Source organism: Hirundo rustica, chromosome 4 (assembly GCF_015227805.2).
Source record: "Hirundo rustica isolate bHirRus1 chromosome 4, bHirRus1.pri.v3, whole genome shotgun sequence".
Classification (NCBI taxonomy): domain Eukaryota; kingdom Metazoa; phylum Chordata; class Aves; order Passeriformes; family Hirundinidae; genus Hirundo; species Hirundo rustica.
The window spans coordinates 29,569,578-29,857,935 of record NC_053453.1 but is presented as its reverse complement, the minus strand read 5'-3'; the positions used below and the strand labels follow the sequence as shown (position 1 = coordinate 29,857,935).

The window sequence follows — 288,358 nt, the reverse complement described above, 5'->3', positions numbered from 1 at the left end:
AGAATAGAAATGAAAATAATGGCTAATTGTATTCAGGAAAATAGACTGGAAATTAGGACATACAATTTTTTTTTTTTTTTTCCCTATACTTCAACTCCATAAATACAAGGATTTGGGCAGCACTAGCAAGATGCAAAAGATTAATACCAATCAATCCTTGCTTGTGCAGACTTGAAGGTGTTACTATACCAGTGTTTTCTGATGGCCAGGAAACAGATTCTGCAGGACAGCTTCCTTTTGCTGGCCAGCACAAAATAATAGAATATTTTTTTTGCTGCTGTGTTAAAATCTGAGACACTCTAAGAAGGGAGCTAGATAAGATTGATCTTTCTTCCCTTCTTTTCAATGACTTTATTTCTAACTTTACCATGATGTGACTAAAACCTCATTTCAATAACTTGTGAAAAAGATTACTAGGACTACAATTACAAGCAGTTTCTTACTGAACACAGATTTTTTTTTTTTTTTGAAAATCAAAATTAGATCAGCTGCCTGGGGAAATTTTCCACTATGTTATTTGTAACAGATTCAAGTTCTTCCTGTTAGTGCCTTCCCTTGTAAGGAGCCTTATTATCCTTAGCCTGGAATGTGCACAGAAAGAAAGGTACTTATTACAGAAGATGTCTGGTTGGTTCTCATTTTAAAAAGTGAATAGTTAAATACTTTAAAAGTCTCAGTCTCTCAGGTTTGCAGCAGAGGTTGAAGAGCTTTCTTACAGTGAGGAGCTATTGAACTCCACTTACTTTATGACCAGCAGTATGAAACAGACATATCAGTCTTTTTTTCCCTAATGCCATTGCATGATGAGATGTATTAAAGCATATAACATGGAGGAAACTGCGTGAATATCCACTCATTATTGTTTGAGAGCAGACTTGAGTTTGTTTGTACAGAGCATAAACTCATTTTCAACGTGACCTCAGCTTTCCTCCTCACCCATGCGGTGCTCTCCTTGTATGGTAGATTACATGCCCATTTCATCTGCGGCGGTTACATGAGGCATTAAAGCCTTCCTGACAGAGAGATAAAGCTTTCTTTCAAATAGAATCATAGAATAGTTTTGGTCATAAGGGACCCTAAAAATCATCTCGTTTCAACCTCCTGCCATAGCAGGGATACCAGGAGCATACCAATACCTCTCTTCTCTCTCCAAACTAGGTAGACCTTTGCTCATACACCACTGAGCTGGGCTTAGGAGGCAATTGGATGCTGCCATACTTTCTTAATACTTGCATATGAGGACTCAGATTGCCGAATTGTTTTGTATATCTCAAACTTTTTCTTCTCCTTCTTACTCTGTACATCCAAATTTTAATCCCTTAATCCTCAAACTCCTGACAGACCAGATCCAGACAGATGTTTATCTCTTCCATGCCTTCCTGATCTCCCTTGGGCCTTTCCTGCAGCAACCTCCCTCAGCTTGCCGTGGAAAGAACTCACATCATGTCTTCTCCAAGCCCTGTTCTGTCTTCAGCTGAGGAAGGAGCCTGTTTTGGAAAATCCTTTGCATTTCCTATCAGGGCTTGCACTCTTTGAGCTGCCCTTCATAAAAAAAAAAAACCACCACAACAAAAAACCAGCCGCTGGCTGCTCAGTGGGTGCTATTGTCCTCTTCCAGGACACATAGTCACAAGGTGCCCTCACTACTCTGAGATCATCTCAGAAAGGAAATTTACAAGTATATTATTCAAAATCTGTGTTTAGAGCAGATTTTAATTCAGTTCAATACATATTGCAATTTTTAGGAAACGTTGCAGTGAGGTTCATGTCTTCTAGTTAAAGAATTTGAAAGTTAGATGAATGGTTTGGATTAGGAAAAATCTCCTAGCCCTGTGCTTCTTTGATAGTCACTGGAAGAAGCAGGCAACTCCTGATGGTGAGCCACTGCGTGTGAAGAGAGGAGCCTAAAATGGGTTTCAAAAACTGTCTTCTCTCCATACACAATCTAAGGCACCAAAGGTGACTGGTAAGGATCTTGCAGAATAGCTTGGAAATATCCTTAGTTCATTGAGAGAAATCCTCTCTGGTTTTCCTGTGTCATCACAGAAAACAGACATGGGAGTGGTCAAGTTAAGAGTAGACCTAAGTGCAGCTGTACCAGGGTAGGTTGAAAGCTACACGTTTCTGGAAGGAAGCCTGGCTGTAGCCCCAGATGTCAGGATAGCATCCTAGTGTGTGGCTAGCCAAGGAAGGCTGAGTGGTGAGCCCATGTCAGCCCTTGGCAGAGCCCAACTCTGCACAGATACTTGGAGAGATGAGATGTGACCCCTTCCTTTAAGCTCTACATTTCTGTGGAAATCAGATATTTAAATATAAAATTTTGTCCTAGTTGAGGATCTGTCCAGAAATGTATTTCTAGGCATGAAAGTAATGAGAAGCAATACCACCTCTTATCAGTCTATTGGTATCCCATGGCTGTAGTGTTCACTAGCCTGCCTGAAACTGCCATCAGCAGCAAATCTGTGCACATTGCATTTTTCACGTACCTTAGTGATGGAGAGCACTGATAATTTTCCACTTGCAGAGAGGAAACAAGATCCTAGAAACAAAGAAGATAATGGAACACAATCACACTTGAAGTTTACACAGGCTCTGTCCACTCTTACCATCTACTAAAATGAGGATATGTTAAAAAATTGTAATTTCTAAATTGCCACTACATCCAGAATACCCATATACAAAATCCTAGCATTTGTAATGGTCTGATTTTTGTGTTTTCCTATTTTTGCCTCATAAATGTCTGCGCTATAAAAAAAATGGTGGTATGCGCTTAAGAGTAGACATAGTTTCAGTCTTTGGATCTGTATTAATCCTTAGAGTTTCTCTCTCACGGTTTATTATGTCATCCAGATTTCACTCTGAACCATCTACTCTTTTCCATATGTTCTTAGCAGGAAGTGTGCATGAATTTAGAAACACAGCAAGACATATGATATTCAATAACAAGAACATTTTGAAGACACACAAAAGAAAAAAATCCAAATGAAAGTTGTCTCTGGCTTCCAGCCTCATTCAAACAAGATATCCAATAATCCTTAATTTGAAACTTTTAGTCACAGTAAAATATGTTTTGGTTTTCCTTTATTTAGCTGAGATTTTACTGTGGATACATAGAGATCCTTAGAGACTGTTGTTTTATGTTTACTCATATTTAAGTTTTGTGATAATATCTAATATCTAGAATCATAGAAGGTTTTTCTTAAATGTTATGCAGACAAAAGTAAACAATGCTTTAAAAGACAAGTCTTTTAAATTCAGTGAATACAGGGCTATATGAGATGCCACAGCTTGGTTTATGAATTACATTTTATTTATTTATTTATATATAAAATAACATGATGCAGCTGCCTGAAAAACTGAATGTTATACACATGTCAAATCAACAAGAAAACTGGAAGTGATGTACGGATAATTGTCTGAACCCAGAAAAATGATTCCCACATATATTTTTCCCATTAAGAGTAAATAAACTGCCACTGACCTTAAGCATCCCTCCCTTGTGACCCTGCATATAGAAAGGTGATAGCAGAGTAAGAAAACAAGAGTTTGCTACTGCAGAAAAGGCAAGGAAACCCCAGTCTCCAGAGCTTTGTAGGTTCATGGAGCAGAGGTGAAGATGATGGAGAGGGGAATGGAAAAATCAGGACAGGGCTTGGGAGTTAGGCAAGCCAGAACTGCACACTGGGTCAGCCATGGATGTTTCATAAGTCTGTTTAGTCCCATAAAGCTTGGTTAAAAAATTGTTTATTTGATCTCCATAAGAAAAAGACCAATTGCAACAGGAAGTTACCTTTTTTAGGGGAAGACTTTTTTTCTATTCAGTTTTGCTTATTTACTTGTATGTAATGTTTTATTTTATACCCTTCTTCTTCAAGGTGACCAGTGTGTGGTATTAAACCCCTCCAGAAATATCAGTTCAGGAACATGGTGCTAGCAATATCTTTCTGTCTTTGCTTGGTCGTGGTGGGTCTCCAGGCAGGCAAAAAATGCTCACTGAATAGGGTAACCTGTTCCCTGCAGAATTCTCAGTCTGAAGAGAACAGGGAGGCTGGGGCAGGAAAAGGGAAGGGATCTTCTGCATTCTTCTCCTCTAGCCTAAAGAAATGAGTTGGAATTGGGTTTTGTTGCATCATGTAATAATTTATCATGGTCATTAATGGGGCCACAGCCTTTCAGCTAGTAGGGCCTGATGTTAGCCTGGATATTGTCAGCAGTGTTGGGCTGCACATCCCATGTCCACTCCAGTCCTGGCCCTGCCTGACATGCTATCACCAATAAGACATCCAGATGTCAACCTCCCCACAGGGTAGGAAACAGCCGATGGTGAACACCTCCAGAGCCTGCTAGGAGCACTGGAGGCAAAACTTAACTGCTCAGGCTGGAGAAAGTCAAATTTAAATTTATTTACAAAAAAATTACTAAATTAATTCACAGAATTATTTAAGGTAATTATTAATTGAGGTTAGAATTATTCACAGAAGGGGTAAAGATATTGTTTCAAGACCATACACAGACAGTAATTATGATCAGGATCAGCAGTTTCCAAGACTGTCTCCTGCAGACAGTCTTTTGTGGGGCATGAATCAGCAGCAGGCAGCAGATTGGCTGTACCCTGTCACCGTTAAAATGCTGCAATCTCATGAGCCATGTTCTGAGTGCTCTGCCAGAGAATTTAAAAAGGGTTTTCTGTCACTTTTCTTTCCTGATTTGAAATGGGTTTAAGCCTCAGAAAGAGGAGTCTCTGTTAGCAAAAATCAGAACCATATTCACTATTCCAAAATATTTCTATTTTTCCTTCTTATTTAATAAGTTTTATATTCCAGAGAAGATGGATTTCAAGTACGTGCCTGTGAAAAATATGATGTGAGCTGAGGCTCCTGCTTTGTAAAGTTCTTTGGACTGTGGTATGTAGAAAATTCAATTTTTTTCTGTGGATATTTTTGGTATTGTAACTGTGTAGTCTATGTGTACCAGATCTGTAATTTTAAGCTAGCCATAGGCAAACATGGCAAGTCAGTACATGTATAAATCACTGGCTGTGACAGGTGTGGGCCACTGCAACAAATCTTCTATACCTTAAATTAGTCATAAATACATGCCTTTCACTAAGCAGTCTCTCATTCTTATAAAAAAGGTGACCATAGAAATCAACTGAGTTAATTTTGTATCTTAAAATGAAAGACATATGTGAAGCCAGCAACATCCATTGGTGGATTCACCAAACCCACATTTTTTAAATTGTTAAAAGAAAAGGTTTGCATGTCAGGGATGCAACCTCCATTGTTAAACTTTTTCATTTGTTTGGCATTTTTTCTTTTCCTTTGCACACAGAGAATTTAAAGTTCAGTTGTTGCTCCACATATGTCCTGGCAAGGCTGCTGAACAGCAAACACCCCCAAGTTCAGCCAGTGCTCCATTCCTCCGTTCCTCAGGGAGTTCTTATTTCATGTGTTTTTCATTTTAAGTTCTGCCTCCTTGAATGCTATTTCCTCTCTTTTGGTTTTCACCAAGGTCAAAGAAATCTTTAGCAAATAAAAAATGCGAACATCCAGTCATCTACTGGAATGGTGCCCATCCAGTGTCTAAATAGTAAGTTAATAGGTTCATGGAGCAGTCCTCCCTACAGTAAGTGTAGCACAGCTGAAACCTTCATCTGAGCTCTTCACAGCTAAATAGAGCGCTTCTCAAATAGAGAGCCCTTTTGTCTTGATTATGAACTGCAGAGAGACCAGTTTAGCAGAAATCACAGTTCTAACCATCAAGTCACTCCCAAGCTTCTGGGGAACGTGACAGTGCACAGACCTTTCCCACTGGCCTTTGCCCATCTGTGGGCCAGAGCTGCATAGGCTCCTACACAGAGGAGAAATGATGGTAAGCAGTCGGAAAGCCCAGCTACTGAAAATATACCACATATTTTTACAATACTACATGAAAATCATAGAGATTAAGAATCTATAGAACATATTCAGCATGTTTTGGGGTATATCTTGGAAAAATTACCTATAAAAGAGAAAAATGTGATATAATAATATTTGCAAACTGCCACCATATGCACTGCTGAAGCTGCTTGAAAGTCAAGAGTCACTACTTAACAGGATTTGTTACAGGAGATACAGTATTCATGGGGATCATTTGCCTCTGCAGAGACAAGAATGTATTTGGAGGTTGAGCTAGTCAAGCAATTAACAGCTAGTGATATTTCTCACAAATCTGGACTTACTTTTCATCAGAACTAGGATTCAGGCTCATACTAGTCTGTCGGAGACTCTACCAAGCTGAGTGTCTGAGCTGTGCACAAGCTGCAAAGGAAATCAGACCCAGAAGAGCTCTCCTGGACTGCTGCCTCCATCTCCTCCAACCACCTTGCTGTGCCAGCTTCCACAAACTAATAAGGTTCTCTCTTAAGAGCATATTCAGGTTTACAGATGGATGTTCCAGAAATGTAGGACTCCTCTGGTTGGAAAACTCCCTGCTTCCATTTGAAATAATATGTGTCAAAAAATGGCACCCATACTTATCTTTGCTGCATACTTATCTGTTCACATTTATGTTCCTTGTGGGCACATCACATATTGTGTCATCTGGTAATCAAATAGTCCATTCCCAAGTCTTTTTTCATAGCTTCCTGCTCGGGGAAAAACTATGAGTCCTAAAGTGCCTGACTTCACCTTTCGGGTTATTTAAATTCATCCTATTTCTATTATTCCAGTCCTGAAACTTATCCAATTCTTCCTGTACACTGTCCTCCTCCACATTCACACTACATATTGCATTATCAGAAAATTTCATGAGCACAGTACTACTTTTTCTGCCAAAGTTGTTAAAAATGTTAAATAGGATCAGTCCCTAGACACATCTTGGAAGAACTCCACTGGTAACTTCCTTTCAGTTTGGTATTTTTCCTTTCAGCGTGATCTTTTATTTTTTTCCACCTCACAATTTTTCTGCTAATCCAAATTTTCTCCAGCTTAATGAGCAATTTCCTATGCAGCCCTGAGTCAAGCGCTTTCCTCGTAACTGAGTTATTTCTCATTCTCTTAAAAATAAATTAATTTTTCAGGTAATTCAGATATGATCTACTTTTGTCATTTCATTTCCATCTTCGTGTCCTTATTTGCTGAAGTCCAACATGTATTTTGAAATTTCACATATTCTGGAAGCCAGACCTGTGGTTGATGAGACTTTTTTCTTTTTTGCTTAAATTAGATCCAATGCTTGCTTTTTCAAGGAAGAGCTTTCATCTCCAATAAACACATTCAAAATCTTTGTTAGCAGACTCACAGTTTCTTTAACCAATTCTTTTTTCCAGGATGTGCCTCCACTGTAAAATGACTCAGTCACATTAATCTCTTCAGATTTTGGCGTCTACCTTAGATGTGGTTAATTCTATTTCCATTCACATATTCCCATTAGCAACACAGCCTTGTTTAACAGCATCATGCCTGCTGAAATCTGAGCCAAAATATTCATCTTGGGGCCATATCTGTATTATCCTCAACTTCACCATCTTCACGGAGCAGTGCTTATAAATTATCTTTTTGTTTGGCTAAAAAAAATCTCTATGATTTAGCTGTGTTTGAAAAATTCAACCAAGTTTGTCTTTTGGCAATTTTTGTTTTATCCATATACCTCCTGACATCTAAGACTTAATCCTGTTAGCTGAACATTACTCTCTTTTTCCATTCTACATAACATGTTTTCTTGTTCTGAATAGGTTGTTTCTGAGCTGGGTAATCATCCAGCCAAGTCTAGATCCCTTCCCTTGATTTCAGTTGAGGCCCCAGATAAAAGCTGCACCTTTGTCATTCAGAAATTCCAGTTTACTATTACACTCAAGTTTATGGGTTTCCCATAATGGTAGTTTCATTTTCAACTAAAACTACCTGGTTTTACCTGGTTTAAATTAGTCAATTCAAGATGTCTAGATCTGCTACAACCAGGTCTTTTCCAGTGTCCAAAGGTGTAATCCAAACTGCATCTAATTGAATTATCTGTATCTGGTTTAAAGTTTACTTGCTTAAAAGACGGCCAGCTATATAAAATACTAAAGACAAAAGCAAAATTTCTGGTAATCCTTCTAAATGGAGTGGAAATGCAGGAATTTCTATCCAGAGTCTGCGTTGGTATAAATCTGTGTTGCTCTGCTGAAACTAGTTGAGCTGCAAAAATTTAAGCACACTCATTGCCATGACAAACCAGATCAGACACATGACAAGCACAGCACACTTTGGTTTAAAGTGCTGGCTGAGCTGCCTCATTCTCTGCGAGCTTTCACAACCCAGAAGGACTTTTTATGGCACCATTTATAAGCCTTATCCCCTACAGCATCAAATAAGGACACTCCTATCACTCCTGCTGCCATTGAAAAAGCATCTCATGTAATTTATTGTCTTTCATTTGCTTGCAAAAGAAGCAAGGAAGTTTCATTAAGTAGGTGGGAGAAGCTCAAGGCCCTTTTCACACTCACATGTTTTCTCTTTGTTGCTGTTTGTACAGGTGCAGTGAAAAAGACTCAGAGGGTGTATTCATAGACAGGACTTGAGAAATGCCACTTTAAATTGTTTGAAATCAAAGGTTTTGGTAGCTCATAAACAGAGGGCTGGGTTTTTTCCCCTAGGACTTCAAATCTAAATATAAGGAGCTACCTTCATGTACAAATGTGTACGTCAATATATTTGACATACATATGTAACTACCATTAATATAGTCTGCCCTTGTGGATTGTGGGAACAGGTCCTTTTCATTTATGCTCAGAAAATTTCACTACAAAAAAAAAGAAAAAAAAAAAAAATCTCTCATAATCAACCAGCTCATTTTGTATGCTGAAATAAAAGTATCCAATGAGGATGTCAGGAAGCCTGTACTCCATCCAAATGGACCGATTTAATGCCTGCTATAAGCATACTTCCAGACTAGCATCTGGAAATCTTAAATGAACAGAGATAGACATAGACACCCTTACACTCTGGGAAATAATTAAAGTTGGAATAAGACCATGTTTGTAGACCAGATCATCAGCTGGTATAAATCAGCACAGCTCTAGTCTTTCACAAAAGTAATGCCAGTTTATGTTAAACTGCTAGCTGGCTCCTGTAGTTTTCTTTTGTGATTAATTTCAGTGCAATCATTTGCTGGAACATGCTTTTGGACCAAGCTTCCTGAAGCATTACTTTTACAAATCTCTTGTGTGCTCTTGGACCACTGCCTGTAGCACACCCTTCTGTATTAGGTCTGCTTTTCTCCAAACAAAAAGCTTGAGGTTCGGGATTTTTTTTTTTTTTTTTTTAATGATATCTCAAAAATAAGATTAAACCCAAATTTTTGCTGAGCAGTTACTTTATATTTATCACTTCTGGATCTTCTATGAATCAATGGCATCTGACTTTTCATTCTTTGCCACTCTTTGACTAGATTATCCATAGGACAATTAACGTTGGTATTTTCCATTTCTTGAGTACCACAGAACCCCACTGGATTTAAGAGTGGAAATCCATCTTCAGCCTCCAGTGCTGTGAGGGTGTGAGAGTTGCTGATGCAGTCCCCCCCTGGCTGGTGCCCTGTCACACAAGGCCCTGCAAGTGTCTGGCACTCAAGGGGCCACCACAGGTCAGCACAGCTGAGGCTCCTACACCCTCCTTTTTGAAAACCACTCTAGGAGGTCCCTGGGGTTAGAATCTTTTGCCATGGGGGGGGTGTACAGATGGCCCTCTCAGCTTTCCACTGATGTGGCAGACCTGCCAGATTTCCCTGCCTGAATGCAGTAATCCTGATGTACCCTCCTGCTGGGACCTCAGACACCACGCCTGGCCTCCTGTCTGCCTTGGAAAAGCCTTCGTCACCCAGCTTGGGGCACCACAAGAGAGAAGCCACAGCACTGTCTTGTGGCTGAGGAAGTGTGACCATGACAGGCTGTGTACTCAAAGCCCCTTCACTGGAGCATACCATTCCACCCTGCAGCCTCATGCCCAAGCAGTCCGTGGTGAAATGCAGCCAGGTCTGCTCTCACGGCAGACAGTCTCTGAGAAACCAGTCTAAGAGCGTGCCTCAGAGTTATGCAGCTCCCCAGTCATGGCTGGCACACTTTCTTTTCTATATATCTACTACTACTACTACTACTACTACTACTACAGCAACAACAACAACAACAACAACAACAAAAGGAGGGGAGGGAAAAATTACCTAAAATATTGCATGTTCATTCGGGCATTTCAGTTTTTGAAAGTAGTCTTTGAAAAAATACAAACACTTGTGAGTTGGCTCATCACAGTCTGTGTTCCCTTTACCTTCTTCCACAGCCCTCTCATCTCTTCCTCCAAGCTAACCAGAACCTACAAACACATGAAGAAATGTAGGGAACCTATGTGTAGAAGGTCATGACTTTTTTTAAGGCCATGGTAACTCTTAAAATGTTCTACAACCGCGTCTCTCTCAAAATGTGGGAAGCCATTGCTCCTGCAGGAGGGAAGGCTCACAACAGTGCTCAGGATGATGGCTGCAGTTGTTGTCCTTGGCCACCCACAGAAAGCTCTTACTCCCCATTATGAGGGGTAAGTACAAGGCTGTACAGTCTACAAGTGTTCAAAGACACAAAGGACTTGTTAAAAGCCCTTAAGTGTCGACAGAGGCTCATTTCCTTCAGGCACAAGAGTAAATGCAGATATGTGCAGTCTTCTGGTTATGAGAAACTGAGCTGATGCAATGTTAAGGATGATGCCTCATGCAATGTTAAGGATTATACCTCAAGAAATGAGCCAGAAGTGTACTTCCCCACACAACACCTACCAGCAGCACAAGATGTGATTTTCAGCTCTCAGAAAGACAAGGAAGATTGTTCCTGCAATGTTATCCATGCTTCCTCTATGACAGCAACTTGTAGAATGACTTTTTCTGGGTGCTTTGGGTTTGTGTTTCCAGGTCCTGATTTGCAGAAGTATTAAGTATTCATATGGAAATCTCCATCTGGAATACCCCAAATTTGAATAGATATGACCCTGAAAGACCTGATCTGATTTCAAAGTTGGGTATAACTTCAAAATTGGCCCTGCTTTAAGCAGGGGGGTGGATCAGATGGTGTCTTTTAACCAGAACTATTCTCAGACTTCAGCTGCCACTGCAGTCACTAGGAACTCTGCCTTGAACAGACGGGCTCCAAAAAATGAGATTTTCTGCTAGGCACCCAAAATTATTTGGAACTTTTGAAAATCTTGCACATAAACACTGCATCTATAAAATGGAGCAAATAACGCCAACACAATTTACAATCAAAGATTAAGGATTCCTTATGAATCTCTCAGCTATTATTTTACAAGCATTAGAAAAGACTCTGAGGAAATCAGAAATTTATTGCTGAGACCAGGGCTGGGGTAATGTAAAGGGACAGAGCTCTTCATGGAACCGTGATTCTTAAACACGAGACTGAAAACTCATTTGTTAAGCCCTGTCTGTTCAGAGTTGTTTCTCTGAAGCATGGTTTCTGTGCAGAAGGTAGTATGTCTCCATGGAATTTAAAACTGTAGCATGCTTTCATTTTTTATTTTGTGCCCAACAGCATTTATCTTTGAAAATTAAGTTTCAACAGGCCATTCCAACCGACCAGATACAATTTTACATCAATATTGAAACAGCTTTTTTTTTTTTTTTTTGTATTATCCTTCAAAGTATGGAAATGGAGGTGACGCTTACAATTGCAGCAGATGCCTTCAGTTTGAGTCAGAGTCAGTGACTAGTATTAACAGGGTGCTATGGAAGCAGAAAAAAAAGCTCTGGAGTGTAGACACACATATGTATCTAAGTGAAATCTACTTCACTCAGCAATTAATCAGATTAAGAAGTCTCCTGAAGTAAGCAAGATTTCATTTAACACATTTCTCATGGGTAACTACTAGCAGTGATAGCAGAAACAAGCCTTCAAGACTAAAAATAGAAAACATTCCTATTGTGAGTTTTGCTTGAAGCTCAAAAATTAAAATGCTGTGAGAACAAGAGAATGGGAGCCTAATGAAAACATCCCTCTTTGCTTCTCTGTCTCTGAAACGCCATGCTGAGAAGCAGCACTTTCTCCAGCACACAGAAATCTTTGTGCAGATAGAACAGGAGATAAAAAGGATATGAAGCATCCAGCTTTCCAATACTTACATGGTTTGATGATTTAAATCATAAATAAAATAAAATAAATAGAATAAAAACTTTGAAGAATTTGGCACTCAGCAAACTTGAACCTTGCTCAGGCTTTTTTTTTCTCCTCAATAATATGTTTAGAAAAACTTGAAAAAAGAAATATTTTCCCCATAACACAATGTATAAACAACATCTGCACTTTGAATGAGTTCAAAACGTTTTTGGAATGTAAGGTTTTTCCCTTCCAGCGTGCTTCAATGGAGGAAGAATCTTGCAGAGACTGAGATGCCTGGTTTCATTGTAAGGTTGCTGGCAGAGACCCGGTGGCAGGATTGACATTGTGTTAATCACCAGGCCCATGGGCCCTCCGACCCCACTCCACCATGAGACATACTGGCAAAGGATCTGAGGAATACTGGCATTATCTCAGTCCTGAAGACCTGAAGGCAAGGTCTTGCCTGAACTGCAGGTGAAGTGAAACAATTCACTGCATTAATAAAATCCACATTTCTCTTGCATTCAGAGATATGGGAGTCTGGGAGATAAATATTTAATGTATTGCAAACTCTGTTGCTAATATCTGAATTTAATAAACATGACTACAGAAAAGACAGACTTTCTGAGGTATTTTGGTTTGTTAATATTCATAATACTAATAATATTTTAATTATAGAGATATATTATTAGATGTGAATTGGTTGAGCAGGGGCCTCAGTCTTATTTATGCATCTTCCATAGGTGAAAGTAGGATCAAAACAGGAGTGTTATGAAACACAGACCCAATTGATGCTGGGCCCACAGGGAGCTATGCTCCACATCAACTTTATTGGGCTTCCATGGTAAAGAAAGAACAGTGCATCACAGTTACATCACCTGGCACTTTCTAGAAACTGGTCCTTCCAGGTGCTTTATTTCAGCTGACTTAATTGCACTGCAGCAGCTTGCAGAAATTTGGTTGCCTAACATGATCAATTCTGTGAAAATTCTTTAAGTCTATCTCAGTGTGTGCACTAAAAAGTTAAATACTCACTTCACCGTGATCACTATCTAATTGATTCATTCCTGTCTTGCTTGATTGCATCACTATTTTAACTCAAAATCAGACAAAACAGCTAAGAAGATGGGAGCTATCAAATGACTTTTTCACTAGCATCAGTTCCTTTGGTTATCAACTTTAACTATAAAAACAGTGACAGTCAAAGCTGTAAGAGTCTGTATTGGTCTTTATGAACAGGAAGAGCTGCTGAATTTGGCATCATCTCACTCTAAACACTTGAATGAGAGATTGGATATCTGAAGTCCAAGGAAATACTGTTTGCAAACAAAGCAACAGTAAAAGAAGAGCTTTGAGCTCAGTCTATATATAGTTCTTTAATCCAGGTGGAGTTTAAACCAATATTTGGCCTTGACATACATTCCCACAGAGTGATTGTGCAAGTATTACAGTTTTTAACAAAGTTTATATAAACAAACATGAAACGCAAGATTAGGAACTTGATAACTACATATCACTTTTAACAATACAAGTGAACTGTTTAAGTCTTTCAAATCAGTCATAATGGATTACAGCTCTATATGCAGTCAAAAGTGAGATTTATGGAATATGGGGGTTTTATGGCTTGTAGATCTATTTTTAAATATTTTTAAAAATAAAGCATCCCATCATTAGTTCTTTCAATTACTGCATCACATAGTGTTTTTTATAGGCTCTAATTATATCTTAGATTAAAATTCAAAACACCTGTTCTTGTGGATCACACTAATTTCAGCCTTGAGTATTTTCATACAAAGAGCTATAATCAGAGAAAACCAAGTGATTTCCTATTCTCTGTACCACTCCTTCTCAGCAGAGTACAGCTAGAGATCTCCATTTCCTTATTATTTTTTGTGCTATGATTATTACATCTTTTATTTAAAGATGACTTTTTGTTGCTGAAAGATGCAGTATTTTTATTTTTATTTAAATCAGATGAAGCATTTAATGCAGATATTAGTTTTAAAATAACAGTAATTTTTATTTTAAATAGCAGATGAACAGTGTAGCACTCTTCTGTTAGTTCCCCTTTTCATTTCTGTGCAGCTAATATAAATACTTTGTTCTTGGCTTTTAAGAAAATTGGTCTTTAAAAACCCTCTAATTTGAGTTCAGGTATTTAAATGGGAATACATATTTACTTGAAAGATAGTTTTTGATGTGCTTGGCTCTCTGTCATTGTTTATGCATTCTCTATACTTTAAGGGTGTGATCCAAAGCCCATGGAGCCAATGGGAAGACACACAGGTTTCTCTGGACTTTGGGTCAAGCTCTAAATACTGTATGAAGAAAAGGATTGGTTGAAATGTCTATGTAGATTCTATCACAGTAAAATAGGAATATCTTTAAAAGTACTTACTCTTTGATAAGCATAAGATCTGACCCTTTGCTCAGCTACACTGGTTTTAAGTTAATAGGGCAACACTACAAGACACAATAGGACAACGAAGAGCCAGAGTATGGCTCTGAATTGGGTGCACCACAGCCCTCCGAGGCCCTCCAGAGCAATTCAGTTGCTCTGAATTTTATGCAATGATCTACTTTCAAATAAAACTGTCTGCTGAAGCTGTGGGTGTGGGCCAGCAGTTCAGTGCCAGAGCTGCTTATTTTGTTCCTCCTTCATGCTGTGCTGGAACTTGCCACTTTGCTCTGATGCAGTGGGCAGGTTCCTGAAGCCCATGAAAAGCTACCTGGCTCTTGCTCCAGAGTATATTAATGCAATAAAAATAGATATAATGCCATCAGACTTAAGACAATAATTTCAGAAATTCGATGAATTTATAGTCTATGCTCCTCACTGTGATTAATTAGCTGCAAAAGTGTTCATTGGTATTTTTCTTTCATTTTCCATGTCATGCATTATAGAGGTAGTGAAGGTTAACTCTTTGTGGAAAAACTCAAGCCCTCCACATGATAAAATACCATATGCCACTGGCATGCCCCAAACCCCTCTAAGTTTTCCTTAAATACTCAGAGAATTTTGTGCCTGAGTGTTGAACAGTGAGCTTTCCATCACTTGCCAACAGCTGTTCTGTTCTAAGATAAATAGTAACATGGGCCCAAGATATCTACTAGAATCTCACAGGCAAGCCTAGTAGCTGTGATTTACCACCAGGCCTTTGCTGCATTCGGCGTTTTCCAGTAGTGCTTTCAGTTCTGTTTGCATGCACACAGCCAGCTCAGCTCTGTGACTGCGATGGGAGAAGCAGACCTTCCTGAATGGGCAAGAGGTGTGCGAGGTCATGAGAAGGAGCTGAGACAGTGTTGTGGCATTGGCCCAGCACTCCCCTGGCTCTGGGAGTGCCTCACCAGCTCACAGCACTGTGCCTCAGTTAATAAACTGGTCTTATGAAGGGTAGTTTTGGGTCAAGAACCAGATTTGTTTTCTGTTGTCCATAGTTTCCAGTCTTGCAGGTATCTCAGAACAATTGAAACTGGCTGGTGTCTCCTGCCAGCTGGCAGTAGGGCAGAGCCCAGCAGCCACCAGCACAGAGAAACCCAGAAGGAGAAAAATAATTATCAGTGGCACTAAGAACAAAACAAGTAATGCAAATATGTGCATAGAACCCAGGGCTTTGTTTCACAAAGTCTCACTCCTCTGCATGGTAGATGCATGAAACTTGATGTCTGCCTACAGGAGCTGAAAGGTTGAGTCAACCCTGCTGAGATTTAAGGCAGTGGTTCCAGAGAGTCTAGGTGTATCAAATGTGGTGCTTACATGACTAAACTACTTCTTCAGCTTTATTTAGCTGTGGCTACTGCCATCAAAATAAACCATATGTTACAAATCTATTCATTATGCATTTGTGGTGGGTTGACCGTGGCTGGAAGGCAAATGCCCACTAAAAGTCACTCAATCACTTTCCTCCTCAGGTGGCCAGGGAAGAAAAATAGAACAAAAGGCTCATAGGTCAAAATAATGATAGGGAGAGATTGCAGGCCAAACAGGTTTGACTTGGGAAAATTAGTTTAATTTATTAGCAATCAAATCAGAGTAATGAGAAATAAATGCTTAATACTTATCTTTATATCTGTATAAGTTAATAAATCTTAATAGACCTTCTCCTCACCCATCCCTTCTTACCAGGCTCAACTTCGCTCCCAAATTCTCTCCCTTGTCCTCTCCAGTGGCTCAGGGAGATGGGGAATGGGGTCTCTGGTGAGGTCATCACATGCTGTCTCTGTTGCCCCCTCCTCCCCAGGGGAGAAGTCCTCACACTCTTCCCCTACTCCAGCTTGGGTGCCTCCCATGGGAGAAAATCCTCCATGAACTTCTTCAACGTGAATCCTTCCCATGGGATTCAATTCTTCAGGAGCTACTAAAAACTTCTTAGGGAAGCCATCTCTGTACCAAAACCTGTCCATGCAAAACAAATACAGGGCTTATGCTTCATTTGATGGGAAAATCCTTTTTAAAACAAGAAAAAACCTTGTGGTAGTCAAATTCATCTACACAGCTTAAAAAACACCAATGTTTTTCCTTCATAGTAGAAATTAAAATGAAACTGATGTTTATAATTTGGGATTTACTGCCACAAGGAAACTCTGCCTACCACCAAGTAACTGGAAACATTAGTAAATTAAAAAGATAAAATAGAGGATATTAAAAGAAATAAATAAATCAAAACTGTGCATAAGCAGTGTCTTCTATCTGACAAGAGTCCTTAGGGAGTAATACTCTGGCATTTTCCAGAATTAAATTGCATTATTATAAGAGCTTTAAATTAAGCTCCTACCCGTGACCTTTAAACACGGTGATTGCCATTATGCCTGCTGAGGAGGTTGTGGAGGGTTTGGAAACCCTGTGCAAGATTGATGGGTTATAATACGTAATCAAGTATAGGTTCATTTAGCACAGCTGTTGAACAGAGGGTCTAACACCAGGTTATCACAGGGAGTGCCCTCTCTTTTCTTCCAGACAAATCAGTGTTAGCAGTGGGAGGCAGGCTTGTTAGTGCAATGGAAAACAACACAGTATCTCCCTGATGAAAGAAGATGAAGAGTTTAACACACTTGCCCCTCCTTTAGAGGATGACCAGGGAAAAAATCTTCCCTCAGCACTCATGCAGAACCACATGTTGACAAAAAACGCAACTGATGTATAGCTTTGGTCTCCAAGTATTTCTATAGACACAATCCTGATTAGAAGCGATCTGAAAGACAGTAAAACAGCCAAATGTGCTGCGGAAGTATGTTCACCTAGGTGAAGTAAAACCTCATGCAATGCATACTTAAAACAAAAATAATAAAATAATTTAAAATATCAGTAAAATTTTTCAACAAAGGCACAATGGTAAAAAAAGTCGTTTTCTTGCTCTCCATTACATTTTGTTCTCAAGTGTATCTATTGACATTTGTACACCTATTTTATGCCTTTGTGCTGGTTTTATCACCAACAGGAAATTAGCCACTTACCTTGCTTTAATCCTTCTGGTAAGGGAGGGACAAAAAGCAGAGATTATGGATTGAGATAACAATTTACTAAAAAGACAAAGCAATGGAGTAAGGCACACACAATAATGGCAGTATTAATAGCAAAAGTATACAAAAAAAAGAAGGTGTTTTAACCACAAAAAGATGTTCACCACTGGGAACAAAGCCAGGAGAGCAGTCACACCTTGTAGGTCATGTCCATGTATTCCCAGACAAAGGCAATATGGCAACGATTCACATGTGTTGCCCACATGGTCATAGGGAAACAAAGGCGAGAAGGCAGGGGAGCTCCTGCAGATAATGTTTCCTCCTCCCCAGCCTGAAAACATTGAAAAACCATGACAAGCCAGCTCCCCAGAAGCTAGATTGTCCAAGCAGGGGTTTCTCAGCCACTCTGCTGGTGCCTCTGGTGCACTTCTAATGAACTAGTCCTGCGGACTCTACCCACAGGGCTTTCTTACCACTGTGCTCAGCTCCTTTTGGCTCTGCTCAGCTGGATTGGGTTCAGCCTGACTCTCCTGGGTTGGGTTTTCCCCCACCACCATGCCATTCCCTGCCAGCAGCCTCCCCACTGGCACTACCAGTTCAGCACTGCAGTCTGTTTGCATTTTTTGCCACTGTCCCGTTCAGCACCATGGCCTGTAGCCACACTCCAGAGAAGAATGGGAGAGGAGACAGGCAGGGTGGCAGAGGAATTGAGTCCTCAGGGGCTGATGTCGATACCTTCCCAAAGGGAGGAAAAACATCCTGAAACCATGTGCCCCTTTGATAATGTGAGTGGTGTAGAATTGCAGCCTGATCATGTCTGCTCCACTCCTGTCTCCAACCACAACAGCCTTACATCTTGCACACCTCCATATACCTATCTTGTGTGTTATAGAATTATCTTCAAGTGTCAAAAAAGGAAACACCTCAGAGAAATAAAAAAAGAAAACACTTTGGAGAAGTAAACAAGGCCCCAATACCCTGTGTGGTCATGAGGAGCCAATTCTGTAAATGTGCTATATAACCTATCCCAAAGGCTCTTAGTTCTCATTGTATAAACCAAAGCTTAGGGTGAGTACAGGAAAGAGAGATCTGAGAGGGGTTGACTTGTCTCATTAAAGTCCCAACTCTTCTACTGGGCCAGATAGGAGAGACAGCATCCTGACTTGTCTGACTCCCCAAAGCAGGGTTAGAGTAAGTCAAGGCCCAAATAATCTATTTTGTACTATTCACACTGAAAATGAACTGCATGGACTGTAGAAGCTCCTTCTGGCGTGCAGAGATCATTTCTCTGGAGTATCTGACTCTTCTGGCGTGCTGCCATTTGTGCTCTGCTGCAGAAACCACAATTGTGGGTTCAGACCACGCTGTCATGCCTGAAGTCTTTCCTCTGTCCAGTGCTGCCAGTGCCTCTGACCAGTTTTAGAATGTCCCAGTCCTTGTTGTCAGGTTTGCTCATCAAATGCATGCGCAAAGTGAGTTCACAGGTTATTAAATACACCAAAACCCTGACTGATACCTCACCCAATCACATGTTGTGTCAAGAGCTAAAATTTGAGCAGACAAGATGTGGTGTCATGGCTGGTTTTGGTGTTTGTGTGACAGGTTTTCAAGCAGCATAAACAGGACAATGGTACTCTGCTGATAATATTGTGCAGTATTGTGTCAATAATTATTGTACATTTTTTTATTAGTTCAATTTCTAAGCAGTCAATCAAGTAACTTGTAGGCAAAGGCTGAAGCCTCACATTTATACTTTAACACTATATTAGGCAGAAAATTCCAAATTGTTCACTGAGTCTTTTGATTAAAATAAGTGTGCGCTCCAAATGCACGTGACCTACCATCCCACATAAGCTCTCCTTCCTACTTATCCAAACGTCTTTGAAGGATGAAAACCAGACAGTAAAATAATGTAGGATTTAGACTCTGTGAATCTGGGCTTCTGTGAAGATTACAGAAATAGGAAATAAAAATATTAATAGGTTAAGTTATATTTGATCACATGACAAAGAATGGTCACATGACATGTAATGGTCACATTGACAAAAAAGGATGTCAGGGTTGGTCAAGCAGAACGTGCTTTTCCCAAACCACTGCTGGCTGGGTCTGAACCTCTGGTTGTCACTCCTGTTGGAGTGACACATGATGGCACTCCAGATGATCTGCTCCACAATCTTCCCAGGCACTGAGGTCAGGCTGAAGGCTTGTAGTTCCCTGGATCCTCCTTCTGACCCTTCTTATAAATGGGCATCACATTTTCCAGCTTTCAGTAACATGGGACCTCTCCCATTGACCAGAACTGCTGGTGAGTGACTGAAAATGGCCTGGTGAGCTCTTCTGTCCGCTCCCTCAGTACCCTTGGGTGAATCCAATCCAGCCCCATGGACTTGTGATGGTATAAATGGCATAGTAGATACCTGACCCTTCCCCCTTGGATTATGGAAGTTCAGTGGCCAGATTAAGTTCTAGCCAAGCTTTGGCCCTTCTAGTTTTCCCCCGCATGACTTGTCAGCATCCATGTAGTTCCCCTGATCTTCCTGCCCCTTTTTCCAGAGGCGATTAACTCTTCTTTTCTCCCTGAGTTCCAGCCAAAGCTCCATGTTCAGCCAGACTAGCCTTCTTCCCCACTTGTTCATCTTTTGACATATTTAGCATGTTTTGTCTTCTGTTTTCTCACAGGTGAGGGGAAAAGTAAGTTTTTCTTTTCTGTAAGAATTCACTGTAGTATTGGTAACAACACGTATAATAACCTTGTGCCAGTTTTGACTGCTGCCACACTTTTCCTGTCCTATCAGTCATGATCAGACAGAGGTCTTATGGTCATCTATTCATGACCATGTAGGATAACTTTCAGGAAACCTAGACATTCTTCTTTCTACCTATTCCACTGACCTCTGTTGGCCATGGAAGAATGAATTTCCTTTTGTAATGGTGTTCTGATGGAGGAGTTCTACACAGATTCTTCACTTCTCATACCCTCATCACCGCCATTTATGTCACAGTATTTTTCTCCAGGCATTTTCTTTTCTTTTTTTTTTTTTTTCCTAATTCTCTTGTTTTAATATTATTTCAATAGTGATGCAAACTGGAGTCTGTTTAGCTGCATATCTGAGGTAAGCTTATAGAAGAGCACTGCAATCTTCTTCCTGCTCCTTTCTGCATCTCACAAGAACTTGCTTGATGTGCAGCCAAGTTTTACTTGTCTCTTGGGCTTGGTAGGTGAAGGTGGAATAGATTCCCCTTCAATCACTGGACTCTGTTGTTAATTTCTCTGGTGAACTAAAGTTATCCTAGCACTGGAATTAACACTAATATAGAGCTGCTTCAGGTCTTTGCGTGGGATGCAAGACTTTTTCTCTTTACATTGCATCCATATGCAGTTTGCTTTCTTCATCTGCGGAGGTTTGTCTTCCCTTTACATTGGGAGGAGAAAAAAGTGCATAAAAATGTCTCAGTCTTCCAGCTCCTAAAATGTGTTCCTTTGTCCAGCTTGGGTCGGAAGGAAAAAAGTATTTGGCAGTTTTACTCACCTTTCCAGAGCAAGAAAGCATGTACTTGTGTAGCAGAAGTAGTACTTGATATGCACTGCTATTAGTAACAGCACAAAGCAGCTTTGTAAGCATTCCTATCCAAGTCAGCTACCCAAGTTTCTCCTTGTAGAGATCTGATTGAACTGAATGATTTATGCCTATCTGCTCTGAAAATCTGCAGTATATTCTCATTGTCTGCTTTCCTCACACACTTTTGATGATGCCTTTTTTTGTTCTTCCCATCGCAAGGGTGTACTTACATTGATGTGCAGTCTTTTGTGAGTGTCCTGTCCATCCTTATTTGGATATCCATTAGCTGATACCAAGTAATCAACAGATAGCCATCTAGGGAGAAAAGATATCCTCCAGATGAAATTTTCAGGTGAAAGTCAGGAAAATGAAAGGTCCTAAGTGTCTATAAAACTTGTGGTACTCCACAGAGAGTCACCTGAAATTCAGTTTATGATTCTGCTGAAGCCAGTTCTAGGCTGGGGATCCAGCTGCTACTTTTTCTTCAGAGCAGTGAGAAACCAGCTTTGTGGGACAGTATATATATGAAGCCAAGAGTTGTATAACTTCTACTCTCCTTTGATGTAGCTGTCAGCCTCTGAGACATGTCCCTGTGGATAGTGGCAGTGGGATTGGAGGATTCTGAGGCACTGTGTAGATTCTTAGGCCTTGTACACCTGATTTAGCACCTTAGAGGGGGATGTCTCCATTTCCCACCTCCCCCTTTTTCCATGAGAATAAACTAAGACTTCTAGGAACTAGTGTCCAGAAGTGTTAAGAAATTCATTAGGAAATGAAGAAACTAAGAATTTTCCAAGTCTTTAGGGCCTGCAAGAAGGGATTCAAGGACCTACTCCTCCACATCCCAATGTCATATTTGTTATCAGAATGCTCAGATCTACTTTGTCACATTTCATTTAAATTCAGAAGCATTAGAAGTTATTCTTCCTTTCATTGAGGGAAAAAAAAAAAAAAAAAAAAAAAAAAAAAAAAAAAAAAAAAAAAAAAAAAGAAGATGAGGCCCCTCCAGTTCAAGAAAGTTGTTTTAGGAAGTAATTTGGGATTATGTCTCAAAAATAATATTGAGATTTCAGATAAATTATCACTTTCCTATTCATTGTATCCTCATGTTATTTTCACAAGACAGAAATGATCATTCTCCCATGGACAGTCAAGCTTCAAAGTAGATGGTATAAGACTTTGCAGTCTGGATTTTGAGTACTTGAAGATATCCAGGTGCAAAAAGTGATGAAATATTTTCATGGAAGTAAAAAAATATCAAGAACTGTTACTAAAAAACTGCCATGTCTTCCTGGGAAAGTACCAATTAGCTGACTGCTGAAAGATGGCAATATACTAGGAAAAAATATCACCAGAGTATCACTCCTGAGTTTGATTACCTCTTCTCTAAACATCTGCAGAAAATTATCACAAATGGGACACTGTTATGGATGAACCAGTCTTAAGTCCCTGTGACTCCCTTACTCTGATGTCATGCTGAGGTACCACCACTGTACCACTATTAATTTAGTGCATTTACAGTGCCATAAAGCTGACCTAGTCAAATGCAGAATTAAGGCTGACAATGGCAGAACAGTAACTTTCTGAGCTGAGTTTGTAGAGTGACTGTACATGTTTTTACGTGGCAAATTTACAGGCCATACCTATATGCTATCCCTCTTCTAGCGCAATACAACCTCTCCTTTGTAACTGCAGGAGCTCTTTAAGAATTTCCCTACAAAACAGAACTCATTTCTTGGTCAATAAGCTGCAGATTATTTATTACTTACTTAAGAATAATTACCCCTGAACACAGTTAAATGTTTCTAGACTAAAAAGCAAAATAAATGTAGGTTGAAAGCCATTATGTACAGATACAAAAGACTTTTTGTGAGTAAACTTTTCATACAGCCATCCAAAATAAATTGAACTGGTCTGATCCAGAGACTTCAGTCTGCACAAAACCCCTTATGCCTTATGGGGCTACTGCACTCTTGGCATTTTGGTAAGGAACGGTTTTGGGCAGATCTATCTTACGAAGATATTTTGATCCAAAGACACGGGCAAGAAATTGTCTCCCCTCTTCCTGTCTCATGTGGAAGAAGTACCTGGAGAAAAGGAACAGTGCTGATTTTGAATAACCCAGCTTGGAGGAATGCCAGGCCTTGAGCTTGCCTCAGTGCAGAGAGGGCTTCCAAAGGCTGCTCTGCCTCCAGAAGTGCCAAAATGGAACAGCATGCGGGCTTCAGACAGAAATGGAGTCAAAGTAGCTGTTGTTACTTCTCTCCCAGGAGCACTTTCAGAGGAATGCCTCAGAGGCAAGGGCTGAGGTTCCCAAGAACAGTCAGCCTCACGCTGGGAAAGGACTGGAGCATATCCATTTGCTAAATGCCCTATAAAGGGTAATATTCTTTAGGCACTTATTGGATAAATCCCACTCCACTTCTGGGAGAAGAGTTACGGACAGCATCTCCTGGGCATCCTGCAAGTGACTGACACAGATACACATGGATTTTGTTTATTCTTGTCTGGCCTGGTTTTAAATTTTATACATGTCCTCTAGGCATGACTTTGATGCTGACTCTTCTAGGGAAAGAACTGAATATGTAAACAAAGAAGTTATACATACATAAAGCAGTAAAACATAAATCAAAGTCAGGCCAGGTTTTGGGTGGGGTTTTTTGGTGGGTTTTTCTGGGGGGGGGGGTGGTGTTTTGGTTTGTTTTGTTGTTGTTGTTGTTGGTTGGTTGGTTTTTTTTTTTTTCTTAACAGCAAATGCTTTAAGAAGCAAGATTCTGTTTCAATGGCTGTCTTGCCTTAGTTCTTGTCTACTTCAGTTTAAGGGGCTTTTAGTTCTGCATCATGACCTCCTCAGGAATTTAGTTACATTGTGAAATTTTATAAGAGTAAAGTCAGAAAGCTAAGAGCTGTAAAACAGTCTCTCAGCACCAATATTTTGTCTTTTCCCCATGTGCGTATTAAAACGAGGGGTCAGGTCTCTATCTGACCTGATGCTCTGGCTTCAGAGAGGTTTCATGTGTCACCTGCTAGTGTGACAAATGTCTCTCACATCCTTTTTCCTGATGTGTTCACACAGAAGATGGTGGGTGGGAAGCCATTCACAGACTTTTTTTTAATGTCCATGCATATATTTTCCCTCCACTGCTGATCTTTGTGAACCAGGTGGGTGGCATTGGCTTTACAAGGTTCTTATCAAGGAGCAGCCAAAACCACTTTTACTATGGAAGTCAGATCCCATACTCCAGATCCCTGAAGTGTTGCCAAGGGTAGTGACACCTATACAACTCTCCTGAGCAAGTGCTGTTCACATTAGGGAGGTATGCCTGGACACAATTTTATTTGCACATCCTATTTTTCCAAAAGTCCAGAACATGTTATTCATTGACATAATTCTTGTGTTTCATCAGTGCTTGCCCCTATCCTTCCCCATAACTTTTCTGCATCCACAAAATGGCTCCAGGTTGCTCCTGAAGTGCTTGTTGACTTTGAAGAAGGTGTGCCAGATTTCTTTGAAATAGTTGAGCACTATGTAGATGAGCTATATAAAGACAAATTCATCTGAAAAGCCCCACTCTGACACTTCTTTTGTCCTTACCTATGAATCCCAAGCAAATATAACAGCTAAACTTGACTGTATTCAAACCATGTTTGTCCCAAATCAGTTCAGAAGCTGGGCTGTAGTCTGGGATCGCACGTATCCAAGGTATTATTTTCTGGTTTTAAATGTCCAGAATTTCTGGATTGATTATTTCCTGTGTTTTATTACATGTGTTCAGTAGCTAACATGAGACCTCTGACTGGGAAAACATCACACTGCAAAGTCTTTGCTGAAATAGCTCCCTGCCCACACATCTTTCTACAGCACTTCAAAATATGCGTTTCCTGCACATACTATAATTAGGCTCTTTCATTCTCCCCGCCATCGCTATCAAAATGCTCATTATCTATACAAAACTCTTGTATTGTGCAGGTTTTTAAAACCCTCTTGTTACTTCAGGAGGCGAACAGAGATATTTTAGTGGATTTAATTCTAACAAGGGAAATTCCAGGATTTCTTCACCATGACAGTGGGACACAAGCATCAGTGTAGCAACTTCACTGTGGATGAGTGCAACTGCTAAAGGATTTGAGGCTGGCTTGCAGCCATAGACAACATCCACGGGACTACCTGCAATTCACCAAGCTGCACAGGCAGATGCTAAACTTGCATCTAATTCAAAATGTGTTGGAAGGATTAATAGTCCTTGGCATCTCAAGTGGGGAACAAGAAATGAAGAAGTAGGGAGGCAAGAGAAGCTTCTTCAGCTATTGATAGTTTCTTGTCTTGGTAAAAATTTCCCCTAAAACGTGTCCTCCACAACTTCTATCTCAGGACTGTGCTTTACTGTCAGAGAAGACATCTTGCAAATTCAAAAAATCCAGAGTTAAACCTGTCCTGCTTTTCTGAGTTATCACTTGCAGTTTCACACCTGATGAAACAGCAGGTAAGATGCAATGTCATTGTCTGCTGCTGGCCATAAGCCGGCTGCTGGAACTACATTGAGTACTTGAGCAGCATGTTCCATCCACAGCTGAAAATGATCCAAAGGGTTTAAAAATGGTTTTTGAAATATTATTTGACTGAAATAGCTTTTGAAGGGGAGAGGAATTCTCAGAGAGAATATGGCTTTTAGGAGAATGAGGCACAATGTTTCTGCTTATGGATATTTTCAAAGTAAATTGTGCCCCTTCACTCCTGCTAATCTGATCTAGGAAGTGCAAATTAGGCTGTAAGAAGACTAATAGGAATATACTCTGGAGAAACAGTACTTCGGTGCAGTAATGGATAATCTGAAAAAATACATTATGCATAGAGATATATAAAACTCAGGTATGAATTATTATTAAATGTTAGAAAAGGCCCTGTCATGACTTGGACCTAAAATGATGGGGCAGTTTTAATTTCCATTTCAGCTAAGTCAAAGTATGTTAATACACAATCTTAAAATTACATTTTTATGTATATGCTGAACTTGCTTTAACTTTTCCCAGAGGACATGTGCAATGTAGTTTGAACTTTTTCTTTATCCCCAAACAGGATCAAACGTGTAAAGAATATTAATATGTTTAAAGTGCACAGTTAGTTAGAAATGCACTTCCTGTTTGAGCAAAGAGTTGAATAATTGTCCCTGGTTCAACTGCAGGTAGTCATTATATTGGAAGCGAGGTAACATGAGGAACGTAGTTTCATCTAACTTTGAAGTACTCACAAGAAAGAGTCTGGTGGTAACAGGCCCAAAAATCAAGATAAAAGATCAAAGATGCATGTGTAAGGTGTCAAACCCTTAATTGCATAGTTGGATGTACATGTAGACAGTGCTTTTTCCAAACTGTTTTGCAGTTCTGTTCATTTTATACAAGTTGTCTTAGACATAAGCTCCTGTAAGCAGTGGTTTGATGCACATACACTGTTTAAAGTAATGTTGATTTACATAAGAAGTACCACAGAGTGAACAGGGTGAGTTCATCTTGAGGGAGATATTGATGATGCACAGCAAACGAGTAGTCTCGTTCATTACAAATTCTCTTTTCATTTTCTCTGAATTTTGTCAAACCTGAGATTTGTCCCCAGTCATGAAGCACCTCTATCCTCACCATGCTTTGTTTCAAGCTATACCGAAAAGATTTAAAGCATATGGTCTTAGAGGATCACCACCCATCGTTTTCTGCATTGCATCCTTTCCCTTCTATGGTCTATTGGCCGTGATTTGAGAAGAGCTGTCTTGTTTACAACTTGAGTATAATTGTTGATTGCTAAAAATACATTGCTCTCCTTACCCCAAGAAGTGACAGGCCCAACTGTGTTTTAACACAGACTTTGAAAAATGGAAATGTCAGTGGCTGTTGGTGTGAAACAGAGGTGGTTAAAAATCAAAGAAAAAAATAATTAAAACATATAAATAAGAAGACAAGAGGCAACTTGAGATAAAACAAACATCTCCCAGAGATGGGATTCCATCCTCTGGAAAGACCTCAGGAGTCAAACTCCAACTGGCTTGGAGCTGTAAATTACTAACACATTTCTCTCAGAAGCATATCCGTGCAGTGTTATGACAAATCTGTGTCATGATCTGTTCCTGGCATTTAGTGCTTACTAGTTTCTACATTGCTGTCTAACACGAATGTATATGAGCAACATCAATCATATCAAATCATAAAGCAACATCTTCCTATGTAAGGGTTGGATTTTTTTTATTTTATTCACAAGAAAATGCAAAAGCATGTCTAATTAAATCTCCACTTTCTCAGTATCCAAAGAGGGTGTTTTCTTAGGGGGTGGGGGGGGGACACATTCACTTCTGCTGAAGCCTGAATGACTTGCAACTTTGCCTAGTACACATCAAATGCTAAAATAGACATTTTTAATTACTAGCACCAAGTCCACAGAGATATGTTTTATAACAAGGAATGTTTTAAACAGCAAAATAGTCCCATTTGCCTTTGCAGAAGGCTGCTAACATTTCATTTTGACCTATCCTTATACCACAGTTCTGTTGTCTTTCAAAAAATTTACAGTTTCTTGCTGAGTCAGGTCAAATGGACAAATGGACAAATGCTGCCCTGCCAAAGCAACACTAAAGCCAATGGACCTCTTCCTACTCATATCCACTCAAGATATTTCACAAACACATTTAAGTACCATTAAGATAACAACACATATCAACAAAACAACAAAATATTATTGTACTAATGCTGTATCTTATGCATAGTAGGAAAGAACAATGGGCATTTAAGAAAAGGTGTTCAGTTCCCTGGACAGCTGCACATCAATAATTTGCGTGTAATACCATGTTTTCCCTTATAGTGGTGATGTTTAACAAAACCAGTATAAAATAAAGGATAAACAAATTATTTTAAAAGTTTCTTAAAAGGCCATTTAAGGTTAGACAGTGTTATAATAATGAAGGATCAAATTCATGAAACCAAGCTTCCATTGTATACAGAAGGCTTTGTGGGCCTTTATTTAAGTACTGATCTAGTTTTAAGGCAGAGGTAGAAAAGGAAGGCAAAGAGGAGCTATACCAGCCCCTGCTCCATATCAGTGGAGGAACTGATCTGTCAGCCCTTGCCAGGCAGAAATGACCACAAGAATAGAACCTGTCACTAATCTCACTTCAAAAGGTGCATTTAATCACATGCATTTCTCTGCAAAAGTTTTTTCTTCTTTCCACTGATTAAAAGAGGAATGAAGAATCATTAATTTTGATTTTAAAATCTAATTTTTAGACTTAGGAATCTGAGTTAGTTAGTCCATAGTTCTGCTTATGGACTGCGGCACAGACAGCAGTCATTGAAAAGTGCTTTGGCTCTGTTGGACCCCATCTGGCAGAAGTCACCAAGAAAGGTGATACAGAAAATATTTAACTCTTCTAAGTGGAACATAGATTGATGTGAGCTCAATTTTGCATCATATTATTTAGGAAAACACATAACAATATATAACAGAACTTTTATGTTTTCAGCATTTAGTGCATCTCAGATCACCAGCTAAGCCAACTACTTGTGTTTAAGCAGAAGTTTATCAAGCAGCTTTTTTTCCCTTTGTATTTTTCTTTTCTTTTCTTTTCTTTTCTTTTCTTTTCTTTTCTTTTCTTTTCTTTTCTTTTCTTTTCTTTTCTTTTCTTTTCTTTTCTTTTCTTTTCTTTTCTTTTCTTTCTTTTTTTTATTTTATGTTTTTTATTTTTATTTTATTTTCTATTTCTTTTACTTTTATTTTTCTTTTCTTTTTTTCATTTCTTTATTTACTTTTTTTATTTTCTTTTCTTGTCTTGTATTAGTTTGTATTGGTCTTGGTCTGGTGGAGTTGTTGTATTTGATGTCTTTTATTTGTCTTTTCTTGTAGTCTGTATTGTCTTTTCTTGTCTTTCTTTTATTTTCTTTTTTTTCTTTCTTTTCTTTTCTTTTATTCTTTTCTTTTATTTCTTTTATTTCTTTTCTTTTCTTTTCTTTTTCTCTTCTCTTCTCTTCTCTTCTCTTCTCTTCTCTTCTCTTCTCTTCTCTTCTCTTCTCTTCTCTTCTCTTCTCTTCTCTTCTCTTCTCTTCTTTTTCCTGAAGCTATGTCTGAGAAGGAAAGACAAGATAGTGAAAATGAGAAGGATTTGAGTGAGAAGTCTGAAAGTAATGAAAATTGGAGGTTGGAGGAAAATAAAGGAACTTCAGTTTTATTTTGCCTACTTCTTACTTTACTGTATGTTTCAAAGAGCTGATGCCGGAGGAGAAAAACAAGATCTGAACATAATTGCAGCATTCAGAGACCACTAAGTCAGGGGGGAAAAAAAAGCTGAAGCTCCAAAGAGAAGAATTCAACATAAATTCAGTTTTTCAAAGTGACAGTCTCAAATAGAACACCCTTTCTACATCTATGATCTGGCAGCTATGAATTCAAGATGGAAGCAGGCAAAAGCCATTGTGAAAATCTTGTTGTTTCCAGTATAATGGATTTTTTTTTTTTCTCAGAGTTATAAATGCAGAAGGAGGTACCAAATTGAAAACAGAGCTGTTGTCAGACAACAGTGCTTCCTGCACTATAAGACATAGCTGCAGATGTCTGCGAGCAACAGTTTCAAAACTCGAGAAACCTGACAGCTTCACAAATCAGACTGTTTTGCTAATGCTCTCTTTCTCAAGTATGCTAAATGATGCACTCAGTGAATGGGGCTAGGTCTCTACAAGTCCCAGCACTCAGGAGATACCAGATAAATTTGTTTTTACTTATATTATATATTTGATATATGAACCTGTATTTCATGCCTAATAAATCCATGCTGTAATACGTGTTGTTTATGTGTGAGAATAAACCCCACACACATATAGACACACTCTGTGTGTGTGTGTGTGTGTGTGTGTGTGTACCTGTACACATATTTGCATATATTCTATCTGTGAATGCACAAATATCTTCAGGTAATATCCAACAATAGGCACATATTTCTCCTCAGGAAGAGAAGTGGACTAGACTTGCCCATACACCACATTACCATTGTTTTTACAATGGAGGCCCTGAACCAAGCAGATACAGAGTAATCTAAAACAGAGAAAGAAGAAGACAGATAATTCATGTGAAACAATAGCAAAAGATTTCCAAAGTCATTTTCAGCAGCAAATGGTGACCCTTGGGGTCAGCAGTGAGTGAGAGCAGTGGTGCTCTGGTTGGAGGGCACAGCAACATTGCATGATTCCACTCCACTGCCAGAGCTTGGGGAGCCTGCAGCGCTCTGGGTGCAGCGACAGGTTTGGGTTCTGGTCCCACCACCGCCAGCCGGCCCCCTTTCACACCAGAGTGAGACCAGGCATTCCTGCCAGTCAGAAACCAGCCTGTAGGTACAGCCCCCCAGAGCTGGTCTCCAGGGCACAATGCCTTGGAACTTCTGGGCTGTTGGCCCTGGCAGAATCCAACTTCCTTCCTTGGAAAAGTGTGACTGCTGTGTCTGTGCACAGCAGCCTCATAACAGGGCAGGAGGACTGGACTTCCAGACTGAGGGCGAAAAGCTCTCCCTTTTGTCAGGGGGAGTGAGCAGCAGGGGAGAAGCTGGTGGGAACCCACAGCTAAGCTAAAAGTTGCAAGACCCCCGCATGCCTGCCTCCCTCGTCCCCACCAAGGAAACCTAAGGCAGTTATAGAGGGGTTCTTAATGGGGTACACAGCCAGGGCTGCTGCAAAACATGCAGGGAGATGCTTTTTCAGGATTAGTAACAGAACAGATTTTCGCTGGTGACCTCAGATGCCAAAACAAATCTCACGGCAAGAGTCCTCTTGCTGAGTTGTACGCATCATGTGATCCTCAGGCTTCCCTTCAACAGCCATTCCATGGGAGCTGCAGGTCAAAGCAAGCTCTTGCCTCTCTGGAGAAAGATTATTCTCAGTTTCTTCAGCCTAAAGCAGTAGCACTTGTAAGTTCTGAAGAAGATGGCCTCTTGTGAAGTCTGTGGCTCCTTTCTGATACTGCTGCTGGGGAATCAATTAGTGGCATGCCATGGCCCTTGCAGAGGTTGACCAAGTCTCCCACATACTGGAGACCTCCTGGCACTGCCTTCTCTCTCCCCATGATGCTTATTTGGCAGCTCATGTGAGAGGGCTCCCATGAGCTGCCACGTATTCCAGAAACCTGCTTCCACAGTGCATGACTGTGGTTGGACATGTGGTGTGAGATCCTGGGCCTCCTGACATCCATATCTGACACTGTTTTGGTATTCCAAACGTGTAGTGCTCATGATCTGACCTCTACCATCTTTGAGCCCACAACCAGAGGGACTAGAACAGGAGCAGAAAACCCTGACTGTGCTCCCATGACAGTGTAGATAGAGCATCCAGAAGCTGGTATTCACATATGATTAGAGACTCTGGAAATATAAAGAAGCAATTTATAGTAAATAAGGACAAAATTCCAGACCATGAAGTAAAATGCTTATGACAATGTAAGAAGCCTGTCTGGGATTATGTGTGTGTCTTGGTTCTTCCTCTCTAAAATGCTGACAGCTGCCCAGTGTGCTATCTTTCTATCCAGGACAATTTTGATAAAGAGAAAATAATTGCTCCATAGTATTTGATGGGGTTTTAAAAATTATTTTCTGTTAGGAATGACTCCCTGTGGATCATCTGGGGTCAGATTAGGGTCTGTAAACCTGTGAACTATGGCCTTGCAGTGACAGGGAGTTTAGGCAGAGGAGGCAGAAGGGGTAACTGTACTGCCCTGGGATGGTGGCCACCCTCCCCAACAGGGGGGGACAGTAAAGCAGGCTGGTGCATTCGTAGAAAAATACAGAATTAAGTGGAAAGGAAACATCAGGGCTTCACCTGAGGGTTTGGAAGAGAGAGCCTTTAATAAGGGTAGTTAATCGTGGGTTGGGAAACCCATCAAGCTTTCATCTAATCCTGATTGTACAGATCTCCTCTCTTGCTTTCTACATCCTATGCACTGTAATCTGAACTTTCTGTGTCAAGTAACACATTCTTTACAAAATGAAATAACACAGTAATTGTTCTGCTCTTAATTGGTGGTTTTCATTTTAACACTCTGACTACATCATAAACAAGCAGAAAATGTTCATGCTCCCACTTCATATACAGCATGCCTTTGCCTGCCAAAGCAACAGTAGCCCAAGGGTTAATTTTTTTACATTCTAAACATATGCATGCAATGAAATCTACCCTAGGGCTGTGATTCACTTGATGAGTTCATAGGGATAGAAAAGCTCTTGTATTCTAGCAGTTAAGCCTTTTTTGGGGCTTGAATGTTTAGCTGGTGAATATTTGTATTAAAATGCATTTTATGATTTTTTCTTTATATAGCAGGGAATCTCTGCAAAAAATACACTGACCAGAAGCTTTATTTTTTAATTAACTGATCTAGTCTTGCCCTTTGTATCCAGGCATGAGGCATGAATTTCTGACCATTTGGGTCATTTTAAAAGAGGAACATATTTATTGAGAGTCAGACCCTTACATCCTCTCTTTGATTACATTCTCCCCACAGTCAATGGAATAAGAACTGTCTGCCTGACATTAACCGTCAATTAGTGCTGATGTTAATTAATTCTGGTTTATAAATAATTGGAACTTCTGTGTGGTGAAGTTTAGCTTTTTTGGGCCCCCCAACAGTTACCACAGTGAAAGACATGATCTCGCACCAGCCCTTCGCTCTCCCACACCTGCATTTTTCCTATAGCACAACCCTCTGCTTCCCAGCCTGCTGTGGTGCATGCTCCAAGGAAGCAGCTGCTGAGGGTGCCTGTCTGGTCAGTCTCCCCTCTACTGAAATTCTTCCCAGTTGCCAAAGACAGAATGGCACACTATTTGCAAGCAGTTGTGGATGTGAAAAATGTGAAAGCCAAGACTGTGCTTCAGCTCCAGGAGCTCCAGGAGCAGCTTTTAGAATTGGAGTAACTTTGACGTATTCAAAGGAAGACTGAAGAAAAGTTTGTGTCTTAGTGCCAGAACGTGTCTGGGAATTTGCTTTGAGCTCTGGTAGACTTTTAAAGAAAATCACTGGGCCTGGCAAAAGTTACCTTTGCCTAATGGGTTGTCAATGATCTTTAACATCTCAAAATTATTCCTTTCCCTTGGAAGAAATCCAGGCCGATTCTGGCCCACCTACACTTGGTCATGGAATGAAAATAATCCAGTTTCCAGCAACTCTCTGTCCTGTTGTCTCTATAAATTCGGACCACATCATGCTAGTTTGGGGGGGCTTGGTGCAATGAGGAAAGGAAGAACAAAGGATGGGCTACAGACTCAGGGCTGCTGCAGGAGCTAACGCTGGTATACAGCAGAGAGGAGGATGCCCACATGCCGGTCCCATTTTTTCAGGAATGCTCCTTCATGATTCATAGGAAGTTATGACACGTGTATAGACCGTGGCTCTAGGACACCAGGAAAAAGAAAAAATTACTTCAATTATCTGATAGTAAAGGTCATCTAACTCTTCCCAGCTGCATTAAATTTCTGTCCTCAGCTCCGGTCACACCTGGTTTGAAAGACAAAGTAATGGGAGCTGTATAGCTCTCTTCAGATTAGGACATCCTGTCTCAGTTTGCTGCAGGCCAAGGATTCGTGGTTTGCTGGACAGTCCCTGGAAGACAGGATCTTCCCAGGACTCTGGTCCTCCGTGGGCTGCTGCATAGCTATCCCAGTCACCAAACCTGCCCTGAGAAACAAGTCTGTGTCTCTGAGAACTCACAAGTGTCCCAGAACCCAGTGTTCAGGATCATTATATCCAGAGGAAAGGAGCTGTTGGCTGGGCAGCTGTCCATTAAGTCTGAGTGAGATAAAAATGAGGAACACCATGCATATCCAACACTCTCAACAGACAGGCGAGCTGTAAAGAAAAATCATGGGACATTGATGACCAAGAACAAATGCAGGCACATTCAGCTAAAGTGCTGCGGGCTCTTACCCACCCCAAGAATCTTAAAACCCTGCCAGGATGGAAGCAACTATTGAATATAACAGAGAAAGCTTCCTGTGTCTCTGTTCACAGACACTATAAACTGACATGGCCCAAAGCATATTTCTGTATGGAGTTATTATTGAAATGCAATCCCTCAACCAAAATACAAGTATATGAAATCAGGGAGTTTATAAAACCCTCTTTGGTGCTGGAACACTCATCTACAACCTTTACTATGCATATTTTTAATTAAAGGCATTTTTCTATAGTTTTCTAACACAGAACCAAATACTCATCTTTTGACTTAAAAACCACCAGCTAGAAACTGTTTTTTTGTGTGTCTGGAAACAGTAACTTGGTCAAGAATACCCAGCACATGAATCCCATCAACTTCCATTCAACTTAAAGAATGCTTTAGTGTTGTTTTCAGAATAGAATCAACAATGCCAAAATGTTGATTCTTAAGCAGAAACTCTACTCCTAGTTTCCCTCTCATTACTTGGAATTATTCAGCATAAGTTTGTTTTGAGCTCCCATTTGTAACATGGAGTTATTTATAAATACATATTTTTAAAGACAAATATTTTAATTGCTCTTAAGTGGGTTATATTTCCTTGATATTCATCCATCACTGAGGAAGGTAAACTCAGTACACTGGCTGTTCAAAACTGTTGTCAATCCATAGATGGTGAGCAATTTGGGGAAAAAAAATGCTTTCAATTTTCACTTACGGTAATTTTAGATTTTAATTTTAACTACAGTTGGTAGAGCTTTTTCCAGACAGGGGAAGGATTTTGTGAATCAATGGCCTTCAGTGTTGTTTTGTTTCAAAAGAAATGGCACACCATGAAAGACATCAGAAAATAATGCCAAAGTATATTATGATTTACTCATTAAAAGAAAATTGTGAAAGGTAAGGCATATGGTTATTACTTTTGTGAAGAGATATAAAATTAGAAAACTAATTTTTTTGTTGCTTTTTCTGAAGTATTTCCTGTAAGTTAGATCTATTCTATTCCTAAAATGCAGAATCAAGCACCTTAGCCAATCTAGCTGAGCCTTGAATGACACCTTTTTTCTGGAATTGCCATTTTGAGAAGAAGTTCTGAGAAAGTAGGTAAGGTCATGAGTAATTAATAAAAATGAGCCAACACCTGGAAGCAATGATATGCTTGATTAATCCATCATACTCTTGCTGCTGCCCAGTAAGAATGTTCCCACATACCATTTCAGTGGCTGAATTCCACAATGGAAAGTTTATAAATTGCACTAGTATTAAAACATTCAGCTAGAAACATTGAGATAAGACAACACTGTGTTATTTCCCAAAATTCAAGTAAAATTTATGAAGATTCTGAATGAAAATTTGGTTTTAACTTTGCATTACCAGCCCCCTCAATCTTCTTCTTATCATGTCTGAAAACTCCTTTGTATGGCTGGAAATTCAAAGGAATGTTAAAGATTTTGTTATTGATATTGGAGAGAATAGTGTGCTCCCTTCATGTGAAAGCTTAAGAGTTTGAGAAATACCTTTACATCTTAAAAGATAAATGGAGGAGAAAGTAATGTAAAGTGAGAATGAACCATAATATCATTTTTCTATGCCTGGAGGGCTAGATTTTTAGAAGTTTGTACTTTAATGGGTCTGATTTAAAATGAATCCATAATAGAAAAAAAAAAAAAAAAATCACCTATCTCTTCCAGCAAAATGGAATGGTTTATCATATGTGTACCAGGCAGTGCAATATGTTCTCACCTCCATTAACCACAGGAGTTTTTCTTTGGAAAGTACTTGTCTATGTGGTTTTACGTTGTTGCATTGGATTTTTTTAGTTGGTATAAGCACAAGTATGAATAAGGCATTTATTTGTCTCACCTTTTTTTAAAGACTCTTTGTACTATTTGACCATCTCTACTATTTCTTTCTAATACTATTTCTTTCTTTCAAAATAGTTATGCTGCTGGCTCTTTTGGCATCCAGATTGTGTATTTAGCTGCATTTATAGTTGGATGCAGTTGGATTTAAAAGCTACCCCTCTCTCTGTACCAAACATATTAGCAGTTGCAGTAAGAGCTTGTTCTGAAACTGTTTATTATCTGCATTAGGAAAGCAGACTGGGGAACAAGAAAAGCACAAAAGGGAGAAAGGAATCCAGTCTTGTCGTGGTGTGTGGGAGACCTAGGGCCACTTTCCAATGCATAGTTGCCAGGCAGAATGCCTTGATGCTCCAAGCTTTGTAGCACTTTACTAACCCTGAAGAATGAAAAATACCACCTAGAGACCTACAGGGTGAGGGATCTTCTTTCAGTGAAATCACTGAGTTCACACTGGTTTCAAGGAGAATGGGGCCTCCATCCAAAGAATATCAGATTTGGTCAGCACACACTATTTCCAGCCTCTCTCTGTGGATCTCCAAGGGACATACTAACTTCCTTTTAAACGTGCATCAGTGCTTTAGACAGACCTTGCAGAATTGTTTGCCTCCTCTCTTTTTGTGGATGCCTGGGAAACCAATCACATCTCTGGGGAATCTACTGGCAGCTGGTGGAAAACCACCCTACCCATGGTAGAAGGTGACCATAGGCATAGATACCTCAGGATTCTTCATCCTGTCCAGCAACATAATATCAGCAAGTTCCTGCTCCAGACATGCCTGATAACAACAGGCTGGTTTTGTCAGATCAGTCACATTGTTAGAAGCGTGAGCGTGCAGGTCTTTCAGTGCTGGCTGCTGGCAAGGCTCACACCTTCATTGTACAGCTTCTTCTTGCTCACAGAGCCTCTGCACCGCAGGTAAGCAACATGAAGTAGTAACATATGATCACCAAAAAAGCAACATACCATGTTAGATATTAACCACAGAACCGTGAAAGTATTCCTGTTATCCGTTTGTAATGGATTTTCAGAGCATGTGGCAGGTTAAAATGAAGGTAAGACTAGCTACCGGATGTGATAACATCCTGTGGAAGGGAGACCGTTTGCCACATTGAACCTGGGTCCTGGTAGTAAGGTGAGGTCTTGCTTGCTTGCTCTCTGGAGTTGGGAAGAAATGAAAGGAAGCTTAGAAATTTTCCCAGCTTAGAAATACCACCTGCTAGGTCTTGACAGAGATCTAGAGAGAACTAAAGGAAGAAAAAGGGTTCTTTCTCTTTCTGCATCTGTAGTGATTTTGGTGTCCTTTGTGATCCATTTTTGTCTGTGGCTGTCAAGATAAAACGGGACAAATAAATCAGCAGAACCCTGTGATCTGTCTCTCCAGTTCTGCATGTTCTTGAAACTTCAGCTGGAGACATACTTTGCTGCTCCATGTCACAAATATTCTTCATGTGCATGAGGCCAATCAGCCACAAAACTGCTAAGGGTCTTCTTCAAAATATCACTTACCAGAAGAGACATCAAACAAAGTTCGGAGTTAGTTTCCAAAAGTGCAGTCTTAATGAAATCCTTCTGCAGGCATTCATGATATTTATTAGCTTGTATTTTCCAACCTATTTTGGAGGGTAATTATGTGGATAGTCTGCCACATGCCCCATTTTTTTGAAAAGTTGATGTACATTGCAAGCCCTAAACATTCCTGAAGACCAATGCAGAAAGCAAACTCAGCAGAGCACTGCCCTCAGCTTAACTGGACTGACAGAAACAAGGCAGGGTTGAAAAGGCCAGAAATGTCTCCAGAGGCTCCGAGAGGGAGTGTGGGGAGTGTCGGCAGCGTGGCATTCCACTGCCGCCCCTGGAGCCCATGTCTAGAGAGTCGTGCCAGCTCGGTGGGAGTGAACAAAAGGGAAGTGGGATCCAGGGAGCAGACAATTTCCACAACATGTTCCCTGCCTAAACTGCTGGTGATAATTGTGCCAGAAAACAAAAATAATAAAAATACATCTTTTATTTCTGTTGTTTTGGAGTTTTATTCTCGCAATGCAGCCAATGGAAGGAAAATAGATAATGAATGCATTGTTTCAATGGTGATTTACTCCTTGTTGTAAAGCGCTTGAAACATGTTGTTGTGAAAGCCCCATGGGTCCCCGGTCTGAGAGATGTGGACCACATGTTAGAGCATCTTCCTGAGACAACTAGTCCTTGCTGCAAACAACTGGCAGGGATGGCAGGGAGCAGGGACTTGCCAGGCCCTGTCTTGCCGTGGTTAGCATGGCAGGATGAACAGTTTTCCATTTTTAAACACTTTCCTAACCCAAACAAATTGTAGAAAGAAATCAAGTTTTTCCAACTTCTGTACATTATTCTAAATGTCAGAATTGCGATCCAAATGTTGTGGTGCTAATTGCCTGTAACCCATAAGGGAAATGAGCATACTCATTTAAATGTGTTTTCTCTGGGGCTAACAACATGGCCTTTCAAGTGACAGAAAAATAAGTACCCCTCACAAGAGCCTGACTACTCAAATGATATTCAGGCATCTCTTTGCCATAGTGCTCATGAGGGACGTGACTAGCCATGAGTGGATTTGGATAACTTGAATTTTTTTTTCCCCCCTAGGATTTTACATTCACAATATTTATTTCAACTGGGAAGGAAAAACAGTCCCCATGTTATATCAAATTGAAGTCCCAAGTGTGTTTCGTTGCCTGAGTTATTAACCCCTAGTAATGAAGGTTTGAATTGAGATATTAACTGCTGGAGGGGCAAATGAAGTTGCTTTAGTAGGTCTAATTAGTCTGCACCTGCAGTGAGGCTGGATGTGGCTGCAAGTCACCAGCAGCTGAGCTCCTGGAGGCTTATCAATGTCAAGAAGCAGCTTCTGCAGCAGGGCTCCCTCCAGGACCAGAGCCAGGACCTCAAAGAGGCATTTATCCAAAGGCAAAGCCATCATAGACAGAAGAGACACAAACACAGCCATGCGTCCTCAGCCCTGTTGAGGCTTTAGTCTTCCAGCTTTGATGCTGAAGGCCAGCATGGCAGGGGCATGGCAGCAGCACACTGCCTATGGCAGCAGCACTCTGCTTATGGCAGCGCTTGGTCCATGCACAGCAGCTGTGCATTATCAGCCTGATTTACATATTAATTTTAGAACCATGTTTAGTAATTTTATCTCATCCTTATTTTTTTTTTCCTTCTAGAGCTCAGATTTAATCCTTGACTAGTCGGTTTTAAGATATAGGAAAAGAACTAGAAAGGAAAAAAGAAGCTAAGGTTTTTCATTTCAGTTTTGGAATCGTTAAGAAGATTGAGAGTTTCTCTAACAAAAGCATCTGCATAAGACTTAGACCCTTTCTCTGATCCTCTTGTGCTCTTTTGCATTTTAGCAACTGACAGGTTAATCCAAGCATAAACAATTGCATTATCATCCTGAAAATTATTTTCCATATAGTCAATGTTCTTCTTTAAAGAGTGAAAATAAAAAGTGAATCGATAAGAAGTCTTTGAATATTGAAAATAGTTTAATTGACTTAGAAATACTCAGCCACCTCCAGAAAATAAACTCAAGTGGCCTAATTACTAATACACCATATGGAGGAAAAGCAGAGGTGTGGTGCAGTCTGTTGATGGATCAATTAGCACACAAGGCAAAGGATTATGTCATCATTGCTGTTACCATCAAAACAAAATCCTCTTTTGCATGTGTCTGTAATATCACACAAATGTTCTTGTTTTTTTCCATTTGCCTAGCACCTCCTCCAAAACTAGTATCTCAAAACACTTTGAAAACATTGAATTAAACCATCTCTGCCTTTGTTTAATTCTCCACAGTTTAGAAAGGTGTAAATGACAACATGGTACAGCTGCTGTATAAAAGTAAATAATTTCTAGAGCAGCCAGTTTCTTCATACTCCACTGATAACTCCCAATACTTTTACAAAGTAATGGAAAAACTGCTGAGAGTGAAGATGCTGTCTCTGTAAGTACAAGCTGGTGAAAGGCTTTTACCTTCACAGCATAGGAGGGGGATCCCCAGGTACCTACTTATCTTCAGGACTTCAGCCAGGCACTGGAAAATTGCAGTGCAGTGCAAATCTCTCCACTGCTTTTATCAGTGCTTTTATCACACATTGTATTCTGAGGGGAAAGGTTAGAGTAGGAATTCTTTTACCCCCAAATAAAATGTAATTAATTACAGCAAGCAGTTCATGCTGTTGCAATTAAGAGAAGTTGGTTCTGGTAGCCTCTCATTTTAGGCTTGGATTAAGCACCTAAAAAGTTTCTGAGAAGGCTCCTAGGAAAAAGCATATTGCTAAAATTTAAAATTAACTGGCTGCATTTTAAACAGGAGAGGAAAAATGTCACATCTTGAGAAGTAATTTGATGAAATTAACTGCTTTTAAATATGGAAATTTCACCTCTTTGGTAATGCTAAGAACATGCAGGGGCACAGGTGAGCTCTGCTATAGGGCTGCAGCTCTTCCTTTCAGCAGCAACTGCCCTAACTTTGATAACTGTAGGTCAGCTGCATCATTCACATAAACCTCTTCTGCAAAAATTGCAGGTTTCTGGGATTTCCACATTAGGTACCCTAACACCCCAGTATTGGAGGAGTCCATCCTCCAGTCACATTGCGATGGGACCATTCTGTGGAGCTGCCACCTTTCCTTCAGCATACACACTCGACCATGCCGGAGAAGTCTTGGTTCCTGGTAGAGTGTCTGTGAAGGTGAATCATTTTATCACACCCAAATACTCTATTTTCAAGGGGCTCTACTTGTGCACAGAAGTCAACTTTTTAAAAGGTCACTGCCCTCCTAGTAGAAGTGCTGCATTTAATCAAATACTTTGACATCTCTTTTGTTCCTTAATCAGTCTGCTTTTCATATTTTTACTTGTGGAAAACATGGGAAAATGTGTCTTGTACAAAATTATTGTTTTGTTCCTCCGGGTTTCATCTTACATGCATTTTAGCCAAGAAGTCCCCTTTCCAGCTTTCTTACTTAGCGCCTAATCTAATCCTCTGCTTGCATCATCAATGACAAACAAGTTATCCATTTCTGAAAATTTAAATATATATGGAAAGCAACACTGTACAGACGCATTACTCCTGGAAGGATTTGAGATCAACATCCATTTAGCTGTTTACACTGCTGTCCTTTTGTAATGATCTTTTGTGCTTTTGAAGTTAAATCTCAGACAACACAGCTCTTTATTGGGTGCAAGATATTTGAATGTGGCTAAGAAGTCTGGGCATCTCTGTCTGTAGGGTTTCTCTAGTTGTTTGGAAGCCATACAGATGGGAAAGCCAGGCTCTTTGCAATTGTCTCAAAATGAGTAAAAGCTGGACAAAACTTGAAACACTCAAAATCATGCATTTCTTCTGAAAAGCTAGGTCTAGCATTTTATACTCTTCTGAGGAGACTTAGGCAGGAATCAGATTGTCTCAAGATGTCAGTATAAATATGACATCAGGTTTCATCCACCTTTCACCCACTGATACAAGCAAGACTTCCATGAAGCTGTCTGGTACCAAGGCTGTAGACAGAAGAAATTTCTCTTCCGGAAGTGACAGTACAACATTAGTGGTGATGAAGGAAGCCACTTCTCTGGGTGCTTTTAGACATGCAATAAATTATTACAATGGATGCTAATTCCCATTAAAATTACAATAGTAAATTTTAAGAGCAATTTAAAAATGACTGAAGGCTTCCATTGTACCCAGAGAATGGGAGCGGTCTGAGGCTTTGAGGGTACCTGCTGCCAATGAATTCTTCCTGTGGAAAATTTTTTATTGTTGGACCGTCTCTCTTTATAAGGTAGGCACAGTGCAGTAAAAGATATATCACTTCTCCTGGACTGGCTCCCTTCCCAGCCTCCTCCTCCTCCTCCCACCATCCATGTGTCCAGTCACCCTTACAGGAATGCTGCATAATGCTAAAACTTTTAGGGGAACCATATGTCTAGAAAATGAACTGGGCTTGCAAAATGGGATGATCTCTAGTCGGAATTTGGTTTTATTTAGAAATGCCTGAAGCACAGTGATTCTTGTATGAGTTCTACTGAGAAACTCTTGTCTAGGATGCGAATTGGACATGAGGATAGATGATGTGAACACTCCTTGAGTGCACATCCACTCAGGGGATGAGAGCTGAAGTTACATGACTCTGTCCAAATGGGCCTTGCAGCCATGTGATGAAGTGCACACGCCATGTCACATTTCATTCTTGTGCTGTGATAGTTGTCCCTCAAGTACAATTTCTCTTCTTGTCTTTTCTCATGCTGCACTTGGACAATAAAGCAGCAGCTATTTAACACACTGATTCTTTCCTGGGTAAATTTTTTGAAAATTCAAATATCTTTGTTTTCTGTGAAAGGAGAAATATGCATATAACCAAGAGATATTCAGTAATCCTATCTATAGACTTCTAGCAGTGTGGGCAATAGTTGCCCAGTAATGTAGTGATTTATGGTCGATGGTCACTGAAAGTGTCAGGAAAACAGGAGCCCCAGGCTCAATTCACGATTTTCAGTGCGCGTGTTTGGGTACCACTCCACCCACAGAAACACTATCCTACAGAAATGGGAAAGAAAATCATCACTAAAAAATTTCTTCTCTGTAGAGGAGCAGGTAAAAACTGAAACTGCAGTTCAGCAGAGAAGTATTTCTACCCTTTGAAACTCCTGCTGCTGCACAGGAAAAGCTGCAACTGTAAGACAAAACTCATTATTCAGGTATAATACCACCCACTCAAATCCATCCAGAAATGCTAATGGATTATCTGTATCAAGCATACCTCAGCTTACACCAGGTACTGTAGCTCCACACCACTAACTTATGCTTTACTGAAAGTCATTCATCCTCCCCAGCTGGTGTAAAGCCAACATAAACTCCATGACAGTTCTGTATGGTGTGTTCTGGCTAATTTGACAGAAATGTGATCATGTGCCTGTTCTTGAGCCAGATCAAATTTGTACTTCTGGGAGATCAGTCAGCACATAGCCCTCCAACTAATGGCTATGGAGCCACAGCGTGAGCACGAGCAGCACACAGGTTCCTGTGATTGAGGCCACTGGGGCTTGAACAGCATCCAACAAGCTCCCCAAACTCCCAGGCCCTCAAACCAGCTACTTTTCGTTTCCTTGTATTTCAGTTTTCTGCCACATACAGACTCATGTAAAGCAAACAGGAACACAACACCATTGCATACCATGTTGCTTTTCTCCAGATATTCCTCTTTGTTTTGGAGAATTTGCAATGGCCTGTGCCATTTGAACTGACAGCTCCAGTTCTCTAAGTCACGGCATTTGCGTATAAAAGTAGGGGAATGTTCATCATTACAGATTAGTTAAAAGAGAAGGAAAAAACGTAGACCTGATTTATTCAACATTTGCATACCATCACTCTCTGAACATGCCATTTTATGGTTTTCAACAGTAGCTCTTGTAGTCTTTGCTGTGTAGATGTATTCAGTGAGGTCACATATGTCATATCCTGGTTTGGCCTAGGGAAGGCATTCTAAATGAACCAAGCTGTTTTCACATTCAATTGTAGTTTTATGTCCAGTTTAGTTGCAGTTGGTATCAACTAACAAACAGTACAGATTTCATTATGTCAGGAAAGAAGCAATGTTTATCTCCTTCTGCCTGGTCTTGAAACTTCTTACAGATGTTGACTTCAAAAATGTAGCCAGACACAATCAATAGCTCCATTGATGCCATTTAGAGTTCTATACCTCATAATTTCTCATAGAAATGTTTTAAAATATGTAAATTTTACTCAAAGTCAGAAGGTTTGTAGAACATTCTCTTTTCTTTTTCTGAGCTTTCCTTATGAGTTATACCTTAAGAGTAAAATACCATATGGCAGACACATACACACTTCATAGCAGAATAATGAAGTCCCACAGAAATTACATACTGTTTCCCACAGGGAATAGTTCTGCCTGTACTTCACATAACAAGTTTTATACAGCTATTTCCCTCTAAGACAGCTTACAAATTTTACTTTAAGGGATAAATTCCTCTGAAAATTATACTGGAGTAAACCTAGAACTATTTTTCCTAAAGGCAGCAAAATTGCTTAAGAATTATGCTGGCATAACAAGGCTCTGAATGTGATCAATATATTGTTATTTGGTGCTTGCAATATGAGACCTGAAAAACATTGTTACCAAAATATAATTTATCCTGAGTTTGTTATCCATGCCACCGTCAGCGCTCATAACATCAGTAAAGAACAACAGCATTAGAGGACAACTGTATTAAATGTAAATTTTCTAAATCCAAAGTCACAGTATGACTGGGGTATTGGGAACAAATTATGACATTATTGGATCTTTTTTTTGCAAACATCACTGCTGAGGTAAATATAGATTTTAATGCAGCTAAGCATAATCAAGAATTTAAAAACATATTTCTTTTGAGAGTGTATAATTTCTAAAATTATCATAAATCATACACCAGTAATATCACTTCATTTTTCAAAGAATAAACAAAATTACTGTTCTGTTTTTCTGTGCTGAGGATGGTGTTTTAATTCCATATGTAAGAGACATGTAAGACATGAATGCAAGCTAAATTTCAACCATAATAGACTTTGCATGTTGCCACTTCAATGACCTTTTAATCCCTTGGAGTTTAACCATTTCCTAATGTCTCCTAACAGCCATTTTCTTGTTGGGAAAGCCCTTTCTAACTGATAACATCTAAACAAGCTCATACCTTAATTAGAAAAATTTTCCCATAAATATTTATGTTGCTGTGATTAGGCCATTTACTGAATCCAGCTACCCATTATGAGTTAAAATAGAGTGCCCTGTTTTGAGAAGCCTGGGGCACGACATAGTTTATACTATAGGACTTTAAGTTGTAATTCATCTAATCAAGTGCCTGACCCCTTGCCTCCAAAGTAGCCAGTAGTCATTCAAGGAAAATAACCTTCTTCTGAGCATAGCATCCTTCAGTCTGCATTTCTGAATGCTGGAAATAAATTGGGTACATATCTAGGCAGTTAGTGAACTGTAGAACAGCCTTGTGCAGCCCTCTTTTTTAGCTTCAACATTCAACGTGAAAAGTCTGAGGGAGAAAGTGGGCAATCTCTCTTTTTCAGAAGGAAATACAGGAAATTAGGGGAATACCAAAGGGGGACTTCTACCCAAAGCATATTGCTCCTGCCTAATGAGAATCCCACGCCTCACGGGGGCTGGGGGGCACCGCGCTGACTGCGGGTTGCCGCCAGGCAGCCTGCTGTGCGTGGAGTTAGGCACCCAGTGGGATTTCTCCCGTTAGGAGAGTGATGAGAGATTTAGGCAGCCTGTTCTCAGGGGCTCTCTGGCTCCTGAGGTGTAGGAAGCACTGAACTGGGGCAGTTCATTTGCCTAGTTTAACTGAATATGGAGCCTGAAGACGTACTGCCCCAGCAGCCACCTTCTTTTAGTTGCCTTAAGCCATTGAGCGCTTAGACTGGGCTTCTGAATGAGCCTTTGGGAAACCTCCATATGTCTATACAAGGAAATTTAACTGTGTCTGGGAGATGGAGCCCAACTATCCCACTGCAGATACTCCTCCCTGTCACACTTTTGGCTGTCTCATTTTGTCATGCATTTCCAACACACAGTTCTGGCAACAAATTTTTCTAAAGCAGCTTCCTGTGAGGAGGCTTGTGCATGCTCCTCCTATTTTGGTGGCTGGGGAGACTCACGGAAAAGACACGGCTGCTCCTGGCCAGCTGGCTCATGCGTGCGAGAGCACTGCTGGGCATGTTCCATTTACCAACATTTCTGATGTCATTTGTGACATCTAATGTGCTAATCCCATGTCTAAGTAAAGACCCAAGAGTCCTTCCAGAATTCCAACTCCTTCAACATCAAATGGAAGAACATGTTTCTTTTCAAAGAGATTTTAAAATAAATTTTCACTTTATTTATCCAAAACATTGTTCTTTTCAGAAAGAGTTGCCTTCATTAATTCCCAGATATTTCAGCCCAAATTGGAGTAAGGTGTTTAAAATTACAGGATTCCTCATTTTTCTGTTTCCCACTTATACTATCCTTATTTGTAAGGATGCATTTCTAGAATTAGTTCATACATATTTCAAAGCCAAAGTTAATTTCCTATCTCTTCCAGCTGCAAATTTCTGTCCTTCCATTTCCTTCCCTGAGATTCAATTAATTCACATGCAAAGTAAGAAAATTCTCCTTCCTCTACATGTTGCCTTTACGGCCACAGTTCCTAAAATCAATTTCCATTATTTTTTAATCTAATTTTTTAAATTTCATTTAAAATCATGTCTGCATTTGATGATTGACCTGGACACTTTACCACTGTGAATTTGAACCTGTTAACATGTAAAGAAGTCTGAAAATAAAAGAGATCATTAACAAATATTCACTTAATATATTACCTTCTTGGTTACTCTGTTTTCTCTCTTTACAAACAAACAAACAACCCCCCAAAAACCTGAACAAACAAACAAAAAACCCACACAAACAAACAAAAACCAAAACAAATCAAACAAAACAAACTAACAAACAACCAAAAAACACCCAAGCAAGCCAGCAATGGGATTTTCTGTGGTTTCAATGTGGTTTTTATTTCTTTATCATAAAAACAGTCAAATTTCAGTTACCTATTCTTGAAACATGAAAGTACTTATATTTTAGTAGTATAATTTATTATCTTGGTTTGGATAACAATTTCTTTTGTAAATGTGGCAAAATTTTTTATTAGTATGAACTCTAAGCTTCCTAAATTGTTTCATGATTGCCCTATCATGATACTGACCTTGAACTGATAAGATTAGAAAAACAATCATTTGAACTCTTCTTATGTCTAGTCTGGTTTCTGAAATATGAGGGGTCACATTTTTGAGATTTTTATTTCCAACCACACCAAGAATTTTCTCTAACAAAAGATAAAAATGAATCTGAGGCACTCCGCTGTTCAAAAAATTTACCACAAACTGTTTCTTGAACAGCAACAAAGACAATAATGTGAGTCAGATTTAAAATCACAGAGGTTGGCTGCATTGATTTGCCTGAGTTGGGAGCCTTACTGCAGGCTTGAAAATCATAAGCACCTACCAACTTAAGTTTTATTGATGTGCAGAGATACTGAGCATCATGAGTTCCCCTTGACAACAGTTAACAATGCCTTTAAAGCTATTCTGTGTAAATAAACTGGGCACCATAACCCTTGTATGAAGGCCTGCAAGAGCAGTAGAAGTGCTGCGAGTAAATTCTGGTTTAAGGCAGGACTGCAAATGAGGTGAATGCAGTTAATGTGAATTGTTTCTCTTCTTTGTTTTCCATTTGCACTGTACTTGGTATTGATTATTAGCAGCTAAATCACTTCCAAAATTTATTTTAAATTATGCTTCCTGTTCAGCCAGCAGTTTTCACCTCATACTTCACAGCAGGACCATCTGTATCACCCAGCAAACCATGAGCTTCTATTGACTCAGCTTACTCTGGGAAATCACCTGTTGTCCACCAACAGCAGATGCCTATGACTCACCATTGCAGTCTTCAATAAACAATGAAAATCAGAAAACTGATCTTAAGTAGACAAAAGCCATTTACAGCCTTATTCAAAAGGACATTTTTTGTAAGAGCAGTGAAACGCATCTAGGGATTGAATAAAACAGAACATCTACCACTGTAGGCTATTTCTTCAGTTGAGTTATTGAGAAGAAATTTTCAGTGTCAATTTTCAGCAACAGGACATTTTGCTGAAACAACAAGAAACTATTCCTTTGGCTAAAAAAAATGAGAAAAATTCAGCATACTTAAGCTAAGCTGAGTGTACACTGGGGTTCTAGAGCAGAGCCAAACAAATGACAAAAGATCAGTTTTTGGTAGGAAACCATGGGAACATGAGCAGAGGTTCCAGCAGTCATTTGACAAAGGGGAGGAAGCCTGAAGGGTTTCCTGAACTTCATCATATTTGTGACAGTCTATGGGGCTAGCTGAAATCAGCTGCAAAATCCAAGAGAAACTGGCCCCTCAAAATTCAAGCACTTCACCCCTTCCAGTCAGACCAGAAAAGCACTGTCAGGGTTATCAAACTTCCATGTAATATTTTAGCTCTTCTATATACATCAAAAGGTTGAAGCACACACAAAAAATATCTTGCATGCTGCTTAAAGTCTTTCAAAGCTTTTGTTTTTCAGCTTGTGAATGCTTTGGCTCAGATGTATAGCCTGTGATTTGGGTTATAGTCAGAGCTTGGCTTATGTCTGATTTTATTCAGCATCACCTTGCAGTGAAATCATATTCTGATGTTCTAGTATGGGCAACCTTCCTCCTTGAGGGCTAAATGTATTTGTCCGAATGAAACCCGAGTGTCAACCTCTTTGACAAACCCTGATAAGCTGGGCTCACAGGTCTCAGCAAGGTCTCATAGGGGTCTCCGGAGCCACAACTCACCAGATGGGCAGTAAGCCTTACTGACAGCCTAATTCAGATTCTATATGACCCCAACAGGAGACTGGTTTATGAGGACTTGGTCTCTTCTGAATTGGGTGTTCACATACCAGGAAAACAATCCCAAAGGATACAATTCTTGTATTAGAAGACCTAGTTTCTTTGTCCTCTATGGTAAAATCTCTATCTGGCCATGGCCTAAGCAGATGTTCCATACTGTAAAGCTCAGTAGTGGGCCCACACTAACCAAGGGGCAAGTCCTTAGTTCTTCCATGTGTTAAGAGGACCAATTTAATGATTTTCCCCTGAGTTGTTTGTGCATATCATGCGCCATCTTCTCTGAGGAACAGAAAAAGGGAAGGCCATCACCACGTTCAGCACATTGTTGAAAACACTGAATCATCTCCATGATATTTCACATATTTATGCCTCTGAATAGTCACTGAATTTAAGCTCCAACTGTCCCAAACCCCTGTAGTACCAAAGCAGTGCAGCAGATCACATCTGTTAATCACCAGGGACTCTGACATTTTAGAAATAAATGATTCCTTCTCTCTATGTGAAATTTAACTAAGCTTTCTGGGATTACCTCTGCTGACCATTTGAGCTTACATGTACACAGGGTTATTCTCAGATGGTTTGTATGATGATGCTTAGCAACAAGGACTCATTTTCACCTTTTTATTTTTCCTTTTTTTTCTGGTGATAACTGTGAGTTATCTCCCCAAAGGGACTGGCTCCTTTTCAGTGCTGCAACTATAAAAGGAATGAAACAGGTGCAGAGGACCGTGCTCCAGATTTGGCAGTGACAGCCATGAAGTTTAACAGCAGGAAATGAAAGGCAGTATTCTCACTGTATATTTTTTGGTTGCCAAGGCTGACATGAGAGTGTCATTACATGGAGAAAGAGCTGAGATTTGATACTTGTAAGATCCTTGCCCTATTTTATTTTCATTTGTGACACGCAGAAAAGGGGTCAGAGTACTTTTCCTTGCAATTTCTTTTACAGTCATCTATGGACCTGTGTCTCAGTTTAGCCCACTCTTTGTCAACAAGGGCAATTCTTCTTATTTCTGTTGTGCTAAAGGCCTCTGTGGTTCATCATGAATGCTTTATTGCTGACATTTCTGGCTGATCTGCCTCAACTTTTCAGAGTTCCCGATAAAACCCGTGGCAATAGTCCAGCAGGCAAATCATGTAGACATCACAAATGCATTGTTCTTCTTTTGCTGTTTAAGGCTATTTATGCCCCTGGCCTTCTGCATGTGAGGAACCCTCAATAGATGTCTCAGCCATGGACAGGTTCTCCTCCATCATCACCTGAGGTTTTACTGGTGACCAGGTGAGCAGGCACTCACCCATTCCCAAGGAGATCCTGGGCTGACTACAGTCCAACTGCCACACCAGGACCTTCTCATTTGGTACATGTCCTGCACAGCATTTCCAACAACAAGGGGGACAGAGGGGATGGAGGAAGAACAGAAAATGGAGCCTTGCTAAAGCTGCCACAGCCACCATTCTCTGTGTGGTTCTCTTACTTCCCTGTGAGACTTGGAAGGAGCACACTTGGAGGCACAACCGGCGAAGTTTTCTCCACTGGTCACAGCCAACACAGGTTCATAAAGGGAAAGTCCTGCGTGACAAACTTAGTTTCATTTTACAGCAACCCACCTAGTTGGCCAAGAGCTGTAATCTTTTTGGATTTCAGTCAAGTTTTTTTGTACTGTCACAGTATTCTTCTAGACAAACTGTCTGGCATGCAGCTGGTAGTTACTAGTGGGGTTCTGCAGGGCTACATTTTAGGACCAGTTTTCTTCAGCATCATCATGAACAACTTAGACACTGGACCAAGTAAGTTTGCCAATTGTATTAAATTGCAAGGAATTGTGGTCTCCTTCAAGGGCAGCCTTCCTACCAAGCATATGAAGTTCAACAAGGGAAATTGCACCTGGGGCAAGACAACCCTGGAGGTACAGACTGGGGAATGAGAGGCTGGAAAGCAGTGCTGCTGAGAGTTCTTGTTGAGGGCAAGCTGAATTTGAGTCAGCAGAGCCCTGGCAGCCAGGAGAGCCAACCCTGTCCTATCCTGGAGGGCATCAGGGACAGCATCACCAGCTGGGCAAGGGAGGGGATTGTCCTGCTCTGGTCTGCACTGGGGCAGCCTCACCTCCAGTGCTGGGGGCTGGTTTGGGTGACACAATATAAGAAGGGTACTGAGCTATTGGAGCCCCCAAAAGGGCTACAAAGATGGTGAAGAGCCCTGAAGTGAAGTCCAAGGAGTGGTTGAGGTCACTTCATCTATTCAGCCTGGAGAAGAGGAGCCTGAGGGGAAACCTCACTGCAGTCTGCAACTTCTTCTCAAGGAGAAGTAGAGGTGCAGACACTGATCTCTGTGGTGGCCAGTGACAGAAACTGAGGGAATGGTCTGAAGTTGTGTCAAGAGAGGTTTAGGCCAAGTATTAGGAAAAGGTTCTTCATCCAGAGGGTGGTAGAACAGCGGAACAGGACCCCAGGGAAATGGCCACAGCACCGAGCCTAATAAGAGTTCAAGAAACATTTCAAAATTTCTTTTGGGCTCATGGGGTTTTCCTGTGCAAGACCAGGAGCTGGACTCCATTGATCCCTTCCAAGTCAGGACATTCTATGATTCTATGACTCAAAATCTCTATCTGAGCCTTGCTGTGCAGGGAAATTGATACTTTCAAACAGTTTGATACAAAATACTAAATGGCCACTGCATCCTCTCTTGGTTCCAGTCTCAATTTCTGCAACTGCCTCTGCTGTCACCCAAGGTCCGCAGTCCTCAACAGCTGAAGACCAGTATTTCCTTTATTCCCTCACTGTACCTTGAGGACTCCTTTCCTCAGCAGCTCTGGGCATCCTAGGGCGCTATTGTTGCATTTCTCTCAGAAACATTGGTGGAAGCCTAACAGAGTGACTGAAGAAAACCTGCAAAGAAAAAAAAGTCCAATAAGTCCATTTTGGGAACAAGTGTGCACAAGCTGTTTACAGAGGTTTCAGTTACAGAGATGAGGTAGCCAGGATTGGTGTGAGGTCTAGGTTCAGCAAATCTGTGCTTGGCTTTAAAGTGCTCCTTGCTTCCTGCCCTCAGATCACTGGGACTCTGGCTGGAGGGCACCTGGCTGGCTCTTGGAAAATGGATATGTCTGTGTAGTGCATAGTCCAAAGAGGCTGCAAATAGCCCCTGGCTCTCACAACAGCATGTACCAATTCTCATAGTGTTCAGCTCTCACCCTTCCTGGCATGGCCACAGAGCAGGCTGGCTTCAGGAACCTGACAGTGCTCAGCTGCATGCCACATTTGCTGCCTCACCCCTCCTCCTCTTACTTCTGCACACTGGCAGTTTGCAGCACCTCTTTGAAAGCTGTCAGCCTCTGTTCCCTCTTCCCTGTTTATACTGGATCACATTCACCATCCTCTTGGCTCTGGCAGGCAATCATGTCACGGGCAGTCTGGATTCACCCACAGGTGTTGTTACTCCAAGCACAGGGAAATGAAAGCAGTCTCTGTTCCCTTCATCTGTGGAGGGACAGGAGCTTCTCTTCCTGACTTTTAAGTCCTCTCTTCTAGCATGACTCCACCTTCCTGTTGACAGTGTAGGGATCTCTCTTATTCAGGAGGGGGAAAAAACCTTTGGTTTTAATTGACATCCAAATTTGACGTGATGTGAGAGGAGGAGGTTGTGTGCTCATGGTGGTGAGAGCTGTGTCTGTACCACCTGGGGGGTTTTTGAAAGATGAGGATAACATAGGAGCAAATATAAATGAGGGATTCCTGTTCAGCGGAAAGCCCAAGCTGAGCCTGGGACCAGTGCTGTGCAAAAGCAGTGGCGGGTTGCCTTGTTAAGAGAGGCTCTGACTTTCTCATGCTGGGTGGGATTATTTTATTCCAGCTCAGCAAAGGTGTTTCTTCACCCAAGCAACAGGAAGTTCAGCCAAGTAGGCCCGGATGATGGAAGAGCCAGAGCCAGTGAGGCACTGCAGGACAGCATTAAGAGCAAGCCGGCGCCAAGGTGTGCGACCCCCACCAGGTGTTTTCGGCCAGTCGATGTGGTGAGCTCTTGGCCCACCATAGGTTATTCTGTCTCAAATGTAAGATTTCAAGACAGAGTGATTTGGCCCATCAAGGAAAGGTCTGAGCCCTGTGGCCCAGCAGGTGAAAGAGAAAGTGCACGTCTGGAGGAGATTCACACAATAAGAGGGCAACACTCGCAGACCCTGAACCTGAGGCACTGGGGACCTGAGGGGTCTGGTGGGAAGACCTGAAAAGAGGACCAAGACAGGCACAGTACAAGGATTGAGCAGATAGCTGGACAGGAAATGCATTTATACATTTTTAAATCCTCACTTAATTCTTTAAAACCAAACCTCCCATCATGCTGCTGCTGGGGGCACAGTCACAGCAGCAGAAAGCAGGCAAGGACACAGAAAAGCTAATGCACAGGCATCTTTGTCCTGAGTTTACAGACCTGGGAGCAGACACACTTCTGCTGACATGCCTGTTGTATTTAGGAAAGATGAACTCTGATCTCAGCCATGCTTTCTGCAGAAGCTGAGAGACAGATGCCATGTGCAGGGAAATCTGCTTTGGCCTCCCCTCTGGAGTGGACTGTGGGTAGAGATCTGAGCTGTCCCACTGCTTTCCTTCCCACCATGTCTCTCCGCCACTCTCTGAGGGTATGTTTAGAAGATAGCGCTTTACTTTTTGGCACTGCTTATACTTGCTCATTCAGTGTAAATAACTGTATTAACTTTATAGGCAGCCCTGGGTTGAACTGACTGAGGTTCATGTAGCAAACTGGAACTATGCCAGGCCCACCAGAGCAGCGTCCTGTTAGTGCAAGGTGGAGCCTGAACAGCTCTCAGGTTGGGAGGTCTTTCCAAATGAATGTGATCCCTCCTTGTTCTTACAGATTAGTTTTAATACTGACACAATGGCTGCCAAGTACTGAATCTGCCAGAAATGTTAACAAAAGGCACTTTGATCTCGTTCACTTGTTCTTGTTAAGTACGTATTGAATTATTTTGCCTACTTTGTGGTCAGAAGAAAAATGTTTTGCCCTCGCATATCACTCGTGTTCAATAATCTATGTACTGTGTCACACAGGGCTTCTGCTTTTCACTGCTCCTTCATTTAGAGTTGCTTGCTTTAGCGGTTGTTGCATGCTATACATTTGTTTAAATACTTTAGGGAGATCTTTAATTTTTTATATAAAAGACTGAGATTTGTGGATACTTGTTGACATTCTCATCTAAACAGCTGCAGAATTTATTTTTTATTATATGGGTAAAAACTACTTAAAAATCAGTTTGAACTTTCATGCTAGTTATTAAGCTCTTGGCTCTGTTTTTAGTACAGTTCACATATCTGTTCTTGGCATGAAGTTTGCATTTTTCTAACCACATACATTATATGTGAGCAAAGAAGCTAATATTCAGTAATAAAATTATACGTTGACAGTTATCTAGCAACATTATTTCTCACAACATATTGACCTCACAGTGTACCGTAACAAATATAATATATAAGGCAAACACTGTAATTCTCATCTTCAAACATAATAGAAGTTTATGGAAAATGTAATCCCCACTAGTCAATAAAAAAATAAAAAGAAACTGTTGATGAGGAATTTTTGTGCCTAATCAAAGTGCTACGTTTGTTTACATATAAAACTGAAGAATAAGATGTAACATGTTAAACCTATTGCCATGAGGCATTGAGTATACTCTGGTCGTTTAGCATGACAATACAATCAGCAACTATACTGGAGGAGGGTCAGATAACCTTGCAAAATGGAACAAATATGCATCTTTATTGCTGTTTCTTGATATTCTAAAATCAGTGATTGTAGTTTTTGTATTTCAGAAACAACCACATGGAAAGTCTATTTTCAAATAATATTTTCAAAATGCAAAGAACATTCTGTTCTCAAATCAAATTTATTGCATGTGCTGTATATCACATAGTAGTTAATCAACTCTCAATCTCATTTTTGAAGCTAAAGTTCCAACATGATATCAGGTAAAGCAAAACTATATTCTACTCTTCCTCCAAAAGCTGGAAGTCAGAAAAAATGGATACACATTTAGGAAACGCTACTCCATGTTTAAAAAATTGTTTGATGGTTCTTTTCACAAAGACAATTTTTTTTTGACACCTGGATTATTGAACTCCTGAGGGAGTAACATTTTTAGATGTTCAGTATTCATTAGGAAGATCTAGTACATCTGCTTTCTTGTTTTCCTTCCCTACTAGTTACATGGGATAGTTTCATGAAGAATCATGCTCCTTCTCCATATCAAAAGGCTTTATGTCTTTATGATAAGATTTATTATCATGTTGAGTAAGTATGAGGGTCAGCATAGTGTTGAGTATTAGTAATCCTGATTCCAACATTACAAGAAATATGGGGCAGTGAACAAATTGCAATATGAAACTTGGCACAATTTAGGAAAGTTTTGTAATTTCAGTCTATAAAACTGTTATGTAACCAGCACTACATGTTACCAAGACTTCTTTGAAGCTATTAACCTGCAAAGTTGCTGCTCCAGTAAAATTGTGACATGATAGGTGTTCCTAAACTGGGGTCTCTTTCTGTGGATTTCAGGGTCATCAAAACACCAGTTGACTAGGGCAAGCCCCTTAGCCTGTGTGCAGTCCATGTAATGGCAGACACATCTTTTGGACTTCAAGATTTTGGGCCATTTCAGTCTTATTATTTGCAACATGCCAAAAAATTATCTGTCATCCATTGAATAGATGTGTTGTTCTTCTGTAGCTAAAATTGCACTTTTTAGCACATTGCCACTAAAGATACTGAATTTCATACTTATACCAGTGATATAGGACTTGAACAGCACAGCTTAACATTTTAACAACACAGTTTACCATTTCAGTGTCAATTCATTGTCTTACAGATAAAATGACAAGACTTGGGAAGAATGCCTGTCTGTAAGGAATGCACCAGCAGCGTTATCTGGGATTACCCAGAGCATTCAGACTGAGTATTGACCTCCATAGATACTGGTCTTTTGGCTGACAGGTTGTGTAACATGCTTGTTCTCAGTGATTCCCTCCAAAGCACTTTGAGAGTTCTCAGACAATGACCATCATTAGCAACACCACTGTCCTACTACTCACTTCAGGTGCGAGGACCAGTTCTAACTAGAAGCAGTAGAACAGGAGCCATAAGCACAGTGGGGAGGAAATAAAGGGAAGGATAGAGGAATGCACATTTTCCTCCCAACCAAAAATCCTTCAAAATCCAGACGCCTTTGAAGAGTAATCTATAAATTTCCAGTATATGTCACATAGTGTCTCTGTTCGTGTTGTCAAAGACTCTCTGACAGCTGATAAAATTTAAAGCAAGTGGTAGCTGCTGTGAACTACTTTTTTCAAAACGACAAAGTGTGAAAATAATATCATAGGGGAATAGGAATTCATAGGGGATAAAAACACTACTGTTCTTGAATGTTGTTAAATAAAATTTGAAAAAAAAACCAAAATGTGGTCAAACATATTTAGTAACTAGAAACTACAGATAGATAACTCACAAATAGTTTTGTCCAAACTCAGTCTCATTCAAGCATTTCTGTAAAGATTTTACAGTAAAGCTGGACTGGTTTTGGCATTGCTTTCTCCACTGGTGCTCTCTGATGAAGAAGTAAACCTCTCACCCATCTGCTTGGGAGGGACTCATACTGGGTACCATTCTTAAAAAATGTACATGCTCCTTACAGATTGCTCCTGTTTTTCATCTTTCAACCATGACGGTGGCTTGCAAACTGACAATTAAGGTCACCATTGTTACATGGCACATATTTAAGACCCATGTAATTTTTAATGTTCAGATGACATCTAATTTTAATACTCTCTTTTGTGTACTGTCTTCAAAGAATAAAGTGGGGAACATTCTGCAGGATTATGCAGTTTTAAACTCTCAGCAACCTAAAAAATTATTGTTTCAGATTCTCTAAGCTTCCTCAAACAATTGCTGTTTACACATATACTGGGTGTGACTGTGGTGGGTTAACCCACAGAGCATCAAGATGTAGCACAGCAATCAGCTGTGACTCAGAAGCTGAATGCTACTTTAGGTAGTGTCCCGGGGTGACACTTTGAATTAACCTGCCACAGGAAGACCAGCTGGGAGAAAAGGTGAAACCACTGTAAGAAGAGTAACTGTGCCTCTTATTGGGTAAATACTCTTGTGTTTATTGTATGAGCCCCTTTTTTCCTTCTTTATATCAAGAATTTTTGACAGGATGGTTGTTATTCTAAAACCAAGACCAAAAGATGTGGCTACAAGGAATTCAGGTTAAAAAAAAATGCTATAATTAAAAATGTCCAATCCTTAAAATTTTAAGATGCTTTAATAATTTGGTCAGCTTCAATTCACAGAATCACAGATTAGACTGAAGTTGGAAGGGATCCACCAAATTAAATGAGTCTGTTTCCTGGTTCTGCACAGCACCATCCCCAAGAGTCACACCTTGTGCTCAAGAGTATTGTTAGAACAGAGCCTAGAAACATCTGCCACAGGCTGAATTTTAGATTGAAAGGGTTCACTCATTTTTCAGAAAGATGCTAAGGTGAGAATGTTATCTTACCCAAGTTAAAAATAACATTATTTATCAGAGAGGTTCCAATGTCTTACTTTTTTGGGTCAGGGCTCTGAAATATATTGGGCTGTGTGTGTAGGATCTTGCCATTAAAACTCTGCCTTAGTCATTCCTTGTGAAATTTGCCCAAACTTGTTTTAAAGTATAAAATTGTGAAAGTTGTCAGTTTACCTCTGACAACAGATCATGTTAGAGGCTGATGCCTGCCTTTCCTCCACAATTTCTGTCTGTTTAGTGTGCTCCATCATGGGGTGAAAAGGCACGAGAATCTGTTCCTCTGGCACCCAAGGTTGCATCACCCATTGACTAAATCCGCATATGAGGAAACTCCATTATGTTCTCACTACCTTTCCTGAGGGCCACCAACTCTCTCAAGGAGAAGGAAGAAGCTGCCTCATGGCAAAAGAGCTTGCATGGAGTGCTGGAAGGAAAGGGGAAGTGGTGGAGGGAACAAGGGAGAGATCAGGAACTGGAGAATGGGGTTCTATAGGAATGTAGCAGCGTAGCACCTCCAAACTGCAAGTTATGCTCAAGACCACTGAGCTGCTGCAGGCTCCAGCGTTGTGTACCTGGCGAATGGGGTCTGATAAATCTCCTTTGATGCCCAGCCCTTACAGAGCCTTATATCAGTTACATTTAATAACTTCAGGTACCAACCAATACTATCAGCTCCATCTCAATGCCACCAATAGCTAAAAGGGAGTCAATAATCTTCCACTCACAGAACTGCTGCATCTTGTACTGAATGTGTCTGTACATGTTTAGCTTTTATTTTACAATTGCATTAAAAGAAAACCTATTTTAAATAGATTTAGATTGAGGGTTCAGCTACTTCGATCTGTGCATTTGTATAACACACTGTGCTAAGTATAGTTTCTGTTTCCCAGTGTTGTGAGTTTCTCATTGCATCAGGAGAATGAAATGTGAAATAAGGGAAACACTTAAGAGTTCCAATTAACTTTTGAAAGCTTGATGAGTGCTAAATATATCATGTGGAGCAGGAATAGACCAACAGGCCTACAATTCATTGATGTGTTTGTTTTAGTCCTTTGTGTGTTTTCTAAAGATCCACTGATTGCTCTGCTATATTTATTTGAAAATTCTACAGAAGAGGAGGGAAAAATGGATAACAGAGCAGAAAAAATTATTTTCCCATAGTTGAGTAGGAAAATAAAATTATTACCATAAAGATATGCAGAATTTATGCATTAATTTTACAGTGAAAAGACTATTTAAGAAAAGCTGAAGCTTAACACTTTTTAAAAATAGCTTGTGCATAATTAACTATTTCACCTAGATTAGTATTAAACACTTCTTGATTATGAAGACTGTAAGATTTTTTTTTTTTGTCTTAGATATTAATAAAATCTGAAATGTCAGTTTTAACCTCATTTCCATGGGGTGGTTAAAGAAATTTAGAATAATATGAGAAATGTGTATCAGATTAAGAAGATTTTTGGAAGACCAGGGAATTGATTTCCGAACCACAGATATTCATTTTATGCATATGTAATTCTTCTGAGTAATACAGAATTAAACCTGTTCAATGCAGCTGGCAGAGGAATCAGTAATGGCAAACCAGGTATTTAACCACTTATTTTCCGGTCAGCCTGTAACTTAAGCTGCTGCTTTTCTGATCCCACACAAAGCAACCAAGCAGGAGTGCACAGATGAGGCTATTCCTCTGAGAAGGTGTTGTACATATAGGCTTTGAAATAATGGATTGCAATCTATTGTGCAATGTGGAGAAGTACTTTCATTTATTAGAAAATGGACTATTCCTCCTCTTGTTCCCATCAGTGGTGATTGACATCTATGGGTGCTGCCAGATATGAGAGATCTGAGGCTCTCTGATCAACAGCTTCAGGGCAACACAACCAAACAGAATTTAAAGATGGAAATCATCACTGTGGATGCAGAAAAGGCAAATGCTGAAGGTACAGCTCAGCTGTGAATGTCATGTCCCGGCCCCAACTCAATGATCAAAGACATTCCAAAACAAGCACTAAGTTTCTGCAAGCTGCCAAAGAATTTGGGTGCAGTACTGGGAAGAAGATGAAGAACAGATTATACATCAGTAGCAGCTACTTCCTATTTGATGAGGATGGATTAAAAAAAAAAAAATAGCTGGAAATATTTACAAGCCTATTACATGTTCACAAAGATCCTCAAGAAATGGGATATAAAATATATTGTGTTGTAGTTCTCCAAGTTATTCCTTAAAGAAAAAACAATAATCAGGGGTTATGGACTGGAAACAGAAGAGAGAGTGATGAAAGAAATGGTGAAGAAAAAAAAGGAGAGCAGAGACTAGGTGGGAATCGTGATATAAGGGCAGCTTTGAAACTGGGAATCTCCTGCTCTCGGCCAAAAATATACTGCCATATGGCTAGAAAGTCACATTACCAGAATTAAAACTTTTGGCGCCTCTTTCCTGCAATGACACCAGGAGAGGAGGGGAGATAAACATCACAAAATGGCTCTCATGTTTGTCATGAACAAGAGGCATCTTGGTTTTGAATAGTATGTGCATTTCACATAGAGCAGAGTTGTAACTTTGTCCATCGCTCTCTGTGTGCCCACCTATCTCCTCAGCACAAAAACAAGCTATTAAAAAAAAAACCAAGCTCCGCATGACTGGTTTGAAACAGCAGCTGGTGTCTTGGAAACTGCTTCTTCAGCCAGTTCCCTTGGCTTCTTTTGAGATGCAGTGATGTTCAGCTGCAATATGGTTAGGCTTGCTTCCCAGATCATATCTGCATTGGCCTGTGGAGCCTGGGCCTCCGAGTCCTGGAAGTAGATGGAGAAACTGCTCAGAACGTGTACGTGGCTGGAACAAACTCACACCAGATGGCCATTCAAAATAGCAGTCAGGAGAAAAGTGTCACAGGGAGCAGATGCAAGTCTCATCCTTGAGAAAAGTCCTCACAGCTGCCATTTTCCTCTGACTCATCTTCTAGATGAACTGTTTATTTCAATTGCAGCCAATTTTGAGTCACAGATGCTGTATGTCAGACCAGTTCACTGGGGCTCCTTTGTGGCTGAGGTGAGGAGAGTACCTTAGGCAACTAAACTTTTTTGGTTAGTACATGCAAATTCTCAGCTTTCTCTTATTCTCAATTGCGCTGTTGATAGAACCGTGGGACAGCTTCAGAAGCATTAATGCAAATGCAGACAAAAATATACCAGACAGCGATTTCTAACAATGATAAATAGAACCCTCTTGATTTTAAGGAACATTAGATCAGCCTTGCATTAAACCAGAACCTTGGCTTTCAGTGCTGGATGATAAAAAGATATTTTAAACACAAAGTGTCTGAGATCTTTACAGATTTAATTATGTGAAGCAAAAAGTTCCTCTGAGCGCTTGCACATGTATGAAATGATCTTTGAGATTTACTGCTCTTAAGAAAGCTTTTTTCCCTGATATTTCAAGAACAACCTTTTTCAATACTTAAGCCATGATTTCTTTGTACTAAATCTGGATAGTAACAAGGTAATGACATGAAAGGTAAAAATAGAGTTGGGGGAGGTTTTTCTAATTTTCTGCTAATTTCCCCAGCAAAGGTTTGCATTAATTTCTCCAAACACTGGTACTGTCTGCACTAAAAATTTGGTCTATTTTGATCTCCTTTCAGTTCCCAAAATAAAAAGTTAAAGGTCTTTTTTGAATATCTTTCCTCTTCATCTAGAAAACATGTAAATGCAGCTCTGTTGCTCCTCTTTCTAAACCTGTGCCATGGAGGAACAAGTTTCAGCTCCCACCTTAGGCTAACCTACAAAATGCTTTATAATTCCTTGCTCTAGAAGGACTCTGCCTCTATCCTTTCCTGCTGCTCTCCTGCAGTTTATTCTATCAGATCCTCCCATTTACTGAGGCAGGAGATTTAATTTACCATTTTCTTGTCACAAGATTTTAACCACTTCATTAAAAGAACTCTCTTTTTTCCACCAAATAATGACTTCATGCTACTCAAAATTGTGGGTTTGAGCCAACACTGTTTAGTCAGTGGACCAATTCAAACAATTTCCTTAGAATCCATTAAACCATGAGGAAGCTCAAAGGTATTTGCATTTCTTCAGAGATACTAGGCTCCCAAGATTTCCTAAGTTAATTATTCACCATATAGACTTTTCCACAGTGTCATAAAATAAACAAACAAACAACAGATCAAGAAACATGGTTTCATAAAACCTCAAAAGCACATACAAGGACAAAACTCTTTGTTTCATTTTTATTAATCTGATGTATTTTCCATGGCATTGGACCAAGTTATGCAACAATAGCAAGACTGTCAGCATTTAATTTTTTGGACTACAGCATTACCTTGATTCTTTGGCATCAGTCAGTAAAACCTGCATGATTTTCATACAAGGAGAAAACATCCTGCTTGTATGTGGTCAAACACCTTCTACTCAAGCTAGAAAAGCACCAGGTGTTGTCCTAATCATGCCTGCTTTGAGGAAAGTAGGATGATGTCTACGTATTTTCACAATGACATTTATAAGGCATGGAAGTGGCTTTCCACCATCTGAATTATTTCTTTTGACAGGAGAAACAAAATTTTTACACAAGACTTCGACAGAAATACTCAAAAGGCCTTTTTTTAAGCACAGGCTAAAGAAGTCAACTGCTTTGAAAAACTGAATAAATTCTGTTCACAGAGGTGCTTTGCTGCTCTCTAGAATAAAAACACTAGAAGACTGTAAGAAAGTCCAGCTTCTTCCACCTGCAGGCAGAGGCTCTGGTTAAATATTCTGTATTTCTGTTGAAAAATCAACTGTATTTGGTCTGGTTGGGATGGAGTATGGTACACCAGCATATTCAGGATGTCAGGATGATTGTATTCTGTAAGGAGGCTCATCTGGAAGCAATGTATCTGTTTCAGCTTGTTGTAGAAAATATTTAGTTCTAAATTTTCACAAAAGCCCTTTCCCTTAAAACAACTCACCTGCTTAAAATTAGGCATATACTTGTTTGTCTTGCTGACTTGAGGCCATACAATATACAGACTTCTGATTCTGAGTAATTTGTATGCCTGAATAAATTAGTAGGTACCCAACAGAGGACCGACTGGATTCAACGATTTCATATATTCATTCTTCTTTTATGGTCAAAAGATCATGGAAATAATCTCGTATGTCATGCCTTTGAAAGTTCATTCCTTCTTCTGTCATGTCTGGAAAATGCAATGGGTTATGATTATTTACAAGATTTTTAGTGAATTATTTACAATCCTCGGCAAAGAAAAAATGTGGACTTTGCTATCTTCTCCAGCATTTGGAATGAAGGTTACAAAGGTGACCACAGTCTGTAACAGTTCCTTCTCTCTTTTCACTCCTTTAAAAATTTTAAATGTGTGAAGACTGCATAAAGCCTGAAGTTCTAGTCCTGTAGGAGAGTCAGAGACTAAGAAAGCCACGTGTCCTGTCTCAACCAGCAGAAATTATTCTGAAAAAAGAGAGGTTCAGGACTGCAACTGCACACTTCGAGCTCCTTCTGAGGAGTGAAATGGAGTGTGTTGAACCAAAAAGCTCTTAGAAACACATCTTGTTGGTCTTCTTGGGTTATGGACAGGCCTTCACATTGAAACCAGCTATCTTAGCATGCAGAACACATTTTTCATATCTGTACAGAAAGTGTAAGCACATATCCTTGCCAAATCACAGAAGAAACCTGATAAATGTAATTACATATCCAGAATAGAATATTGGCATAGATGTAAATAATGTAATAGAGAAGTGGTAAAAAAAATTAAAAAAAAAAAAAAAAGGGATTGCTCCGGACTGATAGATTCCCATTTCTAGACCTGATTTGTTTCCTTGCCCTGTACCAAAGCTGATGAACTATATTCAAGGAAAGGAAAGCTGCTTTGCTTGGTCAAGCACACACTGAGAGCTATTTACCAGCAATCAACAAGTTTCAGCAGACCATCCTGCAGCACACTGAGAGCCATGAAGTCCCAGGGGTTGAATCCAGTGTAGCTCCCTAGCGGGGTCTGTGGGTGGCACAGGGAGGTTTTCAGAAGGACAGAGGGACTTGCCATCCCACCAAGGGGGAGACCGCAGGCAGGATGATGGCAGAGGGCAGGGGTGCCTGCCTGAGTGGGGTGCACAGGCCCACTCTGGCAGCAAGGGCTGACAAGCACCGCGAGAGCAGCCACAAGCAGCCTCTGCCTTGGCAGCTACAGCAACACCGACGCAGCAGCAAGGTGGATGAATGAACATATTGACAGAATTTGTTAAAAAATGAATTGCCTCCAAATGATTGCATATGTTATGCCAAACTGCTGATTTTTAAATCCTATTAAGCGTTAAAGTTATAACTCATTGCTATTTTCCTCTTCATGTTTACTAATGGTAAATGCACATCATTCATGTGCATTTAGACCTCTCCCTGTAAAATGCATGTAAAACATTTTAATTCTCAAATTACGTCTTAAAGCCAAAGGAGAAAGAAAGAGGCAGAATGTATTGACCCTTTCTAATATAGAGAAAGGGTTGATAACAGGGAAACAGAAATGTTGCTAAACCCAGAAATAACTGAAAACATCACAAGATTTATGAAAAGGATGGAATTTTCTTGTACCAATCATGATAAGAATGGCAAAATTTTATTGTATTTTCCTATCTACAGTGACAGTCAACCATATGAATTGAAAAAAATACAACTAATGAAAAATCCTTTCTTCCCTTCCGAGCCCCTTCCATGAACGGTGCAGGTTTTGTGTGACATCGATATGTTAATGCCTCATATGTGCCTCTGGTCGTGAACAAACAAAATCTCTAACATGGCAGGTAGGGGAACATCTGAACTTGGCTGACACCTCACCAGAACACAATATTTGAGTTTTATGAGTGTGAGTAGAACACACAGTCCCATCTACCCTTGTTTTAATAGTTTCCTTCAAGTCTGGGATATTACAGAGAATGTAAACAGCAAGGTAATTAAAACATGTATTGTTTAATTCATTGTTATGGGTGGCTGAGAGTTTTTCAGATGAAGTATTCTTCCTTTAGGAAAGAGTTGTGCTTTGAAAAGAAGTGTGTTGCAGAAAGTATTTTTTCTCTAATTACTCCAAAGTCTATTTAAAAGACTATCAAAAATTTCAGTTTCAACATTATTAGTATAAAAATTCATCTTTGGTTCAAACAATCTTTCAGAACTTCAAAGTACCTATAGCAGAAATTGCAAATGAGAGTCAGAATCTAAATGAAAAGTCTACAAATATTGACATGAAATAAATTTACTCAAATCAACATGTCTTCTTTAATAGACTGCTGGAATGAACATGTGTAGGAGTTTGATTTTTCATCCTCCTTCAAGCTAAAAACTTTTTTTCAAACGTCAGCTTCCCCAGGAAAGATACAGTTTCCTCATTGGTCCTATTCCTCGTGAACCTTAATTTAACAAGTGCACAATACACTGCTTTCTGTCAGCAGATCACAGTGAGAATATACTGTGGTAGAAATTAACTCCATCTTCTATTCTGAACTATCTTAAGCAGCTCTGTTAATATAATAGGCTTGTGGGCATATATTATACAGTGACATGAGGCCTAACCTTTCCCTTTCAAGCAGTTTCTCATTTCCTGACTTCAACAAACATAAGAGAATATCACATGGTGAAAGAATGCTGTGAAAAGTATATTGAATCATCTGGCAGTATTTAAACCATGAGATGACATTTTATTTTGCTTATTCCACATGGAAATTCCTAACATCAGCCCTTGCTCAAATACATCAGGCCAGGCTCTGCTGTTTCTTTTCAAACATTCTTCATTCTCCTCTTCTTGTTTTTGTTATATATTTTTATCTTTTAGCTTGAATATTGATTTCTGTAGATCTCTAAAAGGAGATAAACACCTAAAGTCGGAGGTTTTCTTTCTTTTTTTTTTTTCTGAAAAAAAATCTGAATACAAAATTATTTAGCAAGACCTTTTTTCCTCTCTAATTTTCTGTTTTCTCTGGATCCCTTCAGAGTCATAGGTATTCAACAGGGTTAACAAGTGTTCAACGGCTGCCCTAATGCTTCTGGGACACTCTGAGGGAACCTTCAATATGTATTGGTCAAAATAGTGACATTTTATATGTTTAAATCAATTGCTTTCTGGCAAAATGGCTGCTATGCTCCAAGGGCTCCATTTAAAACCATGGTGCCTCTCAGCCCAGACTGCTCATACACCTAAAGCTGACCAGTCTCTTAAGAGCTTTCTTGGAGATGGTCCAGAGCTCTCAGCACCTTGAACAGCTGAAGCTCAAACACAGGGTTATTTCCCAGAAGAGGTAGCACTTTGTGAAGCTATAAAAGTAAGAATTCGGGAAAAAAAGTTATGTGACAGAATGAAAAGGAAAGAAAATTAACAAAGCACAATAAGACATCAATTGCATACCTCTAGAGACAAGTAAACAATGCATTACAACCAGCAAGTAGCAACCGATTGCTGCCTTTTGAACCAAAGGGAAAAGGCACCACAGGACACCACATATGTTTTCATGGATTTGAAATCCAAAAAGGGCTGTTAAATCTTCTAGTTATACTTGGTTATAACACAGGCCATAAAAATTCATGCTCCTCCTTCCATTCAGTAATGACATGTGCTGGCAAGAGCAGTCTGCTCCCCTGGGGAGCCTTCATCTGAAAACTTCAACAAGGGCAGAAGTGGATCTCTAGGCCCTTATCGTCTTCTTACAGTCCATCCATTCCAGCAAAGGTTTACCAGCCCACATGCCCTCCAACACCAACACCACCTTATCCAGTGACATATAATCAGGGATGGCAGGCCGTGGTTCATTGCTTGCTTTAGGTGTTCCGGAATGCGTCTTGGTTACTTGGCGCTGCTGGTGATGGCAGCAGCTCGCAGCTGCACAGGACAGTCCAGCAATGTGCTACTTCACTCTGGTGCACAGACTGCAGCTTAGGAAGACTTGGTCTGGCTGAAAATTAGGTTGTGGCAGCTACAGCACCTCTAGTCCCCTAGAGAATGGTAGAGACATTTGAATGGCGCAGAAAACTTCTGTATATCTCAAAATGATTTCAAATTCTCCATGGTAACGAGGGAAATTACTGCCTACTTCAGCTGACTCCATGGAAGACATGAACCTTAGGGGTAGGCTTACTCAAGAAAAGGGAGAATATGAGAGTACAGAAGATATGGTATTAGATATGGTATTAGGAAGGCCAGAGCACTGCAACCTTACTGTGTTCTTTAGAGCAGTTCCCAGCAAATTTGGGAATGGCTTCTCCACATAAGAAAAAACACCTTTTTATTACCGTAAGAGTTATACCAGTTAATTTCCAACAAAACAAATAAAAGACTCAGAGAAGAGGGCACAACCATATTTATCCTATACTAGGGCTCTGCTGTAATAATATATACAAGTTTCTGGAACTAGTTTTCTTTTCTTTTTCTTTTTTTTATAAAAGACATGAAAAGACTTCTGTTTTTTTCTGGGCTATATAAAATAGAATCCTCAAAATGCATTTGTTCCTCAGCTTATGAATAACTCCTGTCTAAGGTGAATAACAGTGTTCAGTTTTTGTTGTACAGGGAATCATTCCTTTTTACTAATACTGGATTCTCTTCTATCACAACTGTACACTAAAAAGTGTTCAGGTTTTTAGAGATACAGAGGTACTTGTAACCGGGGAGGAAAATTATCATGGTGATACCACAGAGGAAAATAGTTTTTAAAATATTTCCTGGACTATAACACTGGTAGCTATTCCATACAAAACCCTGGCATGGTACAGGTACATGCACATCACTCCCTCTCCAAGATTGTGGTCAACTTATTCCACGCTTTTGCAGTAGGAAAAATTCAGAATTTATTCCACTGTTTAATAAATGTTGATGAGATCTGTGCATGCACAGTATGAAACTGTAAATGGAAAATAAAATAATGTTAGCAGCAAAAGAAGTCCAGGTCCCTGGAGAACATTCATGGAAGTTGAACAAGAGGTTTCATTGTTCCTATGCAGCATGTATCAGAGTAAATACTAGGAAAAAGTCCCTCCACTCTCAGAGAACAAATGCAGTCCTTTTCAAAGAGCAAAAGGAAGGAAATACAGAGGGAAAAAAAAAAAATCAATTTATTCAAGACACAGTTAGATATTTTGCTCCCAAAGAAGAAATGATCAGTCTCAAATATCAGTCTTCCCTCCTACTCAGATTTTACTGAGTTACGTGGATGCCCTGCACTTTGCAGCACTTACATTGTCCGCTTTAACAGTACAAAGAAAGTTGGAAACTTAGGTAACCCTGCCTGACTTCCAGTCATCCTAGTAACAGCCCAACAACAGCCATGCATTGTCTGTGAAACATCCAGGAGATGCCAGACAAATTATCTCCAAGATTTTTCCAAAACAAAAGAGAATCTTTAAAGACATTTTATTATCCATAAACAGTCTTCAGACAGATAGCAATTTAAGGAAGACAAGCAACTTCAAAAAGAGTGGAAATTCTGAATTCGTGCCTAAAATTAAAATAACTTTTTAATAGCCTTGCCCTAAAAGAGGAATTAATGAATGTTCTTTCACATCTTTACATAAAGCCAGACTCTGGCAGATGTGAGATAGATTACCGCAGGCAACATAAACAATATTTGGTCTTTTATCCTGACAGCCAGGAGCGTACATCTCTGTACTTGAACAAAAGACCATTTCTAGCTCAGCAGAGGATGTAAACAACCTCGGTCACTAGTTGCACTCCAGGAACCCAGAGGAATACCTGGGCAATGTTCCCACCAAACCCTGAAAGCCAAGTTAAGGGGGGAGCAAGGGGAAGCACAGCAGCAAGCCTAGAGCAGGATTTGGCCTGAACAGCAGGATTCATCAGCAATGTTTGCTTTTGTGCAGGCTGAGGACTGCCAGCCCCTGCCCAGCTGAGCTCTTCAAGCTGTAGCTAGGAGACTGCCTCCAACACACTAAAAATATATCCCCTGCACCAGTCAGTGACAGCCTGTTTGCAACTGCCGGGGGTGACCCTGGGTGTTGCAGGACCTGGCTTTAGGAAAGCAGGGAGGTTGGCTGACACCTGAGCACAGGCATCCAGCACTAGTGCACACTGGCCAACTCACAGTATCCCACCTCATCAGGGCTGGCAGGGCTGGTCCCACCCGTGTCACATGCACCACTGTCCTCACAGAGGTGCTGCTGACCCACCCTGCCACCAGCAGACTGGTGGCACCCTGTCCACCCTGGAGAGGACTCTGGGTAAACCTTAGAGCAGCCTTCCAGTACTGAAAAGGGGTCTGCAAAAAAGATGGGGATACACATTTTAGTAGGGCCTGTTGCCATAGGACATAGGGTAATGGTTTTAGACTAAAAGATAGTAGATTCAGACTAGATATAAGAAACAAATTTCTTACGGTGAATGTGATGAAACACTGTCTCACCTTTCTCAGAGAGGCGGTGGTTGTCCCATCCCTGGAAACATTGAAGGTCAGGTTCAATGGAGCTCTGAGCAACCTGATCTTGTTCTAGATGTCCCTGTTCACTGCAAAAGCATTGGACCAGATGATATCTAAAGGTCCCTCCCAACCCAAACCACTGAAAAATTCTATGAAAATTCACTTGGTGCAAGCCAGCATTTCCATAGAACCCTAGCTTTAACATAAAGCCATTCCTCAATTCTCTTTTCTGAGCTTTGAGTCACCTGGGCTGAAGCCTGGGAGACCACTGGGACGTCCATCCCTGCCATCACCACTGCCAGAAGGCTGCAGGCAATGCAGGATCTCTGTCCTTCCACTAGTAGGTTGGAAACTGTGCCCTGGGGAGCCCTGGGGCAATCATACATCCCATTTCCAGACAGTTAAAAATGTGGTTGAATAGATTGTTGTCTTCCAATTAACTTGAGCAAAGCGATACGATGCTGGGAGTTGGACCGTGTGTGGTCAGGAGTGGGAAGATTGGTTCATCTGAATCATCAGCCAGGGAGATGTACCTTGCTCACACTGAAAAAAACACTCTGAGGTGAAAATGGTGTTAAAATGTACAGCAAAAGGGAGAGGTCTTTTAATACCAATTATTCCCTGCTGGTGCTGCCATGCACATTGTGCCAGGCAATGGAAAACCTAGAGTAAACAATTATGAGATTCTGCACAGAGATTTCACTGTCTCAAATTTCTGCAGGTATCTGTGGCTATTTCTAAATTCCCATGCACATACCAAGAACACACCTTTGCAACACAGGACTATTTGGTTTTGGGAACTGTGCTTTCATAGTTCACCAGGAGCCTTGGGCAGGGAAGGAGCTCTGTGGGCCACAAGCACAAAGCTACCTTTGATGAACTGGATCTCGTGCATTTGCAGATTTATGATTAAACTTAGAAAAAAATATCATTTTCTTTAACTTGAAAAATCTATATCTCTTGGGTGTCATTAGTATTTATGGAGATACTGCTCAAAAAACTATTCTAGTGTTGGTTTATGACATATTAGTTCAAAATAGCAGAGAAGAACAAGCACCAATACCATTTTAGTTGCTTGGAAATTAATAGATTTATCTACCATACCACTCTGGGCCCATGGATGGATAGAGTCACAAATGCACCTTCCCTTCCTTCTGTCTGTCCTCATGATTTTCCTCTCTGCTAAATTCTCTTTTGTATGTATTAGTATCAATAATTCTTAACACGTTACCTTACAGTAATCAATGGAAGTTTAACATCAATCTTTTTCAGCATTGCAGGTATTGTGGTATGCTGGAATGAGTCTGGCAGAATTTGGGTGGGATCTGGGTTTGCAGGAGCTTAAAACAAGCTTGCAAAGAGAGACTAGGTAATGGAACACCAGGTAATTTTTTAAAAGATCACAGATTGCATGGATTTATTTGAGACAGAGCACTGAAACAAGAGAGAGAGAGTTTTTTTCCTTTTTATTTCTTCTAATATTATGATTCCATCAAGCTGTTAATCATAAGAGCCTTATTAAATTTACCAAAAATATAATAAAGGAAAAATAGAGGGACCTGACGCAACAGGAACTACCAGAAGTTTGAAAAGCCTGCCTGCTTTTCCTTTGAAATCTTGTAGGCATGTGGAGTGCTCAAACCTGCTCCTGCAGCCAAGTTGTTATTCCCCATCTAGCAGTGGCTACCTTTATGATACTCCAGGTATGGCCCAGGGATTTTTATGAGTTTCACAAAATGTCTTGCAGAACCTGGAGACAAAACTTATAAAGAACACATTGGCTCTTGTAGACAGTTTAGCAGACAGCAGCTGCCCCAGACAACCACATGACTGTTTACAGTAAATGGTATCACCTGTTAATCAGGTATTCACTTGTGTCAAGGCTGGAGGCAGCATCCTCAGTGCAGAGCCTTCTGACTGCACCAGCTTTGTGGCTGTCTTTTCCCTATTGATAACTACCTGTTTAAATATTGTATGCAAAAGAATATTCAACTGAAAGGCACTACCTACCTCAGGCAAAGCTGTGTTTGAAGACACCGTCACTTTTCTCAAAGACTGGACATGCCCTTGTTCCTTCATATCAAATTATCCTTAAAAAGGTAGTTAAAAATGTTTCTCAAATTCTTTGTATTTGGGAATAATCAAGAAGGAGTATAAAAAGCACATTTGGATTTTATTTAAAAATCTAACTAGTTGGCACTTTCAGCCATTTTTTCCAGAGTTTTTCAGCTCCTCCTGACCTTACTGTCAGTGTTGAATTCAGTAGTCCTGCTTGTGTGGTCAGGTTGAGCAAGTTCAGCACCATTACAGAAGCTGGTAGTCAGCTCTGTGTTTTTGCAGCTGCTTGAGGTTTGTTCTCCAGCATTTTGGGGGTCAGGCTCTTTTCCATGATGAGCTGTGAGTGCTAGCACCCTGTCCTTGTTGGGGAGGGTGGGAGGATGCTACCTGCACACTCCTGCAGATGCACTAACCCAGTGGGCCGAGCCCAGCTGCTGGCTATGCCACCCCTACCACTGGCATGGTTACAGGAATGTCAGGAAACCTGAAGGGTCATCTAGCATTCTTGCACAAGTCTAACTGAGGAACATGGATGCAGAACTGCAGCTTCTCCAAATGTTCAGACAACATTTATAGCAGCACTGTCTTTCTGCATTTGTACCTGTGTACACATGAAAGCATATTTTAATGCATAATCTTTGGAATAAGTACCATTAAGACATATTAATTTATGGAAAACACAGTTTTTCATACATTGCTGACTCTGACTCCTCCACTTTCTCTTAAATTATTCACAGACTTATATGTGTCTCACAGTCTTTTCTCTGCTTTTTAATTTGAGCCCTTCCCATGCTGATGTCACTCCTGTTTTCTATTTCTCTTTCAGCACTGCTTTCTGCTATCCAGCTGTAACACAAATCTTCCTTTTCCCAAATACTTTCAGAGTACTTTGTATTGTGGGTATGTTTGGAGGTTTTGTGTTTTTTCTCAACATAGTCATTAGGAATCCTGAGTACTCTCTGAACTTCCTTGGTAAGGCTTATGAAAATCTCTGAAGCATGTTGGGGTGGATCCATCCCAAGCAGTGGAAGAACTGCCTTATCCCTCATTCTGAGATGGAAAACCCAACATACCCTGCAAAAGTAGTGACCCTTTCTGCAGCTGTATACCCATAAGCAATATCTGCTTGAGGAAGAAAAGGCAAGGGCTGATCCAATGGAATTCCTGAACAGCTGGGCAATGCATTCTCTGTGAGTTCAGGGATTGAATACCCTTGGTAAATCACACTAATGTCTCCTGTGCAAACACTCTCCTTGTAAAGTTAAACACAAAACCAGCTTTCCTTTGACACACAGCACATATATTTCCAGTGTAATTCCTGAAATATATAGTCTTCCACGCCTCAAAGTAAGACTAAGAAGTCTTTGTAGGACAAACCTTTGAGTGACCAGAATATCATCCACGCACTCTTAAATATATATATATATATATATATCAACAAAATGAACAAAAATGAAAACATGCAATAAGAAAAACCCAAATGGACCCCAAAGAAAAATAACCTAAAAACCACTCCAAACGTCTGGGATGGGCAAGCATCCAAATGATGCTCATGTTTACCCATATTAAATAACACAGTATTCAGGGCAACAATAAATACCTTGCAGTGCTAGTCTCCACAGAGAAGTCTACATTTCTCCTGGCAAGAGAGGCCCCACATCTATGTCTTGGGGATGTGATGGAAAGAGGGATATATTACACACCATGACAGCCACAGCAAAGTGGTGTTGGCCATGACTGATTAGGAAAGGAACTGTGTCATTCCTTATCTTGAATAACTTCTCTTATCTCACGTATATGTTGTTTTATCCCTGAAAAAAAGCAGTGGAGCTTGGCAGATGGGCTGGAACACAGTTGGCTATCCTACTTCAAACAGCTGCAATTTCTCGTGGTCTAATTTTAACTGAATCACAGTCTGCATTTGTAATTGAAACCAGTCATTTTACTTTTAGGATATCCTACCCTGTCAGGACTGAACATCTGCTTTTATGACCTTCAAAATTATCTTCAAATCTATGTAAAAACCACCTTTAACTGTGCCTGTAACTTTCCTTGTTACCGTGTCTTTTCAGCAGAAACCACTGATTTCCAATCCACAGCCTTACTCAAAAATATCTCAAACAATATGTGGGGTTTTGATTCATATGGCTCTCCTTATTGCCAAGTATTTGTATTACAAATCCATACCAATTCATTAAAGGAATATGAGTAATTCAACAGGTTATCTCCAACATCTGTCATATGAAAAATTAATTGATTAACTCCCCCATATTTTTTTGTGCTTTTCGGATACACAAGCCAAGTTTCAGCTCTCAAACTAGAGACGTGCCAATCATAATTTAAGTGTGATCAGTGGTATGTATACAAGAATTTACACTTTATTTTTTCCCACACTATATTCATAACATTAAGTGATTTACTTAAAAACTCATTTCGCTGACATTCAGTTTTCCACTGGCTATTTATAAGGAGGCTCCCATTGGATTTCAAGCTCTTCACCTGGACTAAAAATTGCAGACGGCTCTGTTGGTGTTTATGAAACACCAGAGTATGATTTGGATGTTCTTGGAAGTAGCATAACCCAAATCATCAGCACCTTTTTGCCTGCCCAAGAAGATTTTCAAAATGAAGCATTCTTTGTTTACTTTTAATAGCAGAAACTGCAAAGTGTGGGGAACAAAAATCCTAAAATGCTCAAGTTGAAATTTGCAAGCTTAGCTGATTACTGTGTACCTTCTCCTGCTAACATGCAATTTAGGGCAAAGCAAAGCCATTTGCACACACAGTCCATAACAGCTTATATCTTTAAAATTAGTCCTACCATTTTGGATTTATAGGTAATTTTTCAGATACAGAATTTTCAAAGAGGGCAAGATAAATACAAAAATAATAGAAAAGTAGCAAAAATAATAAAAAATCAACTATTGGGAAATTTGAAATTCTGTTGAATTCATGTTAGTGAATTAAAGTTAATTAAAAAATGTGATAAAGACATTTAGCTGGCAAAGACTATTTATTGTATGTTGTTCTACACTATATTTCTGGACAGAACTCTTTGCAAATAAAGCTAGTAGTATTTAAATTAAGAACTTGTAGAAGCTATCAGGGACTTTAGGAAAACCAGCACATTTAATCATATTTTCCATTTACAATTTTAATCACAAATTTTAGCAGAGTCCATGTAGTGAGAGTGATGTGACCCTGAGAAATTCTTATTAGAATTTAGAAAATCAGCAGTGCGTCAGTCAAAACACCAGTCAAAATGAAAATTGAAGTTTTACTTTGCTCACCACAGCAAGAAAGGGTTAGAAAAGCCCCAAGGAAAATGCATGTTTATTCATAAATCCAAATTATATGAACTGAAACAATTAAATGGTAGTTTAGAAGCACTAACTTCAAGCCAATGTGCTACAATTGTGTTGCACTGCAGATTCATTAGCTGGCACAAGGCTTTGAATAATCGTGTTGAGGGGCCAGCCTTCGTCAATTAAAAATGATGTATGTCCCTTTGTCTGAATTACCGCTTATTTTAGGCACAATCCATCCATCCAGAGGGAAACTTATCCATCTAGCTTTTGACAAGAGTCTGTAATCTGATTGGTCATCTTCAGACAGGACTGTTCAATAATTAAATAATAATTAAATGTGTATTGATTGGTATAACCTTGGCTACATTTGTTGCCCTCTGCTATGCTATGGTTAAAGATGGGAAAGCCTTCTCATTATTCTTTTGGACATCTTTCACTCCCTGAGAGAGTGGTCTAACATTCTCTGCTACCTACTGCTTTCTTGGTAATTGAGATGGGCAAGGCTGCAATTAATGCTGAGTTTTCCAGCAGATACTGGAAAGTTGGATTAAAATATCTATCCAAACGTTGCTGTCTTTCTACATGTTTACGTGGAGGGAAGACCAGACAGATTTGCAGGTCTGGGTGTCACAGAGCATGAAGTGACAGAAAAACAAATGGAGCATGAAATTATATTTTAGAACTTGTGCAGTGCTTTCTATCACAGTGATAGTCTGGTAATGAAACTCCCCAGGTTCAAGATATCAAATGAATTCTACAACCCCACATACTTAGCCCTGGAACTCAGCCAGGTAATGATTAAACATGCCAAAAGAAGATCCAAGAGAATGTATTTAGATTCAACAAACCAGTCAGGGGTTTGAGACCTTGAAATAGACTGGAAATATCTTGTCCCAAAGCAAAGAAGTGTCATTCTTAACCAAAGAAAGAGGAAAACTATTTACTGAACAGAGAAAACTTCTGTTTAACACCATCAGTGGAGGAGCCCAAAGAAGGCTTTTGGTAAAAAGGAATGAGTGCTCATTTCAACATTCACACAATAATTTTGAAATTCTGGTTTGAATAAGTTAGACTGAGTGAGGACTTCTCTACTCTTTTATTAAAAAAAAATGAAAACACTTCCAAGAGCTTCTACTCATCTCTCACTTTTACACTCTCTTCATTTTCCAGATAGTAAGGATGGTTGCATTTCAGAAGCAGAATGTTTTTAGTGTTTAAGTGGTATTCTGTGAGAATATTCAATAAAGCTGGGCCATTTTCTGCAGTGTCAGATCAGGTAGTCTTTTGCAGGAAAACTTCTACCTCTGTGATTCAGTCAGGCACCTTTCAATAGACACACAGCTTTCACTCTCTCTTGAACTTCTAACTTATTTTATTTGCTTTTTACTAATGATAAACAGAATCAATAAAGTAATCTTTATCAAATGTATTTTGAGACTAATATAAAAAAATGTAAAAGCAAGAAAATATAATGCAGCTGATCTAGGATACAACACAGTTTTCTTGAAATAGACATCTTGTTCTTATGAAAGTCTCAGGCTTGTTTAATTTGTTTGGACCATTTTTTACCTCAAATAGCTGCAATGTTACTCCAGCAGATAGTAAATAAGAAATTTCTCTTTATTCTCTTGTCTGACCACTTTCTCAGTCTGGTATTTATTCTTGCAACTGCAATAATTAAATACACTCTTTTCCTAAAATCATGAAACTGAAATTTCATCCTTGTTGTCATTACTGAAAAGTGTACCATTAAGAAGTAGATTTTTAAATAGTGACTTTTTCTCTTCTTGCAGCTTGTAAAACGTATCCAGCAAGCTAGCAGTGATGTAAAGCAATGCAGAAATAACTTCTGATCTGGATTCCTTCATATGCCATATTCACTGTCACCAGGGGATTAGGTGCCAAAAAAACTTCAGTGAAATTTGTAGCATTTCTACACCACAAGCATGCAAGTCAGTGAAATGAAAGGCCAGTGCATCCAGCGGTGCCACAGCTGAAAACGCCTTCTGTGGCACACATTTCACTTCTCTGAAAGCCATGTCAAATGTTATAAAATGCTGAAACCCTGTTGTCAGATTTACCAAGCCACCACCATTCAGCAGGGTTTTTGACAAGGGACGCTATAAAAAAGCTAAACAAAATGCAGAGTTCTATACTGAATACAAGTGGCTGTTGCCACTTCAGTTCCTTTTGTAGCTTTCCTGACTTGTTCAACATACTAAGTATGCTGGCACTGCCCCAGATCTCCGAATGGATATACTCCAGACATTGGTCTTTGACAGGGAAGGTTTCAAAATGGCAAAATGCTCCAAGTGTTAGAGTTTGCATTTAGTTATGAATGAGCTGAAACCAGGGGTTTGACATCTCCTTGTTAATAGTGATCTGAGAAAGCAAGTGAGCCATCTGAATGTTGCACAGTGTTCCCTTCATCTAGTGACAGTTTTTTACTCATCTGGGTACATGTTCATGTGTGCATTTCTATCAGATGTGCTCAGAAGGATCTGTCCATATATGAAACATGGACTTTAGAGTCTGTGCTCTAAGAGGAGGAACTGTGATTCCCGGAGGGATTGCAGAGCAGTATCTTTGAGCAAGAATCTCTGACTAAAAGGATAAGGTTTCTGCAATAATTTTTTTTTAAAAGTAATAAAAGAAAATTTACAGTGGTGACATGATTTAGAAGTTCACTGGGAAAGGCGTAACTCTGCATCCCAGAGAATGCAAGCGGGTCCACATGGCACAGCGCAGCCGGGCTTTGCAGCAAGGATAAACCCAGAGAAAGGAAGGGCGGTATCTCCCAGAGGTACTTTAAAATAAGATCCTCTGAGCTGCAGATTTGTCCAGGAAGAAGGAGGTTTTGGTTGTATCACATCCAAGTATGTTATTGGTTTAATCCCTCACTGTCAGGACCCTGGCTCTGGCCATCCCTTCCTGGACAAGGTGGTGCTTCTCGCCACTGCCATGCCCCTCACAGAACAAGGGGGATTCAGCCTCACTGTAAATCACATTCCCAGGCAGCTCCCTTTGCAGGCGTGCCTTGGGAGATAACGGGGCCTGGCAGCTACACTGCCTCTCAGGAGCTCACCAGTGACTCCCTGCCCTTGCTGATGCCGAAAGAATTGCATTTGCAGCCATTAGTAGGGGAAGGACCTGGCACGGTGGCAATGCCTGAGTCAAAGGAAATGCTGCTCTCATTTCAGCCCTTGTTGGAGGCTGAGAGTCGTGCTAATGGCAGAGAGATCACTTGTGTAAAGTGGAGGATATTTTAGGTCTTAGCAATTGCAATAGCCAGTCTCCTTGGAGCTGGCTCTTTGTTCCATTCAGCTTCAAGGTTTTGCTTAGTTAAAGGGAATATTTCCTGTTGTGGTGTTGCTTCAGACAGGAATTCCCTCATTTTGCCTTATCTGTATCCAAGCTATAGGGAGGTGGCAGAAAGTGTCAGTCTGACATTTTTCAACACAAAACTTCTTGTTTTGATGACCTGTTCACAATCTCCATGGATGCTTTGCCACCAGGACCATCATCTCTGCCATGCAGAGAATACGGACCCTCTGTGGAGACCGGCAGGCTTCACAATCGCTTCTGAATTAAGCCTCCTGACACCCTTGCTAAGCACTGTTATCCTGCATATCTCGAGGAACATTAAACCAGAAAGAGATTAAATAACTTTTTCACGGTCACATATAAAGTGTGTGACAAAGCTGGGAAAACAAAATAAATTACTGCAAGTCACCATCCTTTGTCTCCAAGAGCTTCCACCTTTTGTTGTTACTGTTATTATGTATACTGTTTATTATGGACAGTATTACAGCAGGCACTTCACAAGGAGGAGCAGACACCATTGTCCCAAGTATTGTGAAGGTGAAAGGATGGTCTTTGTCTTGAAGAGGTGGGAACCCAAAAGCAAGCGTTTCAGTTTCTCGCGCTGCTGGGATCCTCAAGGTACAACCTTGAAAATTTCACTGGACAGTCACTCAACATTTTAAAAATTCATCTGTCTGTAAAAGAAAAACCATATAGCCCTCTTATGTAAGGGATGCAGGGCTCCAAGAACATGAGGGGCACTGAATTTCAGCTTACTCCTTTTTCTGTCTTATACTGAAAAGCATTTAAAACAGACAGGATTTCTGCTCATTTCCTGCAAATGGAGCTGAGAGGAAAAGTTACTGATTGCACTGACTGACCTACAAGAAGCACACCCACAGCATGCTCAAAATTCAGCTCAATTGCATTCCCTATACCAGCCAAGCCTGGCCTAACTCCAGGATTACAATGTGTGGGGCTGCCGGGTTAAGGCCTGCCTGACTTTACAGATTGGTCACAGCTTTCTCTTTTGTTATGAAAGAGCTTCCAAACTCCAGACGTGAATGCAGTGTGCTGACTCACTGCCAGGTATGTCATACACAGGACAATAATGTCCAGGAAGTACAAGAATGTGGATTTATTTTTAAACGTATTTTTATTTAACACTTCGTAAATGCAACAGCACTGTTTCTGCTTTTTCAGTTCTTTTTCCTGAGCTACAGACTAAGTGATCAGACAATAAGTAACTCCAGGCACTGAATTTACAGGGAAATTGTTGCACTTTTCAGGTGGTTAAAGTCATTAACTCATACTTTATTACAGCAGCTGAGGCATGCAACAATAATCAGCCCCAAAAGTACTGCTCTTTGGGTCTTAATGCTCAATTAATTTTCTGGAATCCACATCAAGAAACAAAGGAATGAAACCACAATAAGAAGAAGCAAGGGAAGAGTTATTGTTTCCTTTATTCTTTAATTTCAGTCTTGGTTTATCAGAATTATAAATACTTCAACCAAAGCCCATGCTGGTCAAGCCTCGCTGCCAGTCCAAATTGTTCTACTATTCCTGTTGACTCAAACAGGATTAATTGCAGAAGGCAGCCATGTGGGTCAGACCAAAAGTCATTGTACTCCAGCATGAGCCTCCAGAAGTGCCCAGCGGTGGATGCCCAGGAACACCCACACAGATAGGATAAGCAGGAAGTGGTGCTTTCTCTGGGATATTCCCAATGTTTAGCCCCTCTGTGAACGAGAGATGGTTTTGTTCTATCTAATATCCCTCATTAGACTTGTATTCCATAAATCTATCAAATCTTTTTTTTTTTTTTTTTTAAAGGCCTGTAATATTATCCACAGCATTGTGTGGCATGAAGACGTACGAAATAACTCTTCAGGACACTCATCAAAAGATGAGTCCTTCATTTGTTCTGAATTTGGCAATTGCCATTTTTCTTTGACCTCATGACTTTCCCTTCAGCTGTGTATTACTGGCATACCTGAGAAAAATGATGTTGTAGCCATCCAGCCTCCAAAGATCAAGAGTGCTCCTTCTTGAAAAGTAAAAAATGCTGTTTTCAGGGTAAGGGTTATAAACACTTATTTGCAAAAGGAAAAGAAAGAAAACAAAGGGCACCCAAGCATTTTGCATGGACCCAGAGAAGAATTTATGTCTGAAACACTTTACAGGAATTCTTTCCTGACAAACTACACTTCAGAGCAGTGTGGGCCTGAATTTTCTGGACAAGGCTCAGCCTCCTTTAATAGAACAGCTGTAGAGGAATGTTATTCATGCAAGCTCAGCAAACAAATATGCAACTCTATATTTGTGATCCAAGTGCAGTACTCCTGAATTTTCCTACTGCTTGCAAGGCCGAAGTGTGCCTTTCTGCTTGTCTAGTCTGATCACATGGCTATGAATCTTAAAACAGTACTACTGCCACCAAGCCCACATTTTCTTTTGGAGATAAAAATATATATGCTAATTGAGAATTTAAGAACACTCCTGGGTGCCAGCAATCTGCAATTGAGAGAGACAATGTTCTGTATTTAAAAAAAAAAAAAAAGGACAAAAAAATTAAAATAGAAATTATTAAAACAAATGGAAAAGCAAGAAAGTCAACAACATCCAATATCATTGTACAGTGGGAAGTGAATAAGGCAGGAAACAGGACATGATAATATCTACAGGAAAAAAAAATATTAATGACAAAAAAATATTTAAACATAATTAAAATAAAAGCGTTCCTAGCAATGGTTTTAGTACGCAGGGCAGGAGAACTGGAACATTTCTGACCTCCTGGATGGGAGAGAGAAAGACAGATTTTTATATATGATAAAATATTTTGCATACCATTATAGCCATTTCTAAAGAGAATGCTAAGCAGTAGATTCCAAATGAAGATTTAATAACAACTATATCAGACCATTCCCATGTATGGATTTTAAAAGAGCCAGATGAAGATCTCTTTAGTATTTATCATCATTTCCAGTAAGTTTTCAAACAAAAAATAACTGCAGAGGATTAAAGGAAGCTGAGTTTGTGACACTACATTAGAAGTGTAAGCAGACATCCTGAGCGATTACACTCCCAGCAGCCTGCTAGCAAAGGCGGTGGAATAGCTACTCTTGGTTTCTATTAATAACAAACTTTAAAAGGTAATAAAAGAAGTGCCAATCAATGTGCATTTATGAAAAATACATTTTACCAAGTTAACCTGGGAACATTTTCACGGGATTACACATTTGGGTCACCTTTTACACATTCATAGGTAGCTTTATATCAGCACCTGAGACAGAGAGCATGAGGACGCGGTCCCTCCTAGGGAAAACAGTACACTCTGGGGGAAAACACTGTGGGAGCAGGGACCAGGGGCAACATGCAGAGGGACAAGGGGCTCCTCAAACCCTGTTCTGTCAGTCAGAGGGATGTGTCAATGAGGGCCTACAAAACCTGCTTAAAGATCATTGATAAAGCAAAAGGCTGCCATTAGAGTTTGAGGCAGAAGAAAGGTCCATCTAGCAGAGTACCAGGTCCCCATGTGTACATCCCAAGCTGCGTATGGTCTTCAAAACAACTTTTTGAAGGGTATTGAGGGAAATCAATATTAAGACTATATTTGCAAATGTGGTATCAATTGCTTTAAGATTTTTTTCTCCTTTTAGTTCAGAACATACAGCTGATATTTGCACATGGTTAACAAATACTGATTAAACCTATAAACTCTCCTTTTGACCAGCTGCAAGAAAATGTTACAGTTTATGTATTCCACAGTGAACATCAAGGAAAACTATTTAATGAGATCCAGTCTAAGCAGTTTCTGAAAAATTAATTTAGCAAACACAGTGCCAAATAAATATATATACCTGTTTCTTATACTGCCTGTGTGCATGAAATGGGAATAAACTGTGTTTATGTAGTAAAACCGAAAACTTGCTTTTCATTTTCTACCTACTAGCAGATGACCAGTTTTAGCAAATTATTCATTTAATATGCTCTAAAACATGCTTTTCCTGTATTTATTCAACCCTTTGTTCATTGTTAGTTTTCTAATAAAATATATTTTTTAAGTCTGGTTTTAAAATAAACCTTATTTCTCTGAAATGTGAAAAGCCTTTCATATTTGCAGTGAAGTAACCCATGGATACACCTTCACTATTTCTCTTCTTTCAGAAAGATTCTTTTTTAATCTTTTTGATATAATTATGTATGAAAGAAGGAAAATTAAACTTCAGGTGGCCAGTGTTATAAAAGTCTTCTACAGTAAAACAGATAATATTTTAGCAAATACTTGTATTTTCTAGATGTCACTAGTGAAACAAGTATTTCTCCTCCTTTAGTCCCTGGGTGTTTCTACATCCATATTATAGAATAATGAGGATTTTGGACTGTTTAAGATGTGCAGAAAGAATGTATGTGAGAGTCACTGGGCAGGGTTTGTCAGGTACACAGACAGAAGATTTAAGATGCAAGGCAATGCAGCCTCAGCTGTTGATACCAATTGAGGAAGTATTATCCTAAGAAAATGCAGGGCAATGAATCTATCAGCTGCTTCTGACACTCAGTTCCTCCCTCCATTTCCTGCTCACTCCTGCTTCGCTGACCTCCAAATCCCCTTGTTTCCTATCTCGCTGATTTCTTTTTCAGCATCCTCAGCACGGTTATCTTCAAGCATTCTGTTGTTGGCCCTCCTTCCTTATTTTCTTTGTCTTGTTTCTAAGAGACCAGTTCTCAGAGAGAGCCTAATAACTATTTTGTAAAGTGGGAGGCAGCAAAGGGTGAATGACTATAAGATATCAATAAAATTTTTTAAAAATCATTAAAAACATACATGTTGGACTGATTCCTGCGAATTCCCAAAGATAAGAATATCTTTACAACCACTTAGAATGAACTTTGTGGGAACAGCATTTTAGCAAAGACTGAAGAAATAAACCGTGCTTAAAATGCAGATGGTTGAATTAATTTCTTCAGCTCTTTTAGTAGTTAAAACAGCTACTGAAAAAGTTCAGATTTTGCAAGATTTTATAAAGTCAGATCTTATTTCATGGATATTTTGATTGAATCAAAATGGAATTGGGTAAAATGCTTTACATGTTAAAAACTTGTATTTTAAAATTTGGCCATTTTAAAGGCAGAAATAACTTAGAAATCAAATACCTGGTGGAATCTTCAGCCAATCTAAAACAAAGCTTAAATGGGACACTACTCAGCTACAAAACAAAATAAACACAATATATGCCTGGCACTAACTACAAACACACTCCATGTTACTGAAATACAAAAGAATTCTGCAGATTTAAAAAGGACACCATTTAACATAGTTTACTGCCATAGCAACTGGTACCTAAACCTCATACAAATGGAAGCAATCGGCTGAATGCTTCAGTTCTTTTTATTTGAACAGTCGCTGTCAGAGTTCCCCTCATTGCAAGGACTCAATTGGGCTGGGATGTCTCCCATTTTTAGGCTTCTTTTCTTAATCAGCAGCACAGAGATACAGTGCTCCAAAGGGGGCATATGTGCTTACAAAGCCCAGGAATCTCCAGCAGAAGTGTGAAATGATGTCTGCTTTGCAGTTTTCTGTCACTGACAGTGCAAGATAGCAATATTACTTTATTTTCCTAGAAGCATTTTGAGACTGTTTAACAGATAATTTTATCCCACCCTCTGGATAGTGCTTGATGAACTCCCAATGTGCAGCCCACTTCCATCCATCATCAGTGCCCAAGGAAACCAGCCTGCCCCCAAATCTGGGTTACAAGTGTCCCTCTACATCCTCCTTCTTCCCCCACACCAAAGCATAGGGAAATACTTTGCAGTTTGCCTGGGCTGCAAATATGGACTCTGGGGCACAGCACAGCCCAGATGTGATGGACCGACAGGGGAGCTTCCTTTCAGCAGCCCCTGCACTTGGGCATCCAGACAAGTGTTGTGGCTGGGAAGTAGAAGAAGAGCTGTGTTTTGAAAAGGTGGTTCAAACTTTTATTGACCTTTCCTATAAATGTAAAGATAGACTGTTCACAGCTCAAGCTGTGGCTAGAGCAATGTATGCCTTTTTTCAGTCTCATGGTGTCAGTAAGTATTCAATCAGACTAATGCACCACTTTTACTCTCTTTTTTGCCACATATTTGTTTTAGTGAAATGTCATAAACTTACTGTGAATTTTAGGAAACATTGCCGTGGAAAAACAAGACTTGCCACCCTTGCACCTGCTTTGACTAGCAACTCTGTTAATCTGGGATCCAGTCTCTGAAGGGACAAAATACCAAACAAATGAGGGAGAAAAGTGCAAAAGCATTTTCTATTTCACCAAGAGGTTTTCTTTTTCTCTGAAAGACCGGTGTTTTAAGTTTCTCTTCAAATTTCTCCACAATTACATCCTTCTAGTCCCATTTCTGTCCTTTAAGTGCCTGAGTGCTAAAACCATGGTGCAGCTGTGTCCGCAAATTCATTCCCAGTCATGTGAAAAAGTGCAGCCTCTTCTCAGTGTTAAACTTCTTGCTACCGTCTCGTGAAGCATCCTACCTACCTTTCCTGGTGCAGTCGGCCTTTCATACACAGCAGACATATTCCCTGTTGTCTCTTTCCTAAGTTAAATACAGGACAAGACGTTCTGCAGCACCAAGGGCTCCCCAGAAGCATGAGCAGCAGCATCTTCTCAGCTGACTTCTGAGGTGCCCCCAGTGCTGCTGCTACTTCTCTTCAAGAAGAGATGTCTCTAAAGTTTCCTCAAGGTCCATTTTCTCAACAGGAACTGGTCCTTTGTAGGCATGCGGTAGCCAGAAAATAGCTAAGTGGTGCAGCAGAAAAAAGGAATTCAGCTTCTCTCCAAAAGAGGAGAAAAGGCAATTCTCTGCAGTGTGTGGGACCCTGGGCCAAGCCTCTGAAATAGCCATTTCCAGGCTCTGAGATCTCTAACAGCGACTCAGGTTTCTCGCAGAATATTCCCAGAAGTATCCATTCACACTGACAAAAGCATCTGATAGATAGGTATTTTCCAAAATATTTTTTTTGGTGAAGGTCCCCTACTTCTCTCTCTAAATTGTGCCAACATAATTTAGCCTGTTTGAATACTGGACCATGCCATGTGGTATCAGAGTCACTAGAATTAGAGATCGTCAGCTGCTTCTGGCTGAAAATCAGGAGCATGTGAATTACTTAAGGAGTTTTTACAAGTTTTTTACTTTGGATTTAATTAGAACTCCAAACTACCTCTGTGATCAATGGCATTGGTAATTTGATTTAAATCTAAGCCATAAAGATATATAATCTGAGGAGTTTTTAAACCGAATCAGATAAAATTGAAAGAGTTCTACCTGGTTTTTATTTCAACTGTGACAAACATTAACAGAAAAAGTTGGATTTTTCTTGCTCCCTGGCTGATTGTCAACTGTTCTTTTTAAACATAAGACAACTTCCAAAAATAATGTGTTTCTCAAATGAGTGACAATAGCAAGGGAGTGAAACAAGTTCAGCTTGCTGGCACTCTCTGCCAGCTGTTTGCTGTGAATGCTGATCAGTCACATGGAGTGTGAGCTATCAAAAATTTTAAGCCATTTGTGGACAAATCCTGGATTTTGAACTGCAGACTGAGTGTCCTTTTTCCTGTGGTCATGTTATAAGGAGTCCAGAAGTACTTAAAATCAGGTTTGCATAGAAAGTAGAAGAATCTCAATAAAAATATTTCTACATTATTTCTTATCACAGAAAAAAGCCTTTCTTTTTTTGATTCAGAAGGAGCTATCTTCACAAATCCACCAGCTCCTGTTTCTGGGAAACCCCTATTGCCTAAGTACCAGTCGTGTACTGCCAGCATTAAGCAAGTTTCCAGATTTTTTCTCAGGCTGGTCCATAACTTTAAACCCACATTGTCTCATGGGCAGAGATCTGGATGCTACTCTCAGTCACAAAGTCTTTGTAGAAATTGTGTCTCCTCAGTGTGGAAAGAGTGTGAGGAGATACTGTGCTAAGAACGTACTGAATGTAACTCTTGATTCTTGTGGCTGTAATTTCCTGGCTGGAAAGAATGAAGAGGAGCCATTAGCATATGACCAGCCACCTCTCCAGAGGCCATAGTAAAATGCTCTGGGAAAGACAGCATGGCAACCCTGTAACCCCCAATAAATCCCATATTCCCAGTTTTCCCAAAGAGCATCATCCCAGAGCATAGCAAAGAGTGATGAGACATTCTTTTAAAATTTATGTATTTATGTGCGTTTCTAAATGTTGTTATTTTTGTTTATGCAGTCACGCAGTACTAGGTAACCTATGTGGTTTAGTTAGTGCTAGCTATGGCTGCTGATGGTTCTTAGTTGATGTGGTCAAAGCAGACAGTCCCTAGAGTTCTCCAGTGAGGGTTTGTCTCCTGTTTTCTGTCTTTCTTCACTTACCATCAGCGTGTACTCTACTTTATTTTACTCTTAAATACAGAGCCAAGCACAAGCCTACCCGCAGTGTAGTCACAGCAGACACAGTTCTGCCAGGAGTGCCTTTGTTGGCTCTGAGACTGCCCATGTACTTCATAAGGGCTCAGGCCCTCATCTGGACTAGGGCAAGGAAGACAAATCAGAGATGTCTTCCTAGCTGGGTCTCAGGTGTGCAGCAGTGGCCCTGGGAGGAGGCTCCTGCCGGATCTCCGCTGCCGTGAGAACAGTGTGGGACCACAGCTGCTGCGATGGTAGTGCCCCGGAGCTGGCAATGTGAGCGTATGGAGTGTGGACTATAAAAGTAATTCCTTTGACTAAGGTGTCTAGAAAGCCTTGTTAAGCCTCATTAAGTCTGAGAGCAGGCTGCAGACACATAGGAGGATGTCTGAGGGACCAACATTACATGCTTACCCTTCTTTTATACTCTTCCCAAGCATACACTTTCAGCAGAGAAGTAGCCTACACGGGCCCCTGGTTGGACCCGGTATGGCCGCTCATGCCCCCAGGAGGGATGCCAGCTGTGGGAAGGTGTGCTGGGCAGCCCCCTGGTGCTCCATGTCCTGTCTTCTGCAACCCATCACCCTGCAGATCCTTGTGCTCCCTGTATGCTTGGATTTCCTTTGAAAGGCTCTCAGCTGTGGGGAGGCACGGTATGCAGGCCCAAGTCCTTCCAGCGTGATGCCAGGACACAGAGAGGGACTCTCCAGGAGTGCGTCCGTGAAGCACACCGCAAAGAAGCTGTAGAACAGACACAGCTGCGGAAGCTGCGCAAATGATGTCAGTAAGAGAAAAACCAGATCCTGGTTCCTAAAATTACTTGCTTTCAGTTAATGTCAAACATATTGCCAAAGCATCTTACACAATTTCAATTATGCACTAAAAGAATCTGCATTGTGAAGTTAAAGTTTAACTTTATTATCATTTACTCTGAGGAATGTTTGTGGTTTAATCACTGTTTATGTTTATTATCTTTTGGTTTACATTTTTTCCCAGATTAATAGATCATAAGATACACTGCATCAAGATTTCACATTAAGGCAAGATACTTGTTTAACATTATGTGGTAACTCTTTAAAAACCAAACAATTGTTAACCTTGTGCCACTGAAATAAGTGTCTGTTCCAAATTCATGTCCCTGGACACGGTAGAATGTCCTCATGGTGAGGTGGCCTGTCAAATCACTAAACAAGGTCTGGGGGTCGGCTCTCCTGCTGGTGCAACACTAATGACTCCCTGGAGCTGTGCCAACGGGGACTTTGGCCCTCCAAAAAACTGCTCACAGGATGTTCATTATTTGATCATATGGAGCATGCTTGTGCTGTGGACATGAAATGTCCTTCAAATAATCCACCTCAGAAAAATGACTTCAGGAGGTTGGATACCCACAGAAAGGATGTATAAGGAAACTAATCTGGATGTTAACCCTATGAATGTGGTCCCAAGTGGCTGCAGGACCCTGCAGTGTAACCAGCAATTTCCATCACAAACCAGCCATGTAATTACAGCCTAACTGCAGAACTAATGCTAATCTCACAGCAGTTCAATTGTGCTCTGAGTCCAGATCGTGTTGTCAGATACCAGGTGCCTTCCCAGACTATCCAAAGGTCAGCCCTGACCTATAAATATTGCAGCACATATGGAAGGCACTTGCACACGCTGGCATTCACACATAAAGAAGGGATAGTCAGCAGGAGTTGGATCATCAGAGAGGAGAGTCCTGCATTATCAGATCACGATTTTGTTTATAAAAATTTATCAATAGTCAGTATCAATAATATCATTGTAATAACTGTAGAAAAAGAGTTGAAAGTTTCATGTAAAATCTGGGTAGTCACAATACTTCACAATTTCCAAATGGTGAGCAAATATTATAAAAAAGAAGAAGAGAATGAAGATATTTCTTTCACGGCTTCCTACCTTGCTTATTTGTAGAAGACTTTTGATTTCAGATTACAACACAGGTAGGACAAAATCTCCTCAAGATACATTCAGATTATGTGAATACCAGATTTCTCATTAAGAAAATGTATGCCATACAGTGCACTCTCAAGTGGAGAAGAAAAACACTGTGCAGTCAGGGGAAATGTATTATCATCAAATAATACACATACTGTACTGTACTGGAATATAATACATAATACAACAAAAATGAATATGCATATATATTCATTAATATGCATGAACATAAAAGTACCCATATGAGTCTCATCTGTAGTTTATCCTGTCCCATGACAACAAAAACATACATGAAGTTTTCTTGAGCTTTAATATAGAGTGTGCATTTGTAAGGACGGCAGAACCTGGTCATAGTAGAAGTAGTAATAATAATGTCAGAGTTTGTCCACATTCCTCAGATAAGTTACATGCTTGAACAATGCGCAGAGGGCTGTCATGTTTGCTACTACCTTACCAAAATCCACGTGGCTTGTTCAAATCTATATAGTTAATTCATATTTCCTTTTTTTAATTAAATGACAGATGTGCCCAGTATAAACCAAGAATGTGTGCAGAGACTGTTAAACCACTCATAAATGCAGCCATTTCACTGAATCACTTGCAAATAAATTCTGATTTCATTCTAATGCATTCTGCATACTGAATGTTCCAACAAATATTTTCTGTGACAAACTCTCAGCTGATGGGTGCTACTCAGAATTCACTGAGCACAGCTAGTAACCCAGTGTGTAGCCCTCACTTTGATTGGATGAGAAGGAAGACTTTGTCAACAAGAAAATAAGGAAGAATGATTAATTCATTTCCCATATGAATTTTAAGGCATTCAGAAACATTCATACTAAAATTCATGAGACTTTGGGGATTTATTCATACCAGGAAATTTGTTTCAACTCATTTTTGTAGAGACCGACTAAGTGAATCACAGACCACTGACGAGATCAATTCTTTCATGATTTTTTAGTCAAAATCTTTTCCTCTTTTTCTTTTTTCTTCTGTGACTGATGAGGCCTTAAATATATATATATGTATGTATGTGTGTATGTATGTATGTGTATGTACATGACAAATATACTTCTATGTAAATAAACAGGACCAGGAAAAATCATGTAGGGATAGGAAATACGTAACTATCATGTCCTTGGAAATTTGGAAGGGAGGGGATGCTTTTGTGACCAAAATTGCAGTCTTTTCAGGTACTCTGCCCCCTGAGCTTTCTTAAATGGAAAGATGAACTTACAGAAGAATGAATAAGACCAAACTTAAGCCATCCAAAATGTAGGCACCATTTAGACTGCTCAGCTGGATGGTCCTTTGCACCCAAACAGAGATGGCCCTTCCACAGCAGACGCTGAAAGGAGCAAAACACGATCTGGACTATTTATCTCCATCTCTGGGGAGATGGGACTGTGGGGGCAACTTAGGCAAATAGCTTAGTGAGAAATTTAAGTTTCGTGTACTTCAGCATGTCAGATGAATCTCAGCCTTTTGTCTGAACTTGGGAAAATAACCAAGTAAAGTAAGGAAATCATAAGAGATTCAATCGGGCTTTTTATTACACTCTACAAAGCTTCATATAAATGCTGGCTAAGGTATTTCTCTATACAGAACAATAACATGAACTGACATTGCTGGCTGCAATTTTTTTTTCTCCTTTCATTCTGCAGAGGCTGAACATGGAAAACAAGTCACTGGGAGGGAGGGAAGCGTGAAAAATGTGTCTCTGTCTGCAACTGCAACCTTTTGCTTATTAATTCTCAAAGGACTCAAAGCAGAATCTCATGGAAGTTTAAAATCTGACAAAGCTATAAAAAAAGGCAAGTCTTAAAACTTTTAAGGTAATAAATCATAGCCCTAAGATTGGCCATTTTTTTAGAATGTCAGTTAAGATGAAAGAGCCTGAGAAGGAATAAAATACTTGGTCCTTTTTAATTATTCTTTTTCCTAGTCATCATTCCTGTGTTTCTCTTTATTTTGCCTACAGAAAATCCATTCCTCTCTGTGTAACTTACAGTTAAATTGCAGGGGGGTGAAACTTTTCCACAGCTTTTTATATGGAATGTAGAATAAATTTGGAATGGGTTCTTATCCTAATGTACCACACTGAAAAATTATCTTATCTTCTCTTAGACAGGAGAAAGATGCATCAGATCACACATCTATTACTCAAATCAAACAGACAGAGTATCATTCTAATAAAAATACCTCTGTAACTGCAGAAAATGAACACTGAGGTTGCAAAGTACAAAAGAGAGATGCTAAAAAGTCCCCAAATTAAGGACATCACTGGGACTGAGTTATGCATCAGATCCAAAGATCAGTTTAACATTCCCAAGTTGTGCGCAGAACTACCTGGATGCAGGCAACAGGAAAGCAAGACATAGTGATGTCTCCTCTTTAGCTTATGCAATCAAATCAAGACTACGTATAATTTGTATTTTGTTTTGTGCACTTGGGACTTAAAATTCAGACAGTAGGTATCTACTAGACAGTAGGTATCCACTTGTGCACAGTGGGGGAGGAACTCTCATCTCCATGGCATATGATGAGAAAACAAGTGAATAAGTGAAGTACTTGATTGACCAGGTGGAAATACAAGCTTAATTAACTCTGAAACAGCTGATCAGGAGACTCTGCTGACCTCTGGGAGGTTCAGCTGGAGATGGAAGGGCAAAGTCACACCCTTGTCTTTGGAAAGCCCACTGCACTGCTGACCATAGAAGTACCATGCCATCAAAAAGGCAATAAGTGAGAAGTGGCTTCAGGCAGGCCTGGCAGACTGGCCTCTCCAGGAGTTAGGTGACATTTAGGGACCCTCTCCACTCACCTATCTGGGTCATGGTGTGAGAAACCAGACAGTTCACTCACGGAGAGGGAGTTGGCCTGTCCAACCTGCTGTCCTGCCCCCAGCAGTAAGGCAGTGGCCATCAGTTGGTGCCTGAGGAGGATTTGAGGAAGAGGGCAAGCTGTGCAGCCATGCTTCCCCTGTTCCTGTCCTGCCTTGAGATGTAATTGCTGCTTTGTGTCTGGTAGCCCTTGATGGCTTTTCCTTCTGTGGCCTCCCCCTCTAACATCATGAACAAAGCCAATCTCCCGCAGTGACGGGGATACTTGTGCCCCTAAAGGGAGTGACAGGTCCGGAGCGAGGGCCCAGCCAGCAGCAGTGTGGGACAGGCTTTCTGCAGGGCTCCCAGCAGCCAGGTGCCTCGGCTCCACTCCAGCCTGACAGAGGTGCCGAAAATAGCTAGACTCAGTCTGGCCTCAAGACTTTAATGTTCCTTTTATTGCTGAAGCAATAGCATAAAACATCTGAACAACACTTTCAGAATGTAATCTAACACATTGTTTTGTTTGCATCTTTTTAAAATAAAATTACTAGGGTATAATGGCATTCTGTGAATTATGTTGGCTTTCATGTGCACTGGAATATGATGTTTGAATAAAAAAGTTCAGAATAGTCTGGTGTGTCAGATAGCATGTTCACACAGTTAATATAGTCTTATCTTATGATCTGAGAGAGGACATTTCCAGAGCAGACAATCCTTTGGGGTTTCCCTTCTGGTTTTTTTTTAATTAATCTCCTTAAATCTGAGCTATGGCATGGATGTTACAGATGAAGCAGAGATGTTCCTTCAGCATGCTTTAGACATTCCATGGGGGTTCAGAAGACCCTCTCTCAGCAGTCACCTTCACAGGACACCAGTACTTGACTTGATCCCTCTCATCACTCCTCCAGGAGCTCAAAGCAGATGGTGTAGCTACCCCAGGGAAAGCTGGATTTTTCAAAAGACCTCAGCTCCCACGAAAGCTGAGAGCATTTAAAGTTTCATCACCTAATTTAGCTGCCTACATGGAAACTGGTGGGTGCTGAACTCTTTGGAAACGCCTGTCCTGCGAAACGAGCCTCCAAGCGTTTTACATCACAGCTGACAGTGTCAGTGTTGACTTCTACATGTTGAGTAAGTAAGGTCCTGACATAATACACTATAATGACTCCCTGTGCAGCCCTTTAAGGCTTTTATGTAAAGACATACTTAGACGTCTTAATAGCTCAGAGTTGTTACTTTTACTGCTCATAGCTGTCTTACACATGTGGGTTTATATATCGATTCACGTCAGTGTAGCTGCTAGGTGAACATATTCACGTAAGCCTTGGAATTTTTCTTGGAAAATTCACCAAAGCTTTTCCCCCTCCCTGTGAAATAAATTATGTCCATTTGATGAAGTGCTTTCTCTGGTATTCAAAAAAGGCCATTGCTATGAGAGTTATTAAATTATCTGCCAAAAAATCAGTTGCAAACATATGCCAGTCTGTGTACCCACTAAGGTAAGAGTTTTACAGTCCGGTAAACTAAGAACAAGTCTGCATTTAAGTCTCAGGTTCTTTAATTAATCATTCTTTCTTTTCAGTTTTGCAGAGGTCTCTTCATCTAAGTGTTGAATTCTTGAAAAAAAGGAGTTTATGTCTGGAGCTGCACAGTAACTAGAGAACCTTTAAATTGTATGTACATTGTAGACAGCCCGTGTACTTTACAAACATGCTCCATGCGGCTATGTTTAACAATCTAAAGTATATTGCAGTGAATGAATATCTAAAAGTAATCACGTAAAGGACAGGGTAGACCTCTGGATTAATCACTAGAATTTTTGGGTGGTCCAGGATATGCTTATAAAATTTTATACTAAATAAATTCAATACTATGTAGAAAAATCATCTTTGCAGGATATTTCACCTCTGCATTCCTGTGTCTGCCTTTCTCCCTAGCAGAGCCAACATGGCCTCAGGCACTGACAGGGGTTCAGCTCCTGGGAGTGGAACGGCTCTGCAGACCCTTCACGGCTGTAGAACTGACTGTGCAAGGGTGTATTTGTTGGTAGATGAAGGATTTTTCCACTGGTACTTGCCAGACTGACAAACCAGACCAGCTCCTCTTCTTTCAAATGAATTCCTGATGCTTCTGAGACTTTGAGAAAGCCTGTAAATTAATATGTTTGGCTTCATTTTTGGCAAAGCAGACTCTCTGAACTCAACTCACGCTGAATGCTTTTTTCTCCCCTTTGCCTCTAGCAATATGTAAATAGGTGAAATCACCTCTTATATTTGAAAAATAATTAAAAAGCTAGAATACTATCTAGCTAAATCTACTTTTTCAGATCTGGCATTTATTTCTTTCTCTGTTTGTAAAAACTAGGTCACAGTGTGTGTTGATTTCAAAGAAAAAAATTTAAATATACTTTTTGAGCACAAATTAATGCTTCCCAATTATGCCTTCCTGTGGTGTTCAAAAAAGTTTTTTAAAACAAATTTAGCATAGCAGAAATGAAAACATTTCTATTAAAAGAGAAAGGCTCTCATAATTTACTGACTAAAGCTGTAAATTTATCAGGTTAAAAGTAAAGTAAGGTTAAAACCAAAGTAATATGACTAGTAGCATCTCTCAAAGGACAGATTTATTGGTTATGATCATAGTTATTGCATCATTCACATTAAGTACTTGTTTGGCTACAAATATGGAGCTATTAAAGAGATAAAAAATAATAACAATTAAAACAAAAACAAAACTAAAACCAAACAACAAAAAACCCCTGTCCATAAAGAAAGAATTAATGAGTGGAGAAAAATGCATTTCTATAGAAGGATATGTTAACTTTCCTTGTTATATATGTCTGCTTATATATAGATTATATATAGATGTCTTTTATTCAAGCAAGAGAATAAACCAAAATCAAAACTTGCTTTCCACTGATATTAAATCTTCCAGGACCTTCTTCAGCTGTAATGGCAAGAGAGGAAAGAAGAAGAAGGCAGCAAGGTATTTGGTTCTCTCTTTGGTGTTCTTCCCAGGTGTCATAAGCTGCATGTGCAGTTTAGCACTCCAGCACCCCCTCATACCAGCACAACAGCACTGGGATGGCAGAAAACAAAATTTCCTCCAGATTATTATTAATTTTCCAGTGATCATAGAATCAGAATAATAAAATTATTTGGGTTTGAACAGACCTTAAAAATTACCTAGTTCCTAACTCCCTGCCATGGGCAGGGATGAATTTCAGTAGATTGGCTTGCTCGAAGCCCCATCCAGCCTAGTCTTGAACATTTCTAAGAATGGGTCACCCACAACTTCTCTGGGATGCCCATTCCAGTTTAAAGCTCTTCCCTCTTGCCCGGTCACTGCACAGCTTTGTAATGAGTTAAGTCAGAGAAAACCCCTGGGTAGAGATCAATGAGAAGAGCTGTTTCCGTTAAAATGCTTGATACAGCTGTGGGTCCCCTCAGGGCCCAAGGAAGGAGAGCTGTGCCTATTGCCAGCAGCAGAAGTTCTTGTCACCTTCAGGAAAATATGAGTTTAGTCCCTGTTCAGCTGGGCCCTCTTGGCTGGACACAAACAACATGGTGAGAGGCAGTGACAGAACAAAGCAGGCACACACCTCTGCTTGCTGCGGTCCGTGGCTAGATGTGCACCAGCTCTTAGTTAACATCTGAAGGAAGGAGTGACTGAAGCAAGACATCAGCTCTGGCATGCCTGTTGGTGGTCCTGCCAGAGTGAGTCCTCACCCAGGTGTGGGTCCAATGCAAAACAGCCCTGTGAGGGTCAAGGCTGAAGGGAAACTGGAGGAAAACTTGGCCAAGAGACCAAGACAGAAATTTGCACTGCTGCTGTCCATATGGACTTGAATGCATGGATAAAAACTTGCACTTACAAATAAGTACATTAAGGCTTTTTCTTCTCTCTCTCTAGGTTCAGTCCCATTGTCTTTTATCTGTCATGGTTTGACCTTAGATGGCAAATCAGTTCAATGCTGCCACTTGCCCTGCCTTCCTGCACCCCTGGTGAAATAGGAGGAAAAATAAAACACAAGTGTTGAAATAGGAGCAGTTTAATAATTGAAATGAAGTAAAATAATATAATACTAATAATGGAAATAGTAATAAGAATTGTAATAAAAGGGGGAGAGAACTAAACCCCAACAAGTGATACACAGTCCAATTGCTCACCATCCATTGTCTGAGGCCTGGCACGTCACCAAACAGCAACTAGCCCCTTCCAGCCAGCTCTCCCCAGTTTATAAACTGGAAATAGCATTCTGTGGCATGGAATACCCCTTTGGCCAGATCAGATTACCTGTCCTGGCCGTGCTCCTTCCCAGCTTCTTGAGCAGTTCCTCCCTAGAAGAGCATGGGAAACTGGAAAGTCCTTGACTCGGGGAGAGCACTTCTTAGCAACAACCTAAACATCACTTTGATATCAGCATTATTCTCATACTGAGCCCAAAACAAAGCATTGCACCAGCTACTAAGAACAAAATCAATTCTATCTCAGCTGAAACCAGGACATAATCACAAAAAAAAAAAAAAAAAAAAAAAAAAAAAAAAAAAAAAAAAAAAAAAAAAAAAAAAAAATCCACTCAAAACGCTCTTCATTACTCTGGCTAAGGAAGGTACTAAAAGAGGATAGGTGCTGAAAAAAACTGTTCCAGGCAACACCACTGGTAGCACGGATATAATCAGTGAGGTTTTCACACGGGAAAACCTGCTCCTGACTATCTTTATTTTGAGATAGCTCTCTAGCATTGTCATTTTCCAGCTCACATTCAACACGTAGCAGGACTAACAAGTCATCCTCCAATCCACTGGCTGCAGAGGATACCTCTGCATTTATGTCCACAGGCAATCACATATTAATATAAGTACAAACAAAGCTGGTGTTCCTGGCCCCTATTGTTTAGAGCTGGCAGCAGAAATAAAGCAATAAAACTGTTAATAAACATTTTGAAATACCTACTCAGTCACAGCTAAACCAGACCTAAACTCAGTATTTTTTGGAAACAGGCAAGAAACAGACACTTCATTTCTGTGCCTCAGCTACACATGAGCACAGCCCTTGTTTGTAAACCTGGCAGGCTCAGGCTTATGGTCCTTAAAGTTACAATAGCATGATGTGCAGAAAACTGTTTCCATTCACCCTTAGCAATACCTAATTGTGTGTCTTCTTTTGGCTTGTTCCACAGTGCACACAAAGAATGCTAACACAAAAATACAAAGTGTCTAGGATATTTAGGGAAAGGTGAGGACCCAAAAGACTTTTTCCCATAGCCTGGAAGGTTTTTTTCAGTAAAGTCAAATCTCGAGAACAGACATAATTTAGGACATATTCCAACTGTAATTGCAGATTACATTATTTTCATCAAATATGGGGTGAACTGGATCAGGTTTCATTTAAGATGAGCTACAGATATTTATTTGGACTTTACCTCTCCTTTGCAATGGAATCATCCCTAATAATCACTCTCTAGAGGATCCAAGCCCCACTGATCAAGGGACTGTTCACACAATATAAGGACTCTCTAAGGGAGTTTATCTAATCTACAGACAATCAAAGAATTAGCTGAATGCCAGCTCTATTTACTAAGCTGGTTTTTGTTTTATCTCAAATATACACAATATGTGGAATTTCTTTTAAGATCAGCTGAATATTAGTTAAAAATTGGCCTAACAAATAAAATGGTTAAAATATATTACAAATACATTCATTCACTGATTTTATCCACTGGTTATTTAAAATTATAGTGTATGATTAAAAATTGTTTTGCCTAAACTGAAATATCAGTTGTCCCAACCATTAAAATGTCCTGGCTGGGCTCCTAGGTGATGACAGTACTATATTTAGTCACTGAGTACCACCAGCTGTCTTGCTAACAGAAGTCTGGCATTTTCCTTAATTGAGAGATGCAGTATGTGTGAAATGATACCACTCACACTCACTCATGATAATACTAGCATGACCTAGTTGAAAGCTTTTGATTTTTTTTGCCTCTTTGTTCAGAAGAATAACAGTTGGTTCAGTAAAATGTTAAAAACTGAAATCTATCCAAGGGGCTTATAAGGAATTCTCTGCAGATTAGGATCTAGAAACCTCATTTTTCTGAGTCCGCTGGCAGAGGAGGGCAGGTGAGGGGGGTGAAATGGAAAATATAACCTTCAACATTTGACAATTACCTTCCCAGTCACCCATATCTTGCAAGTCTGGGTTTTCTTAGGTTTTTTTCCCTGGCTGGACACTGGGCAAGAGATAGCTTAGACTGTTACATTCTGGTGGACATTTCTGTCAGCCTATTACTTTACAAGCAGTGGTATAGGTGGAAGTGGATGATGTTTCTTGTTGCTGAATAGTTAGCCTGTCCCAAAAATTTATTTGTTAATTCTGATTTGAATTCCTAGAGCATAAATTTCAGAGATGAGCCAGAAGTCCTTTTCCCCCCCTCTCAGTTCAAACTGTATTTTCTGGTAGGAAGGACAAACACCAGGTCAGATACGTAACTAAGTACACTGCTTCCCAGGGGGGCTCCTTGGCACTGGGGGCTAGTGGATGGTAATGTGGGTCATTTATTCTCTCTTGTTGAAATGCTTCCACTCATAATCATAAATAAACACGCACTGAAGCAGCAACCAAAAATCTGAAGTTTCCCTTGTCAAATAACCTGATCATCAATTTAGAGAGTTGTATATTGTTTTTTTATCCAGTAAGTATTTAAGTTTTCATTGTTAAGGGGTCCAGGCACAACAGAAGAGCCATGAGACCCACGCCTCAGCAAACTGCAGCTTAGCACTTGTGGTATTTTCTGAGTGGGTCAGCCTGAGGTTACAATTCCTGCTGTTGATGAGACAAAATGGGAATTGGACCCCGGTTCACATATGATGTGAATGTCCAGCCTGGACTGGGATCTAGGGCATGGGAGGAAGGAACAGCTTTAATACCAGCTTCTCTGGATTACCTCAGTCCTCTTGTGAGTCTGGCCCTTGGGTTATTTTTGCGAAGTCCCAAAATGAACCCAAATGATTCAAGGTGAATTAAATGTTGCAAGCAGTCCAGAATTGCTTTTTTTTGATTCAGTGAAAATGTTGAAAAGCCTTGTCTGGGGGAGCAGTCAACTACAACAGTCAAAAAGGATGGAAGAATGGCTGTTGAGCAGAAAACATCCTCATTCATTGTGCCTGCTCCTGATGGGCCAGCTGGAGCTGGCATGTGCAGCCAACCATCCTTACTGAGAGCGTGGTGGCTTGTGAATGGGAAAAATAAATTGTTAATAGTATTTGCAGGCACTGCAGGCAGGTGAGGAAGCCGATCCTGAGCCAGAGATTCAGGCATGAATTCAGTTCCCAGCTGGGCCACAGAATTTCTGCGCAACCTCAGGTGAGTTGTTTACTCCCTGGATGTGCAAATGTAAATTCTTGTAGCTCTGTAGGTTTCTCTGCTTCAGTGGACCGGTTATACCAGCTGGAGATCTTGGCACTGACACTTCATGGCCCTTGGTGTAACAAGGTAAATAATGCTTTCCTAGATCTTGAGACCATGGACTAATGATAAAGTCACTAATGGCTCTTATGTGTGCCTATTGTGATGGGCTCGTAAAGGCCTAAAAAACCAGAATGAGTAAAACAAATAACATGGGAATATATTAACCAGCAATTTATTGTATGCAACACAGAGATTTGCTGTGTATCATTTCACACTGCGATCGTGGGCTTTTAAATCTTTAAACACAGGATGTTTTCCTGCCCTCACACACTCAATGCTTCTTTCAAGTGTGGAACTTCTGGTGCATATGGCAGATCAGCCATTCACATATTCATTGTCCCGTGAAGTCACATTTTTCGGGAATGAAATTGTGACTTTTTGCTTTAGAGGTGATTAAGAAGACAGCTGAACCCACGCGGCTTAGCAAAACAATGTAGTTGGTCAGAATTTCTCAACATCTCATGTATTAACCGTGAAATGTACTTGAAAATTGAGATTTTAATTAAAAATCAGTTCTTACCTGACATCACTGGAGGGTCACTGAGCAATACAAGAATGCAAATGAGTTCTGGCCTGCTTCAGCAGTGGATAACAAGCCAAAGGAGATTATAATGTTTCACAGAAAGCCCAAAGAGCTGAAGAGGAAATGTACAGTGTTTCCCAGCCTGTTAATAAGTAAAGATCATCAGATCTGTTTTTCTGCTTTTCTGTTCCACACTCTTATCTGCCTGGGGAAAAATCTGGAAGGGATGAGCAGGCTCTCAGTCACTGTTTAATTACCTCACTTTTCACAAAATCGTGAAACAGAAGTGTTTTGTTTTTCATTGCAATTCACAGCTTCTGCACACTAAATGCTTTCAGACTCCTGCAGAGAGCTAAATCTGGTGCGCAGGCTGCAGCAGGTAAACAAGGTATATCTTAATGAACTGCCAAGTAATAACATGAAGGAGCTTTTTAGCATGGCTTTACTTTCATTGCTCATGCTATACTCCATGGGTGCTCCTATAACCTCTAATCCCTGAAAAACAGTGTTTGTCCCTGTGATTCCTGATGTAACATGACTAGGAGGCACAAACCTGACCTTAACTTAGCACATCTGAATCACATGCCTTTACAAAAAGACTAGGTTAATTTTTTTTTTTTTTTTTGGCAAAAGAGGAAAAGTGAAAAAGTTGAAGATCTACTTTTAATTAGCAAAGATGTTTGGTTTCAGGACTATGCCCAGCAGGGTGGCATTTAGTAAGAGCTCTATCTCTTCTAAGAGTAGCTTCTCAGAGTAGAAGCATCCAGTTCTACCTCCTATACAAACACGACCTGAGAAACAGATCCTTTCCAGAGTATTTTAGGATCTCTAAATAAAATGTGACAAGGTGGTGCAAGCAAGGAGGTCTTGGAAGGGAAAGAGGTCAGGAAAAAAGGAAGGTCACATGACAGGACCGTTTGGCTTACTGCAACTTGGGCACACACTCTTTTACGAAGAGAAACGAGATCCCAGAAACATCAGTAAGCACCTCCCAACAGCCAGCACTTCAGCACGGACATGTGGTAATAAGTCTTGAAAACCAACCTAAAGAAAAAGACAGAATCCCTTTATCATGGAATGGTTGGGGCTGAAATGGATCTTGAGGGGTCATCTGGTCCAATCCCCCATGCATGGGCAGGGACACCTAAAGCAGGTTGCTCAGGATCATATCCAGATAGGTTTTGAATATGTGCGAGGATGGAGGCTCCACAACATCCCGGGCAACCTGTGCCCGTGTGCAGTCACCTTCACAGTGAAAAAGTGTTTTCTGATGTTCAGAGGAAACTTCCCATGCTTCAGTTTGTGCCCATTGCCTCTGGTCCTGTCACCAGGCAACCAGCAATAAGCAGGATGTTCTCTAGGAAAGGCTTTTCACTCATGGATTGCAAGACTCCAGGTTTCTGTGCTCACAAAGCATGACATGGATGACTTGATAAAATTCTCACCAGATTATTCACAAAACACAGCATTTAAGAAACAACAGGTCTGCTGCTGACACTAAACTGAAGACCTTTTTTGAAAAAGAAACAAACAAACAAAAAAATTGGACATTCTTTATCCAGTATCTCACTTTGCAGTATGCCAGGGGCTGCATTGTCCATTTGAAATTGCTTTGCTTCTTAGGATTTTTATCAGGGTTGCTCATAATGCCACACTATTATTTCAAATGCTTCAACATAATTGTTCTCCTTTCTAAATCATCACCTTATTCTTGCTCCAGAAATTGAAGCTTTCGTTTTGAACATATTAAAATCATTTAATTAACATTAAAAGAAAATGCCAGGTAGCCAATAAAAGCTCTCTGATGCTGCAAACACTGTGAAAACAACAGCTTTGTTATGTGACCTACACTCACTCATCTCAATGCAATGTTAATCATGGATTATTATGTACAAACAGAAGGCTACTTCTTACACCAACATTTTAATCTATTTTAGGGGTCACTATTGTGAGAACATCACCAGTAGCAGCAGTTGTTATGGAAAGGTGCAACAAGCTGCTTGCTATTGTCACGGCTGCTGCAGAGCTCATATTTTGCCAAGGCATAAATTACCTACCAAAAGGAGAATATTCTCCAGATTCTGCACTAAAGGACTCTGCTGCCTTCTATTCCCAAAAATCACAGCCAGGTCACATATCTCTGTGTCTCTCAACACAATGGTTTTCCCAAGTCCATTTCCACAGCGCATCCACAGTACAAAATTGGCCAAATGACCAATAACTAACTTAGCATTGATTGTATTGTTTCAAATGATGGTACATAGGTTACTCCCATCCAGCTGCTTTCACCTGGCCCTGGATTATTTGTTGACTCACAATGGTCTGTTTCTTAATAAGCATTGTAAATGATTGCTAACAACCAAAGCAGACCTCCACAGCAGAACGTCTGTATTATGTTCTTGACACAGAAGCCAGATGTCTAATACCACATACTAATGGAGAAAAGTGGGGTTGTGGTTTTTCTTGCCTTATGTGAAAACCTAGCTTAAAAAACCAAATATCTGATGGAATTTGCACAGGAACCTTCTGGAGCTGATGGGCTATCAGGAGTACTGTTAAGGGAATGCAAAGCCCACTAGGGTATGTCTGCAGCATCTGAACTTGCCTAATATGCTTTAAGGACCTGAAAATATTTCAAGACTGGAATACCTTTAAAGACCTGAATCTTAACACTGGAAGCTAAATTTCTGAAGGATTCAATTTGTGAGATCATTGTTGTCCAATTCAAACAGCCACAAACTACAAAAAATTAAGGTTTTTGATGCCTTTGGGATCAAGAAAGAAAGTGATTAGGGAGTTTCAGGGTGAAGCAACTCCTTACCATCTTTTAGTTACTAGGTGTCTTCCAGCATCAGAAACCCAGCTGTGAAGGCTGCTGAGTGGGAAATAGGGAAGTAGCAATGAAAGTAGAAGCGGAAAAAAAATTACTGTTTCACAAGGACCTCCATCAAATCAGAAATTAGACAGCTGAATGTAATGAATGATGCCAGGAATTGCTTTGAGCCTGCATCCTTGTCGAACATGGTGACTGGTGACCAGCCACGTCTCTGTGAGGTGTGGACTTGCAGGAACTCAGGTAACACTCTTGCAGGGGAGCCACGGTTGGAAGATCTGTGTGAATCTGAGGATGTTAAGCCCTCTCTAACCAAATGTTTTTACAAGTGGGTTTGTATGCCCCATATGCTGCCATGAGGAGAAAATAGGCCAGTTTAAAGTTAGGGGTTTTTTTTCTGGCTGTGCTCTTTCTTGACTAAGCTGAGCACAAATGGGTAAGGAAAGCATAATAAATCACATGACAGATTAGTCTTAATAACTGAAGCAGAAATCAGGAAAATAAATAAATCTGAAAATGCAGAAGGATCCACCTACAAAAGTGTATGTCTCTTTTGCATTGTTCGTTTTTCACTTGCATATGTAAATTGCATTAGGATGTCTTCAGTATTTTCCATGCTCATTTCTCTTATGATATTTTCCTGTACTTGCCTCTTTTCCTCTCTGAGACTTTTTAAGCACTGTGGTTGGAGAGTGCAGCTGGGTACAGCTGTGTACTGTCCAGCTTTGATGAGCTATAAATGTTTTCCCTTGTGCTAACATTGTGACATTCCCTTCTGCTTTGGTTTCTTGAATGCTGATGCTTAAAAGGCAGATTTGAAAACCCCCAAACTGCTCTTTTTGGCCAACAGTTGGTCTCCCTTTGCATCAGCAGTTTCTAATTAAACAGTACCGTACTAGAAGACCTAAAGACCATTAAAGGTGCACTCAGGGTGTCCAAGAATAGCAATACAATGCAGGTGTTGTTCCCTCAGTTCAAAATGGACTGGTCAGTCCCCTCATTGATTAGCAATTGTGCTAAATGTCATATAAAAGCCTGACCCTAACACTGCTATGGTCAGCCAAATAAATTCTTTCAAACATTCACAGTGGAAAAAACTTTCTATTTTATGATTTTATAACCCTGTCATTAGCAATCTTTGAAACAACATTCCACCCCGAGGTTGCATTCTGTGGTTATGAACTTCATTTGATCACTGCCCCATCAATTTGACATTAACTGCTACAATTTACAACTGCTCTGGCTTTCCCTCTCTTATTGCTGTACCTCTGCAAGTGCAAAAAACTGCTGCCCAGGGGAAGTCTGAAAGAATGCAATGTCTTGTTAAAACCTGAAAGGGCAACAGGGGTGGGGGAACAACCTCCTAGAAGAGAAAAACCAAAGGCTGATAATGAATAATGCTTCATTCTCCGCTGTGAACACGGGTGACCTGGCATGTAGACCACAGCAAAGCAGTGAATAATTCACCAAGAGAGTCACAGACCTCCTGGTAGACCACAGCATTGCTTTGTCTCACAAATATGTTCTCCCACAGAACAGGGCCCGACAGGACGTTTCAGTCTACAAATGTTTAAACAAAGGCGGGTGTGACAGGGTATACAAGGGGAGCACCGTGCACGGAACAGGCCCGCACGCATGGACGTTTCTCCACTAGCAGTCGATTGATAATTCCCTGGGCCCTGAGCATAAGGGTGGTGGAGAGAGAGAAGAATGGCTTTGATGGAGAGGAGGCACACAGCTCATGTCCAATTCCTAACCCAGACAAGAAACCAATTGCACTCTCAAAGAGGAATATTTAAGCAGCATTAACTGTCTGAGCTGAAGAAACAGTAGCATGGATATTTTGAGCAGCAGCTGGAATCCAGGCTGATTTCCTGACCTTTGTGTTCATAAAAGGAAAATCATCCAAAGGAACCATTGGGGCTGGAATATGGTTCCAGTTTCCATGTGAGTTTCTTTCTTTGCTTTTGTGGGCTTCTCAGCCTGAGAGACAAAGCTGAGGCCAGGTTTGTTTCTGGTTTACTTTGCAAATGTTTATGTTGCTGAACACTATTCAGTTTCTGCCTCCTTCCACCTCTGAGCCCAAGGCTGTGAATGTGGGCCTGGGTCCTGGGGGCAGTGCTGGTGACAGAAGAGTGATGCAAAAACCCCTAAATCCCAGCTCTGCTCTGGGTTGCCATTGTGTTTGGGAGCAAAGCTAGCAGGCATTTTTTGTTAACTTGGACATCAAACTGTTTTGTAGAAGCTAACATTTTAACAGTTTTAGCCATTTCTCTAGTTTTTCCATCTTTGTAGCCAGAAATAGTCTGAGCCTAATCTTATGGAAGATCTGAAGTTTAAATTGTTTGATCTGATGGGGCTACTGAGTGAGTCACTTCTATATCCATATCTCCTCATGCTACCTTACACTAAAAAAGACCTTTTGATTTAATTGTGGTAATTTCCTGCATATACGATAGTTAATGTCTAGCCTGTGCTTTTTTTCTCCTATCCTGACAGAATGAGATATTCTCAGGCTCAGTTATTTGCCAAAGTATCAAGCAGCTACATTCTTCCTCCTCATTATCCTACCCATGTTACACAACCTTCTATAGATCTTTTCCTAACATACCAGGCAGCATCTAATTCTCTCACATAGTGAAGGATGTGTCTGGTCTGTCAGCCAGGAGGAGGTGTCCTGTGACAGGAGGAGGATATCCAGATGTTAAAACTTCTGTTTGGAACCACACACTTTGGGCATGGAGCAATGAGACAAAGGACACAGGTGCCCATGACCTGGTGACTGCTGTACCTGGCTCAGGAAGTCAGTGACAGAAGAAATTCTTCAGGTTGTCACCACTCTTCAGAAAGGAGTAGGGTGCAATCCTCGGTGCATGGGCAGGGAATGCAGCAACCAATGGCAGGACTCTCATGCCGTGAATGGAGCCACCAAAGGAAGGAAATTGTGTTTCGCGTGAGTCGTCTTTCAGTGCCCTTCCCCCTTGGCACTTTTTCCTTAGCCTCACTGGTACTGACTGATACTCACTATGACTCACTTCCACTCAGCATCACACCTCAGAAGAAAAGATACACTGCTGTTGTGATTCTATGTCAAAAAGCTTTCTGACTCTTCTCTTTATGGGTCACAGGCTGGGAAAAGTGTGGCAACTCATTCTGAAAATCATATTACCAATCCATGCAGTTCTGCTCATGCTTGCAGAGTCTCTTTACCAGAATTCTCAGAGTAACCTGGTTTAACAACTAATGAGAGAATTATTTCAATTGTTTTTCAAAATAGTTGATTTTCTCCCTATACTCTAGATCCATATAAAAAATTAATTTTTATAAATGAAAGAATTTTGGTGTGACAGCAGGAAGATGAAAATTCCACCTTTTTTATTGTGCTTTTAACTCTCAGATCTGATTAGTTTTATTTCCTACTTAGCAAAGCCATAAATTCTCTGTCATAGCTGATACCTTTATTGCAGATTCTCAGAATTATTTAGTCACTGTTTTGACTAGTTCAAATGTACTTGAAAAGCTACACCTAATATTTACAAGATTCCAGTGTAATATTTTTATTTTTCCAGTCATTGAAGTCATATGGTCTCCTGCAAATTAGCTAATGAAACACCACTCTCTTCATGTCTTTTTTATTATTTCCATCTATTATATACTACTCTCAAGCTGAGAAGAAACTTTAAAAGCATACAACTAAAGAATCTTTGGTTATTATTTGGGAAAGTTTTGATGCATTTCTTCTGGCCAGAATTTACTGACTGTGACTAAATGTCCCTGTTGTTTCCAGTAAACAAGCTTTAAAATACAATTTTCTGACTTGTAGATAAAGCAGAAAACAAAACTATTAGTATCAAATGAGCCTTCATATTTTTCCAATTGATGGATGCCTGGCAACTTCTATAAGAATATTATCTGAGAACAGACTTACTTATTGTTCAGCTTCCAGTGGCAGGACTCACGGATGGGATCCTCTCCCTCCCTGTCTCCTGTTTTCCTGCTTTCTGGGGGGCCTGGTTAGGCTTCCGGATCTCATCCAGGCGACCAGGGGAGCCTGGAGTACTTTCGGCCTCTGAGAAGTCACTCAAGGCCTTTAAGGAAATGAGTCCATCATTTTCGAGGATGGCTCAGACAATCTGAATGCACCACAGAGGTAAGAGAGCTGCAATCCCATGTCGAGCAGTGAGGCTCTGATAGTCACTGCACAATGCCTCCTGCAGATTTTAATAGGTATCCCACCTCATTCAGGAGAGACCATTATCAACACAGAACAGCTCCAATGGTTTCTACACTGCTATTTCAATCTGCTTCTTTACCAAGGTGCTGCCCCTGCCGTGTGGGCATCTCTCGCTATTACCAACCTGATAATGAGACTTTATGCACTGACAGTACAGATCGGGCCCTGTTCCCATGGTGCACACTGAGCTTTCCTTCTCCAATTACCCCTTGGAAACAGGACAGACAGAATCTAACCTTTTGCCCTATAAAAATTGCATGTTGTTCTGAAAGTCAAAATGCAAATTATTCATTAATTTTGTAACCGTGTCTAAGGGAAGAGGAAAACTAGGCAAATTCAGAGTCTTCTATTTTTACCCATGTGTCTAGTTGATTACATGTCATTCTTCTCACACAGAACTAAATATCTTAAATGCAAATAGCCAGAGGTTGTTGTACATTTTTTGCCCTTTCCACAGCTGTTCATTACAGAGCTCAACAACATCTGACAGCAGGTGAATGTGTGGATGATGGGCCATGGATACATTCTGTTAAATAGAATGAATAAACCATTAAGTGATCTTGTTTCTTGATATGCTTAAATGCAAGCTGCACCTTCAAGCAAAGCAACATTAAATTCTGTACAGCAAATCCCTCTTGTATTTTGCAGCATATCAGTCATGCAAATTTTATGCTATAATCTTTTAAGCAATTATAACCTCCATTTATTTTTAATGATATAGTGTATGCTTCTGCTTTTAGTTCTAGACAATTGAAATAAGGATGCATGGACCTGGAATACTAGACTACCCCTATCTAGTTCATTCTGTAAACTATATTTGTTGTTTTATATAACTTGTTTCACCTGGGTAGAAATGAGTGACAATGAGAATCAGTATTTTTGAAATTCAGTAATATGTTAATTTAGTTGTACGTCTCTACACCATTGCTATAGTAGGAATTAAGAATGATTGGGAGTATTATTTTAGAGGGGATGTATATTGCAGGTATGTAATACATATGTATGTATACAAAGTAGACATATATTATACATTTTAGGTATTAGGAATTAAAATAAGAAAGTTATTAACTTATTCCCAAATCATCCTCTAAAAAAAAAATTACTGCAAAGTTTTAACCAATTTTTGATTTAGAAGTCAGATGTTGGATTTGGTAGTGTCTCTCTTCAATTAAAGGTTTATATTTTCTATATAAATATTACTTTGGATGTAGCTCTGCTCTCCATTTGCTCAAAAAGGGATTTATTTTCCCATTGCTCTGGGAGTGAAGGACCTCCAACTCTTTCCATGACACACCATCCGCACAGGCATGCATTCTCCAGCCCAAAGGCTATTTGACCCAATCCACAAAAGCATGGGTTTCTGGAAGGTCAAACATATCAGAGCATTCTTCTGTATGAGGAAGAATTAAGAGGGAGAAGTATAGGACCTGACTGGGCTGGTGACTTCATCTGAGGGATGGTGTCACTGCACAGTTATTACTGTACTTCCAAATGTGATGCTTGGGAAAAAAAGTGATCAAAGACCATTAAAATGTTAACCATCCCTGCTCTTGTGCCTTCTTGATTACTCTCCCCACCTTGCTTACACAGTAGAGCTTTTGTCTGCATTCCAAAAGCTGGGAAGTAGCCTCACACCTTCAGAGACCAGCACTGCATTATCCACTCTGGAAAATACAGGATGACATTTGTCTTGGATTAGTAACACCTGCATCTGTAAGACTTGCATGAGTGGTGTGCAAAACAGGATCAACTGCAAAAGTGAGCAGTTTCGACAGCACTAAATGTCAGGTGAAGGAAAACCATATTTGATATAATTAGCAGTTTTCACATTCCTTCCTTGCACACAAGCAGAAAGCAGTGTGAATTTCTTCTCCTTCCTTTCAGTAAAGCTCAGGTAAAGCAAGATTTGCTAAAATCAAAACTATAGGGAGTACGATTTACAAGCTTTAGTAAACCTGAGATATCTTATCCTGCCAGCCACAAGAAAGTCAGACTCAAACTCTCTGTAGCCCTCTATTGTATTTTGTGTGGTATTAGGTTGCATTGTACAGCTGGCCTAATGATGTTTCTTTGCAGTCAACTGTGGACTAAAACCAGGAGAGAGATTAAATTTGGAGTTTTATTTCTTTAGAGAATTCCTCTGTAACCACCTTCCAGGGAACACTTTTTTCCTGCCATGCTGCTGCCATTCGGCCACAATTTTGACCTGATGTGCTTTCAGAGACAGCTGTACCATTTCTCTTAAGCATTTGAAATCCTTATAAAAGTGTGATACAGCTTTTGCAGAATTGTCACAGGTTTAGAGGAGTGGGGTTTGCCACTAGCAGAATTAAAGAAGCCTGGCAACAGAAGCATATAAAATATGATAATAAGAAGATATGGAGACAAAAAGGAAAAATAAAAAGATACAGGTAGGCTACAAAAACATTATACATAAAGATTTATATATTAAAACATACTTTAGTAATGTTTAGAGAAGACATATAATAATGAAAAGCAGATACAAAACTGTCTAGCTATGTACAATACTACAGATTTGTGCATGTAGAACTATCCAAAAATATGAACAATGGAATAAACCCATATGAACAGATCAGAAAACAAAGAGCAGCCCTGTCAGCATACCAAGTTGCAGTAAGATTAATATGTGCTGCAAGTGTTGTTCCCAATGTATCTCTCTGCACTCATCCATCATCTCCCTCCACAAAGCCAGCATAAGCTCGTGGCCTTTTAGCTGCCTAAGGCAACCTTGTGCTTGGGAGTAAATATAGATTATTGCCCAGTCCCCAAACCAACAGTGCTCACACAGTTGTTAGCTAGTAGGACATATTTCTGTCCCCTCACTGAGAATACCCAGGCTTTTTTCTGTTCTCATGTTCGCCCCAGCTATGCTGTACTTTTTAAAAAATGGTCTTTAAGAGGCTCACACTAAAATTGGTGGCAAAAGCTGGGCACTTCTAAAGTCAGGAAGACACTTTAGTATGAAAGGCGTCATATTAACTGTAGAGGAAGCCCAAGTGTCCAGCTCAAGCTAGACACCCACTTGTGCATGGTTAAGATTAAATAAGTGAATTTGGTGCTTAGAAAGATGCATCTAAAGCCCACTGCACATACAAGTAGCTGCTACAGTCCAGCTGAATCGGTCCATAGCCTGAATACTCATTAGACCAACACCTGTAAACCACCATAGGCTCACCAGAAGTTCCTTCTTTCTCTCTGGCACACGCTGGAGTGTGTTTTGAAATTAGTTCTTATTAACGTGCTCTCTTCTTTTTAATAAGAACAGTAACACGTAGTAACACTTTTACAAGTCCTTACACACAGCATTAGCATCAGCTCCCAATTCTCCTGTGTGTGTATACAGAGCCCATGGTATACCCCATGTTCATAGCAGAGACGAGGGAGAAGTGGGAATTCTCAGTGCCCTCTCAGAGTCCCTGTGTGGTGCCATCTTTTTCCTCCCTCCCCAGATTTCCTCTGGTGTCATCTCTGGTGTCATTACTAGCACAGAGTAGGGCTAACACATATCTCACAGGAATGTTGTGGGTGTTAATTAATAAATGCTCATAAAACTCTTGGAAACCTTCAGGCTGAAAAATGTAAAAAAAACTATCTTAGAAATATTGTTCTTGTTTTTTGTATCCAGATACTACGTCTCTTGAGGTCTCTGTAATCTGAAAGTAGGTCAAAACTTGGCTCTTAATAAGTTGAATTGTGAACTCTGAAATTTTCCTCCAGACACGATTTTGTACTACTTAAATTAAGAAACATAAGGCTTGCTTCCCTGTACCCAAATTGTGCTGTACAACAGCGGAGGACAGCAATGAAGAGACCAGAAGATGTGCTCCTCACACCCAGCCAAGGTGCATTTGCAAGTCAAATGACCTCAAAGTGTCAACCAGCCCCATGCTAACATACACCTCTGTTCCCATGGACTTAACAGGTTTTTATGTTTTGGCTCCCCCAAAAAAGTCATCCATGCAACATATCATTTAGAGCATGAAACCTTCCTTTTTGGAGGAGCCATGACAGGCCAAGTGGATGCACATTTGTTTCATGCCATTTAACCAGGTAGAACATGGGCTGTTAAAATTCTCTGTATGTACCAACCGGAATGGTCTTAACCCCTACAACAAATACATGGCATTGTGCTTTTCATTTCCATTCTGTAGGAACAGACAAGGCTGAGACATAGGGTGTTTCCTGAGGTTAATGATAACCTGAGGTTAATGGTTTCTGGCTGAACTTTAGGCCCTTGGCTTCCCCTAACCTGTCATTAATCCCCAGGAAATGCCTGAAACCAAGCGTATTATTTAAATCTGGCAGCAATTAATTTATCTCTGGACCTTACAGATGCTCATATTAAATTAAAAAGAGGATGATTTATGGAGAACACCAATAATGTCCAGATCTAGGCAAAGATAGATGTTATCCTTAATATTTAAAGTTCAGGTTTCCTTTTTCACTGAGTCATTTACTATCAGCTGTATTAAAGAATTTTATTTAAATATTCTATCAAATATGATCTTTTCCTTAATTATTCCTTTTAAGAAACACTTTATCTTGTATATTCTGCCAGCTGCATCAAGATTTTATCTCTTTTCTTCCTTGGGAGTGTTTCATGAACATTATTTTATTGTTGCTTTGAATCAGAAAATAAATGTATTTTTAGAAATTTAGTTTAAAAAGAGGCAATCAGAAGAAATGCAGTGGCATATGTAAGAAACAAGAATTATCCTCTCACTCAACAGTAGATCTATTAGTCTCAGACAAAATAACAGCTGTGGTTTTATTTCTACATATTAAGAAGATAGGCCAAAAACACAGTATAAGATTGTTGGTTTCTACAGAGCCAGAAGATGAAGCTGTACACTGGTTTCTGTTCTGTTTATCTCTGGCTTTTAGGCTGAGGCTGCCAACAGTGTGCACACTCTCTGTTAAGGCTTCTGAAGCCTTACCAGAGCTCTCAGTGATGTGGTTTGGCAATAGGTGCCACTAAATCACCGTCATAGGCGTCAGTGCAGTTGGATCCGTAATTGCAAACAACAGACATAAATCCATTGAAACTAATCCATGTACCAACTGAAATAAAATCCTTAATCTCATCTGCTTTCTGTGTTTCAGCTTTCACTTTCAAGTCTTATCACAGTATAGTGCCATTAGCTCTAAAGATAAAATGGGGTCTTCCAGACTCCTTAAAATCTGAAATTCTGCTGTAAAAGCAGTTTAAGCAAAATGGACCTTCTGAGTTAAAGGTGAGCTGCAAGGGGACAAAAATCAGAGCTGAATTTTTTTTTCCTTCTTCACAGGGAATTTATTCAGTAATATGTTTCATGAAAAAAAAATGGTTACTGAAAAGCCACAGTTTATGCTTTAATATTTCTGTAAACTGATTAAACCAATTCCCTACTGAAAAATTACTGCCTGTATTGCAGTATGAGCTTTACTGATACACAGGATTACTCCACTCTTAGAGAATAAGAGGAACAACCTCACATGTGTATATGTGGTCACACATCTGGCTTTCTGCAGTATTAGTACTCCCTTTCCTGAAATCAATCTCTGTTGAATATTTTTTTCCTAACAGCCTCTTCTCACATGTTGATTCTGCTGCCTCTCAGCAGTTTCTTGTATAACCCACCCGTGGAGAAGAAGACGGGGCAGGTGCAGTGGTTGTGTTATTGTGGTGAGGCTCCTCCTCACCAAGCAGGGTCTCAGCCTCAGCACTGCCTTCCCTGGAGCAGCTCCTGCCAGTCTGTACATGCAGAGAGGACACACACACTGCTGCACACATGTGACCATGAATACTGCTGTGAACATTTTTGTGAGAAATGGAAGACAGACCTCAGGCTTTTCCACTAATGTGTGGCTCCTTCATGTTTGAAGAAAATTATCTTTCTCAAGGTTCAGTTCAGAAAGTCTTTTTAACCCACTCTTTTTAACCCGCTCTTTTTTACAAGCTTAGCTTCATATGGCAGAACTTCAGCATCTCTTTTTTTTTTACAATATTTTGTCTTCATTTCGAAAATAGAACATGTTCTAGCTATAGGTGTTGTCCTATTTCATAAGAACTAATTAAAACATATATACTGCAAGATCATTTTCTAATGGCTAAGAAGGGGTTACAGAAATATGCCTAGAAAATATTGGTCAGGGAAGACAAGGGCAGTTTATGTTGCAGCCGTACCTACCCTGTTCCTGCAATCACATACAGTGTCAATTTCTTTCAGCATGCAATCTAGCAGCTATGGAGCTTCATCTGTGCACTGGAGCCTCCTTTTCCAGTCGGTACAAGCAATTTTGGACTTTTTCCTTTGGAGCAATCAGAACGCTTTAACTATGACAGAATAACTGAAGCTTCCACAATTTTTAATGAGCTAAAGAAAACATATTTTGAGTGCTCCTCTAAACACTTAGGATGCAATCAGTATACTACATAATTTAGGAAGGATTTGCTATGCACTTTACCAAACTTTGGAGTGAAAGACGTTATCATGCATGCTTTGTGGAGGTCTTAGTGGCAAGAGTCAGATTCAGTCATGTTTACATGCTGCTTGGCAAATAAATGCTACTCCAAGGAAAAAGAAGCCAGCTATCAATATACAGCCACATTTCTTACGGTTTCCTGATTTTCTGCCTTTTGGTATACCTAAATCCTCTAAATATGAGCTACTGAATCAGCATTTTGTATGCTCAGATGTAATTAAAGCTGTTCAGAGGACATGGATTCCATTTTGCTCTAAATTTCAAGGTTTCAGAATTTGTTTTCACTATTCAGAGGAATGAAAAAAAAACCCTGAAACATTTTTGCAAATGGAAATTGTTATGAAATGTCTGTTTCTGCATATAAAACCTGATCTTTTCGGCTCAAGTTCTTTCTCCTCTGGCTGTAAGTGACAAGGGAACCCCAGGCAAAAACTTTCTCAAGAAATGTTTGTCAAAACTGATATGTTGATACAACATTTTGGCTTTGATGAAGTGACATATTTAATTTCACTGAAAATATTCTGACCAGCTCCAGATGGGACTGACTTATTTAAGCTAAGAAAATGATTCATTGTGAGAGTCTGAATAACCCTATAAAATAATAGAGTAATGCGTGGGGGAGTCTAAATAAGCCAATAAAACAACAGAATAGAGCCATACTCTTCAAATCAACATCATTGGATCTGAACCCTTGTCTTTATGTCTGAGATAAACTCATAAAATATAAACAGATTTAAATAGTAGAAAGGATTTTTATGTCCATCCAATATAGACTCCTGGATAATATTGGCCTTTTCCTTTAGAATCCTGAAGCCATAGGAAAGTAAGGTCTGAATCCAACTTTCTCCTGTGCTGAAGAACTAATATGCAAAGAAGACATCTGAGAAAAATTTGTGAAACGCATTTCTAACATTATTTAAGAGAATAGTCTAAAACTTACCCAGATAGTTATTCCTTTACTATTACGGTACGCTGATAATTGAAAATGTTTTCCTACAACGTAACCTACATTCTCCTGATGAAACCTCAGATAATTAATTTAAACAAAAGTTTAGAGGATCGTCAATCCATTAGAGGATAATCAATAGTTGTAGCAGTTCCAGGTGTATTTCAAATATAGTAAAACTTCACAAGGTCCTCACTTGTAATTAGTTTTTCTTAAGTGAATAAAACATTTCTCGACGAGTTCCCCAGCTACCTGTGTTTTCTGCATTTTTAAACTTTTTGAAGAGAAGAGCAAATCAATAAATTTTATGCAATGATTTCTGAATCATCTTCATATTATTCATTTCAATACATAACCATATATTCTAGTATTTGAGTAATATTTTCTACATCAGCTTCAGCTACTACACCACATTTAGTAGGGGGCCTCAACCTCCTTTTCAATAAGGGCAAGGTAATGAAATTGCCCACTAGTTCACCACTCACACTGTCACAACAATGTCTGGATTTGAGCGGAGCCCTGACCAACAGAATATGTCATGAAAGCCTTGACAAAGCCACCAGACACAGAGAATGTAGGGTGGCTGACTTCTTATGAACTTCACACTTATCAGGGACTGGAAATCCCTGCCTGAACTAGAGCTTTGAGTATCAGCTGTGGAATTTCCCAAGCCATCTGACAAAGTGCAGGCATCACATCAATAGCTCCTGCCAAGCCATAGCAGTGATCCAAATATCTTTGCCTCTTAGGGTGTCAAGAAGATTGGTGTGCTATCAGCCCAAGCTAGAATTAAATCACAGAGATGGTTTCACTGTGAACAGGAAAGAGGGGATAAATAATCATTTGCTTTGTTTTTCAAAACCAGGGAAGACCAAGACTTGCCACATTGATTTTCAGTGAAAATGTGACTGCCTAAGCAAGGCTCTACCACTGTCGATCAAAGAAGACAACTTTAAAAATCAATTTGAGACATTTACCTAATTAATATAATTGCAGTATCTATTTGATCCAGAATTAAGGCAATTTGGATGGGGTTTGAGCACCAATAAGGAACAAAGCCTGACTCCTAGTCTTGTCTCTTGGGAGCAGGCTGCCTAAGCACACACAGACTGGAAAATCTAACTTGCACTGTTTTCCTTTCGAGAAAATTCCTGGGGCCAGTGGAAACATCTGAGGTTTTATATCAGGTCATGCTTTGTCCTTTGATTTAATTAAAATCTTAGTTGTTCAGTCTTCTATGCTGCAAGCTGAAAAGTAAATGAATGCTAAGATGAATGGTTTAATATAACATCTACAACTCTGTATTTCTTCCTACCTGAGAAGTTAAAATTTGATAATGTATATCTAACTCCACACAATCACCACTTCTCAGAGTTCAGAGTAACTTCTTGTGTTAGAAAATATATTTTATAGTTCCTATATTACAAATACTGAAAAAAATTCTTCTCTTTTTCTACCCAACAAACATTTAAAATTCTGTGAAGTTCAAGGAATTGAACAACATCATACAAAGTATTTTGAGTATTTTGATGTTTTCTTATTTTGACTAAATGAGCACACAATTGGATTGATATAGATCATAATTCACTATCTTCCTTTTCAATTCCTTTGTTGAATAGGAAAAGAACTTATTCCCATGACTATAATCTATGTTTTAATATACCACTGATGATTTATTAGAGATGTCTCTCAGGAAGAAGAATGAGCTTCTTCTGCATTCTTCTGATGATTTCAGTGATATAATTAGATATTTTATTCTCACTGGTACCACTAAGTTCTAAAATCTAAGAGGAACTTGTATTCCTCGATATCACTGGAAACATTCAACACAGATGTTTGAATTCTGCATAATTGCATTGTCCATACATATTCTGTTTTAAAAATCTCTGCTTGGTGTAGATGGCAAACTACTCAGCTATTTTCAGAGTATTTTGCTCTTCTAAACATTACATCTGCAATTCAATTAAATGTTTCATCTATTTTCTTCCTGTCATTACTATTCAGGGTATAGACTTTGATTCTGTTAATCCAGTGTTGATGCTTGTAGTGTAAAGGACATTTTGAAACTCTTTAAAACAATGCAATACTTAAAAAATGAGAACAGAGTGTGTTGACTTAGGAAAAGCTACTATGGGATCAGATCAGAGATTGCTTCATAACCACAGCTTTTCCCTGGCAGGCAATTAGAGAAGTTCATATATACTGGATTTCTCTGAAGGCACTGAAATGCTTTGTTTCTGTTCCAGCTTCGACCAAGAAAAGAATTAAAAGTTCTCCAGATTAAAATTCTGTGAACAGTCCCTGTTCTTCACCTGCTTTTTAGAAAATTCTGTAATAATTTCTGCAAGAACAAGTCATAACTTTCAAATGGGGGGGTTGCAGGAAGAGAACTCACAGGGATTACTGTGGAGTAGATCAGTACTTGACAACCTGAAAAAATAGCAAACATTTCTGTAGATAGGATAAGAAATGCCTACTTGTCCTAGATAAATGCATTTGTAGGCTATTCTGCATTGCACTGACTTTTGTAAGACCTTGTCCTTATGGTATCTGAGGACATCTAGGCATTATTGGGTGAAAGCATCGGTAACTGTTGCATTTCCTTTCATTCTCTGTCATTTCTTCCTTGTAGGGAGAGTAGAGGACATATATCTGTTTAGGTCCATACACTTATTTTGTGTCCAGTGCTTGTATGAGTCCAGTTACTTTGGAAAGTCAATCCACTGTCTCCAAGGAGATTCCTCTGCTCCACAAGGTCATATTGAGGTGTGTGGCTGCCACTCACCACTCCTTTGGGACATCCCTGGGGGTGTCACCCCGCCGCTGATGGAGAGTGCAGGAGACGGTGGGGCACAGGTGACAGCCCCAGGGCCTCTCCTGTGGGAGGTTTCCCTGTGCTTCTCTGGTCACCAGCTCTGTGCTGCTGCTTGCTGCCTTCCCTGGGGACCCTCAACCACTTCCCTTTTTGAGGTATCTCAAGGGCTGACTATAAACACTGGACTTTGCCCTGTATCAAGAAGACTAAATTTTGGAGCTCACTATGGATATCTGCTCACACCCAGGCTCCCTCACCGAGACTCCCTCTTGGACACAGAGTGGTTTTGAAGAGTTCTACACACCAAAATTTTGTCCTCAGTTTGGAGTACGTGCTCCTTTCCCAGCCTCATCTTTTTCCTTCTTCTCGTTTACATCATGCTTTTAGGTTGCTAGACCAATGCACTTTAAGCTCAATCTACAAAAGACAAATTACTCAACCAAACAGCACGCAGAGGAGACAGCTTATGACAATAGCATCAGGTGTTGATACTCAGGGATTTTTACTTTCTAATAGAAGCTAGAAGCTAGAACAAATTGGTTTTTTGTGAAAGGAAGTCTGCTTTCTCAAATGCATGAAGTTTATATAATAGTCAGAAAATGGCCAGTTCAGCAGATTTTATACACATAAATATTGTATGTAATATTTTATGTATAAATGTTCCAAGTTTACTCCAGTGTAAAGCTTTCCTTTAAAGAGTAATTCTCACCCCATAATTCACTTTTATGATTTTCTTAGGGCTTTAAGTGTAAAAGCTCAATCTGGTTTTGTTTTATCCTTCCTAAAAAAAAAAAAAAAAAAAAAAAAAAAAAAGGCACAGAACAAGTTAATTTTTACACTGAATCCGCCAAAGGCGCGTTGTCATATATGAAGCTAAACATGTCCGTTTCGCAAACACATGCACACACACATGTGCACATCCAGATACACAATGACTTTTTAAGACTTAATGACAATAGAAATAGTTTCATGTGGAAAAAGGGAGGCCCTGACCGGAGCTGTTGACTGCAGCAGGCTGTGCTCATTCTTGGGCTCCTCTCCAAACCTCCCTCCAGCCCTCCTGTTTCACATCTAGTGTAAAGATATTTCTCTCCCCCAGACAGTTTCTCACAAATCTGAAACTTGGGCTTTCTGCCAGATGCTGGATCTTAGGCTGAGTCCTTTGCTTTACTGCGACCCTTTCCATGTCCTGTCCCTTCCCTTTGGTCTCAGAGAGCTGCAGCAGACAGTAACAGTCAGGTTCTTTGTTCATCCTCTTTCTCTCCTGCCCTGTACGAACAGAGGAGAGCGCTGATTCCTGCTCAGCCGTGGGCACACATTCTCAGGTGTTTTAATATGACCTCAAAAGAGAGGATTTGATGAGGCTAACCAGGAAATCACATGTGTTTGGACTGGAGTGTTTTCAGTTTTGAACCACCATGGATTCATGAGGGGTAAGTCCTCCTTATCAAGCCTGATTTCCTTTTATGACAAGGTAACCCACCAAACTGATCAAGGGAAACCAGTTGATGTAAACTTTTTGGATTTCAGCAAAGTTTTTGGCAGTGTCTCTCACAAGATCCTTCTGAACAAAATGTGTAGCTCACAGCTGAATAAACACATCATGTAATGGGTGAGCAATTGGCTCATGTTGGGCACAAAGGGTTAAGAGAGAATTCAACAAATGAGAGGGCTGGGCAATCACCAAATCTACGAAGTTCAACAAGGGAAAGTGCCAGATACTGCACCTGGGATAAGGCACCACAGATGTACAGACAGACTGGGGAGTGAGAGGCTGAGAAACAATGCCATGGAAGGGGAGCTGAGGGTCCTGGTCAAGGAAAAGATGAATATGAATCAGCAGCGCCCTGCATTCCCAGGGAAGCAGTCACAGCACCAAACCTGACGGAGTCCAAAAAGCATTGGGACAACACTCTGAGGCACATGGTGTGATTTTTGGGAGTGGTGCTGTGAAGGGCCAGGAGTTGGACTCGATGATCCTTGTGGTTCCCTTCCAACTTAGCTCATTCTGTGATTCTGTGATTCGTCAAAGTCAAGGATGCGGCTGCGAGGGTGTCTGCTTTTTCAATCTCCCTCTTTCTTTGACAGCAGTTCAACTTTCAGACATACCCCGTAACCACACTCTTTTTGCCCCAAAATATTCTATTTTACACAGAAATTATGCCCAGTATATTCTAGGATCTAAATTATAACTGACAGAATTACAAAACCAAAGCCATGCATGGTTTGCATTACCAGAACTGACTCCCTTAGGATCTGAAGTCCTAATATATTTTCTCCCTGTGTAGACTGTGCCGTACTTGGGAGCTGCAAGGCTTTGCATTCCACTTCATATTTTAACTTGTGTACTTGCTGCATGGAAATGCTTTTACCATGAGGATGCCCTATAAAAGTGTCTAAATCCCCCGCTCATCCACACAGGAGTTACAGCACAAGTAATGGCAGAAGACATTCCACTGCCACTGCCTCCTGAGTCACTATCATCTTCTGCGGCAATTTCATTGAAATGATGCTTAGTCAAGTAATATTATGGGATCAGACACTAATCTGGTCCCAAGGTTTTAGCACATGGAGCAACCTACAGGATTCCTGCTGCTCTCGAGTAGCTTACAGTTTTTGGTGTGAATATTTGTCAGTTATTTCACCATTTTTAATAACAACCACATTTTTAGATGTGAGTCCAATTGTGTAAAAGTCCATTTTTCCAAGATAACAGATTTTTTCCAGTCAATGGAAATACATCCATCTCACTGGGTCAGCCATTTGGTTTGACCACCAGAAACAAGAAATAAGAATTGGTCTCACAGGATTGCAGAGAATTCCTCAAATCACTTACAGTCATGATTATCCACGGTGCTCATATGTTGGTTTACTTTTCAAGTGACAAAATTACTCTCCCTAAGGCAAAAGATGGGTGCAAAAGTTTCAGAGATAGTTTCCTCTAGGAACTACTTCTCACTGTAACAAGCTTGGTTCTCAGCAAGCCTTGTGGTACATGCTCACATATAGGCATGCAACTGATACTCCCAATATCAGTACTCTCATAAAAACACCAGTCTGCAACATTACCTCATGTTTTATGCACCTTACACTGAAAAATTACTGGCAAAAATAGGTATTATGTCTACATGTCTTATGGTCACAGAGATGCTACTGGTGCCTCTATGCACTCAGCAGCTCTGCTATAAACTTCCTCAAAAGGGGACAAGGGAGATTGCTCTATCTGTACTGTTTAGGCACTCTTTGGTCCCATCCTGCACTCTTCTTGCTGTACTGAGAGAGACATCTTTCCTAGGAGTACTTCAATTACTCATTTAACAATTTTTGCATAACTGCTACATGAGGTGAGTGTGATCCTGTAAAGGAAAACATACAAAGAGCACAGCAAAGGAAGAGAACTAAGTTTGCACAAGCACCTTAAATTTGGCATTTCTTACCCTATGAGTGACTTCAATGTAGACCTTGTATTGTCCTTTACTGTGAAAATTCCCACCCTCATTATGAGAATTTTTCTCCCACCATAGATCACAGAAGGCTTGATTTGAAGTGCTCCAAAATGGGAGCTCACCACCCTTACATCTTTAACTCTTTTTGGATCCAAGCCAGAATTAACTAGTTTAATATGTCACCATAACAACTGCTGAGCACTTCAATTTAAGCATATTTTTTCTACTTTTTCGTTCAAAGAACCAGTAGCTGAGCCTTAGATTTTTGCACTCTTATTCTGAAACAGTCTTAAGCATACCAAGACAACCATTTTCAACTGTTTGTCCTTGACACACAATAGACCACAGAGCAAATGTCTCGTTGGCCCCAAGGGGTACAGCCATTGAAGAACAAACTTTAAATGCATTATTGTTATTGTGTGATCAGAAGAAATCATACTTCTGACAAAATGTTGGTTTTCATTTAGTTACCATTTTTAAAATATTTTATTTCCATTCCTAGCAAATCTTGAATCAACATAAATATATATATATCTAAGCAACAGATTTCACACATCAGTACTTTCAAGGAGATTTATTTTAGTGAGCATACCCACATAGACTTTTCAGATTAATTTTTAAATGCTTGTTTCTTTACAAAAAATTCCTTTAGTGGAATTGAATGCTGGAAAATGTTTGATAACAAAAACTTTACCTAAAATAGCTCATAGTAGTTAAAGTAACAGATATGTTTCCTCTCTGAAGCATTTAAACTTAGCAGGATTCTTAGTTTTAGAAATTTTAAAATAAAATGTATCTGTTTAATAACCAAGATTTTGTCATATATAGAAAATATGAAAATAATCATGGCCTTCCATTACAGATTTCCTATAGAACCCTCTTTGCTTTATTCACTGTTGGGGCTGCAGACAGCAGACACTGAGACACATGTGGAGACCAAGCTTCTACTTGCTTCTGCAGCACAGGTATTGAACTATGCAAATAATGTTGGAACGATGTGAAGAAAAAAAGTCTCAAATATATGTGATGCAATATAATTTGGAAGAGGTTTCCAGCTTTGACAGATATAAACATCAAGATTAATTTAATGAAGGAGGCAGTTCTGCCATAGCCATAGTGCTATGCTGATGTGAATAGCTACACGTGTCAGAAGGCTGGGATGCAAGACAAAATATTGGGCACTATCAAACAAAAACAAGTATAACACCCTTGTTTTTTACACCACTCCTTTTGAGTGGCTGCATAACATGAATATGTTTTCATTTTCATGTTAGAGATGTTCCCGGTGGTATAAAAAGCCAGAATACCATCCTGAGTGCTGAAATATTAAAGCATTGCTGATGCCTTTGAAAGCTCATTTACATTAATTCAAATACGAGGTGTAGATATCAGTCAGTGTACTTCTTAAAGATGCTCTCTAGCACACTGTGGATGGGTAAGATGTAGACCAGCTCAAGGCAAATCCTTCTGTGGTCTGTCTACAGATGGGACCACAGCTGAACACCTGTAGGAATGATTATGGACAAATGTCTTCAAAGACTCAAAAAAAGAAGAGCATTAAGGAGAACAAGGTTCTGTGAATTCAGGAAACTATATTTGGATCACTACAGTCGCCAAAGCACTGCAGAAGTCAGACTAATTTGTCATCTAGAGAGCCACAAAAAGGAGATCTGTCAAATAAATATGAACCTCCACCAGACCCTATCCGGTTTCACGGTTAGAAATAACATTTGATTAAGTAGCTGAGAAAATAAATTAATTAAAAAGTAATAAAGCAGCTTGCAAGATCATAGCAGTGTTCTATCCCAAAACTATGTAGAGCTATGATTTATTTCCACACATATGGATCATTCACTGCCATTTCTCAAGGTTGAGACACAAACTTTTAAACAACACACAGTGACATACATATTCACAAGCATTTTCTCAGACAAATTTTCTCAAGTCTTGATTTTGAGAAGACAAATGGATTTCTAAAGTATGATACTTTGATAGTGAACCTAAACTCACTTTAAGTATCAATGTTACTTGTGCCTACACTTCTTAGACAGAGGTCTCCTGTTCCACCAGTAACAATCATTTAATCTCCACACTTTGATATGATTACCTACTGACTCATTGAGGAGAAACCTCACAAGTTATTATTCTGAAAAACATAGATTTAGTGGCAATTCAATAAAAAAATTTCAGCCCAAATGCAGTTCTCTTGTAAATTAGTTGAAAATATAGGACAAGCTTGTCTGGCTGAGGCAGAGATTAAATCATCAGGAACATATTGAAGTATGCTTTACAGATCTTTAGAAATTCTGGCAAGATTTCCACAGAGCTAATAGATTGTTATCTTCTCAATAACCAAACAGGATGAACCAATGCAAGGAAAAGTGATCCAGTTTCAAAACAGGGTGCTCCAGATACCCTTTTCTAACAATGTAACCACAAATCCCTGCCCTATTCCCTATTCATTCCTTCATTGCACAGGATGTTATGAGGCTGTCCACACTAAACAGTATGATTGATTCAGTAGTACAATAATGGAGTCATCCAAAATACTAAAATAAACAACAGAAAGAGAAGATGAAATCTGTGAATGCCGTTCTTTCATGAGAAGAATGTTCTTAAGGAAGGATTGCTATTAATTGGGAACAGAGGGGTAAACACCCTGTTTTTGAGGGGAAAAATACATGGCTTGAACTGTATATGCATTGTTTGCCCTCAGTGTGCCAAGGACCATTCACTACTCACTGCCCTCAGGCCATGGTCCATATTATTCCTCAGAATAACCATAAATCATAACCCCAGACTAAACACCTTCCACAGCTGCCGAAAGACAAATTCAGCATCTTGTACGTTCCTGTTGATGTTTGTAATGGTAGTATACAGGAAGCACAAGGCATAATGAGGAAATTTTTCCTACTATGCCCTATTCACACAACCTTCTTCACATTTTCTTTAATGCATGCATTTCTTTCATTATGGAAAATATATGCTTAATTTAAGGCCCCAAACAGAAATGCTGCTTACAGTAATGCTTTCTTGAGTCTTATTAACTTATGAACTTTTGGTGGGTTGCCCAGCACTCAGAGCAGTCTTTCTGTTATTTTTCAAGCTACATCAAAGTGTTTGTCTCGAGGGCCTTGAGGGGTTTTTATCATTTTTGGTGAGAGAAAGAATACTCTCAAGAATAATTTTCTAATGTTAGTCATGTCAGCTGTAACTACATTTCTCTCTTTATTTTAAGATTAGTGGTCCCTGTATACTTCACAGAGAAGTATTTGCATTACTCCAAATCTAGACAAGTGATGTACAGGTTACCTGATGTTATTCCTTGTAGCAGCCTTGGGATTCGGAAGAGGGCCTCATCCACACAGTCGGAATCTATACCCAAAGCTGCTTCTATTTCGGTGACTCAGGATATTACACAAAGGTCTCAACAGACTCCAGGTGAACTGCAAGGCAGTGCAACAAGTACAAAACAAGCTTTTGCTTACAACAGCACCTATCATTCCCACATACTCTAGATCCACATCCATGAAAAGTATATATAAATACAAATAATGGTATTTAGCTAGCAGCATTCACAGCTAAAGGTGAAGCATGGACAATATGGATTATTCATGTGTGTATGCTTGGACAGTGACAGACCTTCCTTCTTTTCCTGTAAAGCCCATTTGTATAAACAGTACTTTTTGCCTCTGAACTACATGATGTAACACCAGAAAAGAAAACACATTGCTGATGGGATGTGAAAGTCTTAGATTAGCTTATCTTACAGACTACAACCTCTACTTCAGCATATACTGGACAATATTTAGGTGATTAATATCCATATATTTCCTGAACCATGCAGGGCAAAATTCATTTAATGACAATCTCTGACCTGTGAAAGGAGTCACAAGCTTCCCCTGATGCCTGAAGAAGCAGCTGCATTGTCAGTCAGAGACGCAGGAACATCAGCAATGCTCCCTGCCTTGGTGCGGATGAAGTAGGACCACCATGCACACAGCCAAGCAACACAAAGGTCTGAGCTCAGACTCGGCTCCTGCTCACACGCAGAGCTAGCAGCCAGCATATATTTTGCCACTGTATTTTGCCTCACCAGTTTCTGGAAAATTTAAGACTAGGATGGCAGATTTTAATTCTTTCAACTTTTTATCCTTTTCCCTGCTGGAAGCAAAGCTCTTTTGGGGGATCCTTTTCAGATGCCTTGCATGGCTACTGATAGAGTAACTTCAAGCCACACCAGCACATAATGATGCTAGGAGATGATGCCAGGAGCCCTGAACATTTATTGCCTCAGTAGGACACTGAAAATCAAATATGGCAAATGAGCAGCTCTTCTTTCAGCAAACAAATATCTTGAATTTGCTTCCCAGGGATCAGAGCTTCTCATCCTCCAATGCCTACTTCTTACAGAAGAAAACTATTTACATCTTGTCTTAGGTTGCAATGCAAGATGTAATCAAAAGCGTGTATTCTATTACCATCTGTTAAAACCAGGTGGGGCAGTGTTCTTTATCTTTTCCATGACCCATCCTTCACCCAGGGAGATATCTTCTTGTTAAGAGGCTGTTGAGTCTCACTGCATGACTGATAAAATTACGTCATCCTGTTGGGAGATGCTCCACCCAGTGGGAGGAGCCAAGCATTCCTACCTGCATATAATCTGAGATCTGGAACACTACAGTCAGCCTTTGTCCCCTGGATTGCCAGAGGAAGACCAGACTCTTCTACATCACCACTGGACCTTCAGAGGAAAACTACACCCTTCTCGAGGATCACTGTTTCAAGAGAACCACATCTGTCACTCCAGGAGGACTGCCACCACGATTTAATTGGACTGCTACCAAAATCGTGACCGGCAGGGTGTCAGGTTGTATTCCGACTCTGTCAGTGTTTTTGTACTGCTTCATTCTATTTTATTTTTTGATTTTATTTTTTGTGTTTTTTTTTTTGTTTGTCTTTTTTTTTTTTGTTTTTAATTTTTTTAATTTATACATACTAGTAAAGAACTATTACTCCTATTCTCGTATCTTTGCCCAAGAACCTCCTAACTTCAAAATTATAATAATTTTGAGGGAACAGTGTTACATTTTACATTCCAAGGGAGGCTCCTGTCCTCCTCAGCAGACACCTGTTTTTTTCAAACCAGGACACGTCTATAAACTCAGAGATCTTCTTGACTAGAAGGGGTCCTTAAGAGCAAACTGGAGTGGACCTAAGTCCACAGTATGATTGCTTAATGTTGCTATGTGAGGTGAAGTCACAGTAACCTTCTAATGCAGCTCCAAGATCGGGGCAAATTTGTGTTAACAATAATCACTATGGGCAAGGATCTGCAAAGAGCAGCCAGGCTTGCTCTTCAATACATACACAAAATAGACACAGACATGACTTTCTGGACTTGAGAGGAGTCCAGAAAGAAAAAAATGGTATAATGTCTTGCTTGGTTTTTTTCCTGTGGAGCATGGAGTATGGGGATTAATCAATATGTCTGCAACATGGATGATGAGAAGACCTCGGCTCCCGTGGAACAGGGAGAGAACCAGCCAGCGTGTGCAGCCTTGTGCTGGGGCAGCTGTATGCCACTGTCCTGTGCTGCCCTGGAAACCTGCACAAGAAAATCCAGAGGTGTCATCCCATGGGCCTCACCTTGGGTACCAGGTAATTTGCTCATGGAAGGAAGAGCTGAGATTAGCTGCTCCTGAACTTTTCCCCAGGCTAAGCCTCCTGCACAACACTCAACAGCAACATAACACCAAATCAGTCCTCTCAGCTCTGACACTACCCACACTGGGTAGGCTTTAAGTCTCAGGCTGAGCTTTGCAGTTTACAGACAGTTCTTTAAGTATGTGCTGGGTGATTTTATGCTATGTGTAGTGTATTGTAATTCACTATATATCCCCCTTCTCACTGCAGTTTCAAAGAAAGGAACTTCTTATTTATAAGTAATTCATTCATTTGGGGATACAGGCAACCTTAAGTGACCCCAAAGGCAGAGACAGGTAACAAACACAAGACCTAACCTTGAGCATGTCAATGCTGAGTTTTGTTGGGAATTTTGTCAGAACTGGGATAAGAGGAACTGGCGGCAAAGAATTTCTGGAAGCACAACTCTCTCAGAAAATGAAACCTATTGAACTTTTCCTAATTAGAAATCAGGCTCCTTTCATTCATCTGAATTACAAACATCAGCAAGAGAGGGAGGGAAAAATCCACACTGATGCTTTACATCAATTAATTACAACAGAACATCGGAGTTTTTATATTATTAAACCTCCTATATAATTATACCTCTTGCAGTTGTTTGTTAGGTATGTAAAGCCCTTTTTTTTGCATCACTTGTTTCATTTCTTTCAAAATTTTAACTGTAATTAAATAGTTGGGGGGGGGGTTTGCTTGTTTGTTTGTTTGTTTTGGTTGGTTGGTTGGTTGGTTGTTTTGGGGGGATTTTTAAATATAACAGTTCTTTGGTTTTGATTAGCCATATTTCATTGCTAACATTGATCTAACATCAACAGTCATGCAGGACCAGACTGGTCTCCTTACTCACAATAACCAAAAGATGTGTGTACCTCTGATGACTTCAGTGTAACCTCTTGTGTGAGTATATGTTCACCAACAAAAGAGCTTCACAATCTGGCATGTACTGCTTTGTCGGTCACTGGCACACTGACGCTTCTGAGTTCAACCAGCCTTCAAAAAGATAGTGACTTATTATCCTGTCATTGATTTAAATCTTGACAGTCTTATAAATAAGCACAGGTGAAAGAAAAACATTCCTGTGAGCCCTATTTTATAGGTTAGAAAAGGTGCACAGAGGGATGATGCACCACATCTAAGCCTTGCTTTATAGGTATTTTAGAAATAAGATGGAAAGGGACTGCACCACTCAGTACTGTGGCTCATGGGCTGTAAGACAGATTGTCAGGAGACTACTGTCTGCAGCTCCTGGGTTCATGCCTTCTGAGGCCAGGATGAAATCCAGACCTAAATTGTTCCTATCTATTATTTGTGTATTTATAGGGTGTCAGTCGCTGAAGTACTGAAATACCAGACTAGCCCAAGGCCACAGACCCAGCATCCAACTGGAATTCAGATTTTAGGAATTCCTCTGTCCCATTCCCATGCTCTGTTCCCTCCTCTGTGCCACATAAAAATAAAAATAAAGTTCAGGCCACCTTTATCTCCAGGACTATTTGATTTCATACAATAGATACAAGAACACCATCACTGCTGCCAGAAAATGTTTATCCATTTTGGCCATATTCTATAGGAATTTTATGATGCAAAAGAGCAGTGCTGCTGCAATCACATAAAATAGGAGACTTATTTCAGTACTGTGATAATAAGCCAATGGCATTCCCCTTGCTTGGAGTGAACATGAAGGAGTAAGAGAAACAGTGGTGATAGAAAATAGATGTTAACATTCAGCCATATCTCCAGAGTGCTCAGCAAAGTGCTTTTTCATTGTCTTAATTCACTCTCACATTCTTTTTTGCCCTGTTCAAGACCCCAAAAAAATGCAGCTTGGGAAAATAGTGAGGCAGTACAAGAAAGGAACGGCTGCTTTCTTAAAATTCTTCTGTTGCCCTAACTTATTATTTTTTTCTATTAATAAAAATCCCGTTATGACCAGGGAAGGTGACCTTTTATACAAGTTTTGCAAACTACAGGGACTTGGATACCTCAAATCTAAATCTGCTAAGGAATCTAGAGAAGTTAACTCCTTTATTCTCCTCTTGCCTAAACCAAGTCAAATCAAAGAGAACAGAGCAGGGCTCACCTAATGAAACATATCTGACTGTATCTGAGTTAATTATCCACGTTCCCTTTACTGTTAACAGAAAGAAACAGGCAACTCAGCTAAGGAAGGCCAGGTAAATCTTACTTTATTTCTTTTTCTTCAGTAGTTATGGGGGGAGTTTGTTGGCCACCACTGTGGCTAGCTGTACTACAGTCCTATAAGACAAATCCCAGATTGAGTCACTACAGTTTAATCAGCTTCATCCTTATTGTTTCTGGATGATGAACAGTTTAACACAAGGCATGAACTGTATAACCATTTATTTAACCTGCTTGAAATAAATATTTTAGCTTATCATTTCCCTGTTCTCTCTGAATGACTCAACCCTAAGGGCCCAACTCATTAGGTACCACAGAACTACAGCTTCTCTTTAATGAGAAAGAAACAAGTGCCAAAGACGTGAGCTCACAGAGCTTCTCTGCCCTCCCGTCTTTTAACTTCTCTCCGTATTCTTCTCTCTCACCTAAGCTCTCATCACCATCTACAGCTTTTAGTGGCTGGTGGCCATGATAAAGCAGGTCAGCTGCTGAAATTCTTCAGATAGCTTTTGACAGTCAAATTGGATCAACAGTCTTCAGGAATAGTGCATTTCTGAAAGCCACACTCATTTTATACGCGAGTGCAAATGGCTAATGTTCAAATATGTCAAATGGCTCAGGATTAAGTGTACTGGAAAGTATGAATTTAATTTCTTCTGTTTAAGAATTAGGAGAGAAGCTTGTTTATAAATTTCCCAGTTGCAAAATAGTAATTTCATTTTATTTCAGGCTTGTTCTCTGTGAGGTGGGATGGTTGGTACCATGTAGAGCATTAATTCAAAAACATGCATAAGCACACAGAGTTTTAAGCAAGCAAGTTGTCCTAACGAAGTAAAGAAATTATACATCCTCCAGTAGTCAAGACCTGAAAGTCTGAAAAAAACATTTCTGTTTTCATCCCCACAAGAAAAGCAATATAAAAACATTTATTTTTTTAAAACTTATTCATGCAGTAACTAATGGCTTGACTTTGGACTGTGGCATTGTCTTGATAAACGTTCTTTCCAAGATACTCCGTAGTTTACTCCGGACCAGGGAGAAAGCGAGCAAGTGAGGAAAGATTGGCACAGGGTTGTGTTTGAGGCCAGATTACCAGAGGCAGAAAGTGGTGGGCATCCTTCCTTGGGACCCTCTTCCAGTGACACAGTGTGTCTTTTCATTAGAGAAAAACTGCTTTCAAAGGCATCACAGCAACTCCTGAAGGACACTCTGACATTCAGTATGGGACAGGGAGTTACTGTTTAACACTGAAATACTGTTTATTAGATAAACATTACATTTAAGTAGCAAGAACACATATGAAACCATTGCAAAAAGTTAACGTATTTTCTTTGCTGCAGTTTTGTCCTTAATGTTATTTTTCTTGAAGAAAGAGTTTATTATTGAAGAAAAGGTTCAAAAAGCAGCAGTAGCATAAACCAAAATTTACTTGCTCAGTAACACTGTGTATTTGCCAAACTGTTCCATCACTGGAACATTGGTTTCAATGTTTATTCCTGAGTAATTGTTTTCTTTTTCACAACTCAAAGATCTTCTCAGTGGTGCAGGAAGCAAGTAAAAACTTCTGTGTGTGTGACAACAATCTGCTGCTACAGCAATGCGTGTCATCTTACATGCAACCTTTCGGGCTAAATTCTGCTCTTAATTATACATGGTTCATGCTGTTGGCTTGCATATTTTTACAGGAATTTAAGAGAGAGAGATCTTGTATGACTATTGTGAATACAGCTCTGGTCCTATGCTAATCTTACTTCACCAGTCTCAACCAAGTTGCTCCTGATTTATATTAGTTTACCAGAGATCAAGTTCAAGCATAAAAATCATCAGGAAGTTATAGACCTTTATTCAAAATAAAAATATCTGTTCTCATTTATCAGGAAAGGCTATGGAAAAAGTAAAGAAGTGACTTTACATTTTGTTGATATGTGAGAACATTTGTCCAAGTATTAAACCCCTGTTTAAAGAAAAATAACATGTGCTAAAGCTTTAAAAGGAGTCCAAACAGGATTAATTGAGGAGATTGATTTCAGTTCTCCCCACCCTAGTTTAATAGGCTTTTTCTCAACTGCATTTGGGGAGTTTGGTCTTTTAGACCACTTATTCTTAACAGCAGTAAGGAAGAAATCTGGAAATTGATTTATTGTGAGGATTTTCCATTGAACTCAATGGACATTCTGTGCTGCCTTTCTTGCTTTTTGTGGGGTTTTGGTTTTTGCTTGGACGGCTGGGGTTTGCCTGCTTTCTAGCTAATATGAATCTGTTAGGGTTTATACTTTGCATCTACCAGTATGATATATCCTTCTCTGATATTGAACACAAAAGGCTTGGACGCTGTATTTAAACACGGAACATTTCATGCTAGTATTGTACTGCGATACCAGCTCTTATTTTCGGGTTGCTTGGAATTGAGAACTTGCTCATGCACTGCTGTGCTTTAGAACTGCTGTGTTAGCTGAGGAGAGAAGAGTTAAGTCAAACCTGAGAACAAAATATCTCCCGTAACAAATGTAGCATTTGACCAAAGACCAAATCCTGGTTTGGTTTTGGGTCATAAAGGTGCAAGCCCCTCATCAATCAAGTTATTTTTTGAACTGATCTTATTCCAGGACATTAACTCTTAAGAGCCCCAGGAGCCAAAACAGAGAGGAAATTACTCCTTTCAACAGAGGATGCTCTTGTAACTGCAGCACCACGACGCAGCGACAAAGGCGGCTGTGTCCGCGTTTCAGCTCTGCTCAGGGACCTACACTGGCTCGTGGTCATATTGTGGCTGGGGACATGCACTCAGAGGAAGCTGTTTCTCCTTGTTGCTCCAACCTCCTGCTGTTGGAATCTCTGGCACAGAGCAGTGTGATCCAGCTTCACTGCAGCTCTGCTGGCAGATTTGGTCTGCTCCGCGAGCATCAGTGTGACTCCGAGCAGTCAGACACGCCAGGCCAGACCCTTGGCTGCATTCACAGACCACACACCAGCAGGCTTGGCCTCCCATCAGCTAGTAACAGCTCGAGTTGCTCAGAAACCCGGAGGTGAGTGCTTCTGGATTTTTAACAGCACAGCTTTTAATTGTGAAAATGTTCTTCCAGGTTTATTTAAGCCACCAGAGATCTGAATGGCTGGCAGGAGATCAGCTCCCCAGAACAGTCAAGGCCAGGTTGCATGGGGGTTTTAGCAACCTGGCCTAGTGGATGGTGTTTCTGCCCATGGCAGGGGGGTTGGAAATAGATGATCTTTAAGGTCCTTTCCAAACCAAACCATTCTGTGATTCTATGAAGAGTATCCCAGGCACACCTCTTTCTCTCTAGGAACAGATATGTTTGTACCATGGCCAGAAACTGCTGACTCTGTGATGCAAAGCACATGATCTGGCTCCTGTAGTACATTTCCTGTCAAAGCTGTACCTAGAATTTATGAAACTCTGCTGATTATTCCCCCCCTCTGTTCTGTTTTAGATCAGGCTGAGAATACATATGAGCATTCAGAGATTTTTAATATTGTCATTTTCTGGCTAAACAGATGTAATGTTTTATTATTTTCCCACACTTCTGACTTTCCAAAATGTACTGCTCTTATAAGTATAAATGTAGGGGAGGATAGAAAATGGGTAATTATATTTCCTATCCTTTCTTGTCAAAGCTGTGTGTTGGAAGAGAGGGAGAAGCTGAGAAAAAAAAGAGAATAAAATTTATTGCAGACATTTCTCAGCAGAATGTCTTCCAACTAAGCTTCCTCTCCCAAATTTTGTGATTTTGAAGACGGTGTATGACATATCTCATATACAAGGATTTAAATGTGGGGGGTTTTGCTGTTCAGGAAAATAATGTTTCCAGTCTAATTTAAACAGCAGGGGGGAAAAAAGTGTGTTCAGTGATATCTCCCAGAACTACATATGCGTTGTGATTATACAGAGATTTTTAAATGCCTGGCCTGTCTATAGAAACCAGCTGGGAAAATAAATAAATAAATAAATAAATAAATAAATAAATAAATAAATGTTTTTAAATAACCCCCCAAACTATTACTACAGGAACCTGAAGAAAAGCACAATTAGTGGATGTTCTCACTTGCTCTCCAAACACTACAGCATGTCCTTCTTTCCCCAGGACATATATTAGTGATCTCAAAGGAGCATTTGCCTGTCACAATATACCCTGGAGCTTTGAATCACTATTTGCCAGATCCTGTCAACCTCAAGCACTTAAAAGTCATGACTCCTATTCTAGGCCAATATGTGATGATCTCCCAAATATGTGGATGCTTTTTCCTGACCCTTTCACTTTTCATTAGAAAGTTCAGATCTTATTTTTATATCATATCTTTCCTTGCCAGATATCCATGTAGCATTTACAGCACTGCCAGATCCAAAATATTGAGAATATTGAGAAGTACTTTTGGAAGTTCTTTACAAGACTCCCACTTGGGAGCCACAGTTGTAGGCAACTCACTGTGGTTTTGTTTGGGTGTTATGTCTCCCTGACTTCCAAAAAAATTCAGGGACATTCATTCCCACATCTACAACTTAACTTCCCAAGCCCCTCAACCCAGAGAGCAGAAGCAGGCACACACTCTCCAGTCAGAGATCAGTTCAGCCCCCAGACTCACATCTGTTTCTTGACCTAGTGTCACCCCTGCTCCTTTTGCAGCGCTGGAGGCTCCACATCTCATGGGGTCAGTCTAGGGAGGGTTTTGTCCTTTCCCATCCTTTTTGGCCTGAAGAGGGAGATGCTTTCTTCTGAGATAGTAAGATGAGGAGGGAGTGGACAGTGAAGCCCACAGTCCTTCTGAACTGCTGACTCTTTCCCTAACACCCTCTTTTTCTTCTCTCCTGTGGGGTTAATTCCTGATTATCCTTCCTCCACATTCCTACAGAAAATGTTGCCTGCTCATGCACCGCTGGGAGGGAGTTCTGTTGGCTGTCCCCAGCAGCCCTGCTGTCTTCCCTGTGGCTGCTGGGGACACGGCAGAGGCCGCAAAGTGAGGACTGCAAAGAATGCAAGGACTGTAACCTGTCACTCACCCGCCTCAGAGTTTGCTGCACATGCTCTTAATACCGAGTCCTAAAATGGGACGATGCTATTTCTTTCCTCCTGTCCCTTGAGAGTCCCAGTCAGGATGGTTATATTCAAACACACTTGCAGGAGAGATGAGATGTTGTGTCTAAAGCTGCTTTACAGTGACTTCTTTTATTTCTTCAACTAGAAATTTCCTGGAACTCCATTTCATAAAATAATGAGTTTATCATATTTCTTATTGCTTTTAGTGACTGACCTGTATTTAAACGTACAGCTATCAGTTACACTCTTTAGCTCAACACTCCAGTAGGAAAATTGGCTAATCAATCACTCACATGAGATGCAAGCTTCAGGTCTGGCCTCAATTTATGAAATAGATTTTTGCAGTTCTTAGTATAAATTGTCATTATACTATTTAGCTATAACCAGCTATAGTGAGAAAATGAGGAAATCCTAATGCAAAACAGTGTTTTTTCACACTGTATATGGGCATAGAGTAGGCATTAAATTCCTTGAATGGGAACTGTACAGAATGATATGGGTGTTATGAGTTAAGACAAACCACAGAATTCATATGAAAGATCATGCATATCATGGGAATTCAGGTTTGAAGTGAATGTTGGCTTTGGGTTTGAAGTAAACACGGGGTTAGACTTTTCACATTTTCCAATGCACCCTCCTCCTCGACATCTATATTATGGTGATCTATATGCTTTCTGAAACTACAGCACTGCAGAGATACGAAAGAAGAATGGTTAGCTGTTTATGGGTATAAATTCTTCCTAGTCAATGTGATGAAGTACCATGAATACTTCCACACAACAGTATGTTTAAAAATAGGTTCAGTCTACCAAGTAAGACTGAAGAGGAAATATCTGGGGAAGAGTGTTATTGTATCCCAAATCCTTATACTTTTGTATCTGGGAAGTTATAAACAACATGGAGGTTCCTGTAAGACTTAGAGCAAAGAATATGGAAAATATGAAATCAGATTGAAATACTCAGCAGAATTAGGAAGCCTAGCAACCTAGACACAGCTGCCTAGAAAATGGCAGGGAGAGAAAATAGTGAAGAAGGTTTTCTATGAGATATGAGTAATGGTTAAAAAGTTTGCTACTGCAGAATTGAGTAGCAATAGGATAAGATCGGATGTTGCTGAGAAACTCAGTAGGCTCTGTTTACTCTTTTTATGTTGGAGGTTATTCTTGATATATTTTCTTCAATCACATGGTCCTAGGGCCTTGCATCTTTCATTACTACTATACCTGTCAAAGGAATTGTATTTAAATTATTTACATAGTTTCATCTTTGGAACTCCTTAAAGGACCCCTCTATGACTTGGATCTTGCTTGCAGGACATGAAGACTTGCATGCATCTCCGAGTTTCAGAGGGAGAGTCACGGAGAGCAGAGTTCTCTGCCGTATTGATATATAACAGGGAACCAGTCAAAGGAATTGAGTGAAGTCCAGCACCTCCAACAATATCCACAATGGGACTGATTCCAATGATTGTGTCAAGATCTATCTTCGCTGTTTGACATTTCCCTTCTTAAATATACTAGCACGCTCTCTTACCCCCCACTACACCTTCTGCAAGCCTGCTGCATCGAAGCATCATTTTGCACACTGATAGTAACTCAGCCTATCAAAGGCACAAAGTCAACTTTTTCCATTTGAATTGTGAGAGGAGGCAGGTAAAGAAAGTAATGTCAGCAAATTTCTAGTGAAGAGATTGGTATAGTCTCTACTAGATTCTGTTTTACAGGCAAAATTCTGCTTTCAGAGTAAAAAACCGCTTTTCACTGAGCTCCACCATGTCAGAAGCCATGGGTGAATATCTGAGGGTGGAGTTTGTTCCCTTGACATTTTTGTCAATCAAGGTGAGAGAAACTAGTTGTTCCAGGATTTCCAGGTCTAACAAGTGCACCAAACACACCCATTACTTCAGATACATTTTCCACACATTTACCCTCACAGTATCCTGTACCTTGTATTTCACTTTTGTTTGTGAAACAAAACAAAACAAAACAAACAAAACAAAATAAAACAAAACAAACAAAAAAAAAAAAAAAAAGGAGGAAGTTTCTCTTGCAATACACTTCAGTGAACAACAAATCAGACTCAAAAGAGGTCATAAATTTTGCTTCTAGAAGTCAGATTGATAAAAAACTTTGTGGTTGATAAAACCTCTTGTGACACAGTGTCGCACCCCTCATTTTTGAATACTCTCTTCCTGAAGAGGAGCCTGTTAAACAAGCACCCTGGCCCTCAATAAGGAAATAAGAGAGGGAAAAGCCCTTCACTGCTGCTGTCAAATCTGTTTTACCACCCAAGAACCCTGTGTCCTGTTTCTCCAATATAGTTTTCAAGTCATTCTTCTGCAAAGTAGGAGACATTCATTTTAGCCCTTAAGCTGTGAATGGAAGAGAAGCAAAGTAGTCAAGCCTCAGGTTACTATTCCGGTGACTAGACTGATGTATGAAAGATGAGAATCACACTCTCCACCAACCATTTTGTGAATCTGAGCCTGAATTTCTTACAATTGGCCTGCACTCTCTTGATTTTCCAAGCCAGGACAACCTTTTAGGAAGTACCAGTACAGGTACAAATTTTCAAAAGAATGCTCTCCTCATTGTCAAGGCTTTGTCTGCAGCGTCTTTGACCAAGTCGTAACTTCAAAAGTATATTCATTAGAAAAGAAAATACTTTTGCATAATGAATGTAATTTCTTCTGTCCCCCTCTTAAAATCTGTTTTTATTTTGTGTGTGTATTAGCTGCATTTGATAAATCATGAGCTAGGGGTCAGTGAGATTTTGCCATGGTTTGACATAGCTTTGAGAAATACTGACTAATCCTGACAGACTTCCCACTGATTACATTTCAAGTTTGCCACTGAATCAAAGAACAGGGACTTTGTAATGTATCTTTGTGAGTGAGCAAATTTCTCAGATTAGTACAATGAGAAGAATGAAAAGGATCCAAGCTAACAGGCACAAGAAAATACTGTTTTCTAAGTATGAAGGAAATGTACTGAAAGATTTTATAAAAGGTTTTTATTTTCTACTTTTTGTACCAAATTTTAAGCACACTGGCTCAAATGCTTTCCTTTGATGCAAATAAAAAATGTACAGAATAAAATCATGCTGTATTACAGAGAATCTCAAAACAATCGTTTGGGTTAAAACTGAAAGAGGGAAACTTAGGTTTAGCGTATACAAGAACTTCTTTACAGTGAGGATAATGAGGCACAGGTTGTCCATCTCTGTTAAGTGTTCAAGACCAGGTTAGATGGGGCATTGAGGAACCTGGCCTAGTGGGACCTGTCCCTGCCCATGATGGGGGCAATGGAACTGGATACCTTTGAGGTTCCTTCCAACACGAACCATGCTATGATTCTATAATCTGAAGAGTACAGTCAGTCCTGAGAAATTTTCTTCCCAATAACATAAAACTGGCCAAGTAATTCAGTGTGAGTTTGCCAAATCCTGCTTTGTTGACTCCTTTATTTTGACTTTCTGGAGTTTCCATTATATCACATTTAACTATGTAAAAGGCAAGCAAAGAAATATAAGGCATATTTAACTGATAGATCAGGTGGCTTGACATATTTTCACGTCAACCTTGACAGAGAGATAGGCAGAGTCTGAGAAAATTACATCTCCAAATGAACAGGTATGCCTCTTTATAACCAGTACCTCAGTTTATTTAATTGTTGACATCTCAGAAAGGCAACTATTATACAAATAACCTTACAGGATGAAGAATGAAGAAGTACCAAAATTTGGCAACACTCCCCTCTGACTGGATCTAGAGAGAGACTTAGTATAAAAGGGAGCTGTCACGGCAATAGCAAACTGTGTTGTGACACTCCAAGGAAGAGAAGTAAACTGAAACTCAGATCAGTGCATAATTATCAAAAACTGTGGAAGAAAAACAACAAGCATTCAAATTCTGTGAACATTTTTAATTTTCAGAAATGGTGCCCACTCATTATTCTCTTTCCCTTCTGTTTGATTTCTGGATCTTACCCATCTCCAAAGTGCATCCTTTGAGTAATTTACTCGTGACTTTCATGTTTCTGTGAACTCCCAAGTTACCAAGTTTTAGAACTCAAATGTTTTCCAAAAATGCATTTCAAAATAATTTCAAATTGCTATAGGAAGCAGAATCCTAAATTCATCAATATATACACAACTAGCAGCATATGTCTTCAGCCAGTAAGTAAATAAAAATAATGCAATATTGCCAGATACATGGGAATACAAATAATCTGAATAAAGAACATGAAATTCTGAAAATAAGGTATGCATTTAAAACAGAGAAGGCAGATTTGTTGCATGATTTCAATAATATGAATCTGAGGATTTCTTTATTTTGAGGTCTATTTTTTTTTCACATTTATTTTTCAAAGTAACTTTCAACAAATTTTGAAAATAAATTGATTTGTTGATACTTTAAGACACAGTAAAATGCATTTTGTCTAAAAGAGAGGAGAGAGAAAAGAAATTGTTCTGTTCCATTTAGGCAATGGAATACATTTGCCCATGTGCACGTATGTTACCTGCAAACTCTGCATTTATAGCTCTGAACTGGTTGTTATAATGCATGTCGTTGAGGCAAAAAGACCTTAAAGACTGTGAGACAGCTCATATCTAAATCATAGTCCTAATCATAACAGAAAGTGTATTCCCAGTACATGAATTTCAAATCCACCTAAATATTTGTGCTCTGCATATTACTGCACTCATCCTTTCAGCATAAAAACAATGGCATGTGAGGTTATTATCTGCAACTAATAGTTGCATTCAGTTACACAGCCTGAATAATGATTACTTCCAGAGAACAGTTCATCTCTGGTGTTAAAATAGCCCTTAACTCTATCAATCCTTCTGAAGTATTTATCTTTTAATTTGAAAAAGAAACATAATCTGGTACATTAGTGACCTTACAGTTTACTTCTTTGGGTGGAAGACAATTTCATTCCTTTCAATTTTGGTATGACAGTCACAAAATCCTGAATACTTGAAGAAGGTTTTAACGCCTGCTGGGGACTGCAGTCAGGGTTTACCTGAGTCCAGCTGACTGACAAGTTATTTCATTAACAGCAGTTATGGTCAAGACTAATGCTGAGGTTTTTATTGTTTCTTGGAGAATCTTTTTCTAGGTATGTTACATGACTGAAGAAAAAAGGGTACTTTCCATTGATTAAAGTGTCCAGCAAGTCACGCCCTTTATTCATGGAAATAACAAATCAATTAGTAAATTTAAAAAATCTGTAAGACTTGTAAAACTAAATCCTTACAGCAATGCAAATCCATAATGATTTTTGGGACTTAGAATGAAAAACACAGATTAGGCTAAAGATAAATTTAGCACAGGAATTAAATGTTTAATTTGCTTTTATGGATGCACTTTATTTTTTGTAACTGTTGCATTGGTCACATAATAATGGAGGAAATTAAAATCTATAGTAATAATATCATGCTTGCATTAGACAAAAGTAATGCATGGGGAAAATAGGAAATATTTCAGGCATCAAATATCATCTCTGTCCCCATACATGAACAGGCCCTTTCAGATTACACTTTTGTACAATCATTACTGAGTGCCTCAATCAGGATGCTCACATTTTAATTTCAATTTGATTTAATTGCAAGAATTGTAATTTCAAAAGAAATTATCAGTACAGAATCCAGTGGTGTTTTATCTTAATTACAGCTTATTCTTCGTGTCATCTATTCTTCTCTAAGGATGATGAATAATTGATTACAAGATTTGCCACAATTATTTGATGAAAAATCAATGGCATTCAATCAATTTGTTTAGCGATTGTACTTTGCAATTTACATTTAAGCAAAAGATTAAGATCTCTGCATAGTTAAATAACAAAGTCTGTTTAAATAATGTTAAAACCGTAACACAGTGGAACAAAAGTTAATCAAGTTAGGGTTGTGCTTTACAGTTTTGCCATTATAGAGAAGGAAAAGGACAAATAGTGTAGCATATTATCCCTCACTTCTAACACCCTGGCTTCCCAAAGTGCCATTTTTAAGCAAATTGAATTTACTAAGAACAAAAGATACTTAAAATAATGATCATTATTTATCTTAAATAATATTTATTGCCTTCTGTGAAACAGTTGGTTTTTTTCTTACAAAACTGGATCAGTCGTACGAAAGGGTTAACGATCAAATGTCTTACTTAATGGGGGATCAGACTGCTCTCAAAGTTAGCTACTGTATCTCTCAAAGGGGGGACAACAGGAAGTTGCTGGTGTCTCTTGTTCAAAAAGAAACACCTCTATGCAATGAAACAGCCACATGCTCTTAGGAAAACGCTGTGAAAAATCCATTGCAGTCTCAGTGGATTTTTCCACTGAGGAAAGGAAGGAGGCTGGTGGGACTGGGAAACAGATATGCAAAGAACCACTGGGTTTCTGAGTATTCTTTTGGAACTAGAGAAATGCAGGGAATTCTGCCATTGTTTCTTGAATGCAACTAGATTCATCTGAGACCACTCAGAAGGCAGAGTACAATCATCCATGGCTGGAATAGTTACAGAAATGTTGGGATGTTTTCCAAGAGCTGTTCCAAACGTCACTGCAGCTCACAGGACTGACTCCAGCTCTGGCACAAGGCAGCAAGGCACGGCAGTAGATCCTGGAAACAGGCCCGGCATTACTTATATGTATTGTAAAATAAATGTTGCTTTTTTCATCTCAGACAAATTTCCCATTTTTTCTTAGTCCACAGGCAATAACTAGGCTAGAAGAACCAATGGAATAGTCTGTGATCAAAGACAGAGCATGAAGCCTTCATATAAGGATAACAGTTTAGCCCAGGAAGGACATAAAGAGTTAAACATCCAGGGAAGGTGCCTGTGAAAGAAATCCATAAGAAACATTTTTTTTTAGCTGGCCATACAAGTATTCAGCTGACTTTTAAACACAGACTAGGCAGGACTATGCAGCTGAAAAAGTTATGGAGCCATAGGATAAAGCCAAAACAAACAAAACAGACAAAAATCAGCAGGAGGGTTCTTATACAAAAATGAAGGAGTATTGCAAAAATAAATCAAAAAAGGAGATACAGTAAACTGGAATAATACTTGAACTGGAAAGCCTGAGAAGTCATTCCTTCAGCAAAATGCAAGCATGAACTCCATCTTTGTCCTGACCCTCTGGCAGGATGCAATTCCCTCCCTCCTTGCATGTTTCACCCAGGTTTACATGGGAAAAGAAATCAAACCTGGACATTGTGATGGGACTCATAGTACTCCTCAGTCTATCCCTGCTTTGACTCACCAGTGTCCAGGTTTTCAACTACCCTCTAAAACCATACAGCAGTCAGAGAAGGTTTGGTGCAGATTTTTAGATTCGTGCAGAGAGAGAAGATAAAAGTAGTACACCTGCCAAGGTTAAGGGGAAAACAACCCTCTTAATGTCAGTTTGAAAATTCATTAATAAGACTAATTTTTTTTTTTTTAACCCAATTATATACAACTGATAAAGAACATATTGCTGGATACAAGACAAAGAAAAGAGTTGAATATATAAGAATCAGCATTTGAAAGCTTATGCCTAATTGCTTTGGCCAGTCCACACTACCTGATTCCAGTGAAAGTGTCCCAAAAACACCAAAACACCTAACACAGAGTTTTAACAAGGTGGTCTCATAAATATTAATAATTGATGTGCTTCCATACAGCTTTTTGTCTGAAAAACTCTGCATAAATATTAACTAAGCCTTATATGACCCATGTGGTGTAAGACAGTTTTATTCTCTGCATGCAAACAGGGAAACTGAGGCATTCCTTAGAGGTGCATGCAGGAAAGGAATGACCATTGTATCCATTAGGACGTCCCTTCCAGAAGAAAGGCTAAGTAATATAAAGAGAAAGCAAAAATCCAATGTACAGTGTTATAGAAAGCAAGGAGCAGAAATTAAAGCAGTGTTTCCCTCCCAAAATCCCCAAATGAAGCTAGTCTATGCTTTACACCTCAGAAAAAAGCTAAAACAAAAAAAACCAGTACAACTGGACCTTGCACAAAATTCAAATCTTGCCCCCAAGTTTAACAAAAGTTTTCTTTTAATACACAGTAAACCCACCACATCTGTGGGGTGGCCAAAAGTCAGTGTAAAGACTGCTATGTTTCACTCAAAATTCCATCTCTGGGCACGGCCTTTTTCTATTCCCCATACTTAAATGGCTTTAGTAATCACGCAACATAGTCAGACCTGTATTGGCTGAATCCAGCGGCTCCAGATCACAGGATCAGGGTTGGAAGGCACCTCTGAGGGCCATCTGGTCCAGCCACCCCTTCCAGGCCAGCCTCAAAGCTACATCAGGGCTAGATTACACCTTTGCTACACAAGGAGCTACTCTTATTTGCTTACCTGAGGTTGCAACTGCAACTCTGTATGTATGGTTTCTACATGTAAACATGGGATACTTTACAGATAATAAGAAATACTCAAAGTATTCACTGGAAGAGGTAGGATAGGAAAAGAAGGTCTGATTGCTTGCTCTAGGCATTTCCTTCCAGGGTACCTGTACGAATCTGTACAGAGACCTTCCTTCTACTTCAAAATCACAGAAAAATGTCTCATACTTCACATTTTTAAATTTTAACCTCCTGCAAAGTGGGCCAAAAACTGCATTCCTTACATGAAATTAATGATAACTGTCAGCAATACTTTCTACAGAAAAATTCTAAGTATAGAACATACTTAAGAAAACATTTTCCATAAAAGGGGCAACAGTCTCATGGAATTTGGGGTTTTTATTAGGTTATAGTACCAAAGGTGGGACTCAAGCCCCTTTTAAACTTGCTCATCAGCAGTTTCTTTTTTTTTTTCTTGCATAGATATTTTTGAAATATTAAACAAAATATTATTGTTCCTTCCTCATTAATTGCATTTGCAGGTTGTGATTATTTTATCTTTTTTGCTGTTTGCAGTAGGTGTGTTCTCTCTTGGAAACAAACAAAGTCCTGTAGGTCCAAAGAGAAAACTGTACTGTTTCAGGATTACAGCTGGTAACTTGGACATGCTTTATTTCTGTCCATGTTGTGAAAAACAGAGCAGGTTATAACACTTTTTAAACACCCATGCTGGATTTGCATTGCAGACATTGCTGTAGAATGGGTAAATTACATTGCTGTAGCAAACTTCCCAGGCTACCCATATGGTTAAGTAGAAACTAGGAGTTTATAGCTTAATTAGAGGCACTTGTAAGTGAGGCTCAGATAAACAGATATACAACTTAAAAGAGTGCATTGGCCATAAATTCTTTCATTCCAGATTCAGATCTGCTAATATATGACTTCAAACACCTTTGACAAGGTTATTTAAAAGCCAAGCAATCTTATTTCCTATGTCTTTGGAACATGAAGTGGGAAGAAGTAAATGACAAAAATCATGCTGTGCTGCCAGCAGAACCTAAATGTATTTAGATCTTTGTGATAAGTGATACAGAAATGCTTGAATTGGTTGCAGGGAAGACCACAAGACAAGGGACAAACAGCTCTAAGGCAGCAGATGGCTTTTCTTCTCATTCCCTTCACAATTAATTTTACAAAATTATTATATAATGCTATTATTATATATATTTACAATAGATTTTTTTTTTTTCCACACTCCTGCTTCATCCTCTGTGTTTTTTTCTTAAATTAGAGGAGAAATACAAATTCATTCTGATGGAAAGAGTGAGAGAGGCTGACTCTTCTGAGGTCTCCCCTCTCTGTACAAGCATATATTCCTTTTCTCTGAAAACTTCAATGATTCAATTTGGAAATATTTGTTTTCAGACTTGGTTAATAGTTAAAAGGAATTGAAAAATTAACATTTAAAAATCTGGAAAACTAAGCTTTAAAAGTGCACCCAGGGTTTCAATTGCAGCTGAAAATTAATAAGATGATATGTAATTTTAACACTCTTGACTGCAGCAAAGTTGCAGTCTATGGTTGTAGACTGAAGTTGCTTGCTCTAAGTTTTAATTTTTTCAGATGGAGAGAAATTATTAAGACCAGATTTGAATACAGATAAACTTATTCAGCTAACAATGGAAAACCAAATGCGCTTCAAAACTCTATGGGAAAATTCTCATTTTCATTTCTTCATGTAGTTTCTTGTCTAGAGAGACACTGCCAGAGACATAGCCTTATATAAAACAAGTGTGTTTTTTGTCTCCAAACACACTTGTTTCACCAAGTGGGTAGAGTTTGTGACTGCCTAGAAGTCGCTCTAGCAAAATTATTCTCACCTTCCAATTTGCACCCATAGAAGAAACAAGACATTGAGTTAAACGCCATGTTACTCATTCTTTGATGTTTCCAGAGAGGGTTTAAACACTGAGACTGCTGGAGAACCAGGAGCTCAATACACGTTGCTTAAAGAGTGTTAGGTGCGATCAACAGAATCAAGGGCTGCAGACTCCAGCAGCTTAACAAATACCAAAAGTGCCGCTAACGACAAAAGGAAAGGGATTTATACGTGTGCCTGGCTACTCCAGTGTCCCTCTAATGCCGATCGCCTTCGTTCTGCCGTCTCTCGTGCTGAGACCGGGGCTGCTTTGCTGCGGGGCCCCCTCGGGCGGCTGCGGGCTCCGCACGGCCGGCAGGGCGAGGGCCCCGCACCGTCTTCTCTCCAGCGGTGCCCGGGGACCAGCCACGGCTGTGCGCAGCCACCGGGAACACCGTGGGCAGCAAACCCAGACGGAACGGGCTCCACCGCACAGACCCCTCTGCGCAGATCAGCGGGAGAAGTCTTTAATTAACTTTCCCCGTCCCGCTCCCTCGGTGAAAGCTGGCGGCTTCAGAGCTCCGTCTGACCGAGAGAAACGGAACGCAGAGCCCGCCCGTTCCCCGGCCTGCCCCACCGGGGTCACCCCGCGCTCCGCTCCAGCTCCCCTGCGCGCAGCCCCCGCCCCGCCGGCCCCGCCCACAGCCCCGCCCCGCCGGCCCCGCGCACCGCCCGCCGCCCCGGCCGCGCGGCGATTGGCGGGCGCGGCGGGCGGCAGCCAATGGGCGCGGCGGAGCGCGGCCGGCGCCGTCCCGGGCGCGGGGCGGCCGAGCCCCATTAGGGCGGGGGCGAGCCGGGGCTCGGGCAGTCGCGGCGGGGCGGCCGAGGAGGCTCCGGGCGGTCCCTCCGCGGCGCTACCGGAGATGCGCGTCTCCCGCCGGCGCTGACTCCGCGGGACAGAGCCGGGTATCCGCTTCCCCCGTCGTCTGTGTGACGGACCGCACCGCCTCCGGGGAATACGTCGCCGCGGTCCGGCCGCTCTTCGGGGAGGGTAAGTGTAGGATCCCCGGCGTGACGACTGACGGGCGGCCTGCGGCGGAACGCCCGGCGGGTTTGGCGGAGCGGCGTCCGCAGCCGGCACCGTGCCGCTGGCTCCGGAGCTCTTCCCACGGTGCGGCGGGGGTCCCGCGCCCTGCCCGGGGCTCGCATCGCCGGGGCGCGCCGGTGAGGAGCCGCCCGAGCCCGAAGCCGGCGCTGCGCCGTCCTGCGCGGAGTTGTCGGACGGGGTCCCGGGCTTGGGAGAGCGGGGGAGGCGGTGGGGAGCGCAGGGCGTCCAGCCGAGCCCCGCGGCGGCTGTCGGGGGAAGGTGTCGCGGCGCCGCCGCCGTGCCGGCTCGGGGCGCCCGGCGGGGCCAGCGGCGCGCCGCGCTCGCCGGCCCGAGTGAGGGTCCAGATGCGGGAGCTCAGCTGTTGCCTGTCAGTGCGTGACAACTGGCTCTTTCCAGGCAGCCTCCGCCCTCTCCCTTATCCGGAGCGCAGCGTCCGCCTCTGGGCGCCCTCCTGCCCCGAGCGGGGACCCTGGCGGGGTGGGAACCTCGGTCTGCTATCCCGGCGGCATCTTCCGTGCTGTCCGCTTTAACGGGGGGGGGGGTGTAATCACCCCTGCAGCCACGAACCTCGCCGAAGTACGTGTTTATGCTTTCCTTTCTTAACGAAGAGAGCTCTGGAAGGGCGATGGACCGTCCGCGAGTCCCTTCTCCCAGAATATTTAATTTATACCCACGGCGGGATTTCAAACTCCAGCAGCCACCATTTATCAATCGGCCGGGCTGAGCTGGGTCCAGACGCCTTCGCTGTGGTCCGAGCCCGGGGCGGCTGAGTCTGGCCTTTGACAGGAATCTGTCACTGTACCCCAGCGGGGGTGGCCCAGGAAGGCAAAATAAAGCACTTAACCAGTACCAGTGTTTCTAAATGCTGTCATCTGGAGAGCGAGGAAACGCAGCGGGGGGTATTTTACAAGCTCGCTGAGAAATGTTTATACAGCGAAATTTAATGGTTAACAATGCATATTCCCAACACGCTAAACCCGAAAAAATAGCATAAATAAATTACTAGAGTTATTGTGGCAAAATTCCCTGTGATCATTGTTTAGCTGGTAACAGATCTTTAAACTACGTGTTTTGTAAGGCAAACTCTAAAGTAAGTACTGAGATCTTTCTAGTAGGATGAGGTTTTCTCCCCTTTAGCTGTAGTTCTTAGTATTTCTAGGAGGAATTAAGGTAATTTGTACTATTTCTTTGTGAGGCAGGTATATCACAGTGGCTAGATTTTCATCCCACGATGTGAGTAAATCAGAGTGAGCTTGGACAGGGAATGGAAAGGAAAGGAGATGGAATGAGCCGTTACTCTGATGCAGTGACAGATCATTTCATTTCTCCCTGCAGAGCCCCGGATGAGCTGGGCTGGTGCAGTTCTGCCAACAGCACAGTCAATTGTGTCCTGAAAATCAAGGTCCCTGGAGCTGCTCCCTTTCTGTACAACAAAAGGTTTTGTAATGAGTAAGCCCAGATCGGTCGTATAAAAATTTTAACATCAACTGGGCAAGGTGTGTGTGTGTGTGTGTGTGTGTAAGGACCTTACAGGGTTAATAGCTAAACTATTAAGATTGGAGTCAGATGTGGGTAAAAGCAACAGGAGAGTCTGGTTTTTCCTAATATCCTGTAGTATGATAACTCTGAAAAAGGTAATTGTTTAAAAAAAAATCTGTTTCAATTTAAGATTTATTAAGCAAGGAGAAACTTATGTAAACATAAGAATCCCTTTCTTGTTTGGAAAGGCAAGAAATGGCTAGAAATGTCATCTGAACTTAAAGCCTACAAAATTTGTGTGGATTTTCGTGCATATGTGCAAGAGTGTTATTAATCTCATTTTCAGCTAGCTTATTCTATGTCTTAGGCGGACTGGGGTGTTTAACTCAGGCCTTTGGCAAAATGGCTTCTGTGCTTTTAGGTTTTGGGTTTTTTCCCCTAGCAAATGAGCTATTTCTAGCATTTAATAAGACTTTAAAATACAGGACCAAGAGATAGCAAATGCCTTCCAAAGAAGGAGAGATGGAGGGGGTGGGAGGGGGAGTCAGGTTTTACTTACATATGTTATAAGTTGGGAATGTAAATTTGTATATAAGGGGAAGATCTGAAGAATGACTTGGCACACTAATGACCTGGCTTTTTGGAACTTCAAGAGTTTGGTCTGTCTCCCCCTATGGTTATAATAAGAGATTAAATGCATTTGGCATATTTAATTAATTAGCATATGAAAATAGGATGACTTTTACTTTGTCATTGTTTTCCCGTGAAACTTTTCTATGCTAATGAATGTCTACGTTTTATAGAGTAATTTAAATGGCTTTGCTTCATATTAGGCTTTTGAAGATTGGTTTGACCCTTTCTAATGCTGAAAGCCTTTGTATTGTAGCCTAAAAGTCCTCCCCCTTTGTCGTATGAATCTCGTGTAATAAATACGTTGTCAATTACTGCTGTACACAGCTTCTAACAGAGCAGACTGAAGGTTGCTCTGAAATTTAAAACCTCTATTTGCTTGGGTGCTATGTCTTATGCATTCCAGAGTTAATTGGATGTGCAGTGATGAATTTCATTTAAAACAAACAAACAAGCTGGGTTGTTTCTGTTTTCTGTGACTACGTTATCCTAAAGTAAAGAGATCCCTGCTGCTGGGGTATAAAAACAAGCTCTGAAACATTACTTTTTATTTTTTTTAACAGTTGAGAAACATCATTTGTATTTCTGGGAAAACTGTTGCATGATACAATATTGCACTAACAATGCTGGATTGAGATGGGTCCCTAGTGACCAAGTGGCTTATATCAATATTCAGTTTACCCCCTTGTATTAAGGCTTAAGCTTCAGTTTGGCCAGCACTGGTTTTTGCTTATGCTGTTTAAACAGAAGTAAACTTGAGGTTAGCTCTAGCCATTAGTATATGCTTGGTGTAAGCCATGCAAGTTTAGGTCCTGCTCCTGGAAATGTTTACAGAAATGAGTAGCTTTTACTTGTGTGCTTAAATTGTTTGGATTAGAAGTTGTATAATGGGAAGAACCAGCTTGGAAGGATACAGCAGAGCTATTGCTCATCTTTTCCTCCTCCCACCTTATGGCTGAAGAGTGATGGGAAGAAACATGTTTTGCAAGTAATAGCACACTGAAGTCGTGGCATTTCTGGCAGAAACTCCCAGATAGACTATCAGATCAGTTTGCCAAAATTATATGCTTTTTTCAGAAACAGCTCTTTGGCTGCTGGTTCATTGACAAAGGATATTTCCAGCTACTGAAGAAAATTTCACAGGTGGTCTGCTACAACTCTGCCTCTTTGTATTTTACTTATTTATAATATTCACAAAGTACATTGGATATTTTTAGCATTTGACTTCTCAGCAGAAACTGACAGTACTCCTCAAGCATGTTCTTGTGCAAGGAGGTATTTTTAAGTGTACAAAATGAGTGAAGTGCTCATATAGATGAGGTAAGGGCCAACACAAACATTTTTAGTATTTTTAAAATGACCGTAAATGACAACTTTTTGCTAGTTTACCATTACTTGGAACACTGCCTGGAAGACTTCTTAAAAGTTCTCAAATATAGCCATAAGGTTGGTGAGTTGCTTTCAAGATCATTATGAACCTATCAAACCCAATGTTTTGCTAGCTAGTAAACCTGGGGTGGACAGTCTCTCAGGTAGGCTTTTCATTTCCAGTGGATTACTCATCAATAAATGCCAGAACTGCATTATTTCAGTTGTTCTGTACCAAAGTCATGTGCTCCTGTCTGAGGTTGGTGTTTGAAACATTGATTTATAACACCTGATAGCTCTTGCTGTTCTGTCTTGTGTACTTCTCCCCTTTTTCTCTCTCCTCCCCTCTGTCCCCTCCTTAAGATGTAAGAGTATTCTGGAGTGTGCTTGTAGGTTTGTATCTACAACAGATACATGTTTTATTCAGTTGCCCCCCTTTTATCTAAGGACAGATCCCACCGTTCACAATTACTGTCTTTGACTTTAGTAAGATTTTTTTTTTTAAATGTTTCCAGTTACACACAATATTAGCTTTGTTGAGTAGCTGCATGCCAAAAAAGCATTTTCAACTGCCATCCAAATACTGAAATATAATTGCTTGGTTTTATTTAAAATAATTTTGTTTCCTGTGGTGTTTTTGTAACCACCTTTTTGAGCTTGTTGCCTTCTAATCTTGCATCAAGTAACCTCAGACTTAATATTACATGATTCCAGAACTAGGCTTCTCTGTCGGCAGCATGCCAAATCCTGTGTAATGTCTGTGTTAATGTGGTGTATATGAAAACTGACTTCTCTGTGGATTGGAACACTGATTTGTATAATTGCAACCAGCATGATTAAAAATCTGCATGTCAGTATCATGATGCTTATAATAAAACTTACAGATTTTTTTTGTACACAGGGTGATGTTAGTCCCTTAATTTTTCTTTGAGAGTCTTCATTGTCCAAACACAGTAATTTCTGAATGTGTTTGAGTGCTTAAAAAAGAAAATAAGAACATGTATGCAGTTACAAATATAATAATGTAGGCCTTGGATCGCGCTGCATGGCAGGACTGCACCCCCTTGTTCTGTAGAATCATCTTGTTCTGCATCTTCTCTCACCAGTCTTAAAAAGACTGCTATGAAAGACTTGTCTCTGAATCTTTAAACATATCTAGACAAATGCTTCTATGCCTTTCCTCAAAGTACACATCCCTTCTGTATTCCTGTGATCCCTCCTGGAGCCATGTAAGCTGCCTCTGACGCAGGTGCTGTAATTGTTCAGCTTTACCTGTTTTGCTGTCCTCTGATCTCGTCATGAGCAAAGTACTCCCGTGGCAGTGGTAGTGCAGGCTCAGCAGGAGGCTCGGCTGGGGCACCCAGGCACTCCTGCTCAACCCGTTGAGCTCTTGGGCTTGTTGGACACTGCCCTCACCCATGGCCCGTTTGGTAGCAACAGAGACACACAATAACCATGGCACAAATTGAAGCCACCTTTTGCTTTCAGATGTGGATCAACTTGTCTAACAGCAGTAAAACCTGACTTGTTTTCAAGTATGTTAAAAATTACTGCATGATTAGCGAAGGTATTTTTTAAGGAACTCTTTTTGTAATCAAGCGTTAATCATCCAGAAGTTCAGAAGTGTTTATGTAAAGAAATTAAGTGTGTTTGTGTGCATACTTCAGGATTAATTTTTTTTACTTTATTTCAAAATCTTTGCAGGAATTAGTATTTTCATATAAAAATGAAAGCTTCACATGCTGTGATGACTATTCAAAGTATGAATATTTATATACTTTAAAATGAATTTTATGGAGGCGCTAAAGAAATGTCTGAAGCTTGTGTATTTGCATCTCTATATACAGACTGCTAAATGAGTTATGCTAGGTCTAGAACATCACTGGTGAATTGCAGATGTCTTTTGTAAAAGTATACATATGGCTTTCTGAGAGCTTTGAACTGTTTCCTCATGCTTTGCTCATCAGAAAGATGGTATGGATAACTTCATTGTGAGAGGGCACTTTTCCGGTCTTGTTTGCAAAGCATGGTCGATCTGTGTGGTAAATATTGAGTTTTCATTCATCCTTGGGCTGAAATTAGCTCATTCTGTGCATATGGAATATGAGAAAAATATTAAATATAAACATATCCTTTGTACATAAAATTAATAGTGTAAAGCAAGTGCAAAGAAACTTATAAGCCTAAACAGCTTGGCAGGCCAATAGCCAGCAAATGTCTTAGAGTACTGCCAAACATGCAGAAAGCGGACCAGGCTCTCATCTGTTACGAGGTACCAAAAAACTTCCAGCCTCATGCGGATGTTGTTTACCTGGGATGCAGCTGTGTTCTGTTCCCTCAGCAGCTCAATGTAGGTTTGGATTTCAGCAGGTATCTGCTAGGAGGTACCACTACTATTCAGGAGAAATGTGACTGCCTAAAAAAACAAGCAGCTGTGTTGCAGCAGCTCTCCACAGACAGATCCCAGTGTGTGGGTCCCTTTTTACCTGGTATTGGCCTCTCCTTGGGATGCTCTGGGGAAAGAAACAGTGTACCAAAGTAAGTCTGGAGAGAATGTCTGCAGGGTGAGAGGAAGGCCTATGTACTGCTGTTGTGCTCAACCATGAGCTGCCAAAAAGAAATGCTCTCAGCAAAGGATGCTGTAGAGTAGATTACTGAGCTCAATGGTTTCTTTAGCTGTTTGTGAGTCTAGTAAATGTCAAGCTTTACACCCAACCTTTCATACAGCCCATCTGTTTGGACTGTATTCACAGGGGGTTTCAGGTGGTGTGAAGCTGAAGTTCTGTGGTACGGGCTAATACCCCATTTTGTTCTCAATATCTGATTTTCTAGTTATATAGAACTCTTGATTCCATGCAAGAACAGCTTGCATGTTTTAAAGTAGCTGTTAATATACTGAAATTGAACAATGCATGTATTTGATTGAACTGAAATAACCACAGTGACAAACAGGCACCTGTTTCATTGCTGAAGATTTATTGCAAATTTATTGCAATTTATTTGCAAAATGTCCTCTGATGCTCAGAGCTTTATTATCTAGTTCTCAATCTGCCACCTTTTAGGCTGTAATTTTGGAAGATTGCTTTTTTAATATCTCCCTGTCTCATACTGTGCTCTGGCTGTTCATAAACATTTCTGACCTGTTAGTGGAGTCTTATTAGCCTGGACCTGATGCTGTCAAGAGGTACTGATATTATGATGGCTCTTTCACAAAGGTATACTTGGTGGCTTTATTCTAGGAACTGGGGTGGTACCAGGCTCCTGTTCATTTAAGGCTTTTTTTTTTTTTTTTTTTTTTTTTTTTAATGCAGTAAGTCAGTGTTCAACATCTAAATGCTAAGCGCAAAACAAAGTTGGATGTTCAAGGACATATATTTGTTCTTGGTTCTCTTTCCACCTTCTGGGGGCCTCTGGAAGAAGACATACACTTTGAAAGAACATGTCTCACATAGATCAGCAGGTACACCTTCAATTATGCAACTTTTTTCTGCCAATAGAAGTAATCCTCCTTTGTGCAATTCTCTGCAATTGCCTTCATCCTGCTTTGTTGTGTATTAAATCAGCTGATACCTAATGCAGTTTTGAGTAGATAATCTAGACTTGTTTTTAAAAGGAAACTGTTGGCACATTGTCCTGCTGGAGTGCTGGGGGAGACTCAAAATCTGAATCTGCTGTGTGAATTGTGGCAGGGATTGTGCACGAGTGAAAGTGGGGAAAGAGCATTTCCAAACAGTTACGGTAATATTCTGTCAGTGTTGGACTCTGACTAAATATGAATTACTTCAATCTTGCATTTCTATGGTATATAAAACAATGAATTAAGTCTGTATTCCCTCTGTAAAGTACTCAAGCTGTTTCCCTTGCACTATCACATAGTTGTGCAGGCATACCTGAAGTTGAGATATTGAGATAGTTTGAAAATATTTGCGGCTTTTTTGTTTTAAGCAAGCTTCCCAAATCAACCCAATCAGTACAAGGATTACGTTTGTGCGCAGTGGGGTGGTGAAAGAGGAGCTTCCTAACCACATGCTGCTAGGGAAAAAAAAAAAAAAAATCTAAAAAAATAGCCTATAAAGCTGTAGCTTCTGTTCTGCTATACCTCCAAACCATGAAGTGATTTTGTCACTTATGTCGCATATGGGACTTTGACTTGAATTCCAGTCTCAAGTGTTACTCTTTCTAACCACTGTAGTATTAGTTGTCCAGATGATCCTGAAGAGTTTTGGAAGATCATTTGCTTGGGCTTGGGCATAAATGATCATTGGGCACTGTTTCTGATGATGCAAATAGGTCAGATCTTTACTTGCTAGGAATGGAAAGTCTGTGTCTTCCACAAACAAAATGGTGTACTTCTCATTTTATAGAATAACTGTAGGAAAATATAAATCAATGATATCTGTCTGAAAAAAAGATGCAATAGTTAGCTCTAACCCTTTTTTAGTTTTTTGAAAGCTTGTTTACTGACGGGGCTTCTGACTTAGTAAAACCCTCCCAAGTCTTTTTTTTTTTAAAAAAAAAAAAATCCACCTGGGTAAGCTTCAAGTTTTCTTCTTCCCCACCCCCAGCTAGAGCCTCTTTGCCTGCCCTTGCTTGTGTACTCTATCGGTTTCACAGTTCATATACTTGTGTTTTTTTAAAATCTCCCCCTGCACTCTGGTGGGAAACATGTCTGCTGTTTCCTTTCAAGCACACAAGGCTTGATTCTCCTCTCACAATGGCATAAATTGTGAAGAACTCCACTTGAAATCAATGGAAGTAAAGACATGTAAAATGGGGTGAGAGAAGAGCCCAGCCTCTGGTTTCTATTTTTAAGTGAGTCTGGTTAACCTAAAATTGTTCAATGTGCCTCTGTGACTTTAGTTTGTAGATATCAGTTACTATGCCTGTTACTTTTTGTACATAATGTTTCATTTTCATATGTAATAGATCACAACTAGTACCCCTAATCAGGATGCACATGTCTTTAATTTAATACTTTGGTACTACTATGTCAATTTTGGTACATAATAAGTAATGTGTATGGTAAAGTACTTACCTTACTAGAGTCAGATCCTGCCAAACTTGCAGAAAAAGTCTGGGGTATAGCTGTATTCCTGTTCAGGCCCCAAAGGAATGGAGGCTGGATTGGCTCTATCTCTACAACTTAAACTTTCTTTGTGGTTTTCTCTTGCTTCAGTAGTTCTAATCTGGGAATCTTGTTCCTTGTTATCCAGGTTCAAAAGAATAGTTCTATATAAACAATACTTTCTCAGTTACTGTTGTTTTTTCTGTGCTTGTGAAGTGTTCAGCTCCATTCTTACGTTTTGTACATGCTTAAGAACTTATTATAACTTTAAATCTTCTCTGAACAGTGAAGTACTTTGCAAGAAACCGGGAACATCCACACATGATTTTTTTCTATTGCCCAAGTTTTGGTGGTTGTTCACATTTGTTTATTTTTTGGCAATGGATTATGGTCCTTAATTACCATCAGTAGTCAAATGACTGAATGAGATTATACAGCAGTGCTGTAAAAACTGTTCCTGGTAGCTGTGATCTGTACATGTGTGGATATCTTTGAGAACAGTCACCTCATTCATTAACCAGTGCAACAGACTCCAACTTTACCTCTATTTAGTTTTTGAAATTAATGCAACCTCCTCTACCTAACTGAAACATTGCTTTGACTGCCTCTTTCTATAGTTTAAAAAATGCCCATGAAATAGTTGGCTCTTGTAATATATTCAGACTTGGATTAAATTTATTGGCATATTTGAATTTTTGTTTTCTGCTTGAATAGTAAATCACAGGTATCCACAAAAGAGTCTCTTTAAATCTGGAGTAGACTTAGTATATCCCTTAAATTTTATCTCCAATTTCATTATGATGAGGGTAAAAAGCCCTGTGGCGTTTGCCTGTTTAGTCATTGAGCTTTCTCCTTCCATTTTAGTCCACCGACCCCCAAAAAATCAAGAGGTTGCCTAGCTAGTTATGTGGTGGCCCTTATGTATCAGGGACAGCAGATGTCACAGAAGTTTGCTGTGCTGTCCTGGGTTGGAGTGATGTAGATCTCAACATTCAGTGTGGCTTCCAAGTGATGTGGAACTCGCTTCTGACCCCTTGACTACGGTTATTAATTTCAGTAGTGAATTCTTCCTTGTCCATGATAGGTTTTGTGTGACTTACCACAGGGAAAATGGTTTATCATAATAAGTTCATTGTAGCTTTAACTATGGCTTTTTTGAAGTATAATGGTCAGACAGTGGGGTGGTGTGGTGAAGACCAGGAAATGGTGTTAAACTGCTGCTGTGAACTGCTGTGGTCATGAGCAGAGGTGCTTGTGAGATGATATGAGGAGTGCTGGGGGCAGAGAAAAAAAATGCTGTTTGATAGGGATATGTGTGCTTGTCAATTCAGTATGTTTTTTCCTAGCTGGAAGCTGGATACTTCTCCACTTTGTTAGATAGAGCTATCCTTGTTGTGGAGTAGGGAACTGACAGCCTTCCAAGTGCAGAGATGTGCAGGTGATCTTCCTTGTGGAGGGCTTTACTCAGTTTATTCTTATGGTTTTAAGACTCATTCTGTCTATGCCACTTTTGGGGGCATTTTCAAGCTCTTCTGAAAGTTACAATTGTGGAGGCTGCAATGCATGTGTGGAACAGAAACTACTTGTGGTAGTATTTTCAAAGCATGAAGTCCGGTGTGCAAAAGTAATTTTTAGGTACAAGGGAGACAAAGGGGGATGTGGTTGGAATATGAGACTCTGTAGGAAAATTAGTCTTTAATATAGGTTGGTATATACAGCAAGCTTGCAGAAAGACTGAAATCTTATGAAGCACCTTATCAAGTTTATGGATAAAGTGGCTTCTATTGGAAACAATAAAGGAATAGAAGAGCATGCTTCTGGCTCTGTCATGAGTTGTAGTGGTTAATAACAAATAAAAGATAATGCCATACAATCAAGTTGATAGCTTAAAGGCTCTAAAGAAACTTCAGACTTTCTACCTTTTGCGAAACTGGTGATGTAAGACTTGACCTCGGGAAATGGAGATGGTTTTGGAAATTCAGAGCTTGAATCTGTTTATAGGTACTTTTGAAGAGTTGTCACCACAAAATACAAAGCTGATGGTATAACGCTTCTGCAAGACAGAAATCTGTTCTAGAAGCAGCTATAAGCCCAGGGTAAATCTTAGAAATCAGTCCTTCTTGTAAATAATTCCAGAGCCATTTACTTGCAGTCCTGATTTGTATGTAGGTATGCTAAAAGCTATGACTACTGTGTAGTTCACTACCTATTCCAGCCATCTTTAAAAGCTATCTTTTTTCATAGAGACGCTTTCTGACAAGAAGCCTCAGATGGATGCTTGGCACCCATGTCTTTTAAGGCAGAAGGCAAAAATGTATGGGATCAGAAGTTTAAGTAGATTAATCCTTCTATTCAGTTAGAGGTCCATGTCATATTATACACTATAAGAAAATGTTTAAAGCTCTTTAAGAATATTCATGTGTTAAGGACAAAAGTGTGTGTGGTGGGGAAGTAAAGCAGGATTTTAAATAATGACAGCAGGCTCTAAGTTTTTATCTGTTTAAGGAAAGTAAAAATGACTAAAACTTGGTATGCTGTGGAAGGGTGCATAGAAAATATATATTTCTTGACATACTTCCAGAAGTACTATTTAAAGACAGTTTTGTAAGATTGGTGTCTTAGCAGCGTTCTGGTAGCCTCAATTTTGCTTTCCCATGGAACAGTTCCAGCTCTCACTTTCAAATTAGCCTGTTGTGTGATACCTTATAAACAAAGTAAATATCAGGGGGACACACTGCAACACTTATGTCTAAATTTGACCCCAGTATGCACACAGCTTGAAACTGCTATGAATTTTGTCCTTAAGAAACATTTTGGAAACCACTTGATCATGTGTGCACGTGCTGCACCTGTACCACCATAGATGTACACCAGGCACACCTATATAATGAAGCCTGATATCCTCATCTCCAGAGTGGAAATGTTTGTGTAGCTGTTAGGTCACCACTGAAAGGTGTTTTACCAGCCTGGAGGGCAGAGCGTACCAACCTGAGGTCTACATGGTTGTCAAGTCAGTGCTGTGACAGCTTTCTGTGGGAAAAATGCTTGAGAAAAGTCACCTTGAAAATGTATAGGTGAAATGTATGCAGAATTAATGTACGATCCTGGACACTTTCATTTAAACACTAAAATATGGAACTTGGGTTCTAACTACCCTTCTGGCTCTGCAAAGAGAACCAGACTCGTGTGATAGTGCCTGCCTTACCTCTCTTACCTGGTGACTCCAGGGAAAAGTATGGTGTTGCAGCTGGGAAGGTAGCAGCCAAGGCTGGTCAGGCAAATGTCAAGTACAGACTCAGAGATGGCAGAAGATGTAATAGTTAGCTGGTGGGGTATGGAAGGCCCAGCTGTTGGTTTTAGGGCTCTGGCTGCTATTAATGTCTAGTGTGGGCCTTGCAGTTCTGGTGGAAAAAAAGGCCACATGCTGTTATCTCCTTGCCAGAGGGAGGTGCAGTGGAATTGCAACCATGGAGTTGGTGTGACTTGTGATGGTGGCCTAATGTAGAGATGAACAAAAAGTTGAATTGTCATAGAATGACTTGGGTTGGGAGGGACCTTAAAAATCATCTCGTTCCAACCCCCTGCCATGGGGCAGGGACATCTCCCACTAGACCAGTTGCTCGAAGGCCCGTCCAACCAGGCCTGGAAGACTTCTGGGGACGAGGCATCCACAGCTTTTCTCTACAACTTCTTCTGGCATCTCGCTAACTTCACAATAAAGGCTTTCTTCCTAATATTTAATCTAAAGCTACCCTTGTTCACTAAAAATCCAATACCCCTTGTCCTATCACTGCATGCCCTTGTAGAAAGTCCCTTCCAGCTTTCTTGAAGGCTGCTGTAAAGTTTCCCTCAAGGCTTCTCTGTCCCAGGCTGAACAACCCCAATGCTCTCAGCCTGTCTTTATAGAAGAGGTGCTCCAGGCCTTCCTCTGGACTCTCTCCAATAGGTCCATGTCCTTCCCATACTGAGGACTCCAGAGCTGGATGCAGCATTCCTGGTGGGTCGAACCAGAGTGGTGGAGAGGGGCAGAATCCCCTCCCCTCAACCTGCTGCCCACACTGCTTTCATGGAGCCCAGGACGCATTTGGCTTTCTGGGCTGCAAGTGCCCATTACCAGGTCATTTTGAGCTTCTCAACACGCCCGAGACCTTCTCTTCAGGCCTGCTCTCAGCCCATTCTCTGCCCAGCCTGTACTCGTGATGGGATTGCCCTGACCCAGGACCTTGCACTTGGCCTTGTTGAACTTCACGAGGTTTGAACAGGCCCACCCCTCAATCCTCTGGTTTCATCTTTTCCCTCCAGCACGCTGACCACTCCAAGCAGCTTGGTGTCGACAGTAAGCCTGCTGAGGTGCACTCGACGGCAGTGTCAGTGTCGCTGACAGAGATGCCGGTCCCGGCACTGACCCGTGAGCAGGACTGGCTGCAGCCCGTCCCGTCCCGTCCCGCCCCGCTCCTCAGCGCGGGGGCGGCGCCGGCGCCGACCGCCGGCTGTGTCCCGCCCGCGCCCGCCAGGTGGCGCCCGCGCCCGGCCGGTCCCGGCAGATGCCGTGCAGTGGCGCTGCCGGGCGCGAGTGCGGGCGGTCGCTCGCTCGCTTCTCCCGGTGCTTGTGACGCTGGGAGCACATCTGCCCAGCTGCGTTTTCAAGGCTGAAGATATTTCAAGGGCTGGTTTGCAGTGAAAAGCAAATCTTTTTAATTTCTCTCAAATTCCTTTCTATGAGTGATGTTTAAATGGTTTTGAAGGACAGAGAGCAACCTGTCCGTGCAGAAAACACCCCGAGAACTGGCTGTTTTTCCTGTTCCTCTGCTTGCTTTGTCTCTGTTAATTTACCAGTGTTCAAAATTATACTGAAACCTAAAGGAGAAGGGAACAAGCCTGAGGGTCCCAGTCCATATGCTAAAGATCTGCACAGACCTTCATCTTTTGGCATGACATCTTGCTTCATGTTTTCTGTCAGGTGGAGATGGACATGACTTTCTAGGTAGAGCTGGAGAACAGGGATGTAGCCCCTCTGGCTGGAGGGTACTGGCAGGAGCCTCCTGTCAGGCTGTGACGCTCTATGCTTGGAAAGTGAGCTCTTCCTCGCCAGGTTTTCACTCCCCAAAAGACCCTCCAGCAGCATGAGGATGTGTGTTGCCTGCTGTGGTGCAGCTCCGTAAGTGTTCAAGTGGTCTGAGCATGTAGGTGGAGGCAGGAGCCTTCTCACACCACTCCAAAGACAAACACCAAAGACAGCAGGAGAAATCCAAGTACTTTGATGTGGTTCTCTAGGCCCCTGGTAAGCTGCCCAAACTAGTTTAACCAGGCCTAGAGGCAGAAGAGGTAGGAAGAAATGGGCTCTGAGCAGCCAAAGGAGTGCTTCCTTATCAGCCTCATTCCTGGAGAGCTTTTGCACTGAAGTGAGCCTGTCCCGAAGGTACAGGAGTGAGATAGGGCTGCCTGAGACTGAAGGAGAAATGCATTTTCTTATTAATTGTGGGGAGGCCATCCAGGGTCAGTAACATTGGTTCTCTTTCTGAAGGAAGGATGAGAAGGTGCTAAACCCAAGTCTATGGAGTAATCCTGCTTGGGAAGCAGGCTGTGACTGCCAGCACATCCCACTAATGGCCTTGGAAGGAAAAAAGGCACCTCAGGAGGTCATTGGGCCTTCAAACAACAGTGTCTGTATCTTTCCACGGATGCAGGATGACCATCAAATAAGGAAGGGATGTGACTTACCTGGCAAACAGGAAAAGCTGTGACAGCCTGTGTAGCCTGCAGCCAGATTTGTGGATCAGAGCTGTCAAGCACCCTATGCTGTGTGTGGTGAGATCCTCCACCTCAATTAAGCTAGTCTAACGGCAGAAGAATGGATGAAATATTCAGTATTGAGAAAATTTTCTGCATAAGAGAGAAATAAGGAGGCATTGCTGGCACTGCAGAACTTGGACATCTGGCCAACTTGACCAAAATATTCTTTAAAAAGAAGATGGTAGTTTGTCAAAATTTTAGGCATATGGTTTGAGATGTGTTCAGCTAAATCCTTGTAAGTATTATCCTATTAACATGAAGTGTTCGTAGCGTTATAGACTTTTTGATGGGGCTGTGAGACAGAGGTGCTAATAGTGAATCACCTGATGGCAAGTGTTGAAGCCATTCTCAAATAGACCAGGAGGCTTTTTTTTCTTTTTTTTTTTTCTCCTAATCTTCTACAAATACTGATTAGTGCTACGACAAACAAGATCTGTCTCCTTTTGTACCCGTCTTCCCACAGGAGAAAGAAAACATTCTGTCAGGAGTGATGGGTTTGGGGTTTTGGTGGGGGGGTCTTTGGGGTTGGTGGGGTTTTTTTGTTTGTTTGTTTTGGGTTTTTTGTGGTTTTTGTTGTTGTTGTTTTGTTTTGTTTTCTTTCTTTTTTTCTTTTCTTGATTCCTTGATTTCAGTCTTGGGAAAGGAAACCCTTGGTGGTAAATAATTGCATTAGGAACTAGCAGGATCAGCTTAAATTAAAGTGCCTTGTTCAGCAGTTCATTACTTAATTGTACAATGGACTTTCTCAGCACTGCTTCCTCGTATTCATCCAAGTCCTTCAGCTCTGATACCTGTAAACAATCAGCATTTTCTCACATGGCACACAAACACTTGATCAGTGTTTAACAGGATATTTGTGTGTGGCAGCAGTTTAACCTCCTTAAGGAATCTTCCTGTACTCCTTCTGCGTTTCTCTTCCATGGTCTTTCCTCCCAGTTACTGATGTATTGAATTTATATACAGATTCTAAATACAGCTGTTTATATGTGATGCTGCTGTCTTCTCTGTCCCAAGAGCTGTAATTGCACAAAATAAGTCAGGTTTTAATTGTGTATATCTAGTAGTCCTCTAATGTTCACACCTGCTTTACAGTTTATTACAGGGTTAAGCTGCGGATGGGAACATTCCCCTTTCTCGTACTGGAAAAAATTAAGTGGTTCCTGGGACTTCTGTGAGGTTCCTTTTATTGCTGTCCTTCTCTTGGGTTTGAGCAGATTGCAATGCTAGTTGCCCCTTGACTGGCCAAAAGTACAATTGGTGGAAGCAAGTACTACTATGAAATGTGCATTACCCACTTTGTAGCTTGGCCATCGGGTGACATGGAGTTAGACCTGTGGTGCTGAACCTCTTATAAGGTGTTAAAATGGATTGAAAATAAGCATATAATGAAAGACTCTTAGAAGTACATTTCTGAATCACAGGACTTACTGATATGGAATACATAGAAATGAGCAAAGTCTGGGAACTACTTCTTAGCCAGTGGTGAGGGGTAGGTAAGTAAAAACAGCCCCCAATGGAACAGTAAAAGTGGTTGACTCATATGTGCTTCTACAAAATGGAAGGTGTGCTGAACAACAGCTTTCTTTGAGTAAAGCATTGCCCAGCCCTGGTGCTAGTTTTGTTGTCTGATGATGAGAGATGAAAATTGCTGAAGAAAAGTTCTCTGTGCTGCAGTACTGCTTTGAAAACGAACCAAGCCCCAAATTTTTGAATGTTGTTGCATGAGCTTCCAGTTTTCATCAGATAATGTGTTCACACTTCCTGAATGATGTGTTTACAAAGAACTTTTTAAAATGTATTGAAGTAATAGAAACAATGTAGTGGTGTCTGAGATGCCAGTCCTTTGAACATCAGCTGGAGCTGAAGCACTTATGGATTTGATCTGTGACGCTTGTAATTCTCTTGGTCTTCAGCAACCTGTGCAAGAAACTGACTTCAAGGATCAAAGTTACCCATATTTTACACCAAAAGATTGTTGAATCTAGCTAGCAATTTACCCACCAACAAGTATTTATTTGTCAGTAAAGACCTTCAGAACAAAGGAGAAATGGAACTATCTCTTTTTTAGAAGCTGCTTTTTTTTTTTTCCATATAATGACTAAAGTTTCTTAATAACTATGCTTTGCATTTAAAAGTGGAGATACTTTTATTTGGAACATGTAAGTCTTACTGCAAGTACTACCAGTATGTTTTGTCTGACTGACCATTTCTTATTAATTACAAAGCTAGAAGTAGATTGGGTTGATAAGGCATAACCCTGAAGCTGCTTCCTGTACATGATCCTTAGTGTTTTTTAAATTCTTTTCTTATCACATTCTAATCGTGTCTGGCATCATGACATTTACCTTCAGGGGATGACAGGCTGTGGTGCTGTGAGATTTTTGTTTAAGTCTTTTAGCGTAAATTTTAGGAAGTTTCTATTTACTAGGTAACACTTTCAACTTGTGGATAACATGCTGTCTGTACCCTGGCATGTAAAGACTAGTACAGGAATACAAAACATTGACATCACAGGCAACAGTCTGAAGTTGATACTCCATAGATCAGTGTTTGTTCTGTGACCAGAGCAAGCTAAGATTTGGCAGGATTGTTAGCTCAAGGAAAGCCTTAGTGAAGTAAATAAAATTATTAGTGTTGCTTCAGTCTTTAAAAATCCCTCCAAAAGGTAGACAGCTCTTGCCGTTCACTGAAGCCTAAACTAAATATCAAAGAAATTTCTTGACATAAGATAAATGCACTGAAAAACAAGTGCAGGGTGGTTTTGTTTTTTCTGGAAGCTCAAGTAAGTTCACAGAAGGGCTGATGTTTCATCAGTGAGTACTGCTGGTTGCTGTCTCCACACAGAACTTCTTTGCATCATAAAACCATTCTTTTAATGAAAACCTGAAATATCTCCTATCCATTACTGTAGAATGTATAGCACTGCTGTCACTAACTGGGCATTTTTTGTCTGTCGGTTTGTTTTTAAAATAGGACTGAATTAATTTGATGGACCTAGTTTGTGAATTTCTTCTGTAAAGCCACCATGAGGTGTATCAGGGCAGCATCTGAACAAAAGGCTTCACAGAAGTATGTAGTATCACTGGAGAACCTATCTCATAAAGCAAAATGAAGGTCTAAAACACTGAAAAAGACCATCCTCTGTAGCATGTCCAGCTCACGGTTTCTTAACTCTTATAAGCTGATGTTTCATTAAGGCAATTCTTGGATAAATTCATCCTGTATAAAAATTATCAGTTAACAATTCTGTACTGCTGCTGCCGGGTCTTTGGAAGCTTCTCCCTTCAGACTAAAACAATGTTTAATCAACCATCTGTACACAAGCAAGGCAAAAAATCCACTTAAAAAAGGCAAGGCAAAAGGTCATTTAAAAAAAAAAATCCATTGTTTTTCCTGAAGTGTTCATACTCAGTTTAGAGTTAATGCTTAATCTCTATCTGTTTATCTGACTTGGTTTGGGCTTGTTCAATAAAATGGTACTGCACTATTGCTATGAAATACCTTAAGTTGTTGGGAGAGAGTGACATCTGGCAAGTATTGATTACTTTGGCAGATTTACACAAGATTATGTTTATTCCATCAAAAGCACATCTTTTCATCTATACTTTAAATTTTTAAAAATGAAGAATGTAAAGTAATTTGTTCTTATCAGTAGAGTCTGTCAGGAGGGCGTTTAGAAAATTAAACTTCTTATATAACAAGTCTCATTTCCATTTAAAGTATTGCATATGTTATTCCCTACTACTGGTAAACTTGGTCCATGTGTGGGTCTACTCTTCTTCCACTCAGTGTCTTGAGTCCTGGATGATTAGAGTAGTGAATACAGAAAGAAAATGGTACTCAGGGGAACACAGGAAGAATGCAAGAGGTAAAGAATCTGGAGAGGCAGCGAAAAGAAAATAATTACCATATCTCTTTTTCAAACAGTTCCTCCTTTCATTTGAATAGCAAGAAGCTTATAGTGACCCACTACACCTGGCAAAGAAATGGCAGTATACCCTCTCTGACCTGAGTGGGAGTTCTTCACTTCAAAGGATAACTTCAGTAGGGTGTTGTACTCATCAGGAGACAAAGTTATTGCATGAACAGTGCATGCACATCTCTACCACCTACTAGTTTGCTTATAAAAGCAAATACAAGGACATCTTGCTCAAAAATGTTAAAAATTCATTTTAACGGAGAATGACAGTGCTGCAGTGCTTCAAGTAGGTTCTTACCAAATGGAACTAGCCACCCCATTAGGTGGGAGAGTTTAATCACAATTGTAGAACATCAGTCTTCATACCCACGAACCACTGGAGAACTCAGGTTTGGACACTTAGATTTACTTTATCATTCGTGCTTATTTATATCAGGTCAAATGAATGCAAATTCTGTGTGACAACTGGTTAGTTACTGTGTTACCCATGTAGGAGAGAATACAGGTGTACAGTTTTCTAAAATCATTCTGGTTGGAAACAACCTCCAAAGGTCAGTTGATCTAATAATCTTCTCTCAAAACAGGGTCAGATGAATTCAGACCACACTGTATCAATACAGCATTTGGACTTCTGCAGCATGCAGCAGGTCTCTTAATAAATAAAGCAGTATTTCTATGAATTATATTTTCATAAGTTAGAATGACTTTAGTAAATCACATGTACCTGGAAGAATGGGGATAATAGATGAATTCAGGTTTTTCCCTGTGTGTACAGTTATTCTTTGAAGCTGTAGTACTGCATCATGATCAGTTGCAGAGTATGTTGACCTGTTCGACTAGCTTCCTTCATTCTGGGATGCCTGGTTGCTGAAGTAGCTGGCTTCAGGGTGACATAGTGGCACTTGAGTTACTATATCCTCCGGTGCTGTTAGATGGGATTAAGATTCAAGTAACAGCTAAGCTGCTTTTCTTTTGAAAATACCTTCTAAAATACTAATTTTGAAATTTTTGTAGTAATGAAATATAGGCTTTGTGTTGCTGTTTACACATGTGGTATAAGCAATAGGCATTTGGGCTTTGTCGTGTTAAAGCATCTTGCTCTTTATGTGGGGCCGCAGACCCCAGTAATTCATGGGCCATGAATGGTCAGGGATTTGTTCTTGAAATATTTACAAGACCTTCAGGAAGTCCTTTAGAAACAAATGCTGGTGAGTTACCAGTCCAGGGCACTTCCAGAGGAATACATAAATAAAAGGCAATTAAGATTTTCATCTTTTAAATCTACATGATATCAACTAAGGTTGATAAACTGGTCATTCTGGATGAGTAGCAATTTGGCAGCTGAACTTGGACCTCCAAGTTTGGTTTGTTTTATATTCAGTATGTTTGCATCGTGCTCCCTTCCACGTAAGCCAAAGCTGCATGTTTTTGTACCCTTTCAGACAAAATTTTTATGACTATGTATTCCTTCCAAGTAATTTGGTAATAAAGGGGAAGTTTGATAAGTCATAGTTATATTTAAAAGAACAACTCTGAATTTATGGATGCCCAAATTTATGTTTAGTGATTTAGTGGAAATTGGATTTGGGTTGGAGATTATTGTGGAGGCTGTAATTTGATTCCTAATTGTTTTCTGGTCATCTGAGGATGTTTAGGAAACTATTTGAGGTATCTGAGCATAACAAGCCTACCTATTGCCAGTGGGTGCTGGTGGTGCTGCTAGGTGAGTTGGCCATGCAGGAAAAGCATGTCCTTCTAAGGAATTCTGCTGCTCTGCATTGATGCTCCAATTCAAACTCTGAAGGGACCATTGTATTTTTAGAGATTTTTGTGTTACTGTCTAGCGTGTCAGTCTGTTACTCTTCAGTCAGTCTGCAGTGTTCTGTGTAAGTAAGTAAAACTTCTTTATTCTTTCTGTAAGCTGTTAATCACTCTTAATTCTGTTTGTGTAAAGTATTCAGATACTTCAGCTATAGGTGTTCATATATTACACTCTAAACCTCCAGTTGTCTTTGCTAATGCAAAGAGCTAATTCCTGCCCAACAGAGATCTATCTTGTGTTCTTCCTTGCCTACCAGTGTGCAACTGCAAGGAAAGAGAAAAGTTCAGTGTCCCACTGAACGTGAAAGTGGAATCACTCAACATGGATACAGCAATAATGGTTTGAGAACGGCAAAGGGAAAAGTGGTCACAGAGGGCCTGGTTCTGCTGGCTTAGAGCACTATTTAGATAAGTGCTGCTGTGGCCTGCCTCTCCCCTTGTAGTGGTATTTCTGGTCATCTAACCTCATGGTGAACTGGTTTTAAAAATCAAATCAACTGAAAATTTCACTTTTTTTTTTTGTGTGTGTGTGACAGTCTGTGAGATGGAATTCCAGTTAAAAACAAACAAACATTTTTATGTAACTAATAGTATTTGGCTCTTAGTTTACTGTTCAATCTTTTGAGTCTTTCTCTAGGTTACTGTAACTTATTTTGGTTTGTGATTATTTGGTTGGTGTTTTTGTGTGGGATTTTTTGGTTTGCTTTTTAAGTCCCAGGAAAAGACTCCAGTGCTTCACATTTTTCAAATGAAGGGGTTTGTATGTCACACTTTTGTCATAGTTTTCTTCATGCTGATAAAGGGAGCAGTGGTAAGAGATTTAAGAATGCTTTACAGTATTTGTCAACCTCTAAAAATTTCTGGGACTTGCCAGATCTTGAGTGCTTACTTTACTCTGCAGCATAATTATGCTGGATGCTTTTGTAAACATCCCCAGATTTTCTGTTCTTAGTTTGATTGTTTGGTCTCCATTGCACCCATGAATGCAAACTCAGGTCTGGTGCTTATAAACAGCTGCTTGTATATATCAGGTGTACAAAGCAGGAAAAGGAGAAGGCTTAACAGAAACAAAACCAGCAAACAAACAAAAACTATTTTAATGAATTCCTACTGTGTGTTCACTTCTCTGCTTTTAATGAGGGCTTCAGAGGTCCCATATTTAAGGGCTTGTAGAGGAGTGCTGTGCTAGATTAGCTTCCTCATTAAGTTGTACATCAGTAAATGGATTTTGGTGTTGTCAGAGAAGAGTTGCTTGAGGAGTATTATAGTTAATTGATTGTTATTTAAAAGGTGGTGCTCTGACATGAGTGTATATTTTTATAGATATCTGTATAAAATATTTTTCTTGATAGATCAGCTTTGTGATCTAATGGTTAAGTTATCAAAAATAATCATACAGTAAGATCAACATGTTTTTAAATTGTGATCACAAGTAAATCTTTTAAATACTAGTATATTGTTGCAGAGCGCAAACTTTTGATTGTAGTATATTATTGTGAGATTAAAAAATTGGTGATGATAAACTTCACAAATTTTTGAACTAAAGAGTGATTAAGCTTGATCCATGCAAGTTGTGGCTATGAAATATTTGCCAAAAATTGTTGGTTCATTATATTCTAGTCTTAGGGAGGGGGGATCCTGGATGCAGCTGTGCAGCTCTGCTAAGTGGACCACATCATACTTTAGTGAAGAAGCCAAGAATACAATGTACAGCAATAAGTTCATTTGAGATCATGCCTATAGTTAAGTGATAAATTGATGTTAAAACTCTACATTGCCAGAAATCTGTGCTGTTCTTACTGTGGTTAAATTTTCCTGTGTATTCTTGTAAATGTAGATCTTAGAAGAAAAACAAAAAGCATCAGATCAATTAATGCAATTAAAAAGCATGGGACAGGCCATGTATCTTCACACAGCCTATTGAACTGCTGTATGATCTCTTCTACTGTTATGATATGTGCAGAAAGTCTGGCTGCTTAAAAAAATAATTCAACAAAGGAGAGCAGGCAAAGAGTAGAAAATAAAGTTGTCAGGTCCTCCAGCTGCAGTAAAAAGCAAACTCAAATGCTAGTTGTTGAGGTTTCTACAGCACTTGGCTAATAATGCATTATCTTGCTGTATTCTTGACTTTGAGCAGCTATTGTGCTAAAGTGTGGGTCCCGGCTGTCAAAGTCTTTCCCACTTTCTGTGTCCAGAAATGGCTGGAGCTCTGAGAGAACAGATTGTCTGGCTCTTTTTTTCTTTTTTTTTAAGCCAACCTTGTTTCCAATCTGGTCTGAATGCAATCAGTTATCTGTAGATAGCAAGCAGTGACTGGCTATGAATAATGTCTGTGTTACTTAGAAGTGACATCTGTGACTTGCCAGACTGCCTACGTGAAATGCCTCCAATGATCTCGCTGTTGCTCGTGCACCCATGTAGGAGGGGACAGCAGCCTTAGTGCAGGACCAGAGTGCTCTGCTTCACTCTGTTCACCTAGGTCATGCACTGCTCTAGCCTGAGAACCCAAATCCTGGTGTATGTGGTCCGCTTTAATATGGCACCAAGGCTGGAGCGGGGCCACATGCCACTCCTGCTGATGAGGGCTGTGCCCTCTTCTGCTATTGTGCAAGTGGCAGTTCATGGGCAAACCAGGACTTCAGAAACCCTGCGTTCTGACACTTCTTCAAAACATTTCCTTTTCTGAAAGAGCTTATGTATTGAGGTTGAGTCATGAGAATTTTGCAGAGAAAGCTGAATTTTCACTTCAAGGGTCAAAACACAAATCTTTTGAAAGTGATAATATGAACAGTAGATCAACATGGTGGTGGCTGAAGAGTGCGTTTTCAGAGACTTCTGAGCTTCATCTGCCTCTAAGAAGGGTACAGAAGGATATTCACTCAACTGTAATTAAAACTAGGATCTAAAAGGCTCTAGTTCCTCTGAGGTGCAGTTGTACCTAATGCAGTATAAAGTCAAGTCTGATTCAAAGGGCTGCAATTTGCTAACTGCTCCCACTTACAGCCTAGAGAGGATACTGATGACAGATTGCTCTCTCTGCCATAGCAAGTATGCTGTATTTCATGGTGCTGTTAGGCTTCAGCCTAGTGATCATCGCATCTTTCCCTACCGGCCCTGAAGTGTGTGTAGCGTTTGTGCTGTTTATGTTTACAGGAGGGTCAGTGTTTGCAGCCATTCAGGAGAGATGGAAATACCCTTTTTAGGAAGGAAGGAAACTAACCAGGAGAGTTAATTGAACAAAATCCACTTATTTATCAGTAACCTCTCACATCTGTTAGCTGTCCTGAGTGTTGATTTTACAAGGAATCTAGAGATACACTTAAGTACAGAAGAAGGCTTGTTTGCCATGCTTGCATCTTTCTTCTTGGTTGGTAGAAAGAGGAAAATGACTGTCACGTATAAGCCGTGGTGTGTTGTGCAGAGAAGCAGTTTTAGAAAGAGATTTAATAGTGAATTCTGTCTAAGGAGCAATAATTACAGCTTTGAAACCAACTGAAGCAAATGACTGAATGCTGTCTGAGAATGCTGTAATTTTGAGTGGGACTTGATGATTGTTGTGGGTCACTACCAACACAGGGTGTTTTTTTTTTAAAGCAAATCCACATCACAAGATACTTAGAAACACAATTAGGGTTAAACTCTTCAACACCAAGTAAGGGAGTGTTTTGATCTTTTTATCTCAGTTCCTGTTGAGTTGTGTACAATTAAAATACTTTATCATTTGGGTTATGTTAACTTAATCCTGAACAATCTCCCCAAAGCATGACTATTACTTGTTTGTATAAATTGCTGGTGAAAAGTTAAGGTAACTGAGTTTAGTTATGCCTAAGGAAATCAGACAAGGTTGCAGGTTAGGATGCCTCACAGTTCTGACCAATTTTGTGCGTGATTTATTTCCTGAACCCTGGATATTCTTTGGGGCTTCTGTTATGGACAAATGAATAAAGTTTTGCTTCTGTGTCAGTATTTCTCAAACCAGCAGGAATGGTTTTGGGCTTGCTGTTGGCTACACATCCATACTCTCCAAAAACTTAGTAGCAAACAGGATGGGTTGTTCTCCATCATCTATGTAGTTATTAACTGGTTGATTTGAGGAACTGTGCTACACAGGTACCAAACCAACCTTTAATCTGCACACAGGTCTTCTCTTGCAGCAGATGATTAACTTGTTCACACATGTTAAGGTGTGTATTTACAGAAGTTCTGTTTCCTGTCTAGCCAGGAGATGGCTCTGTCTAGCCATTCCCAAAGCACATCAAGATTTCTGAAGCTCGAAATAATTGGTATTCCTTTGGGAAGAAGTGTGTTTAAAATTGGCATTTTATGCATCTGTTTCATGAGTTGCAGGATAACTGTAGGGAAAAGCTTGAATGGGAAGGAATTCTGAACAGAATTACAGTAAGAAAAATGGATATATACTGACATGCTTGCCTGTAATTGGAGTTCTGTTTGTAGAGGGTCAAGATAAAGGCCTTACAATAACCAGAACCTGGTTAAAAAAAGCCTGGCAAGCAGTCACAGCATTGCCTGGTTGCTGCAAACACAGCCTTTGGGCTGAAGGATAAGCAGCTATGAAGCATGGTTTTCTTATTTCTTTACAAGTCTTGGTGCACCTAGTAGCTGCGTCCACTGACCTTAAAATAAAATGAAATAATAATGGTACACGCTGAGTGGACTCATGCTGTTAAGCCACTGATATTTCAGCCCATGTCAGCCACAGGAAGAAATGGGAGAGCTATTGACATAGTCTTTGGTACTTCGTGCTCTAGTACAAGATTGGGGGATCCAAGTGGTATGACTAAACACAGACTATTTTACTAAATTGAAGCACCAAGGCAAATAGTTGGGAACACCCATCAAGAGCGGCTGTCCTCTGCTGCAAAAAGTGAGGAAAGCACATGTTGAGTCCTATGTGCTGCGCTGAGGGAACTATATGAAGGAAATGTTATGTGTATGTAGATTTTTATAGTTAAAGAACTCATCTTAAAGAGCAAATGCAGGCTGAGCATGAGTTGTATTTTTGACCTATTAATGCGGGTAGTAAGGGTCATAATTAATACTTTTGTATCATCTAAATGTGCACAAGTGAATCCTTGATGATGAGGTCATGTGAGGTAACTACTGAGTATCTTGTCTACTGATGTAGTTTCTTAGGTCAAAGAAAACAGGAATGTTTTTCTCATGGGTAGCAGTTGCATTTTTCCTAAAGTCAAATTAAAACCGGGTACTTGGGTAGTATAAAGCTCTTTATTGTTCTTGTGGAGTCTTCTCTGTTGCATTGCAAATGCCTTGCTGAATTTAGACGCACATTGATAAATCTGTACAGCATTCACAAACATTGGGTCTCTTACAGTAGAAGATTTTAGTCTAATTGCACTTTCTCCTGGTAACAATTGTTGCTAAGACTTTCCATAAGCAAACATTATTGAAAAAGGAGGGAACTGCAATTTCCCACTAGTAAATATTAGAAAGTTTGACATTATTATTGTCCCAACTTCTAGACAGCTGGACTTCTCTGTGAGTTTTCATTATGGTTGGTTTTGTTTCAGCTGGGAGAAATGTGAATATATTTGCTTTTCTTTTTCCACAGTGGTTTTGTGGAACTGAGTAGCTTTTTGGGCACACAAGGCTGACTTGTTTGGATGTGTTGTTGCTAGGATTTCTTTACCTGATATTTAAATCTTTTTATAATAATACTCAAGTGTTTCTAACCAGTTATAAGATTTGTATGTCTGAATGGTTTTGTATAAATGTTTTTCAGTGTGACAACATATGAAGAGCTAATCAGTAGAGGGAGCTGTGTGGAAGATCAGTGGTTTTTTTTACTTTCTGCAGTCCAAGTTCTACAAGACAAGACTATTTAAAAAGGTTTGGAGAACTGGCTGATTTGCTGTAAAATACCACTGGCTGTTTACTTGAGGCACTGGTGTAAACTAAATGCATTTCTATACAAATAAGTATAACTGCAATTATCCTTTTTCAGATGTTCATGAAGCCAGAGGCTGATCATAGGAAAGTTAATTTTGACATGCAGATTCCAACTTGGGCTGTACATATTTTGAGCAACAAGTTGCAAAAGAGAATGAGAAGCACTGATTTTTCAAACCCTTGAGTATCTCTGAGGCTCCTCAGTACAGGGAACATCTTCATCTTAATTTTTCAGAGCTGATTTACAACTGTACAAACACCCGCTAAGAAAAGTGATTGTACTTGATTTTCCCCCCACCCTTTTTAATCCTTGTACTTTTTATAACTCTGAAGTAGGATGGCTTGACAGCTGCCTCGTGAGCAGCTGAGACATCTTTATTACCACTCATCTTGGAGAAGAGTGGAATAGGCAGGTGAGGAAGGAATATTTACTACAATCGTGTAAAGAGAAGTTACTCCAAACTCTTGGCACATTTAAGATCAAGAGGATTTAGAAAGCAGACTTGAGCTTTTTGTAATTCTTTGATTTTCTTCTTCTGAGTCTTTGAAATCTATGATAATTAATGTGGGGCTTTTAGTGCAGCACTGTGAAGTAGAAGGTTTGCATTAGTAAGCTCTTCACTTCTGATGCACAACAGCTGGTTGTTGAACATGTAATTTTGCAAAACTTAAAAAAGTGATTTAAGAAAGAAGCTTTTGCTTGTAACTTGTGCATGCATGTAATTAGTAGGTTTAAACTTTTCCATCTGCATGATTGTTCTTTTGTATTACATAAGTCTTCAAGAACAGGTTTAATTACCTAATTAGGGCTATGGGTATTATTTCCTGTGGAACATTTTAATTACAAATAAAATCTGAGGTGAAGTATCTAATGTTGAAGGAGAAGGTTTGTTCCGATATTTTACAGCCATTTATGCCGGTGTAACTTAGTAAACGTTTCCATATGAAACGGTAAGGAGTAGGAACATTTACTGATGTGTATCCACTCACAGGAGCAATTCCTCTAAAGGTAGCCTGCAGAAGACATTTTTGAAGGTGCTCTCAAGCTGCCTTTGCTTTGTACCTTGAAGTAGGAGGCCTAGAAATAGTTGCAGTTAAGTGGTATATATTCTTTAAATAATTGTTTCTTGTACTTGTGTTGCATTAGTTACCTACATCTTGATGGACTGGTGGTCACATTCTCCACGTCATGTGTTGTTTTGAAGGTTTGCAAGGTACAGGACAACAAATGGAATTTCTTCAAAATTTACATCCCTGAAATATTAGAAGGTGTTAATTAGTTCTTTAATAGTTAAAAAGGAATTCTCCATTTCATACGTCAGACTTTTTTTTTTGTGATGAAAAGACATTAGAGAAAATACCTACTTAGACTTTCTCTAAGTCCTGGATTCTCAAAAATGTTGACTTTTTGAATTAGATGTTGAAACCTGGAAGCAGATTGGCTGAACTCTTATTTGGTTCTTCAGATTTTATTATTTTCAAGAAGGCATTTTATGTGAGAAAATACTCTCTTCTCCGTCCCTCAACTGTCAAGAAAATGCAAGCCAAGACCTATATTTTTCCAGCTGTTTTTTCAACCAAAGCAACAAAAAGCAGATAATCCTGGGTGTATGGCAATGGCTCAAGAACTGATGCTTGTACAATCACCTGAGTTTTCTGTTAGCCAAGGCCTGAAGGTTTAGTGTGAAAATGATTTGCAAGAAAAACTGACTTGGAAAAGGACACTACAAAGATCAAGCCCACAGACTGCTTTTGTTGAGGAAGCCACATTTCCCTTTCTAGAAGAAAGAAAGTGAAACAGATGGACCAAGTGGTTTGGCAGAAGCAGAAAGTTTTATTGTTGGAAAGGATTAGAGTTTAGGAATTTCGGTTTAGTGGCTTGCACACACCCTTCTGACTAAGTACTTATTAATTTTTTTTAATAAGGATGTGGTTTGAGATGCTGAATTTCTTGAGGGGTTTTGTTGAGAGGTAGGGGAGATAGTCTTTCTTGACAATTTAATTCATATGTGCTTAATGCTGTGCACTGGAAATGCAGCACAGACAAAGCTCCAAAGATGAGCTCCAGCAATCTCTCTTGCTGGGGAGAGGAATATCCGTGATTTGTTTGCCCTAGTGAAGTGAAATCTGTGGTCACAGATACGTGCTTGCATTCAGGCTTTCCAGTGACTGGGAGAGTTGTGGTGGAAACAAACCAGATTTTTATGCCACTTCCCAGAACAAGTGTGAGCCTCTTTTGGGACTGGCAGTGGGAGAGGTTAACCTGTTTCTTCTCTGTTAGTGGAGCTTTATGGAATGTATGTTCTGTGGATGGTTCTTGTTCCCACTGGATTTCTTTCTCCTTCAGCAGCAGTCCATGTCTGGCTCAGGGCCCTGGAGCGGCAAATCAGGTGGATGGAAGAGATGTGTCACCTGGCTGTTAGGCTAGTGCTTTAGGAAAAGCAGCCATGGCTTTACACAAACTATAGCATAACTATTCAGGCTCTAGCCATAGAATGAAATGAAGGAAAAAATCCCCAGCAATTTCAGGCTTGTTAAGCTTGCTGGGGATTTCAAGTTAACGTATTTCAGGGCAAATGCCTCTTGTACCCACACAAATAATTAAGTAAGTTCTGAAGTCAGTTTGCATTAATTACTCTGGAAACTAATTTTACTGAATACAAAATGAATTATTCCACCATAAGGTAGATGGAGGTACTTCTTAGAATAGACTACTTTGCATCTTTTAGCTGTCAGCATGCTCTTTAAATTGTGCTATTACATGCTTGTATCAACCTGCCTACTGTTGTGTCCTTAAGTGCCCTGGAATCACCTTCCTTGCTTGTAGCCTTGCCTGTGTGTATGCATATGTATACACACATGTAGTGTGTCTCTTGTTTGTAAGTAGAGCTAGAGCCTGCAGCCCAGCCTGTCTTCATTGTAGCTCACAATCTCTGTGCTCTGCTGCCCTGTTGTCTTGGTTAAAGATCTCTCCCTCCCTGCCCTTCAGAGTCCTGTCCTGAGAATAGCAACCAAACTGCTGAGAGAGGGAGGGAGTGTCTGGATCAGTACTGCAGTGAAATTGTCAAAACTGAGATAGCCCTGGGGTGAGAAATCCCAAGGCCTGTATTGTGTCACCTCAGATCTTAAGACAGATGATGGGGCAGGTCCTCCTTTTTGTCAAGCAGGCAGACTACCATGGATATTTTTTGCCATCAGAAAATAGTTGAAACCTGAAGCTCCATTAAGGTTTTAATCAGAAAAAAATCTGGTGCAAAATCCAGTAAGAGTGCTGGGCATCCTGGGCAGAGGAGTGAGCAGCAGATGCTGGGCTGAATGTAAAGCAGACTGCATTCTGCACTGAGCGGATCATCCTCTCTAACCATGACTTCCTATAGTTTTCTGGCTTGCTCCTGTGAAAACTCTGCCTTTTCAGGAAAGGTGGCTCTGCATCAGCATCGTCTGTTGCAAGGGCAGCCTCTGGAAGTGGAGATGCTGTTATCCAGCCTGCTCCTGATGTCCCTTTCCCCTTCCCTGAGATCTCCTGGCACTGCTGGAGCCTGGTGGACCAAGATCCAGTCTCAAACAGCCTCCAGTGCATGGTCAGTCCTCTCATCCCAGTACTTTTCCCTCCCTACAAGCAGTTCCAGTGATTTATATGGCTTAATGGAAGTTGTCTTCTGTTACCCTTCCCTTCCCTGCTCTGCACAGCAGTGCCTTGTGTTTTGGCCTAAGGCTGTGGGCCTCCCTAAGCAGCTTTCCTCCCAGTTTCTGAGTCCCAGCTCAATCTGCTGCGTTGGTGTTGGCCATTTCCCAACATTGCCAGTGCTGACTATGCTGCTTATTTATCCCATTGGACATTGTTTAAGTAAAGCTTCAGTGTAATTTTTAGGCTATTTGGGAGATGAGTGCTGTTTTTACCTAAGGTGTCATAGCTTCACTGATATTCAGAGTTTAACTGAAAGTAACAATCCTTTCTATGTTCTGTCAAGTGTTGAAGACAGAAGTCTGAAACTTACCTTAAACAGCTTTGCACTTAGAACATTTTTCTTTGCAATGTTTTGGGTTTTTTCCCCTTGATGTGCATCTCTTTCCAGATCCAGACTGCTGGTGTTAGCTCTCCTGTTCACCTGAATCACCTCTTCTGCTCCTGGGTATCACAGCTCCTTATTAGGATGGGGGATGAGGATGGGGAAGGAGATAGGTTGTTAAATCTCTTCCTGTCCTTCAGCTGGTAGGAAGATGGTGATTCACCCTCTCAGCTTTCACTTGGAGCATTTCTAGACCGCAGATGCGTGTTCTCAGCATTCCCAGATTGGCTCTACTTCCTTGGAAGCAGAAGCTGTGGGGGAATGCAAGAGACTTCCAATTTTAGTGGCACAAAACTATGTAAATGCAGCTATATCATTGCTGGGCCAAGCTGGATATCCAGCTGCACTGCATCATGTGGCTTTATGAGGCTGTGTCTCCACCAGCTCATGTGTCTCTGTTTCTGATCTGTTTCTTGGTGTCGGCACGCACGTCTTTGCAGATGTGTGAGCTCAGGGGTCCAGCCCGAGACGGTTGTAATTTTTTATCTTTCCATTTCCAGCACTAGCTCTTGAGCTGTGATTGGCAGGGAGCCCAGCAGCCATATGGAAAAGGGCATATTGCCCAGTGCTGAATTCTCTTCACTGATTCCATTTGGAGTCATATCTAACTTTTGGACCCTCCACACTTTCGGATGGACTAGCCTGTTCTTCCACTTTGAAGCACTCTCACCGGAAACAAGCGGGCAACTGTGATCCTTAAACTACAAAGGAGGATTTTAAACTTCTTTCTTACCAACCCCATGAAATGAACTCTCCAGCAGGACTTTTCTTAGGGAGGTACACTTAAAACATGATCAGCAACATGAGCAAACCCAAAAGGGTGATGGAGTGACTTAAGACATACTAGCATTAATGAAGGTACCAGATCTTCTAGATCAGTAGTAACTATTTCAGGACACCTAGTCCATTGGTTCCTGATACAACTTTACATACTGAATCTTGATTTCTTTGGCTCCCAGGACTGTCCTGGATTGCTTGTGTATTACACTATAAAGTTAGGTATGTGGTATTTTTAATAAATGCTTATTCCTGTGTCTTGGTCTAATGAAGAGATGTTTCAGGATAAGCTGAACATTGCAAAACCTTATTTCAGTGTTTATTTTTCCTCAAATCATGTTACAAAATGACAGGTTGCACAGCAATTAAAGCAGGATTGTCAAGGGAAGCCATCTAGATATTAACTGATTAAATTTTACCTAAGCTTTTCATGATAGAGCTGTTTTGTCAGTCAGGTCCCTGCTTATGTATGCGTGTGAAGAGTGTCATTAAATTAACTGTTCTCCTTGAGTTAAAACTTACACAGGCATTTTAGCCTGCTGTCACATGGTTTTCTACTATAAAATTTACAAAAATCACTGCAGAATGGTATGATCATTAAATCTGCAGTAAATTACTTGTTTTAAATAAGTATGTGCCATATACGTAGTAGAAATTCATGCCTCATTGCTAAACTTGAAATCTTAAGTCTATCTTTTTTCTTCCTGTAAAGCCTACTAAATGTTGTTAGATACCTGAGGATCACAGATCATTTTTCAGTAACACTGGCTTCAGATTTCTTCTAAAAGGAGAAATTAATATGATGCATCTAATTACTAACAGAGTAAAATGGCTGGATGGTCCCTGGCAACCACTGGAGTAATAAAATTTTTCCCTGAGCACAGGTTGAGAGCATCCTCTGTCAGAGTACATGACTTGATGTTGAAATGCTTTCTATTTCAGCGTGTACACCTAAAGCAATGTGTTTACTGAGGCACAAAGACTTACCTGTACAGATGCCCAAGTTTGATGTCTAAAGAAAGTGGGCAGCTCCAGGGAAGGGGCTGCCGGTGTACGTGCTGGTTGTGAAAGCGTACCAGTACACACCTGGAAGATTCAGGCACAACAGCTCGGTTTCAACTTTTGAGAGAATCTTTTCTTAATGCATTTGATAGAAACAAGCATAGAGGTCGCTAGCATGAATATTTAAAACATCTCCTACTAAATTCCTCCAATTTTGTCGTCTTCTCTGAAAAGCGGGTTCTTGTCGAAAAGATTGCTCCTCCTAGAGAGAAGGCAAGTACCAAGTGTTTATAGATTGAAGAGATATAGACCTTTACCACTTAAGAGATCAGAGAACTGTGTGTTTTGCTGTACTTCTGTGACTAATTGAAAGGTAATGCATTAGAAGGGAGGTGGGAGGCAGAGGACAGAAGAAAGGAAGAGAGAGACCATAGTGTGCAAGTTACAACCACGAGTTACTTTGCTGCCGCGGGCATGGAAGGAGAGGGCACATCAATGTACAGTAGCTGAGATGGCATAAAGCCGTGAGACAAAGCTGTTTATAACTTGTGTGTTATCACACCTCAGTCTGTCAGCTGTGGAGGTTAGGGTTTGGGGTTTTTGCCTTGGTCAGTTTTACTAAAACTACAATGTTGCCCTGTGTTGTGGTTGTGCCCTGCGAGGTTTCAATATGTTGGCAAAAACTGCTCTTGCAGCTTTGCTGCTGGGACAGGTGGAAAGTATGTGGGTCTCTGCTGGTATAGTGTATCTTAGTGGTATGTGATAATAGCTTTTGTTTGCATGTGTTCTTTGTAATCATGCTTGCAGAAGCTGATATGCTGATATCCAAGTGAAAGGGCTTTTTCCCATTAGAAGGGAAGTACAGTAACTGGAAAAAGGGTTGTTCCTTCTGTGAAGATTGAATCTAACCCATATCTGAGTTTAAACTCCTTTTTGAGAATTAAAACTTAGTTTAGTGAGGGTTTGTTTATGCTGTCAACAGGCATATTTTAGAGGAGATGACCTTGGTTTGCTGTGGGTCACAATGTTTACTCCTATGTGTAAATTGCGGCCTGTTGATCAGACAGGAAACGTTTTGGGTTGAAAGCTTCCTGTCATGTCCTCATTCATGTGAAAATGAAGCTTCTTCCTGTTACAGTTCTTTCTGGCACATCTTCTTACCTATGTCCCAAGGGTTACAAGCTAAGAGGTTGAAGGAACTGCACTGCAGACATTCCAAAGAGACTGCAGCGCTCTTTGCAAAGGATGCTGCTCTATCCAGGCAGATGGTTGGCCAGAAAAAGCAAGGCTGGGACTCAGGACCGTTGCTCCAAAGAGAGTGGGGACAGAGTTAATTGAAAAGGAAGATGAATGATGTGCATACTTCTTGTGCTCAGGGCAGCAGACCTTTACTTAAAACATGTGTGAAGGGAGGTCACACTGAAGAGAAGATCGAATACTAGGAGAGGTCTGAAGCAAGTCATCCAAGATCTAGATAAAGGAGTGTGCATCCAGTGCTGATGCAAACGGGCAGATGTGGGATGACCACATATGCACCCTAACAAGCATGACCTGTATCACATGATCCTGTGATAATTAGAGAGTGACCATGCTGACTGTGCCCAGTCTCCTCACCCTATAGCAAGCTAAAAAACAAACAAACCCCGTGTCTCTTTAATCATCCAAGGGAATACCGGCTGTCCTGCCTGTACAGCCTGCTTAAAATGAATTCAGGTTGGTATGTCAGACATCAGCTAATCAACAGATCTGCTCTTGCAAATGTCCACTCCTCCAAGTCCTCCTCAGTAATACTACTGTCTGTATGTTTATTCCTGTGGGAAGGGAAAGTTGCAGATTTGTGGGATATATGCAGGTCCTACTGGACCTGCCGCAGCAGATTAATTGAACTTTATCTTGTGGTAGCCCTGTTTGTCTCTTGGCAAGGTATGGGCTTCTCTGTACCCAGGAAAACAAGGGGACCTGCTTTGAGCGTAGAGGCATGCAATGGATTTGCTGCATTTCACATGACTTATTTTATTACCTGTTTTTCATTTGCTTAGTAAGGACTCTGACCTCTACATGAAAAAGTCTGTTGGATGGTGATGGCATAGAGAACTTGGCAAAATCAAAGCATTTGCAACATCTGTATCTTTGAAGTGCCTGTTTAATAGTGCCATTGTCATGCCCGTTGGAGGCAACACTTCTCTTTGCAATTGAAAGGCTCAGCAGAGCTAGCTGATAAGCACTGGTGCCCTGCTGGGAAATTGACCCTTTGAACTGGGAAGAATCTCTGCAGATAAGCAAGTAATGGAATTTTTATCAGGTCCTGCTTTTTATTGTAGCTTGTTTAGGGTTGTCAGGCCTTCTATGTAGCAAAAGTGTTTTCTCTCTAGTCTAGTAGGTGAGGGGGTAATGTAATATTCACAAGCTAAAGATGTTGCTTCCAGGCTTGGAAGGGATAGCCATGCTATGGTCTTACAGAACAGAAAAAAAAAAAAACAATGACAGTATAACTTAAATAACAAACATATGTTGATTTAAGAGCCAAACTTTCTGAGCATCCTAACTCCCAAGGAAAAGGAGTTTTGAGGATACTCTTAGGATCTTCACAGGACAGAACTAAAGCTTTTTCACTGGTTTGGTTTTTTGGTTTTTTTTTTGGGGGGGGGGGTGGTTTTGGGTTTTTTTTTTGTTTGTTTGTTTGTGGTGTTTTTTGGTGTTTTTTTGTGTTTTTTGGTGTTGGTGGTGTTGTTGTTGTTGTTTGTTTGTTTGTTTTTTAAGCCAGGAAGCCTATTTAACAGACTTCAGTTTTAATTTCACAATAGAAATACACTAAATTAAATAAATTCCTCTACATTAAACCTCACAGAAACATTTGTTTCAACAACGTAACAATGCTTGAAAGCAAAGCACTGTTAAACACTGGGCTTTTTCTGTTCGGGTGGGAATCTGCTTTCATTTAAGACAGGGATAGAGCTTTTCAAGTCTTTTCTTTCTAAGCCATAAAACTGAACCATTAGACTTCTTGTCTCAAATCCCAAACAAAAAAGCAATGAGAAGGAAACTAAAATTCAGACTTGACCTGGTTTTGAGTCATGTTGTGTCCTTGTCCTGAACTGTTGATATTTCCAGTCTGACCATTCCAGGAAAGCACAGTGTGGGTCTCGTGGAAGGGCTGCTGTTGTCTGTGGGAGTGTTTGAGTCGGCTTTGCACATTCTGGACTGGGACGTTGCATATTCAGCCTGCGCAATCTGTTCAGCAAAGCAGCCGTTTCTGGGAGCCTACGCATCCAATACAGATGGTTTGAGTTGTGAAGTTTGAGACAATAGCGCAGAAGATATGACTCTATTAATGATGGCAATTTGAACAAATCCATCTCTTGGATGACCTACAGATCAGAAGAAAACTGAGGGAGAATATAGCAAAGCGATGTGGGAAGCTGCTGCCATTGCAGTGGGAGACGGGACGTGTTGCTCTGAGTACAAATTAATCAAGTTCAGGCTGACATTCCTTCGTGTCAGGTTTCCCCTTTGGTCTCCCTGAGACACTGCTGCAGTGGAAAACCTTTCTCTCCAAGTAGTTTTATACCACTTAATTGCTCTTTAAAATGTGCTTTATTCCTTGCTAATGATGTAGCACTGCTGTGCTATATTAATGAATTTGTAATTTAAAGAAGGGGGGCAGGGGCTGACATATGGCAAATACATGCTTTAGTTCTGGTAAGCACATGATTTTGTAGATAAACAAAGCTGTTTCCTTATCCTCAGCATGTACTTTTTTTGTTTTGCTGATAATGAGAAAAAATTAACAGTGTTAAAGTTGATTGAAAACAGCAGTATCTTCTGAAATTAATATCTGTGTGAATGACATTGAAAGTCCTTTGCTTTTTTGCATTTACTCTAGGGTTCTTTTGTAAGTGTAATACACATTAAAAAAATCATCCGAACTCAAAAAAGGAGTTTCAAATTTCTCTAATTTTATTTTCAGTTTAGTAACAATGGTCTCTCTGCATCTGCTTCTCAAATGTATATAACTAAAAGCTATTTTTATTAAAAATTGGATTCTATCAAAAAGTTTCCAAATGATGGAAGAGTTTCTGAAAGTAATTTATAACATAGATGTTTTGCATTGAAGTTTATAACTACTTCCAGCACTCAGGCTGGAATGAATCATAGCTTCAAAATTTATTTTTATAAGGACGTGTTTAAAAGATGTGTAGATGCGGCACTTGGGGGACATGGTGGTGGACTTGGCAGTATTAATTGTTGGACTTGATGATTTTAAAGGTACTTTCCAATCTAAATAATTCTGTTATTCTGAGAACTTATGTAAGCCCAAAAATTGTAGGAAGGCAGCAGTTATATTGCTATTCTACATTTTAACCATGTTTATTGAAGTCAGTGGAAGGCTTCTCAAAAGCCAACACTATTACCTATCTAGGCAGTGTTTCATTTAGCAGTGACTGGTCCTCTGACCCTGAGACCAGATGCTAGACTGTTCAAATCCATTGCCCTGGCTCATGGTTTCTCTGCGCTCTGTACTGCACCACACACCTGCTCTTTTCACAGACATTGCTCTTTAGTGGATTGGTTTTTTTTCACGATTAGCATGTCTGAAATACTCATCAGGGAGCTGAGAGTGGGTGTTGTGTGTGTTGGGGTACTACAAGAAAGCATGGGCTCAAGGACTCTTTGAGATGGCACTGGAGGACTGTGGAGGGAGGATGGAGAAACAATCTCCCAAGCCAAACCCTTTCCTGGCCCACATGGTAGGAACAGTCCATGGCCTTACCTGTGTCCCACTCACTGTGCCCAGTTGTGCCAGTTACTCAGAACTACCCCGTGAAGTGTACCACCAGTGAAAGGGTGGCAGTGACTGCAGGCTGGGGCTCACACTTAGGCCCTGTTCCTGTTTCATTTACTAGTGCAGAGATTGTTGGAGTGTCCTTTCCTTCAAAGGAGGACCAAGGTACTCTAAGTGCTGGTATTTGGGCTACTGGGGGTACTTCACACTGTGCAGGCTGCAGCTGCACCAAGAGCTCATGGCTGGTGTCTCACTGGTTCTCCCAGACCATGCTCTGACATGAAGTGTTCTCCAGTGCCTCCTGGACTGGGGGCTGAAGGCTTTCAGCACTGTTCTCAGCAGAAGTGCACAGCGTGACCTGCTCACCCAGTCTGCCCCTGGGGGCTTCCTTTTTGGTGACTGCCTGTCTCCAGGGAGACAGTGGGCCAGGAGTGCCCAGAACATCACCTGCTCCTACAAGATACAGGTGCAGTTAGTTTATTCTGCATATGCACTCATGAGTACATGAGTTAATTTAAGGTGTAAAAAGGGGAGCTGGGTTGAAGAAATGCTGTGATGGGTATCCTTCTTGAGACTGAACTGTGATTAGTGATCCAACCAGAAAAAAAGTTTGGCACTGCTGCCTTGCAGTAGTGTTGCAGAGGCAGCATCACCTCTAACTATTTACCGAAGCATTCTAGCAGTGAGGCTCATTGAGTTTATTGGGAGGGAGGCAAGCACCATCAAAAATAGGAACTAGTTTATAAAGATCTCTGGCATAACCTAAGTCTGTTCTCAGTTTATAAGATAACACCCCTTTTAATATAAAGTCCAGCCTCTGAAGTGCCTTTTCTCTGCCAAATCTGAAAAATGTCTTTGTGCCCTTGAGTTGTGGGAGGAAGAAAGAAGAGAGCATGCAATTTGGGGTCATCCTGTGATTTTTCTTCTCTCTTTATTCTTTTGAAATAGAGAAGTGATCTATCCCTTCTTAGCTGTTTCCATGGACTGAGCTGTAGATGTAAAAATTTTTAACCCCTTGTTATTTATGCTATGTTTTCCTACAAAATTGACTGTATTGTGAACAGCACAGTGGATTTTTTTTGTTTCTCCACAATTCTAATTAATGATGCCTGATTTCTTGTTATGGCTCTCACACAAGGGTTTTAGCTCTGCTCTTTGAAGCAGATGCATACCTGTGATGGCAGTTAGATAAACTCCAGGGACTGAACACGGCATACTCCCCCCAGAGGGTTTCTCCTCAGGGTCTATAAGCAGGAGAACTCCCCGCAGATCAAAACATGTTATTTACCTGGAAAAGTGGATTCTGTTGCTGCACTGGTTTTCTAGATAAAAGATGTGCATGATGATACCTTTACTAGTCAGAGGGCAAAGTTCCAATCATTCAGAACAAACCAAGCTATTTGTTGCCAGTGTTTCATGTATGCTCCTTTGCAGGTGAGTTGAGGCAGCGGTGCTTTCAACATTCTTGTATTGTTACCCCTTATGGTGAAACATGTTTTCATGTAACATAACCAGAGTTGGAACAGTGTGACATTTCTCCGTTGTTGTGAAAAGCTTTTCTTTCCCTTCATTTAAATACATAGAAGCAGCAAAATGTTGATGATACCCTGATGCACTATTTTGCAGTATTGTCAAAGCAGCTTCAAATAAGTAATGAATTTGTGCAAAAAAAGGGTGGTATCAGCCCATCTTTCAGGTGAGGGAAGCTGATGAAGAATGCCAGTCACAGTAAGTCAATACTTAACCTCAACCTGTATTTGGGGAGTTGGGTTTATATACGGCACTCTGTTTTCATAGCTGTTATTACTTTCTTTAAATGTTCTGTGTGGGTCTAATGATAGAGATTTCATTCTGTCTCATCGATCAGAGTTGCAAGGGTAATACCTAAGTATCTTCCTGAAAAATGTGACAAGATACTACTATTTGGCAGTGGGTACAGTTGCTGCTGCTTAGGATAACTAAGAAAATGTACATCTTTGCCTCAGGTAGTCAGCATTGTCCCAAAATGAAAGCCCACTGTTCAAGGGATTTAGTCTTTCCCAGGACAATCCATGTGCTTAATTATTGCCTTGGTGTTCAGAGCAGAGACTGGCTTTCTAAACCGTGGGGTTTGCTTTGGGTTCTCATTAAATGTTGTATGCTGTAGTGTGACACACAATATGCCCTGCAGTGTGTCATGTGCTGTGATGCTAATCAATGTTCAATGCCAAAGGAGGAGAGCAGCTGCTCCACAGTCAGCATGTCTGAGCAGTCCTGCACTCAGCAGGGTATCGCTTAATTCACACTAATGGATTAAAAACTGGCCTCATAACACTTGTGTAAATGAGGCTAATGATCAGGGAAAAAATGCATTTTTCATTTATTCATAGAGATATGTGTAATTAGAGGTAATAGCTGGATCCAAAAACTTGCTCTCTTTATTTGTTGATAATACAAAATGTGAATGATTTTGTTGCACTGTTTCTCTCTCATGAAGTTACTAACTTCACACAGGACTTGAAATGTGTATGCTCTTAAATTCTCATTGAGACAGTTACAAGACTTAATGGGCAAAACTACAGATAATTGCATCTCGTAAACTTACCTCAGTCATTGTAAATTCACTGCTGGCAGGATCAGCATTTTGCTTCAGGTTTTTGACTTTTTTCCATTAGCTCCACTGTCTTCTGTAGATCAGAGAAATCAAGAGGAGGCAACTTGTCCATTGCGGTGATGGCAGCTGAGTAATAAGGTCATAATTAGACATAAAAGTCTTATTTTAACATCTAAGCTGTAGAGTGCTAACTGCCCTCTTCCATTTCCCCAGCATTGTTCATTTTCCTCTTTCAGGAAGTCTGATAGTCCCCTCACAGGTACGTTGTCCCAGTGGCACTGCTGATGCCACTTGGTCATACATGTCTTGAAGGATCAATCAGTCACATTGTAACATAGTCTAATGGTATCAAGCAGAAGCTGATCTACCTGAAATTTTAATAAGTCATCATCTGGTCGGGTTTGCTAGGAAGTGCTGAGTGCATGCTTCTCACCCTGCTCTACATGCTGGTTTTGACTGTGCAGATTTCTCCAAGTGTAATCTTAGCTGTGTGATGTGCAGGGAAGAAGTAAATCCAGCCTAAATCTAATTTACAGGAGGAAGCTGATCAACAGTTGAGGCTCTGTGGTTTCAGCACAGAGCCAGTGTGGGTTTATGTGGGCATCCCTTATTTTCTGTAGCCTAATGTTGTGCAAACTAGCTACATAAAATTCTGCAAGAGTGGGTTTCACTCCTGCTAAGCAGTCCTCTCTCTGGACCTCTGCACAGTAACTAAGTCTTGAAAAATTTTAGGTTTTTATCTGACCAGTACACGAAGAATTGATTGAGGAAGGACATTTTAAATCCAACTGTATAATGGCACCATGTTGATTGTCAGTATTCTCCATTCTTGATTCATCCATTTCCTAGTGAAACTGTAGCTAATTAAACTAGATGGTCTTTTCAAATCTTTTATCCTTTTTCTTGTTTTCTTTTCTTTGATGTGCCCATTAGGCACAACTATTAAGTTCCTCTTTCTGGAGCTTACGCAACAGTCTGAAGGTGTGTGTGATATCTGCTGATGAAGGCAAATTGTCCAAACCTGAAAAGTGATTCTTGCCCAAATCCTCACCTTCTTCTTTGGTGGAAAAAGTGGTTCTTGTTTTAAAACTTAGTAGGAGGTTCAGAGTACCTTCAGAAGACTCAGGTGAAGTGAAGTCCAGGCCAGACGTCAATTGCATTTACAAAAACAGTATTATTAACACTGAATTATCACTGACTCATTAGTTCTGCATATCAGAGAAGCATTATGAAGGAGTACCACTGAAGAGAAGCTAGCTGCTGACTGAGGAGGGAGGGATGTGTGTGTAACACAAAAAGCCAAAGATTACTTTAAGCTGGAGAGTCATATGGCCATTGTCAAACATTGATTCTCATCTTTCCTCTGCTTACTGATTGTCTGAGAGTGGATCTTGTCCTAGCGATAATTATTTGTAGACAAGAAAGCAACTTGGGAAAATATGCAAGTATAAAGGGACTAAAATGTTGAAAACTTAAAATAATACTAAACATACATTAATATTCTCAGGATTTTTAAATACTCTATATGTGATGAGTGCCGTTTTTCAGACCTGTAAAAATGCTGTGTCTTGACAAATCACCTGTCATACATATCTGAAGTCATATCAAGCAGCTCTGATATTCACAGGTTTTACATAACAAAAACCTGGGTTGTTGAAATTTGAGTTTGTATTGCTATCTCAAATATATGCTTTCAAAACCTATTTAAAAAATAATAAAATATTATGTAGTGGAAGGGTTGGATGCTTTTCTCCTGTCCCCTGCTGAAAGTGGTTTTTTTTCAGAAACTGCAGAATTTCAGAAATTAATCTTGAACTATCTTTGTTCAAGTGGCCTGATACTTGAGTAGATTATCTCAGCCTCTGTTATTGGAACTGGTAGCAATGGTAAAATGGTTCATTTTATAGCGGCTGAATATAAATATATTCTAAAAAACGAGGGTGAAAGTTGTTGATTCTAGAAGCATGCATTGCCTATGGCCACAGATTGCATTAAGCACTTACTCACTTCCATTAAATTATGGTACTCTTTCAAAGCTAGGTGTTATTATTGCAAGGCTATGCACCCGAAGGAATTCATCCTCCTGGGCAAGCTGCTGAGAAAAGCCAGGATGTGCTGGCAAGCCCAGGTGGGTGTAGCTTAAAGCTCGGTGGCTGCCAACTGAGTATCAGGTGTCAGGTATTGTCAAGCAGTTGTTGTTTCAGCAGCTGACAGTGCCGTGAGGGCTTAGAGATCAATGGATGTTGCACAAAGGTCACTCATGTCAGGGATACCAGTTGAGTGTCTTAAAACAACTTCGTTTGTACTGTCTGCTTCAAACATCCAGATTTTCAGTACCGTAAATAATCAAAAATATTTTGCTCCTAAAATATCCTTATATATTAAGTGTCTACAAGCATTTCTTTAAAGACAGTTAAGGAAATATATATGTTTTGGAGGCTCTAGAATTTTCTATAGTAGTGTCATGTTGAGGAGATGAAGCTTGATATTTTAGGGAATTTCAACTGATTTTCCTTGTTGTAGTTACAATTAATTATCTTGCCAGTTGGTGTGGAAAGGATAATAACTGCTAGTTAAGAAATATAATTAACTGGATTTCTATTTGAATATTTGTTTAACTACAGTCTTCAATATTATCCTACTAAACAAACAGACATAACTTGCGTCTTGAACAGACATTGCCTGCCCACTTGGCCTTCAGTGCAGTGGAGATGGAGAAGGAAAGGAGCACTTTTATATTTCCAGCCACCCCATCCTAAGCATCTAGTTTTGTGGAGAAGGGAATACTATTTCATAGTATCATCATAGACTCGTAGAATAGTTTGGGTTGGAAGGAACCTTAAAGATCATCTAGTTCCAACCCCCCTTCCCCTAGAACCAGGTTGCTGAAAGCCCTATCCAGCCTGGCCTCGAATACTTCCAGGGACGAGGTATATCAAGCCATTGCAGCTCTCTGTGTGCCACTCTCCAGCCAATTTCTTATCTTTTCAAATGCCTGTGGATGGTGACTCTGCTACGTCTGAGGGTTTTATTGAACTAACACTTCTTGCCTAATCTTTCTCCTCAGTTTATAACTGAGTATCCATAATCACAAGGGTATTTGGCATGCACCTGGGAAAAGTGCTCTTGAAGCCTTCTTCCTGACTGCCTTTTGATGTGGTTTGGATGTGTCAGTGTAGTTATGATAGCTAGCTGCTCACCGGGAGTGGGACCATCCCTCTTGGTGTTACTCCTGTTCCATTCCTAACACTGACAACTGGGCTCAACTCATCCTGCAATAAACTAGTTCTGGGAGCTAAGCCAGCAGAGGAAAAACCATCATGCTTAGAGAGAAAAAGAAAACAGAAAAAAAAAATTAAAAAGAAGCAAAAGGAGGGGGGGAGGGAAGAAAAGTGTGTAACCTTCAGATCAACGTTCTTCACTCTGTTAAGCAGAAAGCCTCTTTAGGTTTCCCAAAAATGTGTTCAGTGATCCCATTGCCCCCCACCCCTCAGGAAAAGAAACAGCAAGCTTCAGCCATCCCTGTTTAGCCTGTATCTTATTTTGCCACACAGAGTTAGATTCATGTTAGTGAGGTGAAGTTTGTACTAAGGGCAAAAGCCCCTTAACACTGATTTTTATTTGCCCAGGCATGTAAATGGGGGATGGTTTGTTGCCTGTTCTGGAGTAGTAGGTTACATTACAGTGCTTTCATTGGGAAACAAGAGATTGGATATTTTTTTTTGACCAAAATGCCAGCATATGGAGTTTTGCAGTGCATTTAAGAAAAACGTGGGAGTGAAACCTTTGTGGCTCTCATTGAAGGAACTTCAGCTAGGTGGGTGACTTTTTCTTATATTCTCTTTTTGTTTCTTTTATATATATATATATATATATATATATATATATATATTTAATTTCAAGGTTGGAGAGAATAAGAGGAAGGGGAGATACAAGTATCATTTCTATTTTAAGGCAACACATTGCAAAACTGTGTGTTGGTTCTGGAGTCGGGGTATCATTTGAATGCTGCCTAGCCCACTCCAAGCCTTCTTAAATGTGAGGAAAAAGAAACCTTATACAACTCAAACCACAGTAACAGAGGCATACTGGATAGAAGAGCAGCAAACCTCTGGTGAGGTAGAAGCCTGCCTAACTTTGTCTGCTGAGCAAGAAGTGAGAGGAGGACTGTTCCAGGCTCACCTGGCTCAGACAATTATTTAGCCATTGATCTTTCTTTGCAAAATACTGAAATACTTATCATATTTTGGTGATGCCTTTTGGTAGAGTTTCATGGTCTTCAGTCTTGGCAGCTCATCAATTAGGTAGTCTCTTGCAGCTGCTGTACTAAAGAAAGCTAATAAAAGTGTAATGTATCTCATTTATCCACCTGACATTTTTGCATCCTTCTTGCATCGCTATCTGTCTTGAGGTTGACCTGTGACATTAATTTGGTAAAATAAACTAATAGATAATCAAAGCATTGTCCTCTCCTTTGTATTTGTAGTGTGCTGTGTATATAGCTAGTGGAAAATGGCAGTGAAGAACTGTACAGGATACCTATTTCACTGGCTGCTGGATTTTCTTCCTTCTGCAGATTTTAAGCAAGAGGAGGTTACCACAAACCTTTGCATATCTCTCATCTTTGGCTTTAAACTCAGTTTTGTTTTCTCTGGAAATAATGCTGCAGGAGCAGTGTTAATCCTCCATGTCAAATTTTGCCTTCATTTAAAGTCAATCACTTGTGGTTTTTCCTAAATTCAGGGTATTGAAAAGCATTGCCAGTGACAGGGAAGACTAAGTGTAACTGGCGTGTCACTCACACAACAAAACAGCACTCACAAAGGGTTTTTAATTTGTTTTCAAATACTAGCTCAAATATTTGTTTGAATTATTAGTTTATAATATTACTACTGTATTACTTTTGTTATTATTTTCTTTACATGGGTGCCAGCTCCTGGGTTAAATGTCCTTTTGTCTGCATGTATGAATGTTGACCACAGTAGACGATCACAGACTTCATACCATTTCTCTTTTTAATCTAAATCAATTTTCAAACTAATTTAGATAAATTGTGAGTAGTTCGGAGGCAAAGCCTGGGAGCCGAGCTTGACACAGAGAAGATGACATCATTCACCATCCGCACGGGCTTTGGCACGATACTTGGCTGAAATTCCCTCAATAAGCAAACAGTGCATTAGCACGGGCTCTGCAACACCTTCCCCATTGCATAATGGAGTTTGTGCTGGGGCGTTATTAAAAACCCAGGCAGCGATTCCACCTGCGACAGCCTCTGCTACTGGCAGAGCGTTGCAGGCGCACGTTGTTGCAGTGCACATTGTTGTGCCTTGTGCAGCCGGGGAGCTGCAGGCGCTGGCCACAGAGCGTGCTGGGGAGTCCCACAGTGTAGGGGAGCCCCACTCGCAGCCCACAGCTGGTGGTTGCAGTGGGCACCTAGCTGCTTACCTGTGCCCTGTATGACTGTGGGCTGTACCAAGCCAATTACGATAAAATCAAGATTGCTCTCTTCAGAGGAGCCTGTGGGGTTGAGAGTTTCCAGATGCAGCAGCAGACCTGTTGGTTCAGGAGCAAGTCCTAGCCCGATCTGACAAGGAAGGGCATTTTAATGAAATTTTAATTCTTTGCTGCTGAAGCAAAGTAGTGTTGTGGTTTTAGAAGGTGTGTTGGTCTTCAACTCTTAGAGCATTAAGGAAAGGAAATAAAATAAACCTCTCTTAGTCAAGCATTCCCAATGCACAGCAGTTTATGCCAGCCAGTCATCAAGCCATTCACAGCTGGTGTAGCGATCCAGAGCAAGCAGTAGACACTGTTTCCCACCTTGATGCCTGATTGCTTGATGCCTCAGCAGATCTATGTACCATTGAGAGGTGAAAATAAAAATGAACTGCTATTATTACTATTATTAGTTTAGTGCTACTTGATTGTCTCCTGATCTGTTACCTGATGTTAATATTTCCATTGGGTGTACTGACTTACTGAGGCCAGCAGAGAAAGGGCAGGCTGTTAGGATGACAGGGAATGCAGCAAAGAGAAGAGTGGAAACCAAGCACTATCACACAATCACAAATCCTTGCTGGGCAACTGTCATATTTTTAACTTGTTGAATTTCACATGCACACTTCCTTTTAATCCCTGTATCTCTTTACTGTATATCATCTCTTGTGTTTTACAAGTATGTCTCCTACAGAGGTGTTTTTCTCTGAATTTTAAATGTTATTTTTAAATATTGTTTAAAGATTGGCAAAGAGTCAGACTTTGGAGCCTTGAGAAGTCGCGAGATGCTGCCTCCACGCCCTTTCTCTGCAGCCTCAAAAAAGAAAATAAGGAAGACGCCAGTCAGTGGCACAGTTCAGAGGCCTCAATGCCTTGGTAAACACCCCTGGTTTGCTCTGCTCCCAGCCCCACATAGTGATCCACTGTTGGTGCCAAACTCCCAGATTTGAGGGAGGAGGGTTGAACAGGGAGAAGTTTCACCCATGGCTGTAGGTGTGGGGTGGCCTTTGCCGCTGGGGTCCTTCAAGTTTCGTGCTTTGTTTCAAGGACATCCCATGAGTCAGGTGTCTCCTAGTGACTGTAGATAGCGATAAAATTGTCCAAACTGTTCCCATCCATGAGGGCATAATTCCACACTCATAACCTGTGAGAGGAAGCCTAGGGCTGGGTTTGGCAATACATTTAAGTATCTAGAGGTGCTGGTTGATGTCCATGGGGTTTCTGAATACACCAAGGCAAACATACTTAAAGTGCTCTTGGAAGTCAGGACATTTATACACTAGCTAAGCAAGTATAAACAGCCAGTTTTTCCAGAAGAGAGAGGGAGAAAGGCTGGCAATTCCATCTGCACAACAGTCCAGCCTCACAGGAATCAGTCATGGTTTTTCCTTGTGCTAACACTGGCAGGTCTAGGGAACTATTTTCAGTGGGTTGGGTTTTCTAGTAGATCATCTCAGATCATGATGAAACTGCTTTCCTTATTCTGGTCTTTTTGCTCCCTTGGGACATAAACCCAGGGCCACTGGGGGTGGAAAGGACATGGTGCTATAAATGCATCCTGGAGTTCCCTGTGCTGTAGCCTTCAGGCAGGACCATACATGGTCGAATCATCATCCCTAAAATTCCTGAAGGGCAAACCTGCCTTCATCAGACATTGCTTTGATTTGTGTATAACCACCGCTTGGGAGGCAGTTGGAATTCCTGCTCCGTGGACTCCTCCTGAATTGTCAGATAGATGGAAGAGCTTTCCTGCTTTATTTAAAAATACAAAACCTGGCTTATTTGGGGGAGTTTTCTCATTGATTTCTCTGAAAGAATTATTACTGAGATTTTTATTGTTGTTGGTTTTGTTCTAGTTTCCATTCACCTTTCCTCCTGCTTTCACCTGTCATAGCTGAATTGTGACTTTTTATTTTAAATGAACATGTGAGATGATAATTACAAGTCTTAGGATGGAGGTGGTGATCATTAATGGGTGATGATGTAGATGGTGAACTCCTCTGTTTATCCACAGAACTAATCAGGCTTGATAGGTGGGTGTTGTGCCACCGTCCTACCTAGAGAAACTGCCTCTGAAGCACGAGAGGTTAATTTGTTTTCCGCTGCTTGGTCTGTCTTCTGTGACTGCTAGCAAAGGTAGTTACCAATTACCAGTGTTGTCTCAGGGGATGTTCCTTGGTCTGGCTAATTTGGAACTGGGAAACCACACTGACAACTCAGCAAATTTCTTACAGGCCAGAGAATATCCCTGGCGTGGTCAGCAGTACAAGAAAGTTGTTACCTAGACTAAATTTGCGCTGATACCTTTGGGCAAAAGGTTCCATATCCATTACAGGTCCCTTGAAGCATTTGGTTGTTTGAAGGATCAGCTCTATCCAGATGCAGTCAAGAATGTGGTATTTGCCATAAAGAACGTGTCAGGTTTTGCCTGTCTTTTTAGTTTCATTTTTTTTTTCCAAGGCAACTTCTGCGGCATAGTTTGTACTTCACATAACGAGTATGTGTGCTGTCATATTTGTTGTGTGAAAATAAAGAAGGAATCATAGCAACACATTTGTTCTTGTGGAAGCAGCTGAAATCAAAGGAGGTAGTTCAGGAATGACTTTCACAAATTGCAAATGCCTAAGGGGAGTTATGATAGCTCTTTCTTTAGCTTTAGCATTCAAGGGTACCATAGAATTGAGTGTTGGAGCACTGAAACATCAATCTGAGATTTAACCAAAAAAAAAAAAAAAAAAAAAAAAAAAAAAAAAAAAAAAAGGGAAATAATGTACTGTAAAATAATAGACCACCTGAAATAATTTAGCAAGGGCTGCAGATGGATTTAACAGAACTTGTAGTGAGTTTTTTCATTGCTGGTACTTTTAAATCAAGATAAAATATTTTGTTTATGCAGACAGGAAATGTAGGAAAATCTTATGACCACATTAGTTCAGACTAGAAGATCACAATGGTTGGTTTTGGCCTGGTAATGTATAGGTTCATTGTCCAGAATAGTATAGTAGTTTCTTGCTCAAATCACAAAAGTCCAGGGAAAAAAAAAAAAAAAAAAAAAAAAAACCCACCAAACATGTAGGCAACCATCTCTGTACACCCTCTGATACTTCAGTGTCAAGAAAAGTGTTAGCAAAATGGGGGACAGCTTGATTTTCCAGCAGAGTGGATGTGTCTTCTTTGGCTTCGGTAGACTATTGGTCACAAGACTTTGCAAACTTATCTGCAGCCGTTGAGCTGGTTGTGCTGTAGAAGTTCCCAAACGAGATTGTCATTTTTGCAATTTCCTGTACAGAGGTGTTGAGCCCTCAGTGTGGGGAGCTGCTGAGAAAATGTCAGGCACTTCTGGAAAAGGAGTAGACAATATATGCAAATTGTTGGTATTTATTCAGTCATGTAGCGGGGGAGAATAAACATTATTTCTGACATTTCCATTTTTGATTAATGATGAATGGAGCTGGCAGATGTTCAGCTGGCCGCCAGATGGGGTCTGCTCAGTCCAACAAACAGCATAGGAACAGTGCGGGTCTCGCAAAGCCAGCACTGACAAAAGCTCTGACAAAATCTCTAGCTCGTCCAAATGATACGCCAGTTTTTACCTCAGAAGGACTAAGCCGTTTAAGAATGGAGGTAGTACAACCAGCGAAACTGCTTATGGAAGTGAAATGGGGTGTGGAAGGATGGGAGCTGGTTAGTTTGCTGGAGTTTAGCAGGTTTTTTCCTGCCGCAGGAGCCACAGACTGCAGCTTTGATTCCCTGTGACAGGAGCCGCTCGGTGCCTGCTGCATTTACCCACGGTTCCAGGTGCAGTGGTCGTGTCTCTGGGCACATCTCCTCGCTCGGCGGTGGGGATCATGGGCTGCCTGTCGCGTCGTTATCTCAGTTTGGGCTGTGCCTCTCGGCATCAGATAGCCCGGCGTTGGTCCCGCTCCCTCGGCCGGCCGGCCTGGCTGCCTGCTCCTAGCGATGGGGAATCAGCCCACGGGAGGAGCGTGAAGGCTTCTCCCGGCTGCCATGAGACTGGCGTGTGCCCAGCCGAGGGGCAGCCCGTGGAAGGGGGTGACCGGGCTGGGGACAGGGACGCTGCTCTGAGCACTCAGCCCGCTCCCGTACCCCTCAGGGCCGGCTTCCTTCAGCGCACTGCGGCCAGACCCATTCAAAGTTGCAGAAGTGAATTTAAATCCATGCAAATTCGGTTCCCGGGGAAGCGATAAGTGTCTGCGAAGTGCCCCGTCGCCGTTCCTCGCGGCGGGCCGGGCCGATAAGCCGCCCCCGGCCGCGGGCCCTCGGCGGGGAGCGAGGGCCGGGGTCTGCGGGGGGCTGGCTCGCCCCTGCCCCGCGCAGCGGTGGGCGCGTCGGGGCTGCGTGTGCTGCCGCTCTGACCCTGAGATGCAGCGCGAATAAATTCCCTTTGATAATGACTTCCCCAGGGAGACAAAGAGCGGGAGGGAAGAGGAAATTTGACCGCGGTGTTCACGGTTACATCGGCGGTGCCGGGGGGAAGCCGTCCGCCTGCCTTTGAAGCCGAACCACCCGCCTCTCGGGGCTTTTTTATGCTTACGGGGGTGGGGGAAGTGGTAAAAGCTGGGGCTGGCAGCCTCTGAGAAAATGCCCCGGTGCTACTTCTCTGTACGGAAGCTGCGGCTCGGACGCCTCTTTCCCGCTTGGAATGGGCCAAGGGAGGCAGTGATGGACGGATGCTCTCTGAGATCCTCAGCTTCAGATAGGGTTTATTATTTTTATTATCTTTTTATTATTCATGTACAGCCACCTAGATCAAATGTTTTCCCGTCCGGGTGCGAGGGGCGGCGGGGGCCGGGCCGGGTCAGCCCGGGCGGCCGGAGCGCGTCCAGGGTGGGGTGGGAAATCTATTTCTGGCGTAAACACGAACAAAAGCACTGTGTGTCCGTCGTGTCCTGAGCGCAGAATTTATCGCTTCTGCAGGCGCTCGGTCCCCTGGGTGGGCAGGCGGCCGGGACGGCGACCCTTCCTGCCTCGGGGGCGGTGGCAGGAGACGCGCCCCCTTCCCACGCTCCTTCCCCCGCCTGGGGCAGCACTTTGAACGAAGATCGCTGGTGGGAGAGATTCCTCCCTGCGCTCGCCGGAGGAGCGGTGAGGGGCGCCGGGCGCTGCGGTTCTCCGGGGGTCGGGGGTCCCCCGGGCGGCAGCAGGAGGCTCCGGTGCCGGGCCGGGGCGAGTCTGGGGAGGAACGCTGCGGAGGCTGCTCCTTCCCCGGCCCCCGGCTTGCCGCCCCGCGGGAGGGCACGGGGGCAGAGCAGGTATCTCTCCCGCTGCGCTCCCGGCGAGCGGGACGGGGAAAGGAAGCGGTGGCGCCGCCCGGCAGAGACAGGGCTGGAGGAGCCCCCGCCGCCCTCTTCCCTCGGCGGGGCCGTTCCTGGCGCTGGCAGCTCCTCCGGGCCTGCCGGGAACGGGAGGGAGCCGCGGGGAGCTGCCGGCGCTGGTGTGCGGGTCCGGGCAGCCCCGGGCTCGGGGTGAAGCTGCAGCCGGCGTCGCCTCTCCTGCGCCGCCACCCCGGCTCCGCCAGCAGCCTGGCCGCTGTTTCGGCGTCGCACAGAGGTAATTTGCGGTAACTTGTATCCGCTCTCCCTCGCGGCAGCTCCGCCGGAGGGGCAGGGTAGAGGGGTGGCTGCCGGTGGCTGCCGGCGCCTTTGCGCATCCGGCTCCAGAGCGTGGGGAGCCGGGGGACTGGGGGTGCCTCTGACCCACCTTAAGGTCTCTGAAACTTGGACAGGGAGGAAAAGCTCCCATGTACCCTTCAGGGATCTCTGCCTGCTGAGGAAGGCACCGTCCCGGCTCCTCCGAGATGAGGGCGCGGGGCTGTCAGGGTGCACGGGGCTGGGCGCAGAGGTTTTTTACTTTCCTGGTTTTTTACAATTCCTGTCTTGTGACTTATTGAACACTTCTTCAAGTGTTTTCACTGGAAACTTGTCTCAAATGAGGGCTGTGAGCCCTAACAAAGAAGGGTGTTGTTCGACAGCCAACAGGTGATGGGGTGAAACCTGAGTATATGTGTACATTGGAGTAAAGTCTGGCTGCTGTTTAAAATAGAATTTTTTAAAAAATCAATGGGAGACTGTAAAAGGCAAGATTTCCTTCTTTCTAAATCTGTACACCTCTTAAGGAGAGAAGGGGGAAGCATCCGTGAGAATACCTCTTTCTAATCTGGAGGCTTGGGTCTTGCTTTGTGTGCGCTTGAGTTTCCATCAGCGATGTGCAGAGCCAAGGACAACGCGGCCAAATCAGATGTGTTGGCATGGGGCGATGCTTTGTCACGGGGCTTCCTCCTTTTGCTAAAGGCAGGTAGCCTGCTTTTTGCACTACGGCTCGTCAAAAGAAAATACCCTGAGAAGGATCGTCCGGCTTCCAGTTGGAAAAGTGATCTTTGCACTAGGATGCTGGAGGAGGAAAGCAGTTAACTCCTCTGTTGGTCCTTGTACACTGGCTAGCAAAAAGGAAAACAGTTCTTCTAGGGTCCATCTAGAGATCTTTTGAATGACTCCTGACTGCTCTGGGTAGTTCATTACTCAAAAGGACCCAGCAGCTGTGCGCTCGTGCTGATGCAGATTCCCCTTACAGTTCTGGATCCGGATTTCCCACACAGAGAGCTGTGGAGCTCACTGTAGATATGTTATTTGAACTGTAGCTAGGGAATGGAATTTCGTGTGCCTAATGCATATTGGAAATAGGCTTTGAATTATTAATAGTTACTTTGTGGTAGTTTATTGCTGTTATATTGTGCCCTTCCTCTTCTAATGTAGTTATCTTGCACCAGAGATTAAATAAGCAGGTGAATGGGCTGACCATGCTAATCTTAAATCGTTGAGCCTTCATTGTGAATGGATGCGTGTGATATGCATCTTGTATCCCCTATAGCCTTGTTAACAAGCCTTCTAACAAAAAAGTTGTTAAAACAATTTGCCCTGCAGGACAGAGTAAAACAGCAGGGGGTGGGCAAGGAGATGTTTGTCTAACTTGGCTTACAAATCATGACCTCTTCTATCTGGTCAGGGGGAACATAATCAGTGAGCTGGAAATCCTAGCATGGGGATAACCTTCATGTGGGCTTCAGCAACAGCTTTGTTCCAAGTTTGATATCCCAGTATTTTGTGTACCCATAGTTTTGTAATTAGGAGTGTAGTTTGTCTTTGCCTCTAAGGAATTTGTCATAAGACTGTTTTAATTCATCAGTGGAAAAAACGCAGTAATTGCTTTTCTTTTCAAATCAAATTTAGCTGTGTAACTCAATTATGTTATTCATCGTTGTCAACCTGCCAATGAAAAAGCTCCTTGTAGGCTATAAAGCCTTTTTTGAGAGGCAGTATTGGGACAGAGCTGAAACCTCAAAATGTTCCATGGACTTTAGGAAAGCAAAGCAAAACAACACATCCTTGCTGTGTTTTGTAGGTGTCATGGCAGGAGTAGAAAGACCACCTTTCTAGTCATCCCTTGGAAAGCACTTATTTTTTCAGCTGTTGTTTATATTCATTTGAATCCTCCTTAGGATGTAATCATTTTAAACAGATCACTTTGAAGGATGAGTGAGGCTTGGGGGCAGGGAGGAAGAACCCTGTCGTTTTAAAATGCAAACCAAATTACACTTTAACGGGAGAGGAAGAAGAACTCCTAAACAAGTAATTGCTAAAATAGTTCTTCAGATAGCCTGCTGTTAAGATAGGCTGGATTAGAAACCTTGTTCTCTGCAACACCACAGTATTTGTGATGTGGCTCTGTTTCTATGTCAATCATTTTGTAGCCAGCTTCACATTCACCCTATAGGAGCATCTTTCTTTTAAAGTGAATGATGTCCTTTGAGCTGTCTTAATCTCAGTTCGGTGAGGTTTGTGGACCTTGCTTTGAACATTTCTAATCACCTTATCTGGGGAGGAGAATGCTGACTGTAAAGTTGCAATTTACATTTGGAGGTAAGATGTATTTTTCTCTTATTCTCTCTCTGCCAAACTTTCAAACTGCCCTGTATGACTGGAGACTGGACCTGTGGGTCGGGTGGTTTCCTCCTGTTGGAGCTGGTGTGTGTGCTTTCTGAAATGGATGTGTCAGAGGAAGCCCAGGCAGGACCAGTCTGCAGAAAAGCAGCCTTGTCTCTCTTACCACTGCCTTGTCTTCCTTAGGAATTAGGCAGCACTCCTACACTTATGTACCTTTGCTGTGCTTAAGATCCTGATGTTGCCCAGTGCTGCTTTGTTCATTGTGGGAGTAGCCTTAGTGTTTAAAATACTCAGAGAAGTTAGTAAGTTATCATGAACTCTGATTTTGGTTGTTTTGTCTTTCAAGAGAAGTCGGAGATGTTAGTCTTTGATCTTGTGGAGAGAGGGTTTTGAACAATCAGTATGAAGCAATTACTCAGTTACTTGGTGTGCTTGTGAGTGTTGGGTATTTTGAGAACAAGGCAGGAGTACACTCTGCTCAAGTGCCCAGGCACTGCCAGAGCTGAAACTGTCTCTTTGCCTAAATTATGTTTCAAATCTGCTTCCTGTGGGATGCGGTTGAGGTCGTGCTGCCAAAGGAAATATTGTCAAAGATGTTTAAGATATGGACTCCTTTTATTTCTGGGATATTGGGCACGAGTCAGTTCTTGAAAAGGGACCACTTGACCTATCCAAGTTCTTGCAATGCCCTAGGAATTTGAAATACCAGCTTAGGTGTCACTGAGTGACACATTATTGCAGACCAGGCATCTGCCCTTTTCTAAAATAAAATGGTAAAAAAGGTCATCTTGGAAGGAATTCAGCTTCTCAATGATATTCCTAGAGACTTTATATTTAAGAATTACTTGGATATTACAGTGAACACTGTTGTCTTTTTTTCCTGGAGTGATTTCCTAACTGCATCACATTATTCCTCTGCCCCTCCTTCCTTGCACCCCAGTTTTATGTAAGCAATAACAAAAATATACCTGATGCATGACTTTACTTCCACCAGTAAGTGGGAAGAGGACACACTTCTCTATTCCTCGTCTTATAATTTGTTTCTGAGAGCAACTAATTCAAGGGATACAGTATGGAACAGGAAGCCTGTCTATTTTAAATATATAGGACTGAGCTTTTAGGATTGATAGGATTGACTTTACCTTCCTTGAGAAAGATTTTAATATGGTGATGTTAAACTCAGAAGCTGTTGTGCTAACCTTTAGTTGTTCAACTTGAGTAAGATTTCAGACATGTGCCTGACAGCTCACTAGATTTCCAGAAATAGCCTGTTCTCAGAGGGGAAGTTGGCAGGTTTGCTTGCCCCATCAAATATTAAATTAATCTTCTATTACAGTGCAGCTATGAAGTGTGTTGGCATCTCAGCAGTGCACCAAAAATAGTGTGTATGTTTTTGAAGTAAAGTTAAATAACTCTAATTTTTTGGAACACTAGCCTGGTGGAAGAGTTAAGTAATCCCATCTCTTTTTATGGGCTGTGGGAATGTATAGACATATTGAAAATAGGGCTAGATAAGCCTATATACTGGATATTATAATTTCTCTGAGTTTGTAGCTTTTGGATGCATGTGGCCACTTTTTATGGAGTAGATTTGGGTTTATGTGCTGAATTATCAGAATCTGGCACTAACTAGTGCCTCACGCTTGAAAAGAAACTCATGTTGAGTAACCAGCAGAATATTTGGGTAAGCACCTGTGATCTAGGAGCAACTTATTTTCTCTAGAGCAGTGGTGATAAGACTGGAAATGTAACATAGGACCCACCAGAAGTTTTTGATTGCTCTTCTCATTAGACCCACCAGCAGAATTTATGTCAAGGAGGTTAAAATATTCTACAGCTTGGATATAGCATTGACAAAATTGGATCTGTGTTTAGATAAACGGGTGAGAGAATGTCCTAAAACAGGGAAGGCACAGCACATGTGTAACGTGCTACTGTAAGAGCAAGCTTATCCCTACCCCAAGCGGTCAGGATATCTGCTGTGTTAGGAGAAACCCTCTGTGATTTTGATTATCTGTATTTCATTGAAATGCCCTGTCTGAATTTTTTAAGAACTTCTGCTAGAATTAATACAACACATATATCTTGCTAAGCTTTTTGCTGTAGACTGCTAGGGATCTTGGTGAAAGCCTGCTTTGCCAGTTGTGACTCAAAACAATCCCACTGATATTAAGCTTTGCAGGCTTCATGAATCAACAAAACCATCTCCCTGTAGGGTTTTAAATTGACAGAATAATCATGATGTATTTTACTGAGACTAATCTGGCATAATTGGATTTCAGATATTCAACAGGGCCAACACCCTTCCGCTCCCATACAGCTCAACCAAAGTTCTCAGAGGAATCCAGCAGATGCTTGCTGCTCTGTGCCTGCCTTCTGAACAACAGGATGCTACTTGCACAGCCATCTCTCCCCAATAATTTCTTTAGTTTTTGACAAGTGTTTGTCATGTCTTTTGTTTTACTAGGCCGGTGGCAGTAATGACTTCAGGAAGACCTTGTGTCATTCCTGTTGTTAGCATGTGCTCAATGAGTCTTTCCTAGATTTACCTAAATGTATGTATATCCTGTGGTGTGAAACAAGCAGAACTGTAAAAGGTGACAAGTGTTAATACTGAAAAACATTGTGATTACCAAAAGTGATAGTCTGCCTAGGTTTCTGGGGTTTTTTTCCTTCAATAGTTTTATTTTTAGAACTTTTTTGAGCACTTCTGAATTGCTTGTAGCAAGCTGCAATGAAACTTCACTAATTTATTGTTCTGGGCAACACAAGGAATAATAAACTTTTGTAAGATAATTTACACAGATAATTAGTTGTTCGTGTTCAAATCTATTAAAGCTCTATTAATCTTTTTCTCCAGATCACTGCTTGATGAGCTGCAGTTGAAATATTTAACACTTCACACTTAAGCCATTGGAGATGGATCCCAAAGCCAACAACCTCGTTTTTGGGTGTCAGCGAAGCTCAACTTCTGACGATGACTCTGGCTGTGCCTTGGAGGAATATGCCTGGGTCCCGCCAGGCCTCAGACCAGAGCAGGTACCAACCATGTTCCTGCATTTTAAAAATAAGTCTCGTGAGGACTGTCTGAGGGAGTGATATGCTGCCTCTATAAGTCTAATTAAATTCTTACAATGTATAAAACTTTAATTCATGTGTAGAACTTTTCACTTCTTTTTTGTTTCCTGTCCAATGAGGCTGTGTGTAGGGAGCATAACATTCTCAACTCTGAGGAGTTTTATGCGCCAAAAAAGTTTCCAGTCAAGGTTTTTCAAAAAGTGTACGCTGCAGAGGCATGTATTGCCAAGTAAAAGCAGCACAGAAGTTTGCTTTTGTTTTGAAAAGTTATTAGGTTAAATTAAAGCTCATGGCATACCTCATGACATTGTGCTCCCTGGCCAAGTATTTCACGCTCTTGTATGACTCTTTAAAATAATTAGGCATTTGACATCTAGAACATGGATGGTACAGCAGCGCATATAAATGAAAGTGCTCAGTCACTGTGACAGGTAATAATGTATTTTACGCTTGTTTAAGTAGTTGTATGGCTGCCATTTGTTCCTGCCAGGACTTCTCTTGCATGGTGTCTGGAGCTGACACTTGTGGTTTGGTTGGGATCTCCTCTCTCTTCAGGCCCTTTTTTTCTGTAACATCACACAGCAATGGGAATAAAAGCGAAATTACTTATGACCAAGTTGCTATGGGAGATTGGAATGAACTGCTCATAGTATTCATTCATAGTATTGATGATACTGCAACTGTGCTGAATCTGTGTACTCAGTCAGAACTCAAGACTTCAGTGTTAAATGGCCAGGGTGGCTTTGCAACATCTGTTAAAGGAGGCAGAGCAATCCTGGCATGCTTATACAGTCCATAGTTTTAAAAAGTGCAGAAGACATCTATTTTTTGCAATGCAGGGATTTTCTTAATCATGAGTAAAATAACAAGTCAGCAGGAATGGCAAGTAACAGGCTATTTTTAGGGCAACTCTTTTTATCACTTACTTAAGCATCTATAAGAATCTTGATGAATCAGACCTTAAGGCAAACAGTGAGCTAACATTCCGCCAGAACAATTAAATGCCCTAAAATATCCTCATAATCCCAGCTAGCACCAACTCACTAAAGATGGGAGGACTTTTTCCCCCAGAAGGAACAGTGAGAGAACAGTGCAATAAACTTGAGAAAAGGGCATAAACTATTTTTAAATTTGCACTTCTTGTTGAATGTTACCTTTTTTTCTGGAACATCCTGAAATATAGTCAGTAGCAAGGGGGCTTACAGTAGACTTCAGTTGTTTAAATTTTGGTTTAATGAAGACCAAGTCATGTTTTCTACAACCTGTCTCTCATAATTCCGATTGCTTCCTGACTTAAATGACTGATTAATGCCTTTTTTTCATCTGTCTTGGACAGTAATAAGCTGCTGACCTGAGCATTATTTAAATCTGTATGGCAAGTAATATTTTTGCCAATAGTCAGCTCTTACAGCCCCAGGCCTCGTGACAAGCTGGAAACTGCATAGGAAAAACAATAAATCTGTAGCTGTTCCACAAAAATATTTTTTGCCATTGGGCTTTGTCGTAGTGTTCATTACAGCTTTCCTGTCATAATACTCTTCTGAAAAAAAAAAAAAAAAAGAGTGAAGACTGATACAAAAACATTAATCCCGTGAAAATTTCCTGGTTAATTTGCATCTGATCGAAATGTGGCTGGATCCAGCCTCCTCCCAAGGGAAGGATGTTTCCACCTTCTTACCAAAGCCCACATGGAAGCAATGAAAGCTGATGCTTAGGGTGAACCTGATCAGCAGGAGACTACAAAACAGCTTTTGTCTCAACAATGTGTAAAATGCAGAGAGCAAATTAAATTTGTTGATATAGTGGCTGTTTTCTGGAAAGCTTCATGTCTTGTGTGGTAAACTGCAGAGGGAAACTTAGAATTTCCATGGGGTTGTTGACCAGCCCTGAAGGGGGTGGGAATAATGAGAACATTAAACGTGCATAATTTATGATACCCCCCTAATTGTCGCCGCAAATTGCATTCCAGAAAAGCAATTCAGCAGCTGGGTGCTAGTTTTATCAGAGAATTCAGGTTTGCTGAGCTGGTTCATCTGGGTCTTGTATTTTCAGCACAAACCCTGTCACAGTCTAATGTAGCGTGACCTCTTCTTCCTTCGTAAATGAGACCAGAGATAAAACAGTAGCCGAAGGACACTGGCAGTGCTTGGGGCCTGTGTGTCCCTGGGTCTGAACTCTGCATTTCTCCTGGTCAGGTCCAGCTGTACTTTGCCTGCTTGCCGGAGGAGAAGGTCCCTTACGTTAACAGCCCTGGAGAGAAACATCGCATTAAACAGCTTCTCTATCAGCTGCCACCCCACGATAACGAGGTAAATACAAAATTTAGGATGAACCATCAGGGCTTGGGTCTCCCTGGCAGCTTTTCCGTGGAGAATTACCTGCCTGTGTCTTTATTACAAGCCTAAACCATGGCCTGCAGTGGCATCTGAGCTATAAAGTAGCACGGTGTGTACACTGAGTCCATTGTTCAGCTGTCCGCTTGGTTTGTGTGCAGATAAGAGCTGTCTGGAAGGACACTGCCTTTGCTTGTTAAGGGAGGCTGGTGTCACTGCAATAAACTTAACACAAGTCGGTTTTATAGTGTTTGCAGCCACCCACCAATTACCAGGAACCTACAAATTCCTGGAATTGCATTGTGGCGCACAAAAAGGATGCTTTGTGATAGTAAAAGGTTTGCATCTCAGTTATGCAGTGTAATTTGGAGTAGAAGTGGAAATAACAAACAAGCTCTTTGTAAGGAAAGGGGCGGGGGTGTCAGTACTTAAAGTCTTGTGTATACTGCGACACTTAGTTGTGGGCACTTACCCATAAATCTAAAGGACAACGTTATGGTTGATTTAGGTTCATTCCGTTATTTTAGGTTAGCAGCAGATTTTGGGTTAGCGTCTAAAAATCTTTTTCTTGCCTAAACAACTCCTCAGTTTAGCGTGGTGGGTTTTTTCCTGTAATGAAAAAAAATTTCTCTCCATACTATTTTTGTGTTATGCCATATTACCTAAATATTAAGATGGTAGAGAAGGCAAGCAGGAAAAGTTTAATGATGATTGGCAGCATGCCTGATGAATTCCTTGCATATATGCACTTATTTACTCATCTGTTACATTAAAAGCTCAGTCTAATATAATTTCTCCTGTGTTTTCACTGAAAGGTGAGATACTGCCAGTCGTTAAGTGAAGAGGAAAAGAAGGAGCTGCAGATGTTCAGTTCTCAGCGCAAAAAGGAGGCACTGGGACGAGGCACCATTAAACTACTCTCCAGAGCAGTGATGCACGCCATTTGTGAGCAGGTAACTGCTGCCATAAGCTAGCTACAGGGCTGAATAATGTAAAACTACAGTATCTCAGTATTAAATCTCACTCTACAATATCAAGAAGATCCTATCTTTTTGAAACTGCGTGGAAGAAGAAAGAAGGTAGTGCTTGCTTAAGCAAAATGTAACCTTTGATACTACTGGGAATGAACTGAGTTATATATATTTCCTACTCAAAAAGAAACCCTAATGCTGACTCAAAGTAATGACAAATAAAAAGCAGACACGCACTTTAAAATGTTATTTTGTATAAAATAAACTTATATTTGCAGTACATTGAGATGCAGTTCATCTATACCAAAACTGATAATATTTTTTCCTCTTGTCAGAATTTTGGAATAAAATCTCATATTGGGTTTGATGTTTTAACTTAGTTTAAATGCAAGAAGCTAGTAGTTTAGGATGGGAAGTGTGTTCATTTTCTGGGTTTGTTCCTAGTGCGGTACAAAAGTAAACGGTGGTGAAGTTGCAGTTTTTGCCTCAAGAGCTGGGCCTGGTGTGTGCTGGCATCCCTCCTGTTTTGTGTGCTTTACATGCAATGAGCTTCTTGTTGACCTTATCTACTTCTACCAAGATGGAAAAATTCACTGTGGCAGACACCATGCTGAACTTCTCAAACCTCGATGTTCAGCCTGCGATGAGGTAAATAATTCTCATTTTACAGCCAAGCTACACTCCTGTTGTTCAACTGACAAACTGAATCACTTCGGAAATTCCTAACTCCAGATACAGTCACTTAAGAAGTCAGGACTCTGCTGCATAGATGTGCTTGAAAGCTGAAGGATATTTAATTTCTTGTCAAACTGGAAGCATTACAAGCAATAAGATGGTATTTAGAAAGCAAACACCTGTTTGTGTTTAAAATTGAACATGTTGAAATATTACAAAGTATTATCCTTATAGAAGCTTCTTTAATGGTTGAGTTCCTAGGTTCCTTTTTTTTTTGCCTTTAGAATATACTGTTTTTCTTTCTTTTAATTTTTGTCATTTCTATCTTTGTATTCTAAAGGGAGCAAAATAAAAATAAATTTCATGTGAACTGCAGAGTTAGGATATTTTATATGGTTTAACTCCCAAGGTGAGATTTTGGCCACTTAACTAAAAGCATCCTTTTTATCTCTGAAAAGATAATTTTTGCTGATGAGTGTACAGAAGCTGAAGGTCGCCACTGGCACATGAAACACTTCTGTTGCCTTGAGTGTGAAACAATCCTGGGTGGACAGAGGTACATCATGAAGGATGGGCGGCCGTTCTGCTGTAACTGTTTTGAATCTCTCTATGCAGAATACTGTGAGACCTGTGGCGAACACATTGGTAAGTGTGTCCTTTTTAAGCATTAAACTTACAAATTAAGGGAAAGCAAATTTATGGAATGATTTCACATTCCAGAAGCATGGATTCTGCAAGTAATTTTCAGAGAGACCCAGAGCATTGCTTTTTCTCTCTTTCCAGGTGTTGACCACGCCCAGATGACCTATGATGGACAGCACTGGCATGCCACAGAAACTTGCTTTTCTTGTGCTCAGTGCAAGACCTCTTTGCTTGGCTGCCCTTTCCTTCCAAAGCAAGGACAGATTTACTGTTCAAAAACTTGCAGCCTGGGAGAGGATGTTCATGCCTCCGACTCTTCTGATTCTGCGTTTCAGTCTGCTCGATCCAGAGATTCCAGGAGGAGTGTCCGCATGGGAAAAAGCAGCCGGTCAGCCGACCAGTGCCGCCAGTCTCTCCTCCTGACACCAGCCCTCAATTACAAATTTCCTGGCCTTTCAGACAATGCTGATGATACTCTTTCTCGTAAGCTGGATGATTTAAGCCTTTCAAGGGAAGAGGCAGGCTTTGTTAATGAAGACTTCTGGAAAGGAAGAGTAGAGCAAGAAATGCCTGAAGACCCTGAAGAATGGGCTGAACATGAAGACTACATGACTCAACTTCTTCTGAAGTTTGGTGATAAAAGCCTCTTCCAGCAACCCACTGAAGTAGACATTAGATCAAGTGAACACTGGATCTCTGATAGCATGGTTAAGAGCAACTTGGAAAAAAGTAATCCAAGCCTAGCAAGTAAGAAGTATCAATCAGACATGTACTGGGCCCAGTCACAAGATGGTTTGGGAGACTCTGCATATGGCAGCCACCCAGGCCCTGCCAGCAGCAGGAAAATACAGGAGCTAGACATGGAACATGGGGCCTCAGGATATAAACACGACCAAACACCATGGTATGGAGGTTCACTCGAATGTTTGTCTGACCTGAAACAGCAAGAACGAAGTGTTCGAGACTCAATGGATTCTTTGGCTTTGTCTAACATAACAGGTAATGGAGAAATAAAAGAATGGTCTTGATGAAGAGGTCAACAAAAGCATGTGCGTTGGAGTATTTTGAAGGAAAATTTTTCACTTTGGTGATTTCTAAAAAGCTTTAGTATCAAGACATGCATGTAAAGTAGGCACCAGCTTTTATCAAGCACATAATCTTTTACAGGAGATGTTTCTGCTACTTAAATCCTATTAGATTTTGAATCTTTTTGAATCCTTTCCTTTTGAATTCTCTTTGCTTTAAGCAAAAAAATGTTGATGTTAAACAGAATAAGAACAGTCTTCAACTACACATTTATTATGCACAAACCACTGCTTTAAGCAAATTACTATTTTTCCATATCTGACTTGTAAGAAGTTGCATTATATATTAGGATGATATTAATCTATAAAACACTTTTGATAACTTCCTAATTTGCTTGTAAAAAATAGTTAGAAAATCTGAAAGGATGGTAAACTTCTTAGCCTTAGGCAATTAGGTTTAGGAAATTATTTTTCCCCATTGACTAAAGTAAAACTGGTAATCCACTTTTGTGAACTTCCTTGTCAAACGTGATTGAAGTTACCTAAAGGGATAAAGTGTGCACTAACCTTCCTTTCCTATTTCTGCACAAAAAGCCCAAAGCTGGCAGTTAAGACCCATTGGAAAAGTTGTCTGATCATCGTTTCCTTTCCTTTCCTCCTGTAACCCAAATTACTGCAGCTACTTGTCTAGCTGAGGCCCAACCACAGGCTGGCTGCAATTGCCAAGCAGCAATGAAGGAACTGGGGAAGGGAGCTTGGTTCAGGGGAGGAGGAAGGACTGGAGGTAGGACTGGAGCACCTGGGACCATCACAGGGCACATGACCCTGTCCTTGTGGGAATGAAGGGTCAGTGGATGCGGGGTGGAGGACAGCAGGCCAGCTTCCTTTTGATGATTTTTTGAGAGAAAGGATCTTTCTTTGCAAGCCAGTAAGCTTGGCTTCCCTGTTGCAACAGCTGGAACATTAATTTGGCAATACTAGAAATGTGAAATATTTTAGCCTTAAGAATGGTAAGCATAGAGTGCAGAATGATTTCAAGTAATCCTTTTATCTTAAAAGGCATACCTGTATGTATGTTTCAAAATTTTCAGCCCATTGAACTTCTGCTCTTTATGTCTTCATGACAGCTAATTCTTTGGTCATCAGAGCTAATACTTAAATGTTTTAAGTCAAAACAAAGCTTATTCTACTATGAAGGGAGTCTTTTTTGGTAGTAGTTCAAAAAACACTTGGTGACAAGAAATGTTTCATGTTTTGTTATAATACTTGTCACTTTGATATTCCTCTAATTTTCTTTTTCCTCCTTTCTCCCTTCCCACCACAGGGGCTTCAATGGATGGAGAAGGCAAGCCACGGCCATCTCTCTACTCTTTGCAAACCTTCCAAGAACTGGAGGTGGAGGACTGTGAGAAGATGAGCAACATGGGAACTCTGAATTCTTCAATGCTCCATCGGAGCACTGAGTCCTTGAAGAGTCTGAGCTCAGAGTTGTGTCAGGAAAAAGTGTTACCAGAGGAAAAGCCAGTGCATGTGCCTGTACTGAGACGATCCAAATCCCAGTCTAGACCACAACAGGTGAAGTTTTCAGATGATGTTATTGATAATGGAAGTTATGAGAATCTTGAAATACGTCAGCCTCCAATGAGTGAAAGGACTCGTAGGCGCGTTTACCATTTTGAAGAGCGTGGAAATCGGCCTTCTCACCATCGCAGAAGGAGTAGGAAGTCTCGTTCAGATAATGCACTTAATTTGGCCACAGAAAGAAGATGCTCTCCAAGAGAGAGATTTCGTTATTATTCCCCTCAGGATCATGAAAAATTTATTCAGAATAGAAGCTCCCGTGAGCTTCGGTCCTATATTCAAAATGCAGAGCTGTATGGACAATATGCCCATACCAGGTCTGACTATGCACTGCGGAATCAGGTGGTTGATAAGTTTTTTGGACTGTATGGTGAGGAAGATGACTCCTGGTGTTCAACTTCATCCTCATCATCTGATTCTGAAGAGGAGGGGTATTTTCTAGGACAGCCAATTCCACAGCCACGGTCATTGAGATATCCATACTATACAGATGATCTTTCTGGCCCAACTAATGCGTTATCTAGTTCTCAGTTTGGACAAAGGACAACCAAATCAAAGAAGAAGAGGGGGCACAAAGGAAAAAATTGTATTATATCTTAAACAATTACCAGTATTTCTTAATTGGGAGGACCAGTCAATTCTGTAGCTACAGTTTGAACCACATCTTTTTATATTAATAATTGTACTTAGGCAAGTTGCTAAAGTTCATAATGCTTTGCCACTGTAAATTATAACTGTGCCAGAGTTTACATTGTAAAAGTAACATTCAGAAACATCACCACGCCAAATGATCTGCTCAGATTAGGTTTACATACTGTGTTTCAGCTGTCAAAATACTGTTACTGCAGTTCTTAATACAGACTTTTTGTAGACATTTTTATTTTATGCTCACTATTCACCTACGTTGAATTATCTGAGGGAGAGGATTCAACAAAGATGAATAAATAAAAATGTCATTCCTGTGCTGTAGCTATAGACACACAGGGTGATCTTTGACTTCTTCCTCTTGCTGCCAAGAAAAAGAAGGCTCTCATACTGTGCCCTTTCTTCATTGATAAAGCTCACTCTTCTTCATTAGTTGCCATACAAAAACTGGATTCTTTTTATTTGGGAAAATGTTCCTTAAGAAAGCAAAAATCATAATGTAGGAGCTGAAATGCTTGAAACCTTGATGTATCCTAAAGCAGCAGTGAATGTTTTGTACATTTAACGTCCATGTTTTTTCCTCTACAATTTTTTGAGAAAGTGTTTGGGGTCTTTTTCATGCCTGCTTGAAGGAAGATATTAATTCAGCTTCTGGAATTGGACTTAGCTGCCAATGAGTGGTGATGTTTTTTCTGTCATGCCCCCCACCCCTCAACAGTGAGAGAGGTACAACTACTGGAGCCCTTTGCTCAGGCATGTAACCCCATTTAAGTCAATGGATCTACTTATGTAACAAACATTTTCATACGGGCTTAAAGGATTAGGCTCCGGAATTGTGTCTTTTCACATGCATTATCCAGGTTTTAAAATGTATTAGCTGCAATTCTAAGTCAAAAAAACATTGATATTTATAATGTAGTATTTCATAGGCTTAAATGTATTCATAATTTAACAGTGCAAATACTAATGTACATATTGTATAGTTAAAATTTTAAAATCTGAATATTTTTATATCCCTGAATTTGAAGAAGTTTGTTACAATATCAAACTAGATTTGTTAGGGGTTTAACAGCAGTGTTATGGATGAAATATTGCTTGTATTTTAGTCAGGGGGTTTAAGTTGAAAAATGTTCAGTGCAAAACAGCTTAATTTTGTCTACTAGGTATTAAAAGCTCTATATGCATGGTGGGGCTATGTAAATACTCTCTATGGCCCTCTTAATCTTGCAAGTATTATTTATGGGTCAAGCAAAATGTAAACTATATAAATGTAAAAACCACACAAGCTTGGAATATATCATTACAACTAGTATGCAACTCCTGTGGATGTGGATTTTTTTATTATTGTTCCCCCTCCTTCCCCCAAAATAATTTCCAAAGTTTGCTTACCTAAAGGAAGAGAGATACTGAGTGGTTCTAGAAGGCAAGCTGGCAAAAACTATTAAGTAGGAGATAATCACAGTAATTGCCTTGAACTCAGATATGGAACAGGAGCTGTTTTAAGTTACAGTAAAATTCTTCCATTTTAAATGAAGGGCAGGAATATCTTAACAGTGATATCCACTAATGAAGATAGTAAATGCTAAAGCCATTGGCTTTCTGACTACCTGAAGAATGGAAACTAATGAAATAATAGATGCTTCTTACCAAAAAAGCCGGTCAAATGGAACTAAGCTTGCCCCCTTCTTGATGACAGAGAAGTATGGAAACAAAAGCAGCTGTAAGTAAGGGAGGGAATGAATACAAGCACTGGTTTACACCAAAGAAAATTAAGCTATTGCTAAGGGTAATCAGACTAGCAGTAGCTTGTATTTTTCAGGGTAAAACAAGCAGCAGATGCTCCCAGAGGTTGTACTCACCACTCAAGTCACTTTCCTAGTACAGGTCTTGTGGAGGTGGAAGCTGAACAAAGCCATGCGTGGGCCGACGCACGCCTCGGGGGGTGCTTCCACCTGGCTGCGATGCTCCAACCATGATTAGGACCTTCCATTCTCACCTGCATTTCCAAAAATGGGAAACCAGGATCCTGAGAAACAAAATGCTGTGCTGTGTCCCATGTTGGACCAAGTAACTGTCTCATGAAGAAATGTCTCCACAGGTAGTTCTGATGCCACACCATCTCCTGAGATGCAGCAGATGTACTCTCCCAAACTGCAGTACCTTAAGGAATATTACTGTTCTCCTGGATTCTTAACTGCTTCTTAATACTTTCTTTTTTAAAAAAAAGTTTAAAAATTACTATAACAACTTCATTTTTTTTCAGCTTGACATAAACAATATCTTACTATTTTTGAAAACTTCTTATGAAAAATATTTCTAATTGATTCTTCCACTTTGAAGAGAATGGTATGGGACACAGTGTCTGGGACCAGCACAAGACTCAGATACCATCACAAAAGCTCTAAAATGTGGTTAGTGTTATTGGAAGTAGTATCTATATTTCTTGTGGAGTATATACCCTGGTAGGCACCTAAGCATGACACAGCTGCTTACTCACTACCCCCCAGTGGGTAGTAAGAAAAATAAGAAAACTCATCGGCTGATTTAGACCATTTAATACATAACAAACAAACAAGCAAAAAACCTCCAACAGAAAACCCTGAAGTGATACCAAAAAACCCACTAGCTCAGCACTAGCCAACAGCAGCAGCTCTGGCAAACTCCTTGCCCCATCCCTTGTTTTGTATGTCAAGCATGATGCCCTGTCACCCTTGGTCAGCTGTCCTGGCTGTGTTCCCTCCCAGCGTCTTGTGCACTCCCAGCCTCCTCAGTGGTGGGGTGGGCTGAAAGGCAGAAAAGGCCTTGACTCTGGGTAAGCTCTGTTCACCAATAGCTAAAACATCCCAGTGATATCATCATGCTTCCAGGAAAAACTTGAAGCACAGTACCACTGCACCAGCCACTCCGGGGAACATTTAACTCCATCCCAGTCACACCCAGTACAACCTTCATGACAGTGAAAAATACGAAGGCAAAACTATCTTCATCAATACTGAAAATCTTGCAGACAAGAGGAAGACAAGGACTTAGTCCTTCTCTGGTACCTGGCATTACCTCCTTTCATACAAATAGTGGTTTTGTTGCTGATTTTCTCCTTTACTGCTAACATTGTCACTCAAAGCTGCCAACTCACCCAAGTGAGGTTACAGAGGCAGACAGCACTGAATTTCCATACTCCTTCAATTTCCACCTTCTTTTTAATTTTTAAGGTTATCTGCAACATTAACAAGTGCTAGGAGTAATTTCTGTTTTCAGGAGCTATGGAGGTGACAAATTAAATTCCTCCATGACAGCATGTTTTCTTCCCCCAGTGCTCTTCCTACAGCTTTCCAGAACCCCATTGAGGTTGATCACTAGACCAAGGACAATTTTTTTTACATGAGGTGAAACTAGTCCAAGATACATACTTGTAAAGCAAGCAAGTTAAGGCTTGCCATAGTATATTTCACTTACAACAACTGAAAGCATACATCACAAAAGGTTAAATGCAGACATTCAACACAATACCAAGTATTAGACAGAAAATCAGTTACTTATCACTTAGAAATGTGAATTAAACCTTTCACAGAAATAGCACTTATAAAAAACACAAAAGACTCCTTAGTTCACAGGTAAAGTTTAATCAATTAAAAAAAAAAAAAAAAAAGATTAAACAAATGATTAGGCATAATGAATGGGGTTACCTCAGGCTGGCATCTGGTCACCAGCGGGAGTCCCCAGGGCTCAGTTTTAGGGCCAGTGCTCTTTAATGGAGACCAACAAGTCAAACGTACATTGAATGAGTTTGCTGATCATACTAAACTGAGAGGAGCTGTGAACTCCCTCAAGAGCAGGTAAGTCCTGCAGATAGATCTGAACACACTAACGAGCTGAGGGACAATGACCAGCTGCAATGAAGTTTAACAAAGGGCAAGTGCCAGATTCTCCACCTGGGACAGGACAGTCCTGATTATCCATAAATCCTGGGGAATGAGGAGTTGGACAGCAGCCCTGCAGAAAGAGATTTGGGAGTCCTGGTTGATGGTAAATTCTATGTGAATCAGCAGTGCCCTGGCAGCCAGGAGAGCCACTCCTGTCCTGGGGGGCATCAGACACAGCATTGCCAGTCGGACAAGGGAGGGGATTGTCCTGCTCTGCTACACTTGTCTACACTGGTGCCTCACCTCGAGTGCTGAGGGCACTTTTGGGTGCCATAATAAAAGGATATAAATCTATTTGTCTACTCAGAGTAGGGTGATCAAGGTGGTGAAAGGAGGAGCCTGGATGAGACTGAGCTGTGGCCTCTGCATTCTCCAGGTTCCTCCAGGTGGGCAGCAAAGGGGCAGGCAATGAATGCTCTCTGGTGACCAGTGAGAGGACTCAAGGAAATGGAATGAAGTTGCATCAGCGGAAGTTCAGATTGGACATGAGAGGGTGGTTAGTCACTGAAACAGGCTCCCCAAGGAAGTGGTACAGCCCCAAGCCTGCCTGAGTTCAAGGAGCACCTGGGCAGCGCTCCTAGGGGTTCAGTGAGGAGCAGGGAACTGGACTCAACCAACACTACAGGTCCCTCCCAACTTGAGATATTCTGTGATTCTATGACTCTAAACTTATGTCTTACTTTACAGAAAAGCACTTGAAAACTTGGATACTTTTATAATAGTAAACTTAATCAGGCTTCTAACAAAGGAAACTCCTAACAAACTGTACAGTAACAACAGAGTTTTTTAATAAAAAATATATTACACACAATTTTAATTTTCCCATTAGGATTTCTAACCCAAAGTAGAAACTCAGATGTAACATCCTGAAGGCTCTCAGTCCTGTAGGCAAGTAGTGAAGTCCTATAGTTAGGCTTCTGTATCAGAGAAGACTTTGATCTCAGTAAACCAGGTTGTTGCCAGAAGGGGCAGGTCAGGTCTCACTACTATGTCACAACAGCTTGCTTCTCTTCCCCTCTCTCCCTCCCCAAATTAGCATCCTGTAGGATCCATGAGCTGATTCCCACTCACTGTGCAGTGCAGCCCACACAATCCCAGGTGCTAACAAGGGAAGTTGCAAGTCATCTCCTTGGAGTAACTGAACTCTTAGAAAACAAGAAAAGACAACTGCAAAACCTCCCCCTACTGACATGAGAACTAACCAGGCATCTCAGGAATCTGATGCAATACATATTTAATATAGCATATCAAGATTTGCATGTGTAAGATGCCGTGATACATACAGTACCTTGAACATGCAAAATCAGTGCTACTTCCTTTGTGTTTCTGCACACCATTCTGATGAAATCTGAAAATAGTGAGTTTGGTTATTAGTCCTTTTACAGAGTGACTTTCACACGTTCTAAATACAAATTTATACAAAACAATCATGAGCTTAAATGTACCTCTTTGTGATTATGACTCAAATTATCCCTTTCCTAAAATGTTAATAAAAAACGAGTACCTTAATAATTGTAATTGTCAGGATTCCACTGAGTCCTAAATGTTTTTCACTGGGAACCTCTTGGCTTTCCTCAACCACTATTCCCAAACTGCAAGTTGTTTTATCAGGTCAAAAGTGGTGCCAGAAGCTAACCAGGTGTGTTAACCAGCTAACTAGAGTCACCCAGGTGTGAAATAGTGAATTTGAGGCCTTAGGGATAAACTTTGTATTACACATAATCCAAATCAACCTGGGTTTACTGGAGAGATGGTCCTGCTCACTTTCCTTGCCTATCCTCAACACCTCAATTCCCGCTCCTTCTTGAAGCTGGAAATAAAGATTACACACAGCCTCCTTATTGTTAAAACTGATGGATGAAAAGGCTTGAGAAGTTGTAAGTGGGGAGAGTGACAGAGTAGGAAAAGCAACTTTTCCCTGCTCAGTGGCTGCCTAAAGCTACGTTCTGTACAGTGTTGTCGAAAACAGAGAAAACAGTAATAAAAAATTGAATCCATCCTACATAATACTGCTTACTTGTAATGAGGCATGATACAGAAAACACCAAATTTTAAAAGGCATTTGCAGAACCTGCAATTGGGACAAAAATACAGCACTTCTTAAGTCAAGTAGTTAATTGCTCTGGCAGCCAGAGACTAGAGATAACCCCAGTGTAATTTTACAGAATTCACCTGAAGCTTTAAATTAAACCAGAATAAATAAATTTAAATCATAATTGTGACCAATTTTGCAAGTTTTCCCTTCCTATAGTATGCATGATAACAAGACATACTTGTGCATAACTTGAGGAATGAGAGTGGCTTCATTAAATTTTAATAAAAAATACAATGTTTCAAGTTACACTCATAAGCATCAAAACATACATGTACAGACATCAGACTGATTATTTTTTCCAAGGTAACTGTGTATGGTTTCAAAAACAGTTTGTTGCTTTACAGCATTTTTGAAAAGAACATACTTTCAAAGGAATATATGTCAACAAGAACAGGTAGGATGGATACAATCGTGGAGACACAGCGGACAAGGGAACAGCCACCTGAGCTACTACAAAGGAGTGCAGGCCTTGGGTTCAAACCTCGAAGGGCTCCTCTTTCCCCTCAAAAAGCAGATTTATGAACTATGGCAGACACAATGCAGAGGATCTAAAAGGATGTTTTTGTCCTTAGTATGAGCCCTCTTTGAAGGACTCTGATACATCTTGGTTGGCAGCATCGTACTGAGCAATGAAATGTTTGAGTTCTTCAATGCATCGCTCACCTATTTCATGCAAATTCTGCCTCAGGGCAAACTGAATGGACTTCTCTAATGATGGATCTTTATCAATTAGCATCTTCACTACCATGCCAAACGTTTCACAGTCTTGTCTGTAGACCTAGAAACAACACATTTTAGAAAATTATTAAATGCAAAACTCTTTACATTAGCACACCAACAGCCCTTACACTGAGTTAGATCCAAATGTAACAAAGGATATTAGATCTAACCTGAGTTTCAGCTGTAAAACTTACTGGCCATTTCCTCTCTTCTGACCTGTGCTAATAAAAATGTAACTAGCTCAGCACAATCTGGGTACCAAAAATAACTTTTATGGGATGAAAGAAAGAAATGAAGCTCCCCTTGCAGTAAAATTTAGTAAATAATGGTAGAGCAAAGTAGAAATATTAAACCAGATTTTCTTTTCATTTCAATAGATTTAAAATTAAACTATAAAATGTCTAGCAATCTCAATCTTCACACAAAGCACCAATAATTTAGTTTTAATATTTCCTAATATTTTAAATACAAGTTGTGCTTAAATATTTTCACCAAATTTTGTTTGTTTGTTGGATATCCATTTCTTGTAGAAGTCCTTAACAAAGATGACTTTAATTAGTTTGGATGCATTGGTGATTCAATCACTAAGGATTAAAGAAGTCGTGGCAGTCGTTTACTTGAACCCATCTGACCTCCTCCCACAAAGAATAAGGAGTTTGCAAGTCAGTCATGCACCACATTTGAGGTGAAGTAACATTTCATTATCACTCAACTGTTTTTCAGCAACAAACACATGACCATGCTCTTATGCTGTTTCCAAAGCAAATCAGTGACATTTAATTTTTTTTTCCAGATTCCAGCTAAGTTTATTTATCTAAACACCCAGCAAAAAAGGAACTTCTCAAAGTCTTTGAACTGCAGCTCATTTTCAAACCTCTCAGGCCAATTTCCATTTAGAAAATACACTAGCTTTTTGACTGAAGTAAAAACTACCTCCATACATCTTTTTTTTTTTGAGGAAAAAAAGCTAAAATGTTGATATTCTTCCAGGTATGATTATCTTTTGGTGTTGTCTGCTTGTCTTAGAACTTGTTTTTCATAGAGAAGTGCAACCCTTTCCTTTCACATTTATCTGTATTGTGGACAGAAATGATACAACCGTGTGTAAGCAATTACCCTTTACTAAAAATGAAAGAAAAGAACAAACAAAACACACCCATCCCTCCCCCAATGAAAACCCACCCTAAGAAGCCATTCATAAGAACCTGTTTGAGGTCAGCTCAAGCATCTTCATGTCAGAAAAACAGCAAAAAACCCCAACATTCTGTACAAAACTAAACTATTCTTAGAAACACAATGATTATCATGATACCTTTAATGAAAACAATTTTCAAATGCTTAATAGCATAGTCTAGGAAAACAGTTTAAGATCACACCCACTTTTCAAACACTGGTTGGGAAATAGAAGAACCTTTTGGAAGGAACTAATCTAAGTGGAGAGCAATAAGTCAAAAAGAAGAGTATAGCCCAAACCAAACTTGAGCTAAACATTTTTAAGTGTGGAAATGCACACGGCGTTTTTTTCAGAGAGGGGTTTGTTTTCTGCTTTGTAATTCTTTGGTAGTAAAATAACAGCCCAAAACCCAGACTCTCAGAGCTCAAGCTCCACAGCAAGTGAAACACGGTACTTGGTAAAAGAACTTTAAACAGAGAAAATCGGTGTTACTTTTTTCTTGCTTCCCAAAGAAAAAGCTCAGAAAGAGCTGCACGGGGAGGCACCCAAGGCTACAACTTTTCTCTATGCTTTGCATTTCATGGGTCTGCAAACTAATGGCAAATAGTGCTACCTGCTACTTCTACACACCACAAAGCAGTAACCCAGATGAAATTCTCTGACTGTTAGCATATGAATACTAGCTTGATCTAAGCACATTTTTCTTCCAAACTTTCACAAAAGAAGACTTGGAAAATAATCAAGAGAGCCCTCATCACTACTGAATCCTGAAGTCAGAATCTCTTTGCTGTCACAACAACATGGAAACTGAACACTTTCATCTGAGAGATGAATGTTTTCATACTTTGTGACAGAAGACTTTAAAAAAAAATAGGATTTACCTAAATTAGGGGAAGAGGGAAAAGGTGGAGTGGGAAGGCACTTTTAACAACAGAAAACAAAAAAGGAAACAGCTCAGCTCCTCTAATATTCATTGACCAATTTTCTCTCAACAAGCTTTCTGCTCCAGCTGCTAATTCTGATCCTCCTGGTGCAATCTGCCTCCTTCACAATTGTGCTGATAAATCTATTTGTATAGCTGCAATGTAAATTGCATCACTGAGGTGCTCCCTTTTAAAATTACTTCCCCCCCAGTTAATGTGATTCAGTGATTCAATTGCAAAAACAGATGCATCAGCACAACTGAAAGATCTGTGAGCCATGGTCTTAAAGTGAAAACTTCACAAACCAGTTTATATCTGAAATCAAGGCATAACTACCAACTTTCAGAGATATTTTACTATCCTTTACAGAAGGAAATGGATATTATCAATTACAAGAATATAAATACAGAATGTGTTAATTAATTACAGCTTAATGGTACAATCAATTATTTGAAAAATTTGTAAAAGCACCAAAAGCTCTTGAAAGAAGAGGAACAGTGGCATGACATTAATATCTATCTTTAGACAGAATAAAAGGTGACTATTTCTGAAAAATAAGATGAGAATGTGATGCTTAAGGAAGAAAGAAAACTGCAGAAAAGATTTCAACCATGCAAAAAGAGCTCTCTGTTGGAGAAAAATAATGGAAGAACTCGTGACCCAACAACATATGAAAATAACCCTATCTTTAAAATTCCAGCTGATACTGATTTTGAGCTCAGACCATGGAAAGCTCATCTGTAAACATCTGGAACTAAAACCTGAAAATGATTCCATGTGTGGAGAAAGACGAAATAACATTTTTAAAATGAAAAACAAGAAAGGGAATGATACCAATGACATGATTATTCTGTCTGACACATAAATCAGATAATCCTGAAAAAAACAGCTAGAGCCACAGGACGATCATTTACCGAAGCCCTAGCATACATTCATTCTCTGACCTAAGCTACAGCATCAGCATAATGGAAAGAGTATGTAAAACTTTAGTAAGTAGATGAAGAAGAAGTAGAAACAGCTGTTCTACTTCCAAATATGTAAATACAATTTTATATACACACACTGTATATATCTATATATATGTGCACTCTTGCTTCTCCTACGCATTACAAGTATTTAAGCTGAATTCAAGTTCTTTGAAGTGCTTTCCAAAAACAGCACATCTGGCATCTGTGAGGTCATAGGATCATAAATATGCATACTTTTATGTTACTCTCATGGAATTTTAGAATGTTACATAAGGGCATAGAGGCTCTGGCTGAGATCAGCCCTTTGCCATGACATTCTCCGTGTAAGTACTTGATGCAAATACAAAGTTGTGATGCACCTGCAATATGTTAGTGAACATATCTCATTTATTTGAGAAAACTAAACCAAAATTTGCACTTAGAATGGTTTAAATATAGCTAAAAGACATTTACTTCCAGACCTAATTAGAGAAATGGAGATGTCAGTTGGCCAGGTTGGAGGCAATCAGGCCCTAGAACTCTCTGGGCAGAATGAAACTTTTGAGAACTCCCTCATCTACATCTGTACCAGGTTTTCACAGTGAACTTCAAAGTGCCATCAACAGTGTCTTGAATTAAAATGTATTACACTGACGTGGAAAAAATTATGGATACCACACACTTCTTCCAGCTCAGCTGTGGAACATTAACCTCTGAACAGGAAGAAAGAGAGGAGGAAGCAAGCACAAGGGGACTGCTCATGTCTTTGACTGCTATATCCCTTTTTCAATGATAATCTAAAAATGGTCTTGGCTTAAACTGAAGAAAAACACTGAATGGTTTTGCTGATGGGTGAAATTACATATAGCTAGGGAATATCTTGACAACATGCCTGCTACTCACTGAGGAAGTCCATATAATTTTCAGACTAGCAAAGCACCATGTTTTTCTTTAAAACTGTTCCTGAGCTGCAAATATAGTTTATGCAAAAGTGCTGTTGCACTATATAAACAGTAATGACAATGCAAACTAGAACTTAGGATGTCCTCCCCTGCAAATAATACAGGCTGCAGAAGAACCTTAAGAGCCATCTTGATCTCAAAATCTTGCATACCTGGCCAAAAACCAGCTTTATTTCAACAGTAAGAGCAAACAATGGTATTCAAAGGGGATGAGGCCAAACCTTATTTCAACCCATGCACCAAGTTTGCCCAGCTTAGCTTTACAGTCTGTACTAAGAAAGGTTTTTTTAACTTCTCAAGGTGACTCAGAACAGCTAAAATCACAGTACCTATTCTAAACAGGCTTTGAGGAAAAGGAAAATGAGAGAGTTCTCTGATAACTGGAATGACTCTCTGGAAGAGTGGTCCCATCAGGACACAAAAGTTAGCCTCTGTATCTCTCATGCCCACAGCTTGTAGAAAGTAGAACGGAGTAGCAAATGGGAGATTCAAATTTCTTGTGTCTCAGAAATGACTCAAATGAATCTCCACTTCTCATTTCTGGGAAAATTGTTCTAATGGATGCACTTTATTTTCTATGCAGATATTAAACCACTTTCCTCTCCAAATACTTTTTTGAATCAATATGACACTGGAACCTTTTTGAATGCTCTTGGCTTCACACACACACAGGAAAGCCTCTTCAATAGAATTAAACCAGAGACTTGCATATGCCAGGCTTGAGCAGCAATATGCAGGAGATGGGCAAACCCCAGTGCAGAAGGGGGTCTTCTGCTCACAAAGACAAGCAGGACCAGCAAACATGATAAAGACCACATCCATTATGATGACATGGTGATTTAGCAGGTGAAATTGATGTCCATGATTTAGTCTGTAATTTCCAACACCTTGCTCTTTTTCCTCACAACCTTTCCTGGATTTGAATGGTTTTAGCATTCCATAAATTTCAAGATTTACCTAACACTCTCTCGCCTCCACCAGAAAGAACTCCTTCAGAGCACCACGACACAAGTCAAAGACTCTCTGAGCAGCTCTGCACCATATGTACACAGCCCACCATCAGTGCCTGTGAGTCAGTACTCATCTTCAAGAGATGCCTGTTCTCAGCTCCTCATCCAAAGGCCAAAGACCCCCAAGGCTTAGTTAACACAGAGGAAGGAGCTAGGGTTGTGCCTCAGAAACCATGTTAAATAGCCTGCAACCTTTAGATACTAACTCACTTTGAGAAGACCCAACATGCCCAGCAATCGCAATTCTGCATCTGTGATTCACCCAAGTACTCATTTAACGTATTATCTTTCAGAAGACAGAAGCTTTTCAGTTACTAAGAGCGTATTTCCCACATGCATCAAATACTCCATGCAAGGAAGAAAGAAGAAACATGCTCACTGGTAGTTGCTTGATTTCTCACTGGAGGCAGAGCATCAACATGCAGAGCACAAGTACAACACCAGTTTGAAAGCCATACCATATCCATTCCAGACACTCCATCAACAAGCTGCTGCAAATTTCCCACACTTCAATAATGCCCCAAGGCCCCCCTACACCAGACAGAGATAACAGCTTTTGTTCCCTCACCTAAACTATGATAGCTGGTTTGGTATAGCCCTCTGGTGGTATAAACCAGCTTCTTACTTCCTTTCTGAGCAGACCTAAAATAAGTCTGACAAACCATTCTTCTATTAACCAAGCCACATCTATGCCAGGTTTTCCCAGCATGGGTGAGACAGACTATGAGGTATAATTTTTTTTCTATTTCTCACTAAAAACAATACCTTTTTTTTTTTTTTTTTTTTTTTTGGTATTGTAGACCTAACTAAGCTGATTGCATATTCAGTCAAATTTGCATTTTAATTGTGCATGTAAGCTTAAGCAAATTGGGAAACTACTAAACATTGAATTGCCACTATCACATCTTTTTCTTTGTCAATGGCATATTTTAAAAGGAATTATTATCTGTCCCCTTATCTCTTATTTTTAATTTCTTTATATGTTATCTTGGATTTTTTTTTTTCAACCATGTAAATTAGATTTCATTAACTTACCTAAAATTTACTCTTCCAAACTATAACAAGTTAATCCTCTACTAAAAGAGTACACAGAAATTTTCATCATTGCAGTGGCAATGTAATTGTAGTGTTATGTTTATGAGTACAAAATGTAAATTTATAGCTCCACAGCGCAAAAAATGCTCAGAACTGTCATTAAACCACTTGCAGACAATTTTCATGATCAAGACATTTTAAACTGATTTTCAACTAAGATGAACTATTTTTTTATGATTACAAAAAGCTAAATTAACATAGGACAAATTCAATGCTTGGTTACAATAGTATGCAGTTTACAATGGCATAAAATTTTTAATTATAAAATATCAACAAGTGTACTCTATTCCTTTCTTAAAAACACACTAAGTTTTGCCCTGTATCTATGTAACATTTTCTGCACCCATTAATCAATATCAATTAGATACTTATTGAAATGCAAATTGGGAGAAACAAGTTATTTAATCTATTATGTAATAATGAACAATTTAATGTTAATTTGCTTCTTACTGAAGCTAGACAAAATATTAAAGTTATTTGCACTTAAATGCAATTCTGCCTCCCTTTCCAATGAAACTTTCAAGCTCCTTTTCAGGAACTTCAATAGATTTAATCAACTTTCAGAATGAAAGCCCACCATTTTTGGCATCTAAATATCTGACTGAAAAGTCTTCCTTGTGCGGAAGAGATATTGATAGAGCCCTCACTTTAAAAGAGATAGGAATTCATGTTTGAACTCCATTTTGTCCTCAAGGACCAGTATGGCCACATGTGGGGGCAGCAGGTGAGCTAAGCACAGCAGGGGCAGGTGCTGGGAGGCACAGTTTCTGTTCAGCTAGTTTACAGTACCTTGCTTCTGGGTCACAGCATCATTCATCCCTTTGACTAAACTAATCTGATAGAGGACATGCAGTCTAAAACGATGCCACCACAAGGCTTCCCCCCACGTCATTTAAAAGTAGAATTCTAGTGTGAAAAGAGATGAAAAGTGCTGTGTAAAACTGAGGGGTGGGTGAGTGGGTGTGTCAACAGTGACCAACTCTGCTGAGTTTACATTTTTAAGGCTGAAAAGTCTGAAGAGTTGGGTCCTGAGACACAACCCTGGTCTTTTACACACGCTGGGCAGAAAATGCGGGCAGAATTATTTCCCTATGTGAATCCATCACCTCTAGTTTAAACTCAAGACTTCACCTAGATTTCGCATTGCTTCATACCACGCCCCTCTTGACACCCGCACAACTACAGCGGGGCCGCGGGGCCTGCGTGAGGTGGAGCCCACCACTGCTGAGGAAAGCCCGTGCCCGGATCCAGCATTCCATAGCTGCCCGCCCCAGCACCTCTGCCCGTGGCTCTGCTGTGCAGGGCTCAGCCCCTGGGCAGCAATCAGCCCTCCAATCACCTCTGCAGAGAGCCTGCACACCGCCTCGAGCCCCTTCTCCTTCCCTCCACCACCCAAACGAAACACATTTCTGCGCGTTCACTCGGTGCTTATAGAGCGATCTAAAAATGAACATACAGCTTTGGTATGACACTGATGAGGAGACCTAAAGAATAATATAATTAAAAAGCAATTAAAATCTGGAGTCAACAAGTGCAGTACCTGTTTACAGCTGTGGTTACCCAAGGACAGATCTGTAGAGCAAGGCTGTATAATTCAGAGCAACCATATCAAAAGCTGGCACTATTTAGAAAACAGAGTTTTTATTTATGAAAACTTCCAAATAGTTACTCAATGCTTTAAAACTACTACACGCAAGTTTTCAACAAGAAGCTAGAATGTATTTTAAATATTTTGCTAGGAAATCCGTGTGTTTACTATTTTTTTAATACTATTGTGGAGGACTTAAATGTTAAGATTAATAAGAACTAGTACATAACAAATGTACATGATGATACACTTCATTTAATGTTACATTTTGGCAAGAACAAGTTATTATTATTCCTTCAAGAAATGTCTTGCTTAGTCAAGCAGAAGTAGCTCCCATGTGGGAGAGCAAGGACTATTATGTTACATAGTTTTACTGGAGATAATTCTTTACTAAACCAATCAGACCACATAATAACAGCATTTTAACACCAACTACAGGCCCTTGGAGACCTGTTTGTGTGTGGCCTAGATTTCATAGGCTTCTTTACAACAGATGTGTTGGATGAGGGTAAAGTTACTTCATATATTAACTTGTGTGTTCCTTAGGTAAAACAGCAGTACGAGTTTGAATTCTGCCTCTTACATATCCTTCTTATAGAAAGCATGTGCCTGGTGCAAGGAGATGATAAATATGAAATAAAAAACCCCACTGCAATTACAATTCATCAGTTTCTAAATCTCTCTGGAAGTACTGATGATCTCTTGAAGATATGGCAATGACATCTTTTCAGCTCATGTATAAGAATACCCAGCTGTACGTTTAGGAATGACACGGTACAAACAACTGTGCGGCCAAGTGCAAAAGTTGTACAAGGGCTATTTATGTATTTAATAATACATAAATAGAATACATATATAATACATTTCTCTTTCTTCTATAATAATATGCAAACATAGAAACTGTATTTTTGTAGAAGCATAAATGAAAACAGAATCATAAAAACCTCTCTACCAGGTGCTAGAAAACTCCCTTTAGTTGAAATACACCAGTTCAGGATTAAACAGGAAATAATCAGCTTTATGCCAAAGGAAGGGCCTCACCCTACAACTTTTTATTTATAAAATACTGAATTGATGGAAAGCCACTTCCTAAATCTGATCCACAGTAAAGTTATTGCTCCATCCAAAACAGGAAGGGTGAAGTTTATCTACACAAAACTCTATGTTAATTGTCTTGTTAAAAATGCTTTAAATAATTTTCAGTTATGGCCACAACCATAAAGGAAAGCGATATTCATTTAAGCTCAGCAGAATGGGCTGCATATTAAGAGCAACAATAAAATGACAAACCAATCTTTCTTGTCATAAAACCAGACAAATATTTTGTATGAAATGTACAGTAGATCAAAATCCACAGACTGTGTTGAAGTCAAGATCAAAAACAACGCATTTGATTTAACCCAAAACTGACTTGTGATGACTTAGTTTTCCCTCAAAAAAAGTCTCCCACTTTCAGTTTCAACAAATATCCTCAGCTACAACTATTCTCAGATTCAACAACATTCTGCATTAAGTGGGTTCATTTTTGTTAATGGGCAAGACAGCATTTTATCCTGAGGTGTGGATTACCTGTATTTTCTCCTACAGCACAATGAAAATAAGCAGGAATACGAAAAAAACCACCCCTCCCCCTTTGTTTCCAATTAAGAACAACTCTGAGCAGATTAACAATTAACTGGTAGCAGCATTGCTAATACAAATTCAAAGCTGGTGGATCTATGAGTTTAAGAACCAGTCCTCACAAGAGAAGATTTCCTCCCCATCACTATACAAAGAACAATTTTTTTTTTTTTCTTTAATGGTTAAAAATATACTAAAGCAAGTTTGAAATTACATGCCAAACAGTTAGATTTTTTCACCATATATGCAGCATAAAGAAAATACACAAAAAAAGTAAACTACTGTATGTAATGGACAGCTTTTCAGAAAAGAAAAGCAACAGCTGCAAGAAGAAAAACAATTACTTCAATCACCAACATTTTATGGCTTAGTTTATGTTAAACCTTACTGCTTCTGAAGGTTTAGAATTACTTCACACATTATATTAGCCTCACAAATCAGTTTTATTAGTGCTTCAATAATGAATCAAATTTTTTTCAAGTGTAAGTCACTGTCCTGCCTTTACCCTTGAAACAGTCACTCATCATTTCCTTTAAGTACTCATTTCAAATCTGAAACCAAACAAATGACAATGTAAATTATTTTGGAAGACTTCTCTAATCTTTCCTTAGCTTGTGGATAGGTATCTTTTTCCACATGCAGCTGTGAGGGCTGAAAATGCTATTCCCCCTTCCCAGCTGTCAGCATCCCTATGTCAGAAACCATCGCTCCACTTGTTTGTGTGAGACAGTAATATACAGGACTACTCCTAAAATGAATTCTTAGGCACAACCAGTCTCATTAGGTCACATGCTAGGACATCAGTTGGGCTGCAGGGAGGAACCACCTATCCTGGGTGAGAAAGTGATGAGCAGCTATGGATGATGTCTAAAGAGGATGTTTATCTACAGCTTTACACTAATGTGTCCACATTGAGCTCATCTGGAAACACTCACAGAACTTCCACCTAACCCAGACAAAGAACACAGGATCTGTGTTTAGATGTTTGTGTATCTTAGTATGTAACTTCAGTCAAATACAAAATATATACAGAAACAAAACATAAAGCACTGCTGGGCTTGGAGCAGGTCAGAGAACCTGTATGATGAAGCCTCATTTTTCACTGCAAATAGGTTCATTCCTTCTGTGTTTCTAGCATTCAACACACAAACTATCTCTCCTTCTAAATCTGTTCCCACAATTCTCAAGTTATTTCCACATCAATTTGGATGCAGAAATCTGATCCAAAAATCGGTAAAAACAGAAAGCATGTCCCTCCCTAAAGAAAGCCACAAAGAGTAGAGATTGTCTTTTATGGTTAGTAAATCACATGTCTTAGGGCAGCGATTACCAACTGTGGTTCCAAGGGAATGTGGTACAAGTTCTACATTTACTGAGTGGATGTACCACAGACTGTACCCCCATGGTACTTGGAATTAATTGTTTGATAAGTTTGGGTTATAGTCGTAAGTAATACTGAAGAATCACAGCGATTAGCTGGTCCAAAAGAGCTTGGAAATCACTGGTCTTTTTCATTTGGAAAAACAAGCCCATTTTGTACTTAAAAACATCTTCTAAGAACACTGGCTTTCTACAGTCTCTTTTCTTAATGAAACAGATACACAAGGCTGCAGAATTTCAGCACAAGAACTGTTACCTATCAAACTCATCAAAGGAATGTCTGCCCTATTCAATCCAGTGTCCCTGAACATTTTCCAGAAGTTGCCTGATGAGGTGGGTGAATTGACAGAGGACAGATTGGGAGCAAACTTGGCAAGATATGTGAACACACTCATGACTTTTTGAAGTGTTTGCTTGTCTTCAGATTCTGGCATACACTGAAAAGCTTTGATTCTTTTCGAGTCTGGCTTCAGTCTTTCCTTATAAAAAGAGAGAAGAAACTGGGATCATCAAATACTGTTCTGTGCTGGGGTTTCTTTTTGAGAGCTTTAGCTCTGTATTCTTCCGACAGCTTAGAGCAGCTTTCTGTGATCCCTGACATCTACAAATTTTGGTAGCAGCATGATGCAAGTCAAAAAGTAACAGAGATATTTCCAGTACTCAAGAGATAGAACTCAGAATCATTAAGGTTGACCTTTAAGACCTTTAAGATTGAGTCCAGCTGTAAACATAACACTGCCAAGTGCACCACTAAACTTTGCTCCTAAGTGCTATATCTACTCATCTTTCAAATACCACCATGGATAGTGATTCCACCACACTACTGGGCACCCTGTTCCAATGTTTGACAACTGTTTCGGTGAATTTTTCCTAATATCCAATTCAAACCTCCTCTGGTGCAACTTGGGGCCATTTCCTCTTCTGCCACTTGCTACCTGTGAGAAGATACTGACTCCCACATGGCTACAACCTCCTTTCAGGAAGTTGAAGAGAGTGGTAAGGTCCCCCCTGAGCCTCCTTTTCTCCAGGATAAACACACCCAGCACCTGCAGCTGCTCCTCATAAAAACTGAGTTTCAGCCCCTTCACCAGCTCTGCTGCCCTTCTCCAGACAAGTTCCAGCACCTAAGTGTCCTTCTTGTAGTGGGGGGCCCAGAACTGGACACAGGATTCACTGCCCTGGTCCTGCTAGACACTCTAATGCTGACACAAGGATACAAGCAGTCCAGACTCAGTCTTCTTGGATTTACTTGATGAAATAACCTATTTACTCCAACTATAAACAGAAACGCTGATTATGGTACCAGTGCTTGTTTACTAGTAACAACAGTAAAGCATCATGTAAATTAACATGTCAATGAAAAAAAATAGCTAGAACAAACTAGCAGCTGCCCTCAAACTATGTCAGCCTCCTGCAGGTTACAGATTTGTTGAGTATCACCAGCAGCATTATAAATTATGGTCACTTCAGAGATGTTCTGCCTCTGGCCAATACTCCAATGTGTAAAACTTCACTTTGGTAAATCACACAGCCAACTGAAGGTATGGGGGAACTTGTCTAACTAAACCCTAACAAATTTACTAACAAATTTAACTAACAAATTTCAAATTACCACTGCCATGTTTGACGATTTGAAGGGATCCCCAAACAATTAGAAAATGTATCAAAAATCTGCAAATATACTTACTTTGCCATTTTAACCTTACCTTTAGACAGACATAGGATATAGTGTGAATAGTCTGAAATAACTCCCTTTACAGTGACACCAAAGTAAGTAATTTCAAGTCGAACAGCTAAAACTGGGGGGAAAGAGTAAGGTAATAAGGAGGTAATACAAAAGAAGATCTAATCTAGATAGTGAAACTTGAAACCACTGAACTACAACTGAAAATATTTACTGAATAAAATGTACTGTTACAACATAAACTTTTTATGCTTAATCTCTAAACAGAATAATAGCTGCTGCTGATAAAGTCTACTGATGCTGGATTGATACAGTGTGTTTTGGATGAGAACAGCATGGAAAGAGAGCAGTGAAGTCTCCTTTGATAAGCAGAACTAAAGAGTTTATTGCCTAAGATAAAGACAGGTTGCTAAAGGTCAAACACTTTAATGCAATAGCCAAAAGAAACAGTACCATACCGTTTACCTTTTAACCTTACTTCATACAAAATTACCACATGTTCTCAAAGATACAGAATATACAGAGGTTATTCATATATACATATCCTGAAAAATAAGGCATTCCTTCCTTCACACAGCTTTCCAGAACTTAAAAAAAAAAACAAAACAAAAAAAACCAACCAAACAAAAAAAGCCAACAAAAACCACAAAAAACCCCAACAAAACACAAACATCATCCCCCAGTAACACCAACAAACCCCCACAAACAACTAAAAAATCCCCAACTAAACACAAACAAACAAAGAAAAAAATAACAAGACCAAAAAACATGAACAGCCCATGCTAATAAAGACTGAACTATCCTGTCTGGAATCAGAATTAAATTAGGAAAAAAATATTTAATTATTTAGAACAGGCAAGCCAAATTAAATAAAAAACAACAATTAAAATGAATGACATTTTCTTATTTAAATTAGAAAGTCCGGTGGGCTTGTTGTTCCTTAAAATCACATAAGGGTATAAACATAGCATACTTTCTATTTTTAAATCAGCTGGTAAGGAATTTTGCTATTTCAAGGATAAGTGTACACAAAGAATTGATTTACATACTAAACAAAGAATTATTTAATTTGTTTATGTATTTAAGAGTTCCATAGATTGTGTAAAATAGTAACAGCAATTGTTCAAGGGGAATAAAAAGTTGCCTTCTCTAGGGTAAGTCAGCAGCTTATGAAGAAAACACGACTAACAGCTTCCATTTGTTGGCTGCAATGCACCTAAACCAGATTTTAGAACTACTCTTTAGTTCTAACAAATCAATTTACTCTTTTTATATTACTTTAACTTAGTATTAATCTTTTTCACTTATTTACCTCTTTTCATTTTCTCCTTAGTTCATCAATGCCTAGCAAGCTGCACCGTGGACAAAGCCAAATCACTCCTGCTCCAAAGACCCTGCAGATAGCCAATAAATACCTAACAAAGGAAGCACTACTATGTCTGACTACCTTCACTTCTCCCATATTTGATTTGAGTCCTCCCTGTCTGCTTAGCAAGTATTTACTCAAGTTCTCATAAATCTCTAGCACCCCAAAAAATCAAAAATTTATTGAAAAATATTTTAAGTCAATTGCATTATGCGAACATCTTTGTATCACCTCGTGACAGAGATGCAATTACATTTCCCGCATTTCTACCAAACAGGAAAACAGAAACAAAAGGTACGTTCCATAACTGCATGGAAACATTATCTAAAGAATGGAAACACTGCCCACAGTATGTATTATGTACATATGCACACATGTTCTTTCAGAGCTGTAATGTAATATGTAATACAGCAGCTTTGAGGAATACAGTAAAAAACTATTGTTTACTACTGCTGAGTGATACATAGTGAAATAGAGTGCAAACATACCAATGGAAATTTCTATCCTTACAGCCATAAAAACCAGACAGTGAGCACTCATACTCAGGTAACATGCTAAATGTCCTTGCCTCTTTTAAAATCTTAGTCGATCCATAAAAGGCAAGATCAAGCTCAGCACTTTATCCCCAACAGATCTCTGCATATCTCAATATAACTCCTCAGCAATATGCACATATGTTTTGTTAGGAATACTTAGAACAACCTTTACAGTAGAGGAGATACTTTTCTTTGGGATCATTGCTCTGGCTGCTTACTGTGACACGAGCAATGCCTACACACATCAAAAAGCTTCAGAGCCAGCCCAATATAATGATAGATGCTTTTCTGGGTAGCAAAAAGTCCATCCTGCTTAAAGTAGAAAGGAACACTCCTAAAGTACAGCAGTTTTTAGTAACTTATCTGGGTCATGAGACTCTCGCTTATCTCTGCTTCTGATTTTAGCAAAAACATAGCTGCAAGAAATCTCCTCCCATATCAGCATAAGAAAAAGGAAAATTGTAAATTGTCAGGACATTTTTGAGTTATGGCTAGACCTACACTTAGGTAAGCAGATGAATAATTGCATTAAAAACTCATTTTTTATATTAAGTTACATTACATTTACATCCTAGTTGATGACAAATACAATAAACTGAACCAAAAGACAACACAACAACGGCAGTGAATGGCATGTTCATCAAATTTTTTAGTAAGTAATTTCAGGTAGTTGATGCAGGAACGTTGCATTTCCTTCCTTACAATTTTAGTTTCCTGCAGATGCCTCAAGGGCATCCAGAGAGGAAGACACCAAGCTGGAAGCACCTGACTGCTCCCCACTTGTTTCTGGCACCAGAAATAGCAGCAGGTTTTCTTGCATGATGTAGCGTCTCCACCCTCCAGCCAGGGAGAAACTCCACTGCATTTGCCCATGGGCTTTAGAGCTTCTGTGGAATTAATTCCCATCTCCACCCATGTTCCCCATCTCATTCCTTCCCCCACCCTCTTGGCTGCAGTTCCTGATCTTGGCAAAAATCTTTTTTTTTTTTTTCAACTGCAAGTCCAGTCCCACCCTTGTTCATTTGCCTCCCACACTCAGTTGCTAACTCTACCTCTCCTGTCACCATAAAATCCTTTCATCTCTTCCACATATCCTCCACCCTCCAATTCCAAGGTCACCTCATTCCTCAGCTAGAAATAGTTCCAAGAATTTAGGGGCCAGCTTGTTTCACAATAAATCAAAGACTGGCTCCAACAGGCCAGGTGAAAGGGGCTGTTCTGAGGCACCAGTGCTTCCAAGTGAGTTAATCCTCAAAAATATGTAGAACTAATCCTGTGAATGTTAGAAGATGGTGAGGCATCTTAAAGGAAGATATGACAGTTCTGGTTATGGCAACTTTAGAAACTGAACAAAAACTTTCTGAAGTTTTATCTTCCCTATGACAAGAATAAACAGTTAGTGTGCAAATACCACCAAAGTCTACAGCTTTCTATAGACTTCTCTGCCTGATGATTAGATAACTGTGTAAAGCAGTACTTCCAGGATACTCAGTGTTCAGAGACAGCAGTGGCTCGACACACAACATAGGGTGGCTACTTCCTTGTAGCAGGCAGGCACTTGTAAGGAAGTACACTGTGCTTAAGAGAGCTAGTTAAGTAAGGGTCTGCAAATTTTTCTTTCTTTTCCTTGATCCGATTCGTGGTCAGGCCCCAAAGACTACTCTGCCATCACAGGGGACTGTACAATACAGGATTAAAATTCCTCAAACTATGGTTGCCACCAAACTCCTTGTAACGTGCAGCTGAAGTCTGTAGTGCTACAGGTTGGTTTTGACTGCAGCACTTGCTTAAGGGGACTTCTTGATGTATAATGGGATGCAATCATAATATAGTCTCCACTGGAACTCATACAGTTTCTGTTACTGCTTATTTTCATAAAACTTGTAACAACTAATCATCTTGGTTTATGCCTAAATGGAATTTAGTTGAAATCAGACAATAGAGTCAAAAGATACACAGCACAGATACTGAGATTGCACAAGATAGCTTCTCCAGGAAGTCAAGTGAAGAAGAAGCATAATAAAATGGGCAAATTTCCAACTGGAGATTATCACTTAAAAGCTTGCGTCAGCATATCATAATCTATTTATGATTTTGTGTTTAAAAATGCTTATGTGGATTTTTTTTTTTTAATTTAGGTAGCATCTAATAAAAAATTCAATATATAAATTATTTACAATACTAAGGTGGTGAACTGCTTGTGAGGTGTGCAATTGTGGTCAAGAAAGCACACACAGTACCCACATAAGTAGAACATTTCATGTTATAATGAAACCAAGTATTTAAGGTATCTGGAGTAAGGAGAAGGGGAAAGATTGCTAACAACAAAATTAAACCTCAGAGAAACAGTATCAAACCCATCTACTACAGGTTACTACTGTCATTCAGAGCAGTACTTGAAGTTCAATAGTTCAGAAAATTAATATATGAGCACTTCTTCTCAAGAAGCATGAGAAGATAAACAACCAAGAACAACCCATGACCCACTCAATTTTGTCAGTATTCACCTTCTGTGTTTTTTTCAAGTCAGGCTGACTTTTTAGCCTTTAGTTTAAACCTTTCCAAGTCAAAGCAGCAAGGTAAAACAGGCACACCATAAACTTTGTCCTGTGGGGAATCTTGGCCCTGGTTTTTCTGCCATTTTTTGTGAAGCATGCCATGTGATATCCACACAAGTGTATGTCCAGACAACCACTGAAGACTCAAAGTCACCACGCCAATGCAAATAAGAGTCAAACCAAACAGGAAAGTGATCTTTGGTGGGTCAGCAATAAATGGTGATATGCATTCGCCATTTATACCCCAAGATTCAAAACTAATGTTTTCACAAGCTTAAATTAAAGAGTCAGCACATGCATAAGCAACTTATACAACTATAGATTTCTCCCCGAGACAATTTAGGAAATTAAACTTTAGAAAAGTTCCCACTTCTGATGCCTTTTAGAACTTTAATATTACCCTGTATTTTAAAGGTCAGAGAAAATGAATAGGCATAATTTACCCATCTTTAAAACATACTGAGTTTAACCTACTCAGTGGAACATCTGCCAAAAGAAAGAAGGCTCGGTGAAACCCTGAGATACAACACATAAATTCAAGGACCAGGTGACAAACACAATTCATTACCAAAGTGTCTCTGGTCACAGATGATCCTATATTTATACACGAGTCAGTGTTGCATATAAATAAGATTACAAATGGATTAGCGGAATAAACTACAATCACCAGGAAAGCTGTCATCTACAAAACAAGCTTCTGTTGTATAAAGAACAGTCTGTAAGACACACAAAACCCCACAACACTGTAGAGTCACTCTTCAGCAGATTTTTCCCTACCTACAGGTTTCATGTGTGACACTCTTCTGTTGCTGTCTAATTCAATCTCCTAAAGCCTGAAAGTACTTGTCAGTGCAGGAGAAATGGAACCCAGCTTCCATGCCAAACATCAAGTCCTTCCTGTCACACCTACCCTCCTGCCACTTTCCATGGGTCTTTACATGTTTGCTCAGTTACCACCATCCCATCACGAAACTTTTCCTCATGATGCTGTCTTCTGTTTGCACTATATACTTACCTTGTTCTAAGTGCCACTTGGACTCCTGTACCCTTTCTTTCAGCAGATCAATGCTCAGACTGTATCAGGAGTACTGATAGAGATAATACATATCAGTGTTTGGGGGGGGGGGGGTGTAGAGATGCCAGACAGCAGTTCTTTGAGCTTAAGCTATTTCGGGGGGAATTTAAATTTCTGGATCTAATTCCTAGGTATACGGGACTGATTCTGTTCTTATTCTGCTTCAATCCAGGACGCAGCAAGTCTCCCTAATTACAATGCTGAAGAGACTGTAGGTTGTAAGAATAAAAATACTTAAAAACTTTAATCCTCAATGGATTGAGCCTACTAGGAGATAATTTCATTTTTAATCTGTAAAACAGTTCAAAAATAAAAAATACACTGCTAACCTACTTCTTAAATCCACCAATGCCCTTCTGTTAAAGCAAGAATAAGCTGGAGACCAAGGAGAGAAGGATCTATCCTCTCAAAACCTCCAAAACAAAACCAAAAACAAACCCCCCCCAAGAAACAAACCTAAGCAAACAATCAAAAAACCCAAACCCACAAAAACAATAACCCTCACTCCCACAGACACTACTGTCTTTATGAAGGCTCAGACAACTCGTTTCTGGTTATCCTTCATCATTCCCAGGACGTTTGCCAGTGTCAATTCTGCTTATCCTTCCAAGCATCTCAACTTTTGACAGCTTTTTCAGTAGGCAATTTCTCAAAATTAATTCCTAATTATATATCAAGGCCCACACATTTTTAGTGAGTTTCTTCTTTTCCTAACACCTTTTCCAATCCTGTTGACACTCATCATCTCTTGAAACTAATCTTTCTTCTTTCCAGCCCACTCACTATTATAGTTTCCACGTCTTTCATCCTGTTTTTGCTCTTTGGGTTTCTCACAGCAGAATCAGAAATTTTAAGTCAAACGATCACTACCATTTAATGAATATTTAATGAATAACTTCTTCGATTTTCACTTTATCTGACTAAGAAGTCAATCTTGTCTTTCAGATTTGAACAACCTTTTTTCACATTTCTTCTGGTGTCAACTAAGTCCAGCAATTCCATCAAGCACCTAATTACTAGCCCTCTCCCATTTAAGTCTTCCAGAGATCCGCCACCAAATTGTATCACCTGTAAACAATGCCCTTCAAAAATGTCTGTAAGCAAACACTCCTCTGAGATCTTGCAGCCTGCAGTGCTGTTTGATCACATGATGAAGTGCCACTACATCAAAAATTCTACATTTGTCAATGGGTTGAATAGCCAGCATTTGGCAATTTCAAAATAATGTGATAAGCACAGGCCTAAAACAGTTTACATGAAAAAACATAAGGCAAACATGATCTTCAGTGAATGGTAGTGAAATCTAAAGGTGAGTTGCATTTAATTCAAATCTCTCTAAGAAATACCCCAGTGTTACTGGAGAAATGCATACATTTAAGGTATTAAATTCTCTTAAAATTATTTCCCTGTGAGCACTGCATATTAAATAACACTCATTTTTATCAGCTTTCCAATGAAAAAAGCTGCTGGCAAAAATCTGAAATGTGGTAATATATTTCCTTATTAAAACATACCTTCAGGTGCTGAGTAAAATGAGTAGCACTGCTTCTGCATATGCAGCAGTTTGTAATTACGAACACAGCCGTGCACACCTAATAACCCCTTAATGTCCACAGAAAGGGAATAGAACACAGCTGAGCAAATGGAACATGCAGGATTACAACTTCTAAAGCACGGTGGCCCAAATACAAGAAAAGGAAAGTAGCTAAAGTTTTCACGTCCCTTTACAAGTATCCCACTTTAAATAAATGTATTTGTAAGGAGAATAAAAGATACAATGAAGAAACTTGCCAAAAGCTTTTATAGTCTCCGTCTTGTAGTTTCACAAACACGAAAACAGTAGTTTCTAACAAATAGGTCATATTTGCAAAATTGAAAGACCCAGCACAAAGAAAACCCAAAACAAACCACAAAAAAAACCCCACCAAACAAAAAAAAACCCCACAAAACTTAAGGCAAGCATGAAATATAGACATCAAATAAGCATTACAATGTGACTAATTTAATTTTGTAATGGTAAAAAGGAAGTCTAGAATAAATACTAAAAGACAGTAGAAAAATTAGCAGATCAGAAATAATATGAAAAAAAGAAAGTGTCCAAGAATATGTAGAAAGGAATACATTACTTCACTTTTATACATAAGGAGAGGGATACTGATACAAGGACAATAATAAACCACACAGGCAGATGATATAATTAAGTAAAAGAGTTATCACCAATTTTTCTGAGAAGCATAAGGCAAATAACAAAACCTGACACAAATGCTTTCCTGGTTAGGAAAAAATAAATTAACACACTTAATTACAACATACATTTAAGTAAAATAAACATAAGCTCAGAGGAGGCATGATGAATTCTACGCTACCAACCGAATTAGACTGATGATGATGAGTCCCTCGTTAAGGCCTTGTCACTGTGTATTAAGTACAGAAGGTCTGAAGGACAACAGCAAAGCTAAGAAGCAGTGAAAATCTACAGCTTTCCCATCTTTTACTCTCATCTGGCCTGTTACCCTTGCCTGGTCTGCTCCTGTCAGAAACAAAGCACGTCTGACCTCATCTACAATCAGAAATAATCCTTTAATGTGTTTTTAGCTACTGTTCCAGTTCCTTCAGCTTCACTTAACTCACCTACTTCTTAACTTATGTTTTAATTAGGGGATTTTTTTCTAACCTAGATAATTTTGCCTGAAATGAGCAACAGCACAAGCAGACCAGCAAGCTAATCGAAGGAAACAGTAACCAGTTTCCCTGGCTCAGCTGAAGTGAGCTTTTCCAAAGAAAAGGTACATCCAAAGGCCAGCTCCGACATCCTCCTTCATCCCCTCCTGGCTTCCCACTGCTCCCATTACTTAGTTCACTAAAACTGCTACAACTTAAGACACTTAATCTGTTACATCCAAGCCTTACAAAACTTTTCCAATGCATTTACCATGAGTTTATCCTTAGCCAAGATGAAGAAGCTGTTTCATGTTTACATCCTTCTTCATCTTTATACCACTGAAGAACTGTAAAATAGTTTTGCTTGAAGCAAAACAAAACTAGCAGAGGACACAGGAGAGGCTGGGGGCAGGGAGGAAGGCATCCAGTAAACTCCCAAACACTACACGAACTGGAGCTATTTTATTATGACAGAAATGCCTGTATAACTTCCTTCATGTTTCATTGATATTAAAACCAATTTTTTTTTTTTTTTTTTTAACAAAGTCCTTTCAATGCAAAGTATCACTTTGTGAGAGGTCAGTCTTCTCTCAGGGCAGCATCTCCAGAGAACAGAGTCCCATTAACAAGTGTTAGGTACACACAAAGATAGTTCAGCTATTGATATATGGATCTTACCAGAACAAGAACTATGACAAAGCAGGGGAAAAAGAAACTGTTCTTCTCAAACTACACACAGACTGTAACTACTAAAACCTGTTTTTCTTACTTAATTGCAACTTCTAGGTCAGAGATGTCAGTAACACACCCAAAAAAGGAGTTAGACTGCAGACCTGGAAACAGAATTTGGATGGCCTGAACCTAGCCACACCCTCAGTTTTCCTTCTTTTTATGCACCATAGCTATGAAGTTTCAAACACTTGCTTTAGAAAGATGTCTGATTTTCAGCATCTTCCAGCAAGAAGGCTGTCCCATTAGAGTAACAGTTCATTAATACTACTGAGGACTCTTAACATTAATTTAGAATGTCAATTAAAGAAGCAATTAAACTATGTTTAAGCATTTAAAAATATTGTTCTGCTGAACATTTAAAAACATTGGTGAACTGAAAGCATACAGCCAGCCAGTGATTTCATTAAGAATAAAAAAGCATTAATGAATGTATTAGTATTAATTCCTCTACTTACTTAATTCCTTAGATGCCAGAACTGTGGTACTAGTCAAACTGAGACAGCAACTCACAGGTTTGAAATTTTTTTGCCAGAATCAAGGAGGGTACTTGGTAAAATTGTAATTTGATAAAATTTGTCTTCAGAAAAGAATAGATTTTCAGAGGTAATATATGTCACTTGAATATGCAACATGTAAGAAATGTGGACACATAATTTAAAGAAATACCACTCATAATAATGGACTAATTAACACAGTGTTACAGTCTTGATGTCTAGACAAGATAAGACATTTCAAGAATCCCTGTTACCTGTGCTCATGAAGGAAGAACAAAGAAATAGCCTTTTGTGTAACACTGATGCTGAACAGCTCCAATTATGAATTTAACACCAGGGACATATTTGTCATCACTTCCAAAAAAAACCACCACACTTCAGCACATTACATGCTAAAAGCATAAGCTGATCCTTAACTATATAAAACCAGAGACGAAACAACTCCAAAATATTACCATAACACACAATGCATGTTACAAATGCAAAGATATTTAAAAAGTGCATTAACTGGTTACATTAGCAAACTATAGACATTCATTGATCCTGATATACAGATGCAAAATTCATCATGCTGTTTTCAAGTAACCAGGTAAATGTTTTAAGCATCTGTTAATGGGGTTCCACCTCACCATGCTCAGACAAATGCTCAGACAACACTTAACACTTTATTTCAAAACTGTAATAGCAAAGAAAAGAGGGAAATACATGTTCAAAGATCTAAGGATACACCTAACTTCAAAAAGAAAAAAAGCCCCAACCAAACAATCAAAAAACATCCCAACCCAGAAAGCTAATTATCTCAGTATCCTATTTTAAAAAAAAAAATCTCCAAAGCTTTTTATTATAGACAGAACATTAAAAAACAAATCATGGGATATATTAAAATACGAGACACACATTAATGCTGCAGAATTTCCACTCCATGCAGAAGCACAAAGATTGAAAACACTCTGCACCTGGATTGAACAGTTTCCACAGTACCTGCCATGCAAAAGTGCCAGGAAAAACCCTGTTCTTCCAATCATGAAGCATCAGAGCCAGAAGGTTCTAGGAAATGAACCCTTCCCTGAGAGCAGCAGAGCCCATTCCAGTGGAGCAGGACCCAAAAGCAGGGGACCACACCAAGGAGCTGGGATTCTGCAGGTCAAGAATGCAGAAAGAAAGCTGCCAAGAGAAGAAGTGAGTAGAAATCATGTCCGTGGTGGAAATTCCATGTTCTAGAATGCAATAGCAGCTGAGCTCAAGACAAAGAGCTCAAGACACTGGAAGAGGCTGCCCAGGGAAACAGCAGAGCCTTCATCATGGCAAATCCTCAGGGCTCAATTGGACAGAGCCCTGAATGACCTGATCTAAGGCCCTTTTCGAGGACATTGGCTTGGGTAAGTCCTATGCAGCCTAGGTGTTTCCACAATAATGTCACTATGCCTGTTGTTTCAAAGATGAGACCAGGATCTGCAGTCCCAATTCAGAAATGTTTTCAAGCATCTCAGCATCCACAACCATATCCTTCCTTTCCAAGTAACATTGGCACACTTCAAATGAAATATATATTTCAAAGTTTTTCTAGTTTGGGAGTGACACAGATAATTCTTGGCTCTGTTTAAACAATGTCTGGATTTTTCCAAGCCTATATCCATGAAGAGAACTTCTAGTTTCCTCTCTTTGTGTCAGCTTCAGTTAATATTTGCAAAGCAACTGCAGTCTCCTAAAAGATAGTCACTATATAGCAAACAGCAACTAGCCCTCGGTTTGACACATTTTGCTCTGTCATCATCAGCACTCAAAGAACTTAGTTTTTCTTCAAATGACATGATTTTACATGAATGTTTGCAGTAAGTCCCCCATCAAATAAATAATGTACGATTCTCTTGATGAGCCAGGGTGACCTTTTACAATCACACTTCATTTAAAAGTCTGAAATTGTGTTATTGTAGCTTAGAGAAAAGGCAGAGGCAACTTTCCAAAAGACTGATACGAGCGATACACAAGATACTGAGATGGACTAATTTAAAACAGAACACCTGTATGAATATTTCATTCAATTGCTCAAGGGATATTTTCACTTGTTTTTCTTAAGAGAAAAAACAGACTACATCACAAGGTGCCACCTCCCTCCTGCCCAGGGCATCAGACTGCCTGCTTCTCTGCTGCACAGCATTGGATTTGCCCGTCACGACACCACACGTGTTCTGCCAGTTTTTTGTCTCTGGATTTTCCTCAAATAGTACCATCCTTTGAAGTCAAAGTATACATTTGGAAAATTTTGCTCCTTTTCCAGGCTAGAGCTTTGGAGACAAATGGATATGGAGAGGGCAAAGGAAAGAAGGCTTTATCAGGAGTCTGGAACAGCCAAGAAATACTTGGTAATCAGGTTGAGAATAAATATGAGCTAAAAAGCAAACATCATTGGATCTGGTGCTCCAAGGGAAAGAAAAATTTAGGAGACAGAAGTAGAAGAGTTTCAATGGATCAAACCATTGAAACCTTCCTCAAACATTAGCTGGGCCCTCACCAATTCTTTAACACATAACCAGTGGCACATGTCCTGTCTGATTTCACTTCTTACTTACTTTAGATAACTTAATAGCTGTCCAGTGCACACTGAAAAACAACCTCTTGAAAACTTTCAGATGCTGAGAACTCAAAGTAAACACAACAGTGTGCAAATTTCTACAGACTGATTCCATACACAGTAGGAATATTCAGTGTTTTATTATGATGACTCATTACGATATTCATGATGATTATGAAAATCATCAGGTCTATCGCAACAACTTTTTAATAATCCAGAAAATTTAATTGTAGATCCAGAAGTTAATTTTATATATTTATGTGAAAAATATGTAGTTTAATTCCCAGTCTCAATTTTTAATGATTAAATAAAAATCTTGTCTAATTCTTAACAAATTCACAGTACCTGGTTTATAAGAAAATTAGGATCTTGTTCAGTTCAGTAAAACACTTCTAAGTTCATTCTAGAATCTTATTTAAATTCTGCAGGAGCTGACAGCTTCAATATTCAAATCAACAACAGGAGAAACTTGTTGTGCAAAACCCAAATCTAAGTTATTCCTCAGGCTTTTCTGAACTAAATTCCTAAAAGTATTCCATTTTATAGAATATAGTCTAGATTTCCCTAGAATTAAGTGCAATCTCTACCCAACATAATAGCATTACATCATATGGAGAACAATATTTGGGTGTTATGACCAAATTTTCATCCGATTTCACTATAATCCCGTCCTTAGGGCCTAGGGAAATTCAACCATGGATTCACCAACATGAGGATAACTATTCACAACAGCTATTTTAAAAAAACAAACTCCTTCTAGCCTGTGCATTTTTTTTTCAGTTTGTAATTTTTAAAAAGTCCCAAGTTTATGCATTTGGTCCTAGCTCCTTCAGGCCACTGGTGACCCTACGATCAGACACACAGGGATAAATCAAGCACATCATGGCTCTCACAGTTACAGCACACTCCGGTAAACTCCATTCCAGCAGGACCCTGCACACATGGAAAGCTGTGCCCACCAGGAACATGATTATGCAGAGTCAATATTAAGAGAAGGGGGAAAAAAAAAAAACCAAAACAAAAAACCACACACACAAAGAAACACAAAAAACCCCACCCAAACAAACAAAAACTCCAATTGAGTAGAAAGCTGGTTTTCAAATGTCAATAAAAAAAGGAACAGTGTTGCAGCTCAGGAAATGGCCTCACGGGCAACTGAACAAAGGTCACTAGAATTAAGAGTCACTCATTGTCTTAGCTTGCAAAAAAGCAGTTCTTGCATGTAAGTTGCAGAAAACTACCATTAATTTCCATGTGCAGATAAAAGCCATGGGCATTCAGAATTGAACAGTTGGAGATGTTACCACATCATCTTGAAAAATCAAATTACATTCATATTACACGCCAAGGAGGCGGAAAAAATAAATCAAGGTAATTTTAGCAGAGCAAACCATTACTGTATTAGCGACAAAATGCCAAGAAGACTCACCTGTTCAATCTCCTTTGTCTTGGCTGCAATTGCTTTTGAACGATCAAGAAACTGGCCGTCCTCGTATATTTCTGCACTCTCCATTAGATTTACTCCTGATTCCTCTGTTTGCTCGATGTATAACGGAGCTGAAGACCCAGCCTTGGAAAAAACCAACCAAACAATAAATTCAGCTTTCAGAGAAAAATAAAAGCTGGAGCGTGAGGAAAAAACTCAAACACAATCATCAGAAATACAAGTTTGCTCATCAAGACTATTATTGCTACAATTCTAACAGATACAGAAATACAGATTTTAAACATGTAGAAAACGTGACACGATAAAACACCCTGCAACACAGCCTTAACTGTGTAAAGACAATGATGTCAGATAACTTCTACCTGCCCATCCACTGAGAAGAAATTTTTGTATGTGGTATTTTTAACACCAGAAAGCAAGAAAAATCCACAATGAAGATGTGATTAGTCTTCTGGGAAAGGATAAAAGTAATAAAGTCAAAGGTACACAGGCACCACCAAACTAAAAATGCTGTCAGGGAGAACTCTTGAAGCACTCAGGTTCTATTATTAAAGGAACTGCAATAACTATCGTATAGCAAAAGCAAAGGTGAGTTGAAGATTGCTAGTAACATGAAAAATCAAACTGAAGCACAGGAATTGTATAAACTTTCCTCTAAAGCAGAGATTAAGACATTCCTCCTCCAAATAAAACAGATGCCAACTCCAAGGAGTTTATATAGAAAATGTAGTAATTTCGTTTTACAGCATTATTTAAATCCAGCATTATGGAACAAACTTATATATATATATATTTTTAAATTGGATTAGAAAATTGAAGTATATGAAAACTAGTATCTGTTTTTCAAAAATAGAGGTGAAGAATCTCAGACTTAACTAACATGAAAGGGAAAAGACAGATTAGACAGAAGAAGCAAGTAAAAAGCTTAAGTGGTCCTGTGAATATATGCTCAAACCTCAGCAGCAACACACACCACTAAGATTGAATCCCAAATTTTGCTATCTCAGTAAGGAACAAAGAGCCTGAGAGTGAGTGAAGGCTACTAAAAAAGCTCAGTGCAACACAGAGTTCAACTATTAAGCAGTATCTAAGACAAACAGGAAAAAGTTAAGAATTCTTGCAATTCATATATGACAGCCTTCACATCAAAATAAGAAGTCCCTTCTTCTAAGACTCAGAATGAGATGCGTCTACAGCCCCTTTTCTTAGTCAATAAATCATCTTAGGCTGTACCACAATCAACTACAATTGTTTCACTTTGATTCCATATGTTTCATCTTCCTGCCACTGCAACTTTCTCTGAGGCATTTAGGATGCCCTTTAACAACTCTCCTCCATGTGGCCCATGTTCTCTCCTCCCTGGCATTACCTTTCCCATTATCAAGAACCACAGTGATACCTCTCGGCTGAACCTCTCAGAAACGTCCATGCATTTGTTGTCCTTCACACAGTATTCATCCTTGGATCAACTGTTGCTTTTTCTTCACTCTTACACTTCCTCCCTTTTTTTCTTTTTTTAATTGCTTTTTCCAGTTTACGTATCTAACTAGATCTTCCTGACCACCACTGAGGAGCTGCTCATGCATTCACCCATTGCATCAATGGACAGGACTTGAAAAGTTCAGATAAATATGGATTCAGTGAGTTTACTTCTCTAATTTAGCCCTTAAATTCTACAAGTGGAAATGTGATGCTTCCCAAGATATTAATTTCCCCTAAAATTATTTACAAATAAATAAAAAAGTCAAATTCATTAACTGGAAAGGTAAAAACATGACTTTGTGAAGTAGATACTATTTTGCTTTTTTTTTAATAATGCCCCTAAAGTTGAAACAAAGTGAAAGAGAAAATTATCCCAGAATTAAACCAGATTATTTTAGATTACATAATAGTTGGGCTGTTTTAAATGACAAATACATTTTCCACTAACACAACAGAACCCAAAATAGACATCCTATCCAAGAGCAGCGTAACAAATGACTGAGAGAAGGGCTTCATCACGCTTCAATATAGCCAGGAGTAGAAGACAAGAAGAGATGAAAACAGAAGGGAATAAACTTGCAAATAATTAATGTTGATTAACAATGAAATAAGTATTCTGGGGAAAATAAAAAACATAACCTCTGCAGTAATAAGGTAAGCTTTAATATAATATAATGGAGGCCTGCTTTCTGAAAAAGAATACAGGACATGGTAGGCTGGCACAGCTTGAAACAGAACTCAACAAAGCAGAGTTTCTGTCCTGAAGTGTACATGTTTTACATGTGCACTCATGTTTTGACTTGGAAGTCCCCTGCTAAAATTAAGGAGTTCAGTAGGCATAGAGACCTACACTATTACAAGAGCTCCTTGGAGAATGCTTGGGAGAGCTGAACCATTATGGTGCCAGTTGTAGCTCAACATCGATTCGAATTATACTAACAAAATGTACTGTGGCTTTGTGCACTTTTTCAAAATAAATAAATCACAAGGTTTTAGTCTCCTTCTCATTCCCTTTCAACAAATATTTAATAGCATAGGCATAAAAATTCAGGATTAAGATACAAAATGTGCCTTTATGAGAAGTACAGAAAAACAAGAGCCTATTGTTGTAATAGTTTGAATTAAGTGGATTAATAATCCTATCTTACATCATACTCTGTTAATTCAGGTAAATTGCTTTCCTCGGCCTTCTCTGACTTTTCAGCTGCCCACTTGCTTGCAGCTTCTGTAAGTTCCTTTTCTGACAGTCTGTTGCTCTTCTCCAAGGCCTGTACAAAAACATTAAAATCAAGGTTTAACATGAAATACACTTACATGTATTCAAAAGTCTTCAAAGTTAAAATAAACGCTTATTCTGATCCCTAAAACATTTTAACATAGGAAAAAATAAAGTTGAAATTATTTCATTTGATGTTCAGCATCTTTAAAAAGAAAAGTTGGGGGGGACAGAGCAGATAATAAAGAAATAAGAGATGAGGAAAAAAGATAAATCAATTAAGGTCAGTGGACTCCTACAAAACCACTATACTTTCCAAATAAGGTCTATTAAATTCACAGGTCAGAGATAACAGAAAGAATTTTTGAGACCTGTTGGGCACTGAAGTCAGATACAAGAGTGAAGTGAACTAATAATTCAATGTGATTTCTCAGGCATAAAAAGTTGTAAAAAAAATTTAAATAAACTGTTAAATACTAGGTAGGGTATAAAACCTGAGCTAATCAGGGACAAAAAATATTTTCTACAAACTGAGCAATCAGAGCTGGCTCCATTAAAATCCATTCTTTTATATGTGGGGGAATGCTAATAATTTATAATGGAGTCAGTCATGACTATGTTCTTCTAAATCTACCTTTTCAAATGGAAATTCTCACATAAATAATGTCTAAAAATTGATTTCTCTGTAAGAATACTATTTGGCTTTTACTATCAGAGTAACAAACAATGACAAATATCAGTTTATGAATACCTAGCTTTACAAATCTTGTTACCACTATGTGGATATATTTAACTTAAATGTATAGAAGCACCCAAAGAATCTATATTACTCTGGCATTAAAAATTGCAACACTAAGATGGATATCTGAAAAAGAAATACAAAATTTTACTGCCTGAAAAATTTTACTGTCTGTAACAATTTCTACCCAATGCCTGTTCTAAATTAGCAAAGAGGTAGACAAAAAAAAAAAAAAAAAAAAGCAAACAAACAAAAACCCAAATGAAAGAAACCAACACTCCCCCTCTTACCACTCGTTCATTCTAAGTTACATAAATGGCCAGTACCAAAGCTCCTTTGTGTTCACATCTTTTGTGCTTACCTCAAGCAAAGTATTATCCAAATACCTCTGTACTGTAGTATGGCATAAATATGTAATTCACATAACCCTTTCAGGATTCTTGTCATAAAGACACCACCTTTATCTGAACCCAGAAAAGAAGCACAACACAGTGTTCCAATAGGAATCTCTGTTTTCTCTAACTGCAAATTACAGAATTACAACCAGTGAAGTCAGGAGGTGACAAAGTTCAACATGCAGGGATATGAAGAGGGCTCTTAAAAGAAAGGAGTAATGTAATTCATAGAAAATCTCACATGACCTGCTATATTTCTACAAGCCATGAAAGAAATTAACTAGTATCTATTGGATTACAGAAAAAAAAAATCAGTTTAATCTCACTAAATTTAATTCTATAGGTTGAATGTTGACAAATGCGTATTAAATCGTGAGTGAATTTTATGGAATAAAGTAATAATATTTGCAAAGATACACTTAAGCAGAAGGGAGAGAAGAGGAACATATTTCTCAGCTGAAAATAGCAGAACCTATTTAGGCTGCAAATTTGCAAGAAACAACCAGCCTAACAGATCTCATAAAAAAACTAAACTCCTTTCCCCCCAAAAAACCAGAGGTCTCTTTTTTTGGGTATTTTTTTAATCTCATCAATAACACATAAAAGCAAAAGCCTGTCACTTTGCTCAGCAGCTGTCCCTGTCTCACCCATGCTTTTGCTCTGTGTTGGATACAGCCTCCAAGGCTTACAGTCTATACAGTTAATAAAGAAAAACAATAGATTTCATGCCGTAGTCAAACAGGTGGCTAAGATCACGTAACATCAATACGTATTAATTCACATGCATGAATATGTAAAAAATAATTATAGATAAAAATACCTTTTTAGATTTGCAAATAGATACTGCAGTGAAAGGAGGTATTGCTATGGAAACATATACCTTTGTAAGAATTTCAAAGCTAAATTATAACTTAGAGCATTGAAAATAATCTCCTTTGATCACTAATACATAGCATATAACTAATTTCTCAAGCTTTGATAAATTGTAAGACTCTGGCTCTGGAGATGTTCATGTTTTGCCAAGACTACTTCTGTCACTACTTCTGAGTCAGTGAAGCACTTAGGTAACTCAACTGCTCAGTGCAATTCCAGTCATGAGGCTGATTCCAAAAGGCTCCACGGCACAGGGCAGTTACATTATAAGCAGATTTGGGGACTCAAGAGAAAAGTCAATAAACAGTCACGGAAGTATTTCCATTTCTGCAGCTGATGCATACCAAATAAATATTTATGCTGTCTGGGGAGGTGATGCCCACCAAAGTTTCATTTTGTGTAGCCTGTATCAAGTGGATATCCACGGCCAGCAGATACTTACAAACTGATGGCTAAAACCAATACAGCATAGATCAGACCTGACTGAAGAAGAAAGCAGAACACTTACAGAATACAGAGTTCAAGCTCACACTACATATTAACACAAGAGCAAGAGATTTTGCAATGCCTCCTTGCTCTCAACGGTGTGTATTAAGTAAGGATTTGATATTAAGCTGCAGTGTGCTGGGTCTATAAGAAAAATAGGTGAACTAATCATAAAGTATATTTTATGATCCAATTCAGCGTAACTTGTGCATAATAGCTTTTATCTTATTTTCCCTATTTACATCACTGAAAATACATCACTTGCCTCCCCCTTAAGGACAAAGGCAATCAGCTGGCACAGCAGCTCTAAGAGAGATGTGTAAGAGGTAAGTATTTAGAATGACATAACACAACCAAAGCCTGGGGTTTTTTTCTTCATTGAATAAAATGGCAGGTGTGTCTGTGTCAAAATGAGTGGTAATAGTAACATACTCACAACAACACAGAACTCCAAGACCAAGTCCTATTCCTATTGTAAGGGATAGGAAGTAATATAGTAAGGAATATGCACTTTAACAGGTGTATGCAGTATCTCCATTCAACTGAGGAAAAAATCCAACAATGAACAATCTAAAACCATGGTGTGAAGTACTCAAAAAGAAAATTCACCTTTGATGAAGGTACTGCTGTGGACCCTGAAGGTGATGCATCTCTTGATGTTTTCAGTGACTGAACTGTCCTCTCTTTACCTACATTTAAGAAAAAAATAAATGACTGAGAAATTAAAGATAGATATTGCCAATAACCTTACTGGCTTAGAAAATTTGCAGTGAAATTTTCTCACATCAGATATGAACCTTATCACCCTCAACAACTACCTGACAGGAAATTTTAGCAAGATGGGAGTTGGACTCCTCTCCCAGGCAACAACTGACAGTAGGAAATGGCCTCGAGCTATGCTGGACATCAGGAGTTGGGAAGGCCTGGGAAGGTTCAGGAAGAATCTTTTCACTGAAAGAGTGGTTAAGCTTGGGAACAGCTGCTCAGGGAGGTGGTGGAGGCAATATCCCCAGATGTGCTCAAGAAATGATAGGACATGGCATTTAGTGCCATGCTCTAGTTGACAGGGTGGTGTTTGGTCAAAGGTTGGACTTGATCTTGGAGGTCTTTTCCAACCTTAATGATTCTACGATTTTATAAAATCTATGTACTCCATCATCTGATAAATATTGGTAACACTTTTTTTTTTCTCTTCCAAAGGAGAGAAAAGATACAGCTGCGTCATTTCACACATTTAAGAAAACCCACTGTCCTTTTTTCCATCATTAACTGAAAGGGTGTATCAGTATGATTTTGCAAGATGATGTCATTTCACTTTTTAATATTGCTGCAATAATATAAACAGTTGAAATATTAGACACCAGTCAATCACTAAAGGTAACCAGGTAGTGTATGAACTAGTTTAGCAGGCCACAGCACGTTGAAAAGACCTGCCATGGGAAACAGTCCTGTTTTGTATCAGCCACAGAGCAGACACTTTCTGTAAGATCGCTGTCCTTCTTATAAAAGTGAAAACTGGCAAAATGTCAAATCAAATTCACAGTGCTAAACACAATCTGTGCATAGTCTTGCCACAGACCAGCTACAGGCAGTCCACAGCAACAGAACTGGTTGCAGTGTAATCTAGTAGTTTTCAAGTTGTGGTCCACAGATTACATCTAAGACATCTGCAAAAGGTAAGTAAAAAAGCAAACACGTTGTCAGTAGGGCTAAATTAACCAGACTAATCACACTCACTGGGAAACAGTTGACTGATCAGAAATAAGCCAAGGTAATGTAAACTTACGTTGGCTTCCATTAAATTTTTATAAATACAATTATTAAAGGGATTAATTTAAAAATCTGTCAAAGAGTTATGAAAATTGGGATAGAAGTTATTTTTGTGGAACTGTAAATGCGATTGTTCATTATGGCTTTACTTTAATGCGTCAAGGCACCAAAGCACAGAACAGCTCCCTTGTCACCACTAAGTAACACAAGTTTTGCTCCTGTGATACCTACTTTTCAGCCCCATAGAGGAGCCACCTCCTTTTAAATTCATGGACTACTCTAAGTCTGCCTCCTTTGTAAGACTGGATTCTTTAAAGATTATCTCAGCTGAATGGATTATATGTTTGCACCTGAAGAGATGAAATGAACTGATACAAATGGCAGAAAATTATTCAAAGTTATCAAAGTGAAAAAACACCATTTAATTAGAAGACATTATTAGGCCAATTTTTTCAGAATGTGTGTAGCTATTTTGAGCCCCACAGCCCTACCTGTAAAATTAAACATGACACTCTCCAAGCGCCAGTGTTTTCCTTCTTGCATTTCCTCAGCACACCACTCCACTGAGCCCTTACTGCCTGGGCCTGTGAGGGAATACCATCCTGCTTCTCTCTGTGCTCTCCCATCACAGATGAATGCTTGCCCTTGCCATTAGCCCTTTTCCTCCCTTTCCCAAGCTGCTTCATGTCCCCACAGTTATCTTTGTTTAAATTCTGTATTTATCCTAATGTATGAAGGGCGTAGAGCATAGGATGTTCCTTCTTCTGTGGAAGTTATATGGCCAAACCAATTCAGATAGCATGATTTTAAACAGCATTATAATATTTTAGAAAGATGCCATATTGCAAATTTCACATGAAATAGGATATACTTTGCATGTTGTAAATCCATTTAAATGTAATGCTGACATATATGAGATGTCCCACTTGGTGTTCCTTTTAAATATGCAATACACGAGCTTACCTAAGGCAAATCACATTCAAAAGTTATTCTAGAAGTATTGTTTAAACCACTTATACCTTGCAAATAGGTATTTTAACGCAGTCATCTAGAGGGACATTTTAGTAGACCTCCTTTCCAGGGAAAGGAATAAAGAAATAGTCCAGTGTACAACTCAGCTGGTCTCCTAAAACTTTCCTAAAGGTGATGGGGAAAGGTATTTAACCAGGCAAACGGGACAAAATATCAAAAACCATAGACCTAGATGTAAGTTCCTCTCTTGATCAGGATCTTTTCTGGTTTGTGAATGTATTTGCTTACACATCACTACCTCCACTATTGTCTGAATAATTCTAACAATACAGTATATACATATATGATCAAAGTCAGCTCAAAATTTAAAAGAAACCATGAAGCATTCCAAAATTTTGTATGGTTTCTCACAACATTGCTTTCCTGTCCCTAGTAATTACAAACTGCACACCTACAAGACTTCTAGAAAATTAGCTATCTTGTATTTTCTCGCTCTCCTACACTTAGAGGAATTTATGCTCACTAAGTATTGCTACAAAATGTTAAAAGCACTGTTATGCCCAAATCTCTACTCTGCAAGGAGTGAAATTATTCCTCAATACTTAAACAATGTTAACTAAACTACAAAGATCTTTTTTGACAAGAAGTGCCCCATAATGGTTCAGTGTCACTCTGGAAACACAATGTGCCTTCTCAGTGAGTTAAAAAAAAAAAAAAAAAAATTAAAAAGCTGCCAAAATGAACAGTAGGTTTGCATAGTTCACTAGAAAGCATTTGTAGAAAGGGAAATCAAATTGGATTAATTTACATACAGAGTGGCTAAGATTGCAGTATACTAAAAAAAGCATTTTCTTTTTTTTTCCCCAAAAATCATTTAATATGAAACCTCAAATATTTTCAAAACAGATGAATCATTAGACTTCTGGGAAACAGTAAGAGCCAAGCTTTTAAAAGTCAGAACAGACTAAACTGAGATATGCTTCATATATCTTTGAGGAGAGCAAGATCTGACAGATTTTGATCTTGAAATGTAATTGCTAAAAAACCATCAGTTTCAAAAGCTTAGTAAAATTTAGAGAAAATGCAACAAGTAGAAGAACACATTTTCATTTCTCCATTTTTTTAATCCCTGTTTTATTCTGGTTGCAGGAAGAATTGTCTTCATCTGCTGTAGATGAAACAAAGTTTCTTGTCAGGGAATCCAATGAAGCACATAAAGAAGTAATAGGAGCTGATGCTAAAAAGAACATAAAATACTAGAAAAAGCTGTGCAGCTGAAACTCCTACAGTCAGTCTAGACCTGAGACCAAAATAACACCTACAATCTCCCACATGAAATACATAAGGGAACAGAGAGTACAACGAAACAACCAGAGCAGACAGCACGCAGACAGTACAAAATGTCAGCTTTTCCCATTTTAAAAAGAGCAAGTAAGGAAAAAAGGCTTATACAGTGAGTTGCAGTTTCACCTCACTAACCAGTTCACATCATTAATCCAGCATTACCTTGCTGAGAAGAAGTATTTCTTTTATGTAAAGATGACATATTTCTGCTATGCTGGTGGAAAGGATAGGCTTTGCTTCTTTCAGGAGAGTAGCTCCTGCTGCTGACACTAGAGCCAGATCTGCTGTGCGGAGAGTCCCTCCGGCTCCCTGGCGACTCCCTGAAGAAAGGAGAGTCCCTCTTGTGAGGGGATCGATCTCTCACATAATGAGAGGAATAGAAACTTCTTCTTCTGAAGCCATCTCTGACGTCCCTTGGAAGACAACAAAAAGATACCAGTAGCTTGGTTATCCTTCCAATGTTTATGGAACAGAGCATATACAATGGCAACAGTTCATGCCTGGTAAATACAAACAGGTTCACTGTCATCTGCAGAACATATCCAAAATCTTTACTGTTTTAATTTAAGAGTGCTAGGCAAAGAATGAAAAACGAGTTAAAAAAGGGGGAAAAAAAAAAAAAAAAAGAAAAAGGTAATTTTTTCAGATTTCATTGAGGTAACTCATTGCTAGAAGCTAATTCTTTTCTGTTTCTTGATAATACAGTTAAAACGTAAGAAAATGACATTAACAAAATGAGAACTCTCACAATTTTTCTCAGATTCTGTACACTTACCCTGGAAATTAAGCCTTAATTTACAATAGCTAAAAATGTATACGTAAATATTGCTTACACTATTTGGCATTTTTCAGGTATGTTTTCCTCTTATTTTCAAGGGGCTATATTCCTCATTTGATTTCATATACCTTGCTACACAAAATATCACTGAGGGATTTCAGCTTATATCCAGCAAAGACAAAAAAGAAATCTACAGAATATCTATTCTCTTGCCTATGAATCCACCCAAGGACGTTCTGGAATGAAAATATGAAGACTTGTATCTCCTAAGTATGTTTCTCACAACACACATACATTAATTTTGAACTTTAATGTAAAATGTCACAAACCCTGATTTAAAACCATAATCTAATAAATACCAAAAATTTCTACTAAATTTAAATATTTACCACAGCATAAATGTGTTGGTTATTTGTTAATCATATTAATGTAGATATAAGTGCAAAGGTGAAAAAAAAAACCTAGTATCATTTCAAGCTTGTCCTAAAGAATCTCAGAGCTAAAAGACATACAAGCCAGCTGAATCTAGACTTGTCATTTTCCCTTGGTTGGAAGATGCATTGGTAAGAGTAGTAAGTACTCAGCTTCTTCACAGAAATCTCCAAGACTTCATAGCATTTCTACTAAATCAGAATGTATCTTCTCTCCTATTTCACATCAGAGTCCAGAATTTTAAAGAGGGGAATGTCTCACAAAAATCTGATGGTCTCAACTAGCCCAATGTAGCTATAGCTAATTTCATGTTGGTGGAGAAGAAGAAAAGATGTACAATTCCTACATGGCACAGGCCCATATTTGTGACAGAAAAAGGATTTCCATGTGCCCACGGTGCCTTCGGCTACAGAAGCTTCACAGGTAGCACCACAAAACAAAAAACCCTGTGACACCGATGTGTTTTACACAGTGCCGGTTTACTTTTTGCATGGAAAGCTCATCTTCATTATATGCATGAACATTTTATGTAGCAAGAGACATGAAGTGTAAGCTCAGGCTTGAAGAATACTAGATTAATGCAGCACTTTTTCTAGCTAAGTGGGGGGTTATTTATTTATTAAAAAACATATTGATCAAATATTTATAAGGAATGAATTAGGCACAGCCCACTTTTTCTTCCATTTCCTTCTTAATCTCTCTCTTTAAATAATGTTATTTATTTTTAAAACATAAGCTTTCTGGCAGACCAGTACAACACTTTTATGTGCAAAACACAGTTTTATTACCATGTTATTAAACCCTCGTATAAAGAGCAGTTTATTATGGTAATGTTTACAAAGCCTCAGCTATTGCACACGTATAATAAATGCTCTAATATACACGTAAGATTTAAAAATATATATAATTGAAATGCACTTTTAATAGGAAAACATTTAAAAGCCGCATGCTGCAATCCTAAAATAGAATCTCACTTTCAATTTTTGAATTTTTATTTCATCACTGAGTGTTAATTCTTAACTGGATCGTGTCTCATACAGAGCATTCAAGCCATTAACTATAGTAAATCTGTTTGGGACAGCAACAGCACAGCACTTCTGATGTTTTCCATTAATGTAATGCACTGAATAGAACAAAGTAAGTATTGTTTTACAGTTATTTTTTTCCTTAGACACTTAAGTTAACATACACCTGCAATTTGGTAATGAAGGCCCCAATTCAGCAAAGCAGTTAAGCACATGCTTCAGATTCTAACACATACTCAAAAGGTTTATTGAACAGGGACAATATTTAGTAGAGATGCAAAATAGACTTTAAAGTAGAGCTACTGCCCTTAACAACAAATACAGAATTAATCCCTTCTATATAGCATCCCTCAAATCTCTGTATTTTGTGTTCCTGATTCACACTTAACCCTGAAAGCACAATTTTGTTCTCTCAGCACTGTTGCAACAGGAAGCAGTATCATTGTTAACCTCAATGACACTTGAGCACTGAGCTCTCACTAAAGCTGACAGTCTTGGAGGAGCTTCTGCAATGTTACAAAAACAGCCATACTGTGATACACCGTGCACCAAGGGCAGCTAGAGCTCCAGCCTGACAGCTGCTTCAGTTCACCATCAGTTCCAGTTTTCTCAAGGATAAAACACAACTACAGAACAGAAGAAGGCATGACTTTCTGCACAGCCGAAAACCAAGGGAATACAACACTGGGGAGATCTTCAGTTTTCTGCGGATGACAAACACCACAGTGGTATAGCTTAAGCTCTCTGAAACAAAGATTAGCACCAACCAGTGTGTCAGATTTATCTCTTAATAGTACTTAGAGGTAAAATTAAATCACATCCCAGATGTGAAATGCCAGAGAATAGAGAGGTACTTGGGTACATGAAGCACATCACATGCAATAAAGGAAAAAGCTTTACTGTAAGAGGACTCTCGATCACTCTCATTGAATTTGTGATACTGGGCAATAGCCTACAATACTTTGTGCTCACTGTTCTCTACATCCATGGGACTTCTACATCCCATTACATACAGCTTTTCAACTAGAACATCCATCTACATTATGGTCCAGCCATAGTGAATATAGCTCTCACTTTTGACACTGAGCTGAAGACTGGCAACAAAACTGCCCATTGCTGTGGAACAGAAACGGAGAGTGTTCCAGTAATTCACAGGTGAGTGCTGTCTATAACTTAGATTAAGAAGTCAACAGAGATGTTTTCATGATCTCTTCTACCTGAGAAAGATTACTGTTATTGCCAAAGGGATTAAACACTCCATTTACAGGCTTGCGGTTAATTACTAATCTTGCCTAGAAATAACTCTCACACTTTTATAAATAAATTGAAGAAGCTATAAATATCTTCTGAAACACCAGACTTCAGCGCAAAGAGATAAAACAGTCAAGATCTGAACTGAACCCTTGACTGAATATACTTTTTCTGTCTCATAACACAGATGCAAGGGGAAAGGGGGAGGAAACCTTAAATTAAAATTCCGTTTGCCTGCCTTTTCAGGACATTGCAAGAGCTAACAACATGAGTCAGATTATGCAGAAAATATTTAATAAAATATACAACACCCCCAGCCTCTAGAAGAAGCAGCAAGAACACCTCCACTTTTAACATCTCCAAAGTAAATGTAGGTAGTGCAAGATTCCAGCCATCCCTCTCCCAGAACTCATTCAATTTCTTTCCAAAGCACACAGTACATGGTTGTGCAACAAACCAACAACTTACTCAGGTTCTGCTTTGGAGATTTGCTATAACCTCTTGTTATTGTCAAAAGATCCTTAGGCAGATTTATCCTAAGCTAAAATAATACAGTGAATTACACTATCATAGATAGAAGAAATTGCACCTGGTTCCAATGGATTTCATTTGAAATGATGACAAGATTTCTCATTGACAACTGGTTTTCAACATTTTATGACTAAGCAAGTAACTGCAGCACTTGTGATATCTGCATTTTGCTCGAAATGAAATTAACATAATTAAGACCAGCCAGCATAATCTTATTAACAGCTTTCTGCGTGAAAGTAAAAGGAAACAGGCATTGTGAAACAGTTTCAAGCAGAAAAGGATATCCAGAAATACCAAATGTACAAAAAAAATTTGAAAATATATACATGTTTCATTTTTATGCTGCATGCAGTACTTCTGAAATTATCATAAGCAAACACCAAATCTCCACACTGACGCCATTTGTCCACCTCACTCAGTATGAAAACTACTTAACTCCTTTCTCCCTGCCACCACCTTGGGATGTCATGACAGGTCAGAGAATAAAAAAATAAGAATCTGAATATTACAGCAACATTAGAGAGAAATGCTCCCATGCCCTTTAATTGAATAGTAAAGCTATGCACTTCAGTGGCACAGGAAGTCCCACCACATTGCTCTTTCTCCTCAGTACCCTCCTCCTTTTTACTGTCATTGATAATGTACCATTAGACTAAGCCTACATAATAAAAGCATATTGAAAATAAAACTCTTATTATCTGACAGGGAGAAATTATGGTCAATCACAGATAAACAAAGCAATAGAGTCCAGAAAACCACAGATTTAAGTACCAAAGATTTAAGAGCAAACAGCTGCTGACAACTCTTCGCAGAAGAAAAACGAAATATGTCTAGATGTTATTTAGACAAATTAAAATCAAATTAGACAAAATAATTGCATTCAAATGCATGTGATCTTGGTTTTTCTTCTTTCTAAAAACAAGGGCTTAGTAAGACCCTCCAATTTCTCCAAAATAGAAAACAAAGCATAGGTTTTAAGTTCCAGAGGGAGCATTTGCTTAAAATGATGGACCAAATTACAATTTCTAGAAACAGGTACAATATTTGCAACTGCACTTTGAGCAGCCTAATACCCCAGAAGGGTGAAGCAGCTCAGATTAATAACTCAGGGAATAAACCTCTCTCTCCTATTTTATGACTCTATGCAGCAGCACTAAATCAATTCCTAAACAGACTTAACTCAAAATGGAAACAATTGAAATCTTCTGTATCAATATAAACTTACAAATTGAAAAGAAGCTGGAAAGCACAATATGATACTTTACATACTTTTTATTTTCTCTCCTAATGCCCTAACAGACCAGAGAAACTGGTCAATGTTCTAACTTCTAGACAAAGTTCTAATGGACAGAGATTCCTAAGTAGGTGCTTGCACTTCTACTGTCGTCCTGCCTCAGACAGAGATCAGCACACAGGAAAGACTTTTAAAACATTTCCCTGAGGTACCAAAGTGCATTGGTACCCCTAAGAAGTGTCTTTTCTTTGAGGGCTTTGAATTTATTTAGTTTTTTACTTTACACTTAGTACATGCGAAACAATTTCATGCAGACAAGCACTTGTCTCATATACACACTAAGCCCCAGAAAGAAATATTTTTGCCCTTTATTTTAGGGACATACATGAATTTTATGTTCAGCAAGCAATTACTCTTTCCATAAAAGCTATCTTTAAAATCCTTTCATAGAAGAACCCAGAAACCATGAGATCGCTGCTGGAAGAGCACTTAGGCTTTTCATCAGTGTGCTGCTGAATGTGATTACTTCATAGACCAAAGAATGCAACAAGGAGTGCTGGGCTATGTTGATTTGATCAACTCCAGGGGCTGACTTTCTAACACTATCAGTAAAAAGCTGCAAAAGGCAAGAGCAAGTTGTGGAACAAGTTTGTAAGCAGTAATACCTTATGTCAGTAATAATGACAGACAATACCCTTACTATATTTACTTTTTCTCTATTTCCAAATCCCTTCATGAGATCTATAAATCAGAAAAACACTCCGTTTTTCTCTATATGAGTAAAATGCTTCACAGATCTCTGCTTATATTCTTAAATTAAAGTAAGATTTGAAGCAGTTAGGTCAAATACGTTTCACTTGCTTCTATGCCTCGAAGTGTTGTAATAGTGGTATGGACTTCTGCATAGCAAATTTCAGTAAAGTTAACACACTACTACCTCTGCTTCTGGATTTCTCAATATAAAAAATATACATCTATGAAGAAAAAAAATCTATTGTACATAATGGAATTTTTCTTTATGTGATCTCATTCCTTCCTGTCAGGTGTACAGTTTGTTCAAAATCAGAAAATTAAGAGAGACCTTTCCTCTTAAAAATTATTCAGCCACGTAGCTTTATCTTTTTTATTTTCCAGTTTGCTTTTTCCCTTCACTTTCACTACAATTTACAGTATCTATAATAAACGTTAATATCTCTTGCCTCTTTTTGTAGGCCATTTCCTATATATTATAAATATCACTTGTTTGAACATATTTAACACAAAGGCAAGCTATACTACTTGGGTAAATTCCTTATTAAAAATCCTTTTGCAACTCCTGTATGCTTTATTTCAGTGATTTAATAACAGTTAACTTGGGAGCTCCATAACAGCTTATACTGATTGAAACTGATGCTGCTGCAATCCTGAGCTCTGCAACCTTCCTTGGATCCATACTTCAATCCCGTGCCTAAGCTGGCATTGATATTTTCTCTCAAACAACAAAACTGGCAAACAAATATTTAATCCGTTGTGGTGAGTTAGCACACCAAACCAGTTCTGTGAAAGGTACAAACACCTGAAACGGAACGAGGGAGAGGGGAAGGACCACAGTGGCACCTGCTTAGATAGTTAAAACTGCTGTGGAAATATACTTTTACTATAGGAAAATCAATCTCTTTACCATATTTGTGACTTTTAATTAATTACCATAAATAAAACACATTCCTTGACAGAATTCTAGAGCAGTTGAAGCTAGAATCAGTAAGCCTCAAAGAAGTAATACTCCTTTTTTCCCCCCTAAAAATAACAGAAATCCCTATCTAGCAACACTAACTGGCTGTAATAAATAAAAAATAAATAAACAAACTGGCTAAATAAATGTAAATTCAAAGATAAATTTTAAAACAGAATGATGTTTAACAGACACAAGTTTTAGTAAGTATTAATAAATTAACAGTAGCTGAAAAGAGGTTTTAAAGAAAGTAATTCATTGCTTTATACTTGTCTCCTCTGTTAACATCATCTTTTGCTTTACTTAGATAATCCTTGTACAAAATGCTTCAAAAACTGCATCTAACAACACAAAAATTGCAGAATGCATACTGAGTTTGGTAACTCATCAAACCTGCCCATCTACTCTACTCTGATCACATCCCACCTGATACACTGCCCCCAGCTCTGAAGTCCTGGAAAGCCATCGATGGACAGCTGGATCAGGTACAAAGGATGACAACAAAAATTATCAAGTGGGATGGAACACATCTGCGAGGAAAGGTTGTGAGAGTTGGTGGTGTTCAGCCTGGAAAAGAAAAGGCTCTGCCAGAAATGTTTATGATGAGGACGATGAAATGCTGAAACAGTTTGTCCAGAGGGGTGGTAAATAATCTGTCCCTGGAAAAACATTCAGGCTCAGGCTGGATGGGGCTCTGAACAACTTGATCTACTTGAAGATGTCCCTGCTTACTGCAGGGGGTTGGATAGATGACTTTGAAAGGTACCTTCCACCTCAAACCATTCTATTATTCCGTAAGTCAACACATTAAAACATTTTTTCCATTTTACTTCCAAATTTCAAAATCACGCTCTCAAGCATCATTTTCAAAAATATTTGGGCATACTAGACATTAGATAAGATATGACTCAATTTAACACATGCAACTGTTGAAAGTCAGACTTCAGAAGAGGAAGACATTCCCAAAGCTGGTTGACCCAACCCTGTTGTGTGTAATGACACCAATATTCAGTTTCACTTAGACAAAATCATTTATTGTCAGCTCATAAGCTCTACAGAGCTTCATATACAAAGGAAAGAATCTTTAGGGTTATGCAAATATATATCATGAACTAATGTCAAGACTAACACTGGCAATAATTTGTTACCATACAAAAATAGTATCACCTTTTAAAAATAATACCAGTAGCATGAAATCATAGAATTGCTTTATTGATGAACTTTTCCTCAGATGTAGATCATAACACTCTAAACACAAGAGTAGATGGAAATGGCATCAAACATTTTTGCTTTGAAGCAAAACGCCTAACAAAAGGATGCCTATCAGTAACACTAACTATCGTTAACACTAAACTTTTTTCCTATCCTCTCCTGTATCCTAATATCCCCACCCTCTCTCAGTGGGAATTGAATCTAAAATGTTTAGTATTTTCAAAATATAACAAACAAGTCCTTGGAACTTAACAGATAATGAAGAAGAATTTACCTTCCTAAGGGAAATTATGTCAAAGTCCTCTGTGACAAAACACCTGAACATGAGAAAGCCATGTCTACATTCATCAGCCCAGTTCATTGGCTTTCCTTGAGGTGATTTGATTTAGTCAGATGCCATCTCAGCAGGAATTGTCTGGACTTGAAGGGAGACTCCCTTCTCTTTCCCTCCCCCAGCATCTCTCAGTAGCTAGCTGTTTTTCAACGAAGTAGTTAGGAAACTTTTCCAGAATAATCAAGTGCTCCCCATGGGAGTTTGCCTCATTATTTCCCAATCCAGCATTAATCTGCTAGTTTTGATACCATCTATAGCACTAGCTCTAAGACTGGACCAGGTGAGTTCACTTTTCAAAGACTTCCTTTAAGAGATATATATGTTAACCAAGACCTTACGGTGCAAAGGCACATAGTCTTATCTTTAGGCATGTTACCCTATCATACATTGCTAACAGAAGAGCTCCTTACAGGTTATTAGCATACAGTTTATTAGGTAAACAACATTTATTAAAAGGAAATCATTCTTTTCCAAAGATGTGACTTAGTTTAAAACAATGAATCAATGTTATTACAAAATTTAACTGAGTTTGCACAGACTACTGAATTTTTCCTTATAGGTGTATCGTATCAACACCTGTAGTCAACAGTTCTCACACAATAGCCCCTGTTAAAAAATATAATGATAAGATCAATTTTATATGACAATTTAAAACCTTAAAAAAAAACTACAGTAGGAAACAGTTGTACACACAAAAAGCCACAAATCCTTAAAATGTAACACAGCTTTGGATCAAAAGCAAGTCAAATAAACATGATAGCAGTTGAGAATTGACATGATGAGAACTGAGGTTTGGTGGGGTTTTTTTGTTGTTGTTGTTGGGGGGGGTTGTTTGTTTGTTTGGGGTTTTTTTTGTGGTTTGTTTTGTTTTGGGGTTTTGTGGGTTTTTTGTGGGTTTTTTGTTTGGTTGGTTGGTTTTTTGTGGTTTTTTGTTTTGTTTTTACCAGATTTGGTGTGTTTGCTGTAATTTTGTCAAATAAATACTTACAAGTCAATTTACTACCTGGCCATTCCTTATCCAACAACAATTTTAAAGAATATAAAAATGTTCTTTGCAAAGTTTATAAATATCTGTCTTTATCCTTTCTCAATGCCTCAGTCACAGCAGAGAAGCTGTATTTAAATGCAACTGATACATTTAAAAGGACTAAAGTATAAGAAATACCATACACACAGAATCAGACTGAAATACTTATTGTAATTATGCTTTCCAAAACAAGGTTACCCAATTTTCTCTAAGGGTTTTTAGAGAAGTTAAACCCAAGACTTAGAACCGTTCCACATTTCATATAACAGGACAGCTCTATTGTATGAGGTTGTTTATTTACAAGCTCAGCAGAAAAATAAAATCAGGTAGCAGGAAGTTCTGCTAATTTCATTGTTTAAACTCCTTTCTCTCATCCTGAGATGGAAACTGCATAACCAATTAAAATTCTGCAAGATTTTCCAAAAGGAACAAAAATATCAGTAAGCAATTTCTGAAAGCAAACTATTTTTTTAGCATTGGATAGATAAATTTTGCAAAGAAAATAAAACAGCCTTCATAAATAAACATCACAGTCAATTGTTATGCAAAGAAAAACATTTAAAATATTAGTCTCTCAGCAATTAAAACTAGCTGCCAATTAAAGAAACATTCACCTCCCAATTCAGCCACACAATTAGCTAAAACATGTTCTAGGGTGACTTTACGATACTTGTATCTCCAGTCATCTGTTCTGCTCATGCTGGATGTTAAGTTCTGTACCGTCTGCAACACAGATGGCAGGAGAGAGCTCTCCTTTGCTATTAGTTATTTTTTAACAAACTAAAGAAGAAAAATTCCCCAGACTGTGGCTTTTCTCTTTCTTGGAACTGATTGGCCCTGCTGTAGACTGAAAACCCAAAAAACCACAGAGAGCTCACACCTGTGGCTCACCGGGGCTTGGGACATGGCATTTTCCAGCGCAAGAAGGACTGATAAGAGACTGAGCGAGCTGAGCTCCCCCCCACATCAAGGACTTTCTAAATTTGTCATCTCTTCAGAACAGTGAGAGGTTTTATTGTTTAATATTATTCATTTTTTATGCTTGTAAATACTTTACATGTTAAATAAACAGGTTTTTTCCACTTTTCTCCAAAGAAATCTTTTCCCAAACCAGTTAAAGGAGGAGCCGCTTCAATCTGCTTGCTAGAGAGACCCTTTAGAAATTTCCTCCCAAATTTGCCCTAAACCAGGACAACATGTAAAAAAAAAATCCCAGTTGAAAATAAGAGGAATTTCTACCCCCTCCCCATATTTTTACATTATGGGATGAGGGCAAAAAAATTCTACAGTTTAAACCCTGTCTACTGAGCTCTTCTCTCCATTCTCAAGTGACAAACATTTCAGACAGCAGTCTTGCTTTGAATGAGGTTTCCAGCATAATTCCAGATATATGCACAGAAGGCCCACATGCAGCAGAAACTCGGTTTGACATAAAATTCCTAGTAAGAAAACATACTGTTAACATAGATAGTCCCCCGGTTCTAAGTTAAATAGAAAAAAGATTCATCACAGCAATAAAACCAGACTTGTCAAAATTGAAACTTTTTTACTTTCAGTTGACCCGCAACAGTGGACATTTCCAAACCGCTTTTGATTATACTCAGTCTTCATCACACAGTATTTTTAAAATGCTATGTGATATCTGCATGACAAGATTTGAGTTCTTAAAATCCATTCAAAATAAAAATTTGCAGACCTAGAGAACCCAAAGTGCTGGCATACAACTAGACATATTTAACTCTGACTAAGTAATGACAATCAAATTACGGAACACAAATCTCAGTTTGCAAACAAACTGGTTGTCCCAAGCACAAAAGAGCTACAGACAGTTCTTAAAGAAAACGTAGCAGCTACTGAATCAGTAAGACTGCTGCATAAAACATGAACTGAATATGAAGTCATTAAATATTTAGTGTAAACCAGAATCAACTTTTAAGTTGCGTATTACCTATTATCTTGTTCCAAAAGATTCTAATTTTCCCCCTCCACCCTCCAAAATATCATAAGCCAAGATAAACTAATTTAGCTAGCAGCTTAACACAATGGGTTTTCTGAGTAAAAGATTTCAACAGACAAGTCCTTGCCTGGAGTTGTAGACAGGTATAACGAATCTACCACAATGATCTATTATAAGGAAACTGTAATTTTGTATATGAATAAACAAGCTACTCTACTCAGCCATGTGAATACCTGAGAGGTTCAATGTTCTGGCAGAGATTGTATTTATATATTAAAAGTCATGTGCTAGTGAGTATGATTACAACTCTACTTATCAATCTCTATCGAAAGCAAGACCATTTTCTTTGGGTGACTGCCATAGTTATCTCCCTCCACACATGCTTTTTAATAAAGAATGAGGTTCTTGTATGGTGTCCCTTAAGAGCTGTCAAATACTGCGACAAAGCAGCAGACTTATGTACACTTAAAGCAGCGTATCATAAATCCCTTTGGCTAAGTTTATCTTCTATAAGCAAGACACAGATCAGTTTACATTACAAGAAAGTTTAAATCCAAAGCCTAAAGTCCTCCCACACTATAATGCACTGCTTTAAAATACTGTACTATTTAAATATGTTCATTATTTCATTAATTAAAAAATACATACAGGGAGGAGGAGATTAAAAACCTAAGAAACAACCTACCCCCTGTAATTCAAAGGTGACTGCATAGTGACAATGTAAAGATAACTGCCTTGGCCTATGACACATCTGAACTCTCAATATTAAAGGCTGCTTGAGAGAAGAGTCAGTGACCCTTACTTCCATCTGGAGACTATCTCATCAAAGATTTTCATCTAAAATAACCATTCTTACCAAAGAAGAATTTTCTTCTCAATGTACAATCTTCAGACCACAACTCTACAACATCCTGTCATGACTTTGTGTACTTACAAGGGGTTAATCACTACATGGAAGGGAAGTTCAAGCAGAGATCAAAAGCCACGATTGCAGGGCTTCTATCCCTCACTTTGCAAACAATTTACTCCATGGTCTTCAGTAAATACATTCTCACTGTGAAGGTGCATGCATCTAGAAAAATCCCCAACACACCCTAAAGTGGTAATTGCCCAAGTTTAATGTTCAGAAAACCACATTTTTTTTCAGAGGAAAGACAATACACCATTGATTTAAAATACCTCCAAAACAAAACATAGAACTGGCTGATGAATCTCAGTTGTTCATGAATCACAAATTATTTATAATTAAGTTTCTGTATTTTGCCAGACAATTTTCTCTCATTTCTAGCACTAAAGTTACTTCAGTGTTTATTACAAAATATCTCCTAAGTTCCAGGAAATAAGCAGAACTGCTTTTTATGGACAAATGCACTAGTAATTAAAGACTGGACTACTAAGACTACTTCCTAATTTCACTTAGATCATGGGAGAAAAACCCAACCAACAAATAAACAAAACAACACACACAGTAGCAACATGTTTCCTTCATTAACAAAGGAAAAATTATTCATATATACAGCTGAAGAGGAGATATTAAAAATGTCCTATGTAAGCCACTTCTCAGGAGTCTACTTTTCACTTATTCTACAAATATGGCAATCCTTATTTTACAAAAATCTGAGCCTCAGATAATTCTAAGGATCAAATTTAATGCATGTGTAGCTGGGATTTACAAGTGCGTCATTTTGTAATTTCTCTTTGAAGACGAGTCTTACCCATCTTAAGTTGCCAAGTTTCATATATTTCACATCTTATGAACTCAGTCTGGTTGGTAAAAAAAAAAGAATGAAGTAATGCTCTGTACACTCAAAAGGATTAAAATTTGGCATGACTAAAGTGAACAGCAGCTAACAATCTTCTAAAGCATTTCACACTGACAAGTTCATATGACCTTATAAAAATGAACTTGGATGCAAAATCCATTGCTATGAGGCCCATAGGGAAGCACTGCAAAACTAGAATCCTTCAACATACAGTTCAACATAGTTCCCTGAAATTTTTTTAAAAATCTGACATGCACGAGTACTTTGCATAAATGAGTTTAATATATTGCTGAGGACAAGTAGTAACACAGCTCCAGAAATTATCAACCTCAGAACAAAATAAATGTACAAAGAAATCACATCTTAATTGATCTCTACTCCTTTCAATTGCTAAGTCTCACAATTCTCACAACATCAGAAACCAATTAAAATTGCCTTAATGTGTGCAGAAAATTTTTTCCAAACTATGATGTACAATTCTTTACATATGCCAACTACGCTTGAACCAAAAGGCACTTCAAATCAAATTAAACAAAATTCATATCAGTTTCTAGAGTTCAGAATTCCTTAGGTGACAACAGGAAAGAAAGAGCTGGGAACTCATTTTGAAATCCATGCCCCGAACATCCTCTGAATTACTTTATTATTTACATATAAAATACATATTTTTGCCATAAAAAAGTCAAGGTCAGGATGATAGCTGTTCACTAAACATAGTATAAAACAAGGCTAACAACTCTCAAAAAGCCCGTGCTCCAGAAAACAGCAGAAGGAACAGCAATGCTCCACGTGATAATGTCTACCATGTAAATGACAGCTGCTTGGAAACTGGAGTATAACCCTATAAGGAGGAAGGCAAAAAAAAAAAGACAGCCAAGTGCTAGAACACCAGCAATCCTCTTGTCACTCATGGAGAACTGCTGCTGCTCATTAGACACATCACAGCTGAAGCCACAGCTCCACAAATGCCAAGTAAGCAAGCATGTCCTATTTTTAAGAAAAAGCCAAGAAGATGAAAAAAACCCAAACAAGATACCACCAAAGAAACAATAGGAAAAAAATACAAAAAAGCCCTAACTGCTGGTTCCTTCAACAGCAAAGTTTAAGAGAATTACAGCATGATAGAACATGAAAGGTTGGAAGGGACCCACAAGGATCACTGAAGTCCAGCTCCTGGCCCTGCACAGGACTCCCCAAGAGTCACACCATGGTGCCCCAGAGCACTGTCCAAACACTTCTGGCACTCTGTCAGGCTGGGGCTGTGACCACTTCCCTGGGGAGCCTGTGCCAGTGCCCAACCACCCTCTGGGGGAGAAATCTTCTCCTGATATCTAACCCAAACCTCCCCTGGCACAGCTTCAGGCCATTCCCTCAGGTACTGTCACTGGTCACCACAGAGCAGAGATCAGTGCTGTTGGAGTCCAGGGCATTCCTTTGGCTGCCCTGGAGGGTCAGAGACCTGGGCAGGGGGGTCTGGGACCCTGGCACAGAGCCCAGAGGGACATTGGCTTTGATCTCAGTCCATGGGAAAGGCTTCCTGCACTGCGGGATGGATTCCAGGCCACAAGAGTGTGAAAGATAGTAGTTTAGTTTATCACAGGGTGAAAAAACAGTAAATTTAGGTTTCTAACATTGAAGTGAATGGGAGCAAGATGGAGGATTGGGGCGTTGTCTCCTGCTTCTTCTTTCTTCTTCCCTCACTCCATTTCAGCTGTGACGGTGGCACAAAGTAGTTCACAGAGATTGGGTCAGAGTAGAGATGACCTGTTTAGTATAAGTGATAGGTATTGGCAAATAATGATAAATAAAGAACACGCAGCAATTAGTATAAAAGATAACGACAGCCCAGTTCGGGGGGAGTCGGGAGTCAGAGTCAGAGCCCGAGCAGCTGCAAACATCTTTCGTGGGGCACTGAGAAAATCATAAGATAAGAACAATAAACAGAGCATGCAACCTTGAAAAATCAGAACCTGAAGACTCCGTCTCTTTCTTCTGGTTGGCACAGAGCTTTGCAGAGGGCAAAAAGACTCTAGAACCACCTGAATGTCGGGGAAAGCCCACGACACAGTGCCTGCCGCTCCTCTTCCTCTCATGAGGAAGTTGCAGACTGCAATGAGGTCTCCCTGCAGTCTCCTCCAGGGAACAGACCAAGTGACCTCAGCTGTTCCACATAATGCTTCTCCTCAAGGCCCTTCACAATCTTTGTTGCCCTCCTTCAGACACTTTCGAATAGATTAATATTTTTCTCATATTGTGGTGCCCAAAACTGCACACTCATTTAAGGACATTTAATATTGCAGACAAGCAGCATTTTACTTCAGAACAATCTCAAGTAATGCTTTTCAGCACTCTAAATCAAGATGAGGGAAGAAAAATGCAAAGAGAGAGAGATCAGAAAGTACTTTTTGACAAATACGTTTTCAAAACCCAAAATCTGAATGATGAACACTCAAAAGGAAATGCTAACATCATATTGACAACTTCTTACAGCACATTTTAGCTGCTGATTGTTATTTTAAAAATAGTCAAGAAAGCCATTATTTCTGTCAATAAACAAGCTATTTTTTTAAGAATTTATCGTCACTGTACTAACTACAAAAACCCATTAGCCACACAAGTCTCCTGCTTGTATAGCTTCTAACTACACTTTAGCCATGTTCCATACAGTTTTTTTAAACAATCCTTCTGGTTAAAATAATCTTAAACCCCCTCCTATTTCCTCAAAGAAAAAAAATTATATGTACTCCAAAGAACATACCTAAAATAACTTTAAGCATATCCAAAGAGAAGGCATTTTTGCATAAAATAACTTTTTAATATCTTGTTTTGTGGAGCAAATGTCTTTGAAATAAAATGTAATTAGCATTTTCACCACAGGAGACAACATATGCCATGAAATGTACTTTGATTTCCTCCTTGAGATCCACTATATTGCTCAATGGTGGGCTATATGCAAAAATTCGTAATTAAGTTTATTACAAACATGGAACGCTACAAATATTTGGCAGCTTGATCACAAGACTTTACTTTCAAGATTATTTACTGTATTTATATAATGTTTCAGTAGTATTTCTTTCAATTGCAATAGATCTTTATGAAGTTCTTCCATAGCATTATTGCAGTTGTGTAACAGTTTTATTATCTGAAGTATATAATAAATACTCAGATGGGACTATCATATACCATGCAACACACTTATAAAGCCTTCAACAAAACGAGCTGACATTGTAACCTTACATTTTGAAAGGAAGAAATCAGGATGTATTTAAGACAATCTTTTTGACCACTGGGTGACACTCTTGTTCGGTGTACGATAAACTGCCTGACAGTCTTCTCAGCCTTTTTAGTTTTTTCCTTAGCTTTAAACAGCCCTGATTCTTCTAAATTGAGAAGAAAAGATAGAAAAACTTTTACACAAGTTTTTATTAAGCACTCCTTTTCCAAACCCTTTATTATTGCTACTCGCCCCAAGAATGCAATTCTGAGAGAAGTCCACTGCACACAGACCCTTATGATATATGAAGGATTTTCTTTATGGTGAGTTATGGAATAACCCATCCATGTTATGTCTAAATCATCCCATTCAATGGAATAGATATCTGCTGCAACTGTGTGGCCCTGTATGGATATTGCTACTAACAGCTTCATGGTGAGCTTGCAACACAAGACTAAGGCCTTGAGCAAGCCTGCCAGGCTTGCCCTGTCTGAGCTTTTTCTGACCTGATCACAGGCTTTTTTTTAAACTTGCTGCTGGTTTAACAGCAGTTTTTCCAACTGGCCAGGTGTCTATAACTACCATAGTTTTAAATACATAGCAGTAACAATGTATTATTCTATGATATTATGACTAATACCACAAGGCAGTATCTACAAACACAGGCCCGGTATAACAGACACCTCGAGAAGTGGAAATGCAGGATGTGGCATATAAAAGCACAGCCATCAGATGACATTCTTAGATCAGACTGCTACTATTTTCCCTATACTAACGAACAATTCTTGTCTAAATATTTAAGGTGACTTTCATCCTTGTCCATAAATTCTGAGTGCAAAACTATCCTGTGCATTTTATTGGCTAACTCAAATAATCCGTATCAAACATCAAACACATTGCAGGCCTGTGTATATTACGTCCCTATGATTCACTACTAGCCCTTAAATTTCATAAATGGGAACCTGAAGCACAGACTAAGAAGGGTTCATAGAAATTAATATAACATATGATGGAAACATATACTCATCAGCTCAGCTGAAAAAACAGGGAGCTCAGAAGGTGGCTGTGGTGAACCTCATAATCCCATTATCTATCCCACCAAACTTTAAAATGGCATAGGCATCATTATATTGTAGCCCCAATGTACTGCAGCTGCAGAATCAAATAACACACCAAAAAATTCTCTCAAATCGCGTAAGAAGTGTGAGTGATCAGAGATATATTAAATTACTTACACTTCCAGGTTACCATCCTAAAGATGTCATCATTACGCCTCCTATCCTTACTAAACAAACAATAAAATAGAGATTTTCATGACATATAATTTCTTTAATTTCTATTTCAGCACAACTGAAACCCATTTTTTCACTATTTTTCACTTCAACAGATGTCCTTTCCCTGTGATTTCACTGGTATGCTCTACCAACCATTCTGGTGACCAAGTAGAACACCGTAAGTATTAGCAACCTATGCATGGAACTACGAGAATCAAAAAATACCTGTATTCAGGTCTTGTAGAATGACCGTCCCTTGCCCATCTGTATCCTGATTCATCCTGCAAAACATACATGCAAAATGACTGCCTGACACGTATCTCAGTGTCAGATGTCAAGTACAGTTAGTTGCCAAATGGTTACTTAATTACTGCAAAACCAAAGCATTTAATAAGCTAAAAAATATCAACTCCTGCAGCAAGTATCTTCCCCATTTATTCACTGTATCCCTTTACTTTTTATTGTCTTCCTCCATAAATTTTGACGAGAGCAACTTTGCAATGCCACACAAAACACAAAAACTACAGAAGTTTCCAAAGCATACATATAGGTTTTGACTTAGAGAAACATAAATTACCACCAACACCTTGAAATGACAGAATTTCAAACAGCTGGGTTGCAGGGGGCAACAATACTGACCTTCTCAGTATTTTAATTACCTAGTATTCAAGCCTTAACGGGGGAATAAACATCATAAACACGTGAGAAGATTCACCTTACGTCCACCTCGGTGTGGAGGGCCATTTCTCCGGTCATGGGCAAAACTCCGACCTGTGTCATAGTCTCTGTACTCAGCGTGACCGTAATCATCATAGCGACTGTAATTCCCATCCCCAGGTCTCTCAAGCAGTGGTGGCTTCTTGGGCACAATGTTTACTATTCTGTGGTAATCGCCCTAAAGCACAAAGCAAACATAAAAGCAAAAAGACTGCTTTTAACAGCTGAAAATCTGTAATGAATGAACAAAAGTTGAACCAAGTTATTTCTAAATATTTAAGAGAAGAAATTGCACGGAGAAACAGCAAACATTAAAAATCATGCCAGTCTGACAGTAGTATAACTCATCAAATCTAATTCGACACTACTCATATTCAATCCTTAGGCATTAGAAGTTTAATTATAGATGGAAAATTTCAAACATGGTTTAATTGTCTTTTGAAAGTTTATAAGCAGTAGCATTAGCTACTTTCTGAGTATTGGTTAGCTACTTGTATTTCTCATATTTTTTACATTATTTTTAGAATACAACAAAGAAAGTTACACCTGTAATGCCTATTAAAAAGAGTTCATTTGAAAATGCTAACAACTTTCCTTATGTCCATAACACCGTCCACATTGCAGAGACTGTAGTTAAGATAGACTTTGCTTCATAATCTAAATAGATAAGCATACACTGAATACAATGCAGTATCAAGTGACGGAATTTCAACACTCGTGGGTTTTCCTTTAGTACAAATTTCAGGCAGCTTTTTGCTAGAACACAAAATTAATTTATTTTCTTCAAATAACATGTCATATACCATTTGTCAACTAAAGAAATTCTTTGTTTATTAAGTACAAATTGAACAACTGCAAAAGATATAAGTTCAATTTTACTAGAACTAAGTTTTAAGTAAGTCAACTGCAAATAAAAAGCAAATGAAAACATGAATGCAAGAATTTGAAATCATCTTCCTTTAGCAAAACATTTTTAATGGGCCTTAATCACGAGCTACAAATGCAGAAACTTGAGTTAGGCATGTGCAATTTGGCAGGGGGGGAAGACACTAAAGCTATTTTTTTAACAGTAAGAAGTCACAATCTAATGCACTGATAGTTTTTTGCAGAAAAATACACTGCATTTACAAACTGCTAAATATTGTAATGCAAAAAATAAGTTGATTTCAGATACCACCCAACAGACTAGAGGGCAATCCAAAGTCAGCCTACAGCCATACTGGTGCAAAGTGGAGACTACATACAGTCACCAGGCTTGATCTACTCTTACTTCATTGAGCATCCTCCACATGTAATTTTTATTTACTTTTAGTTTGGTGTCTTACAAAGATGTGCTGTGCAGCTTAAATAAAACTGCTCCATGCTTTAACCTCACCCAGAAGACCCCACCACAAAACTATACTGACACAAAGAAGAACAGTTACTTGAAAGCTTGATGAGTATCCTCCTTGCATTGTGTCAATTTTATGTTCTTTACCAGTATCTGTGTTTCTACCACAATCTATACTTGATATACAAGTAACACCCAGTTTAGATGAGGCCATATCTCTTGCTCTCTTCAAAAAAAAAGATTCTTCATTCTGTATCCTTGGCACATCTCATTTCCAACGTGAACAAACACTAAGCGTATTAACAGATTGAACAAATCAATCCCATTTCACTTGTCTAACCAAAATTAAGTCAAACTCCTACATGTGGACACAAATACAATGGCACAGGTTTACAAGGGCAGAAAGTACCTTCCAACTATCTTGAATCTGCCGAGCTGTATGAGAAGGAACTCCAAATCCATCTTTCAGTATGGCAGAGAGACACCATACCTTGGTTTGCCCAGCTACTGGGGGTGTTTTGGTATAGATGGATTATATTAATTGTGATGAGTGTACTCTGCTATTCCCTTCAACCCTAGTTCCAAATACATGTAATATAAAGCTAGCATTGAACTATCTAGTCAACTCTTGCATCAAAATGAGTGTATCACATCTTTTAGACTGTAAATTTTCATAATGCCTAATCACATATTGTTCCCTGGACAGCCTCAAAGACTACAGGAACTTAGAAATGTCAATGATGCAATAGTTAAATTAAATTTGCAACGTGTTAGCCAAACAACTTAAAAAAAATCTGTGAAAATACATTCTGCCTTTCCTCTTGAGCTATCTTGATAAGTATTTTGGAGAAGGAAGTAGCTAAACACCCTGTGAAAATCAATCTGATTTCCAGCTTGCTGAAAATGCAGAAATGTTGCTGTTGCCTGTAAAGAGTTAAAAATGTCAGAGCAGCCAAAAACCAATAAACTGCTCAATAGAGTAGCCTACGTAACTAGTTACCAAGTTACTATCATTGGTAAGCTTCCAAAGAGACAAGATGAAAATGTAACAGAGGGAACCCAGAAGACAGGCTAAATCGGCTATGCCATTGTTTCAACATTTACAATAAGTAAGAGGGAAGTCAGATAAGAGGTACTGGTACCTGAAATTTTTGCCAAAAACACATTACACAGGATGTAAACAAAAGTGTCAAAATGTATTCTTAAAATTTTATTAATGGTGTAATATCTCCAAAGACAAAACTACAACCTGTTTTATTTCTTTGTTAGAGACTTCAGACAAGGCAGAAAAAAGAAACTACCCAACTTTGTGGAACAGAGAATTCCTAAAAGCATTCTGAAGTTATTCTATAACACAGAAAGCACAGCTTCTGCATTTGCTTTTACAAGTATAAGATACATATATACATAACACCACAGAAGACTCTGTATCTACAAAGTACATTTTTGTTGACACTCTTCTTTGTAAAGTGTTTCCCTTTGAGGACTCCAAAGCACAACCTTAGCAAAGACCTACTTTCAACACCTGTTAAAAACATTTTCTCCTATACTTTAACAATCATAAAAAAAAACCTGTGTTGGTGACAAGAACAACATCATGAAAGAAGTTCCTTCATCACCTCAAGTTACATAAAAGAAATAATAAGATAAAAAGACTATAGAAGAATATAACATAGTATGGCCTTTTGTTCCCCAGAAGTCTTAAAAATCCTGTGTTTAATAGCACAAAGAATTACACCAAAAAAATCAGTTTACCAAAATACAAATATTCTAAAACAGTTCCAACATATTTGAAAATTAAAAAAAACAAAACCAAGACTTAATTCTGTAGGCAGTCTATTATTTCTGGACACATGCATGTATAGATTGCTGACTTCAAAGAATGGGGAGAAAAAGAACTTGGGTTATACTAGGAACTTACACGGGTACACAAATCCAGCCCGGATGCTACAGGTCACTGTTTAAAGGTATAGTATAATGATATAATGCTACAGATACAACGCTTACTCTACACTTACATCACCATGAATCCTTGGAGGGAGACGTTCTCTTGGAACTCTTTCATAGTCGTATCGCCCTCCAGACCACATTTCGTCTCTTCGATATGCCACTAAAGCCAATAAAAATACAATTAGGAAAACCAGACTCATTATGAATAGACAAAAGGACAGTAAGCAGAAAAATAAATGTTCCAGGATTTCTCCCAATATAATGTATTATGCATAAGCCCTGTACATACCCTTGTTATTGTCAGCCCTCTAAAATACGTCTTTCTAGTTATGGAAAGTATGTAATGTACTTGGAGCAAAAATAACTCACAGTATGGGCAAGAACATGGAACTGGAAATTAGTTCAGTATAATCAGTAAAATTACAGGACTTAGAGATACCATAAACAGCTGTATTGAAATATACACATATTGCAAATACTAGATGTACATACAAATGTATACACACACACCTTACAGTAATTTTAATACTGTTCTGCTAAAATACTGGAACTTTTAAAAAAGTAATTCAACATCTATTTATTAGATGTTTATTAGATTTATTAAATAATTTCTCGTTTTTAGTAAAATATAGTAACTTTGAATTATTTCATCAACTCAACCATCTGGAAGGAGATCAAAATGCAGCACATCATTTCTTAGTACAAAGCCCCACATTTTGATTATACGCATACAATACATTCTTCACATGCAGATACTTCCTGTTTTAAATTGGAAGCCAACTTTCCAGAGGAAAGTGACTTTCAAAGCAGTGTTATTCATTAAAGACCAGTGGAAATAAACCATCACCGCAACATGTTGTGCCAGACAACACAGACTTGAGGAGTTCAAATCTTTCTGTTGATTATAAAGGTGAAAAATTATCTACCATACAACACCGAAAGTAGATATACAACTGCTAGAGTTATATTTTTCAAACCTTCCCTTCACAATAGTAGCTCTAGCTGGTAAAAACAGTCAGAAAAGTTACAGAAAAGTAACAAGTCATGTTCAGAAGGAGAAATACATAGCGTTACCTACTTGCACAAAGTGAAAACACTTCATTGGAAATAGACTTATAGGGCTACATAAAATTATTGGTTAGAACAGATGTTAAGAACCAACATAACAAAAGGGTTTATTAACTGTAAACAGAGGTAGCACTAATTCTGATATACACTTTTGCAAAATATAACCAACTCACATACTTACTTTTCTGTCTGTTTTAGCAACTCTCCTTCTGAAGATCCATTCACAAAACTACAAAAAAAGAAACAGAGGTTAGCAAAAAATACAAATGTATTCATCATAAGTACATTTTTTTTCTGTTAAGTAAACAAGACAGGTACAATCTAAATGTTTTAACTGCCTGTGCCCTGTGATTTGTCATTGTAAAGAAAGATTCAGTTACATGTGATGAGAGGTTAATGAAAAGCTTGATTTAACAAAGGCTTTTCTTTTGGTAAAAGAGTGAATCCTGATAAAGAAGCTCTTTCCTCAACTACAAGATGCATCTATGTTCAGTGCCTATGTTAGACCCTAGCCTTGGTTCAAATGAACCAAATTGTCTTCTTAAAATCTAGTCCCATTCTGTAACAAACTTGACCTTGAGTTTGTTCTACAACCAAGACAAAGAACTAGTCTGATATAGCTAGTTATAAATGAAAAGCTGACTAAACCAACCAGCTGGTCCTAGTTTTGGTAAGGAGAAAAGAGAGGATCCACTGTCCCTGCCCTCTCCAGTAAGCTCCATGTAAGAGTTACTAATTCTGAAACCACTGCTTATATTGCTGCACTGGATGGGCAGGTGCATCGTCAGAAGCACCTTCCTGGCACTTTCACAGTAACTGCCTCAACTTTTCTTTATTTTGTACTTCACTGACTTTTTTCTAGAGCCTTAAAATGCTCACCAGGGCTATATGTGCACAGCTCTTAGGCTAACCCCATGCCCCCCTTCCCACATTACCAGGAGGATGCTCCATCTGCTTTTACGCTGTCCTCACCATCCTCTTTTCCTGGTGCCCACAACAGTACTTCAACATTTCTGTGTTTTTATGTACCAGGAGGGACAGAATTAGCTATGGCAAGACAAAATCATGATGCTGAAAATGCATCATGTGCTCTGCTTTAAAACACTTCACTGCTGGCCCCTCATGCCCAGCCCTTGCCCCAGGGTGGACCATTCCTTCTGTCTGTACTTGCCCACAGCTGGGAAGCACCTGAACTGCCCACAGCACCCACTCCCTACTCATACACAACTCACCCACCTCTCACACAAACAGAGATTTAGGTACTTGATGGCAACCCTCAGTTTTTTTAGACAAATAGCAAAATACCAGAAGCTGAATTCAGATGAGGTTTTCAAGTGGGCTGCTTTTTTTTTTCTCTTTCTACAAATACAGTGGTGATCTTTTGCCTGCAGAAGTTATTGCAACTGTTAACTGAACACAATGTTCAAAAAGCAACACATCTCAGATAAGTGCAAACTTACACCTCATGAAGCTGAGTGCAAACTTACACCTTTTGATGCTCTGTCAGTCAAACCACCTCCAACATCCCAACACACATTGCTAGCAGTAGGCACCAACGCTCACATACACATCCCATTATATTATCAGGCAGCAAAGCTGATAAAAACACTCCCTTTTTTTTTTTTTTTTAATCACTGTTGGACCACACTGAAATGAGCAAGAATTAAGACCAGTATTTTGACAAAAAACAAAACACAAGCTGGAAAAAGGTAGAGATACACTATCACAAAAGTCAACAGACTGACAAAAAGAAATACACTGGACAACAAGCAACTACGCAGGTGAAAGAAAAATCTCATCTGCATTTAGAGGAATGAAATGAAGAAAGTTAATCAGGCAGAATCAACCATCTAGTACATTGGTTAAAATGCTGATAAGGTAAACAAGTAGAAAAGACCAATTTTATACAGAAGACAAAACAGACAAATTTTAGCTGAGACCAATGAGATAAAATAAGGATGTATTTGAGAAAACCAAAAGAAAAAAAAAAAAGTTTGAAGGGAAAAAAATGCAATTCCCAGTTCCCAGCAACCTGAGCACCTTTTATCTGTTTCTACAGAAAAAGAAAACAATTCATTTCTTAACTGATGTGACCCAACACAGCTTTAATAACAACCAAGGACAGTCTAAACTCTCAGGATCAGTATCAGCTGATTCCATTAAAAAAGACTCAAGAGCTCAAATCTCAAGTTTATTATCCAGTATTGAGATTCATCTGTTCTCTTAGCAGGTACAAAGTTGTTGCAAAACAAAGAATAATCTGGTTTTGTTTCACACCTAGTATTACAACTCATCCTGATTAACTATTTTTATTAGCACATACAACAAAAATATTTGATATTTAATATTATGATATATAATCACACACTATATTAATTTAAACAATCTCTTCCTATTTTTGATCAGAGGTGGCTATTTTACCTAAAGCAAAGTCTTCTCTCAAATAAACACATTCTGTAAGCGCAGAGATCATTCTATCAACACAACACAAGCTGCTCTATTGTAGCCAGACAACAAAAATGGCTTTACTCCAAATAGCACTGTGTTGTGCTCCATGCTAATATAGGTTTTTTCATCAGGCTACACAGGTCACTTCAGATTCCTTGCACCACTGGGCTTTCTTTATCTAACAATCAATCCTTAATTTTTTATTCTTTTTTGCTTTCTAAATAATACGTGTTAAAAAGTCCTGATGCATGTGCAAAAACACTCTAGTACTTTGAAACATTTTGTACACAATTCTTGTCTGCTTACACTTACTTGATATATCAATTTTCATCAAGGCTACACATATCTGCTTCTCCAGGATTTGCAATTTTCTAGCATGTGCCATCATCCTTCTGCAGAATCTACATTTTTGTTTTCAATACCTATGGCTTCCTAATCCAGATGGCTACATCTTGCCATATGTGAACAAAGTGTAAAAACAATGCTGTGCTGCAAATGCAAAGACAGGCAGCTGAAGTGCCTCCCATGCCACTGGGATATATTTGGTTTTATAATGGTACTTTGATAAACAACAGAGACTGACAAATGTGAGCCAAGTCTGCCTCTCCTCTACTTTGGAAAGCTCTCAAAAAAAAGCTCAAATCGTTTTGTACAAAAAATAGGAGAGATGTAACTTATCAACAATATCACTATAAAAGTTGCAATGATTCCTGCTGTGAGGATATAAAGACAGACAGAAAACATTGCTTTATGTTCCAATAATTAGGCTCTGTATTGGATAATCTTTGAAGATATCCCAGCATCTCTTACCTAGACACAAGGCAAGGCAGATAAAAATGGGTTTGGGGGAAAAAGTAACTTTCTTCTCTTCTCCTCATACATGAGACAGGTAGAACACACTGAACAGACACAATCCTACTGGTAAAATGAAAAAGCAGAAGTGTAAGAGCAGACAGAAAAATCCAACACATCAGGAAATAAATTAACGTGAGAGAGGCACTCAGAAAAAACAGAGATATAAAGACAGTGTGTCTCTGCCTAATAGCAAATAATGGGCTGTAAGAATTTCAAAAGCAGTTAGAAGTATGACTGCAACAAGTCTAGGGATATTCACCTAGATACCAAGAGGCTTTCTTCCAATCTTTCTCAACCCATTCACAATAATTTTGACTTAAAATAGCATGTATAAACGGAATATAATTAGTAACAGCAGCAGCATTCCAGTGAGGATTTACAATCCCACCCGTCCCACTTCCTTACATCATTCTAATATGCCACAGGGACAAGAGAAATGGAAGCAATGCATTGGGGGTTATATTAATAGAATGACTGCTATATTAGCACTTATCCTTGCCTGACCACCTGCACTTACCGACTTGTCCATCATCAGTGCCACGAAAAGCAGATTCTACCAGCTCTTATGTGGCTGCTCTGCCAGCAATCTCACTGCAAACAACTGCATGGATCACCCCTGCTCCTGTGGCTTTCCATCCTGCAGCACAAACACTCAGACAACAAAATACAGCAGCTTTCCATACTGCTGCCACAACCAGTCAAGACCACGATGCTCTCAAAAATTACTCCAACCAAACCCAGGGTCACCCAGGGTAAATCACTGTCAAATCAAACCTTCCTCACTTGTTGTGTGGGTTTCCACACCTTTTTGTACATTTCTGACTGTCTCAGTTCCCTTGAAGTCACAAATACCCCAGATAAAGCATTTATAGACTATCCTTGAAAACTCTAATGGATGGGAAAGAACCCACTTAAGAAGTATGAGCAAGAATAAAGAACCATGAAGAGCAGACTCAAGATGCTTAAATACTAGCAAGGAGTTAAAATATTACAGCATACCCGATTGTTAAACTAATCACACAGATTTATTCTGGAAGACTTACTCTAGTACTTACTAGGAAATGAGATGAATGACACACTCATGTCTTATTTATCCCTCTAGACAGAGTAACGATACTGATCCTGCACCAACATACCCACCACACACTCCAGTGAAAGTGTTTACAATGGGATTTATATAGTCTCCAAACATTCATTACAAATTATTGTTTAAAATTACTCTCAGATGTACGTACAAGCAAGACTATCCTTCCCTTCAAAACAAATACACAAACTGAGAACCAAAGTCTTCTGTCCCACGTGGGTTTTAAACAGGACTAAATGATAAGGCATACAAGCCATCTCAGGCGCTAACCCGGCAGCCGCCTGCCCAGAGGAGGCCGTCCTTCGCACCGCTGCCGTCCCGCACTGAAATTCACCCCAACCCGCGGGCAGCCCGGCTCCCCAGAGCTCCCGCCGCCCCGGCGCAGGGAGGGACGCGCTCCCCAAGCCAATCCTCGAGGGTGCCGCTTCCCGGGACGGGCGCTCCGCGTCCCGCGAGCACGTGTTGGCAGAGGGGGCAGGAAGGCGGCCCCGGGGCGCCCCGCAAGGAGCCTGGCGCGCCTCGCCGCCCGCAGCCGCGGGCCAGCGGATCGGCTCCGGTCCCAGCTCCAGCTCCAGCCCCAGCCCCGCTGGTTCCGCGGAGGAAGGCGGCCGGTTCCCGGTTCCCGGCTCGGCCCCGCCACTCACCCGCCTCTCGTTCCCGCAGCGCGGCAGCCCCGCGGCCGCCCCGCACCTCCGCTTCCGGCGCGCGCGGGCCGTCAGCGGAAACCCCCGCCCGCCGGGGCGCCGCCGCCGCCCATTGGCCGCAGCCGCGCCGGGAGCTGCGCGTCGCCGGAAGCGCGACGGGCCGCGGCGGCGGCGAGAGGGTAGGAGAGAGCCGGGAGAGAGCCGTGTGTCCCGTCCCGTCCCGTCCCGCCCCGCCCCGCCGGGACCGCAGCTGCACCTCTCCGGGCCGCGTCGCACGATGGGCTCCCGCGCGGGCTGAGCCCCGCCGTGCCGGGTACGCCGGGGCGGGGGCACCGCGGGTGTCGTGAGCGCTCGTTCGCAGCTCGCTCGCTTCGGGCCTCTGCGGAATAGGAAGGGATGAAATAAGCTGCTGGTCGGGGCCGCGCTGTGGTAGAGGAACCGCGGGGCGATGTTAGGGCCAAAAGTGTTAATACGACGTATGGGAGTTCCTGAGCAGTCTGTGGTTCTGCTGCTTTAATGTCGCTTTGCTCGCACTGAGCTCTGAAATAGATTACCTCGTGATTTGAAGAGGAAGGGCCGTCACGAAGTGAGTTACTCAGATCTGCCCCTCCTGGGTGAAGTTCTGGGTGAGACCAGATGCGATTGAACCAAACAGCTCTTCTCTCATCTTGGCTGTGCTGAGAATCTCTTTAGAAAGGCACAGTTGAAAAAGCGTTTATGGGTTTTCCCTTTGGAGCATGGGGGAAATGGTAACGTAGAAATGATGAACTTCTGAGGGCCCTGAGCAAAAGAAGACAGCCCAGGCCCCAGCCTCCAGAGCACTCCTTGCTTCTGTAGGTATTGTACGTTTGTTCTCAAGTGAAGCACTTACTGCTGTATCATCTTCGTTCACAATGAAATCTCAGCGAATGCTGAGTAGTACTGGGGATGGAGATGGAATCGTATCGTTATATCAATCTGTGACAAAATTCTACCAATTTTGGCCAAGGGCAATGGGACACCTAGATGTAATCTGGAAAAGGAGCATATATAAATTATATGCATTTGGAAAATAGTCCTGGCTGATCGTCTGGCTGCCCAGTCTTACTGTTCCTAAGCTTTTGTAGTTGGATCAGTACATAAAAGTGACTTGGTTTGAACCACAGATCCTTTTTATGTTCGTCTTTGGCTTGAGCAGATTGTAGTCTTTCTTTGCTGATAGTGCTAACCTTATTTACCAACTCTTGATCCTGTTTAAGATTTTCTTGGTACTATTTAAGTGACTAGGAGATAAAGCATATTATTCTCTTACAGCTTGCTCCATGCCCCTTGTGCAGGGCAGAATTATAGCAAGTGGTTGATACCCTTGTCAGGGACCAAGGAAAACAGAAGTTCAGTTTCGTCCTTCACCACAGACACTTGATTATAAGGCTGAGCTAAACTCCTGCCACAACTAATGGTTTGTTCCTTTGGGTCTAAACTCTGTTGACACTATTAAATCAGGAAGAAAATACTGAGTTTTAAGGGTCAAGATAGAAAAACTCAGATTAATTTGCCTGAGTGGGAGTGTCTTGAGAAACTTGCTCACAAATCACTTGTACATACTTCAGTTGATTACATCATAAATCTGACCTTGCTGTACTGCATTTAAAAATAAACATACAAGTTTCTGCTTTTAGGTTGAAATACCAAAGTTAAGTCACAAAAGTATCAGTAAATTTAGGTTCCACTTGATGATTCAGAGCTGTTTTGGTGGTGTCCTCATGTGTTCTGGGATAGAGTAGAAAAGCCAATTACTGAACTTAATCATTGTCTTTTTGTGATAGCCCCAATGCTAATGACAGATGCTGCATTAAGCATATTGGATGAATCAAAACATTTTTGTGTACCTGATCTATTTTTCAGGAGACTTAATCATTGCTGACAGATGGCTCTTGTCATAAAATGGTTTGATTTGTTAGAAAAGACTAAAAAGATTGAATTCAAGAAGTCATTGTAATGAGATATAACTCTATTGTCAAAGTTAATATGTGAAAGTGATAAATGAAGGAGGCATTAATATTACAGAGAGGCCATTACATTAATGGGAATAGTGTGCAGTTCTTTGGAGGCATTGGAAAGGCTTTTACCCAGTGTATAAAGTTAAGTAATGAAGGTAATACCTTGAAGATCAAGAAAGCCCCAGCAAAGCATCCAGGATAAAATAGAAATGTTTTGATTTGTTGAAAAGTTCCAGCAGGATATAGCCTTGAAGCCAGGCTGTACCTTTCAGGTGAGTCTCCTGCAGCAAGAAGAAAATGCAGATGTTGTTTTTTGGTTCATTTGGAGATTTTTGTGAGGGAAGGGCATTTTTTTTTTTTTTCCTTATCAGCTGAGCAGAGAGACTGGTAATCATGGAGAAAGAATGTGATGAAAATGTTAAACTTATATTGGACAGTTCTATGAAGTTAGAAAATTCCAGAAGTAGCAGGACTCTCAACCTTGTAATGATGAGCCTCCAGATGACATGTCTTCTCTGGAGGTTTGGCTTAAAGCTGGAATTGGCATTTTTTACTCCTCCCACTGGAAAACATCGTTATAATAAATGGTGATAACCATACAGTTCCTGTACTCCCTCTTCTATTACAGTTGTATAGTGAGTCAGACATAAAAATAAGAAGTACTTGCACAACAGTCCTAAACTATACAAATTGCTAAGAATATTTGGGCTGTTGGAGCAGCAAAACTGTTAAGCTTAAATTTGTCCAGGGAAGTAGAAACAACATTCAACCTCAGCCATCTGGCAGCCAGTGCTCTCAGGGTGCAACTCTTTCAACTTCTTCTGGAAAAAGCAGTGTACAGCTGAAAATGGTGATTCTGTAGGCTGCTTTTGTTAATAATTTCCTAACAACCGAGCTGTTATGTCAGTAGTAATCTCTGCATGATGTCTCACCTTCTCTGTGGAGGTTTGCACTGTGGAATATGCTGGCTGGCTGCTCTCCGAGCATGCTGTTCTCCCTGGTGCCTGCCCATTAAAATGGGGGCTGCTGTTTTAAGGTGCTCCAGCTTCTCTTGCCTTTTAGGCAAAGTATTCATTGTTTTCAGAAACTTGAGGTTCACCTCCAGTGTTTTCTCTTCCACTGCTGTAATATATTAGCACTGGCAGTATACCATAGAGCAGTCTATCCACTGTACATCTAAGTAACTGCACTTCAGGCCATCTATTCAAATGGCACGTTGCCAAGTCAGTCTGGTTAGGCTTGTCAAGGATACAAATGCCAAGCAGTAAGGAATTTGGGATAATGAACCCAGTCTGCCTAACACCAGATGCGATGTGTGGCCTTTATTGCAAATTTATTCTGTTTTCATTTGCTTAACCTTTGTGTTGCCATTTTTGCTTATGCCAGAAAACAGTCTCTGAACATGGAAAACCTCAAAATTCAATCACTTGGAAACTGCCGCTCAGATGAATAGTGATGCAGGAAGCATGTCAAGAAAGAGTAGCAAAGCACTTGGATAATCATTGTCTGCTGGGAATATCAGGCCTTGAGATAACTGGATCATGAAATGCCAGAAAGTATCAGCTGGATTAGAGTGTGATATTAGTTACTTTGTTGGCACTTGGTCAAACAAACTGTTCAGACCGGCTACCCTGGAAGTCCCCTAAGAAATCGTAATATGGCAGATGCTGATTTTAATACTTAAGGTTTTTTATCCTTTCATCAGCTTTTGTCTGCATTTTTAAAATTAATCAGTCTTGCTGAAGAAGTCACTTAATCCTCAGTTGGGAATTAGCTAGAGGTGCCAGGAAGCAGTAATAAGGCTGTAGGAAAATGGACGAGGAGGTAGAAATTGGACTGTGTATGGAATGGTTGTGCTGTACTATTTGGTGTGGCCTTTCATAAAGTGTATGTTTGATCTTAAATTTTACTCACTTAGCTCCTGGTCTGAACCATGGCTACAGAATGGAACAAAGTGAGTGTTTTGCACAGACTTTACACCACTAAAAATTTTGGGAAATGTCAAAATGTGAAGAAAAACATTGGCTCACCATTCTCAAGTTAGTTTGGCCACTCTTCACCTAGTATTAAATGATGTGTATGTGGTTATAAAAGTATTTTTAATTGATTGTTTCCAGACATACTCAGTTTCAAGAGCATGGAAAAAGATTGGAAATTAAAATGGAAAGATTGGAAATTTGCCTGCTTCCTACCAGGAGAAATCTGCCTAATCAGAAGGAGGAAGGGGAGTGCTTCTGTAAAGATGCTGCTTTATGGTCAGCTTTATGGACACATGCAGTTCTAGAGGAGTGCAGAAACTTGAGCAATAGTTAAGAGAGGAAATGAGAGCATGCTGCTCTAGCATCATACTACTGCTGACTTTAAAATGTATTTATCTCCCTCCCCACAATAATTAGGACTCTGCTTTAGGGAAACTTCTTTTGTTTCTCCTTAACCAATTGTATTTTATTATATGTTGAATGCAGCTGAACTGGTACTTGAATAACGAATCAGATCATGCTGGTACTGGTACAAAGGGCAGTAATTTGACACGTTGACCATATTGTTTAATACATGGACATTGCTTGTTTCTTTTGGCCCCTAACCTTTCTAATTGCACAGATCAGCAGAGGATTATGGTAAGTATGCTAATTTGCCAGTTTTGTCTCGACTACAGATCAACTCACATAGAACAAAAATATGTTTGGATCCAGGAGAGGAAGAAGGATTGTATGTCTTCTGTAGTCCATGAAGGCAAACACTAATTTTCAGGTAAAATGATGCAGGGGAAATGAAAGATATGATCTCCTGCAACTTTATCATGCTGTCTGGGCTAGGTTTGAAATAAAATTGAAAGTCTTGAAACTGTTTTGTTTTTTTTAATTGAGTTCTTTGTTCAATGCAGTTTAACTCTTCTCTCTTTCCTTTCATCAGAAAAATGAGTGGTGGGTTGGCACCAAGCAAAAGCACAGTGTATGTGTCCAATTTACCCTTTGCTTTGACTAACAATGATCTGTACAGGGTAAGTTTTAAGAGATGCATTGTTTAAATTAAACTTGTTGGCAACAATTTTGACTGTAAAATCAATACTGATATATAAGTTTGTAATGATAAATTTATTATTAGTGAAATGCAATTGTCTGTTGTTAAATCTTTTTATTTTGGTTTACATTTCAGATATTTTCAAAGTATGGGAAAGTCGTCAAGTAAGTGACCTAATATGGCCTTCTATTTTTGTACCTCTCATTTTAAATATTTTATGTCTTTCCTTCACTTGAAAGTCTTGAGCTTTTTGTAATTAAAGTATGAATGTGGAACTGTATTGAAGTTCTGTTCATTTTTTAATAAAGTATATATTTAATTTAACAACTGGAAGTTCTTGCAGTTACATACGTAATACAAGAATATTTGTGTTGGGGACAGGTTTTGCTAACCATTCCTTCAGAGCAAGTAGAACATTGTTACATACCATCAGTTCTTTCTCTGAAATAGTTGAAATAGTGTTCTTCTAGTGTTATTCCCCTTTCCTTGAGCACTGTGGGGCACAGTGGATAAGTGTGAAAGTGGGAGCTTCTTCTTACGTGAGCTAGATGTCACAGTTCCCACAATTGCAGTGTACAGTTCTCTGTGATTCTAGAGGGGCTTGTTATTGTGACTGCTTAGTATTTTACTTAAAGCTAGATGTAAGGCTGCATTAATGGCTTTCGGTATGTGGGGTATTCATGAACAATATATGTGAATATCTGCCTCTCTGTTCAAATGATTGAAAGGAATGCCACAGTAAGGAACTGACTGTTTCGTTGGGGTTTTTTTCAGTTGGTCAGAATATGGAGACTCAAGTCTTCAGGTTTTAATCCTAAACCGGCAAGTGTCTTCTCTAATTTCTCATAGATGTTGCAATAAATAACCTGTGAGATACAGAGTTTCAAAGTTTTTAAAGTCTCACAAGTGTGCTTCAGATGACAAATAGCAGGAAAAGCAAATATATCCTGACTATTATGACTGTTATGACTATGGACTGAGTTTGTTCAGTAAGACGTCAGACTTTCTATGGTTCCAAGAAGTTCCTGGCTTTTTAAAGATTTGTCACACTTGATTCTTTCTATTCTTGTGTTATTAACTGGTATGTTGAATATCCCAAATGGAACCCTGACAGTCATAACCAGGCTTCTGTTGGAATTCTTCAAAGAGTAGCTTGGTAGAAAAACTAACAGAATTGTTTTAAAGTGAGTTTTATTGACATTTGAACTTAATACATGCAGTTGGACATGTCCTGTCCAAGAGGCTTTGGTAGTAAAACGTTAAGCTCAACCTTTTTGTGCATGTATTTGGGGAAATTTGAGCTTTCTTCACTGCATTTTTATTTTATAAACTTTTTACCATGTAGGTCATCTGTTACTTTTACAGGTTGTATGGTAGGTCTTCTGTATGGAAGTGGGGTTTGGTTTTTTTAGGTACTTCTTAGGATTTTGGCTTGCCCTGTGGCTGAACCTTTGTTCTGCCTGTGGTGGACATAGGGAGGAGTGTATTCCTTTTTCCATACTTTTTTACGCGTACTTTGTTTTTTATGGACATGCAGCCTGACATTCTGATTCTCACTGTTATTGTTTTGTTAGGTTTTGTTCAGGGCAATGTACAACTGACCTTAAGATTGAAAGAATTGAGGTTGTGTGGGTTCTGGCCATACACATGCCCTGGCCCTGTCTTGTAAATTTTTATATTCAGATTTTGTTTTACTCTTTCTGGATTTTCATGAACTTCTCAATGTGCTATTGAAGCTGTTGATTTCAGTGTTAGACTGAAGATTTAACTTTGTATGTCATGTGAAATAACACAGGCATCCATGATCTTTGGATTTCAGTTGGAGATATTTGTAGAGCAGTGCTGCACGTAGTTAGTGTTTCCAATTGTGAACCTGTTTAGCTGGTTAGTCCTACATGAACATAGATTTCTCAGTCTGAAGACAGTTAACACTGTGCTTTTCATCAATAATAGCAATGGTAAGACTACCCATGAATCCTCCTTGCACCTCCAGTAATATATAGTTCCCTCAAGTTAGGTTGCTTGTAAATCTAAAGATTATGTTCTCTGTTCTTCAAGCCACCAAGGGAATTAAGAGTAATACTGGTCCCAGAAAGATCCCACATGCTTTTTTAAAATCATCTCCACTCTGCCTCTAAATACATGGCCAGGTTAGCTGCTCTGTTGAGTATCTGTTTAATGAGTATCTTTATTGTTAAATATACTTTAACGCTTTTGCAGTATAACAAAGGTAAGATCCCACTGAGATCTTTAAGGGAAAAATATCTCTGAAGTAATTTTAGTGTGGTTCACTAAAATAAATAATGTGGTTATATGTTTTCAGAGTTACCATTATGAAAGACAAAGACACCAGAAAGAGCAAAGGAGTTGCCTTTATTTTGTTTTTGGATAAAGAATCTGCACAGAACTGTTCTCGGGCACTTAATAACAAACAGGTAAGTTTTGGAAAGTTTTTATGGCAGGAGGATTGGGCTTTCAGTCCCAAAACATTTACTTTTTCTTTCCAATTTTCTGTAGTTGTTTGGAAGAGTAATAAAAGCAAGTATTGCCATAGATAATGGAAGAGCAGCAGAATTCATTCGCAGGCGTAACTACTTTGACAAGTCTAAGTGTTACGAATGTGGGGTGAGTAAAACCAAAAATGTAGAGAAATGGACAAAAGTTGTGGGTTGAGATAAGAGCAACTTAGTAACTGAAATAATACTAAACGGTAGTAGTAATAGTAGATGGTAATGAAGGTAACAAAGAGAAACAAAATCCAAGAAATAGAACCGATGCACATGAAAATTATTGCAATGACAACCTCCTACTCATTGCTTCAAAATATCTGCTTTTGCTATATCTTTGGAAGTTCATGATTTAGTTTGCAGTAAAATAAAACAGTTGTTTCCTGTATTTATATAGAAGTGAGTTTTCAATTTTAATTAATTCCTGACTTTGCCTGAACATAGTAATGATATTTGGATAGTATTTAATGTCCAATACAAATTTGATTTATATTCTTAACACTTCGTACAGCAAAAACGTTGCCTCACTCCTGTGTCTTAAATTGTTAATTCTGAGGTTTCTATCTTGGCTTGAATATCAGCCATATGTAGTGTATTCAGTTATTGCAATAGACAAAAAAATCTACTGTGCTTGTAGCTTGTTCTTAGTTTGCAGTTAAGCATGCATATCACCACCAATCTCTTCATTTCCATGGAAAACCTCGAGAAGAGTTTGTCTTCTGTGTGCCAATTCAGCATTGCATTTATCTTACTAATTGCTTCCATTTTTCCCCCCATGAATTTCCCTCAGGATACGTTTTAACGTATAGTTGTTTGTAATGCCTTCTGTTAAGCAATATTTCTTTTTCTCCAAGGAAGCAGGACACTTAAGTTATGCTTGTCCTAAAAATATGCTAGGGGAGCGGGAACCACCAAAAAAAAAAGAAAAGAAGAAGAGAAAGAAAATAGTGGAGCCAGAAGAAATGTATGTATATTGAGTTACATGTTACTACATTTTTTAGGAAGCTTTTTCATATTAAACACTTAAATTAAGGATCTGTATTTTTTTTCTCTCTGCACAATGAAGTGAGGGGGAAGAAGAAAGTGAAGAGGAAGGAGAAGACCCTGCTCTAGATAGCCTCAGCCAAGCCATAGCTTTTCAGGTACAAAATTGAAGCATGGCAAATTTTTTTTTTTTTTTTTTTTTTTAAAGTTCAGCTACCTCGTTTAGCTATTTTTCAGAAGCTCTGATATACATGCATAGGTCTATCTGCTCTATAGCACTTAGTGGGCTCTGGTTTGGTAGCAGTAGTTGATAACTGTAGTTGATAACTCTAGTTGACTTCCTTAAATTTCAGGCATGTTCAGTGGAATTTTGTTTGTGTTTCTTGCTCTTTCACCATTGCTGTATTTGTGTCTTACAGTCTTTTTTTCCCTTCAATTTCCTTTGCAATTTGCTTGTGTCATCTCTGCTGTGGTGCTCTGCTAGGTGTTTGCCCACAAATCCCTGTTTACTTTGTTAACTGAGGAGACAGAAAAAGAGTCATATATAAGTGACCAGACACATCCTCTGTCCTCACTGGAATGTCTTTGAATCATTTACTCTTGGGACACTTCCTTTGCCTAATACAGACCATCACATTCTCTAATAGACCTCATCTCTGAAAACATATTGAATGCATATTTTTTTATATGGATAGATTATCCAGCATCTGTATTACTGTCTTTATTACTTCTTTATCTCTACACCCTTTTGCTTCATGAAACAAAACGTGCATGATCTGTTGCTCAAATTTCTTGGCTCCCTGGTCAACACTGTTGTCTGTGTGTCTGTCCGGTGCAAAAATCCCTCAAGAGTTAATAACTTTGTTCTGAATATGACTGTAATGAGTGCAGGACTTTTACATGATGTAGTCCAAAAAAGTGATTCAAGTATTCACAATGTTCCTCCCTTTCCCCAAAAACTCCACAATTGGAAATGAAACCTATAAACTCAGGAAACATTCTCATTTCTGTCACAATCCGAAGATTTTAATTGGTAAAAATAGGAAGCTTCTATTTAAACTATTAGTTGAATAATCTTCAGTAGTAATCCCCAAAGGCACTCATTATGTGAATGAATGACTGCAAAGGACAATGGATAGAAGGTTTATTAGTGGAACAAAGCTGATTCAATAACATCAATTTAAAAATGAGGCATTTTTTGCTTTAGATCTCAGCTAAAGAGATCTGCTTAGATTTTTTGCTTTAGATCTCAATATTTTTGGAAGTTTGCCATGGGCAAAATTCCTCTTTTTGAGAATACAGGATGGTCCAGGCAGCTGCTGTGGTGTAGAAGACAGCTTATATGTGAGAGCTACTTTCAGAAATGTTTCCTACTGCTTTGATCACACGGTTTATCTGGAAATAAACCCTTGTAATTCTTTAACTTATTTAATAATTCAGTGCATATTAATAATTAGCATTATTATTTATAGTGCACCTTAATTTTTCTTAATCCCAGCTAATACTTCTCTTTTCTTCATTATAGCAAGCCAAAATTGAGGAAGAACAACAAAGATGGACACAGACTGCAGGGGAATCTTCAATTTCAGATGATTCAAAACGTCCCCGGATTAAGAAAAGTGCTTATTTCAGTGATGAGGAAGAACTTAGTGACTGAAATAATACTGTTCTAAATGCATAGATAAGATATATATAGTGTACATTTTGTAAAGTGCTCAAAGTGATCTGTAATACAGGTTTGGTTTAGTGTTGGAAGACACTGAAAATCATGTTGTTGTTGTGGTTTTTTTTATTCTGTCCCTTGACTCTTCCCATCTTTTTATATCTGCGTCTCAAAACCTTACCTTTCAAGGCAACTTTTTAAGAAAATGATGTGATTATACCCTTAAATCCAGAACAGTATCTGTGAGAATGCATCTTGCAGTTAGTATCTAGACCCAAGTCCTAGCAGTGACATGTTTCATGAGAGAATTTCCCAAGGCTTTTTTCCTAAGAGGAGTTCCTCTTAGGATGACTGCTATCACCACTGATGCTTTATGTATTAGTCTGTTTGGAAACAGCACTTTAGTAGTACTTAAGTAGAATATGAAACTTGCATTAGTTGAATTTCAGCTTTAAGCATTGTCTTTTTACTCTTCATGCAGTACTATAATAAATTGTCACATCAACACTGTTTTTCCTGACTGCGGTTTGAGTGCCTAACAGTACTTAGGGTTATCCACAGGGTTTTAAATACACTTGGATCTAACCTGCATCTGAACCTGTTGGCAAAATCCAAAAGGCATAGTTTCCTACATGCCTAAAAAACAGCTTCCATGTGTACTTGGTACTGTCATGGTCTCTTAGCAGTGTGTTGCCACATATTTTGTACATAAAGCTTTTCAGACTTTTTCTGTCCTTAGATCTCTCTAGGGTTGCAGGCACGTTCTCCTGTAGCTGTTCCCAAAACCACAGAGACATGGTGATGTTGGTACCCATATTTATATTTTATCTTCACTTTTAGGAAGCACAATATAAAATAGGTTCACAATTTCACACTTGGAAGAAGAGACAAGCTGGCCTCTTTCTATTTTTAGTTCTTCCTGTTTGCTCATCAGGACTTGATTTTCTTCCAAATATAGAAAATGTAAATCCAAATATGCCATTATGTATTCTTAATTAATACCAATTTACATTCCAATATGTAACTGGGTGCAAAGCAAAGAAACATGCACACACACCCTCTAAGCTAATATAAAGTAGTGACATTCAGAACATCATTCTGATGCCTTCTGTTGTTCCTTAAACACAAGAAATCAGAAACAAAAATGAAGTAATACAATGGTTTTTGTGCAAGTTCCTCAATTCAGCAGAATAGTAAGTAGTATTAGGCTCTAGATACAGGAAGATCTTGGACTCAGTAATCCGAGGAACTTTTTTAAGACTGACTTTGACATTTAGCTGAAAGTACTGTATATTAAATCTGAAGCTTCTTTCACTGAATTTCAGGAAGATTTCTTAATACTGACTAGCTGAGAGCTAAACTGCCAGGCATAACTTCCTGTTAATAAATGCAATTCACTCTACATCTTGTATGCGTACAATAATGAAGCTTGAGGAGTTCTAAACTCTGGTAAGGAAGAAATGCTGCCAGCATGCTTTTCTTCAAATATTAGGTTAGGGCTCAATGGCAGTCCCCAAAAAGAAAAAAAGAGCAAAACAAAAAGATAATGCCACTACATAAAATCAGAGTCTGTCTTCTTCTCAAATACCATATTCAATGCTGGTTTTAAGAAAAGATAGAAAACTAGAATGTGACAAAGGACCAGTTTGATTTT

General features: G+C 39.7%; 3 protein-coding genes across 14 annotated transcripts; 2 read left to right on the top strand and 1 right to left on the bottom strand.

The window, feature by feature from the left end:
* The first annotated feature begins 142,997 nt into the window (after positions 1-142,997).
* Positions 142,998-208,182, top strand: PRICKLE1 (prickle planar cell polarity protein 1). 7 transcript variants are annotated; one of them, XM_040061207.2, is made up of 9 exons: positions 143,002-143,186; positions 144,579-144,739; positions 198,786-198,964; positions 201,199-201,312; positions 202,152-202,289; positions 202,752-202,955; positions 203,441-203,627; positions 203,766-204,623; positions 205,974-208,182. In XM_040061207.2, exons 3-9 carry the CDS (start codon positions 198,845-198,847, stop codon positions 206,828-206,830), a joined length of 2,478 nt encoding a protein of 825 aa, XP_039917141.1. In that variant the 5' UTR covers positions 143,002-143,186; positions 144,579-144,739; positions 198,786-198,844; the 3' UTR covers positions 206,831-208,182. The 7 variants fall into 7 exon arrangements, with proteins under 7 accessions (XP_039917139.1, XP_039917141.1, XP_039917145.1 ...); XM_040061211.2 differs by lacking the exon at positions 144,579-144,739 and adding an exon at positions 169,080-169,186 and having other exon boundaries at positions 143,018-143,186; XM_040061208.2 differs by having other exon boundaries at positions 143,018-143,186; positions 144,579-144,692.
* A 2,348-nt stretch (positions 208,183-210,530) lies between these two features.
* Positions 210,531-275,454, bottom strand: PPHLN1 (periphilin 1). Its single transcript, XM_040061213.2, has 13 exons — positions 275,340-275,454; positions 274,778-274,885; positions 271,701-271,748; positions 270,520-270,611; positions 267,170-267,349; positions 266,680-266,735; positions 248,874-249,124; positions 245,235-245,314; positions 242,065-242,184; positions 239,417-239,557; positions 213,554-213,668; positions 212,084-212,143; positions 210,531-210,865 (listed from the first exon to the last, which is right to left on the bottom strand). Coding segments are annotated over exons 3-13 (1,137 nt in total). The 5' UTR covers positions 271,702-271,748; positions 274,778-274,885; positions 275,340-275,454; the 3' UTR covers positions 210,531-210,824.
* A 1,250-nt stretch (positions 275,455-276,704) lies between these two features.
* ZCRB1 (zinc finger CCHC-type and RNA binding motif containing 1) lies at positions 276,705-287,209 on the top strand. Of its 6 annotated transcripts, none has more exons than XM_040062142.2 (9): positions 276,705-276,863; positions 281,186-281,280; positions 281,443-281,530; positions 281,686-281,714; positions 283,874-283,985; positions 284,068-284,175; positions 284,912-285,021; positions 285,124-285,199; positions 286,567-287,209. In XM_040062142.2, the coding sequence occupies exons 3-9, from the start codon at positions 281,447-281,449 to the stop codon at positions 286,696-286,698; spliced, it is 651 nt and encodes a 216-aa protein (XP_039918076.1). In that variant the 5' UTR covers positions 276,705-276,863; positions 281,186-281,280; positions 281,443-281,446; the 3' UTR covers positions 286,699-287,209. The 6 variants fall into 6 exon arrangements, with proteins under 6 accessions (XP_039918076.1, XP_039918079.1, XP_058276247.1 ...); XM_040062143.2 differs by lacking the exon at positions 276,705-276,863 and adding an exon at positions 277,366-277,383; XM_040062145.1 differs by lacking the exon at positions 281,186-281,280 and having other exon boundaries at positions 276,711-276,863.
* Positions 287,210-288,358: the final 1,149 nt, after the last annotated feature.

Coding starts and splice junctions, on each gene's coding strand:
- PRICKLE1 (XM_040061205.2), top strand. CDS start 198,845: ATGGATCCCAAAGCCAACAACCTCGTTTTTGGGTGTCAGCGAAGCTCA. Junction 203,628..203,765: donor GACCTGTGGCGAACACATTG/GTAAGTGTGTCC, acceptor CTCTCTTTCCAG/GTGTTGACCACGCCCAGATG. Junction 204,624..205,973: donor GGCTTTGTCTAACATAACAG/GTAATGGAGAAA, acceptor TTCCCACCACAG/GGGCTTCAATGGATGGAGAA.
- PPHLN1 (XM_040061213.2), bottom strand. Junction 266,736..267,169: donor CACACCGAGGTGGACGTAAG/GTGAATCTTCTC, acceptor TATGTTTTGCAG/GATGAATCAGGATACAGATG. Junction 210,866..212,083: donor ACTGATTTTGCATGTTCAAG/GTACTGTATGTA, acceptor CTCTTTCTGCAG/GGCTGCTGTCCAACTCCTCA.
- ZCRB1 (XM_040062142.2), top strand. CDS start 281,447: ATGAGTGGTGGGTTGGCACCAAGCAAAAGCACAGTGTATGTGTCCAAT. Junction 281,531..281,685: donor CTAACAATGATCTGTACAGG/GTAAGTTTTAAG, acceptor TTTACATTTCAG/ATATTTTCAAAGTATGGGAA. Junction 281,715..283,873: donor AAGTATGGGAAAGTCGTCAA/GTAAGTGACCTA, acceptor ATATGTTTTCAG/AGTTACCATTATGAAAGACA.